This window comes from Zophobas morio, unplaced genomic scaffold (genome assembly GCF_036711695.1).
Source record: "Zophobas morio isolate AGI-343-1 ecotype UQ-CSIRO unplaced genomic scaffold, CSIRO_AGI_Zmor_V1 ptg000012l, whole genome shotgun sequence".
Lineage (NCBI taxonomy): Eukaryota > Metazoa > Arthropoda > Insecta > Coleoptera > Tenebrionidae > Zophobas > Zophobas morio.
The window spans coordinates 28,524,495-28,775,952 of record NW_026972117.1 but is presented as its reverse complement, the minus strand read 5'-3'; the positions used below and the strand labels follow the sequence as shown (position 1 = coordinate 28,775,952).

Genomic DNA, 251,458 nt, shown 5'->3' with positions numbered 1-251,458 from the left:
GTTAAAATTTGATATTCGCTATTTTTTCAATACGAGGATTACTGATGCAAAATTTCAGCCCATTCGGAGAAACCCTCAACAATCACCCCCAAAACAACTTTGCAGACTAGGGGTTAAAAATGCTCCAATCAAGTCAAAACTCGATATTTGCTTATTTCTCAATACGAAGATTGTTAATACAAAAATTCAACCCGTTTGGAGAAACGGTTAAAAACTACCCCTAAAACAACCTTGCAGACTGGGACTTAAAAATATTTTAATCAAGTCAAAATTTGACAATCGCTAGTTTTTCAATACGAGAATTATTGGTGCAAAATTTCAGCCCATTCGAAGAAACTCTCAAAAACCACCCCCAAAACAACCTTGCAGACTGGGGGTTAAATAATGCTCCAATCAGATCGAAACTCGATATTTGCTTATTTCTCAATACGAAGATTGTTAATAAAAATTTCAACCCGTTCGGAGAAACCCTTAAAAACCACCCCCAAAACAACCTTGCAGACTGGGGCTTAAAAATACTCTAATCAAGTTAAAATTTGACATTCGCTATTTTTTCAATACGAGGATTATTGACGTAAAATTTCAGCCCATTCGGAGAAACCCTCAACAATCACCCCCAAAACAACCTTGCAGACTGGGGGTTAGAAATGCTCCAATCAAGTCAAAACTAGATATTTGCTTATTTCGCAATACGAAGATTGTTGATACAAAACTTCAATACATTCGTAGAAATCCTTAAAAGAAACAGACTAGGGATTAAAGCAGCCCGGCTACCCAACGATCGCCTTAAAAGCTCAAGCTCGCTAACGAATCACTCCAAAATAGATATTTATTTTCAAACGTCATATAACTGACACTTATATGACGGTCTTACCGGGGTTTAAGTGTCATTTCTATGACACCGTGTTTGAGCGGCGCATAAGTACCTACTACTTATACTCCGCCGGAGTATAAATATGTGAAAATCATAGTGGTTGTCAACCATAGTAACCATGGTAAGTGAAATCAAGGCAATTCCTTAATGAAGCAAGAAGATAGGAAATAATCATTTCAAAAGAAGATTAATCGTTTGAAAATAAAATATTGTATTTCATTCGGAGTTTAATAAGTGACTTTATGTGACTCGTATGGACTTAATTCGCCTCGCTATTGCTCGGCGTTTAATCGTCCATACCCGCCACATAAAGTATCACTTAAACTCCTAATAAAATAATAGATATTTATTTTGTTGTCAACCTTTCTACCTAGTATTGCCCAAATGTTGTTTTCGATTGTTCGCACTGGGGGCATTATGGGAGGATTATCTTTTCTTAGTTACAAAATTTATATTATTTCTTTCTAACCAATCCCTGGACATTCTATTATAATGGCAGCTTGCTAAATCTGGCCAAAATATTACATCATTGTTATTATGGTGTTCTCATATATTATAGCCCATCAAACCAAAATTTTATCTTCAAACTTTGCTTTAGACTTAAATTTTATTTGAAATTTCTTCTATATTGTTTGTATAAAATCCATCGTTACCTTCCATCTCTGAATAGGCAAACGTAAAATATTTTTCATCACATAGCATAACGACACGATTATCCAGAAAATGATGAATTCTCAATAGCCGGGAACATCTGAGAATTCTCTCTAACTGCGATGCTGTATGTTTTGAACATTTAGCTTTTTTACTGTATTTTAAGTTGTTTTTGTCTATTTCTCTAGAAACTGTTATATGGGAACTCTAAACAATCGAGCCAATCAGTCTTCTTGTTGATGTTCCAGGCTCTTGTCTTTAGCATTTCTTCTTAATCTTTCTAAACTTATTTCACTGAAAATTCGTGGCCGATCACAAATTAATACCAGATGGTATTGCTACCTCGCAGTCTTTAATTGTTGTCTATATAGTTGCGAGTACCTATAATATATTTGGTCCAAAATATATTCACAACTTCACTTTTAGGTACTTCGGTAATTAACTGATATATTATGCCTTTTTGCAATTCTATTTTTTATGACATTGTTTAAGCGTTAATTGACATAAATCTATGATCTATGACATAAATTGTATAAAATGGGAAACAAGAAAGGTTGCTGCATTAAAAAAAATATTAGTAATTTTTTTCTCTTTTTTTTATGTACTAGCGGTGAAAGTGACTTAAAATTGGAAAATCTTAGTAAAAGTAAAGACGGCTACACTTACGACTAATCTAGTTGAATGCATGTATTTAGGAACATTTTAGTTGTATTGATAAATTAAATTCTTAGATGGAAATAACGATATAGATGTGAAAATTCAAGAAAAAAAATGTAGAATTTGAAAATATACATGATTTTAATCTTTCCAATGGCACTACATACCTTATTTATCAAGCTTAGTCCTAATGTACCCTTGAATACTAATTGAATACTAAATTATTGGAAATAAAATTATCATTTGACTCCAGAAAAATTATACTTAGAAGTTTTGTTTTGGTTAGAGAAAATTAACAGAAAGTGGGTTTCATATTCTGTTGGTTTTGAAAAAATATTTTGTTGCAATACTCTTATCAAGTCAAAACTCGATATTTTGTTACTTTTTAATTCGAAGAATATTGATGCAAAATTTTAGCCCATTCGGAGAAACCCTCAAAAACCACCCCCAAAACAACTTTGCAGACTGAGGGTTAAAAATGCTCCAATCAAATCAAAACTCAATAATGTTAAATTTAGTTAATGTCACCTTTTCAGAGCACCTATCAGTGACTCGATTAATATCAATTAATATCGCAGATCTTACACTTAGTACAAGATTTCAAAACTAATTAAAAAAGTAGTATGGCAAAATCCTTACCTCTAATTTGGAGCTTGATTTTATTATAACATTTTGGTAACAAAAACTTGCTACTTAGGTAGTGTATTATAAATAAAACCAAGTTGTTAGAATAAATTAATTTATATATTACTTTTTTTAACAAATTTATATGCAAAGTACAATTAAAAAAACAAAAATAAAAATTCAACGTTTTTGCAAAATATAATTATGAATATGAGAATGGTTACTAAAAATATATGCATTAAAATAAAGTTATAAAAGGCAACAAAACAATATTTTTCATAATTAACAATGCATATTAAGATCATTGGGTGATGACGCAGTTGTTGTAGGAATTAGCTCGGTTTGGGCGACGGTGGAGATAACACGACGACCGTCGCAACCAATCTTAACCAATTAAAAACTCAAGTAAATTTGGTGCTGCTTTTATATGCTTTCTTATGAAATTATTTTTGTTTTATGCCCAGTATCCCGCAAACGCTTTCGAGCACGCCACTGGAACAACCAGTTTCTCTGAGGACCTGACAGAAACATTTAGGACCCTAGTAGAAAGCGCGGTACCAGTAATTTTTTCAAACTGTCTTCCCTCCTCTCATTCTACCTCTATGGTGCGCACCTACTTTAAAAATATATACTGTTTCTTTATATGTGTCTGAAATTTTTCTGCTACTTGTACTTTAAATGAATGTGAACTATGAATCATTTTTATAAGTTCGTAAAACTTAACATGATAATTTTTTGTTTAAAGAACTCAGCAAGTGGTAACTTTCGCCTCAATTGGAGTATTTTTAAGCTCCAGTATGGAAGATTGCTTTGGGGTACTTGTTAAGAGCAGCTTAAAAAAAGCTATTTTTTTTTATTACTTCTCATATAGATAACAACTAAACACAAAGTTTCGATTTGGTAATAATATTTTTAAGGCCCAGTCTACAAGGTTGTTTTGGGGGTAGTTTTTAACGGTTTCTTGGAACGGGTTAAAATTTTGCATCAACAATTTTCGTATTGAGAAATAAGCAAATGTCGAGTTTTGACTTGATTGGAGCATTTTTAACCCCCAGTCTGCAAGGTTGTTTTGGGGGTGATTTTTGAGGGTTTCTTGAAATAGGCTGAAATTTTGTAACGATAATCCTCGTATTGAGAAACTAGCAAATGTCAAATTTTGACTTGATTAGAGTATTTTTAAGCCCCAGTCTGCAAGCTTGTTGCGGGGGTAGTTTTTAACGATTTCTCCGAACGGGTTGAAATTTTGTATCAACAATCTTCGTATTGAGAAATTATGAAATATCGAGTTTTGACTTGATTGAACCATTTTAAACCCCCAGTCTGCAAGGTTGTTTTGGGGGTGATTTTTGAGGGTTTCTTCGAATAGGCTGAAATTCTGTATCGATAATCCTCGTATTGAAAAACTAGCGAATATCAAATTTTAACTTGATTAGAGTATTTTTAAGCCCCAGTCTGCAAGGTTGTTTTGGGGGTAGTTTTCACCGATTTCTCCGAACGGGTTCAAATTTTGTATCAACAATCTTCGTATTGAGAAATAAGCAAATATCGAGTTTTGACTTGATTGGAACATTTTTGACCTCCAGTCTGCAAGGTTGTTTTGGGGGTGATTTTTAAGGGTTTCTCCGAACGGCTTGAAATTTTGTACGAACAATCCTCGTATTGAGAAATAAGCGACTGTCAAGTTTTCACTTGATTGGAGTATTTTTAAGCCCCAGTCTGCAAGGTTGTTTTGGGGGTGGTTTTTAAGGGTTTCTTCAAATAGGCTGAAATTTTGTATCGATAATCCCCGTATTGAAAAACTAGCGAATATACAATTTTGATTTGATTGGAGTATTTTTAAGCCCCAGTCTGCAAGGTTGTTTTGGGGGTAGTTTTCACCGATTTCTCCGAACGGGTTCAAATTTTGTATCAACAATCTTCGTATTGAGAAATTAAGAAATATCGAGTTTTGACTTGATTGGAACATTTTTGACCTCCAGTCTGCAAGGTTGTTTTGGGGGTGATTTTTAAGGGTTTCTCCGAACGGCTTGAAATTTTGTACGAACAATTCTCGTATTGAGAAATAAGCGACTGTCGAGTTTTGACTTGATTGGAGTATTTTTAACCCCCAGTCTGCAAGGTTGTTTTGGGGGTGATTTTTGAGGGTTGCTTCGAATAGGCTGAAATTTTGTATCGATAATCCTCGTATCGAGAAACTAGCGAATATCAAATTTTGACTTGATTGGAGTATTTTTAAGCCCCAGTCTGCAAGGTTGTTTTGGGGGTGGTTTTTAAGGGTTTCTCCGAACGGGTTGAAATTTTGTATCAACAATCTTCGTATTGAGAAATAAGCAAATGTCAAGTTTTGACTTGATTGCAGCATTTTTAACCCCCAGTCTGCAAGATAAACTGTGGTCTGCAAATTAGACAGGCCCCTGTTTCAATCACCTGATCACCCCACAGTATCTCATACGCTAGATCCAGTGCTGTCGCGGCGATAGTTTGATTACAAATATATTTTTCTTTTGGACTGTATCAACATAATACATAATATAATATTTCAATATCAAAAATCTGTGGTCCTGTGGTTGAAAAATTAAAAAGGGCATCGAGTATTATTATTTGAAGTAATATAGTAATATAGAAGTAGATTTTTTACTAGCCGTAAAACACACCTTACTTCAACTGGGGGTTTGCAGCCCTGAGATAGAATTCTGCATACTGTTTATTATACTGCTGAAGAATTTCTAACTTGAAAGGATACACAATGACCAGAGTTTGTTGATTTGATGGGAATAAAAAAAGTTCGTATTTGCCGAACTGTTTACATCCTGTTAACCCTGTTAAACAAATTATCTAGAAAATTCAAAAAAAAATTTGGGTGGTGTTTTAAAGTTAAAACGGAACCAACATTTACACTCAAACAACTTGACTTTGTGCCTTCTTTGTCGAGTTGCATTTAAAATCGTGTGTGTGACAGAGGTTTGGTTTCAAAACCTTTTAAGTCTTGCCAAATGTGTAGCAAGTTCATTTTTATAAATACTGTAATCTTTTACTTCTTGTATGAAAAAGGCACAGATTACGGTTACCAGATAGTTCACTAAGCTGTCGGCACTTAGGTGTCCCGAGATTTCAACCGGTATTCACCCTATTACGCATGCTCTATCAAAATTGATTCGCAAGCTTTGAATTCAAAAGCGCGGCGGTCAGAGAAAAATACGGGATGAGGTTCTAAGCGACGAAAAAAACGAACAAAATATTTATTTGCCTTACACAAAATGATTAACATTTCACAATTTCCAGTCAAAAAGAATTGCGGCCACATGCATCGGCACTAAAAAATTTTAGCGCATAAAAAACACGTATTCTCGAATATAGTGCTAACAAGAAAGTGGTGTTACAATTTTCGCATAGTGGATTAATGTAACCTCTTTAACTATACGGCTTAAAGGGTTACCGAAAGTTAGAAGAATTGGAGGGAATAGTTAATGAAATTTTCTGCGCCTGCTTTCTGAACTTTGTTGTTACAGTTTTCTAATCTACTCGTCTTTATAGTGATCTTCGATTTTTGGTGGTTATTTAACACATTTTGTAGAAAGCGCAAACAATTGACAAATAATTTGTCCGTAAATCACTGAAACGAGTTTAAAGGAAAAGAAGGGAAAATGTTTTATTCTCTTATTCATTTTCAAAAGCAGGCATTATAGACAAGATATATTTACTAAACGATACTATAATGCAGTTTAATGCAGGTATAGTCTTTGCCATTTCCATTGAGACACCACTTGTTGATCGTAAATTTGGCAACGTTCATATTCAGACAATTTTCTAACTAAAACCCGTTGTCAATCAACCGAAAACTGTTACCAATTGCAAAATCAACAGGTGGTGTTTCAATAGAAATGGCAAAGATTATAGGTATTTATCTAACTAATTTTCTGATTATTTTAAAACTTAAAAAAAATTCTTTCGTAACCTGAATTATTACATATAACTTTTATTCTTACATCTGCTTCATTGTAAATATTATTTTGCGTGTTAATCTGTTGAGCCAGTTTCACAGAGATTTAAAATTGCTGCACCAGTTTTAGTGTCATACGCCCACAAGTGAACCATCTGGAAAAAAGTGAATTCCTAGGCAGCCAGTAATACACGCGTGTTGTAAATTTCAAATGAAAGTCTATTCAGCGTAAATTCCATGATACACTTTTCAGGCAATAACATAAGTTTTCCTATATATGCACGTACTACTACATTTTAGACCAATTAATAAATGTATTGTTCAATTCATCAATTTCACATTAACATTTGTTTAAACATTCTACATAGAAAGTGAAAACGGTAGACGCCCTGGCGGCATTTTACTATATACCTTTTAGTATTAATCACCATATGCGAATTTCTTTGCCTTGGGTCCAATAAACTTTTAAAAAAAGTTGCAATAATTGGTTTCATTTTTTGTTCCCTTTAATTGAAGTTTAATTTATGTATTCGAGAATTTAAACGTAGGCAAAATTTTAACCACATTCTGACAGTGACATTGGTAGCTGTAATTTAGTCATATGTTTCAGTTCTATTCCCTAGACGCGTGCTACCTTCTGAGAAGACAGTTTTATTTGACCTATGAAGAGTGTAAAGCGTAACGTTTGAGATATTTCCACATTGTCTTGCACTGTTACCATATGACAGGGGTTTCTATACCCCCCATACATTCCGTTTCATCTATTTCTAAATGTCTAAAGTGCAATTTCATAAACAACAGATTTATTTTGTTGTGATCTGTTATGGTAAGTCTTCAAGTCAATACTGCTGGGAAAACTAGCTGCTATCCAAATCTTGGTTATGAATTGTTGACAATTATTCTTCTGACATAGTTTGATCATGACTCCACATTTGAACAAAAACAGAAGACATTAAATATAGGATCAGTATTGAACGTTAAATCTATTAACTAGAATAAAAGACTGTAATTATTAATTACACACAACAGAGTAAACCACAACGCAGAGGTTAATACTTTAGTATAAATATTAGAGATTTGTTAGAATGAGGCTTTTTACACCTTTACCATGGAATTAAAATAATAAACTTTTAGAAATAAAGTTTATTTAATGAGAACATATATAAACACTATTTATTCTGGCATTTCTCCACCTGGAACAAGCTGAAACAAAATATTAAAACTTGTAGGAATCAATAATTTAAAAGTTTTAAATGCAATCTCACATTTTAATTTATTCAAATTAGAAATTTTGAACATGCAAACTGTTTTATGTCCCAATTTTTTGTCTTTTAACTGATCAAATTAGTTTAAAAATTACTGCCTTATAAAGAAAATAAATTAGGCATTAGTAAATCTCGCATCTTAGAAACATGAAAGTGATTTATGCACAACACATGGTTGTTTTATTAATGTGTTGAACTTAAAAGCCCTATATGTATATATTTGGAATTATTTACCATAGTTATGTTATTCCCATTAAGTAATATTTGGTCTAGTTTAGTAATTCTTCTTCCTTCAGGTGTTGTTTCATATTCCGTAACATCCTCAAGCAACATGTTAACAAAATCATCAAACCCTAACAAAGTTCCCACGATTTCTTTATCATTTTTCATAATAATATGTATCCTGGATCCTATGCATTTGTCGACCAGTTCTGAGAACGAGATCAATATAATTACAAACAAATCATTATAACGCCGGTAAACATAACCTTAAATATTAAACGCACCTAATGGTAGAAGAGTCGACGACGAAACAGGCATAGCACTCATCCTAATAAAGCAGTTTAAAACCCTTTTAAAAATTCTTCAACGCCTTCTATTTTTGCTTGTTTTTATCGAATTATACCCTACAAGCAACAATCTTGCATGTTTTGACATCTATATTTATGACAGGTAGAATTTGACAGCCGCTGCTGTTGCTTTCCTCAGCGCAAAAAATTCAAGAACACATGGTATTAGCACCGACTTACGTCAAAGCATGTTTTGGGATCGCGAATTTCAATTTAAATGGTTTAAATTAAAGCCATTTGTCTTTTTTTTATTAGGATATATTATCTAAAAGCTCAGTTGCATATGTTTTTATCATTTTCGTTTCATATGAAAGAATTTTATTTTTCAGCCATGGTGCATATGTTTGAGCTTGGTTCGAACGTGGTGCTTCAGGTCATGCGCCTTGTCTGTTCTCTTCGGTATTTCAGTCGTTTGTCGTTTCCATCAAATGCCGAGATGGGAGTTGAGTGTGTTGTAGTTGTAGCTTTTGTGTTTTTCTAATAAACAGACGTATTTTTAAGTGAAATTGTGTCTAAAATCGTGACAATAATGTTCGTGGACTAAATTTTGGAATATATGGTCAACAGTTTATAATATAAGGTCAGTATACCCTCCGCAATTAAAACAATGGTTTTATTTTGGTATAGCCTATATTTATATTGGTGCTTGAGAGGTTCAAACCCCTACACATTGATTTATTCGTCTTAAATGCGATTATGTGCTATTTTTATTGAGCGACTTAACAGCTCAAGACGTGCACGATTTATTCTTTTAAAATTAAAGATAATTTGAGTTGAATGGTTGCATTATGCTATTTTTATGTTCTTGGATCATTTCTCATGAGTTTTTTTTCTTTTTGTTTATGTACAGTTATCTTGTAAGAGTTCACTTGCCTTGTCCATGCTAGTTAAATCAACATTCGCATTAAAATACCATTATTGCAAACAATAACTTTATTTATTATGGTGGTAATGAGACACTGATTGAGCTTTTGTAGCCGGCACTAGAACAAGAATTTATTATTATAGGTTTTTTCTAAACATTGGGTGGTTTTAAATTGGCATGTTTTTGTCAAAAACGTGTTCTGGTCTGAATCATAATCTATTTTATCGGATGATTAACGGGTAAAAAAAGTCAGACTGTAGGTGGTTTATTGGTGTTAATTCCGAAATTTCATGTGTTTGTGTTTTTAAGGGGTTTTTAGAAATGCTGTGTGAGTTTTGTCTTTCGTCATGAAACATGCTGTCGGTCGTGTTTCACATATTCGTTAAAATTAATGTGTCGTTAACAACACTTCTTCGGCTATTAACAATATCGTTGATTTAAACGAGGTGAAGTTGGATGAGGTACATTGTTGAAGTTTAATTAAAGTACTAGATATACCTACTTATAAAGAAAATTATTTTCATTTTCTGTTTACTTTTTTAAATTGCAGTTGCGGAATCTTTTCTTTTCAGTTTCTTAAGAAAAGAGAACGGTGTGTCATCTCGTAATCTTCTGGAGCTGACAGTCCTATTATATCTGAAGTATAATTTCGGGGGGATATTGTATGTTTTCCTGTTTCTGTTTTACCCTACCGAACACCAACTTTATCGTACTTTTACGGTTGATTTTTCGCTGTCCCTTTTGGTCGGATAAGAATGTGAGCAAATGTTTTCATATGTATTGCTTTCTGTTGAGTTTGGAACTCCGTTGTAAATTTAAGTTACCAAAAGGAAGTATTTCTCCTGGACTCTACAATATTTAAAATTCCTCTACTATTGCACAGGATTTTTTCTTATATTTGGGTGGCTTTGAAGAGTGAACAATTGTACTTCTTAGGCAGGCAATTTCAAGAAATTTTTCGTTTTAACGTAACGCAATGCGTGTCTATAAATGATTCTGGTGTCAAGGGCGACTTTGAAACACCGAGAGATGTACCTCACTAATAATTAACAAAGGAAATTCCCGAGCCACCTTGATACCAGAATCATGTACGAACACTTTTACTTTTATGTCACTCGAGCTTTGCTCAACAAATTTAAATATATTTTTTTTTAGATTTAGAACTACAGACTATCGTTTAAATAGAGCATATTTGCATTTTTCTAGTCGACGTATTTGTGCTTGATAAAATTGCATACCTTATGCATAATTCGTATCTGTTTTAATAGTGTTTAATTAAAGCATTATTATCGAGTTGGAACACTTACATCCTGTACAGTAAATTAATAGGGTTGAAATCGAAATATGACACATTGCTTTATAAAGTATTCAATAGGAAGGTACTGTTGTAAAATCCCCTCGATCAAGATTGTGGTAGCCGACCACGAATAATTAATTACTGTCCCTTTGATCTTTAATATTGAGAGGCCCTGTAAATTTTGAATTCAAGAAGATTTTAATAAATTGTAAAATTATTACATGTATAAATTTAAAATGTAAATATAATACAAACAAAGTAGGGTTCGTGACTAAAAAAAAAGTGTGGTCTTCACTATTATACTATGCCGTTGTCCTCTTAACTTTTTACAGTATCTTTATGGAATTTGTATTTCTCGCCTTATCCAAATTAAAAAAAAAAAATGGTCCAAAGTTATTTAAACATTTAAACAAACTTTAAGCAACTATGGGTGTATAATATTTTGCACATTTTAGACAGAATTTATTTAGCAAAATTTTCGATGACGTTATTAATTTTGGATAAATTTTGAGAATTTGCTATTTTTAGGGAAACCTCAAGCTTTTACAAGATTTCAGGTTAGTTGGTTTTGTAGTTCCAAGTTAATTTGTAATATATAATATTACAACTCTAATTTTTTTTTACAAAAATCTGAACAGGGTTTATTTAACTTTTGAAATGACGTCCCCAAACTGTTGGTTGGGATGATCAGGTAAATTTTTAGTTAATGTTTTACCGTCTGTCTGATAGTCCTAAATTACATCAAAACTTTGTAACAATCTGTCTAACACTTCTTAGAGATTATTGGTTTGATAAAATAGCGAATCGACGACAGAAAGAAGGAAACGAGGGACTACTTTTTCATATTCTAGGTCAGTAATGGGCAAACTTTTTTAGAAGTCGGTCAAAAAACAAAACAAAAACTTTTGGCGGGCCGATTAATTTATTACAAAACGTAATTAAGAGTCAGAAAATAGTATACGTATAGTGAACCAAGAGTTATAAGGTTATATGGCCATCATAAAATCATCCCATTGTGTCGAAGTTAAGTTGTTTACAATAGAAAAGGTTTTAGGGTCGTAAATACCGTGTCCACTGCAGCTCGACCGGCTCTTGTGGTTTCGTTCAGGGGCGGCTTTCACTAAATATGAAAATCCACCACTCCACTATTTCTTTACTACCTGCAGCCGCTGAGGGTTCCGAAATAACCACTCGCTTTGAAAGCCGGCCCTGTTAAATATGAGCAAGAAATGTTTAGAAGATGATTTATTGCCAACCGGTAAGCTTAGTGCGAACCACACAAAGGGGGCATTTATTTGCGGTCAACTACTTTTATGATGGCCATATAACCTTATAGGTCTTGGTTCACTATATTTTGAAAATTCTCTATTACTACTAATGCGATGAATGCTGTGACTGTATTTCTAAAAGTTGATCATAATCTGATTCGAATTGTGATTCTGAAAAGTGAAGTTAAATATGTACTTATTTGTCAGTCTATTGCTAATACAAGTTTTTCGAAGTCTCTTTTTGCAAAACACCTGTTCAATACATGTACGATGGAGCATACTTTAGCACTAACTTTCTGACCGTAAGGTACCAGATTTGGAAAACTTGATTTCGATAAAGACTTGTAAAACTACAATTTAATTCAAGTCATCAAGTCCAGTATCACTAATTCGCTATCCACATTAAAAGGCATGTTGGATGGTTAACATTGTTTAACATTGAAGTTGAAAAGTTCTGTACTACTCTTTTCAAATTTGACCAATTGTCAAGCTATGTTTTTATATTTTTGATATACAGGGTGTTATTGAAAGGTACGTACAACAAAATTGACAGTTGTTCGCGAAGTCTAAGAAGTCTGAAAAACTTATTTTGTGTTATCAAAATTATAAGGGGAAAATTAACCCTTATCCAACCTTTTTAAACGCTACTGAGGGATAAATAGGTAAAATTTATTTATTTTCGTAAATCCTAGCAACTGTAACAATAAAACTTTTGTCAAGACTAAATGTTGATATAGAAACGAAAGATGATCTTTTTATCAGAGGCGTACAACCAATTTGGACATAAATTTTAATAATTTGTATCTCTAAAAGGACAACACTTTTACCTGAACTTTTTTTTACTTTTAGCACCCATACTTCGAGACCAATTGCCGATTTTATTTTGTACGTACCTTTCAATAACACGCTGTATGTATAGTAGATTTCCGGCCAAAAAATACCGTCAGATGACAAGACAGACGGAAACTCGACTGACATTTTCGTTTTTTTGTTAAGCCGTGAAACGTTAAGAAAACATGTAGTTAGGCACGCGGCCAAATAAATTTTTGGTTTGTTTGAATTTGTGAGAAAGCTGTTAAGGATCGGGAACAATTTTAATACCAAATCATAATTTTACATCCTGTTTAAAGCGATAAAACCTTTCATGTAATCTATATACACTCGAAGCATGTTTTCTGTAAACGTAGCTAAAGTTTTTGTTCTTCGAATTTGTTGTAGGCACTTACCATTTGCCCAAATTAGTAGGAGTTTGTCGTGTCGCATAAATTCGTGTCAGATTAAATATATTTCTGTATTTTTACTTCCCGAACGTCCAATTGTCCCTTTGACGAATGATTAATTTCATAAGTTATCTCAAAAATTATATATTAGGAGTACATTTTTTGTAACTGTTTGAGACAACTGTAATATTAGTATTGGTCTTACGTTGACGGTACCTAAATTAATGGTATTTATCTTATCTTCACGAAAAAGTGGGGCAAGATTTTTAAAAATCTTTACCGAAAATTTTGCTCTGAGATGCGAGAAGTAAAATTGTTAAACGCCGCTACTTTTTAAGTAAATGGTAAACAAAGATTTATTATGGAAGTTACTTAAAATTAGACATAAATGAAATAGCTTGTAAACATATAAGACTGTAACGTTTATTACCCCGTAGCACCAAAAACACAAAAAATTAGATGAGTTCCGTTAACCATGTTGGCATTATCCAGACAAAACTAAATGATGTGGAATTACAATTACGCTAATTTATATCCTATCTACCCTACTCTTTCCACTTTCCTGTTTCCCTGACTCCACAAAGGCGTAGAGGGACGACTTCGGGATGGCTCTGTGATCTGGGGTGGGCGTTACAAACCTGTGGTATAACAATTACAGTCTAGATGAAACTATCATATTATTATACAATAGGCGACTGACCAAAAAAGAAATGAGGGAAATTAGAAATTGGATCATAAAAACAGTAATTATAAACGAATTATTCGTTGATGATGAAAGATCTTAATCTCATTTTAGAAATTCATAAACTAAATAGGCTTCTAAAATTGTTACACTTTAAACACACTATGTATATCTTCTGTGTTGTGTTTACGGTGAAACGGAGAGCGTAAATTTGTGTACGTGGTGCAAGCAGGAATAATGTGATGAATATCTTCATTTACGAGAAGGCTGCAATTGATCCTGCAATTTTCGTTGACATTGATGTTATAAGTAAAGTAGTTTACCGTTAGGATAAGATAGTCAAATTTACAAATTATTGACAGACTGAACTAATTTGAAAGAGTTTACGTTTATTCAATGGTCAGTCTCACAGGTATGTTGAGTAACACTTAGTTTTGAGACCTTCCGCATTTGAGGTGAGCCAATCGCGTGATGGTTGACCTTTTTGTTTGCCCAATATATTTTTGATTACAATCTTTACAGCTTATTTTATAAATCCCCGACTTTTCATTAGGGTCTATTTTATCCTTAGGGTTTCCGCGAAGACTTTGAATGTATAAACAACCTTAATATGTACCGATTATTAATTGCACTCACGAAGAAGGGGACAACAGAAAACTACCTTTTCTTGATACACGAGTTACTAGAAATAATAATGTGTAGCAATATTTTTGAAAATGACCACGGAATAGACGTAAACTGTTTAAAGTTGGTTATTGTTAAGTTTATCAATAATTGTAAATTTCTAGATGTTTTAGTTTTGTCTAGATAGTGCCAAAGTGATCAAAGTACCTCATGCTGATTTTTACATCAGGGATTTTGGCTATTTTTTGAATAATATTAATAAGCAATTCTTTTTTCCAAAAAGGGGGCCATAGAAAATAGATGTGCATATCAAGTTAGAGAATAAGGTAATTTTTTTTCAAATATGATTGACTACATTTTGTTCACGTGGGATCGTGAATATGAAAGAATATTTGTTTTGTAGAATATCATTAAAAAATACAACAGCAAGTTGTACGGTAAAAAATAGTTTCACCTTACATTTTTCTGATTTTTCTGTTCTGTATACAATAGCAGTTGTGTCATTATTATTTTATTTTTAAATATACAAAGTAGGTAGTCCTTGTGCATTGATTAAGTTAAGGATTTAAAATTTTTATGATGACTGAATGTTATGACGTATTTGATATTTCAACTTGCTTACGTGCAGTTTTGCAAATATTCACTAGGTAAGTCAATACGAGACAAAAAATGTGAACTGTGGTTACCTTGCTAATATGGTAGCTGGCAACCCGACGAATAATTCTAGACTGAATCAGTTGTAGTACTCGTCGTGAATAAATTATGTGTTTCAGTTATGAACTAATTTACAAAGGCTAATAGATGAAATAAAATAATAAAAAAAATCGATTTATGAATCTGTGTCAACTTATTTTCTTTTAAAGTGAGGTTGTCTTTAATTATGCTAAGTACAACAAATAAAATGAGTAATTTGCAAACGTTAGCACAAGAAAATTGTATGGTTTAATTTGCAACATCATTATGTAGATATTGGACATACACTCTGTCGAGATAGAATTTTTATTACTTTTAGCAGAGTTACGCTGGTAATTTCAATATTTTTCCAATAAACCTAATCAATCAATCAGTCAATTCAGTCGAGGGTCTACGACTCTACGCAACAAGGTGAAACGCTTGGTGCTCGTGCATATTAATATTCAATATTTCAGTTTCTAAAAAATTGGGTGAAATTTATTTAGAGAGAACTTCCTTCGTACCTAAAGCACAATCAATTCTGCGTGCATATTAGAGTGTGATCTTCAATTTAATTAGTAATTTTTCAAGGGATATGTGTACATTTAATTTTGTTTAAATTTTGATGTCAAAAATAAAAATTTACCGTAGCGAGCAAAAAATTCTGGTCGTCAATGTCATTTCTTTTACACAGGATTAAATGGCAGACACTGACACTAACGACCACACGTCGCAAATTTATTTAATTTCAAAAACACTGTCGATATATGCGTAACGTTAAAAATATTAAATAACAACTATTTTTGAGATTTATTTCTCAAAATTTTTAAACGATGTCATTAACTTTGCCAAGCGGTTTATAATTTACATGGTAATACTAAATTACACCTAGAATTTCATATTGATCTGTTCAATACTTGCACAGATTATTTGTCTAATACTGACAACCGTTAGCAAATAGACTGGCAACAGACAAACAGACAGACTCACGGAAATGGGGATCTACTCTTTCCTATTCTTGCAACAAATGAAGAAAAACATGAAAATAACCATTCGTAAAATGAACTCAGTTACAATATTTTCGTAGCCGGGAAGTAAAAATTAAAAAAATCTCGAGCAAAATTTGCTGGCAAAAAGGGATTTGAGTCGTTTAAGTAGTATACAGATTTGTATTAGTATGAAATAGACGCGTGTGTAGATATTTGTTTTATCGAGCCAATCATTTTCATTATATATTTAAAGTAAAGCGTAATTACTACATTATGCGTATCATAATCAAAGGAAATAATAATTGCGAATTGGTTTCAGACGATTTACTTCAAATGAGAAATTATTTTAACGTCCGTACAATTAATAATGTTACGTTGAATTTGAAAACGATAACGAAAATTTTAATAAACATCAGTTTATTGTTTTGTCACGTTACGCGCTAATCAAGCGGAATCGGAACATTCTTTGATTTGAGATATCTAAGTTAATTGATTAATTTTTGCAACATGGGAAGAAGTATGTTTAGTAATAAATTTATTCTTTGGGTTAAACTATATTTAAACTACTATTAAAAATCACTAGATTTGGAGGAGATGTAGATTATTATTAAATCATAGGTTCATAGGTCATAACTAAAGAACCATGCTACAATGTACCCCTAAAGGAAGATTTATCATCAGTAGAGATTAAAAAAGTCTTGTAGCATTCACTGATAACTTTAAAGTACACCGAAAATTTTCAAGTAATCGATTCGTTAGTTCGATTGGTCACAGCCACACAGACAAACAAAAAAGGGGAACAATGTGACCTTATTAGTGTCAAAAGCTGGCGAAAACTGTATTCCTCTTGTAGACGAATTAAACCGTTATGATGCTTTTTTCTGTGGGAAAACAAGTGTGAATTAGTTCTTAACCCATTGTTTGTTCCGAGTGTGTCAATAATAATTATTGTTTCTATTGTAATGGTTGAGGTCTATTATGGCATTTTTACATTTATGTCTCCAGTTTTATGAACTTAGCGACAACTAATTAAATTATTTATGATGAAGTTTTCCTTGAAATTGAATTAAGTAGTGATGAAGTTGTAATTGATAATTTTCTTGGTTCCCTGTTCGTTGACCCTTCAGTTAGCAACCCTTGGCGAAGTTAATTTTACACCTGCTGCTTCAGTATCGTCATTTTCGCTGAATTTTAAATTTCTCTATACCTGAAGCTATATTCTTAATGCGTATGTATGAAGAGATAATAGTCGTAAATGTAAATAACGAATCTTATTATTTCGTATACACTGTGTTTATTTCGGTCACGATTAAATTAGATAACTAAGAAAGAGCGTCTAGAGAGTAGTTTCTGAAATCAATTTATAATAATAATAAAAAATACAATAATACAGTAACGACGAGTAAATTTTCAAACGTATTTGTGAATACAGGTTATTTTATTTTACAGTTGTCAATATATGATACGGTTTTTAGATTACCAGTTACTTTATGCTTCTAAATTTATATTACATATTTTAATTTTTTTGTATTACAACAGCCTTCAACATTTTTTTTGTAAATAAGTATATTGCTAACGGGAGACGTGAAACGTGTTAGCACTGACGGTGTTATGAATTCTGAACATCTCATTACAAGAAATATTATTAAATTGTTGAAGGAAGTCATGTCATTGCAGTATAATTATTTGAAAGAAATAAGTAGGACTTGCATACATTACGTAAATACTGAGTTTATTCACCTCTGTTTTTTCACATACAAAAATTCTCAGAGATTGTTTCCAGTTTATTGAAGCTCGTTGCTGTTACCATCAGCACTTTTTACTTCCCGAGTGATAATTAATAATATTGTAATAGCACCAATTTGACGAATGTGTAGTTTTATGTTTTCTCGACGTTTTGCATCAATCGTTAGTTTATTTACCTGTTTATGGTTTGTCTATTGGTAATTTATTAAATAGACTGCCCAAAACTCCTATACTAATTAATTTAAAATTTTAAATGTAATTTAAAATTATAATCAAACGCTGATCAAAATTTGTTTATTTAAAAGCGGGCGTAAAAATGTTGTAGTCTGTTAAAATGTTGAAAATGAAGTGAAAGTATATTATGACTTATGGGAAGTAGAAAAATTACCTATTCAAATTAAACACATTCATATCCGTAATACATTTTAATATGTTAATTTAAATCACTGCCATACTGAGTATCATTATATGTTTGAAGATAATAATATTTCGTAGTATTTTTGGTGAATTATTATCAGAGAACTAAGCTGATAACACCATAAATTACATTTGTTCTTTGGTGGTATGTGATTCATTTTCTTTAAAATTAGGTGTAATGGAACAAGTCAAAACGATGCGTGCGGAAACGTGATAAAATGTGAGGAACTCCGTGATGACTATTTTCTTGGGAAGTAAAGTAAGCCTAGATAATGGATACATTCAACTTGTGCGGTTTATATAACTGGTAGAAATTTCATCTGTAGCGTTAATTATATTTTTGTAAAGAATTTTGCCTTTAATTAACATTTTCTTTCAATTAACATTTTCTCTCACAGGGTAAACAATTAAGCATTTGCTAAGGTTGTAGGTTGTCGGCGTCAAAGTGGTTTACAGTTTTTTGTCACGCCGTTTTAAGTCTTAACAATTTTAATGGAAATTAATAATAAATTGTACAGAGTGTCAGTCAGATTTACAACTTACTTTCATTTGTACAGGCGTTCTGGTTAAAAATTAAAAGTCCCTCAAAGTTTTTTTTTAACAAAACTTTCCATGTATTTTTAGATATTTAAATTATTCTGCTATTTCTAATAAAAATAAGATATTAGGTAAACAACGAAGTTATTTGTACAAAGTGTATAAAGATAAAATAAAGCAACGTGAATTGATTAAATCTCTGAACTAAAAATGGACTCAATATGAGATGGTTCACTTGGTTAAAACCTTTTACATTAACACGAGAACTACTTAGGTAAATGCCAATCAACCTGGCATTAAACAAAGTTTACTTAAAGCTAAGTTGGAAATAGTTATAAAACACAAAGCTGTTCATTAAAAACGTAATTTGCAAATGCAATCCTCCTATACAGATCTGTAAATTGTAATTTTATTCGTGGTCGAATAATGAAGAAGTTGTAGAAAATTATGTATACATATAATATATTTAACAGGGCGAAACGTCCAATGTCATTTTCTTTCTTTTGTAGTAAGAAATTAGAATGTTCAAAAATGTATGAAGTTTATTATTTAAAAAATAGAAACTAATGCAACTTTCAAATCGCACAATCTCTGCAATTGAAAATACTATGTCAAAATATTTTCACGGGTACACAGAAAATATGCTTTCTATCATTGACCATGTTTATAATTTTTTTCACAATATAGCATTATAAACAGCTCTTTGAACTGTACGATTTATGCAGTACCAAATTTGGTAATATCTATTTGAGGTACAACACAAGGAATTGAATTATAAGTTATTCCCTCTTTGTTTAAATTTTGTTACTCTTAATGCAAATTCAGGTAAATAAATAGTTTTTCTTTTAAACTGATATTCGCCTAGCTTCAGTGTTGACCCAATTAAGAGCAGTGAATACGGAGCTTGAAGCTTCTGTAGCATTTCGCTACTTTCACATAATTCAATGAAGCACTTTGAAAGGCATCCAATTAAATTTAGCCCTTACTAAGGCAGCGAATTTATAGTCATCTAAGTTTATTTTCACACTGTATCAAATACTGGGATAACTAGTAAGAATCGTTTCCATTTCAGTAATTATTTTTCCTGACATCGATATACATACTAAGATTGCAGAATTCTGTAAGGATGTTGTATTTCGAACTGAGCCAATATTTGAAGTTACTTTATTACATGCAAAAGTAAACACATGTGTAGTTATCTGTCTGTCCAAGGATAGAGATCCATTAAAACAGTAAATAATTTCGCGATATGTTTATTTATCTATTGCACTGGTTGTCAATCATTTTTTCTTCTTATAATCAGTTCAGAACACAACCTTGTAGAATCTTTACACGTGTTTTATCGAAAAATCAGAGAAATTTCATCAAACCTTTCACATTTTATTGCCAAAGCACCCTAATTTTGTTGGAGAAAATATCTATATAAGAGAAACGGCGATACTTTTTCTGAATTAAGGCTTTCAGACTATTTCTGATCGAATTACCAATATCTGCACTTTTTCCTCTCGGACTGAATTGGGTTAATAAATTGACTTTATAACAGATGGGATACAGACAGCTAACGCAATCTGAAATTTATTGTTAGCCCTGCCTAGAGTTTTTTTACCGAATAAACCCATGTATCAAGAAAATTATATAAAGTACATTTTATTGTTAAATCATTTAAAAGTTTTTAAAGCTCGAAGTTATTACCTTTAGAGCGGAACTGCAAAAAAACCCTATGAGAAAATTGTGTCTATTTTATGTTTTCTCTTAAAACTCGTTACGTTTTATGGAACAATAAAGTCGGAGATAAATTAATTCGATTACAACGTATTGGTCACATAGAGCTTTTGTTTCCTGGACAAGTTACGATCTTGATTAACTCGCCAATTACCACTATTTACAATAAAGTAGAGGAGGTATTTTAATTAAAAGCACTTACTGTTGAATACGTCGCATATGTTCAGAAGGTATTTCCTGTTCCGGCGTAATGCGTCTGCGCTCCAAAAATTCCAATAGTGAAGACGACAGGCGTCACGACGCAGCAGTTCCTTTTTGTCTGAAGTGCGAATGTGGCGGAAACCAATTATCTACGCAGTTAATCGCGAAATGTGACTTTCTGCTTTTTATTTCACTATGTAGTTGAATTTTACTTTCTGCAAAATGTGTTCATAATGATGTTCGCTAAAAATTTGTTACCTTATTTAAAGGTTAATTTGAACGTGTCAACCAAACTGCCACACGTGGTTACAGATTAACGTACCTGTTATGTGAATAAAAGTTGTCATATATTTTAGTGAAGCTTCTGGTGTGAGAATATTCAAAAATAGTTCTTGATTTTGTTGCCACGTAGTTCTTGCTTTCGTTGGCCTTTGGATTTCAGATCCTCGCTCTCAGAAAATTGGGCAAAACCCAATTTCTGCAAATTTAATTTCTGAAATTTACGTAGGGTAATTCTTAGTGCTGTTTTTCTTGATACTTTTCATAAAATAATTTCTTTCTATATCATATCCTATTTCGAAAGAATGCATAAAAATACGACATAATGTTGAAAAAGAGGAGAATGGAAGATTAACGATGATGACGGCTTTTTCTTGGTATGTACTCTTGAGACTTCATCGTACTGGGGAAAGATTTACAGAATATATAATGAAAAAAAAGTAATTTTTTCCTTTTTGAATGTTGCGCTAGGTTCTCGGCGTTGATTATCGTTCTATTCATTTTAGTACACATGTATTACTGAAACAGTTGCAATTTTTGAAGTGCTAAATTTTGTTAAATGCCGTCATATTAAAAATAATAGTGATATTTACTCCAGATCATAGAGTAAATTTGTTCGGTAAATCGGGCCATTACCTGTCCAAGTTCAAAGTCTCATAATATCGTATGGATTACGGTGACGTTTGTAATGCAAGGAATTTCCGGAACTTTTCATTAGAAGAATTCTTCGCAGTTATTGATTAATGTGATGGTTAATTTTAACGGTGTTGCTTAATACCTGTGGACTAATAAATAACGTGCTTGAAAGCAACAATGAGGTTCGAGTAGTGGTTTTTCATTGATTTATTATACATGACGGAAAAATTGATAAATGTTACGGATAAAGAGCAAATATTACAAAGCCCACACGATGAAATAAAGAATAATACCGCTGGAAGTCAAAAAAGCTGTGTCGAAAAATAAGGTACCTCGAAGACGCTTGTCACAAGTATAAGGAAATAAGTATTTCCACAACTTTTAAAAATGTAAGGGTTTTTCTTTAAATAGCTCATTTTGAATTGAGGGATTAAACTGTTTTCTCAAGGATGACCATTTCAAGCTATCCCCACGTCAGCTTTTTTAAATGGAGCTACGTATCTTATCATAACCCCATTTAATCGATTTCAACATGACTAACTTATTATGTACTATAATTTTTCTCGATTCTGAATTACAACAAATTCCACATGTATACCATCGCGTATTTTTCAAAAAAAAAAAATTATTAACTTGAGACTGCGAAGTGTTGTTGCTACGAAGATTTTAAAATTTTATTGGCTAAACTTCATTCTTTTAAAACAACCGATGTGCGTCCAGTTAAAATTAGGATGAATTTTTAAGCTTCAGAATAGCGCACGTTGTGCATATCTAGAGAGACTTTTTTGTCATCACGTTGTCAATTGAACTTGATTTGTTACAGCACTTTTCTTAGTTGTCGTTTGGAAAGTAAAAAGTGCTAACAATTATGAAACAAAATAATTTAAAAAACATCTTTCATTAAGTTAATCAAAGTCAATGATAAATTCAAACTTCTGTCACTCACGATTAAATATTTCTCTAATTTATTTATATTTCAAGTAACTATTTGGTAATCGACTTAAAATAGTTAGTTGACAAAACATGATACAAAACATAATGCCGTTGTCTTTGTGATTTGACTTTAGTTTTTTGACATGATTTGATTTGATACCAATTAGACTCTGAGAATGAATAGGCAAAGAGCTTTACTTCCCGAGCTAAGGAAGTATTGTAATGGGGTCCATCTGCGAATTGCTACTTTCATATTTTCTCGACGTGTCATGACCCCTGCAGTATAAAAAAATAGATCTCCGGTCTGCCCGCCTGTCTGTCTGTCTATCGTCGATTTGCCATCTAATTTTTATTGTTTAATCCTCTTTCTTCTTTACACACATGCATAATATGAAATTGAGCAAGGGTGCCCGGTAAAGTGCATTTTTTTGATTTATCAAATCAAGAACGATTCACTCCATTGTCTTGAAAATGTGAGAATACAATAATGTTGCGCGCACCTATATTTAATAATAAAAAAGTAAAAATTGTCATAGTAACAAATACTTACCCAAAACAATACTTAAAACGTGTCACTTCAATGTAGCGTAATTAACAATAATTAGTCCTTTCGATCTTGAGGAGACCAAATCAATCAAATTTCATTTTCTTTTAATACAAATGCATACTTTTTATCTGCCGCCACTTATTCTGTACGTGCTTAATAGTCGAACTGTTTCGATATATAAACATAACCAGTCTATGTTAACCAATCCCTATCTGAGCGGACTGCACCCCCTTGGACTAAGGAGCTGCGGATGTGTTATTTACGTCAATTTTAGGTCTTACCATAAAAAACAAATACATTTCGCAGAATTAAATTTTATCATTGGTCGAAGAAGCTGCATCTGTTCGACTGTATTTCAACGAGGAGGGAAGTTCTGTTTAAATAAAAGACCAATTTTTTGCTTTTGACAAAGATCGCTACAAAAATATTTTCCTTAGCAATTTTCAGTACGACGCTAAAACAGTTGAGGAAAACAAATAGATGTTTGTTTTTAATTCACTAGTGAGGTAAAATGTTATGTGTGGCTGTTTTTAGTAATGACGAGGTTTAGACAGTGATAACGGTAATAATACAGAGACAGTGTAAAAATAGTCATTTTATTAGTTTACTTACGCGATGAACAATGGTTAATGGATTTGATGTTGGTGTTGACAAATATAGAATTTGAAGTATCATCAATATTTTAATTTATAAAGTAATTTGTAATGGTGAACTTGTAGTCACGGGGTGAGTCAATTTCTAATTAATTGTGTTGCTTTAGAAGAATTAACAATTATTTTTTATTTTGAAATAAAATACGTATGAGTGGTATATTTGGCACATAAGTAACACCTGGATGAAAGTAAAAGTGTTTAAGTAGCTACTTTTAAAGCATGTTTACGAGTATTCTTTTAATTCTTATCTAATTTTCAATTTAATTTCAAATTTATACTTGTGAGTGATGATTAAAAATTATTATTTCATTAGAGATTTCAAAAAATGTTTGCAATTACATTATATTTTAGTTTTCAAGTTCATATTAAATTTACTAACGGTGGTAATGGTAATCTTCTTCACCTTTTTTAAAATGTGTTGGCAATTTTTTGAAAAATGTTTATGTACAAACATGCTATGCAGGATGTTTCATTTCATTTCTTATGATTAGTTGAAAAATAGAGACTTTCTAGCATGTAAATTTGAATTTTCAACAACTGCAGCCTATATGTTTCATTTCATTTCTTATGATTAGTTGAAAAATAAATTTGAATTTTCAACAACTGCAGCCTATAATTGCCGCTTACCATAAGCACTTTGTGTAATGTAGAGAGATCTGAAGCCTATTGTCACTTAATATATAACGATAAACTATGCAGAAAATGCATAATCTTATTACATAATAACAAAAAAATAAAAAATAATAATATATCGTGAAGTTGTCAGATTATAAATTTGTTCGTGTAGCGACTTTGTTGCGAGTTTTCCTTGTTCTGAAAATTACTACGCAGGCTGTAATTTTTAAAACGGGTTAGATGTTTGCTTTTTGTTTGATGCTTCGTAATAACTTGTATCGATTTAATCATCAATAATAATAATTGTATTCGCAGCAGGCGAAAACACAATTACAGAAAATACAAATTTAACCAAAATGACATAAGTAAAAATACAATGAAATTCGTAAGAACATTATTAACGAGTTCTATAAAGACAAGCAAATATGCTTTTTTTTTCCAGTCAAGATAGAAATATGGTTTTTACCAAAATGAACCTAGATGTTAGAGTTAAATTTCGAATAAAACCGTAAAAAATAACATTTTATTTTCTTTTAAGATTGATATATGCAATTATAAGAGTGAGTATAACAAAGGACCGAAAACGTTTTCAAATTGAGTAGGCAGTAGGGGAATATGTCACTTTGATTGGAGCTTTAAGTACACTGAAAATTTATGTGTCCAAAGCTTCAGAAAAGTGTAAGATTAGGATGTCATTAATGTCATTTAAACATTGATTTTTCTGGTCTGTGTCTGAGTTGTTTGAAGCTTGCCTTTGTTTTGTTACGCCCGCTTAAATTGGAAAAGTTTTCAATCACTCGTACAGTTACGAGTCAAAAAGATTACGGCTTTAATTAACTTAGACGCTAGAATATGTATCTTTAAGACCCGTGTTTAACTTATTTTTACATATGTATGTACCTTGTTTAAGTCTGTTCGCATGTCCTTTAGACAGAATCGCTTGTTAAACTGTTTATTCATACGTTTCTCGCTTTGTGATCGAGTTCTATCCGGTTGTCGTGAAATAATAAAGATAATAGATCTTAGTTTATTGTCCATTCATTGTAATGTTATAACATTGTACGCAGATTCATCCAGAAATAAAATAATTTCGTAATTGTCGGTAAAATTGATTGTTGTTTCTAATTGACCATCGACATTTTTCGACCAAACTCTATTAATTATCCAATTAGTATAGTGCGTTGCAAAATATCAAATAATAATAATAATAATTATTTGTATATTCCAATATCTCATAATTTTGTTAAATCTGTTTCACTGAACATGTACAGAGCGACGTGTTTTCATTTATCATAAATATTTAATAAATTTTATTGAAACTCTGACGTTGAATGACAAATTGTAGAAAGTTTTTATTCCCTTCAGAAAGAGCAACATAAAAAATTAATAAATAAATCTTTGTTTGTGATTTCGTGTATTTATCTCTACCAAAGTTGATCATATCTCGAATACTCTCACCAAACAAATGTTCATTGATAAATACGCTTTGGGATGCGATGTTGTTTGTGCTTCGATTACATTGTTTTTAGAATTGGTTAACACAGGAAATCTCAAAAAAAAACTATCTATGAATCTATCTTTTTTGTCAGCTATTTCAGAGATTAGAGCCGTTTTTATTTCCTTAAATTGGGGGAATGTGGTTAGGTTATGCTACTGTTACATGGGTCAAATCAAAATGATTTGTATGTTCACAGCAAGTTATCTCTAGTGTTTTATGAAGACACTGGACTCTTCGTATATAATGTAAAAAAAAACTGTATGAGAGGGCCGCTAACTAGTTATAAATCCTTATATGAATTTGGTAATAAAGTTAACTTTTCTTGTAGAAGTTACAAATTAAACCAGAAATAGAACCCAGTGGAAACGATATAAGCGGATGAAGTATCGATTCCACATTTCTCGTGTATTCTTTGATACGACGTTCTAGGAAAGAGCTCGACAAGGATAACCGTTCTTGCAGTGCCTGCTTTCAGAATCCCGAACACGTGCCTGCTGAACTTCTTTTGGAGTTTGTACAATTTTGACAGGAGGAAGCTAACTGCCTTTTTCAATCGTTGACGTGTTTTATTACATTTTCGCAAATACATAACATTTCTAACAAATAGGATGAGTGATCTCTTCCATCAGCACACAGATTTTCATCCATACGATGAATATTCTTAAAAGTATGAGAATAAGATGTTACAAATAAAGTAATATAAGTATGTTTGTGATAAGTGTTTACTAATAATACATTTCAAGAAGTAAATTTAAAATCATGCCGTGAATACGTTTAAGAGAGATCAGCGTGGATAACTCAAACCACGAGCAAATAATAAAACTCTATTTTATTAAACAGCAATTAGCTACGGAGGAATTTCGTATTCTTAAAACTAGGTTCTTCGTTATTAATTTTTTGCATTAATTACTATGTAGATGTAATGACAGTCCACGTTAAGATCACGTTAGGAACACATTACCATCAACTTAATGCACATACAAAGTGTATCTCATTTGAATAACACGAAAAAATTCAAAGCCAAATACGGTCTCATTTAATTTCGTGCGGACATATAGGATTAACAACGTTCAAAACTTTCATGTTTATGTTCAAAGCGTGACCGTTTAGTTGAAAATTTGATTCCCTCTTTAGATGATTATTGATTGTGAGTACTGATTAGTTATATGTAAGATATATGGCAGCTTTTGTTGACAACTTGTTGACGGTTTTAAAAATTGAAAAAACATATTTATAGTTTTGGTGTAAACTGGTGTGTACAGTTTGGTTTTTGATTCTCAGTGGTAGCTTTGTTTTCTGTTTGTTCATTTTCTGTTTTACGAATACTGTGAAATTATTTTTACTATTTTAGTGTTGTGGACTGAGATTTTCGAGATGAATTTTTTACTAACTCTTTCTTTATGCGTTATAAATTGGGAGTGTGAAAGAGACGTTTTCTTGGATCCTACGTAATTATTAGTATCAGAATAAGTGTGACACATGGCTAGCTCGAGTAGAACAACATCAGCCTTCAGGACGAGGGCTGCTGACTCTTCAGCGGTGGGATCGAAACGTCGCCCCCACAGTTGGCACAGTTCCATTAGCTCGCCAAATCCAGTCCATCGAGCGAGACGTTCGTTGGGTAATCTAAAAATCTTCAAACAAATGTCTTTATAAGTCTTTTGCTCTGGTTATTATTTATTTATTTTGTTACGCCATACAGTGCACTGTTCTGCACTCATGGAACAAATTCGATGAAGCATCAAAGAAAGAAATAATTATAGACAGACATTTTTTTGTAGACTGCTCACATGTTTACGATTTATTGCTGTCGCGTCAACCATTATTTTTACGATAATTTGTACAAATTTCAGATGTCATCTTGCATAAACGATAAAAAAGTAAAAATAAAGAAAAAAGGACACTAAATACATTTGGATTCAAACTTAACACAGATTTGATTTTGATTTAATTGGTGTTGTGAAAGGTTAACGGTTATGTAAACTACGGTCGTAGAGGACGTATGTATATGAAATATGTATTGTGACGAAATTTGTTTGTTGTATTTGTCTCCAAAACAAATGGTTTGATGTTTGATTGCTCTGGTCCAATTTAATCATTTAATTAGTCAAGTGAGATGTACCAGTCGGTATTTCATTTGAAAACCGTGTCCGATCTTTATTGTGGAAGTTAGTTTTTTTTAACGTTTAATCAGTCAAAGGTCGCGAATACACCAAATCTTTTATGTATCGCTATAACAATAAATCGAGTAGGGCCGCTGTTACCGATCCAATTTTCATAATATGTTTTTTAGAATTAAAACATTGAGTCAGTTTTGACAGATAGCAAAGTAATATTGCAGTGCAAAAATATTTAAAAATATAAAAAACAAATTTTTTACCTTAAAAGATAATACGACTATCAAAAACAATCGAAACAATATTTATACTTTATCTATTTCAATGTATTTTGTATTTTAGTTTAAATTAACTATTTATAACTTTGTAGTATCGTTTTTTTTTTGCTTGTTATTGCTAAACCTAAATTATTTCTGGCCAGTTTGTAATTTACTAAAAAATAAGAAAAGTCGGACTTTGACGAGCAGGTATAGTGCCCCAACTGCAGGTTCGTTTTTATGACTGCATCCTATTGTGAAGGAGTTAAACGTTCCACAATAGGCCTCTCCCGCAAGTAATCCAGCGGTCATAAACCATCAAGGGACCAACTGTCTACACTACACATTTGTGGCACGGCTATTTACATTTTCAATAGAGTTCCTAATACTTGCGGTAATTGAGATTGCAGTGCCACAAAAACGAAGTCAGAGTTGGACCACTATACCACTCAAGCCACAATTAACCATATCGGTTATCCATCTTCTGCTGCATCGTCGCGTGAACACTATTAAGTATAAAATTTCATGAGGTACAAATGAAACGGACAAAGTATACATTGTATATATCTCTAGCAACCATACAACTTTGAAGCTATTTGACAACACCCTGAAGTTTGTACGTTAGAACAGTCAAAATAAGTTTATTTTCAGAAATGATGCATGCAGAAAAGGTCGAAAAACCAGCAGAGTTTGTTACCTGAACAAAATATGTAAATTTTTATGGTTTAAATGTTGTTTTCTCTTTCGTCAAAGATTATGCTTGGTTTCATCTCCGGCTCGGCCTAAAGCTGCTTGACCCAGTTGACACATAGTAATTTGTTGTTAATATTACTATTATTATTGAATTCCTGCTATGTATGCGTACTTCCGTAATATTGCCGGTTAGCGCTAATTTAGGTCTGCTCGTTTGTTGCCGTCATTGCTGTGGTCACGGGCAAGCGTGTCCTCGAAGCTAAGTCTGTCCCTGTCTTTACAAAAAGTGCGCCAGGAAAATTACAAAATATATACATATTTGTATTACATATATTATTATATACATGAGAAGTCACTAAACGTGCGGTCCTCGATATCTCAAATTATTACTAGACATGGAAAAAAAGTCACAGACTAAGGTTGTACGGCTTTTTGAGTATCATACATTAAAATTATTTTCGAGTATATGAAGACATAGCATACAGATCTGTTTTTTTTTTTTTAAGAATATCCTGTATATTTTTACATATTCGTATTACCCTCTTCTTACCCTTTACAACCATAGTTTATTTTTGAAATTCTGATTCAACGTTGACACGTTATTCCATTTCTTTTATTTTTTTAAGCAATGCAAGTGTTAAAAATACGCGACAAAGTTATTGTTAAGACGAAGACGATATTTTATTATTTTCTTTTAAAAAAAGTAAAAAATCTCAGTAACTGTCAACTTTAAATATAGAAAACATTCATCAAATGAGAGAAAGAGAACAAAAACAGAATAAGATGTAGTAATAAAATACAGGATCTTCTATTTGAATAAATTGAAACATCGATATTTGAAAACTGTTTTCATGAAAGTACAAACTGCAAAAAAAGAAATACCAAATGTTTATTAATAATTATAGAAAAACATTCAGTATAAATGAAGAGCACTTATTTTAATTAATTTATTGTTACGAAATAAACCCATACGACATCCGTGGGTTTTCTAGTATGTGCGGCGATGAGGGGTAGTGACCCATCAATCATCATCGATGACGGCGGCGTTCACTATCTTTCCAAAAGAAGAGTATGACTGTTTAAATAGAGACCACCGTTGGGAAGAAAGAGTGGACTTCAGTCAGTGAGAATATGAGTCTAGACAAATCCATTCCAGTCGAGTCGGAATTATTCTGTGCATAATCGCTGTATAGTTAAGTTAGTCGTGTAAATTAGTACTACTGAGAAATAAATTGTTGAGTTTTACCCACGGCGATTTTAAATATCCGTAAATCATAACAATATTTAATTAATTTAATAGATACGAAAGTACCAAAAAATGTAGCAAATTTAGAGGAAGTAGTAGAGATCTTTAAAAACCATTTTGCAGAAAGTATTGCTTCTTTTTTCTTCTTCTTAACATGAAATGTACATATAAAGTTATTCAGCACATATGTCAACAATGTATACTTGCATCTAGCGATCTATTGAGAGTGTCGTACAAATAAAAAAACAAAGTTATAGACGCGATTTCAATCTATATCAGTAAACCTTAACTAACGAATGTATTTGACAGATGTATAAAAATGTGCTCGTATTCCGACAACATTTGGTAACAGACAAGATTGTCCTAGTTCCCAAAAGATATACAACGTCATAAATTATAAACCATACATCCGTATAACTAGGATTTCTAAAAATATTTGAAAAGCTAAAATACAAGTTAGTCACTAAGTTCGCGCTTCTTGATGTACCATTAATTATGAGAAGTAGGAAAAAATCAAAGTTGTATGGTTCTTTGAGGGCCATATACTAAAATTATTTTCAACTGTACAGAGTGTTGTATTTTTTAAGGCGTAACGTATTTTTTCAAATGGAACACCTATACATTTTTACATATTCTTATTACCTCTCCTTGCGCTTTATAACCACAATTCATTTTTCGAATTCCGATGCGATGTCACATTATTTCAATTTTCTTAAAAATTTTTGGCAATTGAAGAATGCACAGAAAAAGCAGAGTCGTGTTATTTTTAAATCTATGGTACAATCTGTTGTGAAGAGATAAATAAAGGTGTACACTAGGGTGATTCAAAAAAAAATAATAATTTTTTTTTTTCGTGCAAAGAGGTTCAAAAGTTTCTTTTCAACGTAAAAAAATACCAGTTAAAATTTGAGCTCTTAATATTAATATTAAGACCGTCCGCATCGCGTTTTTCTATTTCCCATAAGAATAACATGGGAAAATTTTTGTTTGCACCTTCTGATTTTTATTGCTAGCCCGTCGTGTGTCGTGAAAAAAATTCAATCACATATTTTTATAGAGAATTGAACGCTCTACAAAAAGTGTCTCCTATGATTGTGCGAGAAACCTGATAGTTGAAGAGTTATTTTAGGCTAAAGTTAAATTTATCCAAATTTTGACGTTTTTGATGCATTACAATAAATTTGATGGTCTTATTGGAATAAATCACCACAAAAATTTATACACATTTTAAATTTAGTTTTTTAAACAGTAATTGTTTATAATTTTATGCTATAATAAGGCCAGCAAAACTCTTTCCGAACATTTTCAGCATCAGTGGGTTAAAAAATCATAGTCAGGTTTCTCGCAAAATCATAGGAGACACTTTTTGTAGAGCGTTCAATTCTCTATAAAAATATGTGATTGAATTTTTTTCACGACACACGACGGGCTAGCAATAAAAATCAGAAGGTGCAAACAAAAATTTTCCCATGTTATTCTTATGGGAAATAGAAAAACGCGATGCGGACGGTCTTAATATTAATATTAAGAGCTCAACTTTTAACTGGTATTTTTTTACGTTGAAAAGAAACTTTTGAACCTCTTTGACACGAAAAAAAAAATTATTTTTTTTTTTTGAATCACCCTAGTGTACACGCTTTGTTGTGAAACAAATAAAAATTTTTTGTCTTAATGTAGTCTTATAGAAACCGGAATTTTAGTTTTTTCACAGAGAACACCCGATATTTTAGTACTGTATCTTATTCTTCGTTTTTGTATGAAATATTTTTTGTATATTTAAAGTAAACAGTTATTGTGCGTTTTTATTTCTTTGAAAGAACAAAAATAGAGTAAGGTGGATTAATAAAATACAGGATGTTCTACAATAAAAAAAACTGAAATATCGATATTTGAAAATTGTACCATTTTAGAATTTTTTGTAAACACTGCATTTTAAAATATGATTTAATTGATATAAAGTGAGTACCTCTGTTTATCTCTCCATATAATATTACAATGTAGATCTAACAATAACATTATTGTAGTTTTTGTGTAAACCCTTGCATTACTAAAACGTGACAATGTCGCATCGAGATTTCCAAAATGATTGTTAAACCTAGGAAGAAGAAGCTAATGAGAAAATGTAATGTATGTTCTATTTAAAAAACTTAAGTTGTGTGCTAGGCCTCAAAAAAAATAGTATGTATAATTGTATAATCGAAGATAATAATTTTAATGTATGCTATTCAAAGAATCGTGCAACTGTAGCCTATTTTTATCTTTTTATCTTTAAATATCGAGAGGATTACTCGCATATGACTCATTCTGTATGATAGATTAATTACTCATATACTGAATTTATATCTGCAGATAAGTTATTTCAATTTATGAATATCTGATTATTTTAACACTCTTCACTGCAAAATAAATTTTGTTAACATTTTGTAATATTTTTTAATAATTTCATAAGATTTTTTTAAATATCATTTTTATATAAAATCACAAACGTTGCACGTGTGGTGGCCAAGCAATTTTCGTCTGGGTTTTTCAAGTATTTTTGTAGCATTTACATATCCTGCTCAAAAATGGCGCACCTATTGCTTGGCACGTTGTGCATGGAATAGAGAAAAAATCATTTAAAAAATTATTGGGTCCAAATGTAGAAAGTTCCATGTTTTTTTTTCGATACTTCGCCATATTTTAGTTAACTACTTTGCGTTGGGTACATGAAATCGATCGGACTTTCATATCCGTATATCTTCCCTAATTCAGTAAATTTAGAAATCCATGTATACTTTGACCAGAACTCTTGTGCAGAGTCTGCCTCAGGCGTCTATTGACTTCCACTAATTTTTATGAGGGCTTAACCAAAGACCCTTGTAAACTTGCCGCAGTCGAGATGGCTGGGAGGGGATTTGTCGAGATGGACCGCAATGAAAATTTTACTGCCATCTGTTTTACTCAAGACAGAGGTCGGGGTAAGTAGACAAGTTTACAACGGGGGGTGGCAGACTCCGCACAAGAGTTCAGATCAAAGTATAGCTTTATTTCTTAAAAGTAGTTGTAGGCATAAAAAAATCTGTGAAATTGGCGCATGTAATATTCTTTTTTTTTCTTACGTACATGCATTTTAAATTAGGTATAAATTTTGTGATGTAAAATTAAATGGGTTTTTGCCATTTTAGTAAAATAACGGGTGTTATTTGTGGACAATGGTTTTAATATTTCCAAATTATTGCCATACAGCCGTTGTATATTAAATCCGTAACCAGGTTGTATAGACTAACATATATACATTGTTTTAGCCGATAAATGTGTTTGGGTCGTCAGTGGTAAATTTTATTTACTGCACAAGCGGACTATTTAAAAAAACTACATATTGTGGTATTTAGATAGTTGTTTCATCTAATCCAAATGTTAATTATGTTATACTTTTAACTATTAGGACGTTATCTAACCTATTTTTCCAGGTTTTGCATTTTAATTTCTAATTGTTTATCTTCTTCACTAACGATAAATTCAGTAGTGCGTTTAATGTTGAATGATGCTTAAAAATGTGTCACTCAGAATGGATTACATGAATATTATTTTGTGGAATACTGCTGTTGAAATAAAAGCATTGTTGGTTATTCGAACAATACAAAGTTAGAGATACTTTTTCACGTAGGCCTGACCAAACTCTGTTTAATTTAATAAAAGCTTTGCGTTCTGTTGTGTATACAAATTTGTTCCCTAAGAGGATAATGTGTACAACTCTATTGATGATACATGAAATAGAAGTAATAACCTTTAGAAATGTCGGAGCTAAAAAACTCGAGCTAGAACTTACAAAAACTGGAAAATGTAATTTTAAAATTTAAGGTGTTTAACCAACCCAAATGACGGTAAATTTGCATTTTTGATAACATAACATCAACTTATGCAATCGATCTACCAGTCGCTAAAAGCGCACAAAAAACACTGCGTGCACAACTATGCCATTTTCAAGAGTGACGGATTTTAGACCGGCGTTAATCAATGGAACCTCACAGGAATGATCTCGGAATGGTAGTGAAACTGTTCACGGGACATAAACACGTGGACTATCTGTTTAAATGTCTAGAGCACATGTAGAATGTGCTAGGAGGACAATGCGACTGGCCAAATTCCGTGCTCCTGCTTAGCGGTGGCTGGAATCAGGAAAGCAAACTGTGGCGTCACATGGCATTGGAGATGCTCCCAGAAATTGTGTACTTATAGGACCGGGTACAATGGGGATAACATACAATGACACAAAGGGCCTGCGTGTATCTCTTTATTAAACTTAGGACTTCCTATTATAACTTCCACGAGTAAAGACAAATTCACAGCAATATACTAAAAAAAAAAAAAAAACTGTGTCGTGTTCTTATAATATCTACCATGCCCTAACATTATTCAGATTCACTAACAATTAATTCGCCACCTTTTGAAAATTATTTTGTAATTAATAAAGACGCTAATCCTTTGTAAGAGATCTTTCATCCCTTAATTAAAAATTCTTGAGAGCGAACTTCCTTAAATTAGTTTGCGATCCGTGAATCTTGTAAAAGTTATGAAGGACACTCCACTGTTCAACAACATCTGTCGCCAAACAAAACCTTCCTTATTTTCCATTCAACCCACATGTTACTTTCAATGGTGCTTGAATGTTGGTTACAATAAAATTCTTCGGTATTGCATTTGCATTTCATTTTCTTACACGGTTTCAACATCGAGATAATACAGGTGCTTATATCTTGTAATAAAAATTCTTCTGGTATTTTTGCAGCGTAATCTATTGATCTTTTTTAAAAAAGCGACAAGTGTACAAAAATTGTATACATACCCGGTTCTTCATTTTATTACTTTCCGACGTAGTGTTTTTCGACTTTACACCACCTTCTTTCATCTGTCATAAAATAGGTCAGTTTGTTATAACCCTAATATTTTAATAATGACTGTCACTCAATTGACAGTGCTCTATGAATTAATGAAACTTTGCACTCTGACAAATTGCAACATTTTTTCTAAATACGTAGAAAACACAGATTCAAACCAATTTTAGCGTGATCACCTTGTATGTGGTTTCATAGTGCACGTTAAAAAACGATACATGTACACGAAGATAACGTGACGTACATGACATATATATTAAAACATGACACGGGCGGGTAAGAACGTGTTACCTCCGGCAGAGTTACTTTTGAAGTAAATTAATATAGTGATACTAAATGCCAAAATTTTCCTGCGAAATACTTTTTACATTTTTAAACACAATTTTCTCCGCGGAAAAAAAATTATGTACTTTATACGGGCGGTAAGTGATTGCTCCATCACACTGCGGTGGGCCTGCAAATCTTGTGCGAGCTGCTTTATAATGTAATGTATCATTGTTGATTTGATTCGGTATATTAAATTTAATGATAACAATTTTAATATACTCTGCTATCAACACTTCGGTGGAAAATTGTTATGAAGAGATTCAGTAATATAAAAACTAGGGTTGTTTTAAAATTTTGCAACGTGGGACTATAAAGTTTCCAGTTGTGTTTTCTAGCGTTTTCATTTCTCTGCGTTGTTATTATTTGTTACGCTTTGGATATTTTCATACATTTGGTTTTAAACTTTCTATTAAATTAAAGTAGTAAGTGAGTAATTTAGTGGTGCTTTAGATAATAATAGATCGAATAATTTATACATTTCTTTTGTTCCAGTTAAAGTAAAAATATTTTTATATCTTATAAATGTCACCCATAAAATGAAGCGCTTAAGTGGTTTAAATAGTAATGATAAATCTTTAATAGCAATTCAAGTAGTTGCAGTTTAACCTTTACACAATTCCTATTTTGTCATTTGTCAATTGATTTTTGGGTGTCCATGCTGCAATTTACATCTCGCAAGTGTGATACGCTTTAAAATTTCGTATAATATCAATCAATTGTACAGTCTACAACATAAAAGTTCTTTTAACACAGTGATTGTAGAATTAGTTTTCATTTTTCATAGCAACGTAAATTTTGTACTTTTTTAGAAATACGAGTATATTTGTTGAATTAAAAGTGGATTTTTGTAAAATTAAACTGACGTTAAAAAACCGCGTGGGTCATTATTGCAATAATTTAAAAAATAACTTGTTTCGACTCTTAATATTTATGTATAAAGCTGTTTTTAAAATTCAACCTTTGAAAATCTTCGTGTGCGGCTCATATTACTTTCATTATCTCTTTCATTGATTATTACATTTTTCTGATATTTGTTATTCAAGTCTGCGGTATTCGCTTTATTGAGATATAGAAATTTATAGTATCATAAATATTATACATATTTATGCATTTGACATCATGATCGTGAATAATACTGCATGTTTCTGATTTATAGTAATTGGTATTCCTTTCTTTTTTATATTTCGAGATAATATAAAAATGCTGTAACCAACGTGGTTCCATTTTTATTTGGTATCGATTAATTTTGCCGTCGCTTTTTATTTTAACACAGGATATTCATGGATAAATGAAGTGGAAAGTTTTGGCATATTATTACACTGAGAGCTGTTAACCTGAAATAAAACGTTGAATTAATCTTTCTTGTCCAAGAGAGGATCAAATTAGACTAAAGTGGTACATTTTTAGCTCATACACATTTTAAACGATTATTTTCGGTAGGAGAAAACATGGTAAAATGTAAAATTTTGCGTAGGTTATTACTTCACAATATATTTGTATTTTTTTATTGTTAGTAAATGCCAAATTTCTGTTTAGCTCAAAATATGGATGGCCAACGTGCTTTAGAACTGATGCCTCTGCTGCAAGAGCGCCTAGTGATTTTGACTGGTGGCCGAGATAGACGTGGAGGCCCTGTGTTATCATTTCCTGCCAGTCCCCGTAGAGAACGTGCTAAACCGGAAGATTATAAACGTCTTCTGCAGTATTTAATGTCCATTCCCAAGTAAGTAGTACACGGATTTTTTAACCCTATTAAGTTTCAGTTTAATGTTATTTTGGAGCATCACGATTACTTAAAGAACCCACATTAATATATAATAATAAAGATAATAAGAGATTCCGTTGTAACAGTAATACAGATAGTTTTGCTACGTTGTATAAAATTTGTCGTTTAGCGTGGCTGGATCTCGGCGGTAATAAAGTAGCTGCGATTTGTTTTCGCAAATTTGTATTTTACGCTATTGTTAAATTAGATCTGCTTAACGTGTTTGTTGTTACACTTTCTAAGTTATCTATGAATGAATAACGGATATTGTAATACGGTCTGTTTCCACTTTACAGCATTCTGTAAACTGATCGTTACATTATTTACCAAAATGCCGTTTTCTCACGCACAAAGCCGGCATTATTTTTTTACAAGAATTTGTTTGTTTTTATTAACGTGACTTGGGGGATCGTCGCTTTAATTTTCTTTTTAATGTATACACATGTTGTAAACTTTGCCTTGTATTTCGGTCCTTTTTATGACAGGTTCTCCGTATTTGTTGATATTATTGAGGCTTAATAAGACCGACAGTTATAATATGGCGTGTCTAGAATATCTATTAAATAATAAAAAATAGTGGCTAGGTAGTCGTATCATGGAAGTACTACGTGCTCTTTTCATAAGAGAGACAAAATTTAATTTTTAAATATTTATGTTAAATGTTTATGCAATTAATAAAACGCAAAACAAAATTTTGTCACGCAAAGTTACAATGTAAATTTGAGCCAGGAGAATTAATTTGTTTTCGTTTTCTTCTTGAAAAAAGTCTGGCTAAATAGTTACAACGAACGCACACGTTTATTATATAATTATATAAGTCTTTAGTTTAAAAAAAGTAAATAAATCAAAACTATTTCGTAGCAATATCTTTCATTGATTTCATTATGTCATCAAATTTTTAATACTAAGTCTATTTTTTATTATTTACGTTAAATAATTCTTTTATAATGCAGATTAGATAATTATAATAAAGTCAAAGTTTGTTAAATTTACTTTATGATTTTTATTTGTTTATTTTTTTTGTGGGGGTTGGCTTGAGGTTCTAGAATAGGATGCAGATTTTCTGTTTTCACCTGTTTGACATCGGTATATTAAAACGATAACCTCTGGAGTTATTGAACAATTATCTACTTTACAATTTTAAATATACAAAAAATTATTATTAACGATGGTAAAATGCTAATCAAAATTGACCTGAATTTTTTAAAAACCGCTCTCGTTAACTTGACGCATAATGAGGATTGTTCTAAAAAATAAAATTAGAAGATTGGTTTTTATAATTATTTATACATAAGGAATTTCTTAAAATTTCATTGGACTAGACCATTTGAGTGATTACGACAATGTTGCATTAATGTGTACCATAATTATTAGGAATATTTATTGATCTTTCACAAAATTTGATGAATTTCAGAGCTTTTTTATTTCTTCAAAAACGTAGAACCCTTACGCCAACATTGCATCGTACTACCCACCATCAGTACTGTTACGAAATACACCCTTACGCCGCCCCAGTACGACGCCTATGGCGGTCGAGAGCCTTCTGGACGTACGCACGGCGCTGATGGGTGAATCATCGCTGTTGACGGCCGAGAGGCGGGCGCATAAAGACAGGTCTGGAGCGTCTCGAAGCGGCGTCCAGGGGAGTCTCGAAGCGGAGTCGCGATGGATGTTCGTGAAGGATCTCGATCAGAGACTATGGGTTTAAATAGAGGCGACCGTAGGTAATGGATTCATTCATCCAGTGAAGACAGTCGAGAGCGCCGGAATAGTTTCTGTACATATTCGTTGCTATAGATAGTGTTGTAATTCCAACTAAAGAAATACATTTTTGAGTTTTACCAACACCCGATTTATTATTCGTCCGTCAATCGTAACACTGGTGTCAGAAGTGGGATTAATTGTGAAATAAATCGGGATTCAAATTTGGTTGGTGCTACTAGGGGAGACCGGAACAAAGTGAACTTTCGAGAAAATTCTCTCCCGCGGTAAGAGTGGAATAACGGAATTAGACTTTCATCACCTGACATTGGCTTCGAGAATTGACATCTGTCAAGGCTCTAGAAGTTTCTAGAAGAAAATTTTATGCCGACTACCACAAGAGCGCAAACAGCCAACATGGAGGAACAACTGACAAAAATGATGAAAATGTTGAGCGAAAATCAAAGAATAATGGAAGAAAGTAGAAAAGAAGATCGAAGAATAATGGAAGAAAATAAAAAAGAAGATCGCAGAATAATGGAAGAAAATCAAAGAATAATGGAAGAAAATTTAAAAGCTATGCAAACTACACTTTTGAACAGCCGAAGCGAAATCCTCCAAGTCGTGCGAAATGAAGTGGACGAGGTGAGAAATGAAATGGAAAACAAGATCAAGGAGCTCGAAGAAAGGTTGCAAACACCACGACCTACAATTGCGACCCCTGCAGAATTCAGTCCGGTGAGAGTTCAACCCCCTATTTTCGATGGGCAGACGTCGTGGACTACTTATAAGAAGCAATTTGAAGCTGCGGCCTTGTCGAATAGCTGGAATGACCAACAGAAAGCGACCGCTTTGGTAGTAGCACTACGAGGTGCGGCCCTGGAGATTCTACAGACATTATCAGAAGAGAACCAGAAGGACTATACCGCTTTGACGACCGCCCTCGAACTCAGATTTGGAGATGAACACCTCCGGCAAGTTTTCGTAGCGCAGCTTAAATCTAGGATTCAGAAGAGTAGTGAATCTCTTCAGGAGTTTGCGGCTGATGTTAAACGTTTGGTACACCTCGCCTATCCTGAAGCTCCGCAAGACTTCCAAGACAGACTGGCAGCAGAAACCTTCGTAAACGGCGTAAGAGATAGTGAGGTAAGAAGAGTCCTGCAAATCTCCGGGTTCAAGAAACCATCCGAGGCGCTGATTCGAGCATTAGAAGTGGACGCCGCATACAACAGCTCACCTCGTTCCAACGTTAAGATACGAGGCATTGGGGTTGAGGGCGAAGTAAACCCTATTCAAGAGAGTCTCGACAAAATGAGCGAGAACTTTGAGAAACTCGCCCGCGAAATAATTGCCGAAATCAAGACGGGCAGTTCTAGACAACATGGAGGGCGCCTAGAATGTTACAGGTGTGGGCGTCAAGGGCATGTTAGGAGGGATTGCCGTGTTAGATCGCCAGCGCCGATGAGGAGATCGCAGCCGCGACCTCCTCTACATCAGGAGCAGGAAAACTAAAGGCAGTCGGTATCTCGGGGCGCGTACTGGCTGCTAAAAGAGAAGCCCCAACAACTGTAATGGTTAGAAGTATCGCGGGGAGCGTCGACAGTCCGACAATCAGCGGAAAAATCAATGGACGGGAATCGAAGATCATCATCGACACAGGAGCCGAAGTGTCCCTTGCACGCAGATCCAGGTTACAAAATTGCCAAATTAAATCAGTATATACCGCCACGAATGTAAAGACGGTGACAGGAGAAACAACACCGGTTCTGGGTACAGCGGTGGTGAATGTAGAGCTCGGTCGACTCCGAATAAGGCATGAAGTTCTGGTGGCGGAAATCGCTGACGATTTCATTCTGGGTATGGACCTAATCAGCCGGTATGGTTTAATGATCGACCCAGAACAGAAAATTCTGCGTTTTGGAGCCGAAGAATTTGTGCTGGGACGTCCGAATGTGGAAGCTGCAACGGTCAGACTAGTGGTCTGTCAGACAACGAAGGTAGATGGTAATGCAGAAGTCATCGTTCCCGCCAGAGTAGAGACAAACCCCGGATACAGTTTGGGGATGGTGCAGCCGGCAAGTGACTCGACCCACAAGCTCCTGATCGCGAGCACCCTAATCAAAACCGATCGTGACATACCCTTACGTGTGGCAAACGTGTTTCCCAATGCAGTCAATATTAGAAAAGGGGAGATTATCGGAATGTGTGAGCCAGTCGCCCGAGTATTGAACTGCGAGGAAGAAGACGTTGAGAATGAGTCTAAGGAAGGGGATACCAAAGGCTTGGAGGTCAACTGGGACCAGCTGTCTGCTCGTGAGAGAAAACTGGCCAAAGGACTCATTCGTAGGCACCGTAATGTCTTCGCCTCAGAGGAGGAACCATTCGGGAAGACCAACATCGTAGAACACCGAATAAACACTGGTGACACGCAACCGATCCGTCAGGCTCCTCGAAGACTACCCCTAGCCAAACAAGAAGAAGCTACAAGACTCGTGGACAACATGTTGAGAGATGGGGTAATTGAAGAATCCAACAGCGCGTGGTCATCTCCAGTAGTCTTGGTTACCAAGAAGGACGGGACTACCCGATTTTGCGTCGATTACAGGAAACTGAACGACGTCACGAAGAAAGACAGTTACCCCCTTCCTCGAATAGACGATACCTTGACGACCTTATCCGGCTCGGCGTGGTTTTCGACCTTGGACTTGAAGAGTGGCTACTGGCAAGTAGGCTTGCACCCGGACGACAAAGAAAAGACTGCGTTCTCCACCGGAAGTGGCCTCTATCACTTCACCGTTATGCCCTTCGGATTATGTAATGCGCCAGCAACATTCGAGCGGCTGATGGAGATGGTGCTGAAAGGATTGACATGGAAGACCTGTCTGGTATACCTCGACGACGTCATGATTATGGGCAAAACGTTTGACGACCATCTGAAGAATCTCGAGGAGGTGCTAGAACGAATGGAGAAGGCTCGTTTGAAACTAAATCCCAAGAAATGCTCGCTCTTCCAGAAAAGAGTCGAATTCCTGGGCCATATCGTGTCGGAGAAAGGAATAGAAACCAACCCGACGAAAGTTCTTGCTATCCGGGATTGGCCCATACCAAGAGACAAGCATGAACTACGAAGCTTCTTGGGACTCTGCACATATTACCGACGATTTGTGGAAGGGTATGCCGACATCGCAGCACCGTTACACCAACTGACGGAGCAGAAGGCGACTTTCAAGTGGAGCAGTACATGTGAGATGGCCTTTAAGAGACTGAAGACGGCTTTGTGCACCAGCCCCATTTTGGCTTACCCCAGGGACAAAGGAATGTTCGTCCTCGATACCGATGCGAGTAACTCGGGAATTGGGGCCGTATTGTCGCAGATACAAGATGGGGAGGAAAGGGTTATCGAATATTTTAGCAAATTACATTCCAAACCAGAGAGAAATTACTGTGCCACAAGGAAGGAACTGCTAGCCATTGTCAAAGCCGTCAACCACTTCCACAAGTATCTATACGGACAGGAGTTTCTGATTAGAACCGACCACGCTGCCCTCTCGTGGCTACTGCGGATAAAGAATCCCGAGGGCCAAGTAGCGCGTTGGCTGGAAAGACTACAGCAGTACCACTTTAGGATCAAACACCGAGCGGGTCGACTTCACAACAACGCTGACGCTTTGTCAAGACGTCCGTGTGGAGAGTGCAAGCACTGCGACAGGATCGACGCGGAAGAAGGGAACCTGCCCGTTCGTCGGACGATTTTTGAGCAAGATGAAGAATGGACAACGGCGCGGTTAAAGCGTGAGCAAGAAGCAGACGACATAATCGGACCAATACTAAAGTGGAAGGAGGAAGGAGTCGAACGACCCGGCTGGGCAGAATTGTCCGACCAATCCCCCAGTTTGAAGGCGTTATGGGCCCAATGGGATTCCTTGGTCATGGAAAATGGGCTCTTGAAGCGAAAGTGGGAGAGTCCTGATGGGCGTACCTCTAAGACGATGCTGGTACTCCCCAAGGTAAAGGTTTCCAAGGTCTTAGAGGAAGTTCATGCCGGAACATCTGGGGCCCATTTCGGAGTGAATAAGACTTTGTTGAAAATCCGGGAGAGGTTTTATTGGGTAGGCTATCGTGACGACGTCGAAAGTTGGTGTCGCAAGTGTACGACGTGTGCGGCCAGCCAAGGTCCTCATACCAGGGCGAGGGGAAAAATGAAGAAATATAATGTTGGGGCACCTTTCGAAAGAATCGCCATTGATGTGGCCGGTCCGTTCCCTGTAACAAACGACGGCAACAAGTTTATCCTGGTGGCTAGCGACTACTTCAGCAAGTGGCCAGATGCCTATGCCATTCCAAATCAGGAAGCCGTCACGGTCGCGAAAGTACTGGTTGACAATTGGATCAGTAGGTTTGGCGTCCCCTTGGAACTTCACTCAGACCAGGGACGCAATTTCGAATCCAACGTCTTCCAAAGAGTGATGCAGCTACTGGGAATACGTAAGACAAGGACAACGCCACTACACCCACAGTCCGACGGCATGGTGGAAAGGTTCAATCGGACTATGGAGCAACACCTTTCGAAAGTGGTAGAAGAGCACCAAAGGGATTGGGACCAGCACCTTCCACTATTCCTGCTGGCCTACCGCGCAGCTATCCACGACACCACGGGTCAAACACCTGCTCACGTTGTATTTGGGAAGGAACTGCGGCTGCCCTGTGACCTAGTCTTTGGATTGCCATCCGAAGAACCAATGGAAGTACGTGACTACGTGGACGAACTGAAAGAGAAGTTGGTCAACGTACATGAACTAGTGAGGGGCCGGATCAAGATTGCCAGTGACCGAATGAAGACCCGTTATGATGTGAAGGCCAACTGTGGCGGATTCCAGGAAGATGACTTAGTGTGGCTGTATAACCCCCGACGGAAGAAGGGACGTTGCCCAAAACTGGCTCCTGACTGGGAAGGTCCATACACTATCGTCACTAGAATAAATGACGTAGTTTATCGGATCCAACGTGGACCGAAGACGAAGATGAAGATCGTTCATCTCGATCGACTAAAACGGTACGAAGGAAACAACGAAGACGCTTCCGATCGGGACGATCGGATTTGAAGAGGGGGGCAGTGTTACGAAATACACCCTTACGCCGCCCCAGTACGACGCCTATGGCGGTCGAGAGCCTTCTGGACGTACGCACGGCGCTGATGGGTGAATCATCGCTGTTGACGGCCGAGAGGCGGGCGCATAAAGACAGGTCTGGAGCGTCTCGAAGCGGCGTCCAGGGGAGTCTCGAAGCGGAGTCGCGATGGATGTTCGTGAAGGATCTCGATCAGAGACTATGGGTTTAAATAGAGGCGACCGTAGGTAATGGATTCATTCATCCAGTGAAGACAGTCGAGAGCGCCGGAATAGTTTCTGTACATATTCGTTGCTATAGATAGTGTTGTAATTCCAACTAAAGAAATACATTTTTGAGTTTTACCAACACCCGATTTATTATTCGTCCGTCAATCGTAACAGTACGTTCATCTACAACAAGCAATCCAGCTAACAATTGCAGAAAGTGCGTGTCAGAGTTCTGCCATCATTACTGTTATTATAATTTCTCAATAAATGGGCCTACTTAAATGAAAGTCATTACCTTAACAAATTCAATTTAAATGCTTTTATAGCGAAAGTGCCGCTCAAAAGTTATTGGAGTTTCAAGAGATTAGTAATTGTATTCGACATTAAAAATGCATAAAAACTAGAAAAGTTAAGTTCATAAGCCATACATATTGTGCATTGTGCATTCAATGTTAGTCATTTGCATTATTCCATAAATTTTTCGTTTGCATACATTTATTGACCACTTTTGGACTGTTACATTAATAAAAACTTTCTGTGTTAATTTTAGTTTTTAATTTTGTCAATTTTGTAGCAATTTATTCTTATTAGCTTTTAATATATCGGTGTATATTCACCTCTGAGGTAGCTATAAATGTATTTCATCAATTTTCCAGTCAGCGGTGCACAAAATGAGCCTACTTCATTCAGTTCCTCCTTAAACCATTATTTTACTGCGATTACAATCAACTTTTACTGGTCAATTGTTTTAGTTATGGTTCATACACTTTCTCGTCTCTTACTGTGGAAGTTATGCAATGATGATGGAATGTGATTTGTTATGTGCCCAACATCGAATGTATTGTATGTAGAACGGTAGTGTGGCACAACAGGTGTTAATTCTACCAAAATTTCATTAGAACAATGTACGAGCAAGTCATATAGGGTTAGCTGCTTAGATTGCACCGACAATGCTGTTGTTAAGAAATTGAAATCCTCCGGAAATTGGCTTTTTATTTATTTATTTGTTGTTATTTTACTTTATGCAGTAAGCTAATACCGTGCATTTGACGAATGGCTAGTTTCATGTTTTCTCCACATTTTACGGCTCGTAAATTAAAAGTGGCAGGCTCGCGGCGTTTTCGTCTGTCTGTCTTTGGCCATTTTGTTAGACATGTAACCCTCTAATCAACTGCTCGTATAAATGGTTAAACGTTAACCAAAATTTGTTTATCCACTCCCACCAACAAATTGATAACGTTATCCCTAAATTGTGCGAGATATATCCCGTTTAAATTTTGAAGTTGTTCAAAGTACAAGGGTAGAAGGTATCATAAACATGGTAAATCAGAATTTATTAAAATTTATTTTGTAGAATATTTGGAGGAGAATATCTCAAAAAAATTGTGAATGAAAGAATTTGTTTAAAACAATCAAAAATGAATTATCTAATTTTACCGAAATTCACACATACGTGCACTGTTCCACTGTACAAATTAATGTAAAAAGTCAATGACTGTATCACAAAATTTCATTGTGAAAATCTGCTTTATAGTATGCTTTTTTAGCGGAATTTTAGACCACTCCAATATATTTTTTAATAGACAAGGGTTATAAAGATAAATGAAAGACTGTCTAACAACTTTGAACTAATTTTTGTAAAATGTTTTTAATGGAAAAATATGAAAAGATATGGTAAAAAATTATTCTAAAACTCTACTGCTTCTAAAGACATATATAGAGAACTCATTCACTACAAAAAAATTATTGTTTCATTCTTTTTAACATAATTTGATTTGTTCTTGCCGTTTGTTAATTTTTTCCGCCGTTTTATCGGCAATAATGGACAGAAACGAAAACACGATTTTATGCCGTCGACTTAGCTCAGTGATTTTCTTTATGCACCATCATTTTTTATAGTGCTGAAGAAGATAAATAAAAAAAATTACCGAAATTAATCGCCGACATAAAACAGCGTTTTGTTTTCTGCCCCCACTATATCCCACAAAACGAAGGAAAAGATATTGTCTAAAATTATAATTTTATTTAATTTAAAACGCGTAATGCGATAGTCACTGTAGAATGAATATTACAAAGAATTAACAAAAACTGTAACCAAATAAATTGATAAATTATAATAATAATTTATTCGTACTTGAAACTACAGTGTACATGTCAAAATTTTAGCTATGACTAAGAAACTTAACCTGTGTTATAAAATCATTACCGTTCAAAAACTGGTTCACATCATAATATGCCTTAAGTAGCAGATTATTTTCTTATATTTACTTAGCTCTAATTTTTTAACATGATCTGGCAATTTATTGTAAAATTTAATGGCATAGTAATAAGTACAATTTTTAGATCTCTCTATTTTAACTTTCATATGATACAGCTTATTGTGGTTTCTTCATACAGCCTATCTGGTACGACCATTATTAAAGTATTCATTGTTTTGTCCAACGGTAGATCAAAGCATTTAAAAAATTAACATTTAATTCAAAATAAATCACAAACTTGATAACCAAGGCATGTTTACGACGGAAAAAATTACCATAGTTTGAAAAGTTGTTACCGGTTTCAAGTGTATTTGCGAACTAAAACAAATTAATGTTGGTGTTTATGAATTATGAATATTGTATTTTTAATTTTAAAACGGTATATGCCAACGTTGTTTTTTTTTAATAAAAATTGTTATTTTCCAAATTTCGTTGGACGAGACAAAGTGTATTTTAACATAAATATTACCAATGTTATCAGTTAAAATCTCCCCAGCGTGATGTGCAATTGAAACAATGGATTGTGTCGTCTGCGTTACAAATCACACAAATGCCATTGGGACATTGAGCTTTAAAACTGATTATCCCTAAAGTAAATTTTCCAAATTTTTAGTTATGAAAACATATTGTGCATGAAAGATGACGTGAGCATTGTGGACTGAAAATTATATGCACATTTATTTATTCTGTTTTTAATACATATATGTATAATATAATTACCATTTTTTATTAGGGGTTTAGCAAAGTACATTTAAAGACTGCATTTTTTTTTAAACAACTCAGGTAACATTGCGAGAGTGATCTGGAAAGTAAAGACACAAGGGTAGTAATAACACAAAGCTATTTTTTTGTTCAAAGTTCATTTAGGTAAGGTCCTTCTGACCTTGTCAAATGAGACACGATTTTTTTATTATTATAAAATTTCTTATGATATGTGTATTTTGTACTACTTTTTCCACTTCTCACTTTTTTTTTTCATTTTAAAATAAAAATTGGAATTTTGTCGTGGTTGGTGAGACAAGTGTCAATATTTGAATTATAAATATTCACAATAATAAATTATTGTTAACAATGCGTGAAGCTGAAGATTATCATACACCCCGTGAAATACGGGAAATTGTACAAAGTAGGACCTCTGAATGTAAACTTGTCTGGATGCTCTAAAGCTCCAGTTAGACGAATCACGTGGCAATAAAACTGTTAACAATGGATATAATTTTCAGCAAAATATTATGACTTATAACTTTTCTTGGCATTAATATAAGTTCCCAAGCACATCAGGTCTTACCATTAATGGGTATGCTGATTGTACATTTTCTTTTATTTGTTACTTGACAGTGCCATTTGTAGTTGCTACCAATCTTGAAAACGTAAATTATACCAGTTTTATTAACGCATTCAATCTCTCTTCAGGCACTCAACTTATGTTATAGTTATTAGTTATATTACAAAGCTTAACAGTGTCGCTAAAATTTTCGGACAATTTTTTGGCACTTAATTTTGTTTTCTTTTTGATTACTGCCATTATTGGTAGCAATTTTTATTTCTGGACGGATAATTAAGAGTTCGTTTCAAAATTTGTTGCCGGCAAACATCTCTATTTCAAGGTACACAAAAATACTACAAACATGTTAAAATATGTAGTGCGTACAGCGGATGGAAATACCTACCAAACACAATGCAGTGTTTATTGTTTTTGAATACGGCGTTTTTGTGTGTTGTGTTAATATTGTACATTCGTTCTTCTTCATTAATTTCATTCATTGTGCATGATTTTGTATTATGAAATCTTGTATGTAATTATTACATTTTAAAGTGACTTAAATTTATTTTGATAATTAAGTAAGTCAGAAAATTGTTTTTGACGTAAATAAAGTCTGTTAATTTTTCCAGTTATCGCGTAATTTTTCTGAGAATGGTATAAATATAAATAAAACACCGCCTTTTATGTAAAAATAGAAAATGTGCTTGCAAATGTAATTTTACCTTGGAATTGAATGCTGCTTGAAGATCGATTTACTTTACCGTCACGTTAGCTTATTCGTTTTACACGTTCTCGTCCAGCGATAATTTTAACTTTTATCAATTTTTTTCTTAAAGGTGTCCGAACTTCGTTTCTGCCTTGGTTTTTCTCATTTTATACTGGCAATAAATTTTACAGAAAATTTATCACTGTGTGAACACACATGCTTCCGTAAAAAAATTCTTATAATATAGTGACGTCGGCAATATATACAATATAAAGCCAGACAGTATAAAACACCTAAATACAATTTCCTCACGGTATCAGAGGATTGCAACAAGAGTTTCAATTTTAAAATACGACATTCATGTTGGACAGCAAGTGAAATATTACACAAATCTTTTGCTTTCAGTGTTTCCGAGTTGAGCTCTCAAGATTCGAAAAAGTTATTGTTGCTGCTCTTATTCGTGAAGCACAAAAAATAAGACATGCATTTGCCGCGTAATATTGAGAGGATGTCATGTATTTTTTTGTTGGGGTGGATGTATTAACTTTTGTACAGTGCTCCCGTAAAGTCAGCCCCACTCTATAATTTTGGAACCGCTAGGTACAGGTTTGAAATTTAAAATGTGCTAATGAATAATCAAATGCTGCTGATGGTCATCACAGTAGTCTCTTTCTACACATGACACCAAAGTTTAAAAAAAAATTGATCGAAGTGTGTAAATAAAATAAATATATGTTTTTTTATGTATCAATGAATTTTCTTAAAACTACGGGATCATATCTAAAGTGACATAAGCTCTCCAAAGAGGGGTCCCTTGATCCACCATGCCGTTTATAGATTTTCTTACCTATGTCATATTTTTGATATTTTAAGATCAAAATGTGTCACTATGGTGAAGATCGACATTGTGACGGCTCATTCATAATTTCTAAATTTCATTGCTGTGCCAAAGTTAAAATGTTCTCAGTACTATAATTCAAGAATACGATTACACTCAAATTTTGTGACATGACAAAATTTAGAGAGTAGAGTGGACCCCCCCACTGCTCGATAGTACCAAACTATTGTATTGTCATCCAAGCCCTTCCAAAGTTTCAAATCCATGCGATAATTATTAAAAGTAGGTTAAAATCGACTTCCTAGATTTGTTTACATAGTTTGTTAGTTGCAAGTGAAGTTAACATAAGCATGTGAATAAGAGAAAAAGAAAGAAACGGCCAAGTTTGGTATCGAACGTGCGACCAATTTCAAGAAATAGTTTATTAAAATATTAATTTTGGAGATTAGACATGAATTTATATTCTTTCTTGATGTTTTTAAAGGCGATTCCCTCAAGAATCAACAGGTCTACCAGGACTTACATCCTATATTGGTAGTAAAATGTTATACTTTGCAAATGTTTTTGCGAAAATATGGATGGATATAAACTCAAAGCGGTTTCGTACACCGCATTTTAGAATAGAATTCTTTGAGATGACGTGGGGATGATTGTCCAAATTTTGGTTAGCGTGTAATCATTTAGATCTATTCCTGATGTACATACAAAATTTGAGAACGATCGGTCCAGTGGTTTCGGAGATTACGTGTGTAATAAAAATCGACACAGACGCCAGACAGTTAGACAGTCGGACGGATGGAAACGGGAAATCACTTTTTTCGTACTCTAGGGGTCATGAAACGTCTAGAAAACATGAAACTGGCAGATCGCCCGATGGACTTGATTACTACTGTACTTAGCTTACGCTCGGGAAGTAAAAAGCACGTAAAAATTTCAGATTGTCACTAGTAAAGTAATTTCGCAGATAATTACTTCAAAAAAATTCCAAGAAAACATGAAGTTAGACATATGTTTTAGTTACTGTTGAGTGTTGTTATTACAACTATCGATGGGGAAGGTAAAATTTGTAAAATTGGGTGTATTCAACTTTCCTCGCCTTTGCAATATCGATCTTATATTTTTTTCATATATGCGTGGTTGCCAGCATTAAAAGTAACGATATAATGCTACCTAGAGAGTAAAAAAAAAAACGCGATCAAAGACAGCCATTGGGTTTTAGAGGTTTGTCTTTGATTGTTACATTTTCAACTTAAACTTTCAAATTGACGCTAATCTGCCAAAGACAAATCTTGTAAAATCCATGGCTGTCTTTGATCGTGTTTTGATTTCTCTCTTGGTATATTACATTTAAAGCGACATTCAGGAATAAGAATTTGTATTAATTTTTACATAACCTGAAATAACACAACCAATGTTTGATGTTCGTTGTTGGCTATAAATTGTGTCGTTCATACAAGATTTTAACGATCAAAATATTAACCACTGTTTGTTTTAGATCTTGTCCTTACTGTTTCAGTGCTATTTACAGATTTCAGCGAATGCAAGTTAAGATGTCAGCTTGTCCCATTAAATAGCAGACACATTGTTATTATAAACACTTTGGTTATTATAAATAATACAGCTTTTACCCATTTACGACAGTTCAAATCACTTGGAAACTTTCTTTCCAACCATGCAATGCAGAACCACGATTGCACAAGTGTCAATTGAGAATTTATATATAACAATGCAGCTTCTCCATGGAAACAAGTTTCATTTTCTATTTCACGTTTCGTAGAACCGGCATGAAGCCGCTACATTAGTAAAACCCTCCGTTAGAACACCTGATTTTATTATCGGGTGTTCGATTGTTAACTCATTGTTAAGAAGTTCAGGCTTGGGGAAGATTTCAACACTATAGCTTAATTATTTCGACTCGAAGATTTTCCGTAACAAAGCAGGTTTCTAAAGTTTTAATCTTCTCGATGACTACAAATGTCACTTGAATTTTCAGCTGCGTACTAACAATAAATACATATTCCTACTAACGCCGGGATGATGTTACGAAATCTCACACAGCTTCATAAATATTAAACATTTATCTATCTAATACTATTAAACGAGCAAAGTTTGTATATATATATTTATATATATATATAATGGGTTTCTCGAAAACGGCTCTAACGATTTCGATGAAATTTACAGGTTAGGGGTTTTTTGTGTCAAAAAATCTATTGATCATAGTTTTAACTTCTGAAAATTACAGCTTCATGCATTTTCAGCAATTTTCAGGCAGTGAATTATATTTGTTGCTAGGCAACTTCAGATGACACTACACGAACACGAGATTGTTTTATAAGAGAAGTTTGGGTGACAGTCTGACAGTACGTTTGACGTACCTTTTTATCTTCAATTGTACGTACCGAAACATACTCCACTGTATAGAGGACGTTAAAATTCACCTTCTGAGGTGAGACAATTAACGGAAAACTAAAGAGTGAACGGATAAAAGGCACACGAAAGTACGTTGGATTGAGATTATTTTGTCAAGCATTCATTTCAGAGGTTTCACGGTCGGAGTCAATGTGTGATCGTTTTCCGGGATGGGACCGTGCTATTTGAGTTTTTGGGCTCAACGTTTCGCACACTTTCGTAAGTGGCATCTTCGGGAGCAGGGTTGAGATTGAGAAATTAGGAATAACGCAAAAGAGCACGGTAACTCAGTATGATAACCACACCAGAGGCGAAACTCTTCTGGCAGTAAGAATGTAGTTGTGACCTTTTTCTAGAGTCGAGAGAAAGAACCATAGAATACCCTCACTATAGAACACGATCTCTAATGCTTGTATGTTGGTCACAATGTCAGCCTCTACTGGCTGGGTCGGGAACTAAAAGTGGCGCCAAATTTGAAAGCGATTTTTTTAGGCATTTTTTTTTATAATTGAAAGGGAATATATGGATTGTGTATTTTATATGTTAGTTTCAAAACGTATTTGAAACTAACATATAAAATACACAAATAGTATAAAAAAGTGGATAAATTATTTGACATAGTATATTTAAAACTTAACATTCAGTTGTAAATGTAAATACAATAATAACAAGAAATAAAAAAAAAACATCACATTGATAATACCCTAAAAATGTCTTACGGAAAATTAGAAAAGTAAGCAAAAGTCAAACAAAACGTTGCAAAATAAAATAACATTTTAAATATTAAATGTTCAAAATCGATAACAAAATATGTTTCCCACTACTTTGTCATGGTATGAACAAAATAAAGCTGATGAATAACCTGCAAAATGCAAAATTATACAAACGTTCTACTTTCTTTCTGTAAAACGTAAATATAACTGTTGCATTTCTGTTTCCAATGGAATTGATTTGTTAGGCTCTTGCTTACCAAATATTACATTGCTGACTTTTTTCATAGATCTAAAGATAGACTCTCTTAAAAGTAAATGAAAAAGTTGAGTTTTTAGTTCTTCGATACGCAAAACACTCCCGAAAATCAAAAGCAATCGCTGTTGGCCCTTCCATAACCTCTTTATAAAAAAAATGGGCAATGTTGACGTCAGGCATCAAATTTTTACAAAAATCAAAACCAACAGGTTGCTTCTACCTTCCGAAAATTCCTCTGAGTACGCAAATATCGTTTGCAATTTTTTCCGTTCTTGTTGAACCATCATCTTCAAAAACCACAACTCTGTCCTCACAAGGCAAGTAGTCCAGATGAGGCTAAATGAACATCAGAGTACCTACATAGTTAGGGTTCATTTTGCGACTTACTTGCATTCTGAGAACTTCGAATATAGATTTGATGATACCCGGTTCTATTGGAACTTTATTTAGGGTTGCCCTCAAAGTGTTAATAGATAGCAACATAAACATTCTTGACAGAAGTTTATACGATTTTGAACCATATTTCCAAATAGCAGCGGCATCTGCTTTCTCCTCAAATGTACAACTCCTGCTTTTCCGTTTACGTTTCTAATCTAGTTTTCAAAAAATTCTAAGGCAATAAGGGAGGCAATCCTTTCACGATACCAACCAAACGTTGATCTCCTAGAATCTTCTTAGGGGAGCGCAAGACGTTCTTGTGATTGCCACATCAATGTAATTTGCCTCGAGTGATGCTGCAGTAAGTTCACTATCAGCTGTGAATAAAAATATCCTAATATTTGTTTTGTAGTGACTTTCAATTTGTTTTTACTTTGAAAAGGCCAAATAGGTGGCAAATCCATGCGGCTTTTGCGTTCCTGGTATGTAGTCTTTGTCTGGTCGAAAATGATGGAAGCCAGTGTACCCTCTGCTATAAATTTGGTTGTTGTTTAAAACCACCAGTTTTTGGTTATTCGCGGCTTTATTATTTGCGCCATAAACCGATTTGGATGTGGAACCCAAAGATCGGCTTAACTCTTGTCACATATCCGTAACATGTTGTTGTGTTGCATTTTGGTTCTACAAAAATTGGGTATAATAATGTAGTAAAGGCAAAGTTATATACTTACATTTGGCAATTATACTCTTCAATGTACAATGTAAACACATAAATTAAGAAAACTTTGAGAAGCACTATCCCACAATTAAATCACGCATAAATGACGCGAACACAACACAGGAAATGTGTCAAATGATAAACACCAAAACACCAATAAACACTGCCATTGCTAGGAGATGTAAACGAATTCTCAAAAATTTTGAAAATCACAGCTTTTACAGATTTCTTTTCATTACGACTCCTGGCGGGCGGGTCGGAAAACTTCGCAATGAAAGGGTAAGGTGAAGGCTATCTCATTTCAAGACCCCTGGAAAGAACTAGAAAACTTGGGTAACAAATGAAATTGTAATAAATGTCAAACAATAATTCCAGTTTTCTGTTCTTTAATCTCTACATGTCACTTATCACTGTTTAAAACAAAGACTGCTTATGGAATTTCTTTTTTAATGTGTATTTTTAATTAGCGCGTCTACTTCAAAATGCATGCTATACGCATATTTATCTGTCCTAATCTGATCTAATACTACCAAACGAGCCGAGTGAAGCTCGGTCAACCAGATATTTAAAATTTAAGCTACATATTTGTAGGAGTAGTAAAACAATATAATGCTGATTATTATGAAAACATAAAGTAACACTGTTCGAAGAATGGTGTGAAAATCAACGTTTCCTAAATGCCGCCACAGACCGATAAGCATGAACAATGTCCCGTCACATTCATGACGATCTCAAAAAAAATCTAAATTCAGCTACTGAAGTCGGATATTATTAGTTCATAAATTTTAAAAACCTCAGTATTCCCACTCAACGGGAAAAGCAAAAAAAGTGGACTCGATTACTAGCTTACGCCCAGGAAGTAAAAAGCTATTATTAAAAATTATCTCGGGGAATAAAAAAAACCGTGTTACTTAATGAAATGGTACAATCATTGTTTTTCAAATACCGAGATTACCTTCATACTTGTATTTTTAATCCAAATGTATTGATTCGGAATGATCTCAAAGCAAGGATCGGAAAATATTACAACCACCCAGAGAGCTCTCCCATTGTAGTAAAGGTCATACGTGAACAAGTAGAAGCAGTTACCATCAAAAGTGGAAAAAATGCAGTGAACACGAGGCAAAATGACTTTAATGGTTTAATTATAATAATAATTCATTATTTTCGCCGGAACCTTCTCAAAAGTAATACTTTTGGTAATAAGATTACCGGTTTTTTATTATTCATTATGTGTATCGTACATATAGGCGTCGTTTATATTGTGTTTTTTAGTAAGTTTATATTTTGTGTTTTGCTACTTTGTAATAGGTATATGTATAATTTTTACAATCGTCACTAACTTTATTATTTTGCCGTGCAACCCCTCATGATCGTCATAAAACTTCGGCGGACACAAAAATCTTCTGAGTAAACACATACATATTTGCGGGCACTGATGTTACACCAAATTTCGATGTGATTCAAACTTGCAAAAATTGAGTTAATTTTGACCAAACGATTGTTTTAATATTTCATAAGAATCTATGAAAATTGTAGAAGTATTTGCTTAATATATAAGTACTATACCAATACTAATCGCATTCAAAACTTTGTTACAGTGACGAAGCGAGGGCTTTGGGTTTTACGGTATTGGTCGATATGCGTGGAGCAACTTGGTCTACAGTCAAGCCTATTTTAAAAGCATTACATGAACATTTTCCACCTGGAGCCGTTCACCAGGCACTCATTGTTAAACCGGACAACTTCTGGCAAAAACAGAGAACTTCGCTTGGTTCCCATAAGTACAAATTTGAGGTAAGAACCGTAAGCATAAAGAGATTTGAAAGTTATTTTATGCCGTCTTAAACGTATAAAAACGTTTATCTATTTAAATGCAGATCGTTGAACATTCCTCTCTATTGTGACGACTTTCTTCCTTTTCTTGGAAACGATGTTAATGGTTGTGCAGATTTCTTTAAGATGTATAACTAGACCGAGAAATAATAATTATAGTTATAATTTTTCGGTAATCATCATACTAGATTCATCAGTCAAACAAGCAACGGGAACAAGAATAAATTTTTCCCAAGTATTCACGCATTTTACTTCAGTTGCAAGTTCAAGGTTGAATTTGTTACTGTATTAAAATTAATGATGTAAACATGGATAAACTAAACTGGACTGTCTGTAATTATGCAACAGTTATTTTTAAGAAACTCTAAAATTTCACGTTTTACCTTCAGTTTAATTTTGTTTTTTTAAGTTACGTGAAATTTATTTCTTACGCACAGGGTTACCGACGGTTTGAACACTAGGGAAATTACACACTAAAATTAATTTTATTTTTTGCTTTACTGAATTTTAAATCAACTGAACTTTTACTCAAGCTTATTGCGTATTTTTTAAAACTTTTTAATATTTCAAAAATTGAAATTTCACTTTCGCTTTATCCGCCTCGACTTCAGTTGCACCTTCGACATTGATCATATAGTAATAGTGACAGTAATCCTGGGATTTGTCAATCCGATTTTAAATATTACAGTGAGAATAAAAGTTACTGGCATTGTTAACTGATCTTATATAATGTGACTGCAATTAGCTGGCATGGTTCAGTGAATTATATGTGCCCAGAGCTATGGTCCACCTATGCACAGAGTACAAAATGTGTTGAAAATGTTTGAATAATTTATTGATCGATCAGTTTCTCGTGTAGCTCAAAAAAAAAAAATAACCTGTTTCATGTCAATATTTGTGTACCGAAATACGTCTCTTTTGATGACAATGTAGATATCAATGTCACTAACTAAAAACGCAACGTGTCTGTTATATTAATAAATTTACTTTGTTTTTTGTAGTACTATTAATTTGTTTATCTTTTTCATGGTCTGAATAACCAATAAATTTTTTAAGAGAACTTTGTACCGATTTTACCGCCAATTAATGTACTGTTTTCGATGTATTATTTTTCAAACATTTTACTGACTCGTTAACAGTCTCTTATAGAGCTTATCTATTTTTGTTTTTAAACGAAAATGGTAATTTGCAATCTTGCTGACAACGTTTCATAATGATAAATATTATGCGTGCCATTTTTAATAGTGTAAATCAATATTTTTTACCTCAGTCAGTAACGAGTGCTTCATCATTATCCGGGGATCTTCTATGGCTATTAGTATTCATGTGATGAAGTCCGAAAACACAGCTGGGTTTTCTTGTGAATGCCTAAATAAATTAATTAAATTAAAGAGAATTTTTTCAGTCGCATTTTTACAATATTGTTCGAAGGTGTAATTCCAAAATAATGTTGAAAAAATTAGTAACCACCACATTTTCAGAGTTAATTTTACGATGTATTTTTTATCCTGTTTTTGACTGCGTTTCTTCAAATATTTCATTCACGTATGGCAAAATACTAATGCACAGACGTCTATTACTTAATTCCATTTGTTACACAACAGTAGGTGATAATCATTATTGGTTATTCCACTAAAGTGAAGCCGCTTTTAACTTCATATTGTAACTGGAGGTGTAATTAAATTAGTTTATTCATTTTGAAAATGTTCTAATAAGCTAAAGCAGAGCCGAGAGTTATAAATATTTGCGACCATAAAATTTCACAGCGTAAATAACGATAAATATTGACATGTTTTTTAATGTGTGTTTTGCTTTCTATAATGAACCTTTTTTTTCCAGACAAATATGATAAGTATAGAGGCCTTGTCAAAAATAATAGACACATCGCAGTTAACATCAGATCTCGATGGTACGCTAAGTTATGATCATTCAACTTGGCTAGAAATTAGGCTTGCTGTAGAGGAATTTGCGTGGCAAGCCGCTGATCTTTTGGATCGTTTAGATGATCTACAGGAAGACCTTGCAAGAAACGATTTCGCCGATGATGTCAGTGGAGCGAAGCACAAAATAGACTTACATAACGAAATGAAAAAGAAAATTATGAAAGCTCCTGTGGAAGATATTGATGTATTAGGTAAAGACTTTGCGAATTTTATGATTATTAAAAATAATATAACGCGAAAATAACCCGATTAGTTAATTTTAGCATCAATTTCCGCCTACCGCATTCAATTAATATCAGATTTTAATAAAGGAACTTTAGTAATTATTATTACTCCAGAAAGTTTTGATTGTATATTTAATTAGGTAGATTGTCTTAACAAGGCGCTACCGGAGGTAGTCTTCGTTTGAAATCTCGTTAATTCAAAGTTGCTGTATTATATTCAGATCTCCATTGGCACCTGCTTTCCGTTAAGTGTCGTTGCCGTTTACGTAACATACTAAGAAGTTGGAAAAAATTTTCAGTATATTAAAAAAGTCGTCTTCGAAGTTTTAACTTCAGTAAGAACTTCCTTTCATCTCTAATAAACTCGATGAAAATTTAATGAACTCGCTGATGCTCGAAAATCGACCGTGAAAAAGCTACGCGTCCGCGCTGATTTTTCACCATTTAATGAACAAGTAGTACCTGAATCGTGTGTTTGTAAAGTGTTATTAATCAGTCCATTAAATTGTATCTGTGAGCTATATTATGGTCTTGTTATAGGTCAACGGTTGCTGCAAAAAATTTGTGGGAGCGATACGGGCCAAGGAGGTGGCGGAGGCGGCGGCGGCGGTGGTGGAGGAGGAGGAGGAGGGGGCGGCGGCGGGGGAGGAGGCGGCAGAGAATCGGATTCTCCTAATAATACTAACTCGGATACTACAGACATAAAAAATTTAGTTCTGCAAAATTTGGAGGCAGTGCACACTTCACAGCAGCATCTCCTTCAACTTTGGCACCAAAAAAAATTAAAATTAGATCAGTGCTTTCAGTTAAGGTTGTTTGAACAGGACTGCGAAAAAGTAAGTGCGTTGAACTTGTTCTTACAACTAAAAATTCGATTCGTGTTTCAGATGTTCGACTGGATCTGCCACAACCGTGATGTGTTCCTTTTAAATTACGTAGAAATCGGCCATACTTACCAACTAGCTAAGCAATTACAAGAAGAACACCAACATTTTACTATGAGTTCCATGAATGTATACGTTAATATTAATAGAATACTCTCCGTGGCTAGTCGTTTAATCGAGGGTGGTCATTACGCTGCTACTCACATCAGATCTGTCGCAAGCAGATTGGATAGAACATGGAAGGATTTTGCTGCGGGTTTAGATGAAAGGACAGCAGTGTTAGCTTTATCAGTGATTTTTCATCATAAAGCTGAACAATATGTGGATAACGTGCCTACTTGGAAGTCTGCGTGTGAAAATGCCAATATACCTTCAGAGATAATGATGTTAGAAAATTCTATTCATCAGCATCAAAATTTGTATGAATCGATGTGCCAAGCTTATACAGAGGTACCTTGTTTAACTTTTCATGTTTGTGTTCAATGTATGCTGATATAATCTGTTTCAACAAAATTTGTTTAGCGTGCTTTTTGAGTTTGTACCAGATTTCATGTGTTGAATTCAACTTAGTTAACGCGTTTGGTATCATGATTTACTTCCTTGATTTACGTGAAGAATGAAATGAATATTGGATTTGTCTTTACCTCTCCAGTCACCTTTATTTAAATGATAACAGAGTAAAATAGTGTTATTCGGCCACTTTATAGGTACAATCTGTATTTCAGTGACAATTCCTGCTCCAAAAATAAAACTTTTTATTACTTTTAAAGAACGCTTACAAATGTGGTAGAAATTTAAAAAATCAACTTTAATAATTAAAAAGTTATCACTTTTTCAACTGAAACTTGAGGCGTTTTTTGAGTATGAATATGTAGTTTTAAGGTTTTATTTTACCTCCAATTGGGAAAACACCTTCCCACTGTATTCGTCTTAACAGGATATATAAAAAATACAAGGATAGCATTACTCGAGGAATAATTCATAAATAAAAGTTGTTTTGAAAGGTACTATTACGTATATCAATGTTTGGGTGTTGAACCTAAAAAATGTTATTCTTACCGCTACTTTATAAAGAAGTGCACTGCCGCCTTAGTGCAAGACAAGGTCATCTATAGTATGTCTAGCGAAAGAATGAATCAAAGTTATGTACCCTTTCTTTCTGTTTTGATAAGTTGATTAAAGAATTTTTTTTGTCAGTCCTCTCCGTAAAAAGTGTGTTACATCAAAGTATTTGCATATTTTAATTAGTCTTATTCAATCTGTCACTAGATAATATACCGCGGGATTTCGTTGATTTGTGATCTAGTTTTTGCTGCCCATTATGTCACCAAATTACGTAGGTCGTCTCTTAAAACATACAACTTGTGTTGTGACAATCTCGCGTTTTAAGGCAACTTAAACTGTGATTTGTTGTCATTTTTGCAAGTCAAGTTACGACCTACTTTTCGGACGAATTTGTATAACTATTTAGTCTAACTTTCAGCGCTAACTGATACTTGACCACGTTATTGTAGTTCTAACTTTGTTAAACTAGAGAAGAATACTGTTTGTGTTAAAAATGAATTTATTCAAATTTACAGTGTGATTCAAACCGGCGTTTTTTTTTTTTTAATTATCAAAATACGTTGCTCATATTTTGCTGTAAAGAATCAGCTTATTAAAAAATAAAAATGATATAATGGAAGTAGTACTTACTGGATTAAAAACTGTTTTTTTCTGGGGAAATTGAGTCTATATTTATATTTCATAGAGCACGGAGAATAAATATAGGAATCACAATGCTAACGTTGTTGGAACAAATTATTTAGGGCGATGATTGTTTAAAAAATATTTGTTATACATCATTTTACTTTAAAAATAAATGCAAATTGACGGTAGATTTCTATTTGCCGTTAATAATTTTAACTGCAGATAATAACCATCTCAATGCTTAGTGGTTCTCAATACTTTCAAAATCTTCTAGCTTAAAAAAATCGATTTGAAGTACAAATGTATTACTATGTGCTTTTAGGTATTTAGCTTTTCGTTATTGTTCTTCCAAACTTGCTATTTAGTATTAAGTATTGAAAATTGAAGTTGTTTGTAAATTCAATAAACAGTTCTTACTTATTTCAAACATCAACCGTTTACACGTATATCATATAATGTTTTCACACCTTGTTATATAAATAAAGTAAAATAACATTTGATTAGTCTACTAAATACTTACACAATTTTGTTACTAAAAACAAGGAAGGAAACAAGGAACTGTTTTCCCAAATTATATTCTTTGTCCATTGTTTTTCACTCCAAATTCTGTATCTTGTTTTTTAGCACTGAATAAGAATGCACAAGAAGGAAATTAAATTTAGAGAAGGTTACTTTTCGTATTTTTTGTAAACATAATTAAAATCTGCTCGTGCGAATGTAAAGAAATTATAGAAGGTTTTGAAAATTTGTCACAAATGGTTTCTATTTCGTGTATTCAGGCCTTTATATTAATATTAATATTCGACATTAAAATTGGAACAATTGCCTTTTACTCAGTAGCAAAATTTTGAACATTTGTTTAAAATTTATTTTTGTGTTTATTATTTTATTTAAAAAAAAGAAGGTTTTAATCACGCTGTACATTGCATTATGTTACCCCAGTTATTTAAAAGTACCTACGTGTTTAATTTTCGTCTTATATAATGTGCAAACGGTACAGGAAAAATTTTACAAAAATCTGACGTTATTTTTTCAGTGCCGTTTTAGTAATAAGTAAATATAAGGGTTTATGTTTAAAAACTCATTAATTCTATAGGTTTATAACTCATATCAGTCACTCCTAAATGGATTGGATGTCATGTTACAAGTGTGCCATACTATACCGACTGCAACAGATGGAGACGGAAACCATAGTACAAATTTTATTAACGTATGATTTATTTTGTTTATAGGGATCGGGTGTAATTTTGAGACTTCTTCTTTTCTGCTCTTTTTTCGAAATATCCAATTCTAATCCATTTGTACTTCTTTTAAGTTTGATCGTAGTTAGGTTTAATATTTTCATTAATATGTATGGTGTTGGTTGGTGACAGGTTCATAGTACCAGTAAGAAACTTCTCTATCAGTTGGATCATTTGGTTCAAGTCTGCAATCAACCTGGGAGTGAAAAAAAGCAACATGTAAATATACATTTTTAATACTAATTGTTCTTCACATCTGTACAATTTCAGCAGTATCATTCCGGTGTACCTTTTTTGCATTAATGTACAATGTAATTCGCCCAACTCTCACATTTCCAGCTAAATTAAATTCATAAAAGAGTTGAAAGGGCCTTTAATTTTATAGTCGAAAGACGTACAACATTCTTATTTTAAATTCATTCAATTTAAGCCGGTTTCGCGAGATACTTTGAATTAAAAACTGAAAAACGAATATAATAAAATATTTGAGTAGTTTTCCATAAGAAAGACGTCAAAACAAAGCGCAGGCGGGGTTGGTGCTTGCTTTGCTAAAACGTGAATTTTGTTTTTACTTATTTATTTTTTAACATAATAATAATTTCCGCGCAAAATTATTACTTATATTTTAATTTTAAAACTGATAAAAAACTAAACCAAATTTGCATATTTACGTTGTCCTTGTTATCTAGAATATTATAGAACCATTTTTCAGCATCGGGTCAAAAATAGACGATAGAAATGCCGATCGAAGTATAATGCAATAGTTCCTTTGTTTTATACCTCGTTTATTGAACTAGTTGGGTGGAAGGCAGTTTAACTATTGATTGCGCGAAAACAAAGCATTTGTTCTCTTACTAAAGTGCGTTCTAAACGTGCCTTTCAGTTGAAAATTTCGCATGTGATACTGCTGAATACGAAAGTAAATTAAAATTAACGTAGATATTTATTCTTTAACACTGGCTTACTATGTTACGCAATAGCGTTACTTGAAAGTACGTTGTTTTTTTATTATTCCAGGGAGACGGGACAAGCAATTTCGAAAATAGACCTGGAGGAAATCCTGCCGCCGATTATAGTGAGGGCGCTAGTCATGTCTTAGCGGTAATTCATCAAATTTTAAATCACCATCGAGCTCTGGAACAAAAGTGGCACGCCAAGAAAATTAAATTACATCAAAGATTAGCGTTGCGATTGTTTCAAGAAGATGTGAAACAAGTAAGTGGTTGTATTTGTTTGAAAATAGATTTATAATTGTTTTTATTAGTGAACATCTCAACAGTTCTTAAAAACAATTCTTTTTGTTACAGGTGTTGGATTGGTTATCTAATCACGGAGAGGTTTTTATCAGGAAGAATACCGGAATTGGCAGAAATCTTCAGAAAGCTAGGGTGTACCAGAAGAGTCATGAACATTTTGAGAATGTTGCCCAGGTAAGTGATGTCTTGTTGTTGCCCTGATGAGTTTTTATACAGTTGGTTTATCGTGACTTGGCGATTTTGTTTTATTATGTCTTGATGAAATAGAACTAATTCACATTAAAAATTGATTAAAATCAGTACGTTTTGATACATTCATTATTTGGTACTTCGTATCAGTCAATTTGAAGGCTTCAGAAAATGAAGGTGTTTTGTTACAAATGAATTTATGTACTAAACAAAGTTTACAGTTATTCTCCCTGTATTATTTATTCCATAATACATAGTGTGTATATTTTGGACATTGAATATTAAAAAAGAAAACAGTGTGTGCTAAATTGAAGGATCCATGCTCTTGATGAATTCAAGGTTAGCGTATGCATGGAAACGGGTGAGAAAGAACTCTCCAAAAAATGTTCACGCCTACCAGAAATATTAAACGTAAACGTAATTATCGATAAAACCCTAAAAGTGTATTAACTGAACGCAATTGTGTTCTGCTATTAAGTGTTTGAGTGTATTTTTGGAATAACATTTGCAAGGGGAAATTGCTAAATTAAAAACATTCTATTCGAAGGCTTTTTAAATGTTATTTTCCTGAACACTGTAACATGAAAATATAAATAAAACATTGAAAAGGTTATTTTAAACATTTTTCTAAGTTGAATATAGCAAAATGATTACCTGACGCTATCCCACTGGAGGTTGGTTGACCTGGTTTTACACCTGGTTTGGTTCAAGGCATTGTCATGTTTCCGCAATTTTGGTACATAGTAGATATTAATTTAATAAAGCGTATTTAATTGATAGAATTATCTTTAGGTCTTTGCAGTAAACTTAAAATAAAAATAATTTTAGATATAGTCACCCAGTTCAATTCTCCTAACAAACCGTTGTCACGCACATTATCAATTCTTAAACAGGCTTTTTACAGAAATAATTTTTTCGAAACTAAAAAATCGTCACTATCTTGAAACAATTGAAAATCATGAACAAACGCTGATTTTCATACGACCAGTATGTTTTTCACATTTTGAAAAACGAATATCATTCGAAAATTTTTTGACTACTTTTAACATCAAAAAGATAGATTAATTACTCAAGCCAAGGCTTATCTACATAACTTTTTTGGAAAGGAAATAGGTGTGTATTATACTTGTCAACGGATATGAATAAAGTTGGTGGTGTTTCTACCAATTTCATCTGTCTGTTGACACCCATTCAGAAGTTAACTTTCGCGTTTATCTGTTATCTGCGTGTTCAGTAGTTGTAAACAGGCGATTTTTTTTTTTGGATTATAACATTTCAACGATACTATTCTTACCAAAATAATAAAATGGAACTAATTGCCGAAATTCACTTAAAAAACTCAATTTTCAAAAAACATTACGTAACACCTGCAATTCCTGAAACTTTCAATCGATTGTAGAAGTACGATCTAAGTGGAAGCAGACCAATAAATCGGATCACATCGAGTTTTCCCGACGTTTCATGATCCCTAGAGTATGAAAAAATATGTCTCTCGTTTCCATCTGTCTGTCATCTGTGTCGATTTTTATTAGTGCAGATATTGTTCTGATTGTATATGTATTTTAGGAAGATCGTGGTGTAAAACGCTACTCAAATTTGTTTAATCCTCTCCACCAACAATCTACTGACGTCACCTTAAAATTTTGCATAGTAAATGTTATTTAAATTTCATAAAATAACATACTTTTATAAGTGTACTTTATGAATCCGCTATTATTTTTACCTTAGACATCCTGATTTTATATATATTAATATTATATATGAACGTCGTTTTTATAATAAATATTGAAAGCCATATTTAATAAAGGACGAAAATTGTAATTTATAAACGGCGGACGCCGTACTTGTAAATTCTGATCGCTGTACATTATAATGATGATAATAATAATATTATAATAGTTTACTGTAATGCATTAATTTATAAAATTTTGCACACGTCAAACAAAGATTGTAAGTAACATTTCATACACTAATTACAATAATAATACTTAGAGATGAGCCATCTCAAATGCAAAAGTTCTATTTGTTGAAGAAAAAATCAATGAACTCTCGAAATGTATAGAAACATTGTCCATTGTGCAGAAGAACTTTTTTATTTTGTCCTTAAAAGACTTAAAATGCATATAAAGATGTGGATGGTACAGTTTCGGCCTGAAAATCTTGGGCAGTATTTTTCTGACATTTAAAAAAAACACGATGTAGTCTATGTCTTGTTGTCATAATGATTGACAGTTTTAAAAAATACATTTTGACATTCGTCATATAAATTTTGACATACGTCATCATCCACATTCCAGTCTACGTCAAAATGACTAACATGGCAAATTTGAGGTTATTAGTACGTAAAGCCTGGTTTAGAGCTTATGTCACTGGAATGACAGAACTGCCCAAAATTTTGTGGAGTAGCATTTCTCGATTTATTGGGTCGTAAAAAATAGTGCTATAGACATGATTAGATGAATGATTATTTTTTAAATTCGTATGCATGTAAAGTAAATGTTGCAAAATGTATCCACATGGATTTTTAGATTGTTATAAATACAGATTTACAGCCTTCCCCAAGTTTCTAAACCCTATATCTACTTTGAGATTTATTCTGATTTGTAATTAAATTATTAGAGTAAAACCATCCACATTTTTTTCTTCAGCCACTTGTTTGTCTAGAGTGAACTGTGGAAGACTATTATTTGAAATTGAAACGGTAGCGTCATCAGCAAGTAAAATGAAATTACGTGTCGAACCGAAAACGATAAATCATCGATCGACATATATAATAAATAACAGCGGACTCAACATACATCTTTGGGGAACCCCGCAAGTCAGTTGAAGATAAGATGAACACAACTGATTAACTGTCACTTATTGTTTCCTTTTAGTTAAATACGACTTTAATAAGAACTAGATACTATTATCGTGAGAACTGAAGGTTATAGAGTAAAATATTATGCCTAACATAGTCAAACGCCTTTGACAAGTCATAATACGTTGTTATTGTATAAAGTTACTAGCTGACCCGGCAAACGTTGTTTTGCAATATAAATTATTTCTAGTGAATATTTTGCTAGTTAAATAAAAAATTAAATTAAAATAAATAAATTATACATAAAAATTTATTGTACGACAATGATTACATTCAACAGCCATCTTGCAACCCTATTGCGCATCTGTGGATGAATGTAAAGATACTAATATCGTTATTAAAAAATGGGGGGTTGGCGGTAGAAGCGTGAAAATTTAGGGTTATATGTATTTTTAATGCCAAATCTTAAAAAAAATAATAAAAAATTTTGGCCAAAAAATCACTTAGGGATATAAAAAATAGTTTACAACCTATTCTCAGACCTACCGAATATACACAAAAAATTTCATAAAAATCAGTCAAGCCGTTTTTTGGAGGAGTTCGGTTACAAACACTGTGACACGAGGATTTGATATAGTATTAGATTTTATTCTATTTTAGAATCATATCTATCTTGTTTGTGGTCGAGAAGCCTCATAATTCCCGTTTGACGCATCGAAAATCATTTATAATCTGTCACATTACGGCACGATTTCAAATTATGGCACGATTTATGGTGTCATAAAATTGTCAAGGAAACAAAATGATACACCTAAAGTAATTTTTCGAGACAATTGAATTATTTGAAAAAACGCCAACCAACATGAATTGCCGTTTGTATTTTTTTTAAGTGAAGATAAAAGTAACATTTAGAAATCAAGATGTTACATTATTGCTACTTCGACCACAAAACAGGGTATGATATTCGTTTATAATGCGGGATTATGACATTCATGGAATAATTGTATTCGCTGCGCTCATGCGCTAAACTTTCATTGATGCCATAATCCCTTGCATTATAAACTAATATCATAATATACTATTATAAGCACCCAATGCGGGCATAAATTGGCCTTTATGGCACGAATCAGTCAAAAATTGCCAAGCAACGATTGATTATTCATTTACATTAATTAATTATTCAAACAAGCTTCCATATTCAACATGTTTATTAAAGTTGGGAATATAATATTTCATCAAATGAATCCCTGGCCGACTTCAAATTCTTCTAAAATTTCTTTGGAATAAGCGTTTTCGCTTTTTCAGCTTACATTTTGAAAATCGAATTATTTAACAAATAAGCAACGAAAACATCAAAACAATAGCCAGCTATGTATTAAAGTTCGCATATGCACAATTCACACAATCTGGCCGGAAATACGCAATATTTCGTTAAAAATATTTTAGAAACTAAAATAGAATAAAACGTTGAATGTACCACGGGCATAATTGTCGATTGTGGCCCTCGCGAAATTAAAAGCCCTAACTATTGTAGAATAACATTGTCGTCTTTTTTTTGTCGGAAGTGAGATACAGTGAATAGTTTGTGCCGAAGAACCTTCTGTCGTCTCTCATCTCCGATATCTCATTCCCGGCAAAAAAGTCGACAATGTTATAAATAAAAATTTATAGAGTTTTGTAAGCTGAAAACAGTGGTGAAAACCCCGTTCCGAAATTTCCATTAATAATTGAGATTTTGATTTTTAAAAATACGTGATATAAAATTTCACCAAGTTAAAAAAAAAGATGTTTTTTTTAAGAACTGCCCCCGCGTTATGCAGTGGAAAGTGTGGATATGCTATATTTAAAATTTCATAACAATAAGTTTGTTAATACGGATAGGTATATGTATTATATTCAGAAAATGTATTATTGACAATCCATAAGCTCGAAACGTGAGGATTCGCTTTACATATTGGAATAACTCCCTTTTATATTACGAAAAGTACTTTCTGAGTTTACAATTTTTTTTTGAATTTGTATTGATGGGGCGGTTGCTTGTTTAAACTCCATATTAATCTTAATATTAAAGAAAAAACTTTAACGAGTTTCAAAAATTTCTTTCGGTACACAGTACCGTCTTCAGTTTGTCTTCTGCCTGAGATGGTAGTGTATACCGAAACACGTGTAGCAGTGCCTACTAATAAATTATTTAAACTCTTAAAGTTTTTTCGTTAATATTAAGATTAAAATATTTTATTCTGTGATAACTACAACACGTGTTTCGGTACACAGTACCTTCTTCAGGTAGAAACTGACTTTTTCCTTCCCATTCTTAGGGAATGATTTAATAAATTTTCCGCAATTCGGGTAAATGATGCTTTACTTTTAGTCATTTTGTTAAGGTAGAAAACATTTGAGGACACTTCCATTAATAATTTGGATAAATTTTAGAAAGTAACTGTTATGTTTTCATTAATGATATAGTATATCGTTCAACGAGTGAGAATATTGGTTAATTCACCAGGATGAGAGTTTCCGGAACGAGCCAAAGGCGAGTGGAGGAACTCATCCTCGTGTAATGACCAATTTCTCACTATACTTTTTCTGCTCATATAATCAAGAAAATAAAGACAAAAAAATCAAGAATTATTTTTATTAACATTAATGATGATGTGTAAACAAATCATAACCAGGGTAACGCATGGACGATTTCAATTTTTATTAGGGGTGATAGTGGGGAATTGTGGAGAAAAGGAAATGTCGCGTTCTGATTGGACAAAAGCTGTGGAGAAAAGTGCTCATTCTTCAAACGATTGAAAAATAGTCAATTTTCTCAATCCAAAATGCAGTAAAAATTCAACATTTTCTCAATATGAGCAGAAAAAAAAAGTTTTATAGTGATTTTCTCAGTATACTTTGACTTTAAAATTTAAAAGTGTACTTTGTAATTCCTTTACTTTCTTGATAGAAACTTTAATATTTTTTTGTAACTTTGATCTTTCTGTGATATATAGGATGTCAAGTTTATACACACTAACTTTTTTAAATTCACATACTTCAAACACTAATGGGTGATACTTTATTAACAAGAACATAGATGCCAAAAAAATTCTTCAGAAATGTTTTTATTTTTTGTTTATTTGTTGCGATGACGTATTTATCTTTTTGAGGAGGATAAATAAACTAATTTTGATAGACAATCATGAAATTTGCTGCTTCTAAAGAAAAATTATCGATAAAACAAATTGACTTGTAGTAATAGGATCTATTTGATGAATAACCAATTTCACATGTTCTGGACGTTTATAACACAGAGAATATAAAAAACTAATTAGTATATCATATCCATCTGTCTGTATGTTGGCGATTATGTCAAACTAAATAATAATCTTTGAAGTTGAATAAATTTCTATGTAAATGGCAAAACGCTAACCACAATTTGTCTGTTTATTGCCATTAAATGTTTGATAAGGTCGTTTCAATATTTTGCTAAGTAAATTCTATTTAAAATGTGCGAAACAATAGAATTCTATACTTGAGGTGTATTCATTACATTCACTCATATTGTTAACTGTACATAAGTAGGTATAAAATCTACGACAAAAATCTTACAATATATCTTAGAAATGACAAAAGTAGTTGCTCTGATATTTTTTTATCTCTTTAAAAAAATTTGATGACGTTATATCAAAAATTTTCCATTTGAGATACCTGTCCCTAGTGCTTTTGTACATGTAGTTTATTAATTTTTCACTGCTCCACAGTGTTATTACTAAGGTATCAAAAATTGATGCATTTGTCGTCACGTTTGTTGGTGATATGTCATCATAAAATTACATTATTAAATTCTCACTACTAATTTAATAAACCACTCTCATTTATATTTTAACATATGGAGGTTATCGCAAAACGATAAATTTGCACAATAAATTTTATAATTTATCTGGGAAATTGGATTTATTTAAGTTATTGTGTTTTAGGGGTGAGAGAAGTTCTCTCCAAATAACTTTAGACCGTTTTTTTTTTCATTATAGAAAGACGTAGGGACTGCAAAAAAAACTACAAAATTAGTAACATTATAAAACATTATTGCTCGTACCTATAAGGACTTTTCTGAAATATACGAACGTACATTAAAAAAAAAACAATTTTAGTAGTCAAGCGATGTACTTATACTCATCTAAGTGCAAAAACTTTGTGTTGTAATACTCATTATTACTGTGAAATGTAAGAGTACGATTATCCTCTAAATGGTGAGACGCTAACAAAAATTTATTTACTTGTCTAGTAAAAAACGACCGATCTGACGTACTGTTTTTTATTCTTAAAAAACACATTTTACCTGCTTTATTCTTTTTTTTATTTTTTATGTTACATTGATACAAATACAGTAAACTAAATATTAAACCGGATGAATTTTTGTATTATGAATTCTGTAAACGACCGCTAAAGCAATTGTGTGCTTTCTAAAAGTTAAAGCGGGACTATTTGTTTTTTCTATTTCATTTTCTAAACGAGAATCAGGACTTATTCAAGCACATTTTCATTTATGTGAGTGGTATTTTATTGAACATAAAATCAGTTTTAGCGACACCCTGTTGACGTACGCGTATAAGTAAATTAGGAATTAGAACAAGTAAATACTTTCTACTTTCTTTTATTTTGTTAGTGGTCGTATGTAATACATATGTTCATCGGCGGTAATTACTTTTATTTTACCTACGTTCCTTTTTTGCTCCTCCGCCAATCTGTTTGGTCTTTTAGACATTATCTTGCGCTTCGAAGCGTGATTCCCTGAGTCGATTGAAGTTACTGTGTAATCGTTCCGGTTGGTATCTTTTGCTCACATTGTCGTTTATCGCTTGGGTAATAGTTTTTTGTTTTTATTGTGTTGGCTGTTAACCACCAGCCACCACCAGACAACGACTTGTTTTAATGATACTCATTTTCAAACAACAATTTTGTGTAATAACTTACGGATCAAGCTGACGTAGTTCAATAGCAGCTTTTTTTGTATTTGTTAAAAATTCTCAAATATATATAAAAAAAATATTGTTAGGATGAATCTGTTGGGAGCATTAACTTGTGTGAATAAATTGGAAGTTGTTTAATTTCGCATATGTTAATGACGAGAAAAGCACTTCCAGCTCAACGGGAATAATAAAAAAGGGTTTATTCGCTTTCGCTACCACTAAGCAAAAACTATAACTTATACAATAAACCATAATAATCCGCTCTTCCATTTTCTCAAGAGCTTATCCGCCCCTTTGTTTTAGAAGCAATTTCAGTTTGTGTAATACTTCGATGTTTTGTGTTATATACACTATTTGTTTTTATGTCGACTTATACATTTTAGCTTTGACCATACTTTAAAAACATGCGTATTTTAACAGATGACAGTAGTTAATAATTATAGTAAGTGCATGATGTATGTAACAAAAATTTCAGTTTTTTTTAAGTGTAGATACGAGTATAATTTCACGAATTATACACGCATTATCAGTTTTTGTTAATTATTACAACAATATTTACTTGCATGCAATAGTTTTTATGATACTGGTACCTGCAACATAAATGCATTAATTGCGTAAGTTTTAGATAACCTTTTTCTCTTGACACTTTCATGTTTTTTTACCGAGGTGAGTGGATAGCTTAAAAACAATATTATGTGGAGGTTAATAAATCAAAAATGTTTAGTGAAATATGTTATTGATATTATGGGTCTCTTTATGAGAAAATATTACTGTTAAATTTTGCAGTATAACGGCTGTCCCAATTTACCTGTTTCGCCTTTAATAATCCAGTTACTTAAAAATATAGAAATCTGAAATTTAGAAGGCCTAATTATATATATACTATAAAATGAATATAAATATAAGTAGTATTTGATGTATAACTCGTTTGGTTTAACATTTTAAAACAAATCACGGTGTTTCAAAAATCTCAATTGAAATTTGGAATGGTAGATTAACACAGAAAAGAGTATAGAATCCATAAACCCGTATTAGGTTCTATCGTTTTTGTTTTTTCCAGAAATGACATAACTTTTTTCTTGCTGCTTTAGTAGAATGTGGTGTGTATTTTAGGTGAGTAAAATTGGATACGTTTTTACGTTTTCAATGGTATAACATTTGTTCATATGAATTTATTTAATAAATTGCTTTATTTTTTTTTTTTAATTTGCGGCGTCCCATTGTTCTGTTTACACTGCAGTATTTCAGATACATAAGTATGAAATAAATTTTGAAACATCAGTTGACCCAAAAATTTTTGTAAAATGAGTTTACTGAAGAATTGCGTCAATACCAGAATTTCCAAAGCTGACACATTTTTCCTAATGGGATAGAGTATGTTTGTAAATCTTGCAAATATTTTTTTGCGGATACATGATATTTAAGTCTTAAAAAGTTAAAAAAATAGGAATAAAAAAAAGGCAGATAATTGACTTTAATTGCCGTGTACTTTTTGCATTCATTGTTTATAAAGCTGCCAATCAATAATGTAAAACAATGTCTATGCATTAAAATTATGCACCACAAAAATTGCCAGTTGAATTTGTGGAGTTAAAACAAAGTCGAGTGTGTCATTTTATTAATTTTGCTTTAAATTTCAAAAGCATTTTAAAGCAATTTGCTGAACAAAATATATATCACAGAAGTTGTAAATCACTGATAAAAAAATGCAACTTACTCGATTCTGCTTGAAATAAAAAAGTTTATGTTATTTCCTAAAAAAGTAGGAAGGATTTTGTTATGGAGAACCTATTATGCCGTATAATAGCATTGACGTGTGCTGTGCTGTAAAAATGTTGAATTACTAACGCGAAGGTAGTTGGTTCGATTGACTCATTTTTTTTATTGTTCAAATCTATAACAATTCACCCCATTTTTTCTAAAATTTGAGAATACAGTAATGTTGCGCCCGCCTGTATTTAAAGATAATAAAATAAGGAGTATCATAATAATAGCTACTTACCCATAATAAAATTCAGAAAAGTATATTCTGTTTAAGGCATTTAAAAAACATACTTTGTTCTAATGTTTTTCGTTTATATAAATTTTCGTAATTTAATTTTACGTCCAATATTTTGTTTATTTTCCTAAATAACTGCGATAATCATGTGAAATTATCACTCCAAACTTTTTATTGTTTATGTTACCGTGTAATTTCTTTAAGGATATGATAATTACAAAATAATTTTGTCTGCTGAAAGTATTTTACTTGTGCAGCTAATGAAACTGTGTTCCCAATCTTTTAGTAGCACATATGTATTTGCAAAAATTGTGATATAATTGATAGGTGATTGTTATCGATATATATAAAAATACAGTGACTTAAGTCCTTATATTATTACATGAATTGTAGTATTTTTTTGCACTAACTCATAGGTAGTTCACGCAATATTTTCGTTAAAGTCGGTCAATACGCTTTGCTCTTGTTCGCTTCCTAATGGTTTAGAATTCCCACAAGTTTTCCAAGACACATTTTTGATGTTACTGTTGAGGCTAAAAATACCTTTTAGCTACACTTGATAGTATTTACAGTTTTTTTTTTCGTTTGATCCAACCACATACATGACAGAAAATAACCAAAAATTAGTTTTAAATTTACAAATTAATCACCGTGTCAGTGCAAAATACTTAACATTTTCACCACAAACTTGTTTAAATTATTTGAACCGATAACTATGATCACACATGTACTTGAATTTGAAGTGTGAAATAATGAAATTGGTCGATATCTAAAAAAAGAATGTGAACCAACCAGAAGTTATAGAGATCATATTGTTCTTAGTAGTCACTGTCCAAGATGTGAGGGCTTTTTTAAAAAGATCCCGGCATATTCTATTTTAAATGAGAATAATTAATATTTATCAATACAATGTGCTAAGATTTTTGGCACTTTTCAAAAACTATACAAGGTGATTTAAAGCACTCTATTGCATAATTTAAAAGGTAAATTATATGTCAAAAGATAAATATACTGTTGCTATATATTTTGTTTGTTCTGATTGAAGTTAAATCATTGGTTTTTCTGTTGGTAATGTCGTAGTTTGTGCAAATGTTACAGTAGCCGAATAATTCGTTATAAATAAAAGTAATACATATTTATATTACATTTTTTGACGTGCTACATACTGTATATAATTTTTTATTAATCACATTAATTTTTTACGTTTTGAAATAAAGTAACGCCCTCAGGTTTTAGAGAGAAAAACACAGTGATATACGTGACAAATACGTGGCCCTTTGACAATGAGGGTAGTAGCCGTATTAAATCATTTCAAGAGCACCAAAGATGTTTCGCCAACCAATTACTCAAAATTTTTTTCTAATAACAATATATTTTTGTGGAATTAATTCATCAATCGTTTTAAATTTTTTAAATAAAATATATTAATCATTAGTTCCTAACATTGCGTCAATTGTATTTTCAGTTCTGAAACACGAATCATAAAAAAGTACGTTCATATTGTAATTAATTACTATAGAAACAACGTTCTGGCTCGTGCGCGTTGCCATGGGCAAAGTTAAAAGAGTCAACATTAAAAACCAAATATTGACCTGCAAAAGTTACTTTTTAACAGTTGTGCAAAAATTTTGTTTTAATTAATTTTCTTTATTTCTGGAACAATTTCAATCTCCTTCAAGCTTTCGGTGAAATTGAAAGACTAATTTTTACGATATTTCATAAAATATGATAGTTGATTACAAGTATTTAGAATTGGCAACATCAGATATCAAAGGGATATTAAAGCACAGTGTGAAATACGGTATACTAAGTAACGTCTCGAAATTGCGTCATTAGTTTTTATATTTAAACGTAACGTTGCTCAATTAAAATTTTAGAAAAATTATATATGGACGTGATCAAAGCTAAGCGATAAAATAAATCGGTTCATACGATAATTTTAGATTAATTTAGATAGATTGAGATGAGGTGACATCATCAACTTTTGGAGCGGACAAAAAATAAAATTTAACTGTTTTAAAACAGTCGCTTAAAGAGGAAGAGGAGCTTCTAAAAAAATAAGAAAAAAATGGATCATTACTATTGCAACTACCGGTAAATAATTGTAGTTTATTTTTATTCGCTGAACTATAATTAGTATATTTGACGAGTCTTTTTTTACCTAAAATTTTAGAAAGTTTTTAGGACAAGAATAACAGACATTCAATTTTACTTCCGTCATATTAAACTGTTTAATAGCTATAAAATTGTGCAAGAAGCACCGACTTCACCTATTTCATTATTTTAAAAAAACAGTAGTAAACTCATTTCACGTTTTTAAGATTCACCGACAATGCAATTTACTTGAGACGAATACGTAATAACCCTGCATAATTTAAATTTCATTTTGCAATTAAGCACCCGCCAAAGTTAGTCTTTTAATTTGTCATTTCATTGTACCCAACACGGTTTTAATTTGTTCTTATTTTCAGCTGATTTCAGTTAGTGCTAATATTTATTATTGTCCACGTAAATTAACATCGAATGCATCTTTAAAATTTAAACAGACTACAAAGCCCATTTTGAGGAGTGTGCGCGTATTAAACTAAAAAGTAATTTTAAAAACAATATAAAAAATAATTTAAAATTAAAAAGTAGATTCCCGATTCTTTCAGAAACTATCAACGTGTGTTTCCGTATTCTACGAGCTGTAGAGCGCCAGGCACATATGTGATTGGAATTTTTTATCAAACTACCTTTTCACAGTGCTCCGCGAGTTAGCTATCACTTGGAAAGTAGTATACAAAGACTTCTTTTACGTTAAGCTGGAAGTATTACGGCAAAATAGACATCTTTGTGATGGTTCTTTTCTCAAGTTCTCAAAGCATTTTTATTCCATTCACACAAAACAGCTCGTTGATCCCATTCATTTTATGTATAAATTTAAAAAATCAATATCATGTGAGTTATCAATTTATTAAAAGACACGAATCAACCAGATGTGCTAAAAAACTTCGAATGTTTTGGTCACTTCAAGTGTACCACAAGGTATTGTCTCAGGCCCGCTTTTTTATATTATTATTATACATTGTCATATGTCAACAGTTATTAAACGTTTCACTTATGCAGATAACACTTCCCTATTTTTTTAACAGCAAGATCTGGTTGGAACGATTTTGCTTCATAGGGATATGAATACCATTCATTCGTTAAATCGCAACTTGTTAATTAATGCAATGAACTCTCGGGTTCTGCTATTTTATTCCCAAAAATTTATGTTATATTATATTTATGAAAATGAATGTGGATATTGGCTTGAGCAATGCAATCATCAGCATTGGCTTTGATGAGAATTTGTGAGTCACTTTTTGTCGGTCGAAATCACTATATGCAGCCAGGAATTGTCTCAATTTGAAATTTAGGAAAAACTTTGCGAAGCTCTCGATCAGTTCCATAAAAATAGGTCACAAAAATAAAAATTTCCTGCTGTCGCTATGTTTGTCAATATTAGAAATCGGAAGTTAAGTTACTGGTGCTTAAATGTCGGGATTACTACACACAGACACATTTACTTTGTGGGATTTTATAAGTATCTCTATGTTCATACTGAATCCAGTTGTAATTTATTTTTAATAACGAAATATCTTATTTTTTAGTATTGTAAATAAATACAATATATTTTTTATACAAAAATTTTTTAAGTTCTTTTCATTTCGGACAGCTCATAAAGGGGACGAACCTTTGAACGTCAAAATTAATGTGTTTTCGAAGTAAGGAAAGTGTAAAGCGCCAATAATCCATTATTCATTTACACTCGATATAGTCTTCCACTTATAACAATAGACGAGTATTCGCGCCTCCATTCGCGCCGCTTTTAAATTCAGCTCATGAGCTCTCCTTCCCTCCTGCCGGAAAGTCCGCGAAAGGAGCTACGCAGGAACAAGACGAAGAACGTATCTGAAAGCATCTCCGCAGCCTCCTGCTGGAGCTTGCGCGCGCGCATCAAATCAACGTTCCTCTTGAATTCGCCACCAACGGCTTCTTCTGGTCAACAGTTACGGAATGACGTTCCTGCAGCGCAACGTTGCTGTTGTGATCGCCGCTTTCACGTGCTTACTAGATATTTGACTCTTGCCGGCTTTATAATAATGCTCTAACATTTGTCAAGTGAAGTTGATTTTGCGTGTTGTGGTTTACTGCAAAAATATGGATGTTCGTGTGTAGAAGAAATTACTTGTTGCCGGGCCGCAATACGCTGGATATGTTAAAATGGAAAAAAGGAACAAAAGCTCGTTGAGATTCTGTAAGTGGCGGGATTTTGCAAATGGGTTATACTTCCACTTGTGGTTGTTAATCATGTCGTGCATTGATTTTTAATAGACTTCTAAGGTGGAAATGCTGTTAAGGTAGTTTTTAGTTTTCGTGCTTTTGTAAGTCGATTAAATAGTAAGCTTTTTATTTATTAAGTTAACAATGAGGTATTAAGTTAGTATGACAACACGTATTTATTTAACCAAGAACAATACAGTTCGATAGGGTGCTTAAATAATATTATCAAAATATAGTCATACTCTTTCGTATTGCGCACAAATTTTGGGGAGCGAATAATTTTTTTTTATTTAATGTAGTTTCATTTTTTATCTTATTTGTTGCTTATGCAGTCTGAAAAAACATGGGTGCGAAAGGTGGCAGTAATTTTTTTCTGTTATGAAAAATAATTTGCTGATTTTGTCACTTTAAACGAAAACTAATATATGAATTTTCAGTAAAACCTTTTACAGAATACACATCAGACCTACATATTTTAGATCTTCCTTGTGCTGCTACAATAACGGTTGATGATTGTGCAAAATTTAAATTCGGTTGATAAAATCCGTCCTACAGCAGTCATTAATTTCAGTTTTATTAATTTTCTATAATATTATGTCGTTCAGGTTTAAATGTTCCATAATTTACAATGCAATTCACATCGAAGGATTGATTACGTTGTGCATTTTTATCTTTAAATTGTTCAGGTGGAAATGTTTCATACTTTTAAACCGTGAATTTGATCTTCTATTGTGTTTACACATATTTTGAATGAAAACATTGCATGTCTGCCGCGTGTTGATAATTGTAAAATTATACTGTGTTAAGTATTGATATTTCTTTAATCCAAAAAGAGTAATTTTTTAATAAATTTGTGTAGTTTACGTAGCTTAAATTACAAAAAAGTTCCAGTACTTACAAATCTCGGAAATTAACCCTACATGTTTTAGTAACTTACTCTACGTAACTATTTCAGTGAAACAAAGCACGTAGTCTTGATTTTATTAAATTAAGGTTTTTTTAAATAGAGTTGAAACACTGAATCGATTTCGCTTGGGATGTACATAAATTCCGGACCAATAATCCTTTAGTCCTTTTCTCGTTTCTTACCTGTGAAAGGCCAATGAAATTCCAGCCAGGCCGCAAACCTGCAACCTAATTTAAAATCCATGGGGCAAGTTCCAGATCTACACCCCCCGCGTTTATAATTAATTATCCTAACACATCTTTTCGTGTTTACACAATGGTTTATTAAAATTTAAAAAAGTACAATTATATTTACATATTTATAATAAATTTCCATGTATAATATTAAACTTTATCTAAGGACTACTAAACATCGACTAAAATTTGTCGATTTATTCCCGCCGAAGATTTGATGGCTTGATTTAAAAATTATTAAATAAATATTTATTAAAACATATTTCCTGAGGTACAGTGTTGTTGGTGTTTTGATATGTGTTTATTTTTTGGAATTATTTACATCGATTACTAAAAAAATAATATATAAATAATACGTATGAAATTTATACAGGGTTTTCATAAATGTTTCGTACATCAAAGTGGGCACTTATTTATGCCGCCTCATTCGAAGTGTGAAAAACTATAATGACAACGAAAGTTGAAATGTCATAATTGTTCTGATAGACGACATGTTAATCGTATTAATTCAAACTTTAAACATGTCTATCATTACCAAGAAGCGGCAAATCTGCAACATTTGTCAGTTTCATGGGTCACTAGATGCTCAAAACATTGACGAAAGCCCTCGTTATCTAAAAAATTTTATTAATAAAATTTCGCTTATTTCGCATAATATCCTACTCTGAGTGTTATTCAATAATCCTCAGCTAAAGTTTTAAAATTAATTATACTGATGGTACTATAAAATGTTACATTTGAGCTTAAAAAGTACGTAATGAACCTCTTTGAAACCTTGGTAATTTACTGGATCGTAAAGTTTGGTAATTGCTTTAACTTCAACTGGAAAAATAAGTACCGAAATATTTACTGCAAAGCAAAAATATGGTATATGTCGAATGCACGGAGAATTAATAACCTTTTAAAGAGCGAAATACTGTATGAACTTTTCAGGCCAATTTTTCAGTAAGAAAGCTAGATAAAGTCACATACAATGCAAATAGCGATGTTACATCTGAAAAGTTTGTTCAGTAAAGTAAACCTTATTTGAAATATATATGTCAGTAGTTTGATCATTTATCCGCATTTTTAACTTCACTTATGCAAATTATCTTATCACTATTATTATTGTACATCCTGAATGATTGGTAAGGGAAGTATGGTAATACGATCATTCTGACGAATTTACAATTCCATACTTTCCCGGTAATGTATCGTGTAGACAATATTATATTGTATTAGAAGTTTGCCGTAGTAGTTTATGTCATCTATCCGTTGGTCCTGAATTAATTACTAAACAATTTTGTTTGTACTTCAACATTATCAAGCAGATGTTAAAACGTTAACAAAAACTTGTCTAGGGATTGGTTAACTTTGCACTAGCAAAATTTTACACTTTGGCAACTAAAAACGAACTTCTTTAAAATTGTAGTTTCAAAAACTACGGTAAAGTACCTACTATGTAAATTTAAGAAATAGATAGCTTTTCTAGAGAAATATTATTAGAATAGCACTTATTAAATTAGACGTTGTTTGTGTATTAATTAATAACCACCTAAAAACAAATGGTTGTTAAAAATATACCCCTGTTTATGTAAAATTCTGGCATACATTTGCGCTATGATTATTATTTTGTGTATGTCAAAATGCGTTTATCTTCACCAAGGAATTAATGAAATCACCTCGGAAAAATATTAAATATACTTTATTGAAAAATAATACCTTTTTATTGTTTAGAATCGCTTACTGTATAAGAGTCAAAGCATTATATGAGGGAAAGGCTGATCTAATATCCTTTATCAGCAAGGTGATGAAATCATTTTTAAACATACAGAATTATTCGATGAAAAATGACACGTAATATATATGCGGTGTTGCTGCGCTTCAGATGAAAAGGAAGTTCGGTCCAAATAACTCCAATCCTTATTTATCATAACTTCAAAATATTGTGATAATTCAATCAAACGTTCGTCTGCATTTACACGTAATTGCTTGTGCCGATTTTCAAATTTGTGTTAAAATTTCGAAATTAATTACTAGTGGAATGAAAATTGTTCCATTGATATTATGATTCCTCATAAATAAAATCCCAAACAATTTTTGATTTTTATAATTTTACTGTACTGTTCGGTGGTGGATAAAGCTTTGTATATAATCTCTGGCGCAAACGGGCTTTTCCAATCCTAAATGATTTACAATACTCGCATTCGCTCGTGCTGCAAATTTCATCTGTGGGCTGGAAAACCCTCCGTTGCACCCTTGATATTTGCTATATATATATAAATTGCTATTGTTTTTATGGTCGTGTTGTATTTGTTTTGAATTATTGTAAATGGAGTGTCGTCAAACGATCTATTGATTTTGTAGATAAATATGAGCATCATTCAAAATAAATATAAATGTAATAGCATATTGCTAACCAATACGAAGACTTACAAGTTTCTGGAAAAAATACTTCATCATGATCAAGTAAAATTTTAGGAAGAAAATTTTGATTTTTTTAAATTTAGAAATAAAGAGGCTGGAACTCACTGATCTTTGCAGTTAAATCCACATAAATAATGAGATCTTGAGCTTAAAACAGGACAATCGAAGCTATAAATATCAGACTAATCTACATTCTGAAAAAAAAAATGTTGTTAGTCCCGAATTTGATTAAAACTTCGTCTAACCCTCGACAGAAAAACCAACTCTTTTATTATGATGACCACGTGCATTTAAGTACCGATTAATAGATTTCACGCACGACATTTTGTAAATGACAGCTATACTACTTTTTATTAGTTTTTGTTTTATTCACCGTTATTTTATTCACTTGATTAAATAAACGAAATGCGCGATTCACAAGTCATTCACCTCCCGTGTAAAATGTATATTTTTTGGAGAAATATTTGAAACAACTTTCCGCTTCTTCATGTTTGTATTAAAATGGTAGGCAACAGCTAATATTCTAATGGATGCCTCCAGCGCTTTAATAAAGGGATTACGATTACGCTCTAATAAACGGTACTTTCAGTTGAACATCCGTTAAATTCATGTTGTATGTATCTGTGGATGGTTGCTCTGCAAAATCCGCACGAGTATGTTGAATTTGAGTTGTGACTCATGACATGACCAGACGCAGGTAAAATTTGGGGCTGCTGTCTACGGAATTTCTGAGGTGACCTTTTGCGCGAACTCGCGCTGGTACTGGAGTGAGTGATATCACATGAACATCAAAGTGTGAAGTGGTTTTATTATTACCGATAAAGGTCTGGTTATTTCTATAAAGCTTTTTTACAGCGCAGGTATAAGCCATAAAAGGATTATATAAAATTCATGATTTATAATCTTACGTATGGCAGCGTGTCATTTGTGTAATGTCAGCATTTCAATTTCTTTTAGAAAATGTCACTGGGGTGAATAGTCGCGTATGTTGCTTTTGCCAGCTTTTCTCCAGAAACCGTTTCCTTTGTTTTATTTATGCTTGATAAAGTTTTATGGCGGCTCACACAATAGAGAAATTAATAATGTTACTTAGCGTAATAGATAAATTAGATAGATTAAATCTCAATTGGAGCTACTCTACGGGCACTATTGATGATATAAATTAATGGAGATACAAACTGATGGAATGTGATTTATGTTGACGAATTAAATTAGTATCGTTCATAATTTTCGACAACATACAACTTCTATTTCGAATTTCATGGGGGTGCTCCCCCTGTTCATCCGGTGTTAGGGTTGATTACTTCAATCGATGCCATATGTGTTAACGTTTTGAAAGTCTTGGAATCCACAGTTTCATCAAAATAACTGTTTTGACTGAGGGGTTGATATTGGGGGAGAATTTCACAGATGACTGTAGTTTTGAGGACTGAATTTTTAGTGCCTATTATTGCATTGTTTTTATTTTATTGAAACTTTCGAAAGTTTAAACACCACAAAAATTTAATTTGTTTTTCACCTCATGTTATGAATGTTGATACTTTTCACCCCGTGTTTGAAATGTTGACTGACACGGTTCCGGCAGCTCTCAAATTAAATTTTTAATATTTCAGCTGACATTCACCTGATGAATTCAGCTCATATTTTTTTGGTTTGAAGAAGGTATATAAAACATTTTATGAAGTGAGTGATACGAGTGACGTGCTCACGGCAAAATGTATAAATGAATAAAATAAAATGATAAAATTTGAGTGCTTGGCGTACAAAAATTTTACGAAAATTAACTATAATATGATTTTCGTCGAGATGCCTTTCGTTTTTAAAGTCCTGTCCGTTATTGTTCTTAAAAAGTTGTCGTTTTGCTTCCTTTTCATTCTAAAGGTATATTAAATCTATAAAACATTTTGATATTGCAAACTAAGTTAAAATAACGTGATCCATATTTATACTAATATCGAAAAAATATCACTACGGAACATTACGTTAATAACATATTGAGGAAAAGGATTGTTTGTTAAACTTATGTTTTATTTAAATTATTAACAGTGATTAAAAGTTGACATTGAATTTTGAAGAACCTAGTATATGGGTAAAAAATTGACAAGATTTTTTGTTAAAATATCTCAGAAAGTTAGTATTACGCTAAATTATTTTTTATTTTTGCCAGAATGTTTACATACTAAAATTGGAAATAACTGAACACGTAATAAACCTAAAATTATTTGCTGCAAAAATATTTCGAAGTACTATCTAAAAATATAAAAAACGTATATCATTCCATTACAAAATAGCTATAATTCAAAACCCATAACGTTACAAACAAGTGCATTAATGTATTTGTTGTAAAATATTTTTAGTTTTCAACCAATTAGTAATTTATACGGTATATCGATGAATAAGTGATAAAATTTAAAATAGCAACTTTTTTTTCTTCAAAGCTAAGATACTAGTTGCTGTTCGAGGTGTCAAAATCGCATTAGAACTCTACTGCCAGTTTATTATCACACAATTTCTTTCAAATTGAAGGCGTGAAATTATACATACATCCATCGTGATATAAGCCGAAAATTGGAGACCGAAATTAAGACCGAGAGTGCCAAACAATGTAATGATTAATGCAGGATTAATAGTTTACGCCCCTCGCATAAGAATGAAGCATGTTGAAACTCATCAGAATTCATTTGTTTTTCTGCTGAATTGGGAGTTACATAGGCAGAATGTTTTAAAGTGAACACGTTGTACATTCAGACAATATATGAATGCGTGTTTTGTTGGACGAAATACAAACGTCAAATCTCCCTTTTACTTGAATAGAGTGCTCTTAGGGAAGGGCTTATTCTTCGGAAATAAACCCTCTAATTAGGTCTGAAACGTACGAGCACCTCAACAAATTCTTTTCGAAGCATGGTGAACAAACAACCTTAGTCTTTCATCATCTGTTTCGTTCTTTAACACTGCAGTAATTTCACGTCTCATCCGAAGCCTCTACGCCTTTTTCAAACCCTCTAAATATAAGACAAGCTTTTAAATATTTGTTACGCTCCATGAGTTTCGGAGACTGCTGATTTACTTTTCTAATTTATGCAAAATGTTCTTCCAATTTGACTTACAAACAAATTCAAATCTTGCAGAGTAAAAAGTAATAAATAAGTCAGGTATTTATTTCAGAAATAATACTTACAAAGACTTTAGCAAGTTGTAGTTTTTAAAAATAGGTTTAAAGTAGTGCTGCGTATTGTTACCATGAATTCGACATGATAACAATAAATGCACTATTGTTTAAATGCGATCACTGTTGCGAGACGATTACACTTTGTGTCACAATGTCCATATTATTTGATACAAAAATAACAGAGCAGATCAACATAATTGTATGCCGTCGTAATTCAATGTAATACATTGCATTCTCGTACGTAGGCGATAAGAGGGTGTTACGATACATTTGCGAGGATGTTCACACTAGAATTGTGGTTGATTGGATTATCCTAATTGTATTTGAGTGATTCATCAGTGCTATATTTTTTTGGCGTTGCTGTTGTCTGTAGAATAAAATGATTGCTTTGTTGTATATACTTACGTGGATAATTTTTAAGAAACGAATGTTTGATTAGTTTTATCATTTCATTCGATTGTATTTATAGGTGGTTTATGACCTTAATATTAACTTTAATTATACGGGTAATCTCGGAGTTAGGAGAAACTATAATTGCCATAAAATCATGCTTTAATTGTGTTAATTATGTATTTTTTTACCTTTAGTGAGTTAAAAATAGCGTGGTACTAAATATAATAAGATAAATTAACAATAGAAATCGAAGCTGAAAAAGGGACAGTGAAAACCTTATTTTTTTAGCGCTGTACTAGTTGTAGCGATATGAAATTAAGTGGAGTGTGACGCCGTACCGACATATAAACCTCAAAATAAGTAACTACTGTATTTGGTGCACTTTATAAGCACGTGTAGTTTATGAGTCCGCCTTCATTTTTACCCTAACCATGTCGATTTTGGCAAAAAAAAATAGCAATATAAGAGAAACGTTAAATGCTCATTAGCTCGGTGGGTTAGATGGTCGTGCTAATAACGTGCTAATAAAGTGACTCCTATTATCTATGTTTATTTTTCTAAAACACTAGATTTGTTTGATTGAGATATAGAAGTTCTGTGTAATAACATGAGACTATTTTTTTTTAATTTGAAAAACACTCATTATTAAAAAAAATAATTCGAGGATGACAGATAAATCTTGATATCAAAAAGTCGCCTCTATGGCGTTTGTACAAAAAATACTTGTTTGCCTTACTTGCTGCTTTTTATTTGAATTTACCTCCTCGATGTATAAGTAAGGTAGTTAAGTATTAAGTTTTACACGATGTGACTCAAGATTAGCTAAAACCCGAGAAGTTAATGGAAGACGACCAAATAGCGTTAAGTATTTATGAAGTTAGGAACTTATGGGGTTATGCAAAAACCTACTTTCTCCAAACTTATATGCCGAAAATATTATTTTATGTGATAAAATAAGCTTGATAGACTTAGAAATAATTGTTTTCATTCACGATTGGTTACCCTATTGGAATACAGGTAACTTTTGAATGCTGCGTTGTAAATCTTATCTTTAAGCGAAAAATTGGTCATGTATTTTAGAGCAGTTTGCATTCTCATGATAAAAGTTAGTGAACATTCTGCACTTTCCTCGTACATAAAAGGAGATTTATACCCTATTCAGAGGGACAGTAAATATCAGAAAAAGTATAATCAGACGTCTAATTTCGTAAGACCTTTGTTGAATAATGACTGGGGGCAGCTGGCCGTTGACCTTGGACAACACTTCTCATCCAGATCTAACTCTCCTGGGGGAACCGACGCTCTCCTACCCAGCGAACACAATCAATATTGCTAACTGCTGTGTATATTTCACTCCCGTTTCCGTAACATTTTCGCGCTTGATAATCCTTGGCATTTCAAGATTATTCATTACGCTATAATTACAATCAATATTTTGAAACGAAAAATTGTGGTAAACAAGCGAGGATGCTGAATGAAAATAACGAAGCTAATTTGCATTTTAAAATTAAACGAACGTGTAGGTATTTTCGGGAAAGCTAATAAATTCGTTCTTAAGACTTCAGTACTCCAGGGTATTCAAAAAATAAGCTTGAGGTAAAAGGATAATATGAAAAATGGTATTTAGATGTTATTGACTTAATAAACTGAATGCCGTTGCAGTTATAGTTTTTAATGTCAACATACTCCAAAATTTTGATAGTACCAATAATTATTTTTTCAAACTAACATCTACCGCATCAATTGCTTTTGAAAAATAAAAATTATAATTGAGGTTAAAGCAGCTAAAACATAATTCGCTTATCAAAGTTTATCTTTATCCTTTCCAAAAATTGTTCCAAATAAATGTTACCTAAAATGTGCAAAATATTATAGGTATGTAGGTTGACGTCCATATTTTTACTTCCCGAGCGTAAGCAAAGGAAGTATTGTAATCGAGTCCGTCGGTCGACTCTCTACTTTTACGTTTTCTCGATCTTTCATGACCCCTAGAAGACGAAGAAATAGGTCTCCCATTTCCGTCTGTCTGTCCGTCTGTCCGTCTGCCGTCCCGGATTTTTATCAGACAGATAATCTCCGAAAGTACTGGACCGATTGTTGTGAAATTTTGTACTTATATTAGGAATATCATGTAGATGGTAAAACGCTAACCAAAATTTGTCTAATCATCCCCACCACTAATGCGATGACGTCACTTCAAAATTGTACATAGTAAATGGGTCTTAAATTGTATAAAATAACATAGTCCTACACATGTAGTTTACGACTCCGAATTCAGTTTTTACCCGAAACGTCCAGATTTTTGGAAAAAAAATCAAAATCATAAAACAACATTTTGCAATTTAATTTTGAATCTGCTAACCCGAATGTTTTAAAATGTTGCAGATGTTTTAAGGCTCTAAAGAGCATCATAAATCTTTAGTCAAAATATATTTGGTTATCCCCTCCAAAAACTTGATGACGTCAGCTCAAAAGTTTGCCGAATAAATCCTATCTAAAATGTACAAAATATTATGCGTCTGTACTTGTGATATATCACTCCATTCATATTTTTTGGATTTGCATGTACAGGGTGACTCAAAAAAATTAATGAATGCGCAAAATTTATTTTACTGATTTACTCAGGAACTACAAAACCGAATGCTTTGAAATCTTGAAGATGTTTTAAAATTATCATGAGCATGGTAAATTTTTGATCAAAATGTATTTGGTCGTCCCCTCCTAAAAAATTTATGACGTCACCACAAAATTTTGCTGAATTAATCCTATCTAAAATGTACAAAATATGGTGAGTCTCTTCTTGTCATTTATCATTCCATTCAAATTTTTTCGATTTGCATATACAGAGTGACTCAAAAAAATTAATGAATGCGTCAATTTATTTTATTGATTTAATCAGGAATTACAGAACCGAATGCTGTGAAATGTTGGAGATACTTTAAAGTTATCATAAGCATGGTAAATTTTTTATCAAAATTTATTTGCTCATCCCCCCCTAAAAAAATTGATGACGTCACGCTAAAATTTGGTAAATAAATCCTATCTAAAATGTGAAAAATATGATGAGTCTGTACTTGTGATTTATCATTCCATTCATATTTTTTCGATTTGTATATACAGGGTGACTGAAAAAAATTAATGAATGCGTCAATTTATTTTATTGATTTAATGAGGAATTACAGAACCGAATGCTTTAAAATCTTGGAGATGTTTTAAAGTTATCATAAGCACGGTAAATTTTTTATCAAAATGTATTTGCTCTTCCCCCCTAAAAAATTGATGACGTCACTCCAAAATTTTGCTGAATAAATCCTATGTAAAATGTACAAAAAATGATGAGTCTGTACTTGTGATTTATCATTCCATTCATATTTTTGGATTTGCATATACAGGGTGACTCAAAAAAAATAATGAATGCATGAATTTATTTTATTGGTTTAATCAGGATTTACAGAACCGAATGCTTTGAAATCTTGGAGATGTTTTAAAGTTATTATAAGCATGGTAAATTTTTTATCAAAATGTATTTGCTCATCCTCCCTAAAAAATTGATGACGTCACCCCAAAATTTTGCTGAATAAATCCTATCTAAAATGTACAAAATATGATGAGTCTGTACTTGTGATTTATCATTCCATTCATATTTTTGGATTTGCATATACAGGGTGACTCAAAAAAAAAAATGAATGCGTGAATTTATTTTATCGATTTAATCAGGAATTACAAAACCGAATGCTTTGAAATCTTGGAGATATTTTAAAGTTATTATAAGCATGGTAAACTTTTGTTCAAAATGTATTTGTTCATCCCTCCTACAAAAATTGATGACGTCACCCTTAAATTTTGCTGAATAAATCCTATCTAAAATGCAAAAAATATGATGAGTTTGTACTTGTGATTTATCATTCCATTCATATTTTTTAGATTTTCTTAAGAGGTGGCTCAAAAAAATTAATGAAGTCAATTTATTTTATTGATTATATTAAAGGCAACACTTATTATTAGTATTATATTGGACCAACCCAATTTGGTAGACACAAAATTTTTTAAAGTAAAAACTCGGTTGAAACATAAGGGTAGCACGTTTATTTACATCGACTTTAACATTACAGACGTGCATTTGTTTTATGCGCTGACTATAGGTTCCGCGAATGTGGAATAGACATGTTTATAATCAACCAATTGTGAATTTCACCGTCAAAAATAAAAATAAAACCCAATGTTTTATATAATAAGCGGAAGTCGAAGCAATAAAACCGATGGTCGTTTTGTTTACAGTTTCTCTGTTTGACTCTCACGTATGCTGTTACGCTTGTCATCTTAAATTAAGAATGTTTATACATAAACGATTTTCAGTTGCCGTATACGTGAGTAAATTGTTTCGTTATTTTATTGATTATAAAAAATCAATATTCAAAACGACCCAATTCATTTTCCCGAAAATTTGGGAATACAATAATTTTATTCTTAGTATTACACTACATATATCCCAACTGATATACGTGTCCTTGCAAAAATGTTGATGACGTCATCACAATTTTTTTTTAAATTCCCACTACAAAAATGTAATGAGAAAAAAAAACACAATAGGCATGCAGTCGTCAAGTTTCCGACAGCGAGGGAAGTACTGTCTAAACTCTTTAGACCAATTTTTTTATTGTACAATTATGGCCCGAAAATTGTTTCTATTGTTTTGTATGCAGTTATTGTCTTGAAAGTGAAACCACAAAAAAGCATCCACACATATAATTTATACTTTCGGATATAAATAGAATTTTCTTTGTGTCTTCTACGTAATTGTTGCATTGTTTAAAATTCATTTGACAGTTCCGACTTCTTCAACGTAAGCTCATCATTTCAGTTTTCTTTCAAACAACAAATTCCAAAACCGTTTCTACCGTCATGTGTATGTAAATGTTTCTGAAAATAAAAACCAAAGCTGATTCAGACAAAATTTGAAATGTAATGTTGTGAGCAGAATTACTTTATTGAATAAATTGTTATAAAAGAACCGAAATTAACGGATAAAAGATATCAACAGCCGCACAGGAATTTAAAACAGTTTCACGTAAAAAAGTGGTCATACTTTGTTCGTTGCAACCGTCACCGCAACGTATGTAACATTTTAATTTTGTGTTGTACGAATCAGACATTTTCCTAGAAACTTTAACAACTTTAATCAGTAAGCATTTTTCTTACTCATATTCGTAGAAGTAATTCATTCTTATTAGGTTGTACAGAGCATTTGTTTTCAGAATGATGAGACGCCATAATATTAAGATTCTGTTCTTGCACTTGCATTTTTGCAAATGGGCTTGAAATATAGAATGAGTAAGTTATTAAGTTCAAAATTACACATATTTTTGAAGCTAATCTAACATTCGTTATTGTACCGAAGTAACTTCATTTATTTAATTCATTTTGTTTAATTTTGTTTAAATTGGGCAAGAGTCACTAATAATCTTGACTAGCGTAAGGCATTGAATTATTCATGCACAATTGTTTCAGTTGTACAAGAGGATGTTCTTAAAGACGTGATTTTATGCACGCAGAATTAAATGCACAGTTAATAAGAATTAACCTTTGTAGGTAAATGAGAAAGCGTAATAACGGTGAATTCTTTTTTATACGATAAAATCAGAGCAACACTTCCTTTGTTACTTTGTGATAAGTCAAAATAGTTTTCGCACAGGATAAAATCATGCATTCATGATAACAAAAAGTACACAAATTTTGTTAAGTATATACTATTTAAGTGGAATGTGGTTAACTTTACATATTAACAGAAAATGTACCTACGCATCACGTAAAGTTTAAGTACAGTTGACAATTCTTTAAATACCGTGAAACTCTTAACGTGTTACGAAGATGAGTGAACGTTCTCTAGAGACCGAAGAAGATAATAAGAATATCAAGTCTACTTCCCTAGTTTTATCGATCAAGATGTTTGCTGTTCGTATCGCCTTACTCTGTGCTAACATTGTCTGTCAAGCCCACATTGTTCCGAGTTTAAGCAATTAATTAGCGATGCGAATAATAAGAAAATTAATGAAAGTTGTCGCAACTTGTTGGTTTATGATTCGCTCCTATAATCCACTGCATAGAACAATGGCAATTTTGATTTTAATTGTTCGGCAGATTGATGTTATTAATGCGAAAAACGAAATATCTTATTTATTACTCTGTATTAACCACACCTGAGATTGTTGCAATTAATTTGTTATGGCTCGTTAGTGTTTGAAAGTTTAAAAAAATCTCTTATTGTTGCTAACGTGACATGTTTAATTCTAGAATTCGTGATTACACTGAAATTTCTAACACTGTTTGAATAAATATTATTGTAATCCAACGGGATACACGTAAATCGTTTCAAGCCTCTCCAAATCTCAGTAAATAGACTGTAAAAAGCTCTCACCTTTCTCTAAATTGATTCCACGCGATAGATCTTCGAAGATGATTTATCTCACTTTGTAGCTAAGTTACCGAGTGATTTTCTTTTTTCTACTATTAAAATTCACCCTTATGGAGAAGTCACACATGCGAAGTGGCAAGAGTTTATTCCAGGAAATATTTTCGGTATGGGGTTGCAGTGGTTAAATCCAGCTCATAAATCTTAAACTCATCTATGCCATATGCGACCCTTTAGATATATGGCAGGTATCACTTTCATAGACTGGCGTAAAGAGATAAACGATTGCCGACGATTGAAATAAGGGGATGTTTTTATGTCTTTAACTTGATTCGCCATTACTGGAAAGCGACTGTAGGAGTAGTAAAGTGCCGCTTTTTATTTTTGTAAAAAGGGAATCAGGATCCATTTTAATGGAGATTTCTTTGAAGATCTTTCAGTTGATGGTTATTTATATGTTAAAAACTGTGTAGGATAAAGCGTTTTGTGTTGCTTTCTAAAGCGCTTTAACGTGGTCATAAACTGGAATCTGCAATGTAATTGCAAGTGGTTTCTATTATGTATTGTTGTTATTTATGGCTTTGTTAATTTTTAAATCAGTTTTCAGTTCTAAATAATTTAAGTAATAAACAGGGTGTCTATAAATAAATGTTAATTCCATCTATTTTTGAAAATGTAAATTTGTTAAAGTTTTCCAGCTCGCTTTATTAACATGAAAAGTAATTTGACAGGTGACACTTTGATTATAATCGTAGTTTGACACAGTGGCAAAACTCAACGCCGAATTTTTCATGTAATAAATAATCATTTTTAAACACTCTAGCAATTTAATAAATGACATAATATACTTGTTTTTATTTTACTAACATTTCATGCATAGAGGTGAATAGTTCTTATTGTTTCCTCAATATTTACTTAGTAAAATTTTATTTTAGGTGGGACATAACAATTCATTTCTTCTTAAGATTTAAGAAACATATATTTTTTTATTTCGTTGTTGCACACAAAATTACGTCAACTTAATTAAGATTAGGTAGAACATTTATGTAAAGGAATAAAATATTCAACATTCAGATTGTTTGATAGTTTCTGATTTATTTTAACACACTGACGTCGGTTACTAAGATACCATAATGTAGTTTGTAGCAGTATAATGAAAATAATATTAATTTAGTTGTTTTCTCATTAGAATATCGTGGGAAACACAATCAAATGCATTACCGAAGTCCCAAACGGATTAGATTCAAGAGATTGAACAACATTATTGGCAAAATCTAGAATTGTTGATATAGTAGAACGACCTTTGCAAAATTCATGTTGGCACTTCGATAAGATATTGTTTATTTGTAAACAATCTAAGAACAGTTTCTGTAATATCTTGGATGAAAGGGGTAGAAGGGTAGATAGGAATGTTAGTAGGTTTTTGTAATAAATTTTATTAGTAGGACAGAAAAACAACTATCTTTGGCGTTCCTGTTACGTAGCATCTCTTACTTGAACGCAGTACAGTCGATTTTCAGTTGTTCGACTGTTTAGTTATTTGTCAAAAACCTATTGGATCAAAGGAGGACTCGAGCAACAATTTAGTCGATAATATGCGCACATAGAAACACACCATCATGCATACCTTTGTTTACCATAATCGATACAGGATCATGAATTGCAGTATGCAGCGTATTATGAATAGATTGTGCGATTAATAAAAAATGTTAATTAACATGATCAAGAATTGTATAATAATTATTTTGCCTATTGTTAGTTTTGTGATTATTGATAATAATGGTTCACGACGCTCTAGACTTATTTTTATTATAAAAAACATTTTTTTTTCCTGCATTCATTCTTCCTTTTCAAGTAGAAAACAATTTATACCGCGTTTTACAAGATTCAAGATGTACCTTATTTTTAATTCTGTAGTGCCATATAATGTATAACCTATATGCATTTTTGATCAGTTCTAAGCTTCCTCTCTTTTCATATAACTACATTTTTTTTAAATCTTCGAAATCACGTTTATGTATAACTACAAAAATAATTCTAAGGGCGTAGTAGGGCCTATATTGCCGATCTAAGTTTTATCGTAAATATTTTTGAGAATTCATAAATTGAAGCATTTTCGACAGGTGGCAAAAAAATTGTTTTAGATTTTTGAAATGGTGTAATTGTGTTTGTACATCTATTTCAATGATAATATATGCCTATATATGCAGGTGCTCAAAAAATGGCACACCAACTCATTGGTACATTTGACGTTCACTTACAAAAACAAAAGATCGATTTAGGTAGATGGATCAAAAAACATGAAAAATTAACCACCGTTGTTAGATTCACCCTCAATTTTTGAAGTGCTTCGTAATTTTATTTTAAAGCAACGATCGATAGAGACAAGATGATTTTGAATAATGAAAGTCCGATCGATTTAATGTATCCAGTAGTACGTTTTGAATTAAAATATGGTGAAATATCGAAAAAAGAAATTAAACTGAAGGGCTATGTATATCTTCTCCATTTGGGCCCAACAATTTCTTAAATTATTTTTTTTCTGGTCCATAAACAGTTCTTAACAACGTGTCAGAATTTGTGTCCCATTTTTTGAGCGTCCTGTATATCTTTATTTAAATAATTTCGACAATATTAAAATATTTTCAATTTCAGTTTTAAAAAGTTGGCATGTTTTAGCGTTTTTCTAAAATTGTTTTTTTATCGAATTTGTACCAAATCTTACGAACACATTGCGTGCTTTTATACCATAAATACACAAAGAAAGCAAGTTAATTTAATGCAACACTGAAGCACTTTGTGTTAAGTGAGTTCGCGTAAGTGCTGTATGTTGCACACTTCCAAAATCATTATCAGGTAAACTCATTATCTTCCTAATTATGCATTAAAATTCAAAGAGTCGTATAGTCAACAGGAAGGCAACAGGCACAACATTAAAATTATAATACTTTTTATTTTATTTTTGTCGGTATACATAGATAGCCGTTAATGTGACAAAACTACAATCACAAGCCTATTTCAAACAAAAGCTGCATATGCTATTCCGACGAATATAAATAATTAACACGTTATTCAATATCTGATTTCGATTTGTCGTTTCATAGTATTATTACTATAAGTGTAATTATTATGAAAGATAACAAGCGGAAAGTATAAATAGTTTTAGATTATTGAGCCAATTATTGGGAATACTAAATTGTGGAGCATGGAATTGAAACTTACGTTTAATTATTTTGATGATAATTTATCAGATGAATCTGTACTTTTAATTGCGAACTGTGCAGGTGTAAACTTTTTATTCTACTTGCACATTTTGTGAGTGACCACGCTAACAACACTTTGCAATTAGCGAGAATTTAACTAAAATAGTGCAGAGTACACATTGAAAACTTTGCAAGTTACGAATGTTGAATTGAAATAACGGAAAAGTAACGTAATGTGTAAGTTAAATGAACCTGATTCTAAATTAAACAGTTGAATGAAATGGTACGATTTTCCACAATATAGGTTTATTACATTTTTTTTGTACGTACGGTTGAAACCAATGGCTCCTTTAATAGGTCTCCCGTTTCCGTTTCTCTGTCTGTCAACTGTGTTGATTTTTATTAGATAGATAATAATCTGCGAAACTACTGGACTACTATGATAAAATCTTTTACTAAGCACCTCAAAATTTTGCATGGTAAATGCTATTTAAATTTTACAGATTTTGTTGTTTTTCCTCAAAAAAATTAAATTTGTATGATAACGTTTTGTAGTAATATTAGGAGAAAGTCCATGAGCTGTTATAGCAATTTATGTAAGCCAAAACTGACTTAAATGACCATCAAACATATGAAGATTAATTAACATCCAATAAGTACTTGATCTTTTGTGGATTGCATATAGTTTCTACTACATCTATGAATTTTTCTGTACTTTTCTAATTTAAATTTTTTCCCACCGAAATATATGCATCCATTATTTTAGCAAATTTAGGAGCGCCATAAAAGAAATACTATAACATAAGCGAAAGCAGTTATACTTTATTGATTGATTTATATGAAATGACACGTATTTTGGAGTTTCAGCATTAGAATAAAAGTAACATAAAAACCAGAAATGTATAGCACCTATACGTCTCCAGAATACAGATGAACTGACTTTACGGTTGCGGTTTTCATTCTGTATTTGTCATAAAGATTACTGGTTTATTTAGCGGCATTAAATCGTAGAGTTCCTTTCACAATACACCTAATCTTCCTGGAAAATACTGTCCACGACACATCGATTAACAGTACTCTCTTCTTTTTCTGAATCTAAATTTATCCGCAAACTGTTACTGACTTTGATGGAGCTTTTTTACAGCGGATTTTAAGCAAAACGCTTGAATGGACGTTTTGTTTTGTTTCAGAACACCTACACCAACGCCGATAAACTCCTCGCAGCCGCGGAAGAATTGGCTCACACCGGTGAATGCGACCCGGATGAAATCTATTCTGTCGCTCACGAGCTAGAAGCCCATGTTACATCTTTTGCCACGAGGGTCGAACAACGACGACGTCGATTAGACTTAGCAGTACTCTTCTACACCCACGAAAAAGAACTTGGCAATTGGGTCGACGACCTCAGACAAGAATTACAAAGTGATGAAAGCATCGCTGAAAGCTTAGAAGCCACCGAGAGGCTATTGGAACAGACGGCCCAACACAGAGATCAAAGCTTGGATGCTTGCGCCTCCACCATTGCCCAGGGAGAAGCTCTGCTTCAGGAACTGAGGTAAGTTGTTGTTTATTTTATTCCTAGATGTAAATAGTGCTTTTACGGTTATAGTAAATCGTAAATGGTACTTAAACAAATTGTTCAGGGACAAACAAACTAACATATATATGTGTATATGTATATACACGTACGTATATAAATGTATTTGCATAGACTCATGTTTATGAAATTTTGCACGTAAATGCCACACGATTTTTTTAAGTTCTTATGTCCGGTTAGTGTAACTGTCCTGTATTTCCGGCTGTGTTACTTCCATTTTAAAAGCAGTAATTAAAAGTCACCATATTGGTTTCACAGTAACCCAGTGAAACTACACTACAGTAAAACTTAATTAATCATTTAAAGACAAACAATAAAGTAAAAAATAGATACAAGGTACTCACATTAAGTATTCAGCACATTAAACTGCAAGAAAAATTGCTTATATTTTAGGTATTAAACAAATCTGAGGTCTTGCTTGCGTGTTAACTTTAATGGGATAGAAAGCAGAAAATTTTGTCAAACCTTTTCAATAGGGAACTTTTCCCCTTTTTTAAGATTCAAGAGTAGTAATTAACAAATCTTCGTCAGTATTTTTAGTTAAGAAATACGAGTTGACTTATTTTATAATTATAGTCATTACAATCTAAAAATTATATGTACAACATAAATTGTGTACTCGTACAGTCAGAATAGCAAACTTCAGAATGGCGGGATAGTCCTAATTAGAAAATGTGATTTCTAACTCCGAACCAACCGTCAGCTGATTTGGTTAGATACATACATGAGTGTCAGTTCGGCGAATTGACAGGCAAGTTTGTTGAATTTAAATTGCATCATTATAACTGCTCGTTTTAAAAAAAGTGTTTATAACAACGGAAAGCACGGAGAATTTAATAGTGTTGCAGATGCCAATAATTACGCTCTATATTATAATAATTGTAATTTTTTTTGCCTAGAATTAACTTAGTCAATGTGCACATGGTATAATCGAATCGAGGGAGGGATCATTTTCGGAGTTATGATACTTTTTGGAAAATGTTAAAAAATCGAAATTAAAAACCTTTCTGTATGAAGTTCTCATCTTGTTAAATACGAAAACGCAAGTTGCTCATTAACATCTGTAATTTTTTTGCTGAAGTCGTAATCAAAACTACCAAATAGAGTATTTCGGAAGCTTAACTATACCTTAGAATAATTATCGTGATGATGATATTCCAAATATTGTACACGTATCAATTTCACTTTAAACGTGCAACATTTGACTCCTAATATATTCGTCGAAGTTTATTTTTTAACGTTTATATACCGCTCGTCGTATAAAAAGTAAGCTGGGATCATTAATTTGGAGTTTACACAGCTTTATCAAACATTTTTTATTCATACTCTGCAGGAAGCTAATGAGATCATCTCAAAATATTGGTTAATAAATCTGGCTTGAAATGTGCAGTGTGACATTGTTTTTTTTTTACGCAAAGCACTGTTTAGCCACTTGGTAGCTAAAGCAGATATTGCAATTGCTATTTTGACGAATATTTATTTTCATGTTCACTTGGAATTCAGTCAGCCGAATTTTGAAATTTTAGATGTATATGTATTGTTAACATTTTTGTGTGGATAATACGCTTACAAAAAATTGACAGAATTTCCCTCGCTATTGAAGTATAATCCGACAAATTAAAGTAAAAACTAGCTACATAAATAACACCCCCGCATCCCCTTCGCCAACAATTTGCGCTTCCAAGTATGGACAATGTAAAATAAAAATAAAATAATAAAAAAAACGTGCGTATTCTCACATTTTCGAGAAAATGAGGTGACTCACGATATTTTAGATAAAATTTATGCGTAAAAATTTTCATCAATTTTTCAGGTATGAAAACGGATAAAATTTGATTGTAGATTTGCCATACTTACGATGACCTTAAAACATTTGCAAGATTTCAGAGCATTCGAGTTTGCAGTTTCAAAATTAAATTGTAAAGTGTTGTTATTCACTTTTGATTTAGTCTCGGGTAAAAAATTAAGGCGGACTCATAAACCACAAGTATTTGAGTATGTTATTTTATAAAATTTAAATACCATTTATGTTAAATTTTGAGATGATATGATCACATTGTTGATGGAGATAATCAGATAAATTTTAGTTAGCGTTTTCCCACCACACGATATTCTTAAAATAATACAAAATTTGACAACAATCGGTCCAGTAGCTTCGGAGATTATAGTCTAGTCTAATAAAAACTGACACAAACACACGACAGACAGACGAAGACGGGAGATCTATTTTTTCACACTCTAGGGATCATGAAACGTTCAGAAACCATGATAGTAGCCATTTACCAGATAGACCCTAGTGTTTACATAAATGTGGTCAAATTAAGTTGCTAAGTTTGTTCGCACCGTAACGTAAACTCTAGTGTACGCATCAATATTTATTAATGTCATTCCCATCACAAAGTTGATTGATTTATTGAAGGAAAATATGTTGAAAAATACACCCTGAGGTGCATACAGTTATTAATTATACTTCAGAGACGGGGGAAGCTGATGTAGATATGTTTGATGATGATGTAGATTTTTTAATGTAAATGAAATTGTTTTGGTTGTCAATATGTCTTAATCGTGAAATGACAATATTGTACTATTATTTTAATTGTTTTGTTATTTAAAAGAAGAATGAACTCCCACATAACTAGAATTAATTATTATAAGAATAGACTATTCCTAGACGGTATATGTTCGTAGGTTTCCGCTTTTGGCAATCATTTTTTAGAATTTTATTGGTATTTGAATTAATTCTTTAAGGACAGAGCAAGGATGTCTTTGTGACAGAGCTAACCCTTCAATGGTACTACTAAAAACCCAATTCCTATGCAAAATATATGATCTACCTTTTTTCTTTAATTTGTATGTTGTAATAAATTATATTATTCTGTTATTGGATAAGAAAAAAAATTAAAAATTTTGCTGTTCTATAAAATTCTAGAAGTTAAAAAATGTTCAATATCCACTTAGTTTCCCCTCAGAAGTTTACCTTTTTTCTGTGTGTTTTTATTTATTTATTTTTTGAAGCCCTGTTTTATAAAGATATATAATTACTAATTCGAAAAGCTGGACAACACAACGAAGAATTATAGATTGCAGTTTCGACTTTCTTTGGTCTTATCGTTTATCAATACAACACATTTGAGTGTGTCTTAGCATGAGGGAATATAAACCCTCGTTTCCAGTCACATATTATAATTGTAATTTTGACAGCTGTTACTACTAGAAGCGTTCCGAATCGAATTAAACTTACGGATTTATACTTAATAAATTATCTGCCTTCTTACTGCCCATTCACAATGGACATAAGGCATAACAAGTACATAAAGCTTACATAAATACATAAAGTTGAAACGATGGAAAACGTGTACCCCTGTTCACAGTGGACGAACGTAATTCTTATGCTTATGAACGTTTTATGTAATCCTTGTGTGCGTACACAAAATTGAAACAAGTTCAACTTTGTGCACGAATTATGTCAAAATTATGTTAAAATCTAGGGACTTTTGAATGCTGCTATTGAATTCCCTTTGACAGTTGGCACTTGGCACTTCACACCTTTGATTATAGATATTATATAAATTATAATCAAAGCTTCACACTGCGAGCACAGAACAGCTGCGAGTCTGTTCTGTACTGCGAGTTGTCAAGTTCGAATATCGTATGAAATTGTAGGTTAGATATTTTGATTGACTCAGTTTGAGGTTAGCCGTTTCTATGTTTAGCCAGGAGTTATTCCGTTCTGCGTTTGCGCAGTTTAACAATTCTTACAGAGTTCACTCTGTCCACTGTGAACGTAGATAAGCATAAGCCAGACACAGACCAAAAACGTAAATTATGCGCTCGTTCTTATGTCTTATGTCCATTGTGAATGGGCAGTTATACTGAATAAATTTGTGCAAGCTCCATGCTTTCTACGTATAAGTGGGCCAATAAGAAAAATACATCGTAAGCATGCGCACTGCTCTGCTGTGAGTGTTCCACGGGTTACATGGAGGTGACGCTGAAATAGGAATTTCGTGTAAAATAATAATATTCAATTATATACAAAAACGATAAAATCCTAGGTTAAGTAACAACCGGTCCTAACAATCTGTATAGCAAGCTGTCAGAGGCATCGTTTTTGGCTAGAAATGTAACGTTTCGATTGGTTCTCAACAGTTTCTTAATGTTCTGTCGGGAACGCAAATTAAACTCGGAATGGTTAACTGCCCATTCACAATGGACATAAGGCATAACAAGTACATAAAGCTTACATAAATACGTAAAGTTGAAACGATGGAAAACGTGTACCCCTGTTCACAGTGGACGAACGTAATTCTTATGCTTATGAACGTTTTATGTAATCCTTGTGTGCGTACACAAAGTTGAAATAAGTTCAACTTTGTGCACGAATTATGTCAAAATTATGTTAAAATCTAGGGACTTTTGAATGCTGCTATTGAATTCCCTTTGACAGTTGGCACTTCACACCTTTGATAATATTATACATATAAATTATAATCAAAGCTTCTCACTGCGAGTGTGTTCTGTACTGCGAGTTGTCAAGTTCGAATATCGTATGAAATTGTAGGTTAGATATTTTGATTGACTCAGTTTGAGGTTAGCCGTTTCTATGTTTAGCCGGGAGTTATTCCGTTCTGCGTTTGCGCAGTTTAACAATTCTTACAAAGTTCACTCTGTCCACTGTGAACGTAGATAAGCATAAGCCAGACACAAACCAAAAACGTAAATTATGTTATGCGCTCGTTTTTATGTCTTATGTCCATTGTGAATGGGCAGTAAGTATAATTTCTTAAGCTCTTATTCTTAAGTATAATTTCATAATTTATTGGAAAGATAGCCTAAGAAAATTGTAAGTTATGTCGTATTGTGAGGTCTTTATTTTGCCATAAAGACTTTAAATAATTGAATATGTTGAAACTTATTGAATGACAATAAATAATAAAATTATTTTACCGTCGTTAAAACGTTGACGCTTATATTGTTGTGATGAATGTAACAGATATCATATTTTACACTGCAATATTATAAATGTTTGATTAAATTTTATAAATTAACACTGATATGATAAATAATGAAAAATACTGCGAAAATAATAATTGAGAGAGTTACTGGAATAGATCGTCGAGATTGAAGTTGATGATCAGTTCTGCATGTTAAGTCAAAAAAAGATTTGTTTTTAATGCCGAATACTATAACTTATAATCGTGTGACTTCTTAGCTTTAATTTTCTGAAAAAAGAAAATGTATTCAGTTTTTATTTCCATCGGGCAAATGTCTACTTTCATGTCCCCGGCTTGTAACAAAAGGTCGCGCGTTCGAATCCACTATGGAACTTTTTTCTTAAGCTCTGACTGCTTTTATCACCATTTTTGTAATTAATAGAAGTTGTCACAATAAAATAGAATTTCAACCTTTTCGAAGAAGTGAAATTTGTTGGATTGTACTTCAGGGGCGCGGGAAGCTCTTTCTAAACTTTAAACAAATTTTTAGTATATCGGTTTACCGTTTAAAAAAGTCGCATTTCGATCGCTATCGGTAAATTTCTTCAGTAAAATCCGTGAATATGTATCTTTTGTTTTCTTTTCATCACTTTGAACCAATAAATAATGTAGCCCCACTCTGCGCATCTTGTTCTTTCCAAGTTGTTTTGTCTACAGGGCATTCAGTATTACTGAACCTTGATGTAATGGCTGTTGTTTGGTTAACTAATCGATACTCCCGAATAGCTCATTAAAAAGGAGACTATTATACTGCAAAAGTTGAAAAAATTCTTATTCATAAACTTAAAAAATTTTAGACAGAACAATATTTAAAGAAGAATTATAGTCGTGGAAAAAATATTGTTTAAAACATGTGCCAGGTGGAAGCTGGAACAATAATTGTGGGATTGCAGCACTTGTTGATGCTAGTGCAGCAGGTGTCACACCTATGTCATAATGTGTCCTTTTCCCCTCTTGTTTGATAATATGCTGTTATATAACGTTACTAATTGGTTCAATTTCCACTCGTTGGAAGAATAGTAGGATTATTATTAAATTCTACTGAGCAATAAATGTGAAATAACTGCAAAAACAGAAAATTCATATAATTTTTCGATTTGTCAGAGACAAATTTGTCAAGAAGTATAAATCTCCAACTCGTAGCTATATTACGCTTCACATAAATTGCTTAATTTAATTAAGAAATACATCAGTGCCAGCAACGAGTACGGCAATTTTATTACCTTTTACGAGAAATGTAGAAATTCTTAAATCACATAACGCGACATATTACTGACGAAGCTTCATCCAGGCGGAGGATGGTATGAGAAAAAAAAACGATGTAATCACACACATTTCCCTCCAGATCTCACTTTTGTAATACCAGTTTTAGTAGTTGCCATTGCAGGAATATCAAGGAATATTGCATGCATAAAACTAGATTGTTATCATTACCACAGCAGTTTTATGCTTTTATTAAATTTTTAATTAAAATTCCAGCTTAAGAAGAATATAAATATTTTTAAATCACATCATATTCCAATTTCAAGAAAAAACACATTTTGTTGCCAGTGAAAACAATGGTGGTCGAAATAATTTGATGGTTGAATGCTTGTTGCGTGTCTTCTGTTCTTTGCAAATAGGCTTTCAAGATATCGACAACTGGGATACCATTATATCTTCTCATCGCCATCTTGCTTCAATATTCAAAACACGTATACGCAACAAAGCATTCTGATTGATGTATCCTTAAAAATGCAAATGGTGTTTGGCGCTTGTGATCGGTGTTGCGTGTCTCCTTCGAATTTATTCCTTGCACATGAAAAACTGGGATAATCGGATAATGTTGCTAGTAAATTATTTTTCTCTAATCTCGACAGATCTTTAATTGCTTTTTTGCATTTGTGTTTTTTTTTTCTATAAAATATCTGTAACATAATGCTTTTTTCTTGTAATATATAATGTCCAAATTTCTTATAAAGCATGGTAGGTTAATGATAAAAGCTCACTAGAATTAAAAATCTTACACTTTTATACGAGTTTGATTGCTGTCAAAAAATTCTGTCGTTTCCAACCACAGTGACATAACTGTCAACGAAGAAGAGTGATCTTATTTGCGATCGTATGTTTTAGTTTGCGGAAATGATAAAAAAAGATAAATCTCTTATTAATTACGATAAAGAAAACAAAATTAAATTGTCTTTGCTTAAAAAGGTCGTTACAAGATGCGATACTACTGGTGCATTTGCTTCAAAAAATTAATGACGTCATTTCAAAATTAAATGCCAATTTTTGACAATTCACATTTAGATTTATAACTTTACGCAGATTGTTCTAGAAAAATTAAATTTAACCGTTACCTTAAGAGACTTCTTTGAAATTTTGAAGATACAAGCAGTGCTTATTCATGTATTTATACCTACTGTGACGCCATATTTAATTTTTTGAAATTATGCGTACACATGCAACACTTCGGTTTTTAATTTTACATAGAATAAAAAACTGTAAAAAAATAAATGCAACTTTCAGAATTATAAGTTTATATCAAACATACAGTTTCCGACAAAAAATTTCAAACATCACTTTTCTGTCGTGTCAAAAATTTTAATGTAGTCTATGCTTTATTGTCATTATTTCGGACAGCTGGAATGTCAAACTTTCAAAATACCTAAACATCTAAAGGTTGCTTTACACTATTTGACGACTGAATGACATTGACGTCTGAAATTTTTTGGCGGCAACTGTGTCATAGCAACCTTCTTCCAGCTTTTAGCAAGACATTGATTTGTCGTTTATAAAGTATTCAGTAAAATTAATAATTCATTCCTTGAGAAAGTAATGTGCGTCTTCTTAAAAAAGCACTAAATGCCTCGTTCGAAACAATACACCCTAAGATGTTCTACTATTCTTAGTGAATTTGCTTTTATTTTTTAGAATTTTGTATTATTTATCTCAGAAATCCTGAGGGGTATGTCGTCACCACAGGATTAGTATTGCATTGTGTTTTGAAAAATTGATGACTTCATACCAAAAAGATGAAACAACTGAAACATTAATTCTTGTCTTTTAGAATAATTTTGACGGATGTTTTGTTTTAAGAGTTTCGTAATACGTAGAATACGAAAATACAAATTGATGTTTTTGTTTATATAATTGTTCGAAATTCAATCAACGATATTAGGAACCCGGTTGTAATAAAGATTATTATTTGTTGTACAGACAATAACATTTTTATGTATAATGCGTCTTTAACTAGGCTCAATCAAATATCTGTTTTTTTTACGCTTGTTTAACATGTTTTATTCGACAATTAAAATCTACATTTATCGAACAAAATTAAATTAAAATGATTAACTTTAAAACATTTAAAAAAATCTTTATCAGTATCTTTTTAACAGTGAATCATAGGCTCTCAATGATATAATTAATGAATAGGATGAATTATTGCATATTGCTGTTATCTTCTTTTTCGTAGTGTTATATTCATTGTTTTATGTTTTACTAACGTTTATAAACTTATATGTAAGTGTTAATGAATATATAATTATTATTTTGATTCTGTTAAAAAACGGTATTTTCCTAGTTAAAAAATTTTTGAAATTTTATTGAGGCACAAATTTTAACTTAGAAATTACAAATTATTATTTATCGTAAAAACCGGCAAAACAGCGGCCACCCTAAAATATTTCACAAAATCGCATTAAAAATTATTAATTTATCAAGGAATTGCTATTTAATTTAGAGAACCATTCACTGTAGACACAGGATGTACAAATTAGCTAAAAAAATTGTAAGTGGTTAATATTCCAGGGTGGCTGTTTTTTTTTGCCGGTGTATAATTCCTGTCTTTGATGTATTTTTTTATATACTATAATTCTTTAGAATTTAGGTCATGTAGCGAATAATCGTGCATTCGCGACATTGTATTCACTGACATAAACTTATTCAAGCGAAGAGTAGAAACTTTAAATGGATATCTGATTTTTGAGCTTTTTTCTCCATTATGACATGAAATTGTGAAATGAATATTAAGTATTTACCTTCTTGAAAAAATTTAATATGTCATCTTGAAAAACGTTAAGTACATTTTTTCCAAAAATACGCATAATGTGATCACGATATAAAAAATTACTAAGTTGATAATATTACTTTGGCATGCAGAATTAATCCCATTTCTGAAAAATCCGAATTGATGAAAGAAGAATTAGTACACCTATAATCGAATGTATTAGCTTTTTTTACAAAATTAAAAGCATTGGCAGAACTCTTGTATAGTGCATTCGAATTTGTAGTCAATTTACTTTTAAAAATAACGACGGTAATAATGTGATAATAATCATGTTTATTTTATTCGGATTATGTAACCGTAATGCAATAATGATAATTTAATTATAGTTCTTTACTCAGTACGAGTCGATGCAAGAAGTAGTTCGCGTAAGCTTTCTTCCGGTCAGCGTGCGATTGATGTCAATAAAAAAATCGGATATAAAATCGTGCTGATTTTTCCACTTCTTTATACAAACTATCATTCATATTCAAATGAACTTTTTTACAAAGGAATATTTAATTAAGAACTGTTTTATTAGTAGTAACTTTCTTCGTTCCAAATGCATAACTACCAAAGTAGGTTACAAGATCATGTAAACAAACAAGTCGGCAAGGCAAATCTTGCGTGCACGCGGTCGTGGAACTAGAACCAGTGTTAATTGATTTTTTCCTAATTGATTTATTATACAGACGTCAACATGTAGAACAAACTATTTGGAAAAATGAAATGATAACAATGTCGGGATAAGATCATGTCCGTGATGACACGAAGTAGCGGCTGTTCATAACACTAATTGTAAATCAATATTATATATATTGATTAATTTATAATTCTTGTTAATTCAGTTAAAACAACAAAATATTTTATGAATTGCTTGAATGGACAGACTACTAAAACAATTTCCGAATGTCAAAATAGTTTAAAGAGGGATATTTGAGTTTAGATGAGGTTATGTAAATTTTAAAACATTTTATTATTGTTTCATCTAATATGTATTCGGCCCTGTTAACAATTCTACATTGCTAAGTGAACTCCTTTACCGCTAACGTATGGGTAAAGATATTACAGTAAATGCTACAAAACCGTCTAAAAGCTTGTTGCGTAATTAGGTTCATAAAATGTACTAAAAGTTGAGTAGAGGCAGTAAATCCTAATTAGACTGATTTTTTCCATTAATTTTCATCATAGGGCTGATACACTCGCTCATAATTTATAATTATGTAAATACGCAAATACTTTAATGTCTTTTTCATAGAAATGTTGACGTGCCTTAAAATCGTATATTATTTATTTACCGTATATATTACTATAATCTTTATTTATATTCATTATTCCAGTTATTATAAACACTAATTTTGCACAATAAATTGAAGCTGTTGCTATAGTGGGTTTCTTTGCTATTTGGAAGTTCTTGGAACTTGGATTATAGGCACCTAGATAGAGTGACTCATACCGAGTCGACTGGTTTTAAAGTATGAAAAAAGGTGGCAGATTAAAGTCTGCTCTAACTCGTGGGTTGCAGCTTTTTTTCTTGTCTGGTCAACACAACGCACTCATTGGAATTTAATCGTGTGCATTCTTTTTATTTCGATGAACGGGTTAACATGAAACTCTTGACTCTATAATTATATGTGGGTATAGTCATTGAAACTAACATTTCTTGGTGTGTTACAATTATTCTAAATTCTTGAATAAAACAATGTGCTCCTTTTTAATGTTGATTTTTACCAAGATTAATTGTCGGAAAGACATAACGGTAAAAACGCTATAACAGATGAGCGGATAAAATGGTCAATTATAATGTATAATTAAAACAACTAATAAAAAGTTGTTGACTTTAATTTCCGCCTTTTGATTAATAGTTTTCTTACAAAAGAGATTTCGTACAATTTATGCAAATTTCGTGTTTTAGGTCAATTGGTGAAATGGACTCAACCGGTTCGGTATCAGCTGTAGAATCTGCTCTTGATAGACTGGCAAAACAAAGGAGCGATCTTGAAGAACTCTGGGCAGCCCGTAAATTACGACTGGACCTTTGTTTAAGATTGAGATTGTTCGAAAGGGACGCTCTAGAGGTACACAATATGTAACTAATTAAATTCAGTAACAATAGCATTGATAATACAGGTATCTTCACAATTGGAAATGTGGTCAGAAGAACTCCAACATAGTGAACTGACCCGAGATATCGCAAAAGCCGAACAATTCCTCCGTCTACACAATGAAAGCGTCAGTCAGATGCAAAATACAACCTATCAGGTGCTACAACAGGGCCAAGACCTGATACAAGTCTTCGAAAATTCCGGAATATGTGTGATGGCCGACGCTCAGTACAACGCTCAAACCAGGGTCCAAGTTTTGCTCGAGTTCCTGCACGACCGCGAAGTCGATCTAGAGGATTTGGCAGAAGTGAAAAGAGTTAAATTGGAGCAGTGCATTCAGCTGGGGCAATTTCAGAACGACGCCAATCAGGTGATAAGCTGGATTCGTAACGGAGAGTCGATGTTGATGGCTAGTTTCACCATTCCGAATAGCCTGGCGGATGCGGAATTATTGAAAAAAGAACACGAACAGTTTCAAGTTGCCATTGAGAAAACTCACACTTCAGCCGTGCAAGTCAAATATCGAGCCGACGCTCTCATAAATGCCAATCACTACGACCCGCAAAGCATCCGAGAAATATCAGAAGAAGTCACGAAACGGTGGCAGCAATTAGTTACTTGTGCCGAAGAGCGCCATAAGCTTGTAACGGCGAGTTTGAACTTTTATAAAACGGCCGAACAAGTCTGTTCGGTGCTGGATAGTTTAGAAAGGGAGTATAGAAGAGACGAGGACTGGTGTGCTACTGGGCAACAGAACGTGGACAAGGCTACTTCAATCTCGCAGCTGATCAATAAACACCAGGAACAAAAAGAAGCATTTCTGAAGGCTTGTACGTTGGCAAGACGGACAGCAGAAACATTCCTAAAATACACAACACGCAGCCTGCAATTTTACAATTATTCTAACACCACAAGCAATCACGAAACTCGGGTAAAGGGGATTTTAGAGAAACTTTTGAGCCAAGAAAATAAAGTTCTGGAACACTGGACCCAACGCAAGAAACGTTTAGATCAGTGTCAGCAGTTTGTTCTTTTTGAGCGATCTGCCAAACAAGCTATTGAATGGATACACGACACGGGCGAATGTTACCTAACTACCCATGCAACGAATTTAGGAAATAATATTGAAGAAACGGAAAGTTTGCTTCGTGAACACAACGAATTTAAAGGAACTGCCAAAGAAACGCGAGAAAGAGTAAAATTGTTAATTCAGTTAGCAGATAGTTTGGTGGAAAAAGGTCATGCTCATGCTAGCTCCATTAAGCAATGGGTAGCTGCTGTGGACAACAGGTATAAAGACTTTAGTTCGCGTATGGAACAATATAGGCAGCAATTGGAGGATACGTTAGGCATTCAGGCGGAAGAAAGTGAGAAAAAAGAACTCTCAATTGACAGAAATTCTGACCCTAGTTTGGAAGCGAAAGTTAAAGAAGCTGCAGCTAAAGATCTTAAGGAGCTTAATGAGGAAAAAAGACGTTCCGCTAGAAGGAAAGAGTGAGTATTAATGTAATTTTTATGGTCACGTATACGGGAATATTCAATTTTATTTAATGGGCGACGGACCACTTATGTAACCTTTAACGTCCTATTAAAAACTACCAGCTGTTACAAAATACTTTTTCAAGAATCTTATTTTTCAGACACAACTAGATCCTACTTGTGTTATTAATTGTATTAAAGTTCCGTTGTTTTGCGAATTTAGTGTACCTACTTGTAATTTCCTGTATAGTGTCACAGATATTTTTACTTATATTGCTAACCACCACGCAATAGTAAATTTTACAAATTGGAACACCGATCATAGCGCGAATGTGAAACTGTTAAAGTTTTGGACATTATGCTTTAAACTTGCTTAAATACAAGTAATTAGGTATAATTTATTACAAAAGCTTGGCAAGTTTGTAGAAAAAATAAATGTGAGTTACACCAAAAGCGCCACACGGACAAAGTAAAGAAAAATCCAGAAAGACAAACGAACTGTTTCCACTTTTACCTACAAATCAGCTGATTCAGTGACCATATGTTCCATAGCTACCCAATACTTGTATGTGATAATTTCTGAGTGCTTTAATTTTGCGCTTACTGTCACACTGAATTGAGGATATGGGAGGTCTTCAGGGTCAACAAAACTATTAAATTTAAGTGAAAATGTCTCATTTAGAATGACGCTTCTGATATTAACTGTCTGTAGAATTAACTTAGTCTTAAAGTTGCTTTCTTAATAAGTAGGGTTTGTTTCAGTTTTTTACTACCCCATATAAAACTAAGGTTCCTTTGGCACTTGCCAGAATTAATGTTTATGGCCCGTTTTTCGCAGCCGTTGAACACTTTAAGATTTTATTACACATATAATAACCACCGTTCTGTGATAGACTATTCCCCTCTTTAGTTACATTTTTATGCTAGACATCTTTATGGAAAATTGATAAAGACTGAATTTTAGTTTATGATGGCAGTGAAAGTAGTACCTATTTGGCAAAATCTGAACGAATATTGTCGTAAACTAACCTACTTAATTTCCGAAGTAGACAACCGGAAATTAAAAAAAGATACGTTTAGCACGAATATATTTTGGTTTAAAATTTAACATCAGTTCATAAGATTCACCTCCATTGTTATTAATGTAGATAAGATGTAATGAGGAAGGAGGACAAAACACTATTCTGATTATTTAAGCCAACGTTTCGAGAACTATACTTTCTCTTCTTCAGGGTTATGTGTCAAATTAGTATCTAACATTTTATGAAAATTAAGCCTTACTTAATAATCACATTAAAATATTTTACTTAACATTGTTTTTAATTAACTGATACATGAAACAATTACATTAAAAAGGTTAAATTATGTATGACAATTTTGACATTTCATCATTCAACCGTTTTAACGTAATTGTTTCATGTATCAGATAATTAAAAATGTTAAGTGAAATACTTTAATCTAATTCCTAAGACGGACAATTTCGAACATCGTGGTATTTTAAAATTTAAAATGATCTTTGTTATAACTAAGTGATTTATAGCTTTAAAATGTTGTTGAAAATGCGTTTTGTTTGTGTGAAAAATTGGATAAACTAAATTATGTTTAAATCTAATGGTGTACTGATAATTTTATTAAGTACAAATGCATAACACTGCCGACTATGAAATTTCATGTTATGTCGATGAGTTTTAAGACTTATCTTTTATAATTATTTATATATTTACGTATTTATTATTCATTTATTTTATTTAATTTGTCTGTTAATCTGTCCACAAAAATTTGACGCGCCTCAAAATTTGTTTAAAGAAAACTCATTTTAAATATATGCAGCATTACATAAAATATTTCAGTACCTGTGGTTTAATTACAATGTTATGTAATTATTTTTGTGATAAATTAATTGTGTAAAATTAAATTTTATGGTTTAATTAAGTAATAGTTTATCGTATTTTTTTTAAATTTCGTTTTTTAGGTGACCATTCCAAGTCTAGTCATTTTACATCCCCAATCACATCCATGAAGTGTCACTTTTTCGTACTGATATTTCAAAATTACTTTTTTGTATACGCTCCCAAAAACAGCTATTTTATGGACTCAAAAGTGTGCGTAAAATGAGTCTTTTTCGGACTCAATCCCAAAAAGTTAAAATGACAACTATTTGCTTTGGTCAATCTGATGACTACTATATATTTTCGAGAAATATTTGCTTTGGTCACATTAGTCGTATTAAGAGATTTGTTCAAATGTTTTTGGGAGCTTTAACAAAAAACATGTTGTTAGTAACACGTATCTAAAACGTTTTTTGGGACTCATTTGCTATTCCAGAAAAGTAGTACTTTGGTTTTTATCGAATCTTCAGCACTTTTCCTCCAAAAATAAAAACAGATTTTCTAACATGTAATCCACAGACATAACCAATTATTTTTCTGTATAGTCGCCTAAGAAACGTGTGTACCTTGGCCAAAGAGAACTCTTTTGGGCTCATCTGATTTGTAACTTCAAATCAGGCAAAAAAGTTCTTTTTTTAATTTTTTTTTTCACGAAGAGTTTAGTAACATATTTTTAGTTTAACAATTGTTAATATTAAAAAAAGAATATGTAGATCAACTTATCTTAACGATAGCTGGGACATGATTTATCGACGTCCGTAAAATTTTGGCAAAACAACAAAGTTATGAATACTTTGTGGCTATTCGAATTAATATATTTGTTCCCTCTAAAAAATATTGGTGTTATCTCGAAAAATGTGTTTTAGTTTTCATAAAAAAAGTATGATTTGTATTTGAGTATTATTTTTTCAGAATTGCTTGCACACAGTGTACCAAAAATTGCTCTAAAGTTATATGGACAGAAGAAGAAAAAATAAATTATTTAAAAATTTAACTTTCTGACCTGAGTACTTTATGTTTCACTGTTTCACCGTATTAGCGGACAAATTTTTAAACGGCACTTTTTACTAGAAAAGTACGTTTTTGTATTGAATACGAAAATAAAATGTTTTGAAATACAAATGGCAAAATTAGAGATAAACAATAAACACGGACTAAAAAAATATATTTGAAGACAGGAAAGATCGTTTGGTTCTATTTATTGAAATAACCAGAATACCATTCCGTATAAACTGCCATCTTATTCCTAACAAATTTGACCTTGTTTTACTGGAATACCGCAACGGCCTGTCGTCAAGCAGCAGTTTTTAGGGCCAAAATCCGTACACCAAACTATTTCGTTGATGTCAAGTATTGCTAAACGTAGTTCGCAATTAAATTTAGGTCAACACCCTAAAGTTCAAGAGACTAAGTATGTGAGGTGTAAGCACCTACACTTGAAGCAACACTACTTCAGATTATACGTTGCTTTGTTAATTGATCTTCCCACAGTTTTCAAAACACCCTGTCACCAATCACACAGTTTCAGCAAAGCAAGATAATAAAAGTTTTAACCTAACAAACATCAAAAGTAACAGTCCCTAGCTGTCTGGCGCCATTTAGTTTGCCTTCATCTGGCTTCTGAAATGATAATAATAAACTTTTTTACATATACATTTGGTGGCAAAGTTTAGCTTAAAACTATTTTTACCCATTACCACTAAATGATCGAAGAAAATAATAAGAGCTATTTTAACCTGCAGTAATGACAAAAAACGAGAAAAATTGATGTGTAAACAGTATGAGTAACACTTTGAGTGTGAAATATTTTGTGTAATTAACAGATCCACAGAAACACCATTTTAAAGCTTGACATGTTTTTAATTATATTATTAAGGGCAATGTGTAATTGAATTCCTTTATAATAGCAACAGATTATTAAATAAGACTGGAGTGTAGATCTCGGAATAAGAAAAATATCTTCAAAACTGATGCGACGACGACTGTGAGTGATTAACGATTTATAATTCTGCACAAAGCATTTTGATTTTGTGACATCATTCTAAAATAAGCCTTAAAAATTGTAGCATTCGTTTGTATATCTTAATTATAACAAACAAATTATTTGACTCTGGAGAGATAATGTTCAGTGGAAGACAGGATAATTAGTAATAGTACAAAAAAGTGTGTGTAACAGGTGGTTTTAATGTTTTCTAATTTGAGTTAAGTAATCTCTGTTTAGATTTTTAAACAAACAAAATCGTTTGCTCTTTGGTGGTCAATAAGGAAACAAATAAATCGCACAGGAAAATTTTAGTTTGTTAAAATTGTATTTGTAAGAGCAGTTTAATTTCAACGAAATTTAAAATTTCAGATTTATAATGGCTGAACTACTCCAAACCGAACGAACCTACGTAAAAGACCTAGAAACCTGCATTAAATGTTTTCTCACCGACATGCGAACTGGTAACAGTTGCCCTCCTGCAATTCATGGAAAAGACGAAATAATTTTTGGTAACATAGAAGAAATCTACAACTTTCACAATTCTATTTTTCTTAAAGAATTGGAAAAATACGAAACGATGCCTGAAGATGTTGGGCATTGTTTTGTAACTTGGGCACAAAAATTTGATATGTACGTTCATTATTGCAAAAATAAACCTGAATCAAATAGTTTATTGGTTCAACATGGTGGAGGCTATTTCGAAGAACTACAGAAGAAGCATAAAGTAGAACATCCAATTGCGGCTTATTTAATTAAACCCGTACAGCGGATCACTAAGTATCAACTACTGTTAAAGGACCTACAATCCTGTTGCCAGGAAGGACAAGGAGAAATTAAAGTAATAATAAAATAAAATAACGTTAACGAATCATAAACATTATTTTGCAGGATGGTTTAGAAGTAATGCTTAATGTACCAAAGAAAGCTAATGATGCCATGCACCTATCACTTGTTGAAGGCTGTGATGTTCCTGCAAATAAACTTGGTGAAGTCGTTTTGCAAGATGCCTTTAGCGTATGGGACCCCAAACAGTTAATTAGAAAAGGAAGAGAAAGACATATTTTCTTATTCGAATTGTACCTGTTATTTACTAAGGAAGTTAAAGATTCTGCAGGGAAAGTTAAATACATTTACAAGAATAAACTAATGGTAATTTATTGTTTTCACTGAGTGAGTTATAGTAGACTAATTTTACTTTATTCCAGACCTCAGAGTTAGGTGTTACTGAACATATGGAGGGCGATGAGTGCAAATTTGCGGTGTGGACGGGACGTGCTCCAATTTCTGACTATCGAATTGTATTGCGGGCGTCATCTTTGGACACAAAACAACTTTGGGTCAAGAAACTCCGAGAAGTAATCCAAGAAACTTACTTCAGTGGTGCTTTACCTTTGTCCCTGCCAAAGAGCCCTGCTAAATTGAAGCCTCACAGTCAGAGATCGAGCAGGTACATTTTTTTTTACATTTTCTGAAAAATATGTTAATTTTACTAATTGTGCAGAGATTTGGAGGAGTGCAATTCATTAGACGAAAGTGTTGAAAATCTGGATCGAAATTCACTCACTTCTTTTGGTTCTGGAAATACGACGGACTCGGATAAGGTAAGTGTTTGTTTTTTTTTAATTAACAATACATTGAAATGGCACAAAAAAAATCAAAACAAGATGCTTTTATTTTGGAAAGTTGATTAGATAATCTTAATCATACAGAGAATTCAGTTTCAAAACACTTTTTTTTCTTTCTTTTATTTGTTGACAAGCCACTTACACGATTAAATGGAAATTGGATTGTATTTTCGTTTTATGCCCGGAACGTTAACATTAAGTTCGTTGGGCGACTTGTCAACGGTAGAATCAATCAAGCCTGTCATACGCTTTTTCACTGCTAGAAATATTATGACTGAACGAACATCGTCATCACAGTTTCAGGTTTACGATGTGTAATAAATGTCGTTTATAATTATGAGAAATAAGTGTAACTAGTATCAAAGAATAGAAAATTTCAAAGTTAAAACTGGAAATAAATGACCAACAATGAGAACTATAAGTTAGTCTGTAGATTTAACCAATTTTTACTTCTATTACTGTACAAAATATACAAATAAAGGTAACAAATACGTTGCAAAGTAATTTATGAAATGGAGAACACAACAAAATAAATTTTCGCTTAAAAAAAATGTGTGTCGGAATTGTCCTCGTTCGAATTTTGTAATAGTTTTGTTAATAATTCAACCACACACTTTACTGAGGGCAGGCTTTGGTCTGGATTAAATATATTTTAATTTGCTGAGCACAAAAGTTTAAATACTTGACATGGCGGAGTTCGTACAGACACGAAATTTACAGAACACGATATCGTATTTTTTTACTGTAATTCAAACATTTCTTAAATCATCCGAAAATCAATAAAAACAAAAAAATACTACGTGGCTTATCATAGAACTTCTTGTAAAATTCTTGTTTAACTGGAAAGTCAAAAAAAAAAAAACTCAACCACAGTTTCAATATTTACATATTTGAAATATGATTGTAAAACAGATTAGCGCTATAATATGTATATGTTAAAAAAAAAACTCAATGCTGATTTATGACGCAGAGTTTTACACGTGAACTTCACAAAGGTCTTCGATTTATGACAACTATTGGATTGCATGTTTTTATATAACCTTCATAAAAGTGCACAAGCCATATGACTTAATCAACATCTCTGTATTGTATTCTGTGTATTATAAACTGAAATTTTGTGAGTTGTCCACCAGATTTTCACACAGTTACTCGCTAGTAGATACACTAGCGTCAACTGCCACAAGTTTTTTTTACATTTCATGATTTGTAGTTGTACAAATTGAAATTCTACAGAAGTGAAGCTCGCTTCAATTATGATTTATCACAATTAATTAATTATCGATTGATTGAACTCACATTTTCTGGGCAAATTTCACTTTGCTGTAAATGGGCTTATTAATTTATGTATTCTAGATATTCATAAGATTACTAGACATTATGTGTATTTATAAAATACTGTGTAACTTCACTAATTAGCCCTTGGTGATCTTATGGGAAGGGATTTATGAAGTAACCGTGCCAAACTAAGATTTAAAAAAAAGAATAAAATGATAATTCGTGGTGATGACGATAACTTCTTAAATAATATTCAAATAAATTTAGATACTATTTTTGCAACGCCAGCTTAGCCGTTAAGATTTTATTGTTCAACTACTTCATTGGCAGCGTTCAGATATTGTTATTTAAAAATTGCACGCTGCTTGAGATTATGCTATTTGTGCCACTTGTTTGACTGAGTTAAACAAAGATGGTACAAGTACCTAAAAAATTTAAGATAAATCTGTGGTGGTTAAGGTGCAGTAAATACTGTAAACTCCCAAAATTATGCAACATTTAACTTCAGGAACTGAACCCATAAATCAGAAGATCTAATAGACCCACATTTAATGGATTACAAACTTAAGAATATAACTTTTACAAAAAAAAGTTTTTGTATTTAAAAGAATTTATTGTAGAACACTACTACGTGTTTCAAAATATTTTTATTTATAGAGGGTTAATGGAAACAAATATTTACCACGTCAATATAAAATACTAAGAAGAACATAGATTACATATTGGAGGCAACTTTAATGTTTTAACTTTAAAAGATGTCCTTTAATTGTTTCAATAGGACTCTTTTTGCGACAGTGTCACTACACGCCAGAAATAACAAAAATTGTACATATTCAACAGCAACTCTCTCTGAAACAAATGTATCTAAATATGTATAATCTCACTTTTAATAATTTAGAACAGATAAATAGAATGTGCATCATTTCGATTCTTTCCTCAAAATCTAAACAGCTAATAGTTGGTTAAAAAAACCTAGAGTCAAAAATGAGTGATACAAAAATAACTTTTAGGTCCAAAATTTGTGCTAGTATCCCATCTATATTCTGTCTTAAGTTTATGAAATAGACAAAACGTGCCATTAGGCCAGTATAATCAGAAAAACAAATTTTTCACGAAGGTAAAGTCCGTTTTAATGAGTATAGATGGGTTAAAGTTATTGACAAACGTAAATAGAATTTTACGCAAGCCCCAGGAAAATTCATGCCTCGCAAAAAGAAAATGGTTCTCGTACTGGGTGAACAAAAATCTTGCGTTTTCCACTAATCTGCCTCTTCTGTCCTTGGGACAAATTGCGAAGTTAGTGGACTTTAAAAAAAAACGTATAGTCATGCTCACATAAATCCCATAGAGATAACAATCTGAATTTGTATCCATACTATTGATTTTGTACTGATTTAAAAGTGAGGTTGTCCGGGATTTATGTGAGCATGACTGTACTTTATTTGAATATGAGAACATTAACTGTCACAAGATGGTTCCAGAAAATGTATCGACACATGTTAAGACACTGGAAATCTGCTATGCGAATTAAATATTTCAATAACTGACAGTGAAATTAGAAGTCAAAAAATTGTAAGCTGATGTCCAATAAACAATTAGCCAGCCATATAGACAACTGAGATTCACAATCGAATGGCGGACCTAGTGGAGGTTCGAAGTGTGATAGATATACTTTTCTGTAAATTTATGAAAGAACCTGTAAAGTTGTTTGGTAAAACAGCAGATAAAGTCGCAGACAAAACTTAATAACAAAGAAACATCTTCTGTGTCAAAATTTTCATGAGTTAACACAATTGTCGCTTGTGTCATTCTATTTTGAGACTTAACTGTAGTGGTTTAAGCTTCAAAATTTTGACAACTCAAGTGTAGGCTGTCGTTGCGAATCTACTTTCTCGCTAAATTGTGTCTGCAATTTTATGATGTAAGTAAACGCCAAACAAATTACCAACTACAGTAAAAATTTTACTGTCTCATATTAAAAAAAGGAGACGTACAGCAATTCAAAATTATCTGCCAATATCTCTTCTATGTAACTTTGCAGTGTTAGAAACCATTTTACCTAAACAGGCATATACACTGCTGTTAATCAGGCAATCTCGCCCTTCAACATGCTTTCACGGAAAAAATGCCAATAAGAACTAACCTTACCAGATTTACGCAAGATGTTTCTGAAATTTTGGCTGATAAATGGATCACTTTATTTTACTTCAAAAGTTGGGCGTGATGGCATTTTCTAACTGTATGGTACAGTTATTTTCTTATTTACTTGGTCGAGAGCAGCGTGTACTTTGTCGAAATCGCTGCTACCAATTTTTGGCGTTCTGCAAGGATTCAATTTAGGACCGTTGCTTTTTTTAATATTTATTAATGATATGTAGAAAATAAAAGTCAGTTACTTTGTGAAATTCTGTACGGAACAATTTGACATTAGTTGTCAGTACTTTGCTTTAAACAAAATCCATTACCTGGAAGAGTGTACATCGGTACGAATTATTATCACAAAAGCATGGAATGATACAATTTAGAACTTTCTCTCGGTCTGGTTGTCTGCCGGAACTTAAAAACAATAACATCAAAAATAGTTACCAACTGCTGTTACAATGTGAATCAACGATATCATCTGTTGAATGTGTTCTTGTCTAGTCTAATCTGACTAATGCCGCAACGTAACAGTAATTTTTCGCCATTAAATTATTACTAACCACAAGATGTGTTAGTTTTTATATTTAGTTTACAAGTATGGGTGTAGTTTTATCAGAGAAATAGTTTATGCATAAGACAAATGTGAACACACATGTTGTCATCTCTGGAAAAAAAAATACTTTTGGTAATCTTTAAAACGAATTGCATTATTTGAATCAGAACAGCGAAGAAAACTAACTGTACATTGAAATATGAAAACAATTTGAGGCAAAATAGGAATGTTAAAAAATACTAAAAATATGTACAAAAAAATAGAATAGAAAAGTTCAGTTTAGTATCTCTGTGAAGATAACGATAATAAATTTTTCTCACGCAATTGTATAAAGACTGCATACACAAGGATTCAAGGAAGCAAATATATAGAGCAAATGCTATACGAATATACAAAAAATTATCAGAGAAATTTTATAAAGCAGAGTAAAACAGAACACCAAGAGGAAAGTTAATACAAGCATATAAAAATGTATTTTTATTTATAGGTAGTGATGTGGTACATTAATATAGACATCTGTGGAAGCAGAAAATAAAATTATAATTAGTAAGTTAGCAGTAATAAAACTTCAAGTTTGGAATGTAAAATGATTTTTTTTTATTCATTTTGGTTACAGTTCTGTTTATTTAGTTACATTTTTCCATGTCTCTCCATTTCTGTTGTGACGTTTAAAATCTAATGTTTGCTTTTCAGATATTATCAATGAGTATTTTTTTATTGCACAGGTGTTCAATTTTCAAATTCTTAGTTTTCTTAAATGCAAATTGTGATTGATGATTAAAACTGACTTTATTGCATTGTCCAACCTATATTTAGAAATTATGTCTAGGAATCAACATGCAATAGTAATTGTTATAAGAATCTTTTGCCTCAATAGCTTACATTTTTGTCTGATAAAATATCTTAGTCCCACAATTTATTGTAAATAGCCAATATATGTTTTTTGTCAAGTTCTCTCAAAAATGTTTCCATTTCAAAAACCGACAGGATAACAAACATATTCTTGTGATGTTGAGTTAAACCAGTCCGTCAAAATGATAGAACACAGTAGGGCAAAGTTTGACTTGCTACGACGCAACGTCTTTGTATTTGTGAAATTGTTCTTTATGATGAAACAAATAAGAGTAACTGTTTATCCTATTTAGCTTTATGTGTTTTTAAACATCTCACGGGAGAAGAAAAGACCACGAAGGAACGTGTTTCATTTTGTTCACAAATGAGCGAGATAAAATATGTAGGCCAATGATGTAGATATTTTGGCGGACAACTTCATGAATTACTATAGATAAATTGAACTCCCATAGTGACACTAACCAAAAATCTGTAGAAAAAAAGTACTGCAGACTGAATTTCACTGTACATTTGAGTATATAAGTTTCTTGATCTCCAAATGGTAATCCAACTTTTACAAAAAAAAAAAATGCAAAAACTTCAGCGCAATTCTTGTTAAGCACGCGTACTAGACAGAAAAGCAAACCTCTTTAAAAAAAAAAAAAAAAAAACTATCAAAAATCGTACAGCTTCTAAATAGTTTAGAAAAAAAAACTTATTCTGTCATTAATACCATTAATACACCGATCGGCAAAAAACCGGCCACCCTGAAAAATTTCGCAAAACCAAACTTTAAAAATTATTAATTTAATTAGTGATCGTTATTTTATTAAAGAACCATTCACTGTTGACACATGATGATAAATTAGCCAATAAAAGAAGACAAATAAACGCAGAATTAAATTTAATTTAACAAAATAACAGAAACAGAGCGACAATTTGAGACACGTCTGTAACAGTTAACGGCATTGTTTAAAAACAGTGTTAGCAACAACAGCCTCCTTTATTGTTTTAATTAAGAAAATATCGTACTTGCTATGCTTCTGTTATTTTGTTAGGTTAAATTTAATTCTGCGTTTATTTGTCTTCTTTTTTATGCTAATTTGTAGATCATGTGTCAATAGTGAATGGTTCTTTAATAAAATAACGATCACTAGTTAAATTAATAATTTTTAAAGTAGTTTCGCGAAATTTTTCAGGGTGGTCGGTTTTTTGCCAGTCAGTGTATAAGTATAATAAATAAATCTAAGATATGTTTTTCTATTCAAGTCACCATTTAACTTTCTAACGTAACAATTGTTGTGGTAGATAAATCATGTCTGAGGTAAGTAAACTAGAAATAATATACTAAATTAATCCATAAATGAAGGGTAGCAAGATATATCAATCTGAATTTGTAATCATCATCGATATTGTTGATTCAAACAGTGACAAAGTTGAATGACTTTTTGAAGTTTTCTCCTGTACGCGCTCAAATTAGCCCAAAAATGCCCCCAATATGAAATAAAAGTAGAAAGGATGTCCCTTAGAAAGTAAATGGAGAACATTTTAAAAGTTTACTAAAAATGGGGTTTTTCTCTACTACGTATGATTGGCTAAGTAATTTATAGATATAACTGAAATAAGAACCTTAAAACCTCTTTCAAAACAAAACCGTACATTGGTGAAAATTTTCAAACTAATTTTGCTTAAAAGGCCTACTCTAAGCCTCAATTCTTTTAGGTAACAATCTTGCCTCATTTACACTTACTTACTGAAATTTATCTGACTATATTTTCTAGTCGTTATTAAAAAATGTATGAAATATTTTCGAACACACCTTACTTTGAATTGAAGTTTTCACTCTGCATAGTATGAAATTTTAATACGAAATTAATTCCATTAATGAAGACACGTAATATACTGAGCATCAATAAATATTTTTTGCTGCGTAATTGAAGCTTTAGTTATTCTATGACATGGAACACAATATGCCTGATATCGTGGTGTTTTAATTCCGCTTTCAATGCATATTGCATTTCCTTGGAATATGCAGAACTCCAAAGTATGATCGAATTGGAAGCCAACGGACGTGCACTGTAGTCTAATAACGCCATTTTCCGTCATTTAAAATTGGCGATTCGACTTCAGGAACTTGAGCAGGTCACGACCCGGTGACATTAAACCCCAGTTTCAACGCCCCTCTATATCCCACACCAAACCAGCTTGCCGCCACCGCAACTGCTCATATTCCACCTCCCATGTTTACTTTGAACACGCCAATTAATTTATAGTCGCTTTTGGGGGTGCAACATAAATGAACGGCCATTAAATACGACGAAGATAGAACGCAGGCACTCCATTAAAAACTTGCTGTGTAGAAATAGAGTGTAGGGGGTTTCCGAAATAAAGCTGTAAATATTTTAATTATTCAACGATTTTGAACCGTCACTCGTTTTAAGGTTTAGTTTAGACTGAGGTGGTTTTCCAGACCCGCAGTGCACAGCTGTACGATAATGAAAAGGATGCAAACTCGCTTTGCTGACATGGTGTATAAAATATTGGAAAAAAAAGGTACACAGATAGATTAACGCTGGAAGGGTTGCATCGAACCGTGTAGTTTGCTTTGTTAAAAAATATACATTGTACGTATAAAATTTGGTTGAGTTAATAATGTTGTAGTTGATGAAATTACATTATGTATGAAAGAAAGAACTTTTTAATTTATTGCATTTTTAGCAACGATCGCACAAAGTATTTAGTAATATATTTGATTTTAACATTTGTAGTTGGATTTGTGTTTGACGAAACTAATAAATGCGTAAATGGAATTTGTTAAAAAACTATAGCAAAACATTCCTAAGGTTCACCAAATTACATTCTAAAAATTTTAAGTCGGTGTCACTCAAATGGCTGAAATTCGGCAAATCTAATAATGCATTAAATGCACAACACAATGTGCCGGCAGTTTATTATTATTTATTATTATATATTAATATGCCAATCTTTTTTAATTATAATACCTACGTCTTATGGTTCCAATTTTTTTTATTAAACGGAGCCTCTCAAAAGTAACCTTATTTCTACTTAACGTAAGCTAGGGAAATATCGTAATTGATTCCATCCAACGAATGGCTAATTTCAATTTTTCTCAACATTTCGTAGCCCGTAAAGTCTGAAAAAATAGGTCCCAGCTTCCATACAATCTTGTTGTGAAATTTTATAAGAAACGTGTAGATGGTAAAACGCTAACCAAAACTTGTCTAATCATCCTTTGATAGTAGTTTTCAATTTTCGTTTGCTGTTTGCAGCGGGTGAAAAATGAAAGAAGGGTTACTTTTGGAAGGCACTGTATGTTATGTAAAATAATGGTCAATATAACAAAGAAGAAAAACAGTTGTGATGCCAGTTTCCCTGTTTACATGACTTCTAGTTCCGAAACATGTATATATTAGTGGACAAAATTCCTGTAAGCGCCAGATAAATGTAGTTGTTTAAATATAAAAAGAGTACAATGCTTACAAAAATACTCCTGAAGTCGCCAAAAATATTCCGCCGTGGCTATTTATTTAAAAAAAAAAACTTTATTTTCAATTTATTCATAATTTAAAACAAACAACACCCGCAGCGACGAAAATATTTACATATCATCCTTTGAAGTGCAGAAAATCAAAGACTTATACTCGATGCAAAACATCTTGGGTAAAAACTGAAAAAAGGTACACGCAAGTGTGACAGAATTAACAGAAAATGACCGTGCAGCTGTAAATTACATCCCCACAAGTCACATTATACTAAACGAAATTAATGTCTTCAGACATGAAAGGAAACTCTGATTAAAAGTAGGGTTTTAACTGATCCTAAGTTGTGTACATTTCCGGTTTATAGGCAATTTGCTTATTTCCTTGAAGGTTAAATAGATAAGCATCAACGATCTTTAACTGCGGCAGCCACAAACAACCGCACAACGACCGCTGTTCAAATTAAGATATTCGCCAATCACATAGCTAACTGTTGAATATCACGCACAGCAATAGTACATGTAAAGCATCATTTGAAATTTCTAATCTTAAAAATAATAAAATGAAACCGAGTAAGAAATGACGCGAAGAACAATATTTTTGGTGCACGTCTACATGACATATTTATGGCGAAGGAAATAAGATATTTTTGAAATCAACTGTTACTTAATATAACTAGTACTTACATTCATGAACTTTTAAAATTTCGTTGTCTTTGTGCCCGGCGAAGTTGATACTGGTTACAAAAATAAAAAAGCATATAAAGCATTTTTCGTGATTACTAGGAACACACGAAACAAATAAGTTAAAAACCATGAAACAAGTCAGTTTTTTTAATATCTACTTTTTCTTAAATTATTTGTGTTTTTCATTTAATATTTCGAACATACACAGTGTAAAACACGTCCATAAGTACAGTGTGACCAAAAAATTTGTAAAGCAACTTGCCTGGTGTTTTTTTTATAATAATAATTTTTAAACATACCGTAATGTCGACTATACGTAATATAGAATTTATATTTTCTCCATTATTAATCTTTTTGTGAGCCTCTGAATAAAATCAATATTAGGAGAAAACCATGTACGTATTTATATTGTAATTAAATTTATCTTCACTAGAAAATTTAATGAAGTCATATAAACAGTTTTTAACTGGCAACATCAAAAGAGAGGCATATAGTTAAGAGTATACAACTAAACTGGTATTTAATTTGGACAAAAATTTCTTTAGGTGACTACATCTGTATAAATTACGCTTCATAGTTATGTATTTACTGATCCCTTGAAATTAGCTACTTTTCAAACTGTTAGCACCAATTTCAGCAGAAACTTCAATAACATCTTTCCTATTATAACAATTTTTATCAAAATTTTGGCTGATAAACATTTCGACATTTTCCTAACCTAATTGGTTACCAATCTTAGCACTACGTTTCTACTGATACTCAATGGTTTAATGGTTTATTTACGAATGTGGCGCAAATTCACTTTGTCCTCATTTGAGTTAGATAATGAGTTGCATTACCTCACTCATTTAACTTATCCCACTCGAGTAAATGGGATAAGTTAGATTTTAAAACAAATAAAAACCCTTTCCATTTATTTAAATTGGTTTTTAACAAGTTGTAAAGTCATAGATAGTCGACAAGCACCTCGTTGTGAGCAAACTCCCACTCGTTTGTAATAATTCTTTTATCCCACTTGTAACGTAAATATCTATTAAATTTTTAGAAATTTTCACTACTCTGGCATGCGACATTTGCGGTTTTAACACAATGCAGAGACGCAAAATGTAAACGCGTACGGATTTCGTAACCCTTCAATGTATTTTCCAATATTTTCCAAACGATTTATGAGTTAGTTATCAACAACTAAAGCAGTACATGACAAACTTTCCAGAGGCCCTATGAAATTTTTTGTCTCTAGCAATATATACGAGAATCGCTTCTAAATAGGTAAGTTTAGAGATAAAAGGGATTGTCCTATTATGGTTTCCAAGGGCAATGCTTTTTTCTTTCTTTAATAAAAAGAACAGGTAGTGAAAAAAAGTTTGAGAAAAACGAGTGCCAACTTTGTGCATTTATAATCTAAAGTTCACAGTTAGAGCTTTAGATAGAAAAAGAAGATAACAACAGTATCCTTTAATTCTGGCTTTTGGGATTCATTTGAACTTTAAAAAGGTCGATTTTTCGTTTCAATAAATTCTACGACAATGAGGAAATAATGTCTCAACTCTTGACAAAAAGTTCATTTTGTAATTCTCTCGTAATATCATTGATATTTTTCATTGCCCTAATTCGAGAGTCAGTGTTAATAAGCCAATCAGGATTATTAGGAAGAGCTGTTTGGTAAGCTATTTATTGCAAGAGTAGTTTTTTATTACTACTCTGTACTAAGAAGTAGGGTTTTATTTTATGAAAAAAATTACTTACTTTTGTTACGTCTCATAATAATTAACTACATATTTTTAGGCTGTACGTACTTGTTATATTTATCATTAATTTAAAGCATATATAACCTGGAAGAAATCCTCATATTCAACAATGTTTTTTAACTTTATTGGAAAACTGTAATGTATTGATACGCGAGAAAAATGAAATATTATAGTATTGTTTTAAAAAAGAGATATTCTATTTTTTTATCTGAATTATTATGCCGTTATGTAATAATATTTGTATTACGTTACGCCAAAAACTATAAAATAAATCGTTTACTATTAAAAAAAAAATTAAGGATGCATTTTTTTTACGATTTCATTAAAATTTGGACGACAGCGAGAAACAGTTCTTTCAACGCTTGTATTTTGTACATTTCTAACAGTAAATGACTACCAACTGACGGGATTTTGATATTTAAGAATTGTACCTACCAGCCAAAACAGATAGTAATGTATCCACAATTTTTGCAAAAAATTAAAATTTAATCTGTGCAACTTTTAAATGTCTGCTTTAAACCCAAAGTAAAAAGCTTCACGTTCGGTGTAATGATAAATCAGTACCTCAAGTTTCTCGACAGAACTTTAAAAATAATTAACAGAATAATGTTGCTTACGTGAGAATTCTCGTCGCATTTTTTCTAATCACCCCACTAACAATGAAGACGTCACCTCAAAATTGTACATAGTAAATGTGTTTTAAATTTTATAAAATAACATACTCCTACACGTGCAGTTTATGAATCCGAGTTGAATTTTTACCCGAGCCATCCAGAGTTTTGGAAAAAAAAAATTATAACGGTGTGACAACATTTTGCAATTTAACTTTCAGACTATACAAAACCGAATTCTCTGAAATCTTGCAAACGTTTTAAGTTTATCGTAAACATGATAAAACGTTAATGTATGCGTTTAACCATTCCCAAAAAAAATTCACATCATCTCAAAATTTTTGCCTATTTAAAATAAGCAAAATATTATGACTCCAAAATATTATAACGTGCTCGCTGCGGTCTTATTTTAAACGTTTATTTTTTTTTAAGTTAAATCTCAGAAGTATTCAAGAAAAAATTGTAGCGAACTTAAAAATTTTAGAAAACACACCCTTAGAATACGAGTGCAGCGACCACGTTCAGGTCTCCCTAATTTTAATAATCACAATTGTTTTGGATTTTCACTTTTTTGTAGACGATAAATACATTTTTTTTGTTAATAATTTAGCTTCTCAGGGACAACAGTTCAGTTCCACAGACATTAGTGGTCGCAAACAATCTTTAAACGTATATTTTAAGAAATAAAAAAATTGTCCGGAATAATTTAACTTCTCAAGGACACCAATAAATATTTTTTTTAATTATAGCTGAACGTGCTCGCTGCGCTCGTATTTTAAACTTAATTCTTTCAGCTTAATTCTCATAGAAGTATGTAGGAAAGAGTCTCGGGGAAGTTGTTTGGGTTCTATTGTAAAAATAAATACATACACTTCAAAAAAAAAAACAGACCCCTAGAATACGAACGCAGCGAGCACGTTTGGATTGCTAGAATCTCCCCAGCTATAGCAGATAATGACAAATATTTTTAGGATTCACCTCTTGCAGCTAAACTCTAAACATGTAAGTTGGTGGAGTCTCGTATTTTTTTTAATTGTTTTAAATGTTTATGTAATTATATGTACATAAAGTGTTTAAAAAAATTAATGAATCACTTAGCTTTATTGATTAATTGGATCACGTTAACCAAAAACGTACTAAGCGACAAAATTGCAATTTGAGTAATACTAGAGTAAACTTTCATTAAAAACTAAAAATTTGTATTAATGTCGGAATAAAATGTTTGTCTTAAGAATACATGACTTTATGAATGTAGTCTATTTTGTTAATGGCATCAAAAACACCCAGTCCTTTACAGTTTTAAAGAAGCATTTTGGCACTGGGTTCTTTTTTGAGAAAACCATGATATTAAATTTATTATTCCGTAGACAATTTTCCAAAATTTTTAGAAGTCTTTTCCTTTTATGCATCAAAACTTCATTGTAGATCTCAATTTCCTAATTACTTTTCATAAAAATAGAAAGCGGTTTATCTTTAGTAAGTTTAATCACTCTTGTTTTCAAGCATCTAATTTTTTTTTACGTAAACTAAACAATAAGTGGATTTTTATTTTTACAATTTAACATAATATTGGCATAATCTTGTGGCGTATATACTTAATGACTCCAAAATCTTTATCATTTGGTAAAAAACTATGTTCCGAAACAAAAAAGTTCAAATAAATCGTTTGTTAAGTAGAATGTTGCTATAAGGTTGATTTTAGCATGAATACAGTTTTTATATTACTATTTTGACGCCCACAAGAATCAGACCACAGACTCAGTTCTGTTATATCCTTTTTGGTAAAATTTTCAGTAGGTATTAAGCTCTTAAGACAAGATCCCACCTTTTGTGCGCCACGACCTATTTTCTTTTTTTCCAAATAAAATAGTGTTCATTCCCTGTTTTACTGGAGTAAATACTCTCGTTATAAAGCCAAAATTGACGCTTATAAAACACTAAGTTTGTAGGATAGTTACAAGGAAACAAAGCATTGCACAACCGATTTAAAAAAGTGCTGTGTCGCTTGGTACCTTTTTGATTAAAACATAATCCCAGATTTATTAAAGGCGCATAGTTCTACCTCAAATTTTGGTATAAAAATAATTAAGACAAATAAAGTATTTTTACAAATTAGTTTTTGACATTAAATTCTGACTGTTACGATGTTTAACTTTTTGCGATTTGGCGCTTAGTACGTTTTTGGTTAACATCGTTCAATTTTTCGTAAAAATTAGCACCAAAGAAATCTGACCCAACCTGACAAGGTTCAGGTCACCCCTCTGACGTGAGGGAAGTACTGTGGTGTCATACTCAAAGGCTTTAAAAAGATTTTAGTCAGGTTTTTTTAAGAGTTTTTTTAGTGCATTTTTAAAACGCATTTCTTGCTTGTTACGTATTGAAGCTCTAAAAACCAACAAAGGCCGGTTTTTTTCCGATAATAAATCCAAAACTGTAACCATCGATTCATCCAAGATATATTACGATACCAGGAGATTGTCAGAAAAATAAGTTTTACCACCTACTTAATTCCCACATTGTTAATGGAAAATCGAGAGCTGTCAATCAGTTTAAAAAAATAAACATTATTTACGACAGCCCACATCAACTGACAAAATACCTAGCCATCCAAATTAGAGTGAGAATTTGCATGTTTAATATTACGCGAGTATTTTGCACACGTCACTGTGTTGTCTTTCAACAAAAAACTAATTTAAAACATCTAAAATAGCCAACACAATTCAATTAGCAAGACGACAAAATATTTCATTCACGTTGTATGAGCTCGGAAAGAGAAACAAAAAAAAATCGATTGTCAATGTAACTCAAAAATATTCAAAAAGCACTATTTTCTGTGGTCACTAGAAATGTTCTTATGGTATCTTCTCTTAAATATTTTCTTGGAAACATGTTAAACTGATCTGGTATAACATGAAATAATTTAGCATAGTGATAATAATTAGTGGCGTGTCTTGATTCACTTAATTTCAATGTTCTAAGTCAGCTTTTGCTATCTCGTTTTGCGATGATAGTTATCACGTCGTATTTGGAAGTTTTAAAAATAAATAAATCCGGATAATAATTATTGTAAACGAAAGTTTGTAATAGTTTTTATCAGACAAATAGTCACTCAAAAAAATATTGTTTGCCAATCATCAGTTCATGTAATCACCTTTAACGGTATTTCGCATTATTTTCACTAAGCCAAACATTAGGAGAATGCTGTAGATTTTTAATCTACTGACCTTAGTTTATTCTAAATTTTACATCAAATTACCACAAACAGCACGCCTTCATTTGCAGTGCACTATAATGAGTTTAGCACACATGTTAATAATTAGAACCTTGAAATTTTTAAATGTTATAAAATGAGACCTTTTTAAGTGTGTGCCAGTATGCTACAAGACAAAATAACAATACAAAAATTAATGACCAAATTTAACAAACTGGCAACATGTCAGTAAAACAGACTTTACATCGTGTAGTATTACGCAACGATCGTTAAATACGTACTGGCAGTTTCACATCATTTAAAAACCACAAACAGACTCGAGCTTGACTATTTTTATACTCAGTAGTAAAATTATTAAAAATTAATAATTAAGCGAGCTAATCAAGTAGAGATCTATTTTTATAATTATTCTTAATATGTACAGTTATTCCATTCACTCGTAGTCTTAACAAACGAATTGAAATTTTCTAATCGTGAATTGAAATCGACTTTCTCTGGTATTTTTGAAAGCTCAATGGTCTTCCGATCGTTTATCTTGTCCTTTGGGCCAGCAGTAGCGTTGTCGCGAATATTAATTTAAAAAAGCTCCCCCGCTGTGTTGTCGGTAGACCGCGTTTTGATCATGCGTATCGAATTTTTCGATGGTAAACTGATACACCTTATCTGGTTAATAACAGATGATTGAGTTCCGCTCTCCTTCATGTGTGTCCTGCAGTATTCCGGACAGGCGCTTTTCTCTCCCGGGCTGCCGGAGCTACGCTGATGTCAGTTCGCTGCCGGGACCGTCCCCGAGCGCAGACTGTCATTGCTCAAACTCGTACAATTTCAAGAGACAGTTGTTAATATCCTGAAATCCAAAAAGTAAACATTCCGTCTCGAACTAGTGTGCCGGACTCGTCGTCCTGTCGAAAGCGGCAGTGCGAAAGTGCACCCATTCGATCGCAGTGATTAACTCTTGTCGCAAATTTATGAATAATAACGCACGTTCAGAGGACAATTTCAGTCACGGTGCAGTATGTTTGCGAGCCGAGAGCCAGCTTTGGTCGACATGTCGAGCTTCTAGTGCTTCAATGTGATGGCTTTCCATGTGATATCTGTTTCCGATTGATGGTCGCGTTTCGGACGAAATGATAACTCTGTATTCGTTATATCCTTATCAACCCTGGCGAAAAAAAGGCACCGGACCTATCCACTCCGTTAACTGTTAAGTCCAAGCTACTCAGTGTTACAAATCCTTGCAACAGCTACCGCAATTAAAATGTCTTTCGTATGTCGCTCTGTGATTCCAAGTCAAACTGAGTAGATTAGTAACCACTTCCAACGGATTAGCTTGCGGGAATTTATTGGTGCTTAGTAAATGCACTTACATAGTATATCGCACGTCTTTACGGGTATTTCAACTACGTTTATAAAGGGTAAATTATAAAGTTTTGATACATTCGAGTTTACGTTTTGTAGAAGCTTTTGTGTATAGACTTGAAACTAGAACTGCTGTGTTGACTGTTTATGCGCTGTTGAGAGTGCCAATGTTGAATAGTGTTTAATATCACCACCATCCAGCATGTCCAATCCGAGCGGTAGCTCTACCGGAGTCGTCCCCAAGAGCCAGAAGGCCAAGCGAAAGATCTCTTTACCCTGGTTTAGACAGGGGTCGGTAGCCCAGCCGCATCCCACGCTCACCAGGCAGCATACTATCGATACTCCTAGCTCCTTCCAAGCCCGGCTTCTCAGGAGGCAACCCAGCCAATCAGCTCTGGTCAATATGCTTTTTATTATTATTATTTTCACAAAACGTCACGTGCTACTTAAAAAAAAACATCCATCGTAATGACCATATAGGTGATAGGATTTTTATGACGAAATGTCTATATTATCATGTGTGCAAATATTATATCATGAACAGCAGTCTGAAAGACCATATTGTGTTAGTTGCGATTACAATTTAGTAGTGTTTGTTTAAGATATTATGAATATTTATATATCTATATTTACGAACGTTTTTCGTACGGAATATTCGATTTGATAACGGGTATTTTATTAAGTGAAATTCAAACAGGATGTTTGGTATTTTTCTCAATATTTACAAAAAAGGTTTTGGAATTTCTGTTTAGTTTTCTGATAATTTTGTTGCTATCTTGTCACCAGGTATGAAAAGTGAAGTGGAAACATTGTTGAAAGTTGAAGCTTTATTTACTGGATATTATTAATCCTTAGAATCGTCTTATACAGGGGTACAATTTAAAAAAAAAAGAATACCTATGAACAAAATAAATTCCAAAAAGTTTTGCCACCACGAAGGCTTCGACTTCTGTATTATAATGTCTTCTTTCATGAACGAAAAGCTTTTTCAAAATTGGTTTTTTTGTTTATTGTTTGATGGTAATTTGCAGCACAACTATTAAGTTTACAGTAAACAGAAAGTAACAAATTCACACGAGGATAAAAACTATACATTTCCTGTATCCAGTTTATTTTCTACACTTTCGCAATCAAAATAATGTATACCTGAAATGCAAAGATACGCAATATTTGCTTGTGAATGATTTTCGTCATTAAATATTTGTGGTAGAAGCTGATTTTATTAATATCTGGAATAACATACAAATTCGGCGTCAAATGTGAAAAGAGTAACCACTTCCGTGCTATCTAATACGATGGGTTGTCCTTATGATACAAATTGTTGATAACACAGGAAACGGACTTCATCTATTACGTAATTTTGACACTAATTCAAATATTATATTTAACTCGAATATAGAGAAAACTGTTTTGTATCCTAGTTATGGATCTTCATATAAGGTGTTCACACAAAACAAACAATGTAGTAGTTGATAAAGTAATAACAGAAACTAGTAATCTTGCACTAATGTTTAGCTTTACCTGCAGTTTCAGAGTATCCTATTAAACTGATCATTTAATTGCTAAAAGTAAAATGAATAAAAAAAATGAAATCCTGCTAACACCGTTTTTGCAAAAACGAATTTTGTGCCAAGTGTTCCGTAGCATTTTAAACATTTTTGATATAATAACGAATAATGTAAAACAAAGTAAAACAATCCGTGATTACTTGTTTTATTAGCATCGATTTGTCTTTAATGTTCGATTATGTTAATTTTTTTTCATTTCTTAACGCTTTGAGTAATAGTCGTTTGCTAAGATATCGATGACGTCGTGAGTCTGACGTCATCAGCCAAAATGGACTCGTTCGAGCGTTTGTATCAAATTTGACTTCTGTCTTTTTTACTAGCAAACTCTCAAATTGGCAATTTTTCTGCATTCGTAAAAAAAATCAATTTCATAGATTATAATCTTGTTAAAACTAATTGGCACATAGTTTATTAACTACCGTAAAATTAAAATTATTAACCTTCATATAGCGTGGTGCAGTAAATCTGCCTATACGTCGTAAATCATTGTATAATAGTGAATAGTTCATTAAAAAATTATTACACATTTCATTGTAGATTTAATTAAACCAAAAATGGCGTAGTCGATATGAGTGGGGCATGATCATAAAAATCTAACAAAATATCGCAGACATCTTAAATTCGTTCAGATAAGGAAAAATAACACAAAAATAAGGTTTTCAATTTGTCACACACAAATTTGGCTACAATTGAAATAAATCAGTTCATTCTATAAATACATATATTAATGTTAATTATAAATACAGTCAATGTGACAACTAAACTTAGGCAGGGTCCAGTGTTACTAACTAAAGTTGTAAAAACACACCTGATTCCCGTTAATGTTGTCCGGGTGCCTATTTCTAATGCACCAAACTCGTAAACTTTGCGTCACCCTACAAATATATTAAAATGCCAATTTATAAAAAGAAATTGTTTCGCTACAGTTGAAACCTACATAAATTTTAACGTGAATCAGTCGCGTCAAACGAAGTTCGTCAAAATTAAAATAACAAAAAATCTATTGTGTGTTTTAGTCGTGGTGTGAGCATGCGAAAATCATTCTGACAGAATAATCACCATTATCTGCTTTAATTTGTGATGTTTTATGCTACTAATGTTATCATTTTGATTCACTGAGCTTCAGTGTGGTTATAGGTATCCGAAAATGAAACTGTTAAAATAGGAATATTGGAACACGTGTACACACAATGGTGGCACATTCATCGTATAATTTCTATCACTAATTGAATTAATATTTCACAGTGCAGTTAACAACAGAAACTAAAGTGAAACAAGTTTCCAGTAGAACGTTCCTGTTGTATGAAGAATGAATCAGTACCATTGTTTGATAAACTATGACATGACTGTGGTTGCTATAAACAGTTGATGAAAATCTATAAAATTATATATAGTACATATGTAAAAATAGGGACAAAAAATTAGTTTTAATTACAAGTGTCGGCGAATGCGTATAATGTATTAAACACGAATTACCAGCTGCATTTTATGTGATAGTTACTAGTGCTTACGCTATTCTTACAAAATTACAAAGTAAGTTTAAACTGATTTTCATTTGTGGATGAACACTACAACGAACTAAAGAATTCTCTGCCCGGAAGTTAAAATTTGGCAACTAAATCAATATAGCTTCTATGTATTTTTAAAATTTATTTTTATCTAAATTATTTGAGGAGCAACTAGAGAAATTAATTAAAATTAAACTTAAGATTCTTTAAATTTCGTAGCAAATATTTTTAGTGGTCAAAGAATTTAATTTTGCAACTTAGATCGTTAAACATAATGTTACTTTTGTGTATCGTTCAAAAAAAAAAGTATAAAATTGTTTAGACAGTTCCCCGCCCTCTGAAGCACGACCAATGCCTTGTTAGAATGTATTTTCGAATAGTTATTTAATAATTTGTGATAAGGATGTTAATAACATTAACAAAAACATATTAATTTTAATATATATACAGTACAATGCTATCAACATGATTTTGCCGTAGAAATTTGATGGAATTAAATGAATTGTTTATAAAATAATAGAAAAAAAAATTGGAGACACGGCATCAACTCCAGAATCTTTTTGTACATGCATTTCACAGATATCTGTTCAGTGGTTTTCTAAAAAAAATTCTGTCTGTGTTTTTAGGTATTTTAATAAACACTTAATGTCCGTTTGTCTATCTGTTACAAATTATTAAACACCAAAAACGTGTTCACAATATCTCAAAGTAGTATTCAATAAATCGCACTGTAAAGGTGCAGCGTGATTTATAGTTTAATCATTCATATCTGTTTGTTAAGGGTACACGTTCATAAAAAATATTTGTATAATCAAATTTGAGAAGTTACACCTCGGATTTCTTTGAAATTCTAGTAAGATAACGAAGTGTACCGTGTGATAAAATTTTGTTCAAAACGCTGTTTTATATATAAGAAAAAATGCTTGTATTAATACAGCACAACGCACTTTCATGGACATTTAATTTTTTTTTTTTTGTTAAATTTCCCTACTAAACTTACGTAGTTCGAACTGTCTCTAATCCGTAAATAAAGCGAGTAAATTTTATTAGCTTGAAAAATGCTTTGTTATTGTAACACACACGATCAATAAATTCCGTATCTACTTTTTTATGTTTACTTATGTACCCACCCTTGTGTAGTAACAGTGAAAGCATCGCAATACTGAAAAAACTAATCCCGTAATTCATTCGTCCTCATTCCGCAATTTTTACTTTGGTAAATGTTAAGAGTACGTGCATGGGGTCACGTTAGGTCATACTCTTTAAATTTGCTACCGCTTTAAATTAGAAGGCATTATTAATCAATAATTTTGAGTTTCAAATGTGTATGTAGTCTGAGCGAACAAAGCTAGTCGTTAGTGTTTGTTTGGTTGCCTAAATTCACTAACAGCGTTACCTGCGGCAGTTCATAATTGGTCTTGTTCTTTTTTTTATCGTTTCCTGAATAAGTTCCCTAATTTTCTCGATGTTCTTCACACTTTATCTGTAACACTTGACCATAGCCAAATTGTAATTACGATATCCAATCATACTCATGAATAAGCGGTGTAAGGACTGAAGCCTCTATCCGTCAATATTGAGTGTGTCAACGGACGGTGCGATATTTATAGCGAATCGATGGCCTGTATCGCCTCTATAAGCGCCATCGACATAATTCGTCCAGAATTGACGTCTCCGTATGACCGCATTATTAATAGCTTGTTTATTTTAATGTTTATGTAAACTGCTCCCTGTCGTAACTGACTTACGACTTCATTGTACCTTGTTGTGGTTGTCAATAATTAGTTATTACTAGAGGAAATCCAGCAAGATGTTTTGCCTTGAGCGCTACTTAGTCAATGAACCTTCACGTATATACGGGTATACTGTATGTCAAACATGTGCCAATAAATATATAGCACGTTCAGAGTTACTTTAATATAATTTCTTTATTCGACAAATACAAACGGACTTTATTGATTTTATGCTTTTCAGGTTCAAAACTAGCTAAACAAAGTGTCGACAAGCTTTGACATATATTGAGATTAAAGACTGATCAATCATAGACCACGCGAACAAATAGTCACAAAAGGGGCGAATGGCATGAATGACGAGCCAATTATGTACTGAATGAGGTTCCTAAAATTATTGAATTGAAGAATTAAAATTTATACGTTACACGATTATTACGTGTCTACCAAGGGTCAACCAAAAATGACATGAGTTTGTCTTTCCGATATACCTAAACGGCTTTTCTTTCGTTGCAAACAGAATGAAATGCTGTGATTATCTTAATATATATAAATAATTTAATATAAATTTAAATAGTCAAAAAAAAATCATTTTCAAAATAATGCAGGTTGTTTTTTTTATTTATAATTTTTTATTAATATTTTGTTTTGCTTAGAGATGTAAATGCCCATTTATGTGCAAAATGATTCACGTTCGAACATTATGGCGTACTTTTGTCGCGTATTCCTTGAATGTAGTACATTGAATCACTGATTAATTGTTTGATATGACGCTGTTCACTTCCCAAGAAGTATGAATAAATAAATTTTTTTATCCCTGCGTCTTAGTGCCTAAAGAAATAAAAAAAAAGTTACATAGTTTGTAAATTCTATTGTAAGATGTTATTGTTTAATTGCTGCTTTTTCTGACATCCCCTATGCATACAATAATTACAATTAGGGTTGGGCTATTGAGCCAGATATCAAACTTTTTAGATGACGTCATCAGTTTTTTGAAGTTGATGGAAAGATATATTGTGGTCTACATCCTTATGATGATGTTAATTACCTTAAATTTACGAAGATTGGCAGAAATCCTATTCTGAAATGTTAAAAAAGCATGACATTACATATTCGTCAAAATGGTGGTTACAGTGTTTCTTTTAACAGCCGCTGGGGAAGCTGAAAGATGTTTGTAGTAGTTGAAAATGGTAAGGCAAGAATGCTAACATTTTTGCTTGCTATTTTACGTGTATTAAACTCTATTTTTATCGTAGAACTCTGCGGTAGGTGACCTCTAAAAAAAAGCCAAATGGTGCAGAGTGAAACTTCCACCGTTTTGTGAGTTATGTCACAACAAACTATTGTGACGTCAATTAAAAATTAGATTAGACACAAAGCATAATTTAGAAGCGTACACATCTGAAATTCCTTAACTTGGAAAGTGCAAACATTACAGCCTCGGCATTCTTAAGCAAAAATTAATATCATTTATTGTTTTGCAGAAAGTCGACTAAATTTTTGAGCTACATATTGAAAGTTTTCAAACGTCAAAATAAACCAGGTGTCTAAATATATCATATCTGAAGCAAACATTACACACTACCGAACAAACTTCAGCCATAAATCTGCAGAGATCATAAAATATTTTCGTCTCAAAAAATAACGTATGTAGCGTTTTAATTGTTCAAATTTGATAAGCGAAAAAAATACGACTACGGGAGTTAATTCTCCATATTAAAAGCAGTAGAACATGTAACAGTAACAAAAACAAATTTTCGAGTAACACATACATCAGGTACAATTTATTTTGATAAACTGACATTTGTAGTATAAACTGGTACACATAAATTGAATTAAATTTGTATAACAACACTGTACTTTTATTCAGTGGGCAATTAAAAAATCAAGATTCGACTAGTAAAACTTCCCGCTATGAAAATAAACGAATTTAATTTTGACTTAGAATTCGTAACTGTACATATTGTAGCTGACCAAATAATACTTTCCAGTTTTAATAATGACTTTTTAACGCAATCAAAGCCAATGTGCAGTTATTTTTTATCCTAAGGAAAAAATAAAAAATGAAAAATTATTTATGTCAAGTATACCAAGTACTTATTGTAAACGTAAGCCAAATAACAACAATTATTTTGTCTGATAATAACTTTAATCTACAAAGTAAACATTGTTTGCGCATACTTTCATTTGCAATTTTCAAATCTTGCAAACATCATTGTTTTAAACTTAAAAAGTTTTTTAAGTTTTTAGCAAACTTAATTCTAGTTGTAATGAAAATGATGTACGTATTCCAAAATTTATTTTTATTCGTGCCAAGTATTGAAACCATTAGTCCAGATATACATACAGAATTATTGTTTCAATGTTGGTCAATCAACTTCCAAAATATACAGTCTATAAGGGTATACGTGTAGGGTGCCCTGAAAAAAAGAAAGCAGAAGTTGCCAAAAATACGTTATCTGTGCGATATATAAGTTTTTCTTTCCACCAAGTAACCAACAACATTCTGAGTTGGTGGAATATTTCCGAGATTTATATTGCTTGTTGATTGACGAACGTTCGTAGTGTTGCTCGACTAAAACGTTTAGGAGAATATAAAATTATTAATGTATGTATTTCAGGCCGGAGTGCTAGAAATGACATGGGTAGTCAGCGATTTCACAGCTACTTGTTCTCAAGAACTGAGTGTGACGAAGGGCCAACAGGTTGAAGTGGTGGAAGTGTGTTCATCGAAGCCAGATTATTGTTTAGTTCGTATGCCTACTCGTGGTACAGATCATGATTCGTCTGTTCCTGAAGGGCTCGTGCCGCTAGCCGTTCTCAAACAACCACCAGCTCCAAGAAGTTCACCTTCGAGACGTGCTCCCGCAGATCACGAACTCGGTGAGTAAAAAGCTAAATTCTGTGTTATAGAAGTTCATATTTATAGCGAACTCCACCATTGATAACTCAAATTACTAAACACAAAGGCAGTTCTCAGTAGTTTAAAGGAACGGTGGCAATTTCCTTTCCATTATTTTACCGTTTGTTAATAAAATCTGATATAAATACAATGCGACTTCCACTCCACCATTATAATTGATGGCGCTTTATTAGTGGTTAGGAAGTACATTCAATTTACTCCAAGTGACACTTGTAATTTGACTCATAAAATGGTAAAATAACAATAACAGTTATTTCTAAAATACATTTTCATCATACTATATTTGTAAATAGGTCATTGTTGTGCCGGCATTAAGTGCAGTTTGCCATAGACAGCAATAAGTAATATTATTAGTATTGCATCTTGCGAAGAAGGACGAAAAAATAGTACTGAAACTTTTAATACATAAATCACCTTACCCAGTTTTATCAATTTTTAAAAATTGAAATTAAAAAATTGTTGAAATGGACGTTTTTAAAATTCTTCTGATGACGTGACGAACGCCATCATTTTTATTCTAAAACTGATTCCTCTAACATCGCCAACAATTTATTGTCAGCGTCTCCAGTCGTAATATATACCGATTTTCTACATTTGCATGCGACAGAAACATCAAATATCAAAATAAGTTCAAGACAGGTGTCTTTAAAATTTGTTTGCGTGTACTTACAGAAGAAGCTTGCCTTAATCGAAAAATAATTGTTATCTGGAGCCTTGAACAGAGCTTATTAAATCGGTGTTTCATTATCTCTTGGTTTTTACTTCCCGAGCGTAAGCTAAGGAAGTATGGTAATAGGGTCCATCCAACTGGTCACTTTCATGTTTTCTCGACCCATATAGTAAGAAAAAAATAGATCTCCCTTTTCCGCCTTCTGTCATTTTTATTAAACAGACAATCGCGGAAACTACTGTTGCTTTAACTTACAGGAGTTATCATATAAATTCGCAAAATTAAATTTTATAATTTAAAGGAATGTTCGTTGCAATAACCCTTGACCAATTTTTTAGACTTCTAATCTTGCTTCATGGTTAAACAAGATAATAGTTGCTAATGTGAATAATTGAATAATTTGACCACTTGCTGGTATCGTCCCCACTACGGAAAAATATGCGACACTGCGTTTTCTTTGATGACATCACTTACAATCCTTCACATTCTTCTATTGTACTATTTCATAGATCTTACGATACACAGTTTCATAAACGACAGCTGACAATAATCTCAATAGGTTTTAGCTATTGCGAGAACATTGCTGCACTTCAAGATCGACATTTCCACGTATTTCCATTGAACCCAGTCTCAGACTCTTCAAATTTACTCTTTAACTCCAGATTTTCTATTAGGTTTTAACGAAAAATGAGAATGTCCTTATCCGTATTTACAATTTCTCGAGCATAAGCTAAGGGAGTATTATAACAAGATCCATAGGATGACTGCCAAGTTTCATGTTTTCTCGACGATTCATGACCCCTAAAGTACAAAAAATAGGTTTTCCGTTTCCGTCTGCCTTTTGTCGTCTGTGTCGATTTTTATTAGACAGAAATCTCTGAAACTTATAACTTATACGTTAAAATAAAAAATTTTTGTGGAATAACCTATATAAGCACTTCTAAAAGATATTAATGCAATGATAAAAAGTAAAAATATGACCTCATGAACTAATTGATTGGCGATTTACCATGCTTGTGATAACGTTTGCAACATTTCATAGCATTTGGTTTTGTTAAAACGGCATTATCCAATTTTGTTCCTCTTTATTCCAGAAATCTATACCTTGAGTCAAAAAAATCAAGACGGATTCATAGACGACAAGTATAGGAGTATGTTATTGTAAAAATTTAAGTAACATTTACTGTGCAAAATTTTGAAGTGATGTCATCTATTGTTAGTGGGGATGGTCGGCACAAAATAATTAGTCCAGTAGTTTCGGATATTATCTGTGTAATAAAAAATCACTAGCAGATCACAGAAAACATAAAAGTCATATGGACTCTATGACAGTACTTCCCCAGTTTACGCTGGAGAAGTAGTAGCTTACACTTGTAAATTATAAAAATATTTTTCTGAGCTGTTGACAAAATCGGTATACTAAATTAGGCGACCTTATTATGTTTAAACTGGCAAGATCGTATTGTTTTGTATATGGATTTAGATCATTATAAAAATCCTTTACAACAAGAAACCGAAGAAATTTGAATTTTTGCTGACAACTAATCGTAATTATCATGAAAATCCTAATGATTGAACCACTTTACTAGCAGCTTATTCGCAAATTCGGACACTGGAAGCACAAACGAAGAGAAAAATATTTTCAACCATGAGGCCACCTTGTTTATAAATGGTAAGATTAACAGTGGTACTAGTCAGACGAAAATCCTGTCTAAATTTGTTAGAAACATTCGTCGATCCTTCCAAAGGAATCCTACAATGAAATTGTGTTTACACCAAGACGATGCTCCTCCGCACTATGCCAGACGAGTCCCAGTCCCTAAATAACCAATACAAGAACATATGGATAGACTGCTGGAGTAATGAATGGCCTGCTTGCTCGCCAAATTTGATACATAAATTTTTTCCTTCTCTTTACAAAAGTTCAAGAAATTCTTCCTAAGTTTTTTTATGAAGTACGCTTATCGTTAGATCTTGTAAGTAGGGCACAGTTTACTTTAATATTAATTAATGGCATTATTGTTATTATTTATATTGCTAAACAATAACTATTGGTCAACTTCACATGAATGAAGTATTCTCGCCCAGGCATGTGCACGAATTCATGGAACAGAACTGGGATGAAGTATTCATGTTTTGCTAGTATGTCTCACTGTAATATACATATATATTTATTGAAATATGGAAACTTTCTCGAATCTGTGTAGAAATACATATATTAACCTAAAACTATAGTTTACTAGAAAAAAAACGCCATACAGTCAGTACAGTGTGTAGTGTTGTGTTGGTCTTATAACAATTCAGCAGTGTCAGAACCACGCGTGCTTCGAATTCCATACAAAATTGTTTTCTATTAAATATGATACTTTCAATTCATTATTTGGTATTTGACAATTTTTTACAAATAATGTAATTACCAAGTGACGATTGTATTAAACAAAGAAATTGTTTAACGGAAAATGTTAACGTTAAAATTTTTTAAATAGTGACTTCGTGTTCGTTGTACAGTACATATTTCTAGATACCACTGATAAAAACTTGCTCCTTCACTTGTGATTCTAGTACCGAAATTAAAAAAAGTAATGCGTACCACACGTAACGTATATATTTCGGTTATTGTTTTAAAAGTACTTATTTTTGAAACATTACAATTGTTTTCTCCGTTAGATAACGAAACGAAATTTTTTTTAGTTTTTTAATTAATTTTCTACTGTACGTTACTTTTTGTTCATTTTTGTAATGTGCGTATCTTGCGTAATCGCCACTACTAACCTGACAAATCTAAACCACGTGAGTACGCTGTGCTTAGAACATCGCGGCGGTGGTGGTGGCGTCGTCGCCAGGGATCAATAGATTGGCCGTTGTCGACCTTGACCCGACCTTCCGCAGCATCCGCTCCTTCCCCCTGAACAGCAAACCAACCCGGTCTTGCCAAAACTTTACTGCAAGCCAAAGTATTGCTTTTTCGAACCCCAGGGAAATTTTTAAATATACAAGAGTTCCTACTTCTGAATGAACTATTTTAAAATCAAATTTCTAATACATCGCGTAAGATCATTAATGAATATCGAACTTGGTATTAAATTTAGGTCACACATGTAGGTAGGTTTCTGTTATTCAGTCACCTACAATAAAGAGAATGTGGCTTATTTTTATAATGAGTAGGCAATTTTGAAATACGCACAATTAAAACCTATCTTCTTTTAATTAATGTTATTTTTATTTGTCCGTTAGCTATTTAGGTTTTTGTAACCATGTAATAGTCAGCTGATTTGTGTCAATTTTTATAAATCAGCTAATAACACTAAATTTAATCTAAAGATCTAGGACCTTTCTAAACCATTGTTAATGTTCGACGCTAGTTTTTTGTAGCTGTGTTTAAGTAAGTCATTTAGTAAACAATAAATCGTAATATCTAAAATTACGAAGAAAAACTGTGATTACATGAAAATAATTTCCTATGACGTTATTTCATCCATTGTGATCTGTAGAAAATGAGACTCAATCACTTGTTCTGTAGTATTGCTTTAACTTTTGTCATTAAAATCGATGCCTCACTTTAATCACAACTCGATAGATGTACTCGCCTGAACATCAGGAAACAGTTTGATGAAGAAAAACATAGAAACTGCCTGCAGAACAATAACACTGACTTCATTTCAACAATATTTTAACAATTCAAGCGATCACTTAAACTAAGTCAGCTAACCTTTCAACGACGAGATTTGGCTCTTTACTTAATTAACAAATATCAGTTTAATGCAAAATAAATTTTCGCACTGGTTTCTATTTAAACAGTGATGTAATTCAATCAAAACTGATTCGAACTGAAATGCCTACTTGGTATACGTTTTCAATCGCTTTACGATGTGCGATCAAAAAGTTTTCGGGTTAGAATGTGTTTTTTTTTTCTTTCTTTTTAATAGCCTTATTTATACGGACTAAATGTAGATTTTTGTAGATGGACTGTTTGTTTTTATGGTATTGCAATAGACATGCTAAGAAAAAGTACAGAAATTCGTTTATCGCACACAGTGTTGTTATTATTAATTAATATTTGGTTGCAAATTTAGACTTACTTTTTAAACTAATGCTCAACTAAATGCAATATATGACGCATATATAAATTAAGCTATCGCCTTCAAGCTAAAAACATTGGCGTTTACAAATTCTCTACCCGTTCTCAAGGTATAAAGGTGGCAAAATTATTTTTACCCTACAAAGTGTTCTCTTTTTAAGGCGTAACACACAGTTGTTTTCAACTGGAATATATTTTTATGTATGTATTCCGATGGACCTCTTGTTGGGCTTTATAACCATAGTTTATTTTCGAAATTTCTACGCGGCGTTGCCAAGTTATTCCTTTTTTTTATTGGTTTGTTTATTATTTTTTTAGTAATGGAAGGGTTCACACAAAAATCGCAATAACATTATTTTTCAAATGTGATTTACAATATTTTATGCAGAAATAAATAAAGATACGCCCTTTATTGTGGTATAAATAAAGTTCGGTTTTAATATACAGTGTTTATAAAAATTAAATTATAACAATTTTTAAATTAGATCGATATTTCGGTTTTTTCAAATAGAACACTCATACGTCTGTTTATCTCTACAAAATATTACATCACCAATCTTATAAATAAGGTTACTGCGAATTTTTTTGTGAAGTTTCTAAAAAAATTCAAAAAATTAACTATGGTTATAAAGCCTACGAAAAGGTTAATAAGAATATGTAAACATATACTCTTCTAAATCTCCAGAAACAAACAAAACTATATCGATGAACATAATTCTTAATTTTATTATCATACGTCTACTGTATTCATTCCACACATTTTTCTATACTAATGAAATTTCATAGTCCATTAATGTTATATAGACCAACAAAGCTCCAACATCATCCCTTGTAAAGATAATCCATCTAATATGATGTCATTACGAAACTGACTAGAGAGGGGGAACGCTAAACAACGTAAAGAAATATCTGTCCTTTTTGTACAAATATATTTCAATAACTTTTTTAATAGAAAGTGTTTAGTGTCATCGTGGTAACATTCCTTACTTCGATTTTTGTGTACCCCGTAATTGCCACAGTAAGAATACAAAAGTTAGAGTGTCATTCATACTTTCTTCTTTATATATTATTCGTGCATATAGGGAATTTGCCTCATTTGCCCAATTTACCATATCTTAGAAGATGATAATATCTCTAGGAAGCTCACCCACTATTAAAAGCAGAAATTCAAGCAGTGCTAGCAACATAAAAGCAATTCTGATGTGTCGTTTATATATATCTAACCCACATTGTCACTTGGATACTTGAAAAGGTAACCTCACTTTTGAGTAATAATTTAATTCAAAGTTTCAATTAAATCATTTAATTAATCGCACATCAAATTTAATGTCATTTTATGGAGAAAACTACATACCATATAATATTATGACTTTAATAAATAACTTCAAGAAACATATTCTGTCACCTTTTTCGTTTTGATTAACTTAAAAATCACTAGAAATTGATTATATTTGATCAGATTTTACAATAAGCCCAAGTCCAAATTCCACTTATGTGAACGATCTGAGAAATCCCACGAATAAAACAATACTTGACAAATTTTGAAACAAATGAACCACCAATTACTTTTAAGGTAAGTTATCAGTAATAGTAATTATTTTTATTACATGTCAGTTGATGTTGATTTAAAATGATGCCATATCCACTCGAATATACCCTATTTGCTTTGATATAACCGTTAGTACCATATTGATTGCGTGATAACGTTTAGTATCTAATCAGACATTATTGGTTCAGTTTAAGTTACAATCACCTTGTTAATATATTAATGTAATGAAATGAAAATGTTTAAGTTGTTCAAAGTTGGTAAGACAAAAAATCGGTTTTGTGTTTATGTTGTGTACGTTTGTATAGGCTTTTTAGCCATTTATAATTAACTATCTACGTTCAATTTTGTGTTCAAAATAGTAATGTCCATAACTAATTGTTTATTAATATTATTATTATTATCAGTATTTGGGAAATGTTGCAAATTCACTGAATGGTTAGTTAGTTTTGATTATTGGTATTGCAATTGTAATAAGCAGTGTTCAATTTCAAGTTTTTTTTTCTTAATTAACCTTGAAAAATAGGTTAACGTGACAGCAAAGATTTCCCTCACTTACAATACCTTCACACGTAATCACGTGTATTAGTTCGAGGAATAGAACAATAAGGTACTCGCCAGATAATCATCGTTCTGAGAAAAGATATGTGTAGAAATTTTTGTAACGTCGACTTTTGTATTTATATGTCTGATAGTACTAATGTAGTTTTCTGTCTACCAAATTTTGGTGGATGCGCCTGTAAAATTAAGTGTGATGCTTTATAAACATGTGTTTAAGTTGTCTTTCATATTTTGTCTTTAGTATTACCTAATTTAAAATAAAGTTCTTACTACAAACAATACAAGAACCAGTTCAACGGGTTTACAAATTTAGATTGTCTAGAGAGGTAATAGATCAACGCGAAATTAATAAACTAATAAAGAAAATTGCATCAATTTAAAAGGAAACCTTAAAAAAAAACAACCATACCTTAACCAGCAATACCTGTTTTACACAACTTCACCATAATAAATATTATATTTTTTCCGGATTTCTAGTTTTTACTACTGCATGCATACCGCCATAACAAATTCATTAGTATCAGACACTAATAAAATGCAGACAAAAAGTGTAACCTTAATATTTGTTGTCAACATCAATAGTGAATCGTGAATAATGCTAGATTATCACGCACAAAAAAATACTACGCATCGTCACATTTTCAAATGTGACTTTTTGTGATGCCGCCTAGTAGTTTGAAATCATTTTTGTAAAGTTTTCATATTTTGTTGACATTATCATAACAATTCATCAATGGTAACAATATACATATACTTGTTTTCTTCATCACCCATCAGTTAATCACTTAATTCCACAAAGTTTTGATTTGAATACCTAGTACACACATATACCGTATCTTACACATTTCTTTATTTGTAAAAAGTGAAAACAATTTCTTTCAAGATTAGTAGCGATGCGCCCTTGACTTCATCAACACTTGATAAAATTATTTTTATGTTCAGTATATTAGTATAACTAAAATTACCGCCGGTTAAATTTGCGTCTTAATCCAAACTTCGAAGTATAAACATCTCTGTAACGTAAGTTGGAACAACGTATGAATCTGGTGGCAATGATTTCCACGCCAGATAACAATAAACTTGAAATTCTTTAAGTGTAGTAAATAAAAGTATCGAGTAAGTTAAGTAATAAACCATTGGATGATTTCCAATGGAAGAAAACAAATAACACGCAGCAGTCTCTAAAACTAGTTATGAACCATTCAATGAAATTGTTAAAATTAGCTATTTTACGTATGGATTCGACGTCAAATGATATTGTGTACTTTCGGACTGACGACCGCGTAATTTATAAACCAGAAAATTCATGCGCCCACATTTTTGCCCACAGGAACCACACGAGCGATATAAAAATAGTAGCAGATTGTTGTTAGTAAAGTAATGCATGGTTGAGGTTTATAAAACATGTTTTGTATGTTTTATTTTGTATAGTGTACACTTGATTACTGTTAAGTAATGGCGGAAATGTTTTAACTAGTTTTTATTTCCCGAACGTATTACAATGGGAACGATCATTTGTTTTATTTTGACGTTTCATAACCTCTAGTTTTACGGCTAGGAATTTTTGGAGATTTGTCTTTGATAGTGTCGATTTCAAAATTTGAGTGAAAAGTGCAACTATCATAGACAAACTTTCAAAAATCCGGTATTTTTTATTACTCTGTCGGTTTAAAATAGTTTTATGTATATTTTGTTACTTCTGAAAATCTTATACAAATATCCTCCTTTTGTTCTCAATGTTTAATTACCGAAATATAACTCGATTTCTTGTGGACACTCCAAGTTGTGTGCTTAGAATTAATCTGCCCCGAACATCTATTGTTTCTGATTAAAAAAAAGTCACACACAAGTGGAAAAATTGAAACAGTTTGGCAGGTGCAATGCTATTTTTATATTCCTTAAAAATTATTTTTATATTTATTGTTTGACCAAATTTATAAAATCGCTCGGTTATTAAAGTAACATATTTGCAAGGCCAACAATCCCAAATGTATTTTGGGAATTATTCTTCATTCGACAAATCGTTAATTTTATATCACGCCAATTCTGATCTAGTTTTCACTGCCCATTACGGCACCAATTACATACGTCGTCTCTTAAAACATACAACTTGCGTTGTGGTGGGTTGCCTAGATTCCCACGTTTCAACGTAACGTAAGTTCTGCTTTGTTGTCATTTTCGCAAGTTCAAGTTACGACCTACTTTTCGACTGAATTTGTTTTGTCCACAAATTCTTGGGTAACTAGATCGGTTATTAAAAAATTTACCCGGTGAAAATATTCCATAGTCAACGATTCAATTATTTCAAAGCTACTATCTGTGACTAAATATTACGAGTAAGTTGTTTTTAATTCCCGAATAAATAATTAAATCGATCAATCGATTTTTTTTGCAGTAAGAAAATGCAGATTTCCTTTCCTCGGACTTTCTGTAATGCGGTAACCAAAATTTGTCTATTTAACCTCTTGAAAAAACTGAAAACATCGCTTTCGTTGATCTGTGGTTCAATAATATACGAAAAATATAAAGCTTCTAGGATCGATTTTCATAATTTATCTTAGACACTACATGATAAACTTATTTCAAATATCAAAATATTGATTTAAAAAATGTTGTAGCTCGTCAACTCTAGGGCATTCCCTCCAGAAAGTTAATGACAATATTTCAAAAATGTGTTTAATGAATCTGTAGTTGCGCGTGGTGAGAAGCATAGTTTGTTTTCGAGTAATATGCTTTTACATTTTTGTTGATAAGTGGCTTCAACAAATGAATATACAATATTAATTTAAAGTCAGCCTTTATAACTTTGGAACCTCGCAAGTATAGTTTTGGAAATTTCATTCTACCCTATAAAATTTTATTGGCAATAACGAAACGGACAGTAGTACAAGAGTAAGAGATATTTACAACTGAAAGTTGTTGCGTATCAGTAATCCCCAGATGTTAGAAAGCAAAATAATCCAGGTTCGGACAGGGACCATTTGTACTATTTATAGGGTAGAATGAAATTTCCGAAACTATACATAGTAACGCGCTGTGATCTTGAGATGTCAAAACTCCGACATACGTAAAATTTTAAATGGCAGTGCCTTATTTTGAAAACTGAGTGAAAAAAATCGTCAATGAAAAAAATTTTGGTTCTTGACAAAATCAGTAGATATTAATTAGATGAATTTATTATCTTTAAAATGGGTTTTTCCAACACTTTAAAATTGAAATAAAGCAGCTTTTACTGCTTTCAAGAGGTGCAGTGGGTTCAAATTGTGATATATGTAGAATGAACAGACTCGACCCTCCAATCCATGTATTGAAAATATTTACCCGTATGTCATATTTTGACATTTCAAGGTTATCACGCAGGTTAATAATTAAGCATCATTTGATTATTCATCCATACGTTTTAATTTTCAAAACTGAAAAAAAAAGTTTAACCAGTTCTCTAAAGTGCGGGGAAATTTCTAAATAAATAATTTCACACATTTTTATATACTTGGTATTTTTGTATTTGAAAAGATTATATTTTCGAAACGGAATAATATGAATGCATATTATGTTACATAATAAACTTTTTGAGTAAAAAATATACACAGCAAAAATATCGTCCCCGCCAGTATAAAAAACAATCACTTATGCAAAATTCACTTGACAAACACCTTGTAAAACTTTTATGACTTAAGCGGCTTAAGCCAAACCACCCATAAGTCAAACTGGCTATTGTAAGCTTTATTCACCCGAACTGCGAGGATTATTACTGTCCATTGTTACCATAATGGAGCTGTAAACTTGTACTAGGTATATGTAAACTGAGTTAAGTTATACAATAGCTAGTTCGACTTATAAGGGTGCTTTGGCTTAAGCCGCTTAAGTCATAAAAGTTTTACAAGGTGTATGTCAAATGAGTTGTGTATAAACATGTAGAGATGTCTAAATAAATTATAAAAATTACTTCTATTTTTATTGTTTCATTAAATCAATAAAATTAATGCATAGATTCATTCATTTTTTCCAATGTTCTAAGTATATTTTTTAACAAAAATTTAATAACTTTTACCAATAACGTCATGACGTTTCTAGCAGAGATGAGTAAATATAGTGAAAAAAATCATGTTTAGTAAATTCTAAGAAAGAGTGAAGTGTACAAAAATATTTAAGCACTGAGTTTTGTACTTCTAAGTTACAACATTTATTAACCCACAACACCGAAAACACAAAAAAACTTAGTTTAGTCTGTCAATAAACGTTATGTTGTTATCATACACCATTTTGAGGAATAGTTTTTCAAAATCTAAAAAATACTGACCGATTTGAATTTTATTGATATATAAAATTTTGTTAGCCGTCTCCCTCACACACATGTTGATTAACAGCGCTAAACGAAATTGATTCAAATTTAGTAAATTTTGACCTCTTTTACAAACTAAACTAGGCGAGGACTTTAAATTGTGAATTTAAAACGCATTTCTAAGTGAATAAAAATTTTTGACATAAAGCCAGATATTTTAGTGTTACAAGTAAAGGAAGAATCAAGCAGATTTGAAGCATTATCATTTAACGTCTCCTGAAGAGTTGAAAAATTCTTATATTATTTTAAATTGCAAATTTTTCAGAGCTTTTACATAATTTAAAAGAATTACATTTTTATAATGTTTTTGTCGACCCGGCTATATTTAATAAAGCAACATACAAAAATGCGATAACAATAGAATTAGTTGATTTTATTTGTACTGATTTCTTATTGATCATCATTCTTCACTTTATACTAAGATAGAATATCTGAAACTTTAAAACAATGAAAAATAAATAAGTAAAAGATATCCACGTCATTTTTATTATTATTATTATTAAATTACCCTGGATTTTTCACAGTTTGGATCAATTTCTCAACAATGATGTGACATCGAGATAAAATATTGCTACTCCTGAATACTCTCTATGATAAAAATACCTTATTTAGGGGAAAACATTACAATTCAAAATTTAATTTTAAACATCTCGATTTGGTTTATATGACGTTCATTGTTTTCTCCCGTCACTCTTCAAGTATAATGTTTAATGTAACGTTATTGTTACTGAACACAGTATTTACGTGAACAAAGCTCATCCATAAAGAACATGTAAAATGAATAAAATAATAATCAAACAATGCGACGAAACGGTGATTTAGCAAATACAAAATACATACACAGATCTGGCACGCTGATTTGGCTGAGACAGTTCCCCCAGTTGTTCGCCAACTTTGATGCCACTTCTAGGACACACAAGTTAGTTACTGTTTGAATGTTATGAGTGCACTTGACTTAAATTGTGTGCCATTAAAACTGGATTAAATACACTGCGATGAAAGGCTTTGATTTTTATTTTTACTGATCTGTAAGTACGGAATTTAAAATTTCGCTATTAATAGGTTACTTTTTACTTTCATTGTTCTCATGTTTATAATGCGTACATAGGAAACTATTTATAAAATTAAAATAAATAAACAAAAATTAGGAATACTTCATTAACATTCTTCCCGTTACAACCGTTACTGAGTTGTTTTATAACTACCAAGTGTGATGCACTGACGCGGAGCTCCTTCATTTTGCGTTTTTATTTGCAAAAAGTTGTGAGGTTGTGGAAAGTGTGAACACATTTAAGTATTGCCAAGAAATTTTCGGAATGTCAAACTGTACACGCCATTGGTAAGAATTTTTAATTTTGATAGTGTAACTCGTCAGTTGTCGATTGGGACAAGAGTCGAAAAACATTTAATCACTCCGTTATTGTGGGAATGCCAAACACCTGAGCGAATTTCTAGTTTTTAGCGAAACGAATGATTCACGTATTTTGACAAACGCGTTGTATTTTATATCGAAACTCCTTTATTTTTTAGCCACTACTCAACTTCCCGATTTATTTTTGTTTTTTAATTTTAGGTTAAGCTTGCTTCTATATTTTCGCAACAGTTTGTAAATAAGGTGCTTCTATGATGGTACCCACATGGCGAATATACATTAATTCCTGTCTGAGGATTTATTTTTATGCGAACCAGATTTTATATACTTTGTAGGTTTATAAATTACAATCATATTTTGTTCTCAGAATGTAAACAGTAATTTTTCAAATCAATTTTTTATTGAGCATTGTGGAGTTTCAATGTACTGTAACCGCAATCAAAAACTTAATTGAGTTTTGGGTTAGTGTACAATAAACATCTGTCGATTTAAAATCAAACGTTCAAATCTAGAGAATGTAAATCACCGCGTCAGGTAAAATTCACAGACTTACTTCAATGTGATTCTCCATAAAAGGAGTTGTTTTTATCGCCCCGGGAGATCGATTACAATCTTCTTCTAACACGGTCGTTACATGATAAACTGGAAAATTGCCATGATTTTTAAGAACAACAATTGCGGTGTAGACGTGGTCTTACATTTCATTATTTTAAGGTTATTGTTGTTTGGAATTATTAGATTATACGCTTGGTTTCCTCTTGCACTGCAGAGAGCAGTCATGAATTTTATGATTGTTTTTGATTTATGTTCATTATGTTGTTGTGGGTATTCAGCCTTGTGTAATGCGAAGTAGAATTAAATTTGGTTTTTTTGAAGCGATGGTGCGAACCACGAAATTGTTGAAGTTTTTAATTAGAGTTTTGGCACCTGCACTTTAGTTTCTCTCACTGCTTTAATTTAGGCATATAGAGTTTTTAATTTTTCAATAAGGCATCCTTTTAGATGCTTAAATTGTAAACAAAGGAAAAACTCCTTACCAAAGTAAAAATAAATAAACTTTTACATAGAAGTTAAATATGACTGCTTAAATAAACAATGAACAGAAAAGGATTTCCTTCCACTAAAAGAATTTCAATCTGGGGAATATTATGACTCATGGTTTGCACAACGTAGAAATACCTACAGATAAGATATATTTCCGCTTTTGACTTAAATCAGTGGAAATAGAGTCATTGATCGTAAAAAGTGATGTGAAATCGTTAGAGCTTCAATGGAGTACACGACGAAACGAAAGTGCAGTTTTAAACATGTTTGTGATGTTTATGACAGATTAGTGCATACTCATGTCTTGAACAAAGGTATGTTTTGCTTTCACCCTAATAGTGTTTTATGTATACATTTCTCAACGGCACCATGTCGCACCTACTGTCACAATGCAAACAGTGTTTACATTTTTCTGAAAGTATGTTAATGGTTTTCTTATTTATTGGGACGGTCTTGGATAACCCAATATAATTAGTTAACGCACGCGTATCACATGTGTTACCGCCCCCATTTTCCAGAAAAATAACGCAAGAGAGCTATAATTTGCATGCACATTTTGTACAACTATTTTTATTTTAAGCTCATACATTCGTCCGTACTGGAAGCGGTCATAAAACATTCATTATATAGGCTAATTCTTGACCTACGATAACCTGAGACCATATGGTGTTTATGTGACGCCTACGACTCACAAATACGGCCTAAGGGTAAAATTTTATGCACTGGACCTTGATTAACATATGGTTTTTGCAATGCTTGTTATAATCAGTTCTTAACAATAACAGTGAAAGTTTTATGTTAAAATTTGGGGCGGTAATCTGTCTATGCGTTACGCATGGTAATATTTTACAAAATTAACTTCGAGTTAATGCATGATTAAAATACACATATGTTGTACTGAAGTAAATCCAAAACAAATAGTCATTAAGCACCTGTACAAAACCAATTTTCTATTTGTCAGTTCTTCTCAACAAAGACTTCTACAACGTTCTTGAATAATCTAGATTCGTTTGGTTTGTAAACAATGAACGATATCTTAAACTATCAATTCAAAAGATTCAATTACACTAAACTTGTACACTTGATTTCTGTTTAATTAAATGCCTGATTTTTTCTGCTGATACCTGTCATGTTACTTGTACGAAATTCATGATCTTATAAATTAAAAACTCTTATAGCTTCGGGGTACTGTTAGTATTATCACTTGACCTAATTATATCAAAATAATACAAACACAGTGAAAAGTGACATTTAAAACTTTCACCCAACCTAAGTAATTTTTCATTATTAAACGTAGACAAATTGAGATATCTAAAAATAAACAGGTTTATTCTGATATATGGTTAAGGTGTCCTTGTTTCTTAACTCCTCTTTATAACGTTCAAACTGTGTATTATGCAAAAACACATTGTAAAGTCTGAAATATAAGATGGTGTGAAGGACAAACACGGTGTTGTTTGAACTTGAAATAAAACTAGACTGTTTTAATATTGTCATCATATTATTTAAATACAATTGAATCATTAAATATCATTAGCTGTCCAAAAATATAGTAAGTATATGAAATATTAACATTTGACTACCGTGATAATAGAAAATTAATGATTTCTGCAGTTGTACAAAACACAATTACCTACAACTCGTCAAAGTCTTTATTCTCATATAGCAAAGTACCTAAAAAAATATTGAAATGTTAAAACAGCTCTTTTTTGACGGTTTCTTCTTCAATTCTTCAAATAACGAAAAACAATAATGTAAACAAATAAACACGTATTTTATTACTATCTTGCAAAAGTCGTGGGATTTCTCGACCAACGCCGTGTCCAATTCATGCATTAACTGTACAATACGAAAATGATTTACGGGTGCTAAAGATGTTTTACGAGCATTCGTACACAACGTTTCTTGTACTACGCTGCTGCATTTGAACAATGAATAAATTGGTGGAAATGAATTATACTGATTTATAGTGAAAGTTCTGCTTCTGCATTGTATCTTTTCGGGTCCATTATCGTTCTCATCTTTTAAATAAAACAGGTCTTAATACGTTGTTTCATTTTGCACTTTTTGGCGTGAAAAGGGGACTTCACATACAAAAGCATTTTTTAAGGTGCCGTGAATAAGCTCAAAAAAAGAATTTTTTGTGTGCGAAAGTGTACTTGGGCTCACTAGAATAAAGTTTTTTTTTTTGACTGGACAAACCAACTTGGTCTAAACCTCCCTCGTCCCTAAAGTACAATCAATTCATACATGTTAAAAGAATCATTTATTAATCTTTCACAATGGATAAACATTTTAATTTTATATATGTGCAAATACTTTCACTACATTTTCTTAATTTTTTTTTTACTTAATTTGTAAAGTAAATCGTAAAATTTTGTTTTGCCTAAACGTAAAAATATAGACACACGATATTATTACATTTCTGTTCAAGCACTAGAGATGACGCTATGAAGTTTTTGGAGGCGTTGAGCGATTTACGATATTTACAGTGATCGTATGCATAATTTCAAAGCAATCGATTGTATGAATTTTAGGATCAATTGTAAAAATTTATTCTACCATTTTGATTTTTTTTAACCCACATACTTAAAAGAGTGGATTAAGGATATTCGAGACATTCAAGAGAAATGTACTTCGCGATTGTGAGGTCAAATTTTTGAAAAGAATGTTAACATATTCATGGTAACCTCAAAACGTATGCAAAATTTTGAAACACTAATGCATAAGATTAAAAATAAGGGTTAGTAGCTACAAGCATAGAAACTTACTTTTAGACTCTCGATAACCAAAATTTATTCTTGCATGTCCAGCAATAATTGGATGACGTCATCTCTAATTTCTCTTGAAATTTTATATAATGATAATAATATGTTTTAAATTATCTGGATAAAAAAATGATTTATTTTAAAAAATCTGCAGAGTTTAAGAAATTTGTAGGTGAAATGCCTGTTCTAAGTCAAACCAAAATTTTGATTCCTTTGAGTTTTTTCTGTAAAATAACAAATTATTGTGCATTGCTAAATAAATCATATTTGAAATGTACAAGATATTATGCGTCTGCACTTCTACTGTAACCACAATTTTAACCGTGCATAAGCAAATCATTGAAAAAAAAAGTGAAAAATTTGTCTTTAAAACATACTTCAAAGTTATCATCAGCTTGATAGATTCCTAACTAAAATTTATGTCTAGATCCCCACAAAAAAATTTATAATACCACCTTAAAAGTAAGGAAGTATTGTAATAGGGTGCATAGGACGAATGGCTACTTTCATGTTTTCGCGAAATTTTCATGACCCCCGTAAATATGAAAAAATAGGTCTGCAGTTTCCGTCTATCAGTTCTGTCAATCTGCCGTCTGTCCACCAATTGTTGTCAAATTTTAGACTAGACATCCCTTCAAAAATTTTCACATTAAACATTGTTTAAATTTTATAACATAATATACACACTGGTGGTTTATGAATCTGCCTTGAGTTTTTCCCCTAGGCAAATTTTCGCAAACAAAAATTATTTAACAATATTTTATAAGCAACGCTGATTACGGAGTTTCGGTGGCGCAAGGGTTAAAGTCGCCAATCTCGGACTGCATCAAAATTTCGCTAAATCAAATTTTTATAACTTTTAAAAGAAGTGGGATTTGTTGTACTGTACTTCTGTCGACCAATTTTTTAGTAGAAAAATATCTATAAAATTTACAAGCTTTTATAAATTATTCAAAGAACTGAACTCGTTTGATTGTGCTTCAGATGCGATAGAAGTTCTCTCTAAATAACTTGAGACCAATTATTTATGAAATTCCTAAAAATTGTGTAAATCTGAAGAACAGTCATCTTGAAACACAAAAGTGAGCTTTCCAGCTTTCCTTCTTCCATTGTGTGCCATAAATAACTGTTTGTAATTTTCTTTTTCAGTGATAAATGTGACACTAACGATGTTTTTAAATTTATTTAAGTACCACTTCAAAATCATATTAAATTAGATTCAATTATTGTTGCAAAATATTACCTAGTTGAGGGGAGTAACCGTTTAATCACGTTAGTATAACGCGGAAGGATATAAATCCCGCAATATCGGAAAGATAATTTTTACAGTGATATTAGCCAACCTGATTTTGTGGGAAATTACACAATTTATATCAACAATGTCAATGTTTTCCCATTGTACCATATCCGTTTGCGCCAAAATTTTTTATGAATCATATCTCACAGGTTATACTTACTATCTAGGAACGTAAAATGTGTATCACTTGCAATGAGGTGATAAAGGTTATGTACTTATGAACGTCTGAAGATACCCGCATATTTCGAACGAAAACAGGTTGTATTTGTGCGGGTTTCTTTTCACTGGTAAAGGTAAAGAAACTACATCCTACGGACATCCCAAAAATTTTAATACTTGTAAAGTATGCATAATGCTACCAGCTGCTATCCTTTTCTTTCCCAAGTGTCGGAAATCGTTATCTTAGTCGGTCAAAACTCTTATTGTGTATGCTCTCCCTGAGCATTAGTTGGTGCGGCTTGAAGTATATGGTTCTTTGAAGTGATTGTCGACAAGCGCTCCAAACGTTAGTAATATTGTTTTCTACCTCAAGTATTTCCCCGTCTCCCGACTGTTATTTGATGCGTACATATTCACGGTTATATAATTTTAAGTTTCGTTTTATAACTAGTTGTCTGTGTTTGCATGCATTGCTCCGTGTTTTGAGCTTGTGTTGTGTAGCCTTATGCCTCACAGTGTGGCGTTTAGTCTGGCGAAAAGCTGTAAGTTTTTTAAATATTTCAAATGAAGTTCATACCTTTTTACATTTTAAGTATTCAAAGTGATAATTTTTCGAAATTAATTCTATTTTAGAAGGTTCCCGATGGATCAGTTTCGTGCCTGTCGAGTAGCGTTGAGATGCAAGTACGGTTTACGGGAATAATTAGATGCTGAAGGATTTTCGGTGCATACCGATTATACATACATAATTCTGAATTTCTAATTAAATTCTCTGCGTTCCGCATGTAATTAAATGTACACAGCAATAATTAATTTATGTCATAATATTGATACACACCTTGTAAATTTATAATTTCAATTACTAATTACTGTCTGGTTGCTGCATGTATACATTATAAGTAACATAAACGACACAATCTATTTTCGCCATTATCCAGTAACAGGGATTTAATGAAATCAGAAGAAGTAATTTACGTTAAGCACGTTCTGCAATTTATTTTTATGTATGAACTGTTTCAAGTAATTTTAGCTAAACAGGACGCACAACCATAAAACATTTACTTTAACTATAATCTGCTACTGTAGTCTTATCTTCGCGCTCTGCTTAAGATTATCGGCTTAAGCAGTTACTAAGCAACCATATTATTCCAACAGAAATAGTAGCTTTGCAACTATCCAAGGTGATGTAAACAGCCACTTTTTCCTATTGTTAGTTGTAATCTTGCAAATCATAAAGTACACGATATTTCATCTAATAATATCTACATTTTTTCGTTTATGAAGTACTGAAATTTGACTGTACATAATTTAATAAAGAAATCTGCAATAATTTTGTTCTTAGTGTTTTTATTACAGTTTCTTACAGCACAATTAATGTTTACTTATCTTTGTAACTTTTTTGTTGGTGAAATAAAGTGATGACTTTAAAATGTCTTTATCCTAAAAATGTTTGGCCTAAATTATTATGCCATTATTTAGTACAATAAATAGCAATTAGTACTAGTAAGAAACATGCAAAGTTTACATATTGTGCAATAACAACAAATGACGGTGAAGTGACTACTTGCCAAAATTCTGAATTTTGGAAAGTGCAACCTTCAAAAATAAGTGTACTTTCATCAAAAAAAAAAAATCCAAAACCCAACAAGTCTGTTACGGTTACAATATTTATCAGTGTCTAGCAATGCGTATTTGGTTTTGTAATAGTTTCGCTGCAATTTTTTTTTTTCTTGAAAAACATTTAAAAATCAGTTCCGTGGGTTTAGTTGTACTTATCAGGTGTTTTTTTAAAGTTGTGCTCTAGTTGGCGATGACGCTTAGGTCAGCCGTTTTAATTGAACTGCTGACGTCATAGCCAACTAGAGAAGAAATTTTGAAAAATCACACAGCACTATAGTACTCTTCTTCAATTTGAGCATTTATCTTCACACATATAAAAAGTTGAAGTGAAACACCCTGTTCATAAGCTGAGCAAAATTGCTCCATTTTGCCCAAATATACATGGTGTTTACGCCAAAAATTCAGAGGGTTACTGTTTGAATTGTTTTAAGATTTTTTGATCCTTGAATGATTTTCGCAAAAATCTTTTATTTCAAAGATAGGAGGCGACAAAAGTAAAGTAAAACTAGGATGTACTACACATATGAAAATCGCTGGATTGGTCGAGACGTCACTTATGCTCTGCCTACTCGATCCCTAGACTTAAATCCCTTGGATTTTTATTTATGGGGCCATTTGAAAACATTGTACACTAACCCAGTGGAAAATGAAGAAGATTTAAGAAATCGGATAATTGAAGGATGTAATGCATAAGAAACAACCCTGATATTTTTGAAAAAGTTGACCAGCCAATGGGGAAAAGATTTTATCCTTGTTGATGGTAGTCAAGAATCTTTACATGTGATATAAATTAATAAAGTGTTGTGTTTTTTTTTACCATAACGTCTTGCGAAAGTCATCCAAGGACAAAGAATTTTAAAATAACCCAAGGAGTACTCCCTGAATTTTTTCCGCATGTTTATTAACAAACAGCCTGTGTAATCCAGAAAGAAAACTGCGATAGGCGTATGTTGTTAGTCTGGCAGGAAAAAATATTAAATTTTTATTTAAATTGTTTTGAAATTTCGAATATTGACAAAATTTAACATTGCCGTTCAGAAAATAATTTTCAGCTTTTTATATTTAGGTTGCGATCTTCAACCTTCGACCGGTCAGATAATTTTTTTGTCTATTTATTTATTATAATTAATTAAAATCGTTTTTGTTTTTCTTAATATCTCGAAAACTAATAATAATAATCATAGTATCATGGTTATATTTTGTGAACAGTGTTTTTAAATCAGTAGCGAATTCTATACAGGTTAAATTTTGGTGACGTTACAAAAAAATATATAAATAAAAAAAATACTGAAGAAAATTACCTGATATAAAGACTATAACTTTTTTATATTTTTATACAAACGTATAATAGATATTGTAATACAATATAGAATATTTTTTGTCATCACAATTACCTGAAAATAAACGAGAGTTACTAAAGGTAGTTTACGATGGAAAAAATTATCCACTACTGATTTGGTTCTACAAATTCAGGTTTTTTTGGCTTACAAAACTGTGCATAATAATCTTAATAGATAGGTTACCACCCTGTATACTGCATGAAATTTCCAGTGTTTGTCGTTGCCAGTCTAAAACTAATTTTATTGTTTTATATTGTTAGCATTGATTTGTCGTAGAATTAAAAAATATGTAATAACTGCAACTGACACACACACTGATAATAATTTTAAAAATGTTTCCTACGCAATTTTCAAACACAAAGAATAAAATTCTCAGTTGTTTTAATATGCGGTTCAAAAAGATACATAGCGGATTTTTACAAAATGAAAGAAATTTAACCAAACCGAGCTTAACCTCTTATCAACCCACATCCGATGACCGTGTGACATTAAATAATTAAATAAATTACATTGTTCGTATGTTTTAAATGTTTCCAGTGGCGTACATGCTCTTTAATCATAGATTTGAGTCATTTTGTTTCTCTTTTATATTTTCCTAACATACAATCGTGACTAGATATGAAGTCTCTTTTGTATTTAATTCAAAACGAGACAATACTTTATTATTGGCAAAATAAATCTTTATGCATTAATATTTATTTTTAGTTTTAATTCTGATTCAGTTAATATTATCACCCATTTACAAGATTTTATGTAACCGGGGTCTGATGAAAGGTATCTATATGGAACAGTAATTACACAAACTGATAGCTGAGAATATGTTATCATAAATCAGATGCAAATTTTTGTAATGGGGTCGATTTTAATTGGTTTGCTTATCGTGGTTTTCTTCATTACCATTAATACCGGTACCATCTATATTTGCATGAAAATGTATAAACTGCAACAAATTGCTTTTGTTTCCCCTTGTTGTCATGCCTAATATCTATGGCCTCAAATTTCAAATTGTGTTTAATACGCGATTTCTGCAACCTTAACCAGATTCATTCGAATAACTCACTTTAAATATAGTGCACCACATGGTAAAAATCACTAAAGCGTATCATACTCGTCGGACAAACATATTTTGTTGTTAGTTACAGCACTTGTGAAGTGATAATCTTATTGCTCCTTAAGTTTTATTTATGAGTCTAGTCTTCATTTAAATTTATCGCTTTTATTGCAACATGCAATTTGTGAACTTCAGACGATAAGGTATCTTACTTTTGGTTGTAGGTGTTAGCCTTCCGGTGCATTTATTATAAATGCTTATTAATTTATGGTTACCTTCATTAGTATTCTTTTTTGTTTCAGACGCCACTTCCAACGATACCTCAGGAACAGTCAACACATCCTCGCCAGTTAACAAACGGAGGGGATTCAGTGGGTAAGTAAATATTTTACTGTTTGAAACGTGAAGTATAGAATTAACACTAGTCTGCTTAAAAAGTCATAGTTCCTGCTTCTTAAAGGCACACTTACACACTTGCGTGTTTGTCAAGACGACCACCACCATGATTGTAGAAATTAAGATATCTGGAAGCTGACAAAATAGTGTCGTCTTTATTTCATAATGTTGCTTGGCAAACCTGCAGCTGTGTAAACGATGCTTAACAAGTTTCTAATTCTTTGCTAAGTTATCGACTGTTACCTCTACTGTGTTAATGCGTTATGGATGGCTGAAATTTCACGAATTTTAGTCAAATAACAGCATAATGGGAGTTTATAATTAATTCAGCTTTATTAAAGCTACCCACAATGTTAAAAATAAAATGCTCATATTATTAGCGAAATCCTTTTTTATATGTATGTTATATATTCTATTTATATACGAAATTATTTATAGTCGCAATGATTTTCCGGATTTAACACCATTTTCAGCTCAGTTAGTTGGGCGTCTAATTTATAAGACAATATATTTTACCTGTAGCTCACAGTCTGTATCGCGTAAATAATCATAATTCGTGCCCAGATATGCAAAAGAGGGTAGTGGTATAGTAGGTTCGGCACACGCAACTGACGATGACCTTTTTGTAAAACCACCATAAGAAGGAAATTTCAAGTTTAAAGTGAAGTCGATGTGAACTGTAGGAGTGTAATGCGCCCTGGTGTGTCGCAGTAGTGTTAATGTTATTACTTGCGAAGGCGTCATAAACAATCTGACACATTGAAAAAGGTAATTTTTTTACAACACACCACTCTGTCTGACATTTTATGACAACATTTAATTTTTTAAGTTATATTTTTATTCTCACGTAAAGTTTACCCACCTTGTCGTTTATATAATGAGTTTCGGAATTAGTGTGTATTCACAGTGTAGTCTTTATCTTATCTTTATCAACAAATGTAATTATCATAATCAGTTCTAATTTTAAGGTGCTTTGACAGTTGAATCTGAGCAGCCGCCCGGTGTTTAACAATTTTGTGCAGAACATATTATAATGGGGAAAATAAAACCGTATTTTGAATATTTGTGTTGCAGATGTGGATCTCGGTGAGAATTCAATCATTATTTTTGTTATCATTATTTGACACAATTAACGTGGTGTCATAAATTCTTGTATGCTGTAAATGAGTTTTCTTAGAATTGACAACACAAAAGCTGACTAACATTCCTAGAATTTTTTAAAATAGATATTTAACATCCGTTTTTGACTTCTTATATCTGTGCTGCAACCCGTTCTTGGAAAAGCTTCACCCAAAGATGACAGAAGTGTAAACTTAGACATTGCAAAATGCACTTTTGTTTATTAGTTGTGTAAACAGTAAAAACATGTTTTTAAATCCTTTGTGAAAATACAGACAAAATGTTTTATGTTTACATTGGGAAAGATGAAAAATATTCACCAATTGTCAGACCTCTGGTTTATCAATGAAAGCACCTAGACTACACACTGAGTTTTTTAAAGAACTATTTTTAACTCTGATGGTGCGTTTGTTTTGCCGTAAAAAAATCGGAAGATGAGAAACACGCAGATGAGTAATAGAGTAATAAATATGTGAAACTGTGAAAAGCGATAACAATAATGCATATTATGTGGAAGTAGTTACGAATGACTCGCACACCGTTTAATATTTACCCAAAAATGTGTCACCTACTTGTTCTCATTTCAAAATAATCCAAAATAAGAGAAACTAGAAGGAAGTGACATGACATAGTTATAGATTAGTACTTTATGTTCCTTTATGTCGCAATAAAAAGGAATACCTTCAGGGACATTAAAATAGATGCGTTTAACCTCAAACATTCGCATAGTGGATGATGTAATTTGTCTTTCTAAGTGCTAATAATAGCATAATAAATATATACATTGAGCTCAGTTTTTCTTTATTCTTTATGCGTTTTTTTTTTTTTTTTGTGTAAATAATGGAGATACAGCTTCTTTTTGCCGTCTTCTGATTACTCATAAGAGTTCATAGATAACATTATATATGTACATGACTATACATACCAATATAGTAAAATGTGACTTTACGTAAATAGGATTTTTTTTGTTAAATTATTGTTATAAATTGGAACCGTGGACAGTCTTAAATGTTTAAACATTAGACTTCCATTCACATCGATACTTTATTATTGCAAATTAATATTGTTTTTCACCTATCCTTCAGTTCAATATACCTAATAAATAAATCTGCAGGTTATCGTCAAGGGTTTGAAAATGCAACGTAAAGAAGAAGTTACATTTGATAACAGAATATACACCCCTGAAGATTCCTTTTACTTTTTTTCTTCCTTAAGCAGTTGATGACCATATTCCAATATTTAACTAATGTGCCCATTATTATCGCTTTCATGTTCGTAAATGTACCTAATCTCACTTACTTTTCATAACATGGTTTATAATGTCTGATCTATCAGATTTCTTTCTTTTTTTATTTGTGTTTCTCTAAATTTTATTCTTGTTCATTTTTGCTGTGATTATGTCCTTAACTCTAAAACCTTTATCGCCAGACTACATACAGCTATGGGGAAATGTTTTTAGGTAACAATTTTCACTTGTTCTTTTTTTACTTCCGGCAACTGCAGTTACTTAATAAATCTTTCTTTAAATTTCTTTCAATTCATAAATGTGAATGAAGTCGCTCATACGACATACACTTTCCTTTAAACACTTCAGTAACATTTGACGTTTAGGAACCAAACTATCAGTGCCACTTTATTTTAGATAAATACGTGTTGTAAAAAATCTAGAAACGTAACTATTGCATTAAGTACATTTTATCAGGTGCTTAGTATGTTTAGTTTACATTAGTCATGATAAGTTAAAGATGGAGTCATCCTCGCTCATATTGTTTTATTGTTTAAATAACATATAAATTTAATATAATTAAACAATGAGATCACGTAAAAAATTGGTGAATCGTTGTTTCATTTGTGTATTAATACAATACGCAATATTTTTAAATGTCAAGATAGAAGGAAAGAAGTCAGAGTTAGCTATGATTATGAAACTTCTCTGGTAATTCTGCCATTTAGTCCTTAAAAATACAATTTCTGTGTAAGCGACGTTAAAGATTTATAATAATGTTATGCGTAATAAAACCCATGCATATTTTTAAAATATGCCATTGTAAAAAAAGTGTATTATTGTCGAATATATCAAACCCGTGACAAGCAGTAATTAACCTTTTTTAGGTAAAATCTAAAAATCCTATCGACTACTGTATCATTATTATATCATTATTCCCAACAGTATTTGGATGAGTAACGTTCAGTTTTGAAACTTATTGATTTTCTCGTATGAATATAATAGTGCAATTAAGTTGCGCACCTTTTATATTGTTCTTTTCCACCTTACAATTTGTGCGCAATTTAAATTTAATATTTATTGGTAGTAAAAGAGAGTTGCATGTAATCAAAGTAGTTATTCAGAGAGCGCAGATGCTTTTTGTTTTTAAAAATGTAAGCTGCATCGTAAAACTATCTCTCTTTGCCTTTCCAGGCGGAAATGGTTACCACCACCACTCCGAAAGTTGTCACAGGGTAAAGTGGATAAAACACAACCTACAGCATTGGAACGACCACCACTCAAGAAGACTGGCTCTGATAAGAGAATTAAGGTAAGTGTAATGTGAATGTCGCTGTTGTATTTTAGCGTTATTATTATTTTTAATTTCCGCGATACTAGTAATGTAATAGTTATGTTCGAAAATAAAACAGTAACACTGTACCTTGTTTATTGTGACCTTGCAGATACACTTTTTTTTAAGTTAACAATATTCCCTCGCATTTTCTTTTCAAAGCTATTCCATAACATATTTTCATATTTAATATCACATACACCCACGACGAATTTATTTATATCTAGAACTTCACAGATGACTGCCATGTTATATAGGTATTTCAATAGTTGCTTTAATCTTTCTTTCACAGCTTTGCTAATTTTAACCCCTTCAATGACAATGTTTTAATTAAATACGGTGTAAACTACTAAACTATTTCATGATTGAGCGTTATTAGGTCAATTAATGACGATGACAGTACGATTTTTATGTTTATTATTATTAGCACAACCTTGACAGGTTTCTCACAATGTTCATTTTTTCATGCTTGTTGACCTAATAGTAAATTAAATTATGTGATGTCCCTGTTGGGTTTGGAACTTTGTATATTATCAGCAAATTTCCGTTTTTCTGAATCACTAGACTTTATCGGGTTTTTACTTGTATATGTTCGCAAACCACACAATGACTACGTTATTCCATCGTTTACTTTAGGTGCAGACGTTACATTAAAGTTCCCTTTAAATATTTAGAAATGAAAAGAAAACTTTTCCGTCGTTTATCGTCTTTCTTAGGGAGTGTAAGTTATGGAATAATTTCCTTTTACTTCGTGTTTACCTGATACGTTTTCCTTTATTAACAGTTTATATTTATAGGTACCGTCTGACATGGGCAACAAACCTTCAGTCTCCGAGGGTGAGGACGACGAAGACAGACTGCATTCGTCGTTGAAAGGTGCAAAATCCCTGGGTGCAGAACTGACGAATGGAGGTGGAGAAGACGCCGATGAAGAGGTAGAACTACCACCTCCGATGAAACCGATACAGGAACCCATAGTGGTTACTTCAACACCACCAGGAGTTCCAGATATCGAAGAAAATCCTTGCAAGAGGGTAAGGTCATGATTAATTCTGCCACCATTTCACGTCATCATACACATGTTCCCATTAATAACCTCCATACTTCATTGTAACTTTTCTCTTGCCTCTACAGGTTTCTAGTCTAACTTTAAAATCACTAGAGGGTGCGACGTCTGCAGATTTGGCTGAAATTGAACAGATTGTTAAGGAGAGAATGGTGCGGATCTCATTTTTCAAATTGCACACCTCTTGTTATGTTTTTGTATTTTTTAGTTTTGTATTTCTGCATGATCATTTTCTTCTTGTCGTTTTCTTTCATCTAGCGCTAACATAATTCAGTGCCGATCATTATGTATTTCATTTGATTTGTCTAAACGACTATGGAATGTTATTGCACATCTTGAAAGCACTCATTTTTACTAATTTATAGTTTTGCATCATACCATAGATAGATGGTTTGTAATCTTTAGTTGTATTTTTTTAAGTGCTCCACTTTCAACAATATCGCACTCTCTACAAAAATGTGGCGCCTTAACGTATACGAATAACATAAAGGTTTCCAATGTAGTCCAAGTGTGTTTAGAAAATTCATTGCATGATATTAAAATGTCCATTTGTGTCACTTAATTGCTTAAACCATTTTTCGAACAATTTCATAGCTAATAACACGGATAGGTTACGCCCATTTATTTTAGAGCTCTTTAATAAGTTTTGTAATCTGCAATCTTTCGTCTAAAGTAAGTTTTATTATTGAAAGTGAAGCAATCGTTCAATTTGTTTTTTGTTTAACATCCAGGTACCATATAACTTTTTTTTTTGCAACGTTTCTCTTAAATCATACCTTTTTCTCATAACTATCTAAAACATTTACAGGAGCAGATATCAGAGAGTCAAGAACGCAATTCGGGGTTGCGGGACACAAAGTCAGCTGACGGCATTTCTGAGTGTGGTGACCCGACTCATCGTGAATTATCGGCACGTAATTCTTCAAACGAAGCAACTGCGCTCCCGCTTAGTGGTGACGAAAGTGATAAACCGTCCGAAGACAATGTAGATGGCGGTAAAAAGATAGAAAGTTTGTTGAGAAAGAGACAATTTGTATTACAAGAGCTTGTGGATACAGAAGAAGCGTACGTGCGTGATTTATCTTTGATTGTTGACGGTTATATCGCCACAATGAAGGATCCTGAATGCGAAATCACTATGCCTGACGACCTCAAGAATGGAAAGGATAAGATGGTGTTCGGTAATATAGAAGCCATATATGACTGGCATAAAGAGTGAGTATTGGGTGGCTGGGAGCTTCTTTAAATTGACATTTTTATTGTTGCAGTACTTTTCTAAAGTCTCTTAAGAAGGCGGTAGAAAATCCTACAGAATTAGCACAGTTATTTAAGAGGTATGAACGCAAGCTGCATATATATGTAGTTTACTGCAAAAACAAGCCAGTTTCTGAATATATAGTATCAGAACATTTAGAATCTTATTTTGAGGATCTTAGAGTTAAATTAGGTCATAAACTTCAGCTCTGTGATCTTTTGATCAAACCTGTTCAAAGGATTATGAAGTATCAGTTGATGTTGAAGGATATTTTGAAATATACTGAGAGGGCTGGGCTTACTGCTGAGGCTGAACCACTTAGAGCAGCTTATGAAATGATGGTTATTGTGCCAAAAGCAGCAAACGATATGATGGATGTGGGTCGATTGCAAGGATTTGATGTAAGTATTTTTTCTTTAATTCTAACAAGAGCATCCATCCTAATTACGTATATATACACAGAACTAAGTTTTCTTCGGTGAAGCAATACTACAAGAGCGACTATAAGTTGTCTTAACAATAAACCTAGATATACCGAAAGGGCAATAAAAACATGATCAAAGGCAGTCATTGATTTTTGAAGATTTGTCTTTGTCAGATTACCGACAATTTGAAAGTTTGGGTTGAAAATGCAAAGATCAGAGACATATTTTTAAAAATCTATGACCACCTTTGATCGTGTTTTTATTGCTTTCTCAGTACTATCGTTGATACTAATTACAGGATTGCCAACCTATAATTTAAGTTGTAAAGTCACAAACAATACAAACTAAATGTATTACATATTTTAAAAAATGGGGGATTTTACATAACATCTCTTTACTACTACGTACTAGTAGCAAGATTGAAATAACCATAAAAGGTTGATTATTATTAAATTCATGATTTCGTAGTGTTACTAAAAAAACATCTTCAAAAAATTAATAGGGAACTAATTTTCCGGGTTCAGTGAAAGATATTTTTTTTATTTTCCACTGTTTAACGATTAGTACTTGTTGATGTGATTAATATTACGTCATATATGATAAGATCTTATCATCACTCGTAGGCACCTTAGGTTCATTGAATTGCCACTATATATTTTAAACCCAAACGGGAATTAATAGAACGTGCTTTTGTGGATTTCCTTCCTCTTTCATGCGTAATCGCGCTAAATATGGGAATGAATGAAATACTGCTAACTGATCATGGAAATTCACTTTTATTGTTAAGAGATTTCTTACAATCGAGTTTGATAAGAAGTAAAGATATCGTAAAAAGCGGTTAAGAATTCCTTTTTTTTTTGGGTAGGTTAATTTATTGATTACTACTAACCCAGGGAGGTCATGGCACTTGAATCACTGACTCTACCTGTATGCAGTACATTACAATTGTAGAATTCTTGCGTCATTATATGTAACAAAAGGTAACAACAAATCTAACGTGATATCCGTTGTCCTTGATCGTGGTTTATTACTTATGATGACGTATTACATCCGAATTGTATTTCTTTGGATGGTTCATTTAAAACACAGGAAGCGCATTAAAACACAACCATTAAATTAGCAAAAAAAACAGTACTTCATTAATTGATTCGATTTTTTTTTTATTAGGGTAAAATAACAGCACAAGGAAAGCTACTTCTTCACGGCCTTCTAACATGTACCGATGCGCAAGGCACCGTTGTTGGAAAAAACAAAGAACTACAAGTGTTCTTGTTCGAACAAAGCATAATTTTGTCGGAAATCGTCGGTAAAAAGACACAGTTCACCAGCCCACAGTACATCTACAAAACGCACCTCCAAGTAAGTATTTGTTGTTGTTTTTAAATAGTACTCCGTTATTTATATTAAAATCATCCATATAGGCGAACAAAATGAACTTGCACACAGACGAAGAAGGTTTTGTTTTAACATCAACGGATCCACATAAACCTCCGCTTGCTATTTCTTGCCAAGCCGCTTCGCAAGACCTTCAAGAGCAATGGTTTGCAAAAATTAAGGATATCCTAGAAAAGCAAAAAGACTTTCTTAAGGCCATCCAAAGCCCAATCGCTTACCAAAAAGAGCTTACTAGAGAAGCGTGAGTATATAAGCTTGCCTATTTGGATTTGGGCTCGATAAGTTTGAACTAACTTTGGTTGTGATTTTTTTTCGTTAAAGATACGAATTGTAAAATAAATGTTGAAATGTGAAACGTCTGTCGTTTTTTCAATGGACGTTTCATGTTCGTTGCTTGTGATCGAGAAATGGTGAGGGGACAAAATTATTTAAGTTCATTCAAATTGAATGGATTATAACCTTGATTTTATTCTTGGAAGTGTTGTGACTTGCTTTGATAATCACGTGACCCTTCTTTCAATTTGATAAATTGTAAATGTACAATAACACTTATGAATCTTGCAATTTTCAAGTAGGCACTTAATCTATTTCTTCGCCGGTAATAATCACAACTGTGTGCTCTGCTCCATTTACAAACAACTTGATAGATTAGGTTTCTACTCTTCTGTTGCGAAACTTGCGTTTACGTCGTTTAGTTACGGAGGTAGCGTTAAACGTACCGTTTTTTACTTACAACTTTTCTTGCTCAATTGATGCTCATCAATAACCTTTGATGTAGTTACCTACATGTAATTTTTTTATTAGAACTTCTGTTTATTGATGGGAGGGATGTTGAAATCAAAATCTGTTGTTAATAATCTGTACAAACTGTATTGTTGGGAGCACGAGCGTTTTCATTTTCATGTCACGCCATGGATATTTGAAAAATGCAATCTACTACTTTATAAGTATGAAAACCAATAATACTCTATTCTACACATAAAAGTGAGATATGTGTTATGTTTACTGTATTCTTAATTGTATTAATTATAAGTTGGAAATGTACATAGAATGTATGTTTGTACATAAATATATTCATTGATAAGCGATGATGGAATACAAATTTTCAATAGAATAAAATATGAAATTATGACGCCAGTTTTTTATTTTCATTTTTTTTTTTTTTTAACCTAAAACAAAATTTTCTTTTAGTTTAGTTTATTTTAAAGTTCATTTAACATTCGCTTATCATTTCCTGTATTTACTTTATAACCATTTATTTTACAATTTTTTAGTTTGATTACCAGTTTGCCTTTGCTTTTTAATTTGTTAACCCGCTGTGACCAAAATTTGAATCATCACTGACGACATCAAAATTCATGAGATTCAAACAGTTCGTGAAGATTCAACATTTTGTCCTGTTTTTAGTTTGGTGGTTGGGTTTGAGTCACTTTTAGTTTTTTTCATTATAATAAGTTTGCTTTATTTTCGTAATTTTCCGTACAGTTCTCTGTCAGACGCATCTACAATGTGGGATCCTAGTCCTCTTCGGAAAACCGTTTCCATTCCATTAACGCCTGCTTCGACAGATTCCGCTAAGCACCGAAAAAATTTACATTACATTCATAAAGCAAATACTATTGGTATACCTTCCGAAAACGACCTGGCAGACGCAAGCGAGAGTAAAGTACAGAATCATAACAAAACAAGACTGAATTTCTTTGAAGGATTTAGAAATACGTTAAGATCAAAACATAAAAGTGATCCCACTACTTTAGAATTACAGAAAGAAACTGACAAGAATGATGTGCAGAGGAGATGGTCTGAAGCTAACCAACCCACGGTAAATACATATTTCTCTCATTAAAACTGCATGATCTTTTTGAAACTCGGAATGCGTAAGATCTGTAAATTGTGTCATTTGTAAATCGTGCCAGATTTTTCAAAAGTAACTACATAAATCTTGATGTTCACTTTGAAAACTGACACCATGACATGACAAATGTATAGTAGGCTTCTTGAGCATTCAGTGCATGTTCTTATCAACTTTCTTTCTTGTCTCTAGGTATCATAACAGAGAGCTTGAAATACCAATAAAACTAACCATAGATGATGGCTGTGATACCCATTTAGTTTTAGTTATTTATCAACAAATCTGTGTTAGTCTAATTATTACAAATTGACATGGAGATTTTGGAAATCAACTTAAAAATGTGGTGAGCATGTTTGCAAGCTGTCTATTGCAATAAATTATTTTTTATTAGTGTATGCGTTATTTGTTTCTTCATGCACATTCTCATGTCACTCATTGCAACTTGTATTTCAACCGTCGATTCCATTGCTCCATTTATTTCATTGCACCTTGAATATTAACTTATAGTTACATATGTGTTTACTAACGCTTAGCGTGTGTTAGTAACTAGTGTTTGCGTGACTTGGTTCAATTGATGTATATAGTTTAGTTCTCACAAACATGGGATACATTTTAATTGGTAAAACGATTCTAAGTGCTAATATATCACGTGACAGGTAAGTTAATTTTTTAAGTTACTGTACTGTGGTATCCAATGAATATTAACTAAATTAAATAGCGGATATTTTTTAAATTGTAAAATTAAGTGTTATGAGAAAATGGAAAAAATATAAACGAACTTAATTAAACAAGTTAGGCTATATTTAAAGACTAATATTAGTACTGAAATGGACATCTTCGACCTTAGGACGTCACTTACATGTTTTAAATGTCACCCCGTTTTATATATATTTTATACGAAGATAAAAATAGAGACTGTCTCTATTCTTTACCCTTTTTAAAGTAGTTATAAAAACATTTACTTCTTGAGTTTTATTCCCTTTAAAATCCTAATTTTTATGCTTTGTTAAATATTTTCGTGATACCACACTTGTGTAATACTTTTATTCAATTTTATTCGATAATTTGTGGACACATGGTATTACACACTACTTTCTATTTTATTTTAATCGTTGCATATATTACAATTTTCTTCAATGCACATAAACAAAAAAAACTTTTTGAAAAAATAATCAGTGATTATGCTCGCTGTGCAGTCACTGCAGAGAATTTTTAAATAATAAAGGATACCGGGTAATGATTCGTTTTTTATATGTACACATTTTTTCCTTTAATTATTATTTTATGACAAAGTCACAAAAAGAAAAATTGTAAAAAGTTCAAAAAGGTTTTAGGAACCACTCCTACGTTTTATTTATCTAAAATTTAGCTCTTAAATAAAGAAAAAATAAAATTCAAAAATTTAGGGGAACTAGTAGTTACAGAAAATTCTATTTATTGTAATTAGTTTCACTAGACGAAAAAAAATCCTAGTAGAAGGATATTATCGTTGAAATTCATTAAGACAAATTCAAGTCATGTTTTCTGCCATAGTACTGTGAAAGTAAATACAAAAGAATTGCACCACAAGTGGAAAATCAAAGAAGTGTTACCTGTTACACAGAATAAAAATATTTCGCTGAGCTAAATTGAACAAAATTTGTTTTTCAATTTACAAAACCGAATTCTTCTAAATACGAAAAACATGTAAATATTTGAGGAAGATAAAAGAGTCTGGAATTTTGTGAAATCATGATAGTCTGTACAAATAATGCTAATTTTATTTACCGACGAATGTAAAAAAGTTAGCGATACTGGAGTATCAAAGATCAATATTTGGTCTTTAAAGGAAGAACGTACCCAGTACACAAATACAGTCAAGGTAAGGGCTAGAATATTAAGTATAGTTTTGGAAATTTTATTCTACCCTATAAAATTTTATTGACAATAACGAGACGGACAGTAGTACAATGGTAAGAAATATTTACGGCTCACAGCAGTTCACCTGAATTTGTAGGAGAACATTTAGCAGGTAGTAGGTAATTTATGGTCATTTTCATTCGTAAGTAATGATGGTCCCTGTTCGGACCTGGATTATTTTGCTTTGTAACATCTAGGCATTACTAGCACGCGACAACTTCAAGTTGTAAATATCTCTTACTATTGTATTGTTATTGCCAATAAAATTTTATAGGGTAGAATGAAATTTCCAAAACTGTACCAGATTATTGAACCATTGTTATACCAGTTCACTTAACCGAACCAGTGCCGTTTATTTAAATTTACTGGGAAAAATAAGTGAACCCGCTATGGAGGAAATTGCTAGTGAAAATAAAATTTGATACCGATGTGGAAGTCCGAAAATACTTAGACAATGTATTTCCTAAATCATTAATAGACCGTGGTCTATAATTCAACCATCAGAAGAAGAATTTGAAATGATAGATTAGGTTTTTGTTCGACAGTCAGCGAAGATCGATTTGAGCATCTTATCTAATGTTACGTTTTGTATTTTTGTTCTTTGAAAAATTTATTATTCACATTATAGTAAATTGGAAAATCTCCATAAATGTCGTGCTAAAATTTTAACCAAGTAGCTTTGTTATATAATGATAAATAATAAACCTAAAATAATTGGTGAAATTAATGTGACAATAATGATTTATGAATTCGCATGACAATAAGGTAATTATAACTAGTGAATTTTTCTTATTGTATTCGTGCTTTACTTAATAACTAAACGTAGACAAAAAAAGTAAGAGGGTTATGAGACCATGTTGAATTCACTACTCTCGTCTTTTTATGATTTTGTTATAAAATAATAGAGAAAATATTTAACAAAGCAAAAACAAATGCATAACAATTTTTTTTTTTTTCAATTTACTTTGAACTTATAATTTATAACAAAATCGGAAACCAAACCTAAGCTTACCGGTGGATCATGAAGTTATATCTCGTCGTACAGAGGGCAATCTGAATTTGTATTCATTGACACAAAGTGAGGTTCAACGGGATTTATGTAAGCATGACTACAAAGAAATATGGCAGAATTAATATTTTTAAGGTTTACTGTCATCTAACACAAATAGTAACAGTACAAAGAGGGTAACATTTTCGTTAGGTTGATTGAGCCTTGTTTTCTTTTTTTCCCCCATACAGTGGTAACATAACAACATCAAAAATATGTTTTAATAAATCGCCAACAGTGCAGTTTACAATAGTAATTATGAATTTTAGTTGACGTTAGTTTCGTTTGAAAGTGGTTAAAATACATATATTATTGATTTATTTTCAGTCAGAAATAAAATTGTAAAACAGTCTCATTATTGCCTGAAAGCACTGGAATTTCGAATAAGTCGATCGTCCTATCGTCGTATTATTTAAAACCAAATCGACCGCACTGTCTAAATTTCAAATCTAAGTAATAGGATGTGAAATACGTGGGAAATTTGTAAGAAACCATTACTGAAAGTAAAGCGCTTTGTCAGTAGATGGAGCGATGTGCAAATTAGCCAATACTAGCACGCGATACTCGTAGCGCGTGGTAACGGAGACAGAGATATATCTCTTTGTCTAACATTTTCACTTCCAGTAATTTTACATATGGACTATTTTTGAATAAAAAAATCCATTACTAAAAGATAAAACTCAGAAATCCGTCGTTAAAAATGTTGCCTTCTCTGCTCATCGAGTCAGCCACAGATGCAATTTTTGTACTTTCCGATTGAAAAAGTAGATCCCTCATTTGTGTCCTCGTCTACCTATTGGCAGTTTTATTAAATAGATAATAGAAACTACTGGACAGATTATTGGAAACTTCAGGTGTGTTTTCAGATTATACTTACAGAACAAATAGATTTTTTTAAATTATTATTATGGTTTTATTCTGCTATTCTACGAACCTAGTTGCTATGTAAATGCGTTCGTATCATCGTCTTTATGATATACATAACATAGTGAAGCGATAAAGCGTTTGCCTTGAAATTTTTTTATCCAACACCACTTATGAAGTCATAATCATAATAATACTCGTCGGATTATGGGGATCCATAAAACACTAGTGGAATTAAAATTATGAAAACCAGTTTAGAAGGAATCCATTGAACGTCAAATACATATAGATAAATTTCGTCAAACAGCAATCTCAGACGAAATCACTTGAAATTGATGTTAACATTGATGTTAAAAGATATAACTTTATTTGTTTCATCGATTTCTACTTTATCAATACCATTTCCGCTCTCATTAAATTTTCTCTTCTCAGTATTTACCGAAGTGTTCCTTCTATTCCAGAATTTACCCCCAAGATTTTTTAGCAATATCAATCTTACTTGAAACAGATTCTTCAGTGTAGCCACGGTCGATGATTTCCATCGGTTGTAACGTTGGTAAGGTCGGCTCCAGCATTAAATAATAAAGTTGCCGAAGTACGTCACGTACTGTGCCCTGTATACGACTCTACTTCTGGTAACTTCAAAAAAGCAGGGTATTCTTGATAACGTGTAATGACCACTCGCTTGCACTGTGCAGTTTTCATCATTATAATATAAAAATGATCTGCTGTGAGAAGTATTCTTAGGTTATAAAGACATATGTTCTATAAATTTCTGCACATTAAGAAAAAATCTTCCATAATCAATCAAGCAATGGAAGTTGTATCTAAAAAAACTGTAAGCCAGTACAGTAACAATATTGTTAGATACCAAATAATGTCAATTTCATATAATAAGTATAGTGAACCAAGACCTATAAGGTTATATGGCCATCATAAAAGTAGTTGACCGCAAATAAATACCCCCTTTGTGTAGTTCGCACTAAGCTTACCGGTTGGCAATAAATCACCTTCTAAACATTTCTTGCTCATATTTAACAGGGCCGGCTTTCAAAGCGAGTGGTTATTTCGGAACCCTCAGCGGCTGCAGGTAGTAAAGAAATAGTGGAGTGGTGGATTTTCATATTTAGTGAAAGCCGCCCCTGAACGAAACCACAAGAGCCGGTCGAGCTGCAGTGGACACGTTATTTACGACCCTAAAACCTTTTCTATTGTAAACAACTTAACTTCGACACAATGGGATGATTTTATGATGGCCATATAACCTTATAACTCTTGGTTCACTATATTAGTCTACATCAAGTATGACGATTTTTGGTGATTGCAGTTTATTAATAAACCCAGTACCAAACCTGATTTAACCACGCAGAACCAACTAGTGGTTATAGTTAAAAACAATTGTAGCTGAAATAATATATTTTATTGAGAAAATGCCGTGATTATTCCGCAGAAAAGGTCGTAAACAAATATTTTAAGTGCTTTTAGGCTGCTTTATAAATAAACTTTATTATCTTGGTGAAACAAGTAAAGAACGAAACAAGATTAACAGGCTTTTGTTCGGATTTGTGCGGCGCGAAACTGAAAGTGAAAACAGTTATTATTAAAAGGCACAAGGAGTTCCGGTGTTGAAGATAAGTTTGTAAAAAGAAAACTTTTTTAATTCACTTGTGTATTTTGCGCTCTTAAGTACATAAGAAGCAAAGAGTTTTACAACGAAATAACGTCACCTTAAAAATCAGCAAATACGCTGCTCACGAAAGAGTGTAAAAAAGATAAAAAAGAGAAGAAAACAGCCCACGTACGACCGGTGCTATTTTTGTCATTTTTGTGTAGGGAGAGGTTTCTCGTCATCGACTTTTCTGTTCGTTTTAATCTAAAAATAATTACCCTAATTTGGAAAATGCGCTAACAAAAATAGGGCTTTATTAACATTTTAAGAAAGGTTCAAATATGTGAGCAAATGTACTGCTTTGTAGAACAACGTTTTGTTTTTCGTTTTATTTGATTTCACAAAGTACATACCATACATATCTACACACGTTTATCGTTCTTTTAAGCTCATATGTGTCATGGAAATATAGTTCTTGGAATTATCATTTCATGTCAAAAAACAATTTACTACAAATATGACCTCCAATTTACAATTATAGGTTCACATAAAAAAAGTTATTTTTGGATGCATGAGTAACGCTTAAGAGTAGTTAGTTAATAATTTTTGTTTTACTTTATTACACGTTGATACTCCAAAAAATGTCAATCATTCTAGAGATTTTTGGATAGATTATGTTCAAACAGTTATGTGAAAGATTTTAAACTTTCAGATAAATAATTTTAAAAAGATATATGTTTATGGTGACAGATACTGTTATAATAAATTTTTCAATTACTTCACCCCCATTAAAATGTTCGTCAGTAAAAAAAAACTTACTAATGAAGCACTTCCTATAAATCGTTTGATAATTGAGAGACAAAATGTTTATTTTATAAATTTTCAGGTGAACATAAGTCATTTTAATGCTAATATACGTGATGGTAATACTTTATTCATAAATTAGTTAAATAAATGTATCTCTGTAACACATTTTTTTTCTAAATCTTCGGATTTCTTACGATATCTCAAAAACTGAAATAAAAACAGTTATTTTATTGTTTTTTTTATATCTGCGCAAAATTTCGTAAATTAAAAAGAACCTTTCATCAAAATTTCACCAATGAGATAGTTCCTTCATTATATATTATCAGTAAGGAACACATGCGGTTTTTTCTGCTGTATGTTGCTGGTTTATTAATTTAATTTTTTGAAAATCGGTTGTTAAAAAAGCTTTTATTATAATAAAAACCATTATACCAGTGGTGTGCTTTTGAAAAACCCGCTTAAACGTCCGTCGTTTTTACACAATTCTGAAAACTAATTACTGAAAGTGAAGTCATTGTTTATTTATAATACATAAATATCTTACCGCAAGTGAACAGTAATGATTTAAAATATTCAATTGTTTAGAGGTCATAATTCAGGTTGGGTTGAATTAAAATCAAATTCATGTTAGAAACAGTTAACTAGGTCACACCATTTATTGACCGCACGAAGTCTACAGTCACGTTATATTGCCACTGATCATTAATTTATTACCCACACAATTATCTTATCTAGGTTTGCATTCTGCTTATTTGTTGTTGTTGTTGTCGTCAAAAGAACGTATATTAGTTGTGTATATTTATTTTTTAATTTGGCAGCAAACCTAGTGTTAATATGAAATTCTGGACACCTGTATATTATTTATTAAAAGATTGGACAGTGTCTTTAGTCTAAAAACTTTTAAACCAGTCTTAAGAACTTATTTAGTCCATAGTAAAATGTTATTTTTTGGGAAAATCGTGAGAAACAATCGAAAAAATAGCTTAAATTAAAAAAGAAAACAGATCGCTGTATTGGAATAATAGTAGGTGCCAATGTAACAGATCATTTGTAATTTTTACTAGATAACGCTTAAAGTGTAAATCTGTCTGCCGTCTGTCTGTCTGCGTGCCTGTCGGTCGTCTGTCTGTCTGTCGTTTGTATCGATTTTTATCAGATAACCTACCAGATCAATCGTTGGTAAAACGTTAACTTAAATTTATCTAGTCAACATTGATTTTATAATTTTTCAACGAAGCTGAATTGGTTGGACTGTACTTCAGAGGCTAAAGAAATTCTGTCGGTATAACCTTAGACCATTTTTTAAGACTTGTTGCACGAGCTTTAAAAATAATTATTTTAAGCAAATTGCTTATTCACTTAATGTTAAAGTGGTATCTGTATGTAATAAAGATAAACGTCCCCCACGAATTCCATCCCACTTGTAACGACTTATCAAAAAGTGTTCAGACTAAGATAGACTATGGAAATATTTTTTATTTCTTTGATTAAAGCAGTAAGCCCTACAAATATCAATGTCAACAAATCGAAGCCACAACGCAAATGATATACGGTTGGAAGTTGGAACAACGAATGAATAAACTTTTTGCCGTCATTGAATCGTCCTTTGCAGTGTTCGGCAACCCGTCATTCGTGAGTCAGAAAACAAACATTCAAAATTTAATTTGGCAAGTTTGAATTTTGGGTTTCATCAAAGAAATGAAAAATATTTCCATAACCTACGTTAATCGAAAAACTTTTTGAATACACATTGTCGGGAATGTTCAAAACACAAATGTTTCGATTTTTTCTCACGGCTGCGAATGTTATAATGCAAGGGTTTTCTAAAGAATAAAATTTATATGTTTTAATTTTTGTATATTTACACAAGAAATACATTTTTACGTTTTGTTAATAAATTGTTGTCAACTCAAATATATCAAAAATATGCATTAACTGAAATGACTTAGTGTTTTATCTAAGTTAAAGAAAAAGTAATAATGTATAAAAAAAATTCAATAAGTATACATACTCAAATAATTTTAATCAAATCAAATTTTATCAGCAGGTTTTTTTTCTTTCTTTTTTTTTAATTTTGGTCATTGAATCATTTCATATATTTTTCTTTTTTAGTGTTATTTTCTTTAATTTTCACATTGTTTTTGTTGAACTTAAATATTATATTTTTCTGTAATTGTATGTAAACCTCTACGGAAATAAACTATTATTATTATTTTGTGACGTCGGATTTCAAAAAAGGACGACCAGAAAATTTATGGAAAAAGCAAACTGGCGTTACTATGAACTGATACATCTAGTTATTAAAATTCAACTACATGTAACAGTAAAGAATTATATGTACAAGGATTCAAACTGACATAAAAGTGATATAATTGAATACATTTTTTTAAGTGACTTGATTGAAAAATACGGTTTGATTCTATTTTGTGGCAAATTCTACTGAACTGATTTATTCCTCAATAGTTAGAGTCATAATAAAAAAAAAACGATTTATTCAAAGTTTACGTGTAGAAGCAATAACAGAGCAAAAACACTACGCAGCATGATAACATTATTATGACTTTTTTCATTTTGGAACCTGTCCGGTTATGTTTGTTTAGTTTAACCAGATTTAGTAAAAAAATAAATGAACAGTTTTTAAAACAGGAATTTAATTTTAGAAAAAACATCGAGAAAAATATTTGAGAATAACAGTCGATTTTGTAACGCTTTCTACCGAGCGAACAATGAAAAACACAATAAACGACATCCATGGATTTTTGAAGACTTGTCTTTGATAAAATTTTCATTTTACAGATTAGGAACCGTCCATTTGAAAGTCTAAGTTGAAAATGCAACGATCAAAGACAATTTTTCAAAAATGTATGGCTGCCTTTGGTCGTGTTTTTTTTATTGTTCTCGGTAGTATTTGTAATGGTTTTCAAGTTAAATAATTAAGTGGCGCAAGATCTGCTCGTAACATGACATCCATCTAACGCGGGGTGTGAGACGTAGAAAAAAATTCATAAAAAATCAGTGCGATAAAAAATTGGCAACAACTCCTAAATCTAAATTTTACATCTTACTAAGGGCGGTAAAAATTTTAACTTTTAACGCACCCGATTTCGGTACACGCCGAAGTTCTAATATGAAACGAATGTTATATAGATTCTTGTATTGGTTTAGACTTGATGTGCTACAATTCTTGAAAAGTAAAAATTTTGTCGTGTCAATTTATGCCAGACATTTACTTCTCAAACTTTTAACTCAACAAAAACATTCCTTCTTTGTAAGCAAAGATACGTCTCATATTTGTAGTACGGGGGTTCACAAAATTCTTAAACTGATTATTTTTTCGCATGATTTTATGTACACTTAATCAGTTTTTTGGCAGTACATTCGGGGGCAAATTCAAAAGGGTGTCATTACTAAAAAAGATGACGACTCATCATTCAATTTAATCCGTTTGATTTTTTTTCTCGAAGTGATCAGACAAAACATCAAAGTAAGGTTCATATTTGAATTTATATTGTAATACGAGAAAAAAATTACTAAAACATTTAATTTTTACATATTTTACGTAGCTTATTGTCGCTTTATAGTAATTGAAAATTATGTTTGTTTTTTATTGAACTAATGTTGTGTACACAAACACACCATGATATATCAGGTTATGTTAGAATAGATGCAGTGGTCACGTGAAAGCCGCATGAATAGACGTTGCCAAAGCCCTATTGATTTTACACTAGTAAAATCAGGAGAAGCACGAAAACTATCCACCTATTCAAAATAATAACTCTGCGTGAAATTTAACTTGTTCGTTTGTTGCAATAAAGTGACAAATCCTAGGCTTCAATTGAATTCAAATCACCAATATCACAAATACACATCTCCGCTTAGCAACAACAAGAATGTCCTCTAAAAGTGGCTTCAAGACAAGTGTTTGCTAACCAATAGGAATAATAGGCTGGTTGTTCACGCCTTAATCACCTGCTTTTTACTATCTGTATTTTAAAATCTAATAAACTAAGTAAATAGCTGTGAATAGTCCTAATTATTACTTGTAAAAAACTTGCACTTCTTTACCTGTAGCTAGAAATCATCATTGCACAACAATTTCAAAACACAGTTTTGTAGCAAACGTTTATCATTAATTTTTAGTATTTATCACTGAAAATTTTTGCAGTGCGACAATCATATTATGGCACCAGGAACCCTAGCGCGTCTAACCTGTGAATGGCCAGATCTTGTCGTAGGCGAAGTGGTTACCATAATACGTTATGACACATCTCATGGCTACTTGGTTCACACACAAACAAGTTCAAACGAAATCTGGCTACCTCCCCATGTCTTATCAAATTATAACCGAAAAGCGTGGACATTTCGCTTTAAAAAACACGCAAGAAGACCCCCCGATGGTTTACCGCACGACAACATCATTCACGAAACTCCTCCCGTACCAGAATTCCGCGACAAACTAAAAGACGTTACCGTACAGTGTGGTACCAAAGTAGTCCTAAAATGCCGAATCAAGCACTGCGGTCAGAACCCAAAAGTTAAGTGGAAAAAACTGGAACCGAACTTGTGCATTCTACGAAATGAGCGTTTTATGTTTGGCCAGGAAGACGAGGGCGTCGCGATGTTGGTCATAGATAACGCCAAATTATCAGATTCAGGAACGTACAGCGTTACAGTGTCCAATGAAGCTGGAACGTGCCAATGTTCGGCCGTTTTGACCGTCACTGACCCGTACCCGGCCTTGCAAGAACCGAGAATACAGGTTATTTCCTGTTCTAGTGTGTTGTTAGAATGGGAAAGTGACTTCTATCAGCAATTCTGGGTAGAATATTGCCAGTTGGGCACGGGAGAATGGCTTTCACCGAACGATAATGGCGTTATCAATTCGCAGACATACACAGTGGAGCATTTAATTCCTGGAGAGACGTATAGTTTTAGAATAATCGCTGTCCAGAACAAATTGGTCAGTCTACCAAGCGTAGCTGTGACCTTGCCGGTAGCAGATACTTTGAGATGGCAGCAGGAACAGTTCAGGAATCGCTACATCGAATTAGAGGAAATAAGCAGGGGACGTTTTTCCGTCGTTCGACGAGCCAAAGATAGAGGCACCAACGTGGAAGTTGCTCTCAAACAAGTGACCAGGAGGAGGCAGGCTCAGCATATCACCCAATGCGAGTATAGCCTCCTTGCAGGAATGCAGCATGTGAACATTATACGATCGATGGCACTGTTCGACAACGCGCCACTACCTGGATTAGACACCATAGTACTGGAATTGTAAGTTTTTAATTTTTTTTTTTGATACTCGTTAAAGATTGCTTTGTTGTTTATAATTTCTTATTTTAATGTACAGAGTCAGAGGACCATTACTATTCACTTTTATCTGCGAGCATGACGAGTACACAGAGGACACCGTTAAAACGTATAGTCGCCAGTTAATGTCTGCTTTATCGTGGCTCCATCAGAAAGACATCTCGCACTTGGATATTAAGGTGAGCACTTGTATTTATTGCTTAGAAGATACTTCGTACTTCGAATCACGTCTGACTATAAGCTTCCGCAGAAAATGGAATGTTGCAATCACGCGCCAGTGGTCAATTTCATGTTTCAAATCCCAGACCGAATACACAGCGGTGTAATTATTTTACCCACACCATAAACATTATATTGTAGCATTTAACGTTTAATACTTAAGTGTACTCTCCGTCAAAAATAATATTAAGCGTGAACCCACAAAAGTTTCGCCATTAGATTTTGATTACTTATTGATTATTATTATCAGAGTACACAAACAGAATTTTAAACACGCTGCACGAAATCATAAATGGGGAAAAAATTGCTGCATTTCTTGTTATAACAACAACATAATTTAATTTAAAAATACTCAAAACAATAATTATTATCGACTACAAAACCGAAAGGAGGAGAGAAACTGAAAGAATAATTTTATACCACGTTTCATTTTTGTGTTGTTTCAGTGTTACATATTTCAAATACCAAAGAGCCAAAAGTACAGCTTTACAGATAGTCTTATTTTTGAGAAACACTATTTCCTGTGATCCACCTCTTTGATACTATACTATCACAAAGTAGGTACAGTAAACACAATATATTTTTATTTCATTAGGGTCCATTCGACGAATTTCATGTTAACTTATAAACCATGAAAAAGTAGGTCCTGTTTCCATATCTCTGTCATTTGGTATACATAATATCCACTCACAACCACTTTACAGATTATGAAATTCGAGTTGAATTTTAAGAATATCCTCTAGATGATAGACCGATAACCATAATTTGCCCACCGAGCTACTTTTCTCAACGTTTCAGGACCTCTAGAGTACGAAAAAAGTGGTTTCCCCTTTCCGTCTGTCTGTCTCGATTTTTATTAGACAGATAATCTCCGAAACTACTGGACCGATTGTTGTCAAGTTTTGTATGTATACTAGGAATATCTTAAAGTGATAAAACATTAGACTAACCAAAATTTGGCTAATCATCCCCATCAACAATTTAATGACGTCCGTTCATTATATTGCATAATTAAGATTACCAAAATTATGTTTTGGGCAGATCATGGCCAACTCAATCTAACTCCGCTGCGCTGCGAAGCGAAGTGTCAATGGAGTTGGCCATGGGGCAGATAAACTCATTCAAATCAAACTAATTAAATTTGTACGTGACATTCTTTAGATATATACATGAATACTCGAAATTAAGCGTGTTGTTACTGCTGAGAGGACATTTTTCCCTTTGGCTTCAGATTTAAATATATTTTATATTGTCGGTAGTTGTGTTGTGTCCCCTGGGGCGTTTACTTTATAGAGCTTACCACAAAACAAAAATCGCAAAATCAAATGTTATATGTAATTTTTCAAAGAAGCGGAATTTAAAAGGATTACAAACGCTTCACTTTAAAATTGATTCGTGTACACAATTTACTACACTTCTGCAACTGAATTTTTGGAAAAGACTTAAAAATAGTGTAATAACAATTTTGTAACTAGTTGATCTTAGAAACCACACAGTCTATTATAATAAATAATTAATTGAGCGCCCTATAACAGAGATGCCGTATTGAAATTTAGATGTGGCCCGCTTCTCTGATTACGATTTTACGTTTCATTAATTTCTTTTTCATGATGGCTGTAAATGGTTGTAAAATTCAACGTTATTAGAAAACGCTAATATATGTACATTTAATTTTTTTACAAAAAAATTAAACAGTAAGCAATGGTCCTATGAAAACGTGAACAACGCTTTTTTTTCTGTGAAAATTACACTTAACTGTAATAATTACACCGGAAGATCAGCCTTAAATCATCAAAACAAATGCAACTAAACTGCCAAATTTCAAATATTTCACATTAAAGTCACTAGACAACCAAAGTACCGCAGTTCAATGTCCCAGTGTGTAAGAAAGAGAAGTACCTATAGCCCCTAGAAAATACATAGTATCGTCACCGTGGAGCAAACCTGGCGGAAACTTAACAAAAACAAAAATTATAAACACCATTTGACAGACCGCGAAATTTAAAATGGTTTTATGTTGGATTTAAAGTTTGTAGTTTATATACAAAATATGGAGTTTTAATTTGAATAAAATATAAAATTTAATCAATAAAATCTTATTTAATAATTATTAGTTATATTAATTGACAATTAATTGACTTTAAAGAAAAAGACCACGTGACAACAACCGTTTACGCGCTGTCAACTCTCTGCTGACACAATTTGGTTCCAAACCAGGGGAATTTTTTGCGTTACCAACTGCATTTGCTCCACTCGTACAACAATGGATGACGGTAGAGTTCCCTCAAACATATTTGGCGTTTATGACTTCACACCAATTTGACTCCCATTATAATTCAATAGGCCGTCACAATCGGATGTCTTAAATCCGCTCACCGATACCTACCTGAAAAGACCTTTTCTGGTAAAAACACAGGGCAGGACTGAGTTTTGCATTTACCGACAACTGCGCCTTTCGATTTTTTTATTTTAAGTAAAAACAAAGTAACTTTGTACTCAATCACTTTTTATTACTGCAAATTAGTTAGAATTTTGATATACACAACTATTTACTTATTAACACTACTTATTAACTGCTTATTTACTGATCGAAATAGTCACTGTCATCATCACTCGACTCTTCTAAATTAACAGTTAACGCTTTTATCAACCGTGTCCTGTACTGGTCTTTTCCTGAATTTATTCTTCAAGAAGGCACTGTGTTTTGTAGCTTCTGCTACAAACCGCATTTCTATTTACAAAATATGTTTTCGGATCATCGGCAAAATTTTTTGCTACAATATTTCCAAAAGTATTTAAAAATAAATTGCTACAAAAATACTAATTAAATGGTCTATTATTATTAATTTTTATTTATTTTTCACTATTTACTGTAAGACAATAATTTTTAAAAATTTTATTTATCTATGTATTTTTTATTAAAAAAATTAAGCTTGATAAACCTGTTTTTATAATTTGTAAATAAATTTAGTTGTGTTATTACACTTCTTTTCAATTTTTGGAGGATATGCAACTGCATATCTCTGCATATATTAATAAAGTTACAGCATATTTGCATAAATTTCATGCATATTACATGATCATATTTCTCAAAATTTTGCTGCATACTTTTCGCTCTCTAGTCATGTATTATTTTTAATATAACAGCAATATGAATGTACCCTCTGGATTTGAAACAAAGGCCGGTGACATCGTCAAAATTATTTGATTTATCAAAAAACTTTGTGGACCAGTTTTCTATGATTGCGATCGTACTTATTAAAGATTTTATGTTTTTTGCTTTCATTATCTTAATAATATTTTCAAATGTGCAGAATAATGATTAAATAATTAAGGTACGGAAGAAACAAAATTACTCTTAGTTCGCGTCTCGGCCGTCCCTGGCACGTGGCATGGTTTACATTTACTAAGCTTTATGAAGGGTCGGCTGTAAAGGACTTTAAACGTCAAAGCCATAAACGCCTTATAGGTTTGAGGAAACTATACTATGTATTTCTAGGGACTATAGAAGTACCTTGCGTTGCGCGCCCTCATACGGTCACAAGACAAACGACCACCCATGAAAACGGGTCAGTAAAAATAGCGAGTGGTCTCTACTGATTGATATCTATACTGTGGTTGAGCCTTACGAAATTGAATAGGCAACACACAATACGTTTTCAGAGCTATCGATGATGTTGACAAAAAACTGTTTGATTTTTGAATAAATAAAAATAAATCTTAATGTGTTATTTCCATCAGTTAATAATCTTTCGTATTTAAGCTAGAGCAATAACCTTAAGGTTTCTTGATATTTTTCACAAAATTTACAAAGCTTTACTATGTTTCATGTAGAATGTATGTGTGGGTGTTTTTTGGTCAACATCATTAAATCAAATCGCTCTGAAAACGTATTGTGTGTTGCCTGCTCAGTTTCGTAAAGCTGTCCATTCTATACTTTCATCATATGGACTATATATTTTGTCCACTATCCATGTGCAGTCTTTCGTAATATAAAAAACATTATAAATTGCATGCTCCCAAAATCAACTGACTCATGTAAACCTTTAAGTTCAAATTAGTGAAGATATTACCAATCTTGTTTATTTATTAAATATTAAATCGTTTAATTAGAATTCATCAGTTCATTCCTTCCAAAAACTTAATCTCATCATTTTCTTAAGGACATATCGTCTAAATCAATACGAAGTGGTTGTTAGCATTCTCTTGGAATTCATGTTTAGCTTATTTTAAGTATACATATAAGTCATTTAACGGTGCGTAGCATTTACAGAAATATATACTCTTTAACTAACAACTACTGTTTAAAGCAATTATCACAATTACCGATTACTGTCAGGTCGTAACTGTAAAAAGTAGAATACGAGAAAATAACTTTCAGATTCACAATTTTTCAAAAAGAGAATTGCATTTGTCATGATACCACCAACAAAAACATTTTTTTATTGTTCAAACTTGACCCTGTTAAAGTACCTTCAATCAAATAATTACTAAGGGGAAGTTCACTTCGATTTTGGAAACCATGCTTTCAAAATTTTGAACAAAATTACAGTAGTTGTATGATCATGATTCATGACATTCTGAATTGTCCTCAATTCTTGATTTTCTTTGCCTATCTTTGCAGAAAGCGGTCTAATATGTATGTTAGCTGTACTATAAGCGTTTCTTGGTTATTTTCTAGACAGATCTTTTTCAAATGTGACTTAAATGTAAAGTATCAGATTTTTTTAATGAAATTTTGAATATATAAACAATAAGAACGCCGATTAACATTTAAAAATCCATCCTGAATCAAAAGTCGCAACAACTGAAAGATTTTATTGCCGGAAGATCAAAGTCTCTTGTATGTTTGTGATGATTTATTCATAATTTCACACGCAAAAATGGGTATCATCCGGTTTCATTTTTGTGGTCAACTTCGTGAAAATTAAAAACTAAAGTGTACAGAGTAAGCGTAAAAAAATGCGGGAGCCCTGTCCCTAGTATCAGATATATTAAGCGGATTTTAAAAATAAATGACTTTTTTTTAGTATTTCGTTTTGTTATTAAGTTTTTGTTTTGCCGTTCTTGACAATTTAATGTGACATCTAACTCAGTACTGGAAATAATAATAACATCAGACGATCACCAGATAGTTTCTCACGCAGCACGCACATTTATTTTTTATTCGTTCGTGTTCTGAAATAAGAATAACGAGGGATAATATAATTGAAACGCGACAAATTTGTTTAATTGCATTCATATGGGGCAATTGAAGATATTTTAACAAATAATCTTCAAGCTCCCATTTCCCCCAATAGCGTGTACGCAAGGTTGATACAACTTTTGTCGATTAGAGGGTGTAGTTCTAATATTGTAAATAATACAAACTTGAAAATGCCATCAAAATCACTTTAAAAACTGTACGGAATAGTTCGTGTAATATTTTTTATGCCAAAGAAGAAATCATGTTTTGTTTTCTTGGCACTTTACAGCTCAGAATACGTCTACTACTTCTTTCGATGTTGTATATATACATAGATAATAGATACATTAGCATTAGGATCACGATAGGGCTGGGATAAATCTAATGAAAATTTTGGGACGAAATTTCGAGTCCGTAAATGTACAGAGTTTTTATAAATATTTCTTACATCGTAGGTGACTTAAAAAAAATTGGTCAAAATTTATTTAGCCAAAACTTCTCTCAAATGTACAGCAAATCCAGCTTTTTCGAAATATAAGATTTGATTTAGCGAATTTTATTCTTTTATGATAATCCTTATATACAGGGTTTCTATAAATGATTATAGGGTCGAAGTACGTCATGGAAGCGTACCGCCTATCACTTATGTGTATTTTACTAAATGCCCAAAGACACACGACAAATTTCACACGCATCTATATAACTGGGGGCCTAAATGCTTCATATCTTATGTTTTTAAAAAATAAAACTTACGATAAAAATAAATAAATTTATTGTGCTTAAACATAACAGTAAATGTTGAAAATATTCACCATATTGTTCTCAAGGCACATGTTCCCTCTCTTTTTCTTATTTTCAAAGATGTTCTTTAATATCCTTTCGTTAATGCTTCTTCAGTTTCCTGACTGCAATCTTGTGAAAAATGTTTACGGATTCTGCTCGAGCCATTGTCTCAAATCATCAACAATTACCTCAGATACTGAAGGTCTTCTAGGAGATTTCCCTTTGTTGACACTGCCAGTTCGAACAAATCTGTTGATTACAATTGTATTGCTGAGGCGTTTATTTGTTTAAACTCCATGTTCACTAAATTAAGAAAAGTAAACACTTCGCCAATTTAAATTAATATATGGACAGAACCCTCCTATCTATACTTATTTTGGTACACAGTACCATGGTACAAGAAGACATGCCATGATATTAATAATTAACTTATGTAGTGAGTTTTTAGTTCGGAACGATATTTTATAGCCTTCTTTTTATAGTAATTTTGAAATTTTAACAGACGGTTTCCCAAAATACGTTAAATTATTGTATTGTAGTGTTTTTTTTTAACTATTGGATATATTAGTCATGAGAAAATTTTTTGTTGTTTCTTTTTAAGCATTATTATTTTGATTCTATTAAGTTCTACGTGAAAATCAGTATTTGATAACGGTATTGTCAACCGTAGGTTACATGTGACATTAACAAGTAAGAACTGTCATAATGAGGCATAATTTCAGCGAAGCGGGATTTTTGAAATCCATGGCCAACTACGCCCTTACAAAATCATTTATAAAACCCTGTACTAATAATAACAATACCATATTCCCAATTGTAAAAAAAGACATCGGCTCATTCATTAATTTTTTGAGGTTTTTTGTATAAATAATTCTAAAAACTGAGTGCACTGATAAATCACATTCACAAGTATAGATTCATCATATTTTGGTTATTTCAGAGGGGATTTATTCGGCAAAGTTTGAGATGACGTAATCAATTTTTTAAGAGGGGATCAACAAATAAATATTTAATAACGATTTACCATGCTTACGATAATCTTAAGACGTTTGCAAGATTTCAGAGAATTCGGTTTTTTTTTTTTTTTTTCAAAATCTGTTTAGAGGAAAAAATCAAGACAGATTCGCTAAGCACAAATGTAGGAGTATGTTATTTTACAAAATTTAAATTACATTTACTATGCAAAATTTTAAGGTGAGGTCACCACATTGTTGGTGGGATAATTAGATACATTTTGGGTAACGTTTTACCATCTACACGATATTCCCCGACAATCAATACGGTGGTTTCGGAGATTATTTATACATACAATAAAAATCGACATAGACGACAGACAGTTTCGAAGGACGGAAACGTGAGACCTATTTTTTTCATATTCTAGGAGTCATGAAATGTGGAGAAAACATGAAAGCTTACGTTGTGAAAGCAAAAAAAATATATATTATTCTATGGAAATAAAACAGTGCATCAAAAACTGTATAACAAACTTAAAATATATATTTGTAGGACCCTGACGATAATTCACAAATAACTTTTTCATTACTTCTATACAAGGGCCTTAAGTTGCCTAGAAATAGTATAGTAAATAGTTAAAGAGGATGCAAAAATACGGCTGACTGTAATCTTTTGAATTATCTTTACTATTACCTCCATTAATAACATTTTTTTTGCGAATTGAACATCCTAACTTCATAATATAAACATAATAATGTTTCCTCAATTTCAGCCTGAAAATGTGATGGTGGATTTATCAAGTTCCTCCCCTGTTTTGAAGTTAGTAGATTTCGGTGATTCAGTGAACACTTCCAAAAGCGTCATATTGCCACCGGCTTGTTTGGAATTTGCTTCGCCTGAACTGGTGCTGGGCCAGCCGGTCGGAAAACACACTGACTACTGGGCGACCGGCGTATTTCTCTACGTCCTTCTCAGTGGAGTTTCCCCATTCCTGGATGATTCAATGGAGGAGACAACTGCCAACATTCTGAAATGTGATTATTGTTTTCCCGATGATTATTTCAGAGAAATTTCTGTTGAAGCCAAAGATCTTGTTCGTAAATTATTAGCACTTGTCCCGTCGCAGAGGAATAGCATGGATCAGAGTCTTACATCCGCTTGGATGACCACAGTAAGTTATAATTTTAATGAGCATTAACGACTCCTACTAAATATTTATTTAATAATTTATAGGAACAAAAGTCGGTGGTTATACCTTCCAATCGATTGAAAACGTTCATGCTTCGTAGACATCCCATAAACTTACCCACTACACCCACTAGTCCAGCTAATTCTGAACCAAATACTTATAAAAGTTATATATAATTGACGGAAGTGATCTGGATTAGTATACGGAATGTGATATCATTGTTAGTCGCGATCATATTTTAGAATTATTTCATTTACTTCATAGCATGTTTAGTGTTTTTTATATTAGTGTGATTGTTAATTTATTCATGTGTAAATATTATATTTTAACTACTATTATAACATCATTATTACAAATTTGTAAATAAAGAGACTGCTCAATTTTATTCGGACTGCGTGTTTATTTAATCTAAAAATCATATTTGTTTTGTTACAAATGCATTACATTCTACGTCCCACCTTTTCAAAATATTTTATATTACGTAACTTAATAGTCGGTTGTTTCAATTTTTGATTTATTGTGTCACTAGGAGTGGTCAGGAGATTCTCAGATAACGGAGACTCTTAATTCTAAACTTATCAGATGTGTCGAATTTCATGAGACAGACAGGAAAATGTGTTTTACCACACATTAGGTGGGTTGTGTAAATAAGGTGCGGTCAACAAGAAACGTTGTCAAAATATCTCTGGACTATCATGTCTCATCTTTGTCATGGTTTACTACTCGCAAAAATAGCAAACTGATTACTACAATTGAAGATTTTTTTAAATATGTCCAATCTTCATGATTTGGTAATATAGACAATATGAATTTTGCCATCTCGTGTTTTTTCGGAACTACTCGTCGCCGATCACATTTTTACAGTATGAGAGCAAAATGGGGATCCGTTTCAATATTTTGTTCTAGAAATACCTAACTGAATATAACCAACACATAACTTGCACAATATTCTTCCTTATGTTATTTTTAGATTGTAATAAATTGTTTGGTAATATAATAAAGAAGCGGCAAATTATTTTTAAAAATCTAGTGGCAGATTTTTCAAAAGCAACGTGACGTATAATCTTTTAGATTCACCTTGTGGATGTTTTATTAGTTAAGTAAATATGAACGAAATTTATGAAAAAATGTTGTCATTGTGATGATATATAATCAGCCTAAGTAGTCACAGTGATTGGAACAATTACTTTTGAAAAGTAATGCATTACTTTAACAATTACTTTTTGCACTTTGAAAAATTTGATAAAGACGCAATTTTAGATAGGGTCAAGAAATAATGTGTTAGAATGAAAAAGGCAGCGAGTGTCGGATTATGAGGGGTTTAAAAGGACGGGCTCTATCGGTTACCCGTTATAGATTTGAGTGGACCAGAAAAATGGCTAAAGTTTGTTTAACCACAAATTTTAAATATTCTGCCGCTGTTTACTCAATTATTTATTAAGACATTTTATTTCTGTTCTGTTCTGTTTCGCAATGGTTTTTTTAATACAATTTCTACTAACGAATCTTTTTGAAAATTTAAAATTGATCCATAAATAGTGAAAACCAGATAATCTCATACTCATCACAATTTTAACGCGGTGTATTTTTTTTTTTGCAGCAAAATTTTAAATACGGAAAAACAGTCTGGTTAGGGTTTTATACGCTCATTTAACGGTGTGAAGTTTATTACAATCGGACGTATACTTTTGGCAGAAGTTTATATGTATACAAACCACATTTGACATACACCTGTTAAAACTTTTATGACTTAAGTGGCTTAAGTCAAAGCACCCTTATAAGTCAAACTGGTTATTGTAAGCTTTGTGGACCCGAAGCGCAAGATTATTACTGTCCATTGTTGGCATAATGTAGCTGTGAACTGAGTTAAGTAATACAATAGCCAGTTTGACTTATAAGGGTGGTTTGGCTTAAGCCGCTTAAGTCATAAAAGTTTTAACAGGTGTATGTCAAATGAGGTTACAGTAACTGAATATAACCAACACATAACTTGCACAATATTCTTCCTTATGTTATTTTTAGATTGTAATAAATTGTTTGGTAATATAATATGTATGTCAAATGAGGTTACTTTACTTCCCTATGCTGGAATATGTTTTAGCTCACCCTTAAAATGATGGTTTCTTAACAAATTCTGTGCTAAACTCGTTTTAGGTTTTAACTCCGTACTGGGTTAATCTCCTCTTTGTGTGGACGAACCAGGTATAATAATCCCAGCAGATCAAGTAAACGATTCGTAAAAAAAAAAACAAAACAATACTCTTGTCTTAAAAAGTAATTGCAAAAGTAATTGTAAAAGCGACTGAATTACTCAAGAAAGTAATTCACTACAATTACTCATTACTTAAATGGAATTGAGTTACAGTAATGAATTACTTGTAACTGAATTACTTCCAGTGTGTATAGTAATCAATTCACGAAGGCAGGGACAGCACGTCGACCGTCGCAGCGAATCTTAACCAATTTCAGGCTTTTTTAAGGGTAAATTTTTTTGTATCGGGAGTTTTTAAGTATTAACACTTGTTTTTCATCAGGTTATTTATGAGAAAATTACAAAATTTTATGTAATGATGTATTAACGAAAAGTTGAACTTATTAGTGGCTTAAAATACCTAAATAAATGTTGTTATAATTTGAAAATAACGCTTTTTATGACACAGAATAAAAAATAATGACAATTTTTGGCACTGCCTTAAAAGATGCTATTTACTTTTTACAGTAGACAAATATACAAGAGTTTGTTTTTTTTTTCTGACAAAGATTCAAGGTTTTTACTCAAAAATGTTACGATTGAGTAAACGTAACCATGGAGAGGACGGATTAATATCCAAAGTCCTTAAGGTTTAAAGTACAGAAAAAGGAGATTATTCTGGTAATTAATTTAGCGCTACGCGAGTTAAATTTTAAAGCATTTCCCTTTACTGTTCTTATTCTATTGAAAATAATGAGAAACCGCCTAGCATAGAAAATTAGATTCGTCTGGGAAACCTCATTTTTTTGCTAAAAATCGTATTTAAAAAGACTTTTTTCAGCCATTTTAGTATATACATATGAAACACGAAAAATCTCACTAAATTGAAAAATTCCCGACGTAGTAAAAAAGAGAACGTATCGAATAAGTGAAGAATTGTCTACCTGTTAAACTAAAGTCACTCACCATAAACTCAAAACTACTTGTAGCAAATATCAATAGCCTGTGTATACGCAAAAAATAAGAAAAAGTCAAATTTGACTCAGAGATCAGCAATCTAAACATTCTGAGTCACAAAAAAAATGCAAATTTGTTAGAAATCGCATATCGACAAATTTCTAGTTGTGATCTATGCAACACCAAAGTCTCAGAATTTTGGGTCTCCCTTCCAAATAGCCTAAAGTGTACCCAAATCGCTTCAGGTTCGAAAGTTTTTTGTCAATTTCCAGAATTAAGTGTGACTGGAAAACCAGTCACAAACGAAAGCAAAAAAAATTATGTACTGGACGTTTTGACTAGAATTTGCAGGTAGATCCAAGCTACAACAAAAAATGTGTGTTCACCAAGTTCTTATTTTGAATAAATTTCATCTTGGAATCTTGCAACCTAATTATAAATGAAACATTAATTCTATAAAAAAAAAGGTTAAAACTTATTCAAAGTATAGTAAGCTCAGTTGACAAACTTTTACAGCCCCATTAAATATGACAGTAACGAACAGTGTGTAATCCTTGCGGTTCGGGCCCATACACCTAAATGGGCACACTCCATGATCGGTCGTATATAAACAGGGTCGTATTTAAAAGAGAAAACTGGATCGAATATAATGTCCATAATAAAAACGACAAGAATCTGGTATAGTTAAACATGCGTCTATTTACATACACACACCTGACCATTTGTAAAAAAAAAATAAGTACAATCTAACTAGTTAAAACGGGTTTAAGAGTAAAATAAAATTGTCATTAGTACAGTTCCATCACTTGAACAGTATTTAATAAAATTTTATTGGTACATATTTGAAAGTTAACCATGAAGGTTGGACCCACAATACCATAAATCAGAAATTCTAGCCCACTATACACTGGCGGCACGCTTCTTTTATTGGCGTCATTATCCCCCTGCATTGTTCGACAATTCCTCAGAGTAGCGGTTGTAAAATTTTACTAGGTACTGACGAAGTGTAGAAACTTTACATTAGTCTGGACATGCTCAACCTTCAATCTTCTCTCTACTTGAAAATTTGTTTGTTGCAGTTTACAGTACCAAGTTTGATTTATAAGGTTGGTTTGGCTTAAGTTATAAAAGTTTTACTAAGTTATTATTATTAGGTACATGTCAATTGAGCTTAGTGTAAGAACTCGATGAACACATAAATTTCGTTTTAGTTTGGACCTACCTGCAAATTCTGCTCTTGAGAGAATAAGGACTCCCAACCATGGGGACAGCCAAAATGGAAATGAAGTTTAAACATCAGTTTTAATAAATAAACCTAGGTTCATGGTCAGGCGCGGATCCAGGGGAGGAGCAATGGGTGCAAAATCGCATTTCATTTTGCAAATACAGTACAACCTCTTTAGTCCGAATTCACGATTATCTGAACATCCAGTAATCCGAACAGAGGCTATTTGAAGTCGATGCCTCTTTAATCCGAACAAAAACTCTGCAATCCGAACTGAACTTGAAAACATGCATCTATGTACTTCCAAAAATGACGCAAGATCTTTCTGCATTATGTTGTATGGAATATTTTGAAATTTTTATAAATTGCTATATTTCAATGCACTGAATTAATTAACTAACTCTGGAAAAAAGGATGAAGTTATCGGAGAAATGAGACCCGAAATCTACAAGAGACAGTATTTGGTTAAATTTTGAAAATCGTCGAAAATGGGTCGAAATTTGCATGAGAAAAATTTCATTTTTGAAAAAGTTTCCTAAAAATTCTTAAAAAATTCAGGGATATATACCCCCATCGTGCTGATTCCAAAAATATACCATGTTTATGGTAACGGAGCAATATTTTAGGAAAATTCGCTGTGAAATTTGAATTTTTCGAAATTTTTAAAAATTGCAATATTTCAACTGGACGATTCTGGAAAAATGGTTTAAGTTATTGAAGAAATGAAGCCAGAAGTGACTTCTAAGGCCCAAAATCTGCAAGAAAATATATTTAGTTAAATTTCGAAAATCGTCGAGCATGGGTCGAAATTTGCATAATGGAGGTAATACGAATACATAACGGAAAATTTCATTTTTGAAAAATTCATCTAAAAATTCTGAAAAAATTCAGGGTATAGATCCCGGGGTGCTGATTCCAAAAAAATAGCGTGTTTATGGTCACGGAGTCATATTTTTTTAGAATGTATCTATTATCCATTGTTGCTTAAGAATTCTTTAATTTTATTTAATAAAATTTAAGTTTATTTCTTGAAGTTTGTTTTCAGTTGTTATTCATTTCCCTTTCAGATTTTTGGGAAAATCGCTGATCCGAACAAATCATTAATCCGAACACACCTTTTTCCCAATTAATTAGGATTATCGAGGTTCTACTGTACGTGTAATGAAAAAAACCAAATGTCACCCATGTTATGTGAAAAAGAATATACAAGCTAAAATTTTATAAATGTTTTTGTTTAAAACGAATTTCTGGCAGATAGGTACATACAATCGCACAAAAATTGACCCCCCCTAAACGAAATCCTGTATCCGCGCCTGTTCATGGTTATCTGTGGCAAAGTGGACAAAATGGAAATAGAAATGGATCAGAAAAGGCCGAAGGCATTTACATTATATTCAATAATACAAGAACATTAGCAGTAGAACAGAATCAGTTCACATATCAACAATTATAATAATTAATTCTATCGTTAGATAAATTTTGCGGATGGATTTTTTTATTTTAATATTTTACAGTTCCTCTTGGAAGGTAAGGTAAAAATGGTACAAATTTAGGCATACTAATATACAGAGTCGCTACAATGTATGGAAACGGTTAAATATCTTGAGAACCAATCACAAACATATAACGTGATGTTGGTATGAAGTATTCAGTTTGTCAGAGGAATGTTTTAATGGTTGCATACCCTAATGTGTAGTAATATGTATTTAATAAAACTTAATTGCAGCACATCGAATTTTGTTATTCTTATTAAAACTAATCTGTGACTAAACTTCCCAGGAGAACAAGTATTTGTTTTTCCCGAAGTATTTTAGAATATCATTATTGCGAGAAATTTGTCAACGTTATCGGACTTTTGAATTCTCAAAAATCCATAAATTTTTCCACTACGGACAGGCACAAGACAATAAAATAACTTTTACAAGATAGTCGCATTTATTATTGAGAAGAAACATACTTAGATCCCAAGACTGCTAATTGTAGACCACTCTGTTTGTCAATTATGACGTCATCATAAGATATGTATTGTACGTGAAATTTACGAAACGTTTCAAATATGAAATTTCATTTTTATGAGTTTTTTTTGGATGTAATAATGTACAAAGCGCAAACATTTTACTTGCCTTTTCTTATTGTAATGCGAATAGAAAAAAGTTGAAATTTAAAAGAATCCAGAATCTAGGACCTAGAGTGTTAACAAATCTTCAAACGCTTTAAAAATAAAGTACAAATAGATTAAATTTTATTAAAGTTTTATTAATTAAGTATTAATATAAGATGTATAAAAAATTGTAAACAACCATCCTAACTGGAAAATTAAGAGCATGCAATTATTTCTCAAATAATGAATTAAAGACTACAAAAATAATTTCACCAAAATAGCTTCTAAAGTAGTTGAATGAAGTTACACTAAAAGTAATTTTTAGCATAAATAAATAACAACTAAAAGCTCCCATATTTGTTATTGAATTAAATATCTGTTGGAAAAAATAAATTTCGAACAGATTTTTGATTTAACGCCTGCTTGTCTAATTTGAAAGTCTTAGGTAACCGAAATTTATGTGACTTTAAAAGTTCAGTTTTTTTCCCACTAACTGCGTGTGTACATAATTTTAGATGAACAGATTAAAGGCGCTGAACTTTCATATCGACTTTGTGTGGGAGTCGCCTGTACGGTTGACACGCCACTGGTGCAAATGCATAAAATAGGTACGAACTTTGCTTGTCACCCAAGTCCGATTATTGTGAATTATAAAACGCTTACTTAAATGAATTCAGCGAATTAAAAGGCTAAATTTAAATTTGCACGGCAGACAGCGTTTTTAAGCTACAATAAATGGTAAGAATTTTAGCCTATCGTCTTAATTAAATGCAGTTGAACACACATTAAAAATAACTATTCATGAGTCACGCAGCTGCAAAATTTGGCAACCAGTTACAGTTTTTATCTGGTCTCTCCGAGAGCACATGTTGATTAATTTCAGTATGGCCGCCTACTAACCGGCAATGCCAATGATGTCATCTCCAGAATGACGTCATCGGATTCGCACTAATTTTATACCTACGTCGAAACGACTTTACCACAAGTTCTATGCACACAATTCCTAGAACTTGTTATTATTCTCACAATGCAACTTGTAATACAGTGGCGTACATAACTGCGATTGTTACAAGGAACAATAATGATTTTTGGTAAAATTAAATGCATTGGGAAATTACTTTAACTAGACGATTTTTTTTTATTTGAAGATGTTTTATCAAAACTGGTTGTAAATGGAATACTAGTGCAACATTATGTACCAATAATTACATCATCCGAAACTGTTTCCATCCTGATCTGTTTAATTTTATGCATTAACAAAAAATAACAGAAATAAAATTCTCTTTTCAAGTTAGACCACTTTTTACAACGAAAAAGTGTACTGCGCAATAAAATAAACTACCACAACTACTGGTACGTTTATATATATATATATATATATCCTATACGACCATTGCAATAGGTTCCTGTTCGCTCCACCTCTCCATAAGTAATATTTTAAAAACCAAATTCAGGAAAAATTATGTGGAACTGTCTAGGGATAGATTAAAAAAATATTCCCTAAAAGTTCTGCTATCTGCCAGTGACAGTAAGTATCCACACACGGCAAAATGTGAGTTGCTTTTTGCCTGACAATAAGCTATAAATCAGATTTTAACGGATAATTAAACACGTAGGGACCTACATATACAGACTGATGGTAAAACAAAGCAACACATACAAAATCCATATGCGCAAAGATAATCAGTGACTACGGACAAACCATAGAGACAAACGCTGCTCTGTTGAACAAATGGTAAGCTTTATTTTCCACTAATTTAACTATTTCTACCATATGCTATACCTCTTTGTGAATTCTGACGTTTAATCCTTACGAATCGCAATTTGTTAAAAAATATGTTAAGATTATATGTAGTTGATAAGATGATAAGTACCTAACCTTTGGGATTCATTTGTTATAATTTATAATTTATGGGATCTCGAAGTTGTGAATTAATACCAAAATCATTAATCTGAGCCACATCCGTTTTCAGGTTATATGCTCGCTCATATAATAAAAAGCAAGTGTATTCACATGTAAGGTATTTAGTATTTTTGCAACACAATTTTGATGTCTAACTTAAACAATGTTAAAAAGGGTAATTTCATAAATGTTGGACTCATAAATTCCAAACAAAGAAATAAAAATGATACACCTACTGCCACTAAGATTAATATGCATTATCTTAACGTCGCAATACAGAGTTCAGAATATTAGCTACTTAACAAGTCAATCTTTAAAAATTAAGTTAAATGTCATATTGTTAACTAAATCACATACATAAAAATTGGTGGAAAATTCAACATTTCTGCTTATATTATCATCCCTGAACACAAAGGTTTTATTCGTTTGATGTTACCAATATATGTAATGGACAAGCTTCATTCAAAAAAGTTTTGCTTTTTTGAAGTCATAACTTATAATAATTTGTAAATGTACAAAAAAGGGATAACGTGATAAATCAAATAAAAGAAAGGACATATTTTACAGTATACTTAAGATATTGGGCATAATAGGAAAAATTTTGATGCAAACCTCATACTAAAGATGAGATTCATGTAGACCATGAATGGCAGATCGGATATCAGTTTTATACCGTTTGTAAGTTAGATGTTGAGTTTCTTCTCGATACGAGAATAATATTTGATTGTCCATTACTTCGGCTGTGCTTAACTCTGCTAATGAAATACTCTCTAACAAAAGAGCGGGTGGGTGGGTGGGACTAGTACCTGCTAAGATAACACTAATTTTGGCAAATCATACCCTCTATGAAAAGAGAGGGTGGGTGGGCGGGGCTAGTCACTGCTAAGAAAAAACTTATTTTGGTAAATGACATATCCTCTAATAAAAGAGAGGGTGGCTAGCTTCTAAGATAACATTGATTTTGGTTAATGAAATATTCTTTAAAGAAAAGAGAGGGCGGGGCTTGTACCTGTTAAGACTAATTTTGGGAAATGATATACCTTCCAAGAAAAGAGGGTGGATGGGGGGGCTACCACCTGCCAGGATAAAACTGATTTTGGCAAATAACATACTCTGTACGAAAAGAAAGGGTGGGTGGGCGGGGCTTGTACCTGCTAAGATTAGACTGATTTTGGCAAATGAGATACTCTCTAAAAAAAGAGAGGGCGGGTAGGTGGAGCTTGTACCTGTTAAAACTAATTTTGGCAAATTATATACCTTCTAAGAAAAGAGGGTGGGTGGGCGGGTACTACTACCTGCCAAGATAAAACTGATTTTGGCAAATAACCTATTCTGTACGAAAAGAAAAGGTGGGTGGGCGGGGCTTGTACCTGCTATGATTAGACTGATTTTGGCAAATGAGATACTCTCTAAGAAAAGAGAGGGCGGGTGGGCGGAGCTAGTACCTGCTAAGATAAGAGTGATTTTGGCAAATAACGTTTCCTCTAAGTAATTTAATTAAATTATTAAAAAAATACACTAGAGGCTCCAAAACACTTTCAAATTCTTCCCAAATGGGAATACCGGGTACCTCAACATTTTTTTAAATTTTTCAAAAAAAAATGAGATCCCAAAATTGCTTTAAATATAATATAATAAATAATTTACATAAAAAATTCCATGGGCTCCCAAAATAATACACGATGGATAACAAAGAGTCTTTCGAATTAAAAATATTCATAAAAAATAAAACACTAAAAGCTCTAAAGATTTTTTCAAGTCCATCCAGCAACCAAACACCAGATTCCTTTAAATTTATCCGAAAATAAAACACCAGGAGACCTAAAATTAACTGTGCCCATCAAACATTTTTAAGTACCTACTTACTCGATTTTTGCTGATTTGGACCTTAGCAGGCAAACATTGTTGTCAAATGTAATTTTATCAAATAATTACAAAAATAACAACCATATATTTGTACATTCTAACTGAAATGGTAATTAAACATGGTCACGGGCGACAGAAATATTAACTAAAAGTTTTATTTCTAGTTATTGTGATAACGAATGTGTTGTTTAGTTATTAAACGTAGCGAAAGAACCAATTTTAAAATAATCATAACTCCATCAAAATGTGAGAAGGAATTTTTTTACTATTCTTGCCAGACTCACCAGTTGATTGTTGTTTTTTACACACACCTGGTATATTTTTACATATTTTGCTTGACATCTGCAACCACAGTTTACTTTTGAAATTCTGATGTGACGTTATTCTAATTTTCTTGAAATTTTTTGGCAGTGGAAGGTTTCACAAAAAAAAAACACATTAGGGTTATTTTTAAAGTCTGTCTTACAATATTTTGTGGAAGGATAAATGAAGGTACAAAGTTTGTTGTGGTATAGTTTCGGCCAGAAAATCTTGGGCAGTATTTTTCTGTTATTTGAAAAAAAAACACTATGTAATCTATGCTTATCTCATTTGCCAAAATCAGTCTAATCTTAGCACCACCCTCTCCTTTCTTAGAGGTTATGTCGTCTGCCAAAATAAGTTTTATCTTACCAGGTGCTAGCCCCGCCCACCCGCCCTTTCTTTTCTTAGAAGATATCTCATTTTCCAAAATCAGTCTTATCTTAGCAACTACTAGATATTATTATATTATTATTATATTATTTCTTTAAAGTTTTGTTCGTAAAAAAAATTGTTTCAAAATGAGTTCTCGTTTTGGATAAAATTTAAACTAACTCCAGTGAATACAAAAATAACTGCCAGGGATGCAAAAAGAAAACAATTACAAAAGTGTCCTGAAAAAAGAAAAAAAAGTGCATCTAGCTTATTCGAACAAGAAACTGATAATATGTGTACTATTTGGGACGAGACGACTCCAGATGGACTACAACGGAAGTTCTTTCATATTGCTTCATATGAACTGGCGTGGAGAGGAAGGGAAGCATGTAATTGTCTTTTGAGTTAATTTGAAGAAGCGTTTGACTCCTACGGCAACCCAACAGGCCGAATAGCTTATAATCCAATTTTTTCTAAGACAGCGCAAGGAGGATGTCAACGGTTGACAGAAAAAAGATGGTTAGTTCAAAACACCACCAATGTTAATAAATGATAATAAGGGATTTCATACAAAGCATTATTTCAAAAAATATATCATAATTTTACAGGCTTTTCAAATTGTTGAAAGAAAAAAGAAGAAAACATATTACGGTCGAACGCCTTTTCTTAAGCGTAAACCGATCATGGATGAAAGAAAAATCAAAAGGTTTTTTAAAAAATGGTCCATCAGGAAGAAATCAAATTTGGAAGTGGACAAGGCAGGCAGCAGAAGCTATAGAAATGGACACGAAAAGAATAAAAGTGACAAACCACTCGAATCGTGTCACGGCAGTTACTCACCTTGCCAAGGCTGGACTGCTGGAGTTTCAAAAAATCAAATTATGAAAGTAACCGGACACTCAAATCAGGCTTCACTAAAGAGTTACCTCAAAGTCGATAGTGAACACCACGAAAAAATTATACAACAAATGCGAAATAACGATAGCGAAATAACAGTAATATGTGATGAAAGCAGCATGAAAAGCCCATCACTATCAGTATCCAGTAAAATTTTATATTCAAATAGTAATTTCTATAATGGTTCTTTTTCTTAAAATAAAAATTTTAAACTAAATTATCGCAAATTATCGATAAATGCACTCGTGCAATATTATCGCTGTAATTTAATCGTTATTGGATAAAGATACAATATTTCAGTTTTTTGATTGGCTTAAGTTTTTCGAAGGTAATAGTCACTTCTAATATCCCTAGTCCATTATTATATCACATAACAAATGTAGATAAAATGCACACTACAAGGGGTAATAAACCGATAATTACGACCTATAAGCAATATTTACCCTTTTAAGCCCGATTTCCTTTCTTTCTGCCTGGATCTTTCGCCACACTCCTACTGAAGTCATCGCAACAATCAACTATGTATTACTTTGACACAGAAATCATTTATTTTTAATAAAATAAATTACTCGAATCAACTCATTTGCAGAACGAACACACACTTATAAAAATCAAAAATATACTGTGCTAAAACGCATTTGAAACTTTGCACAACGTTTAGTAATAAAAAATTCTCATCGTGTTTTTATCACAGATTTTTTGTAAAACTTTCAATCGACTATTAGAAGAGACAATAAATCATCTTATTAAAATACATATGTATTAAATATTTACAATTAAAACAAAGTCTTCGCATTCTGTCGATGATTCTAAAAGTAACAAAAAAGTCATCCCCACTAACAACTTGATGATATCCTCTCATCATTTTTATAAAATAATATCCTCCTGTACTCGTGGTTTTTGAATTTGGCTTCACTATTATCAAATTGACAGAAAAAATGTAGGTAAAATTGTACGTTTACAGAAAAACAGTCCATACTGATACAAGTCTGCGAAAAGATTTCCTGTCAATCTTTACAATTTTTTAGAAATTTGCAGTAACAAAGTACGTAAATTAATCAATAATCTTATGAAAAGTTTCACCTTTTGCTATCAATATTTTCCCGTCTTTTGTGAATCTGCAAATTATGAGAAAATGTTGGTAACTGCCCATTCACAATGGACATAAGGCATAACAAATACATAAAGCTTACATAAATACATAAAGTTGAAACGATGGAAAACGTGTACCCCTGTTCACAGTGGACGAACGTAATTCTTATGCTTATGAACGTTTTATGTAATCCTTGTGTGCGTACACAAAGTTGAAACAAGTTCAACTTTGTGCACGAATTATGTCAAACTTATGTTAAAATCTAGGGACTTTTGAATGCTGCTGTTGAATTCCCTTTGACAGTTGGCACTTGGCACTTCACACCTTTGATTATATTATATAAATTATAATCAAAGCTTCACACTGCGAGTCAGTTCTGTACTGCGAGTTGTCAAGTTCGAATATCGTATGAAATTGTAGGTTAGATATTTTGATTGACTCAGTTTGAGGTTAGCCGTTTCTATGTTTAGCCGGGAGTTATTCCGTTCTGCGTTTGCGCAGTTTAACAATTCTTACAGAGTTCACTCTGTCCACTGTGAACGTAGATAAGCATAAGCCAGACACAAACCAAAAACGTAAATTATGTTATGCGCTCGTTCTTATGTCTTATGTCCATTGTGAATGGGCAGTAAACCTCACAGAACCTAACTCCGGTCCAGGTCGGGCGTTCACTACTCCAACACCTGAATTCCGATCCGCGGTCCATCAAGTATCTGCCTGACTAATTACGCTTATTTATTGGGAGAACACATTCAAATTATTTTGGATTAGAAAGCAAAGTACCTTAAAAATTATTCGAATAATTGTTTATTTAAACAATATTAGCATTTATAGAATTACAAATTTTTTTATAAACCACAACGTAATAGTTAAAAATAAAATAAATAAAATACTGCCGCTGTATACTAACGTCTTTACTATTCTATTACACATCAACTTTCTGACTCATTTGGTTTCATGTATGTTGTTATGTGCATGGATTTTAAAATTGGAATTTTAAAAGGGACAGTTAAAATTTATTCAAAACTTACAACACGTTCTCTTATCAGTTTGAACCGGTGCTAAGGCGAGGGATGTAAGAGATATGACCTTGGACCGGACTTGATGATCGCCCAGTAAAACTATTTAGACCAAACTTCCTGACCTCTGAAGTTCCACCAATAACTCTAGCTTGGGAGATCGTACGATTCAGAAAAGGTTTATTTAAAAAAAGTAGGGATATGTGACATCAGTATTGATTTGCACTTAAATACGAGTCGCTTTGAACTATAACTTCCATTACTACACATTTACTTGAGGCGACTTTATTTTACAATCACACATAAGAAATCATGGTCCGAAATTAACATACAAAATTCAGTTAACGCTACTATGACTAGATAATGTAATAATACAAAAATTTTCAAATTTTAGGATGTCGTACCATATGCAATTTAAAAAGAAAAATTCGGCGATTGGAAATATCTTACTGAAAACCAGCTGCAAAAATTAAAAAATCTTTAAATTCGACATAACTGTTTTCACAAACGATGAAGAAGAACAGTTAATTAAAAAAAGACGGGGACCGTTTATTTGAGGCAATTTAAAAACCATATGTACCATATAGATCATTCTGTCAACGTAGAAAACCGAAAAGTATAAAAGTAGTTGGGGTTATGCCCCGACGACGCAGTTCTTTTTTATTTGATAACGTTGAACACATTTCATATATTGTCGAATATTTCTCGATATAATACAAAAGCCGATTTGGATACCTACGAGAAGACAGTCGTGAGAGCAATGGACCTCAGAAAGAAGTAATTTTTGTAGAAAAATCAGTGATCAATTAATTAACTTTTAACACTAATCTATTTAATATGACTGTATACAGAAAAAATATTGTTCAGAAGGATTAAAACAAATGGCCGCATTAACTTCGATTGAGGATGGAAGTACTTGAGTTATACCTACAGAAATTTGTAATAATGCTGCTGAAACATACATCGACTTTCTTAACTTATTTGACATACACCTAGTAAAACTTTTATGACTTAAGCGGCTTAAATCAAACCATCCTTATAAATCAAACTGGCTATTCTATTGTATAACTTAACTCAGTTGACATATACCTAGGAAAACCTTACAGTCCGATTATGGCAGTAATAATCCTTGCGATTCGGGTCCATAAAGCCTACAATAACCAGTTTGACTTATAAGGGTGGTTTGGCTTAAGCTGTTTAAGTCAAAAGTTTTACTAGGTGTATGTCAAGTGAGTTTAGTATATATATCTGTCTATGCCTCTTATGGTCATTTATCTTAAGACTAGAATTAATCCTAAGCTACGAACTAATTGAGATCAATACAATACAAGCGCATCGATGCTAAGTGAGATTTTCTTTCCATGATTTAAAAAATTAATAGATTTTTTAAAATTACGAGATACCAAAAAATCTCCAGTTTTACTACTCTTAGACGGGCAACACACGTATACAAAAAATCTAGGATTCATAGAAATGACAGAGAGCACGGACTGGTGTTATTACGTTTTCCACCTCATTGAACATATCACCTTCAACCTCTAGATGTCAGCTTCAGCAGACCTTAGAGGAATTTTGTTATGATGGGAAATGGCAATAATCCAGGTTGTGTGGAAAAAAGTTTAGTAAAATGGCCAAGCAACAGAAAGAGTTTTACTAAAAAAGATGTTGTCCTTATCAAAACGACGAATATATTAGTCGTTTGACATGATGACAGCAGTAAAGCAAATAAAATCAACACATCCAAACTAAAGTGTATCTACATCATTAAAAGATATGCAATGAAACTCTAAACAGTCGTAATCCTAAATAAATACCAAAAAGTTGTCTCTTATATCACAAAATTATGTCCTGTATAAAAGAAGAATTCCTCTGAAGACTTATTGTCAGTTCTTCTTACGGAAACCGTGAAGATCTGATTATTGACATACGTTTAAAGCGCAAAAGAGGAAAATATGGCCCAAAATGTTACAATAATTAACAAAGCATGTGACTAAAGCATAAATAAGACATATTTTTAATAAACATTTATTATCTGTGTAAAATGTAAATTTCAGGACTTAATACACGGACGACAATCTCATTAATCGATGTCTGTAGAAGATTTTCTATAAATTGTTAACAATAATTATTATTTACAACATATTTAAACTTTATTTCATTTTTAAATGAGGTCGTACATACGGCTTGTGACGTCATAGACCGTTGCAGACTGAAATGTGGCAACATCGCAGAAGTGCACGTGGTTGTTAAATGTAAACATAACCTAACAATCTTCTGAATAGAAGTTGTTGCATTGTTGTTGGTATGTACAAAGCAAGAATATAATCTGCTTTGAGACATTTGCATACCCTAATTCCAAAGTTTTCAAATTTCAACCAAGACACTGACAACAGTGACAGTCAAATGACAGCGAGTACCTCCTGTTGACAAGCGGCGTTGCCTTGTCGTGACTGTTTCTGCCTACACTGTTTTAATTAGTGTAACATAATTTGGGCGCAACATTTGAAAAAATCCGACTTTATGCAGGAAATTTTTTTTTTCAGTTTCACTCAATTACAGTTACAATTTCTTGTAAGAATAACCAAATCATTCTAATTTTGTATAAAATATATCATTTCAACTTCGTACATACACTTTCCTGTTCAAAAACTGAACTTTGCAACCTTGACACAGCAATAATCTCCACGTGCAGTGAAAAATCAACCATTAAACATGTAGGAATTTAAAAGCAAAGATTTATTTTTACAACGGATACATAGAAACAATTTTCTAATAGTCTGAAAATTCATAATACCTGCCAGTCGTATAAAAGTGACAAAAACCATCTGTCTTTTTATAGTATCTGCTCTCGTCGTTAAGTGAAGAAATTCTCGCGGAAGACGTTAAATTGGTTGGTGATGCGATGTCATGTCATAGTCATAATCATTTCCGTCAACCATGTATGAGTACGTAGGTTGGTTACATAGTTAACTGTTGCACATTCATAATACACACTTGCATACATTTATGAATAATTGCACATTGCTGTTGTGTTTAAATGATGAACATTCTGTCAAAGCAACTGCATAAAGAATTTACTGTGTGCACACTGCACTTTTTTTTGTAGATGACCTTGTTCGAGGAAGTCAGTTTTGTCACTACACATGATGACCAAATAAAAGAACTTTCGTTGTACAGTTTATCCAAAGATTGAAAATAATCAGTAAAATAAAGTATTTGAGTTTATGTTTATCCATACTAAGTATACAACGCAATGCGAAATTATTACGTTAAATTTACATATCTAGATTTAAATGTATCCTTTCTGCGGACTACGATTATATACATAAGTCGGTATTAAGGGTTACTGTTATTGGTGAAAGCTATGCCAATCATTTCCGGCCCTTCACAACCCCATAGCCATCATAAAACTTATAGCTAGATAATGTTACCAGTACGATAAACTAGAACCAATGGAGTTTTGGAATCTCTCAGCGGCTTGTCTTCCCAGGTATTAAAGCATTCGAGGGATAATAGTTTCTGCCATTTTGGGCTCAAATTGCTAGAGGGGGAAGGTTGCTGCAGGTACAAAACCGATCAACTGTGAGGAAACAAAGGCATGCACTGTAACCGATAATTTCTGTATCGTCGATTTTATTAAATCAGATAAATCTTTCATGATACAAGTCAATTATTTTTTTCCCAGAGATTAAATTAGTGTAGGCATACATTTTTATTCACCTGTATCACATGAAAGTTTTTCGCAATAACCACTTTAAAATTAAAATTAGTAGAATTTATACTTTATAACAACCTATTATAATTCAATAACTGTGTACTCTGTCAATTATTCTGGGCTGGCTGCAAATATAATTGGTACTTGTAAATGTAGATTTGCAAATGCGATTGCGATTTACTTGATTTTTGTTTGAAAACATTGCAGCTGAGGCGTAAAACCGACCTTTGCGACATTGTTTACTACCTCGATGACAATAGTTTTAACATTTGTAACGGAAAAAGCCAGATCAGGTGCTATTTGAGTCACATTTCTTTCCTGTGATTAATGAGTCTAGTTCATCATTTATGTGATTAAAGTGTTACTTTAGAAACTATATGTATAATATTATCATAAAGTGCATTGAAAAACTGAATTCATATTTGTCTTTAATAAAATTCTAATGTTCCTATTTTCATTCAAAAGTTTGTTTTATTGTCAGTAGATGTAATAGTTATTTATGTACCAAGGGCACAAAGAAGATGTTTATATTCGAGGGCAACGTTTACAAAATCGAGGGCCTCCGGCCCGAGATTTTGTAAGTTGCCCGAGATTTATAAACATCAAGTTGTGCCCGTGGTGCATACAAACTTTTATTTTTCACGAGAAAATCTAAAAAAAAAGACTAATTTATATAATTAATTCGTAAAAAAAAAATTTACGTGGCGTTGATTTTGTTGTCAAGGAGATTCTATGTTTATTGCAAACACGGCGTCTATTCACGGTGTCAACACGTATATTTTCGACTGCGGAAATCAATGAGGAAAATTGTGAAATTCCAGAAAACATTGTGAAGAAAGCGCAAAAAGCCAATGAAAATGTGTTACCTGGAACATCAGGATCCATATATGAAAAAGAATTCACCCAGTTCCTTATGGTGAAAATACTCGATGGTCAAGACAACTTTAAGAGTAAACGACAACATAGACATTTCTAATTATCATCGTTTGACATATTTCTATAAAAAACCGAAAAGGTTATGTGGCAAAAAATTCCCAAGTTTTGGCGAACAAGTCATGCAATTTCGAAAAGATGCTTCCGACAACAGATATTTACTTCAGAAGGTAAACTAAGTTATTTTTTGATGATTGTAATTAATTTAAATACGAATGTTTTATGCTGTAAAGGTAGTTGGAGGATGAGTGAACACAATTCAAGATTTTTATATAATACGTTATTCGGTGCTAGCAGAATGGAAGCAGTGGCAGAAATAATTCCAATAGAGGCACCTCCGAAAAGTTTAAGTTTACCTGAATAGTTTGGTATGAATAGCAAGTTTGTAAATTGTAATTTGTATCTTCGTTATTAAATAAATTGTCAAAAAATAAACAAGTAGTTAAAAATAAACAATAACTTTTTAAATTTTTGTTTAATTCGGTTTAGCAAAATAGGGCATAATGAGAGGGCGTAATAACTCTTTATGCCCGCTCATTGTGCCCCGGATATAAGATGCCGCTTTACGTTTATCAAATCATGGATATAAAACAAACATTATATACGAGTGAAAAATAAAAATATTTATTCGTTTGATCTGGAGCCTGTTGCACAATACTTACAAGTCTAATAATATTAGTCTTGTAAATTGTAATTTGTGGAATTTTGTTGCACAATCATTTAATAAATTTCTACAAGTTACAACTAATAGTTTTCAAACCCATTAGTATAATTTCTACGAATTTACAAGTGTTTGTTGCACAAATAAAATAATTTTCATTAGTTTGTAGAAATTTTGACGTTTCAGTAATGAAATTTCTACAAGTCGGTAGTCTCCAATAATTTTGTTTACAAGTATAAAAATATGTTGCGACACTTGTTATTTGACTCGTCTAGTGAAGATGAAGAACCAAATAGGTGGCAGGTAAACCGGAGAAGAAAAATATTTCGTCCGAGGATCAATTTCAATTTTCAAACAAGTGTAAAACATACGGAAAGATTTAGAATGTCCGCAGAAAAATTGGATTTGCTTGTAAATGAAATAGGGCCTCTACTCCTGCATAATACTAGTAAAAGTGGTGCTTTAACCCTAAAGCAACAGTTATCTGTAGCTTTACACTGGCTTGGATGTGGCGCCCAATACCACATAGTCGGTGATGCACATGGAGTTGACAAGAGCACTGTTTGCCGTACTGTTCAAAGAGTAGTGAATGTAGTGAATAATGTTCTTTTAAATCGAATTGTTAGATGGCCAGAAAATATTCCTAACGAAATAGAAAAGTTTTATAGAGTCGCCCACTTCCCCCACGTTTTTTTTTTGTTTTTTTTTTAATTTTCTTTGTTCATCGCGCTTGCCCATTTTGACAAAACTTAAAAACTATTTGACAAATTCTCTTACAGTCACAACCTTTACTAATATATTGCTTTAACTACTTGTAGAATTGTCGCTCAATTTACAAGTAATTATTTTTAGATTGTGCAATACGAATTACTAGTTCTAATATTTTGTAACTTGTAAATTGTATTTTGTAACTTGTAAAATTATTTTAATTGTGCAACAGGCCCCAGACCGTAAAGTTTAACTAAATATATCTGGCTGATCGTTGAAAGTATATGTAGGTACTATGTATATGACAATGTGAAAAAAATAACGTTTTTATTCAAGTTTCTCACTTGGTTGAACTATGTTGCTTGGACCGCGGTCGTAACTAAAAAAAAATTCAGAAAAACATTGTAATTAAGATGTTGCATCAGAAACTTTTTGGTTGGACCTTGAGTGTTGGCTTCATTCAAAGATTAATAACTACCATAAAACTTAAAGTAGAATGAATGAAGAAGTTAAGTAATTCTGTCATTGCTTTGCCAGTTCTTAATTCGGTGATTTATACTACAACTTGCTACGTTGCTATTGGCATGAGTTGTTAATGACGCGCTTTTTGTCCACTTTTTCCCTTTCTAACACAAAAATGGTACTACCTTCGAAATTCTCCATGGTTCAATGCCACTCATACAAACCGGCTACAGCTTTTTAGGAAAAACTGAATTAAGCGTTTCGTTTATCTAAACCTACAACTTTGAAAAATACTAGGTAAGCGTCAAGGAAAAAATTCGTCTTGATACGTTCCAGACAAAATGTAAAATTCTACCTAGCAAAACATAGTACCTAACAGCCGTCACGTCATATTTTGATCTGTACAGTGTGGAAGTTTTTCGAAAATTCCAAAATTCAAGAGAGACTAGTGATGTACAAAAGCGTTTTAACTGATACATTATGTACCTATGTATAGTGGACCAAAAGCTATAAGGTTATATGGCCATCATAAAATTATCCCATTGTGTCGAAGTTAAGTTGTTTACAATAGAAAAGGTTTTAGGATCGTAAATAACGTGTCCAATGGAGCTCGACCGGCTGTTGTGGTTTCGTTCAGGGACGGCTTTCACTAAATATGTAAATCCACCACTCCATTATTTCTTTACTACCTGCAGCCGCTGAGGGTTCCGAAATCACCACTCGCTTTGAAAGCCGGCCCTGTTAAATATGAGCAAGAAATGTTGAGAAGACGATTTATTGCCAACCGGGTAAGCTTAGTGCGAACCACACAAAGGGGGTACTTATTTGCGGTCAACTACTTTTATAATGGTCATATAACCTTATACCTTTTGGACTAGCATAATAAGTTTTTGCCTGTGATTTTCTGGCGTTCAATATTTATGGTTGAGAACGTATTATAGTAGTTGCCAGGTATTAGCTAGAATACCCTTCTAGTAATTAACATCATTAAAATAAATAACACAAGAATACTTAAAAAAATCATAATCTATTGTAGGACATATTTGTACTATTAGAGTCGCTGCAACATATAAAGTGTGTGTTCAAGGACTGAACAACGAACCCAGCGTTGCCGTCGATTAGACAACACGTGTCATGCATCTTTCACACGATCACTATATCTCACCAACAAACGCGATTGTGAATAAATGTTCTCAAAACTTTACAGTATTTGCTTTTTTTTTTCAAGAAAAAAAATCTATTTCGGTAACACAATTACCAGGTTGTTTATTGTTTCATTGCCAGTTGATAAAATTAACAGATCTGCCCACTGTACTCCTATATTTTGTGTCCCTTTTGACAAATTAACAGTTCAGTCGCTCTTTATGATAACAAATTTTAAAGAATATGTTTTGGGTAAAATCAATACTCTATATTCTACACCGTATGTGATCTATTGTAATTTTAGTTAGAAATTTACAAATGAATACATTTCTAATTAATATTTAAGAATTTAGGTTTCTGCTATGAGGTCAAATAACGAGGTTATACTTTTTTGTCAAAAAGTTAAAACTAGGTAATATTTTCCGCAACATCAAACATAATTCACATAAAGTAATTACAACAACGAGTTGTATTAAACATATGTACTTTGATGAAATCTTCGGACATATTATATATAACTAATTTTTTATACAACTTACATTTTAGAAATAAATATAAATATGTTTCCTTTACTCTGATGATTTTTAATGCTATGAAGATTTTTATGGACAGCTTCAAACAGTGATAAATGTATAGTCGTCCAGAGCAGTCAAATTAATACCTCAACAAAGAAAGTCATAATGGAGGTAATGTAAACCCCACCGCAGGGCCTAAGGTACTAGAGCGTAGGTAATTTATGGAGGGGTAAATATCCTTTGCCTCAAAGGGAGTTCGTAAACAATAATTCCCTCATTTTTAAACTTAAAGCGCAATATAAAATAGAACGTTGGAGCCTGTGGTCCGTTATAATTAGTCGTGCAAAATTGTAATTTGATAAGAAATAAACGTTAAAACAAACCACACCACAAAAGATGAAGTGAAATGGATAAAATCGTTGAGGCACTTAACAAACTTAAAGTAATTCGTTCATATTTTGGAAAATATGCTGTGAAAAATTTGGAGAAAACAAGTTATGCCTGGACTCATTGAATTCTGTCCCCATTATTAGAATTTGTTGGTGACTTTTTTAAACTCGAAGACACTGTACATTGGTCTTATTTTGGAGTATATTTTCATAATAGTAGAACATTCAGGTTAATTTTTTAATGGCTTTCATTAGATCTTTTTGACTGAAAATATACCCTATTTTCAAAATTTTTACTCTTATCAGTTACTTCAAAATTTGAAATCTTCCATTTAAGGTAACCAAAAATTTTAAAAAACTTCTTAAAAATTTTTTTTTAATACGGTTACGTCAAAGTTAACAGAACTCTTGCTCGTTTTGTAAGTACTAGGATTGAGTTTCTCCGTTTTAAGAAAGCAACATTTCAGAAAGTATGGTCTAAAAAATTTTGAAAACAAAATAAGATCATCGAGGCGTTAAAAAATTACTCTCAATTTTACCGAATTTTGCCTTTGTTTGGAGGAAATACTGTAGAAGGAACTTTATTAGATTTTTTTAGTTACTTTTGAAACTTGTAGACACATTATTGATCTTTTTTTGAATATAATTTCATAAGAGTAGAACATTAAGGCTAACTATTTTTTAGATGTTTTTGTCAAAACGGGCCTGATTTGATATATATACCCCATCAAATTTTAACTTTTATTAGCTTTATCAAAATTTGAAATCTGCCATAATAAAGATACCCAAGAATTTGCAAAACACTTAAAGTCTTTGCCATTTCTATTGAAACACCACCTGTTGAATTTGACCAAAAATTTAGCAATTGCTAATAGTTTTCGGTTGATTGACAACGGCTTTTAGTTAGAAAATTGTCTGAATATGAACGTTGCGAAATTTACGATCAACAAGTGGTGTTTCAATAGAAATGGCAAAGACATTAGTTTTTTTGTACTACTGAGTTTATTCTACTTATAGAAATGAAAATATTAGGCCCAAGTCAAATATCTCGTTCATTACATTTTTTTAGTTATTTTTAAATTCGAAGATAGGTTCGTTTTATTTTTGACTATTACTTCGTAATAATAGGACATTAAGGTTAAGATCTCTTTAGTCAAAAGGCATCTGATTTGATTTTTTTGAATCACAATTTATCACATTTTCTGTGTTAAAATGTGTTTATATACCTAATGTGTGCAATAATAATGCAACATAAAAATTTTTCTATACTCATCTTTGCTTGTGGATCGTGTAATATTAGTAAAAAGATTTCAGATAGAACCAAGTTGTTTTCACCACAAACCTTTACCGTAAAAGCCTTATTTATACGACATTTGCAACGTAATTGTTGTGTGTAACTTTTAAATCGCTGTATTAGGTAACATTTGAAATGCACTCTTTTATTACTCCTATTATATTTCTTTTGATGTGACTACATTTCCGTAAATATAAATGTAAAAAGTACGCCTTTTACACACACAATGTATTGTGATTACAAAAACCGTCACACCCTTGCAGCCTTTTAATTCTCATCATAAGAGTATTAAGAGTGTGACGTTTTTACAACCGCATCACCTCTACCTGACGTAAATCTGACATTTACCTTTAAAAGAATGTAGTTACGCCAGCATTTGGATGCGTAAAGCGAATGAGAGCAAATGGTACTATGACGGAACGATGTTCATCTGGAGCGGACATTACATTGTTGCGGTAATGTATACAGAATAAAACAAAAATCTCAAAATAAACAAGATTTAGATAATCGTAATACTCTGTAATTGCGGTTTTAAACAAGCTTTATAGCACTTTCAACATCCTAAAATTGTTTACAATGGCAACAATGACGTTTATGGTTTTTTAAATAAATAACAATTAAATTTCTGGTCAAAAAATTGTTTCCATGTAAACACAGAAATATTAGAAATCTGTTGTTGCTTAACTGCTTGTAATTTTCAGTACGGTAGAGAAAACAAGTTACATCATTTATTGACAAAAATAAATAAATAAATAATAAATAATGAAATTTGGAACACCTAGATATTAATTAATGAAGAACGTTATTTTTTTCTCAGAAATTCCGAGTGAAATTTTTTGTTCGCACTCTTTCTTGTCAACAATCCTTGAATCATAAAACTTTTCTTCTATTTTAAAAAAATATCCGTCACCATCTCTGAATTATTCTGTATATCCATGCACCATTACGATAACATTTTCCAAAAAATTGGGTGTTGTACAAGAACTCTAGTTTACCTGCAGTTTTTAATGAAAAATATAATATAATATTAACAAAAAAGACGTTCCAAAAGCATTCTTTAATAAAATAATAACAAAAAACATTTAAAAGGGAGTATTCTTATGCGAAACACTGGGGGTAATCACACTTCAAAAATTATACAAATTGTATTTCATTTAAAATATGGTCACTAATTTTTGGTATTTCGTTTTTGGTATCTGATATAAGATATTTACACAAAGCTCCCCTACTTTTGGAATATCAAATTAATTTTTTTGAGACTTGGAATTACCAACACAAAAAGGAACGGCCGAATATCAAATCACATATAAGACTTACGTACATTTACAACAGGGTTGACAAATAATATATAACAAACGTAATTTCTTATCAGAATTTCGGAGAAGTTAAAGAAGTGATTACCAAAAAAACCCGTAAATGAAGTGATTCATTTAGTTTCTTGAAACACCATGTGTAAGCTATTCTGAAAAAGAAAGTTACACACGTACATTATCGCATCCTATCATGTATTTTTTGTAAGGTTCTTTTATGAATTTTTTGAGATGACGTCATCAACTTTACTAGGGGTGAGAATGAAGTCATTGAATTTCGAATCGATGTGTCTTATCAGAATTCATGAAAACTTCATTATGCAACTTCTGAAACAAACTGTAAAGTTGATTACCCAAAGTCATGAGAAAACACATATATGCACATTTCAGTTGAGATTTGTATTTTGATTTGACCTCATCAATTTTTGGATTATTTTCCTATTCGTGATGAACTTAAAATCCTAGATCGGCGGAAATCGGATACTGGCGTTTTTGTATTTTACGACTTGTAAACAATTCGGCAATTTAATTTCAATTTTTTTATGGTACCTATGTACTTTGATTTTTCCGTTTTTATGTAGTTTTGTAACTTTTTGATAGCTAAATTCTGCAAAAACAAACGTAAAATCAGTAGACATTTATCAAAATGAGCTTGTAATGATACAATACTTCTCTTAGCTACCTGAGCTATCACTCTGGAAGTGAGACGGGGAAAATCGATCTACAATTCGGTCCACACATACAGGTAAGAACACTTCTTTGCGGAATCTACACATTTACAGTGATACGCAATGACTCTAATAAAAGTTGTAGCGGACGACGTGCTGAAACACAAGGTGCACATTTAGTGAATATAGAGATGGTCAAATATTCAGTAACAGTATAGAGGGTACAGAGTTTATATAATTCAGGGTGTCAGTGTGTCACGTCAGTAAAACGGGTTGCCTGGCAACAGGCGCGCTTAGCCCGGCCTATTTTCGGGCTGGATCGATCGACCGAGCGTCCTTTCTGTTGGGGTTAAAACCAGGCCCGGACTCCCTTTCTACCGACGGATGAAGATACACGTGACCTTGAACAGATTTCGATTATGGATTTTTTTTTATTTTGTTACTCACGTCTATTGTTGTTCATATATTATTATAGCAAACAACCGCAGAGTATTCCAAGTAGTAGATAGTTTTCAGGTATTGTGAATTAGACATGTGCACATGAAATATTAGTCGAGTAGTTGTAGTTTTTCTTCAAAAAGTGTAAAACGTTAAAATTGTCCCACCTGTTCGTGTTTTACGTTGCTTGAGATTTTTACGGTAGTATTTATTTATGTTCGCAGTTTCACAAATTGTACATTTTTTTAATTAAAACTGACAGTTAAAGAAACTACAAAAGCCAGTTTTACAAACTAAAATAAATTTCATCACATTACAAATTATTAAAACCGTACTATGTTGTCACCACATTTAAAATCGCACTGTTATAGTGAATTTTAATATATTGGGCCGACGTCCCGTCACGTTAAAGTAGATTAAGTGGTATGTCGAAGGAGGGATATTAACTCGAAGCTTCCTCATCTCAACCTGAGAGGTTATAGAAAAGCTAACAACAGTTCGAAAATTAAACCAATACGATATGACGCATAATTTTGTAAACAAATGTAAAAATAATAAATTACTAGATAAAAAATACACTTCCATTATAACTGTTGCTGAACGAATAAAACAAATTGATTAAATATTGTTTTGCCGATATCTACATAAAATATTATCTATTAAGTGGTGATAATACAAGGTTGATAAAACAAAACTAAAGTTATTTACAGAAAAGTTCTATAGTTTCCGAAGTACAATCAAACAAACCTAGTTTCCTTTTATTTTAAAGTCGAGGACCAAATTTAACGACAAAGTGGATTCCCACTAATTGCCTACATATGATTTGTCAAAATTTTGAAGCTTTAGCCACTGCATTTAAGTGTCAAAACAGAGTGATACAAGTGACAGATACAATGTAGATATGAACATTCACTTGACGTATAAGGGACACTATGGTGTTAACCTAAATTTTTACCCCACAGAATTGTAGTTAAAACCACGTCGATGTATAGCTTATGATACACGAATTTCCTGAAAACTTTAGAGCTTACATTATTTTAAAATAGGTATGTATAAATCTAATCTATTTTTACTGCAACCTAATAATCAGTAAATTTCAGGTATAGAAGCACGCTCTGGCATGCAATTTCGATGGGCACAGGTACTACATTCCCAAAATTTCAGGAAGCTGCGGTAAATTTTTAAAATAAATTGTTTTGAGTCACCCTGTACAAGTAGTTCAGATAAATATTGATTAGCGTTTTTCTATGGCTAATATAACCTTAAAACGTACAATATTGGAGAGCCGTACTACATTTGATAAAAAAAATCTATTTCCTAATTCATTGATTGTTTTGTGTCCCCCTATACAGGTAATATTAAAAACTATGAATCCATTGATAAACCACTAGTTACAATATTTTGCATATTTTAGACAGGTTTTATTCAGCAAAATTTTGAGACGACATCTTCAATTTTGTTGAGAGGGGGTAAACAGATACATTTACTCTACGAATTCACCCTATTTACGACAACCATAACATGTTTGCAAGACGTCAAAGCATTCGGTTTTGAAATTTCAAAGTAAAATTGTAAACTGTTATTATTCAATTGTAATTTCTTTTCCAAAAATTTGAATGTCTAGTGTAAAAATTCATAAACCACAAATACAGGAATGTCTTATTTTATAAAATTTCAATAATATCTACTATTGTAAACATTTGAAATGATGTCATCCATTGTTGGTCGGGATGATTAGACAATTTTTGGTTAGCGTTTTACCATCTACACGATATTCCTAACATACATATAAAATTTAACAATAATCGATGTGGTAGTTTCGGAAATTAGCTGTCTAATAAAAAGTGACACAGACGACAGAAGACAGACAGACAGGCAGACAAACAAACGGAAACGGGAAACCTACTTTTTCGTACCCTTGCGGTCATAAAACGTCGAGAAAACTTAAAAGCAGCAACTGGTCGGATAGACCCTATTAGCTTACGCTCAGGAAGTAAAAAAATAGACGGATCAATAAAGTACAAATATAGAAATGTATTATCATTCCATGAAATTTTAACAGAATTTACATAACAAAATTTTTAAATGACGTCAGCAAAGTATTGGTGGGGTTAATCAGACAAATTTTTGCTAGCGTTTTATACATGATTTTCTAAACATACTAAACATACGTCTAAAATTTCAAAAAATCGGTCTAATTTGCGGGAAGTATGTGACTAATAAAATGACCAACAAACGACATTCGCAAACGGGGTATATACTTTTTCATGTACTAGGAGATATGAAATGTCGAGAAAATATGAAGTTATTCCTCAAATGAACCACTTCACAATACTTCCCCAGCTTGAAAAAATCACACTACGAAAATAATAATAACTATAAACAAAACTAGGTTACTCCACCAATGTATTGTCATGTTAGACTTCTTGAATATTAATACTGTTAAAAAACCAAAAAGACCAAAAATCAAAAAAATTCTGAAATAGTATGTTGATAATAGAAAAATGGAATCAAATAATATTAAATAAAACGAATTTTTTCGTAAGTGACTATCTATTGTTTTGTAATTGTTTTTTCGTAAAATCTTAACATATTAATTAAATAAATGTTAAATACATCAATTTAGAGAAAAGAAAATTCTGTAGTAAAAAGCTCTTAACCAGAGTTGTTTTTGTTATTAAATTTCATGTTTTTAAATTATTTAAATGAATATAGTTGTGCATCTCACATTTCACAGATCATACCACAGATAACAGAATACAGATTTATGATACAGTGAAATTTTCCCATGTTTTACAGATTTGTATCTGGAACTTCTCGTCAATGATCACTATATAATTACATATATTGCTTTTTGATTAGCAACCAACTTGGAATCCTCCATATAAACTGTATTTTCTGCTTACAAAAGGAGACAAATATGAATATAGGACGTGTTTTTTGACGACGAAGTTTGATCAGGTTTCTCTTTATTGATTTAGAGTGGAGTTTGTTTGGTTGTGATATGTAGTTAAATAGTACGTTAATACAGAAAAAACGATCACACTTTTTCAAAATCGCCGCTGAAAAAGGTGCCATCAGGCTAATCTCACTAATCAAACAACTAACACAAAGTTGTTTCTGAAAAAGGCGAATCAAACGTGAAACGGCTATATTTCAACTTCTTTAAATAAATTAATATAGAAATTTTATGTTTAACTGAAGACAATATGATAAGTACATACTAAGTGACCTACATAAAAGCGTTTTCTAACAACAGTAATTTTTGATGGAGCTATCCCTGCCCTAGAGCATAACCGATTTAACTTCTACCATTACTATAAAATTAATAAATACATGTCATTGTATAATCAATGTTAGTCACACTTCAGCTAAATCTATACTTATATTTAGTACAACAAAAACTCTAAAAAATCAATGTTTTGAAAATGAAACAAAATTATTGATTTGAATTTTTTAACTGTGTTCTGTGTTCTAATTATATTAAATTTAGATTTAAAAAATAGCTGTATTTCTTTAGGTGTATCATTTTTCAAAGGGCGTTATATAGATCAATTTTCATTAAATAATCAACATTTATTGATTCAACATGACCTACTTCAAAAGAATAAGATTCAATAACACACCATGGTGCGCTGTGGTTATTATGCTAGGACATGGAGAGTTCTTGGTAGTTGCGTGTAAACTAATGCTTTGCCTTGGTACCAACTATAAATGCAAACCTATTGATTAACAGCAGAAAATCCGTTTTTTAACGCCAGGGTAGTGTTACAAATACGTATATATATATCTCACATATATATTAATAGTAATATTTCAATTTAATAGATGATTTACTTGTTTTTACTTCCGATACAATTATTACAATTAAAGAAAATCAGTTTGTTTGTGTTTTTTTTTTTAGTTGTAACTCATATCATTTACATGTTTCATAATTTATAAAAACTCTTAATTCATAGGAAATTAAAACACATTTCGTGACATTTGTATTCATCGAAATAAATTTTCCATGTAAGAACACACAATTTTTTTAATGTAACACAATGCAAGCAATATCATCATATCTAGATGTGAAATCATGTGCCTTCACGAAATTCAATTGATAACGCATAACTTATGTGTAATTCTGTAATTTATACAGGAGGTGATTATAAAGCATTGTGTGTACATCAGCTGTCTTTGAAATTTCGTGAATTTTGCCGCTTCGTTGTAATGATCGATGACTACTACTCGTCGCTTGTCACAAATGTCAGTCATAACCTAACTTTTGTAAATGTGTGAATGTGCTTGCAGAAAAATGGAGGCCATTTTGAACAGTTCTTGTAGGAATATCTGACTGAATACAACTAATAATGTAATGCTGAGGCGGTATTATTTTTAGTCTTCGATAAACTGTTTCGCGAAAAAAGGAAGCGAGAAATTCTCATTAAAGATGTAGTGATAGATTTTTACAAACCACTTGATGTACGATGTTTTATAACCACCTGTATAAGGTTTGCACGCGTACGATTTTCTATTCAAGGAGCACTCGATTGTGAATTTTTTGGTAACAGAAATAATGAAAATCCTAATGTCACTTTTCAACAGGATTATTTTCGGCACTGTGTGTTTATAATTATTTAATCTTGAACCTCAGTTAATTTATCCTCCTGTGCCAAAACATGAAAACATATTTTTCTAACGTATTTATTTTAAAGAAAAACTGAGATAATCGGTTGCTATAGTCAAGTCTTACATTTTAAAAATATGTAATTTGTTGTGGAAAATTACTGAAGCAATATTTTGATAGCATAACTAAGTAAGAGAGTAAAAATTATGACACTAATTTGTAGGAAAGAAAATTATATTCTGTTGTTTCATAACCTCACGTTTTAATTGTTACTCCTACTTATTAATTCATATTGTTATTTAAAAGACAATTTAAGTTCAGAAACTAGTGAAACTTTTCCATGTTTGTAACTTTTTTTACTACAAAAATCTCACGTTCATATCGGACAATTAGTTTATAACATTTCATACAAAACGGGTTGTTTGTTGTTAGAGATTTATCGTGTTTTCGTGTAAAGAATTCAACAAAAACTAGAAGCAACGCATAAAATGTATCAACTGATTTAAATTGTTATGAATTCATCAGCCCTATCTATTATATTTAAATTGCAAAATTACTAATAAGCAGTAATAAATATTTATGTTTTAAGACAACAGCTGCTTTAGAACTTTTTTGTTTGATTTTTGGGATGGCCTTGTCTGCTGTCACTGCATTCAATGTGTTGAATAAAAAAAACTTTTGTCAGTGCAAAAAATTACAATTATTTCAAAAGTTAGTTGTTAAAGTGGATCTATAACAAAAAAACAGAGTCGCCGTTGGCTGCGAAACGTACATAAGAAGGTGGATGTTTTTATTATTAATTGTTTTGCAAGTAATGTTGTCGAACTGGTCTCGGTTATCTAGTAAAAAAGAAGTCTTCAAAAACTTCCAAGACATTATAGTGGAATTTTCCGCTATAAATATCGATGCTACATCGTTTCTTTTATTTTCTTTAATATGCATCAACATGTATAGTGAAAGTATAAATACCTAAAATGTTTTATTGAAAATGTATTCAGCATTTGATTTTTAGCTCTGTTACATAATTGCATAATGGAGCATTTTTTTAAACTCATTGACTATTTTTAATGTAGTGCATTTACATATTTAGAACCTTTGAATTTGTTTTGTGTAACTTCATTGTACGCCACTGGTACTTAATTAAATAGATATTTTATTAATAGATGACTAGTAGTGTGTTACTATTGTGAAATGCTGAAATAGTATTTTCTTTTCACTTGAATTATTCATTGTTTACTGTTGTGTTGCTTCAGTAACTTTCATTATCGAATTGAAAAGACATTATTTCTTTAACCAAGCGCATCGAGTTAACAAAAATCGGAATTTAAGCTCAGCATATACTAATAGTAAAACAAACACGTTCACAAAATACCCAATTATTCAAAGCAGAAATCCTAAAACTAATAACAATTGATAAAAAATATTAATGCGAATGGTGAGTAAGAGAGGTTATCAATATCATATTCCGGTCCGTTTAGTGTTAAAGACGTTAGCAGGAACGATTTGAGTTGTGTACACGTAATATTCGCGGAATGGGACCTTGAAAAGTGTTCCGGCTGAAACAGCTGCTTTCCCGCCAAAACCAGATGTTATGATTGGCTGTCAGGTATAAGCTTTCAATAAATATGCAAACAGATTCTGATGTAACCGCGAGCATCACACTGATAATAACGACAAAAAACACGCTATGGATCTGATGAACGCTTTTGGCGCGAAATCTATCAAAGGAAAGTTTTAGAGTTAATTTATACATTTACGTTCCAGGTTGCGATGGAAATCTCTCAGAATATGACGAAACATGAATTTAATTGTAGTTCAAGGGAAATAAATGAATAATAAATTCTCAGAGGAAACATTATCTGTATCCTGTTTTTAGATATTTAGGTTGTAACGATGGATATTCAAAATTACATGTTATGGCAGGTATTTGTATGCATGAAATGTTTACTCCTAATTTATGACACGGTTTATTTACAGAGCAGCAAAAATTGCTACATTTTTAACTTAATTAAACAATTAAATTAAACTGATTATCGTAACTGATAAAAACTAAACACGTCTGAGAATAAGTTTATGACACGGAATATCTATTTGTCATCGATGGTGAGTCATTCGACAACAAAAAAGAATCGCGCTGTGTCAACCGTCGTTTTATTATGTTTTTTTTTAGTGTACCGGCGGCGGTTGGTGTCGTTAAGGAGGTAGAATCGGCAGCGTGGCTAGCCTCTGTTAAAAATTAGAAATTAATCAAAACTGTTGATTACTAAAAAATTATTAATATATGCATAAATTAATTTATAAATGCTGATCAAGTTGGCTATGACTATGACAATTAAAATTTAACAAATAAAATCTATTTCACTACCTTTCTCCATTAAAATATTTGACTTAAGCTGTAGCTATCTAATGGAAATTTATAACCATTTTATATGCTAAACAATGAACGAGATAGTATTTATATAGGGTGATTCAGATGAACTTGAATCAAGCAGGTATTGTAAGCTATGTTATGACGCCTCGTTTATTTAAGACATGTACTTGATTATATATTCAACTGAGTCACCCAGTATAGGCATGTAACGCAAAAATATTAGAATATATACATTATAAATTATAAATTTCAAAAGTTTTGTTTGCTGAAAACTCAAAATTCTGTTTTTATTACCAGAATTTACCTCGTTTAACATAATCATAATAACAAACAAGACTTTTGATATATTTTGAAGATTAGATTAGATATTAAAAACAACAGATTAGATATAAACTAATATAGGTATGTACCTACTACAACATATGAAATCTATTTCTCACTTTTAAACGACAGCCCGTAAGCCTCTTTTTACAATATTTTCTCGACAGAATGAGAAAAGCCGTTCTAAGTATGTAAAGTGCGTTTTTTTTTTGTTGGTAATATAGAATTTCCCCTATACATCTAGTAATTTTTGTGCAGTGTCACTAGCGGAGCTACAGACTGTTCATGACACCTCTGTCAAGTCAAAACAGAATTTTACGTAAGAGCCAAGAAAATTCAAAATTTAAACATGCCTCGCAAAGAAAATGGGTTTCGTTTTGAAGACCTGGGCTCATGAAAGTGTTCCAATAAGAGATTTTAAAGTAAGAAAACTAGAAGTTGCCAAGTTTAAAGATGTCACAAAATAAGCAACTTTGTTTTCGTTTTACAATAAAAATTTATTTAACTTTAATAAAAAGTATTTAATATAAGGTGAGTTAAAGATGTGGAATTAATTGAGTGTAAGTCCAGGTTGCAAAGTTTATGGAAACGGGTTTAGTTGTAGCTTCGTTCATAAAATTGAAGGGAGATACATAGTTGTTATAATTTATAAAATAAGAAGGGACACTTATGAATAAAATCTGTGGCATCTTGTTTTTGACAAGCTTGTGCGCACTTTACAAATATTCTCAAAGGTGGCGTTCGATTCGACAACTAAATAACGTCAACAATGAAGCCTTAGAAAAAATATATATAAAACGCGAAAAACAATAATTCTTATGTTCAAAATTTTTTTAAAGAGAATACACCAATGAAATCATAAACCGATCTCTCCGATATTACGTGTCTTGCCACTATATTACTGTTACATTATGTAAAAGTAACTAAATTTTAAGTTATGAAAATAGAAAAGGTGCAACGTATATTGTGTGGAAAAGAAACAGATTACAGTAAAACCTAAACAAATCTGAATCACGAAAGAAATCAAAAAAGACGTATCATAATAATAATTTAATGAATTCAGTTACTTTGAGTAAAATTTTTGTAACCTAATACATATTTGAAATAGAGACACAAAAAGGCAAAAATTAAAATTAAATTGATTTTTACTACGATTTAAACTTTAGGTCTGTTTATTAATCAATCTCTCTAACTGTGACATGAAACGTCCCTTTCAACCTTCCCTTTCTTGTTTGCTGTACCTTCTTTTCGGAACTTTATTTGCGGATTTAATAAAAAATGGCATTTCCATTAGCCAAAAATCGTTTATGAATTATATAGGATTGAGTCGTATTTTAAAAATGGCCAGAAGGTAAACGGTGTGTGAGAGTACTCGATTCAAGCTGCTTAGGATGAATTCCGGTAAGACTCATTAGAACAATGTGTGACGAAGTTCCGAGAAACATCGCCCCTACCAAGAAAGAAGTGGCAAATCAAAAGATAAGAGAACTCCAGAAATAGGTATTGCAAATGTTAGACAAGTAATGGAACAGACCACTACAACTTCCATACAACATTAGCACAAATCACATGGAGCCTGCGGATCAATATTACTGTGAGACTCCCCTTCATCCTCAAAAAATGGGTGTTTGGGCTGCAATTAGTCAACGACAGATAATAGGATTATTTGAAGGTAATCATATAAATAACTGGTTTAATCAATGTAATCTTCTTCAAAGTAACCTAACTGCTACTAGATATCACCAGAAAATTTTGACAGATTTTATTCCACAATTTCACAACGATGAAATAGAAATAGGTTATTTTCAGCAAAACTTTTTTAACAATTGGATCATTAGTCGAAATACAGAGAATATCTGGCCACTAAGATCTTGTGATATTACTCCTGCATGGATTGAGGTTGAGTCGAGCTGCTAAAATGGATTTAGAGGTTCTTAGAGACAAAATTGAATTGGATCCTACACGATGTACTCCTCAGTAATTATTGTCTAACATATTTTTATTATTTTAATTATTAACCATATGGTTCACAACATTTTTATTTAGGGTAAGCTGTGATCAGCGCACATCTGTCATGGCAGAGCTAATGTTTACTGGAAAGAAATAGAATAAGCGTGCGTGTATTAATCTCAGCCTACCTTAAATACAAATTTTGTGGATCATATGATATTTTTATTATTACACATTATTAAAAGTATTATTGTAAATTGCCAACAGATTTTACATACAATTATAAGCCAAGTATATTAAGAGTAAAATATTAATATTAGGAGTATCTATTACAGTCAAGTAGCTACAAGTTATTACTTGTCCGAATTGTCGGAGATAAATTTTCCAGTACTACAATGACTCTATTTAATGATCATATTTTATATTTCTCTAAACTGACGTATGTTGGTGTAGAAGATGTCAATATCAGTAGAAGAAAAAATATTGATCATCTGAGATAAGGGTAATATTTCCAGGCTATTAGTTTTTGCTGTTTCATGATGTAGTAAATAAAATTTCCTAATGTTGAAACTGGGAACGTTGAAATAGATTTTCGCTAGTAGGTCAGGACAGTCAATTTGATAATATAATTAACTACCTATCTACTACTATCTACTATACTACTACCTACTATCAATAACTTTGCAAAAGCTTTTGAATCGTTGCTTTACAAACCTATTTCCTTCCATATGGTTCATCAACTGTCGTCCAAACAACACGGATTTGTCAAAGGAAAATCTACTGTTACTAATCTTTGTTCTTTTACGGATTATGCATCACATGCCCTTGACAACCGTTTACAGGTTGATACAATTTACTTTGACTTCTCTAAGGCTTTTGATGCGGTACAACATTCTTTGCTTTTACATAAGCTACATGTCTTTGGTTTGTCTGCTGATTTGATTGAGCTTGTTCGTTCCTACCTGCAGGGTAGGAAAAACTATGTTGAGTATCAAGGTGTCAAGTCTCGGATATACGAACCTCCGACTGGAGTTCCACAGGGGTCAATGCTTGGTCCCTTGTTGTTTTGTGTTTTTATTGATGATGTTGTGCAGAGTCTTTCTTCTTCTAATTATTTACTTTATGCGGACGATTTAAAAATATATCGAACGATTGAATCGGCAAGAGATTGTGAGTTACTTCAAACTGACCTTAACATGCTTTATCAGTGGTGTACTGCTAACAGTTTGGTACTAAATAAAGACAAGTGTAGGGTGATGACTTTCTCAAGAAAACAGGATACCATTGTTTACCAATATGCAATTAATCAAAAATCATTGAAACGTTGTGACATATTCAGAGATCTTGGTGTCATATTTGATTCCAAATTAACATTTAACAGTCATGTCGAAACGTTGTGCAAAGGGTGTTACAGTATTTTAGGCTTTCTTGCCAGAAATACGCGTGATCTCAATAATCAAGCACTTGTCAGTTTCTATAATGCTTACATTCGTAGCAAATTGGAGTATTGTTCTGTTGTTTGGAATCCATGCTATAAGAAATATGCTGATATGGTTGAAAGAGTGCAACGCAAATACCTAAAAATCTTGTATTATCGGAGGCATAGAAGCTTCGTTGAACATGGTTATCCTTATGATTTGTTATTGAATGAGTTTTCGTATGTATCTTTAAGCAATCGTAGGATTATGCATGAAATTGTATTTCTTGTAAAATTAATTAGATATGTAATTTCTGATGAGTACTTATTGGCATCAGTTAATTTACTAGTCCCAAGAATAAACAGTAGGATGAGGGACACATTTTATTTATCTGCAGCGAGTACGAACCATTATGCGCAGTCACCTATATTGTCTATGTGTAGAAGTACTAATAATTTATGTTCAGATGTTGACATTTTCACCATTAATTTAGGCAGACTAAAATCGGTCATTACAAATAATTTTTAGATGATTTGTTGAAGAGTTTATTATTTAGGAATCAATTTTATAATTATATTTTATTTATGTATTTTTAGTTTAATGTGGAATATAATATTTATCCTGTAATTGTGTAGTGTAAAGCTACTGTTGGATAAATAAATATTATTATTATTATTATTATTATTACCTCATGAAGGAATTTTAAGTAGAAGTATCTGCGTCTACAAACTAGCCAAAGTTGAAAGCTGAACATTTTCTAGGAGACTGTTATGAGGGTACCCTCGAGGTGAGTACTCTCCAGTCATTAAAAAGGTGAGACTTTTTCAAAAGCGTCGTTGTACCTTCTCAACTGCTGCAACGTGTACATACATCATAAATGGGAGACCATACAACACAGGCATATTCGAGTTTCGGTCTTACAAGTGCTTTGTACAGGATTAAGAGTACTTCGGAATCATTAAAACATTTCAAGTTACGTAATATAAACCCTAAAGTTTTATACGCTGCCGAGGTTATAGATTCTACATGTTGCGTAAATGATAACTTCCAGTCAAATGTCACACCGAGATCTTTGTAGACACCCGATTTTTTTATAACTTTATTATTAATCATGTAGTTGTACCTCGTTACGTTGGTGATGTTTCTTGAAAAAGATACTACACAACATTTGTCTGGATTAAGAAAGAGATTGCTTTTAGAACATCTGGTCTATATAGTGTCAATATTAGCTTGCAGTGTATGGCAGAAATTTTCATTCATAATTGGTAGAAATAATTTAAGATCATCCGCATAGAGTAGGTAGTGCACATTGAGAGAGTCAACAACATCATTAATACAGGCAGAAAAAAATAAATGTCCCAAAACTGAACCTTGTGGTAAACCAGAACGGTGTAAAAAATGCGGCGACTTCAAACCTCTATACTGAATGAATTGTGATCTATTCTGAAGATAAGACGTGAATGCCTGTGTGAACCTTTTCTACGATAAATTATACAGTATCTTACACTCTTCTGTTCCTCAGTTTCATGTAGTTAAATCAACGTACCCTTCTTGGTTTAATAAGAATTTAATATCCACTTTGAAACTGAAAGATTATTATAGGAAGAAATGGAAAAAAACATCTAGTGAGTTTTATCATAGTGAGTTTAAAAGACTTCGGGCTATTTGCAAGCAGTTAATAAATTCAGCTTATCAAGCTTACCTTAGTTCAATTGAGCAGTCGTTGTATACCTGTCCTCAAAATATGTGGAAATATGCTCAGGCAAAAAAAGGTACGACTCGCATTCCTGGGAAACTGTCACATAATGGAAATGAATATGACCATCCTCAACAAATAGTAGATATATTTGCAGAAAATTTTTCAAGCATGTACAAATCCAAACTTGATGTTTCACTTACTGATGTTGTCACAAATAATTCCTCCTTTATAATGCAAAATGTTTCTGAAGAAGAAGTTTTGTCTGTTATGTCATCTTTCCCTAACAAATTAACTGCTGGTGATGACCTAATACCTAGTTTTATTATACGTGACACAAGATTCGCATTGGCTAGACCTCTTACTACAATTTTTAACTTAGCTATAAAATCATCCACCTTCCCTGACACTTGGAAGATAGCCAGAATTACTCCCGTATACAAAAAAGGTGATGCTTCTATGATAAAAAACTACAGACCTATTTCTATACTTTCGAATTTTGCTAAAATTTTTGAGATACTCATTTATAGAAATATTTATCACAATGTTAAAAGTCTCATCTCTATACATCAACATGGATTTTTACCTGGACGATCTACAATCACTAATTTAGCTATAATAAGTCAATTCATTTCACAACAAATAGATAAGAATGGACAAGTCGATGTCGTCTATACTGATTTTTCTTGTGCGTTTGATTCCATTGATCATCATGTTCTTTTATGTAAATTAAGTTGGTTTGGATTTGCATATAGTTTCTTAAAGCTAATGGAGTCTTACCTTGACTCCCGACAAAATTATGTTTTCTATAATGGTTTTCAATCTAAAAATTTTGTTTCCACCTCTGGAGTGCCACAAGGGTCTAATTTAGGGCCTTTACTTTTTGTAGTCTTTGTCAACGATCTTTTGGACTCATTACGTTGTAAAGTGTTAGCATATGCTGATGATATAAAGCTATACTCCTCAATAAGATGCTTAGATGATAGCATTTTGCTTCAAAATAATCTTGAAAGGATGGTAGACTGGTGCAAAGAATTCAAATTACTGTTAAATACTGATAAATGTTTCATTATGACCTATACAAAAAAATTAAATCCAGTTTGCTTTTCGTATCTTATAAACGATAAATCTATTAAAAAAATACAGTTAGTAAAAGATCTGGGTATCACATTTGACTCACATTTATCGTTTACTCAACATATGCATAATATATGTCTATCTTCTTCGAAAATGCTTGGCTTTACATTTCGACTTACAAAAGATTTCACTGACCCACAACTAATGAAAATGTTATACTTCTCATTTGTTCGAAGTAAACTAGAGTATGGGTCTATTATCTGGTATCCGTATTATGAATCACATAGGCTTGCCATAGAAAAAGTTCAACGTCGTTTTTTAAAATGTTTATCGTTTAGAATAGATGGAATCTATCCAATTAGGGGAATGGAATATAATTTGTTATTAGCACGACACCAAATTCATAGCTTGAGTAGCAGAAGACAATTGTACAGTGCTAATTTTTTATGGAATTTAATTCAGGGAAAAATTGACTGTCCTATTTTATTGGCCAATGTTAATTTTCACGTACCACGTATCGTTTCACGTCATGCATCTTCATTTCTGCCTTCAATACCAAGAACAAATCAACTACGTAAAGCCCCACTGGAACATATGTATCAGAATGTGAAAAAAATTTATGATGATGTATTTTTTTGTAAAATGAGTCAACTGCGTTAAATTGTTGTTTTTATTATTTTTATTATTAATGTTAATTTAATTATACACGTATTGCATGGTAGGCATAGTGTGTTGGTTTTGATCCTTACGATCCTTAACTTGTTAGTTATTTTATTTAATTTTTTATTTTTATTTATTATTGATTTATATTGTCCTGTAATAGGGTTATCTGTTGGGCAATAAAGGTTATTATTATTATTATTATTATTATTATAAGACGAGATGTATGTATTTTTGAGACAAACCAATTGTATCTAGTTTATTTAGCACTTTTTTAGTAGTTTAGTAACTGATGATCCACTCTATCAAATGCTTCTGTCAGATCGGTATACACAACATCAACTTGCTGACGTTTGTCAAGATTATCACATAAAAACTGCGTTATCGATACAAGATAGCTAATAGTAGATCTTCGAGCTATGAACTATAATATATAAATACGACAAATTCGAAAACCTTAGGTACCTATATTATTTATTAATGCAATTGGTCTGTAATTTGTAATATCAGAGATTTAGAGATTTTCCATTGTTCCGGAAAATATTGAGAACTTAAAATTGTATTAAAGATGATTTTGAATGAAAATGTAAACACTGATCTACAATCACGAAGGAAAAATGAAGGAATGAGATCAGGACCTGCAGTGTGACTTGGTTTTAACTTAAATAAGGCCTTTAATATTTCATCTTCAGAAACATGTTTTAAATGGAGAACATCAGTATTAACACCACGTTGAACACCACTGGTAATAGCAGTAGGTGTAGAAAAGTTGCCAGAAAAGTATGCAACAAATTGATTAACAATGGTTTGTGGGATACAAAAAATTTTGTTCTCATAATTCATTACGGAAGGTAGCGCTGTCACGTTTTTCAATGAATTAAGATGAGTTCAGAATCGTTTTGGATTTATCTTGACGTCATGATTTGAATTAGAAATATAGGCTTTGAGCTCTTTTTTAACTCTTGTTGTTTAGCTGTGAATGAATCATAATCTTCTTGTTTACCCGATTTTTTATGCTTTGTCTATGCTATATGTTTCTGTTTAATTAAATTAATGACATATTTGTTAAACCATAAAGGTTAAGTTCCAAGAGAGGAAGACTTTCTGGGAACATATGTATCAAATAAAATATTTAGTTTAGCATAGAATTCGCTAACTAACTCTTCAACGTCATTAAATTCACTAAGAAATCCCCAGTCGATATCAGCAATGGCAGCGTATAGCCCAGGAACATTCGCTTTGTTAATGTTATATTCAGATAAAGTCAAAGCCGGAAAATTTTTATAGACCGATTTACCAAACTCAGTAATAATTTTGAGGGCAGGATGGTATGCATCTTCAGAGGTAAGAATATCCAATGCACTATTAACATCACACTTCTTATTACATAAGATTAGGTCTAACACTCTATTTATATTATTCTTAACAAAATTATATTGAGATAAATTAAAGAAGTTAATAAAATTGTTGTAGTAAGTTCAAGAGGGAGGGTTGCAATCAGATAAGACCCACTTCATATAGTCCGGTATGTTGAAATCGCCCAGTATGAGTAAATTAGAGTTATAGAGACAATATAGAGACATGAGTTAGCAAGGATAATATTGTAATCATTAGAGTTGCATCCTGGAGGAACGTAAATGAGACACAGGTACAATGAATGATGTTTATAGATAATTTTAACAAGTAAAAACTCCATAAGTTGGATATTTTGCAAGTAAGTGACAAGATTATATACGTATGTCTAATTTAGTTGCTTTAATATATCGGTTAATAGCCATTAGTACACCACCTGCTCTTTTGCAGCGAGTAGTTTTGATCTCTGTCTTGTCTAATAACTTGATACAAGTTCAAATTAAAAAGTTCACAGTCCATTACATTATCCTGTATCCAGGTTTCTGTCAATGTGATAATTTTGTAGTAAGAAGTTGAATTAGAAGAATTGAATAGCGATCTGCTTTTAGTATTCAGTCCTCTAACATTGTGGTAGTATTATGCTTAGACTTTTGAAACAGGACGGATGTATTACTATTTTCAGAAACGAATGAGAGGTTTAACTGGTATTTGATAATTTGATAATTATACTATGTGGCATTATTCACAGAAAGCAACTAATTATATACAGGCTGTTAAAAAAAGAAAATTTTCCGGATATTAATATTGTTTTAAAAATTACAAAATATGCATTTTTCAGGTGGAAAGTGCAATCGTATAATTCACATTATAATTAAATGTAACTAGGCTATTATTATAACATGTATTCAAAACAATTGTACAATTTCACGTCGGATGACACGGTTCGAAATAATGTCAACCACATTGATGGTGTATATGTTCAACTAAAAGACATTAGAGTTGGCTGGGGTTATAAAACTGCAGTTGACATTTTGTTCTGCTGTTGGCAAATCACGTGCAAATTATAATTTATAATTTTAGAGTGCAACTTTAGCATAAGTTACCAACTTGTGCAATAATAAAAATGTAAACAATTTCAGTAACAAGAATTTAAACTTCTTAATACTGGAATTGTGGTAAAACTGTTTCAAAGTTACGCCATTTTACAATTTATAAATTTTACAAAATTTAAATTTACAGTTTACAAAACTTTCAGCTTTCTGGCAATGTATATATGTCGATGAAAATATGGCGGCTGAATATAAATCAAAACATGCTTACATGCGTGGTATTCAAAAAGTGCTAAAAGTTTTAAATCGCACTATAGTTCTAATTTCCCTTTTACCCGATGTATCACTATTGGTAATTGTCTTAAATGTACATTTATTGTCTACGTTGATCGTCAATGGTCATTACAACAGCACGGTGTAAATAAACAGAATGGTCAACAGATCGAATGCAATCGTAGTAGGCTATGCGGGCAGTAACCTCTGGGACAGCGAGGTCCATCTCCCTGTCACCGACATTGTACGCACTTAACATATTAATAAAAATAAAATAAATGAAATGTACCTACATCTATACACACGGGATAGTGAAACGAGTCTTTTTTCGTCAATAAAAATTTTTCTGTTACTGAAATTACATCTTCATTTTTAATAACTGCTCGTTCATAATACAAAACGTCCCTCATACAGTCCAGGGTCTAATTTGTAATGTGTTGTTTAATAAATTTTTGAAATGACGTCATACGCTGAGGAGGGGGGGGGGGGCTGTTAGTAACCTGTAGACTTAGTTATCATTAGATAGTATTGTTTTTTGAAATTAATTAATGTCTGAAGGTGATAAATTCAACAATCCAACAATTGAAATCAATTTCTTATTTCATGACCAAGAATGTGAGAAGACATTCGTCAAAATCATGATCCGATCAGCAACATATGGAAAGTATAAACATACTATTAATCCTTTATAATACTCTTAATTTTTGCATATCCAAAAATAAGTGCAACAGATCCAATATCTTTGAAATTATAAGTTATCTTTGTACTTTGGTCAATGGTTTATTTTCATGGTGTGCACTTATTAAAAGAACGATAATTAATTTCTTATCACATTGCGATTTTAATGTGAATCTGCTATTGTTTTAATCTTTCGGTTCTTTAATTAAAACACAGTATTAAGTAACATTGAAATTAAGTAGAACTCTCTTGTTATTCCATACTTCCTAAAATTCAAATTACAACAGATACAGTATCAAAGAACACCACAACGAAACATCATCTCAAAATTTAACCGACGAAAATGAAAAAAGTCGTTCACACAAGTCTGAATTTCGATTTCAACGATAACCAAGACATAACTAAAGATGTTTGCTTAACTCTGACAATTTAAAAATTAAAATCACTGTTTGAATCATCTTGAGCCAGTCTGCGTCCTACGGATTAGGGACCACCATTGATAGATGACAGATAATATTCCTTTGATGAAAACAGTGGCACCACTAAGAAAATGGTTCATAATAAGGAAATAAACGAGGAAATAAAACTTAGCTTGACATAAAAGAGAAAAGTTTTGGTGTTATCCGTTATTGGCTGAAGGGCAGGGACTTGATCATTAAGAACATCGACTTTAAGAACAGTTATTGCTGATAATAGCAATAATTGTTGTAAATGTGACTCCCTTTGAAGTTGGTGTCGTAGAAAATGGTGGTTATTACGTCAGTTAACGCATATCTTTTACACCTACCTTAATTCAGCTGCTCTATATTAGTTTACATCAACATTTAATAGGCTAAAAATACGTAAACCTTACGAAAAATAAAACTGTATTGCCTATTTAGATTTTCCAAAGACTTCTACTCAGATTCAGAGAAGTTTAGTAGAGAAATACCTAACTTATTAAACGTACACATTTCTTCTTTTACATAATTAATTTGCTTTACTCTACCTAAATATAGCAACTCATTTTGCGTAAAAAGTGTTCATTGTTTTTCATGCAAAACCTAGATAAAGTCAAGGCGTCACGTCACGGTAGTTTTCAAAGTGCTTTTCTTGTTCTTTTTGGTCCATAAAAACTTGTACTAAAAAACTGAACAGAACTGAATAGAAATTTTAAGCCTCACAGTTTTGTTTTTATGTCGCTTCTTTAATAGAAACAATAATTATATTGCACAAAAATTAAAATAAGTTCTCTTTTTTGCAGTTCCTGAGGACATTTTATTCCGGTCTTTAGGAGCTTTGAAACAAAATGAGAAAGAATTCATTTTTTCTATGACCTATGTAATAAAAACCATACGAATATGTTTATTAAAATGGCGTCGGCAAAATTATTATTAACTTTAATTAGTGCTTGCACAATCCTGAAACAAACATAGTTTTGCTTGACTCAGCATAAGTGAAGTTTTGTTTTAAACTGCTGACGAACGATACATGCAATATATTTATTTTACATACTGCGCAAAAAGTTGACGAGTTAATTGCAAAAACTTTGGAAGGTAAAATAAATTATATATAGGTTTGCATATATCCACTCATTTTGATTTGTCATGTTCCCCTATGCTTTTTTCACATGTTTAGTGTTCACTTTATATTAACAAAATATTTAAAATATATTCATTTAGTTAAAATCTTATATATTTCAGTATCCATATGTACACTGTAATATACATATATGAATACCGAAACAACTTTCTAGGTGTGTATTATTTATGGAGTAATATTTCTACAACTATAATTCATTTGTTTTCACAATGTGACGAGTGTGAAGTTTCAAATAAACTACTTTCTACACCTAGTTGCATATATGTCACAACACGTGATTCTTAGTTACTTTGACGTATTCAAATGTAATAAGTACAGAAAATAAATATTTTTTGAACAGCCTGTAGGTCATCGGAATATCCGTTTTAACATAGGGTGCAGAAACTGGGGCACAATATTAATTTTTTTTTACTTCTGAGTGTTTATTTGCTACATTTCTAGAAAAATGTGTACAGTCATTGTTGTGGCACTTTTGTTGTAAAGCTCATGTTCTACTAATTCACTAGTTAAAATTATGCAGGTATAGTTCGTCAAAAAAATTAGTATAATATGACTCTTAAGTTAACGAGAAAGCAGTTGCAAATGCAAACAATTATTTCCAATTTTGTAAATAATCTGAAGACGGATCTTTGAGTTCGGCCGCTTCATCAATTATAATTTATAATGGAAGAATCGATCCTTAAAAAAGCAGATAGGCTAAATTGGGGTTCATCTGGTTTATTTACAACGCCCACAAATAATTTTATTCTCGTAATTGTCGCACTGTTTACTTAAAACCCATGTTCCACTAGTTCATTGAACAGGCTATGCTTGTAGAGTAAGGCTTGGCCTATTACCACATTTATTACTTAATTTGGTTGTAAATAGCAACAGTAAAATTAATTTTTCATTGTAGAATGTTTGGGTGATAAAAGTTATATTAGCATACACTTTTTTTTTAAATTTCACAAAATCCAAGATCGTCCCACGAGAATATTTCCCGAGACTTTCTGGAATAACTCTCATGTTTTCAATTAATAAAAGGTTACCTTGGAAAAGAAATTACTTTCTTTTCTCCCATCGCTACACGATATGTGTGTTTCTCAGCTCCGAATTCTGTAGTTACGCAACAAATTTATGTAAGCAATACGTGAAATGCGTATACGAAAGATCTGTTTGGTTTTCTAAAATCATTGGAAGGTATTAGCTCAGTGTACCATGAAATGAATTTTTGCATTTACCGTGATAAGGTGTCACTTCTCGTGATCGATCCATTTACGATATTTTCCAAGTGAAAGATGCTGCAATCCGAATACCAACTCTATAAAAGTAAAACGAAAAATATCTCTCCGGTCCGTATTTGGCAAGATTTGTAGTAAACATAAAAGTCATGCCACAATGTGTAAGCAACGTTTATTACTTGAACATTAATACAGGTGTCAAGTTAGTCTTACTTGTACTTTCGTTGCATAAATTATGGCCTAGAAATTTATTCGGTCGTTAATTATTACTATTGGTGCTAACGCCTACACGGAAGAGTGAAAATTACAAATGACATAAGTACATAGTTAAAGAAGACGCAAGTAAGTAAATTAAGCAGTTTCGTGACCTTTGTTGAGGAAATGTGCGTTAACTGTTAGCACTTGGTTGTTTATAATTCGACAAGTAATTTTCAATGTCTCATTTATGGCAATGACTAAGACAACAAGCAATGCATTATCACTATCTTCACTACCTACTAGTAAGTATTTACCGATTGATCGTAAAATTCTGTACGGTGGTTCCGAACAAAGTACATGCTTGGATCTAATGCAATGCTTTTATCTCGAAAGAAACCTTTTACTACGCTGCAAAATAATTGCGTAAGTTTTAACAATGTGTACTTAACTATTAACCAAGAACACATGGTCTTTATTTGCATAACCTCCATGTTCACGAAAAGTACGCGTGTTGCATAAACATTTATTTAAATTTTTAATTATCACTAGAATGTTATACCACAATCTAAATTATTTTGTACATTTCTAGTTGGAAAATTTCCATAGGAAAGTAGTACCATCAGGTTAACTGTTGACCCCAATAGAAGTATTACATTTCGGCTAGTGCACACCACTGTGAGATTTAGGATTTGAACAATAAGATGAACTTAATTCACCTTAATTCTTCTACATTATTAACGAGTAAGGAAATTCAGCTTGTAATCTAATTGTTCCCATATATTTCATTGTTTTTATTTAGGTACGTGGATTTTGCATTGCAACGATTTGTTTTAAATCTCTTTAAACTTTTTTCATTTAATTTGTATCAATTTTTAATTGTTTTAAATTTTAAACAATTACAATCAATCGAGGGTGGGAAAACAAGTAATTTTGGCTGAGTTAATAAGTTTATGCAAATTCTGATTTCCATGTGCCTACAAAATTTGAACTCTCACCTTTCTATGCGATGCAGTTGTTCACACATAATATACACTGTGATCAACAAGATTGTTTCAGTTGCTATCAATAAATTTTGCTTGAAATTGGTGCTTCACCTCACTTCCTGCTAATCAAAACTGACATTTAATTTACGTCAAAATTTGTTATTGATTGTTATTAAAATGTTATAACCAAACGTTCTAAAACCCTTGAAAGTGACAGCTCCAAACATTTGAAGCAGGTTTGTCAATATTCTGTCAGAACTGGTTAATTCTGTTCCCAACTCAAACAATACTAAACCTGTTTAAACTACGCTGTATGTTTAAACAGTCCTACATAATAGTCTTTACAAATTTAAAAGGGGATACAAGACTGAGTAAAATTCCGAACAATTAAATAGAATACGTTCCAAGAAAAAAGGAATCTAATGTTGAACATTTGGACCAGTTTGTCACACATATACCTATTCATTTTTTCTTAAATAGTAAGAAACAACTGTATATTTAAAAAATCGTGTACTTAATGTCGTTTCTCTCTAATGTTTTTTTCCATTTTTAAGATATTTTAGCATCGAAACTTACTCAGACAGAAATTTTTCGTCCTTGAAATACAGGCCAACAAAATAAATACAGATTCTTCGAAAAATTACAAAATTATTTTTTTAATTTAGTTATTTTTTATAACCTGTAGAAGTTATGATTAAAATATGTTTGGATTGTTAAAATATATGTACATAAAAGAGCATGCTATGTGTATATTTTAAGTGAGATTTTCCATAACAATATTTTTTGATGACGGCATCAACACTTTATCAGGAACACAGATAGCAATTTGAATAGGTGCAGTGTAATACCACTAATAAGAGTATGCTCAAATTTTCAAAACGGGGCGAGTCGTTCTTGATTTGATTAATAAAATATTTGCCTCATTCATAAATTTTTTGATTCACCCTGTATAAGTAACTCTAGAAAGTATGAATACAGTCATAAACCACTAGGACAGATTCATAATACTTTAAATACTTTGGATATAATTTATTCGGCAAAATTTCGAGATAACGGAATTTATTTTTTCCAAGAGAATAAAAAGCAATAAAAAACTCGATCAAAGACAACCATAGATTTTTGAAAGTTTTTCTTTGATCGTTATATTTTAAGACGAAAATTCTATCAAAGACAAATCTTCAAAAATCCATGGCTGTGTCTGATTGTGTTTTTTATTTGTCTTTCGGTATTACTATTTTGATTGGAATATAATATGGGCTATTTTTCAAATAAAGGATATTTCTAATAGTAATAATAATAATATTGGTCATGGTTTTGATTTTTGAAACTTCTTCTCTAAACAATCTTTAATAATTGAACTGAAGTACAAGCCACGTTATCCTAGTGAACTAAAACACAGTTATTTTCACTTTTTTAAAACTAAAAGTGTTATACACTGAGTTTTATGATGATTTTAAACAGATTTTATTTTGCAGGTTCTGTAATGCCTAATTTATTTATTTTATAGGCATTAGTTTACATTCGAGTGATTAATTGAGGTGAAACATCTCGCATATTTAATGATGTGGTGTAGCCTGAAACATAACCATAAAGAATACGGTGAAGATAAAATTTATAGATACTTAAGACTAGTACAAGATTACGTATTTTGAAAATATGTATTACAATTTAAAATTAAGTTATCGTAGATATACATTTTGAAATAAATATCATTCTCCAGTGTTTATGAATTAATAAATAAGTGATTAATTTTTATAATAAATTTACATTGTTTTATTTTATTTTAATTTTTTGCATGAAATCTAGTTATCTTAAGTTTGATTCTCTTCTACAGTAACAAAAAGTACAGTCTTTACAATAATGTGTATATTGTAAAACCAACAACATAACTGAAAGCCAAAAATTTCAAGAAAATTAAATGAAATGAACTGGATAAAATAAATAATTTCATAAAATAATTTTTTGCAAACATTCTTTATAAGTTATTCTTAGTAATCTATAGCATATGACCAAAACACGAAAAATATAAAATCTCAGAGAACGATTTTTTTCACAAAGTTACATAACATTTCTTGAAATGACGTCGTTAAGTCAGTTGCCCGGTGCGTTTATTCAAATGTACTGAAAGAAATAAGGGGACTAACAGTGAGGTGAAAATGAAATTTGGTGCCAACATGATGGGTGTCCTGCGCGTTCCAAACAGGAAGTCTGCGAATATTTAGGTAGTGTATTCCCAAATCATTGGATAGGTCGTGGTGGTACAATTCATTGGCCTGCAAGGTCACCAGATTTGGCCCCAAATGATGGGGTTATTTGCATGACCTTCTGCAGTCAGGTAGAACCCACAGAGACTTGGAAGAGTTGAAACCTGCTGTAATTCAGAGATCAATTCAGATAACCTGCCAACAATTGGCCCAAGGAAGAATATTTTTCTATACCTGGTATAGTCAACGGAGATCTACTTGTGCATCTCATCTGATATTACTTTTGTATTTTTGTTGTGTGAATACTGTGCTATATTGACAAATCTCCATAACGTATATCAGATATTACTTTTATCCTAATAAAATTTTATAAAGTTAAAATGACATAATTGCAGTGCCAACAGTGAATTTTTTGAATTTTTGAAAACCTTTTTGAATTCTCTACAAATTTTGTCCTTACTAAATTGCTATAAAATCATCAAGGGACAACATAGTGCCTCATTTGCGTGAATGCGATAAGCAGTCTTCACGAACTTGTTGTGTACAATATTTGTTGCAACCAATAAATTTTTAAAATTAAAAGATTAATTGTGAGTTATTCATAGACAACGAAGTTGACAGGGCTCTCAACACATCACAACGTTGACACTTCCAGGCTACTTTTAAGTTACCATGGCAATGGAAAGTAAAAAGCACGTGTGTACGAAAATAATTTTATTTTTTTAAATTTAGAATTTTGCCACTTGTAGGAAAACCACTATGCAAGGTAGCGGCAGAAGTATTTCTTTTCCTGCGCAAAAAATCGAAAGGAAAAAGTAGTCTGAACATACGCACATAAAGAAAAGAGTGCATAAAAAAAAAGCAAACACTTACAAATACGTAACAAAAGACGACAAAAAAATGTTTGATAAAACAAAATAGTCTTCATAAAAAATAAAAAAAATGTTAAAAAAACAACGCCCAATTTAAAATTAATGCACAATTCTAACCTTTAGGTTTCTTCTTCTGCTACAATTTAGCGAATCCCCTCATCTTCATTTACGAACCCACTGCAACAAAAACACATGAAATTTTTGTGTACACAAAGAAAAATACCTTTGAAGTTAACATCAACTTTATACATACTAATTTTAAATAACACGTTACACAGGTTTAATAAATAGATGAGATTTAAAAAGTACTAATCAGAAAAAGTTTTGAAACCACAATATAAATTCTAAGCGGAATTTTATATTTACCTCTCGCGATTCTTGGTGAAGCTAAACAGAAAAAAATCTATAACAGACTCAAAATACACCGAAAAAAGAGTTTCGGAGAATATTTGCCTAAAAATTCGCTAACAAACAGATACAAACAGAAAATCGATATTTTCACTCGATAAACTGGAGAATGTCCTGAGTAAATAAGAAATGAAAGTTTAATAAAAATAACCTCGTACACTACGTTTGGAAATTAAGAACATTCTAAAGTTAATTTAACTGAAGCTTCAATAAACACTCCCCAATAAACTTTAAACATTGAAGATGACTGTTTTCAATTAAAATGATTCTCTGAAACGTTTTACTGATTTAGTGAACTCCTTTTAGTTGTAGTTAAGTATGTCCCAAATACAAAAATATTTTCAAAACAATTCTGAAAAAAAAAACAATAACGATTGTTGCAGTGAACAATATTATTAATTGCAGTGATGCGTAAAACATAAAGAGGTAAAAATCAAAATTGGATTCAATTTTTAAATATACTTAACTAACATTGTTAAAAACGCATTAGATATTCCAACTTATTTCAGCAGAAAAGCCCAGTTTGAAAGAATAAATATCTGACGAGATATTAACGTTTGAGTTCTCGTTGAAACAAACATATTTATTAAGTCGTTAAGCACCCGGTTTATACAATACAACTACAGTTTGGAACAAAAGAACTAAATGCACAATACATTGAATAATAGACTGATACGTGAAGCCTAATAGCAACACTTACCCTTTAAATCCTGGTTTCCTTTCCTTTCGCGCCGATCCTTGCACACTACTTCGTCATGGGCACATCACAACACTCACCTTTCACTTTAAACCCTAAATTAAATTGTTTTTAACAAAAATAAACCACTTAAACAACTAATACGCACACCGCACACACTCTGAATAAAATTAAAACCGACTGCGACAGAACTCCTTCGCATAACACGAAAAATGAACAAAAAATTACCTTATCAGACATTTTTTGCAGAGTTTTTATTAATCGATGCATCGCACAGTGAATGAATCATAATTAAAATACTGCAACATTATTATTAGCAGAATATAATTTTCGCACTATGTAGACGAATAAGAAATTAGGAATTTTACGTAGGTACAAGTCGCCAAAAACAAATTACAAAACTCGATTTAAATACGTCTTTCGAAAATATTCTATTTTTCGACGATTAATGACACAACACAGAATTTAAATTTTTTCACCATTTCTGCCAAAATACTCATGTAAAATATACATATTCATACGGGATGTACCAACAGTCAAGGGGTGGAAAATTAAACTTTCTCTGTTGAGTGTAGAAAAAATTCTTCAACGTATTCTAATAAAGCTATAATTTAAAAATATTTAAAACATATAGAGTGTTCCGTTTAACTTATACAATAAAGCTGTCTGTTTACTTTCGGAGCGTAAGTGAGATAAGAATTGTAATAGAATCTATTTAGTTACTTTTATTATTTACGTTTTCTGCCTTGCCCCTGAAACAAATCTCGCCTCTTCCAAAAATTATGAAAAATGAAAAAGGGAATACAACACAAATTGCAAGGTACCATGATTTAGACAAGTGCGATCGATAGAAAATATATTTAAACCAAATAACCAACGAGAAAATGAACTCTTAGTAATTATATGGTTCGAGTATTTATGTTTATACTACGAAAAAATTCGACTATAATCACGTACAAGCATCAGCGGCCGCATAAAAGAAAATGAAATTTGATTGATTTTGTATCCTTAAACCAGAGGAGTGGACTAATTAATACAGCGAAACAGTCCGAAAATTATTTTGGGTGAGGAGCTATTATTGTAATAAAAACTGTCCTTGTAAAGTAATGTGATTAAAACTAAATGCGGATTCGTAAACTACACGTGTAGGAGAATATGACTTTATAAAATATAAAAAATATTTATTGTTAAAAATGGAATCATGTTGCTGATGGGACAACAATCGGTTCTCTAGTTTCGGAGATTACGTGTCTAATAAAAATAGATACAGACGACAGACAGATGGAAACGGGAAAGTACTTTTTTCGTACTCTCGGAGTCATGAAACATCGAGAAAACAAAAAAGTGGCCATTCGTCCGATGGACTCGATTACTATACTTCCTTAACTTACCCTCAGCAAGTAAAAATCAGAATTCATGAATGAGAGATTCGGTTATTAGCAGTTTGTTAAATTCGAAAAACGTTTATATTCCCTCGACAAAAATAAAAAAGCAATTATTAAATCATCTCAAAGCAAAATGTTATAGAAAGCTTTGCAATCGTGTGGTTTTCAAATATTGAGATTACGTCTTCACTATAGTATGTTTAATCCAATTTAGTATATTTGGAGTAATCCTCAAAGCGAGGCTTTTATTTGGTTAGAATGACATCCTAAATAACGCAACGTGCAAAGCAAAGATATGTGGATGCAATTCCAAATCCATTATACCTGGATGTTGAAATTTGTCATTAAACAACATAAAATGTATTTATAATTTTGTTCGTCGTTTTGCATATAATAATAGGTTTAGATGTATGCGACTAGCCAACAAAAAATCAAATAAAACCATGAGATAACGTTTATAATGATTAATGACTAACGAGCATTGAAAATTGTCTGGAAGTCACCTTCAGTTGAAATGAGGTATCTCACTATATCTGAATATACAAATGGACGTTTATCCAAATATTAACATTAAACTTATACATAATAGTGTTAAATGAAGTGAAAAGTTGAGAAATTTGGTTTTGGTAACTTTTTATTTTTTTTACTAGGGCAATTAATAATAATAATTAGAACAGACACGCTATTACATATATGTATTTTTAAGAATATCGGCCTAGTACACAGAGAGATACTAAAAAAAAACACAAAAATATCGAGTCATCCTTCACTTTTAATCTTCATGTCTTTGATAGATTGGTACTGAAATGTCAAATAAAATGAAAGATATAAACGTAAAATTCATGAACATCAGCTTGATGTCAAGATCAAATAAATACGTGATGCTTGAGAAAACCTATTTTATTAACATGCTAGAAAATTTTGTACAGAAAATACAGAAAATTTAAGCGAGTGAAATATCAAAATTAGAGTAATTAATAACAATTTTATCGGGAATGCATCTGCGATATTTGATTTTTACTTACTAAACTTAAGCTAAAGAAGTACTGTAATAGAGTTCATCGGACTAGCTGCTTTCAGGTTTTCTCGACGTTTCATGATCCCTAGAGTACGAAAAAATGTGTGTCTCCTTTCCGGTCTGCTGTGTGTGCGGCTTTTTATTATACAGATAATCTCTGAAACACTGGATCAATTGATCTCAAATTTCATATGTGTATTAGGAATTTCGTGTAAATGGTAAAACGCTAACCAAGATTTGACAAATCATCCCCGCCAACAATATCTATTTAAATTTTTTAAAATAAAATGCTCCTGCACTTGTGGTTTATGAATTCGCGTTGAATTTTTACCCTGGACGTTCAGATTTTTGGAAAAAAAAAATAAAAACTGTATAACATTTTGTAATTTAACTTTGAAATTGCAAAACCCAGTGGTCTGAAATCTTGCAAATGTTTTAAAGTTTTAAGCATGCTAAATCGTTAATTAAAATTATTTCGTTCATGTCCCTCCTTCCCGAAAAAGATCTCACTTTACAATTTTGCATAATAAATGTTTCTTAAATTTTATTTAGTGTAATTTATGAATCCGCGTTGAGTTTTTACCCTAGATATCCAGATTTTTCAGAAAAAATTCAAAATTTTGCAGTTTAACTTAGGAAAAAATTTTGCAAACGTTTTAAAGTTATATATATCTTGGGATTTTTCATTTTTGTTTCTTCAATTTGTCGATGTTTCAAATTTTCGATATGTCGATTTCTTTATTTTTCGATTTCTGATTTTTTCGATATTTCAGTTTTATAATTTTTCAATTTTTCAATTTTTGGGGTTTCTACATTTTCGAATTCGCCATTAATCAATTTTTCGGTTTTCCAACTTTTCGATTTCTCGATTTTTTGACTCACAGATTTTTAGTTATTTTGACTTTCCGATTTCTGCATTTCTCGACTTCTCCATTTCTCGATTTTTCGATTTTCTCATTTTTCTATTTTTCAGTTTTTGCTGTTCAATTTTTTTATTTTTCAAGTTTTTGATTCTTCAGTTTTTAAAATTGTTAGTTTTTCAATTTTTCGCTTCGGAACTTATTTTACACTTAAAGTTAATTCGCAATTAACTTTTAATTGAGATCCGTTGCTACGCAACGTGCATGTTTTAATCAATCACGGGCTCATATTCTACATTTTAATCCTCTGTTAATTTAAGCGAGGATTAAATATGTACTTAAATCGCTTGCTATAGACCGGCCGTAGATTTTTCGATTTTTCAATTTTTCGTTTTTTCATGTTTCAATTTATCCATTTTAAATTTTTCGATCTTTGAATTTCTTGGTTTTTTAAATTTTAGATTTTTCGATTTTTCAATTCCTCTGTTTTCCTGCTGAGACTTTTGATTTCATTTAATATTAAACCTTAAGATTTTAATGTTGAAGTGTCAACAGAAATAAATTTTTCAAATTTAATACAATCCATAAATACATTTGTGTTTGAAGAAAAAAAGTTTACAAAAATATGTCTTGTTAAGAAGTTTTTATGGTAGATGAAGCACATTTCGGAAACGTTTTTAACGTGATATAATATTATTTAGATTTTAGTAGCAACCATATTTTTTGCATATTCGAAACAGTTTTTTTTGAGCGTAGACTAAGGACATATAGTAATCGAGTCCATCGGGCGACTTGTCATTTTAATATGTTCTCGACGTTTTATGACCCCCAGAGTACGAAAAATATGGTCTCCCGTTTCCGTCTATCATCTGTCTGTCCGTCTGTCTATATCGATTTTTATTAAACAGATAATCTACGAAAATACCGACCCGACTGTTTTTTTGTGGTGTGTGAATCCGTGTTGGCTTTTCATCTAGACATCCAGATTTTTGGAAAAAAAATCAAAATTGTATAATAACATTTTACAATTTAACTTTGTAACTGAAAACCGAATGCTCTGAATTTTTGCAAACGTTTTAAAGTTATCGCAATCATGGTAAATCGTTAATCAAAATGTATTCGTTTATCCCCTCCCAAAAAATTGATGACGTCATCTCAAAACTTTGCTCAATATGAAATATGCAAAATATTATGACTCTCTGCTTGTGGTTTATCAATGCATTCATAGTTTTTAGAATTACGAATACTTATACACGTGATTAAAAAAAAATAATGAATAAGTAATTTATTGTATTTATTAAACCAAGAACGACTCACTCCATTGTCCCGAAGGTATTATAGATAATTGCATCTACCCAAATTGATATACGTGTCCTCCCATCATGTTGTAGAGGAAAAACTCACTTGAAACAAACACGTAGCACGATTATTTACCGTTACTTTAACATTATGTACATACATTTATTCTAACTTACACGAATTATCATAAAAAAATAAAATCTTACAATTTTTCGGAAAATCTGGATTTATTGTATGCATTTGAGGGGCGAGGGAAGTTCTGGTCAAATAACTTTTCATCAGTTTTTTTTGTTAACAATTAGAAAAATATGGTGTGAGTTATTTTACCACAAAATTTGTTTCAGGCGCTCACATTAATTTATACCTGTTCTGTTTACAAGTGTTTTGTTTGTAATATATCAGGGCTGTTTTGACGGTACGCGAAAATTTAAAATTAACAGTGCTTCTAATCAAAGTTTATTAACCATAAATGCTGTTGTGTTTTGTATATTACCTATTACCTTTCAGTGAGGGCGTTTTAAAAATATAAGTTCAAGGTACAATTTAAAACAGAACAGCTGTATAGTGGAAAGTACTTTCACATTATACACCTAAATGAGTTCTATCAAAATTAAACAGTAACCTCAATAATGATTACAAAAACGACTCCGACTGACATATTTTTCATTTTGTAAAAGCATCAGTTGGTAAGTGACTTATGTAAAAAGGAATCTCGGAAAATGAAAAACGACTTCGTTACGTCGTTTAATTTTCTCCAAACGTGTTTTCTATTCTTTTGTGTTGTAATCCATTGACTAACCTCATATCGTAATGTACTATAATAGCTATAGAACAAGAAAATAATTAGTAGAGCGAACACATACTTTCTCCAACGTACGCAATTGATTAATGTCAAAATTTGGATGTTTTATACCGGACTCGTTACATTTACCTAGTAATTAAAGCAGCACATGATGATTCTAAAAATAATAACTCATGTGCTGAAGGGATTAATTAAATAAAAATAATCTAAAAATCGGTCGGTCATTGCACTCGATGCTGTTTTCTATATTCCAGTTGCGTTGTACGAAATACAGTTTTCTAGCCCGCTTGGCCGTGTATTTTAGTTCCCAAAGTTACGCAAGCGACCTCCTTTCCACGTAGGAAATAGCAATGATTCCTATGCGCTGGGACTGCAGTGGCTTTAATTTAACAACTGTTCGGTTTTTACATTGCCATGACGTAAAAACTCAACGATAAATTACTTTACATTTATTTTTTAAATGCCTTGTTGTATGTTGAAACCTATACAACACTCATTCAGTACACCCACTTCTCTCCGATTTGTTTATAACCAAAACAATAAACTGACCTTTAGCACTGAGTTATGTAAAATTTCGTGTTGTAAAACAGTCAAATAAATAAATACGTAGACACAGTAGTTTGATTGGGCTGTGTGCTGATCAACGACTAACATTTCCTGAAAATCACTAGATGACTGCTGGTTTTTACGAAACCGCTCTTCTTAAAAGTCGATAAATAATTATTTGAATTTCAAGATATGATATAACCGGTGACCGGTGAGAACAGTTAGCTGTGGGTGTGGGTTTTACCCATGAATGGACAATTAACTAAAAAATGGAAGATGTGTGTTAAGCAAAGTCGGATACCTTGTGCGATAAAATTCAGAAAAGAATTTTAATCAAAAACCTTGGAAGAATTTGAAATTTGAATTCATGGCTGAATAAAATTATACCTAATTTGTAGTAATGGAAGTTGATAGACAAAAAAACCTAAGATGTATTTTAATGTTGTTCATTTTAATATTGTTCACACATTTCCAAATATAAACTGCACTATTTATACGAGGACACTTTATGAACTAAGATGAAAAGTGAATTACTTAAAGTAATTAAATAGAGAATGCAATCATTACGTGTAGATGTTTATCGACCAATTATTTTGTTTGTTAGTATATTTATATAATTCTTGGGTATTTTGCACGATATTCTCAACATTTTTTGTTTCTCTCAAAGTTGCCTATTCATTTTTGTGCGTTTTCCTCCCAATAGGTGAAGGAAAATCGACTCTGGTTAACATCCTCAGGACTAAGATTGATTCAGTTTCGGACAACCTTCAACACCTTCAGTCCTTCGTTCTTTGCTTCCCTTCCAAATCTTTATTTTGGTGGTGCTCGGTAAAAAAAGGCGGACGAATCCAGAGACAAGAATTACCTGAAGAATACAAATAGTAATTACTGGAATCATAAAAAAATCGTTAGTAGTATGTATTACTTTTGACTCAAATATTTTGTAGACTTTGGCATTTTCTAAAAATTTTAAATTTAATGGCTTGAGAATGACAATGATTTTAGAACTTTAAATTTTTGTTCCATGTAGAAGCACTTTTCATTTACAATGTTTCCACATGCTTTTTTCACATATTTTTTTTTTAACAGCTGATACTGTGATATTTTATTTCAGATAGCGACAGAGTTAACAATAACTTTTTCAGTATTCGAGATAAGACATGAGAGTCTTTTATCAAATATTCATTCACTTTACCTGTGGAATTATCCTCAATTTTATAATCATAATTTTTTACTTCCAGAACGCAACTGAAGGAAGCATTATAATAGAGTCCGTCCAAAATTTGTCTAATCATCCCCACCAAAATGTGATGGCGTCGTGGATTTAAATTGTATGAAATAACATGTACTTTATGACTCCGTGTTGAGTTTTTACCCGAAACGTCCAGATTTTTGGGAAAAAAATCAAAATTATAAAATAACATTTGCAACTTAATTTTGAATCTGCAAAATCGAATGCTTTGAAATCTTACAGATATTTTAAAGTTATGTTGGGTATGATAAAAAAAAAGTCGAATAAATCCCGTACTTGTGGCTTATCATTCCATTCATATTTTTTGGATTTGCTCAAACAGGGTGACTCAAAAAAAATTAATAAACGCGTGATTTTATTTTATTGATTTAATCAGGAACTACAAAATCCAATGCTTTGAAATCTTGGAGTTGTTTTAAAACTATCATAAGCATGGTAAATTTTTTAATATTTTTTAGGTTTGCTTAGACAGGGTGTCTTAAAAAAATTAATGACTGATAAGTCAATTTATTTTATTCTTTAAATCAAGCATTGCAAAACTGAATATGTACTTTGAAATCTTGCAGACGTTTTGAAGTTATTAGAAGCATGGTAAATTTTTAAGTAAAATGTATCTGTTTATCATACCCAAAAAATTGATTAAGTTATCTCAAAATTTTGCCGAATAAATCTTATCTAAAATGTACAAAATATGATGAATTTGTACTTGCGATTTATTATTCCATTCAGATTTTTTGGATTTGTTTACACAGGGTGACTCAAAAAAATTAATAAATCAGTCAATTTATTGTATTGAATAAATCAAGAATTGCAAAACTGAAAGCTTTGAAATCTTGCAAACGTTTTAAAGGCATTGTAGGCATGGTAAATTGTTAATCAAAATAAATCTATTTATCAACGACGTGATTAAATTGTTTCGTTATTTTATTGATTATTATAAATCACGATTCAAGAATAACAATAATACAATACTTTTATTATTAGTATTACAATGCATCTATCCAAACTGATATCTGCGTCCTTGCAAAAATGTGGATGACATCAACACAAAATTTGATAATAGAAAAACTCACTTGTAACAAATGGTTAGCATATTTCTTTACCTTTACTAAAACATTAGATACATATTTTTATTTTAGCTTATAATGGTTGCTATAAAAAACAATAAAATTCGCAAAATTAAATCTTTTAATTTTTCGAAAGAGATGATTTGACAAGCTGTACTTCATGGGCGTGGGAAGTTCTTCGACTAATTTTTTTCACTAGGGAGTTATTTGTTTTTTGTAGCTACCATAACCACAGCAAGTTATATAATTAACCTCAATTTTAGCAAAAATCAAAATAAATTACTAAAATAATACACGAATTTGACTTTGATAACCCAAAAATATTGTACTTCGAAAGTAACAGAACAAAGGAAAATTTCAGTGAGATGGTAAATTTCAAAACTGACACAAATAACCTAAGCTCAATCTACACTACCCTAATCTAAAAAATTCCAATGAGGTAACTTCTCGACTTATATAGTTACAATATCTCAATTTAAAAAGTGTAATTGGAACTAAACATATACAGTTTCCGACAAAAAATTTCAAACATCACTTTTCTGTCATGTCAAAAATTTTAATGTAGTCTATGCTTTATTGTCATTATTTCGGACAGCTGGAATATCAAACTTTCAAAATTCTAGCTTACGCTACAGATACAAATGTAAAAGTTAAAAATGACCGTCAAATATTTAGGTTAGAAACATCTAAAGGTTGCTTTACACTATCTGACGACTGAATGACATTGACGTCTGAAATTTTTTGGCGGCAACTGTAGGTATAAATATTTGCATTGAAGGAAAAATAAGATCATGTAATATTACATAGTTAACCAGGTTGTAACTTAATTTAATTTCAATTTGTTAGGTATTAAAAATTTGCAATTTCTAAATTTTATAACTTAATTCGTTAAATACATAATTCATCTCGACGACTTTGTTAGAGTGCTCAAAATGTTAATTCAAACTGAAAATATGAAATCTATTAATACGCCTGCGCGTCAACCATCTTATTTTAATTTCTAGTCCTGTAATGACCTTTGTAATTTGTAATTTGCATGATTTTATGCTATGTTTATTTCTACCGCGTGATGAGAAATGACTGTGTCTGTTGGCACTCCTGGATTTTTAGTTAAAATTGGTATCATGATGTTTTCTATAATTTCCGGTTGTCAGCTGTCAAGATTGACAAATTGTTGATATTTTTAATCCGCAAAATGAATCCAAAACATAACCTAAATTTATCGCATGTCACGATTGACATATCTGTCACACAATTACTTCCGTTATGCAAACATAATGGCAAGAAAAGTTTACGTGTTTGCTTAAAAAGTACTGCCAACAGACTCAGTCATTTGTGATCACGAGGTATTTGGCAACATAAGATTAAGATAAGCTCATTCATTTTTTTTCCACGCGACCAGTTAAAAAATTGAGGTAATTGTCACACATATGGGTAATAACGAAATTAAAATTTAACAAGGTCTCTATTTCAATTTTTCCGTCTAGAATAGAAAATCTTGTGTGAAGTAAAAAGCATCACTTTGTGCGCTCATAAAATTCAGACAATATTTTTTGACGATAATTGTATATACGTTTTCTTTCTACCTGTTTGAACATATAGGTTCTGAGACTAACAAACCAAGAGATTACTAAACAAAATTTGTTCATTCCGCCCCAGAATGTCGCCATCTCAAAGTATTATTCAGTAAATTACTTTAAATGTGAAACGCGAGATGTTTCTTTGACTGTGGTTTGTAAGAATGCCCTTTTGTTTTTAGCTTTGAGTACAGGAGACGTTCTTAGCAAGTCTATACGATTATTATATATTATTGTAAGAGTATAAAGAAATTTTTTCATTCATTTTACGAACTACATAACCGATTTCTTCGAAACTTTTGACATGACACCAACGTTCACTTTGCCCTTTCCCTCATCTCGAAAAATTATTAAATACAGCTTCCGGAAAAAAAGTTGGTCTAACGTTATTTGGACAGAACTTCGCTCGCCTCTGAGGTATAGTAGGTATAGTCTGTCAGATACTACAAGGTTATATGGCTGTTGTAAAATTAGGGTATTATGAAGGCGACAATGGAGCAGTTGTAAATTGTGTTTGTGTTAGTTTAATGTACTAAAAATTTTTAACCGGATTACCCAGCAATTGAGGTGGCAAGATATTGAGACAAATCTTACATAAGCTTATAGTACCTGACAGACTATACAACAAATCCAGCTTTTTTGAAAGATTATAAGATTTGATTTTGCGAATTGTGACTGTTCTGAAATCTTTGATGTAATGTAAAAATATCATGTAAATGGTAAAACGCTCATAAAAATTGATCTAATCATCTCCACCAAACATTTGTAAATTATTATAATTAAGATATGCAAGATAATGTATTTCTATAACTGTAATTCGTTAATTAAGCTTTTGGAAAAAAAATACAACAATGTTTTAAA

At 32.1% G+C, this 251,458-nt stretch overlaps 2 protein-coding genes and 3 long non-coding RNA genes across 11 annotated transcripts; 3 read left to right on the top strand and 2 right to left on the bottom strand.

Annotated features, from left to right (window-relative positions):
* Positions 1-7,874: 7,874 nt before the first annotated feature.
* On the bottom strand, positions 7,875-8,701 carry LOC135128466 (U6 snRNA-associated Sm-like protein LSm5). Its single transcript, XM_064055374.1, has 3 exons — positions 8,518-8,701; positions 8,246-8,442; positions 7,875-7,949 (listed from the first exon to the last, which is right to left on the bottom strand). Exons 1-3 carry the CDS (start codon positions 8,558-8,560, stop codon positions 7,920-7,922), a joined length of 270 nt encoding a protein of 89 aa, XP_063911444.1. The 5' UTR covers positions 8,561-8,701; the 3' UTR covers positions 7,875-7,919.
* Positions 8,702-8,995: 294 nt separating this feature from the next.
* LOC135128144 (triple functional domain protein) lies at positions 8,996-189,395 on the top strand. Of its 5 annotated transcripts, none has more exons than XM_064055028.1 (30): positions 8,997-9,160; positions 37,032-37,218; positions 55,442-55,637; positions 57,516-57,810; positions 58,384-58,679; positions 58,731-59,177; positions 61,513-61,626; positions 62,675-62,872; positions 62,965-63,087; positions 95,078-95,442; positions 106,418-106,580; positions 106,633-108,101; positions 112,329-112,797; positions 112,848-113,108; positions 113,165-113,406; positions 113,461-113,560; positions 136,928-137,189; positions 159,380-159,452; positions 163,012-163,129; positions 163,948-164,184; positions 164,285-164,368; positions 165,025-165,431; positions 165,485-165,872; positions 167,064-167,255; positions 167,318-167,532; positions 168,777-169,113; positions 179,536-180,644; positions 180,721-180,859; positions 188,594-188,992; positions 189,055-189,395. In XM_064055028.1, the coding sequence occupies exons 2-30, from the start codon at positions 37,040-37,042 to the stop codon at positions 189,184-189,186; spliced, it is 9,009 nt and encodes a 3,002-aa protein (XP_063911098.1). In that variant the 5' UTR covers positions 8,997-9,160; positions 37,032-37,039; the 3' UTR covers positions 189,187-189,395. The 5 variants fall into 5 exon arrangements, with proteins under 5 accessions (XP_063911103.1, XP_063911098.1, XP_063911102.1 ...); XM_064055029.1 differs by lacking the exon at positions 8,997-9,160 and adding an exon at positions 23,848-23,941; XM_064055031.1 differs by lacking the exon at positions 164,285-164,368 and having other exon boundaries at positions 8,998-9,160.
* On the bottom strand, positions 52,392-54,147 carry LOC135128465 (uncharacterized). Its single transcript, XR_010280411.1, has 3 exons — positions 53,854-54,147; positions 53,556-53,803; positions 52,392-53,499 (listed from the first exon to the last, which is right to left on the bottom strand). It is a non-coding gene; the product is annotated as an uncharacterized LOC135128465 (long non-coding RNA).
* Positions 189,396-215,910: 26,515 nt separating the features above from the next.
* Positions 215,911-222,128, top strand: LOC135128147 (uncharacterized). Of its 2 annotated transcripts, none has more exons than XR_010280345.1 (5): positions 215,911-216,219; positions 216,274-216,346; positions 221,547-221,705; positions 221,760-221,885; positions 221,953-222,128. It is a non-coding gene; the product is annotated as an uncharacterized LOC135128147 (long non-coding RNA). The 2 variants fall into 2 exon arrangements; XR_010280346.1 differs by having other exon boundaries at positions 216,264-216,346.
* Positions 222,129-235,628: 13,500 nt separating this feature from the next.
* Positions 235,629-248,420, top strand: LOC135128149 (uncharacterized). 2 transcript variants are annotated; one of them, XR_010280348.1, is made up of 3 exons: positions 235,629-235,771; positions 247,405-247,615; positions 247,943-248,420. It is a non-coding gene; the product is annotated as an uncharacterized LOC135128149 (long non-coding RNA). The 2 variants fall into 2 exon arrangements; XR_010280349.1 differs by lacking the exon at positions 235,629-235,771 and adding an exon at positions 235,783-235,929.
* The last annotated feature ends 3,038 nt before the right edge of the window (positions 248,421-251,458 follow it).

Excerpts from the sequence above, each read along its gene's own strand:
- LOC135128466 (XM_064055374.1), bottom strand. The coding sequence starts at position 8,560 with ATGAGTGCTATGCCTGTTTCGTCGTCGACTCTTCTACCATTAG. Across the intron at positions 8,443-8,517 it reads GTCGACTCTTCTACCATTAG|AACTGGTCGACAAATGCATA; the intron begins GTGCGTTTAATA and ends TCTCGTTCTCAG. Across the intron at positions 7,950-8,245 it reads ATGGGAATAACATAACTATG|CTTGTTCCAGGTGGAGAAAT; the intron begins GTAAATAATTCC and ends ATTTTGTTTCAG.
- LOC135128144 (XM_064055028.1), top strand. The coding sequence starts at position 37,040 with ATGGATGGCCAACGTGCTTTAGAACTGATGCCTCTGCTGCAAGAGCGC. Across the intron at positions 62,873-62,964 it reads TTCAAGAAGATGTGAAACAA|GTGTTGGATTGGTTATCTAA; the intron begins GTAAGTGGTTGT and ends TTTTTGTTACAG. Across the intron at positions 106,581-106,632 it reads TCGAAAGGGACGCTCTAGAG|GTATCTTCACAATTGGAAAT; the intron begins GTACACAATATG and ends TTGATAATACAG.